The 288358-nt window shown below is 44.9% G+C and overlaps 1 protein-coding gene across 2 annotated transcripts; it reads right to left on the bottom strand.

The window, feature by feature from the left end:
* Window positions 1-69997: 69997 nt before the first annotated feature.
* On the bottom strand, window positions 69998-264255 carry LOC147434900 (ribonucleoside-diphosphate reductase subunit beta). 2 transcript variants are annotated; one of them, XM_086491290.1, is made up of 21 exons: window positions 264130-264255; window positions 200594-200873; window positions 200252-200372; window positions 200075-200152; window positions 199721-199796; window positions 199143-199483; window positions 198663-198902; window positions 198453-198586; window positions 187745-187819; window positions 146002-146073; window positions 145805-145870; window positions 138575-138692; window positions 138387-138483; window positions 138128-138284; window positions 137985-138033; window positions 137826-137908; window positions 137524-137750; window positions 72541-72627; window positions 72387-72462; window positions 72254-72310; window positions 69998-70315 (listed from the first exon to the last, which is right to left on the bottom strand). In XM_086491290.1, exons 2-21 carry the CDS (start codon window positions 200846-200848, stop codon window positions 70232-70234), a joined length of 2493 nt encoding a protein of 830 aa, XP_086347416.1. In that variant the 5' UTR covers window positions 200849-200873; window positions 264130-264255; the 3' UTR covers window positions 69998-70231. The 2 variants fall into 2 exon arrangements, 1 of the variants encoding a protein (XP_086347416.1); XR_015185398.1 differs by lacking the exons at window positions 69998-70315; window positions 72254-72310; window positions 72387-72462 and having other exon boundaries at window positions 137524-137755.
* Between the last annotated feature and the right edge of the window lie 24103 nt (window positions 264256-288358).

The following is a 288358-nucleotide window of genomic DNA, read 5'->3' as shown; positions in this document are numbered from 1 at the left end:
CCAGTTGAAATACCACCAGTTATGGCGTATTGCTCAAATTGTGGAAGAAAAGGGTGACATTTTTTTGAAGATTGTCCAAGAAATCTAGACAACAAGGACACATCAACTGCCAAGCACGGTACAAAGCAAATTGGAAATGCAAATCTCGATGTAAGTGCATCTAACTCGTCACTTTTAATGCAGTCAAATGATTTTGCATTACCATTAGAAGCACCACTAAAAGCATTGCAAGTTGAAAATCAGCATAAAGATGCACAGGCACCTGAAAAGCTTAAAATTGATTCTTTGAACAACAAACTCCTGTGTGACCATGTCCAGATATCACCGAATGTTGAAAAGACTGTAGGTTTACAAATGATTCTGCATCCACTACCACAACTGTGCAATCATTCATGAGTCTAAGGGACACATCAAAGCGAATGATGTTAGCTTTGTATGGCACACATAATTCATATGCACACTATGAAGGCCAAAAAGGGCAACTATACAAAAAGGATCAACCAATGTTTGAACAACCCACATCCCAGCTCATAGAAGTGCGTCCAATAATAGATTAGAAAGGATGGTTTATTTCAGAGGATAGAAACTATTATAGCCCCATCCTCTCTAGAGCTGAAGGATATTACCTGAGTGAACCCAAAAATCTGTTCAGAGCCAAACTCTCCTCCATCAAAAATCAAGCTTCGACGTTGTGACCAAACGAGCATATACTTTGACCAAAACAGTTGTAGATATAGACGAGAGTCTAAGATCTATGATGCCTTGGGTCTTGAAACAACAGAAGCTCATATCATAGGAGACCCATGGGATAGACAATATCAGGGCAAAGATAATGCTATCTATAGCTTGACTTTGGGAATAATTTGTCATGTTTCACGGAGATACATAGGAAAATATGTAAAAGGTTTACAAATGCCAAACATCAACAATGCTACCCAAAGTGTGCCTTCACAATCTCAAAAGGTACTAAACCAGCGCCAAATAGTTTTAAACTCTCATAATGAAGTAGGCTACAGTGATCACCCTAGGAAGGGGGGAGCTGCGAATGCATCAACCTCAGCTCTAGTACCAGGAACCGCAATGTCAATTAGAAGCTCTAGAACTTCTAGCCAATAGACCTCTTCAAAGCAAAAACCATTGAAAGATCATATGGTTGTTGGAAGTTTTCAATTGACACAGATTCCATTAGTCTCTACAGATAAACGCCTCTATGAAGATCATCAAAGACAAAAGTTTCATATGATCGCCAAAAGTCAGAGCCAAAAGCCAATAGATCCAATAGTGTTCAAAAATTTACATGTGACTAATATGTGACTAAGCTCACATATGCATATCTAGATGTAAATGGCAATGATTATCAACAGGTTCATGACCTTGTATAAACCCCTATGGATGGTAAGACTGAAGTGAAAGACTATCTGAAGATGATGCACAGCCTCAAGTTGCCAGAACAGGTGACAGAAAAGTCAAAATCAATGAAAGATAAAGTCGAAGAGGCTACACAAAGGTCACCACCAAAATCTCCTCCAAAGAGACGGATTCTGCCAGAAAGTACAATGGATCTTCTAAGATCAAAAGTCACCCAAATGTAGGTGGACAATTCTCATCATCTGCAATCAAAAGGTGCAATATTACAGCCAATGGATTCAACATTGATTGAAGCAGGTGATCAAAGCAAAGAAAATGCTGATAAAGCTCAACCAAAGGACACTTCCACAATAAAAGCAGTCAATTCACACACAAATCTTGAGAGGATCAAGTGCAACATTGTTGGTGAGAATGAAGAAAAACTCTCAAGTGAAGTAAAGCTAGTTTTTCAGCTAGACAAGAACCTCATGTCCTTTTTCACTTGGAAAAATGTGGCCAACCACAGCTGTAAGATGCTCCTCAATTTGTGAGCATATCTGGAGACAAACAAGCAAAATGTTGGGGAATCATCTCCACCACCATTGAAGTAAGTTTACATAACATTATAGCCCAATTCCATGTGATTACAGTAAAAGATGTACCTGATGGCCTCATCTTGGGAAAGCCACTATCTCAAAAGGTTTGAGAGATACAGAATGCAAACAAGATGCACTCTTCACAGACAACCAAGAATGAAGACCAACAATGGTCACCCGCAGAGGACAACACAAAGTCCTCTAGCATAGTTAAAATGGAGATTGATATCAAAGGAGATCTTATTGAAGATGATTCATCTCCATCAAATAGAACTTCAGAAGAGCTTAAAGAAAATCAGGAAATAGCAAGTGCATATCAAACAGAACAAAGATCAACCACAATAGCTATTATCAGAGAATGCCACCAAGACAAGAAGAAAAGAAGTTCAAAATTGCAGAGAACCAGGAAGCAATAGGAAGTCCAAAAATCCAGACATTGACAATCACATCTATCGATGTGAGTCAGATTAGAAAATAGAGTCTCAAGCCACCCTCCATAGAGACACAATTAGATCAAGATGATACCATGGCAAAAGCAAGACTGAGATCTTCAACAGAACCAACAATGAGAATGGCTATAGTCCTCAGTAATACAATTGGAGCAAGTGTCACATGCAATGCCCTATTGGGTAAAGAAGTAGAGTGCAATATGATTGCAAAGAACATCCAAGGATCCTCCAGATCACTCCATGCAAACATGATAGCAAAACAATTCTAGGTATGCAAACAGGTCAAGAAGACATGGTTGCTACCCTTAGCATCCAAATCATGAAGAGCAGGTAAAGTTTCAGATAAAGTCTTCAAAAGACATGCATGCAGATGTCATCCTTAGACATCAGTGGTTAGACCAACACAAGGCCTACCAAGAAGATAAAATGCTAATACCACTTTTCCAAGAGGTAGCCAACAACATTTACAGGTACCGTTAATGCTAGATTCAAAGTTGCAGATGTCACAAGAATCAAAGACAAATCTTGCAGGAAAAGGTAAAGCTAAAGTGGAACTGTCACCGACTAGCAAAGAATGTGTGACAGCATATGCCTCTACATTAAGGAACCCTCATGGATCAGCTTCTTCAAGCAAGTCAGGCTTTCAAAACTTCAAGTCAATTGCTGACCCAACTGAAACCTCTAAGGAGCCACCCAACAAATCAAAGGTATATCAGCCAAAGTACTCAAGAAAGAAAAAGATAGTCAAGCAAGTGTTTGTTTGGAGCAATTTAGTCAAATTCAATGATCCGGTTTCGATTAAAGATAGGAAATCAACACAAAAAGACAAACACATGGGATGGATAGCATCACAATGGAGCTCAAAACAATAGGAGTACTATGGAGGTAACAGACAGATATGGGTACCGAAATCGCATGTTATAGCATATGAAGTAACGTCAAGTCCCTCCCCAAGAAGAAGGACCACAAGGTATCAACCCTTACAATATCCCAGGATACCTAAGCAGCAGGTATACAACTGAACAACATTGAAATATGCTAAAGTCTACCACAACTCTCAAGAGGATACAGAACAAAGACGGATCTCAAAGAATCTTACTTTTGGACAAGGATTCTACACAGGCTATACAAAGATTTGGCTACTAGTCAACCACAAGCCAATTGCAACTACACCAAACCTGCATGACGATCTCAAGAACTCAACAAGACCTAGAGCAAAGCAAAGTCAAGAAAGGAGATACAAAGGTCATCAAGAGATTTGGATTCCTAAGTCTTCCAATGCTCCGAGTCAAAAGCCAGATGCCGACAACCAACAAAGGCCTACAACAACATCAAAGAATCCTTACAACATGCCTAATTGGAGAATCAAATAGATAATGGAGTCTTCACAATCAAAGAAGGACAACTGTGACACACGTGAATGTAGATTTGGAGAAGATAAAACAGGTATGGCAAAAGAAACCTTCAATGCCAACTTGGTCCTTCACTAATCCTCTTTTTGAGGATTCGAGCTTACTTTTACTTGACAAAATGTTTGTAGTAAGCACAAGAATGTAAAAAGTCAATTCACCAGGGTGCAAAAAACACTCTTGGACATAGTCAGAGTCTGGTTGCTGAGCCAAAAAATGAGCAAAGCATTAGTCCCAAAGCTTCAATTCGTATAAACTCTGTCTAAGAGTCAAAGTTATTAGGCTTATGCTCAAGCTGGAAGAGTTGAGAATATCTAAGTAGTGTTGCTCATGTTGAATGAGATGAGAATAAGAGTCGAAGTCTATTAACTTACAATTGGTGGAGTGTCGTAGAGTTCAACACTCACACACAGTGCACAATAAGATGAGATCACATATCCTCAATAGTGAAAACCATTCTTAAAGGGGTGCCAGCTTGCAAATCCATGTCATATGCTTTTACAGCTACACCATCCTTCTAAAGAACCAGTGAAAATCTTTCTTGCACAACATATTGTTTTCCATTCATTTTTGTGTATCATATATATGAAGTCGCACCATTGGACAATATGCATTAGACACTCTTTTTTTTCTTCCATCTATGCACCTTGAGTGGACTAGAATTGGCAAACCAATGTTCCATCGTGCTACCCTCTCATATTTCCCGCCTTTTTAATTCCATATCTATCAAGAAATAATCCCTTGAGTACTTTATTAATATTTTCCATGCTAATAAGTATTCCAATAATGCACGTATCGCACACACTTTTTTTCCACTGAATGGGAGTTCCAAGTTGTAAAGAACAGGTCAGTTAGTGTGCCTAGGTTGCAGATTTAGTAAGTGGTGAAGCCCTAAAGGCCTTGGACGTCCGAACATTGCATATTTTACCCTAGGTATATAAGCCAGTGTGTAAAAGCAATTAGGGTTCTCAAGCTCAGTTGTTGAGACCACTCTTTGGTGAGAGCTCATGAGGAGTGTGGATATGGAGTCCTTGAGCTTCTCCATGCTCATGTGACTTAATTAACACTAATCAATGCTTAATTCTCTTTCACTATGCCTCTCTCATACTTCTTGTGATTTCTAATGTTGCTTTGATTAGCTAGATCATAACTAATTAGTGGTTAATCCCTTTCTAATCTTGTGTGATTTCCCTCTTTTGCTTGTGTGTGCATGTAGGCTTGATTGGAGAGTGGTGCTCAATAGATCTATGTGTGTGTGCTTGTGATTAGTATATTGCATGATAGGATTAGTGATGTGTGTGTCTTACAATCGTTGGTGTGTGTGATTGGGTTGATGTGAGGTGAAGGGAAGTGAATGTGGAGATTGCCAAATTATTGTGGCGTAGCTCCTCTATAGGCCAAGAAGCTCACCTCATAGAGTCACCATAGCTCACTAATCGTGTGAGTGTTTCCATGTCCTATCCGGGTAGCTCATCTCTCCGGAGGGATTGATAATTTTGTTGGTCATTGAAGCTATGCTATGATGGTACCCCCAACATTGTGCATACTTACAATGAATAGACTGACTAGTAGACAATTTGTTTTTACAAGACTAGTCAAGATCAAGCTTAAGCTAAGAGCCAATTTGGAATTGTGACAATGAAAATGGGTTGGTATTAGTTCCAAAGAACAAGTATTTGGTTTCATTGTGCATTATTACTCTTTATGCACCTTAGATCAGGCCATGTACTAGCAAATCATGGTTTTAATGGAGAAACCAAGAACAAAGAGTCCATTAAGGAGAGTTTTAACCAAGGGAGACCATTAGAGAGCATAGTTGAAGACACTTACTTCAACTCTACTTCAGAGATGTCTTCTTTTTCACTCATTCGGGCGTTAGGACCCTCACTCAAGTTTAAACACATATTGAACTTTTACAAGATCAACAAGCATGGGACTCAGATTATTCTAGATCATAATGAGGAGTATGTGGTTATCATCGATGACTATACTATTAAATTCAAAGAGGAGGTTAGAGACAACAAGCAGGAAGCCTTCTAGCCCACGGAACCCACCTCAATGATGAGAATGTGGTGAGAGGAGAAAAAACCACCACAAACAGAGAAAGATCGGGGGACACTAGAGCCAAAAGAGGTCCAAACAAGTCACCACTACCAAGTAATTGGTTTGAAGGCCTAGATGGAGGATCACAGTCAAAAGGAGGGTGAGTTCAGAGCATAATTGGAGTGTCAAACCAACTGGTTTTAAGAAATGGGTCAAGAAATATAGTTGATCAAGGAATCCATACAACCACTTAGCAATTGCTAAGCCCATGGATGGTCTAATCACTCAATTTGTCTAAATTGAAGAGTGCAAAGAGTCATTTCAAAAACTCAAGAAAACTTTGTCTTCTTGGCACCTATCTTGAAAATTCCAAGTTGGAATAAAGTTTTCCATGTGCATGTTGATGCTTCAAATTTTGCTATTGGTAGCATACTAGCACAATCAGAAGAGGGGACCATCGATTTTTCCATTTCAAATGCTAGCAAACAATCGAACATGAAAAAAAAGAATCAGAGAGAGAGAGAGAGAGAGAGAGAGAGAGAGAGAGAGAGAGAGAGAGAGAGAGAGAGAGAGAGAGAGAGAGAGAGAGAGATCTGGAATGGTTTGTGATGTCAAAAATTCCAAGAATTAATTATTGACAAATAAGTTTGTCTTCTTTGTAGACCACCAAACACTACTACATATTGTCAACAAACCATGTAATACAAGAAGAATTGTGAGATGGTTCATTGCCTTGCTAGAGTTTGACTTTACGATGGTTGTTGAAAAGGGTATCATATAGCAAAGAGTTGATCACAAATTGAGGCTCACCTAAGGAGAACCTCCCAAGGGAGTCCATGATGATTTTTTAGATACATACCTGTTCTCAATTGAGATGATACCAAGATGATCAAATAATCTAGTTACTCTGATGACAATAGCACAAGTAGATTTTTAAATTCTACTTCTTATAGCACCACGATTGACCAAGCAATTGGCTATGTATCAGCATTCGTTAGCAAAGAGACTATACCAAAAGAGATGGAATTCTAATTTTGTGCATAAGTCCAGAGGAACACACAAACTACCCAAATCAAGCTCATGCAATAGTAGTTGGGGTCCATTTTGCAGTAAACCAAACCTTGAGTAAACTTACGTGTTCAGGGTTTTATTGGTTAAACATAAAACAAGATATTCATGCCTATGTAGACAATTGTTCTCAATGCAAAAGAAGAGAAGCCATACCACATGCTACATTATTCCAAACATTTTGTACACCTAGATGGAGAAAATATTTGGTAGAGTACTTAGCCAACCAAAAAGTTCCTGAAGATATGAGTAAGTGCTGCTTTAGAGCAATTAAAAAGGAGGCTAGAAACTACACCATGATCAACCAATGGTAAGGGACAGATGTCTAACCTCACTCCTATCTTATTGCACACATAGCAAGAACCACGAATAAATTATCAATCCATAGGACGAAGCTAACTCAAGTAGTACATAGAGGCTACAAGAGGTTGTCAATCTCTTGGAAAACAACAAACAACTCGCATCTAACTCAAGCTACACTCAAATGACTTAAATCACCAAAAGCCAATCGCTCATCGGCAAACAAATCACATCCGTTACAGCATCAAACGATATCCAAACAAAACGAAACTTCTAGGACATGTTTATAAGACCTAAGCACACATGATTATGGTCTCAAATGTCACTTTAGGTCAAGTGCAAAAATTGCGATTATTAACAACAATGAGTTTTGACCTAGTTGTTTTCGACCCAGAATGCATCCAAATGCTTAGCAATGATGCCCAATACCCCGCCTATAATTAGTTTTTTATTTTAAAGTGTAAATTCCTATTTATGATGAGATTAGGCCATGGGTCATAGGCCATGGGTCAGCGACGCCAAAAGCTACAAAATACTGTGAAATGCTTACGTCAATGCGTAGAGCTCTTACCTGCAGTTGCAATGCAACAGACGCAACTGCAATGTGACAACCGGGGAGAGAGTAGGAAGCGTGAGAAGGAGAGAAGTGAGTCCCATTAGCTCCCAATGTATTTCATTATCCAAAACTTATCAAAATCTTACAAAAATTGGCTTTTATACCTTAGACAAGGTTTTTGGTGGTCAAAACTAATCATCTGGGAGCCTAAAGACAGGTTGATACAATCTAGAAGCTTGTAGCCCCGACTCAACAATTACAAAGTTTATCCAAAAAATAGGAGTTACAATATTCTTGATTCATCAAAATAATAAATGTTTCTACAATGAAAGCTCTGAAAAATGGTATCTGAGTTAGCTTGCTGCTAACATTTCCCCCCTCCTCGCCTGAGTCGTTCCTTGACATAGCTTTATGGGTTGAAGTGATCTTTGGGTTGACGGCTGGCGAGGTGGTCTTTAAGTGCATGAAGTGCCTTCTCATATCTGAGTTTTTGTTCTTTGGCAGGAACCTGCAAGAATTGCATGGTGACCCTCTTTTTGAGCTCAATGGCTAAGTAGCCAACAAATTTGGAGCTAAGGTTACTGATCACTGGCCCAAAAAATCATCGTTCGCCAAGTGAAGAACCCTGTGTAAAATGCTTCCTCAAACGCCAACATATTGCTAGATGGCAAGAACATGCATCCGACATAGAATCCATAAAGAACTTCTTCGAAAGGCTAGCCGTTGAGGTCGTAGCAGAGACCCTTATTGCCCTTGAGGAATTACATCCATGGTGCTCCTGCTTGCTCTGGCTTGTAAAAAACTTCAATCCATGTGAGCAGCATGCTGCAAATTTTGTAGAGCATGGCACATGAGAGATCAGGGAGACTTTTGAAGAATGTCATGGCACCCATTAGGGTTTTCACCATGTATTCCTCTGTCGGTGTTCCCTACTATGGAGCCAGAAATCTTAGATAGTTGAGCCATGTAGATGGCTTCTTAGTCATTGCTTCATGTGCTTGACATATCCTTACCCGTGGTACAAGACAAAAGGTCGGGTCTTTCTGAAGGGTGGCAGGTGCTCATGTGAACAGAATCAAATATCTGGGATTCTTGTTTAGCTAGCTATGTCTCCACTTGGAGTGAACTCCCTCTGCGCCTTCTACCGCATGTCTTTGTATAATCTTTCTTTGACCTGTAGTAGCTCTACCTTGATCAAAGGATATGGCAATGATTGTTAATTACATTCTGCATTGATTTGGTTGGGAGTGAGTTAAGTAACTTGACTGAATGGAGAACTCTCAGCTCCCAATCCATTGTTGCTTTCCATTGTTCATCTATTTCTTGAGCAACCTGCTCCTTAAGTGCATCTTCTTCAGATTTAGATAGCTGGACCATTGGTACTTGCTCTGCATCTGTTAGTGGTACCTGGAAATCTTCTTCTTGTCCTAGCCCTTCTGTTGCGGCTGTGTTTCCATCTCAGCGAAAGAGGCTGAGGCAATTTCAATACCTGGTTGCTCTGAGGTACTAGCTTCTTCTTGCATCTTGGCCTATTCTCTCCCAGCAGCTGATTGACTCGCTTGAGCTCTATTGTCTCCTTGAGCAACTTTTCTTCTCTTTGTACCCGCATCCATGCAAGGTCTCTTTGTTCTGACTGTTGTAGCTTTAATTCAAGTTCAAGATATTTATTCTTCTTTTCCAATGCCTTGTATACTTCATATGTACCTTTGATGGAGGAAACTACAGGATTTTCTCTTATCTATTGCAAAGATGATGCCTGATCGTTGATCCTTTGCTCTAAATATTCCAGAGAGGCATTCGCTACGTCGAGCTGCACTTGGATCTTCTGTACTGACAGAGTTGTAGTTAAAATTTCATTGGTAACCTCTATCACTTGTTGGTATTTTGTCTTGCAGGCATCTGATAACTTCGTGAGAAGTTCTCCCAGTTCCTCCATTTCCTCTTGTTGCTTCTCTTTTGCTAGTTGGTGTTCTTTAGCTTCAGCTCTCAGCTCTTGGATTTGTCTCTGCAGATCTGAGATGACATTCATTATGTCATCTAATTCTCCTTTTAACACTAGGTTGGTAATGGGACACTTTTATGTCCTCGGACACTTTTATGTCCTGTTCAGTGACCATTTTCCTTGAATTATGTCAAGAGTTTTAAAATGGATTTTGAGGTGATATCTATCTAGAAAGTTGTCTCATGAGCTGAAAAAAACTCGACATTTTTTTGGAATATCAATTCCATCTTTAACCTTGTCCTTGCACAACATTTCACAACCTAAACTGTGTGAAAAAACGGGTCCTGTTTTTGGCTTTTTTCAACTTTTTGCAACTATACCACTCTAGAATTCATGTTTGTGAGGTCTATAATGCTAGAGAACTATCTTTAGTAGTCCTCAACATGTCTTGATGCTTCTAGGGAGAAATGAATGTTAAAGTTGTAAGTTATGACCAAATTACAAAAATTGTCAAATCCTGTTTTTTAGCCAATTTTATCTCTTCTGTGATTTTTTTGGTGGCTTTCATGATATCCAAATTCAGTTTTGATTTTCTATGTCGCATACTGTAACATAAAGCTAATATTCCTTGAGTTTTGGGGCACCTAATACCCTATTTTTCATAGTAGACAACGATGGTTGATTTTTTCAATTATAGAAGAAAGCGAAACACTATAGTATATCAATTATAGCTTTTTCATATTGTTAGTTTCTTCTGACAACTACATGCATTTTGTAGGTAGTAACCATATCTAGTCATAAGGATCAAATTTGGCTAGATATTGAATAGTTTCTATGGGATTCTACAACTCATAATGTTGAACCCAGTTTTTTCATGTTTGCTGTATTTAGCACTTCATCTTTGTCCCCAAGATTACCCTTCGTAAGACATCTATTATTCTTTTGACATGCTCCATGGATCCTTATGAACCTAAAGGAAAATAGGGAACTAAGAAAACATGCATATATTATTCGTATTGAGCGTGGCTATAGAAACTTTGATGATAGGTTTGCAGAATGGTAAAAATTCAACTTTTTTGTACCTATTTCTTTTGGCAAAACAAAAAATAGTGAGTGAGAAGCAATCATATGTTCTGATCACCAACCCATTGAAGTTAACTAGGGAATTTATCTCAAGTCCTACAAAAATCCCTAATCTTATTTTTATGCAACAAAACGTAAGAAATGACTGTTTTGATGAAAATATACTGGTCCATCAACTTTGGAGGCTTGGTGTGACCAAAAGATGAGAAAGTTTACACGTTTCTTATTTTTTCCATGTGTAGTAGGCCTTGAACTATAACCTCATGAAAGGATTTTAAAAAATGAGTGGATCTACTATGCTTTTGGAGGTTTTTTTCAAAACCCTGAAAGGACACTTTTATGTCCTGTTAGGTTACGAACCTAGTGTTAAAGCATCGATGACCATCTCCAGCTCTCTAGCTTTAGCAAGGCGGCTAAGTGCTGTTGTTTGCATTTTCTCGATCATTACCTGCATTTGCTTGGTATATTCGGTTACCTGTAGAATGACTTCATCATTTGTCTGCCAATCTTCAAACTCTATAGGCTGTTTGGATGTTTCAGTCGTTTTTGTGTGTGGATCCTTGGGTGGGGCTGGGGTGGCTTGTGGTTGTGGCGAGAGTTCTACCTCTCCTTGGGGCTGTGCGGTTGCCTCGGTTTTTTTGGTTGTTTGAGGCCTTGTGGTTGCTTCTACTACATCTTGTTGGGTGGTGGTAGAAGGTGTGGCCTCTCTTTGTTCAGTTGTTCGTGCTTGCTCAAAATTTGCTGCCTCCTCTGGTTCAGGCTCTTTTTCTTTGGCTTGCTCGCCCTCAGTGGATCTAATTGTTGGTGATGGGCGAGGGCTTGGAATCGGGTGGTCTTGTTGTTCCGTAGTAGCAGGTGAGGTAGGATTCAGAGACATCTCCTTCTGATATACTGTTGTGCCTCCGCTTGATTTTGTTGCTTTGCTGTCTCTCCTCGTGCTTTTCTTTCGGCCTCTCGTGCTTTTCTTTTGGCCTCTTCAGCTTTTCTTTCGGCCTCTTCAGCTTCTTTTAGCTTTAGTGTTGCTACCTCTGCATACATCCTTTCAAGAAAATCGGTGGGGTCCTCTGATTCTTTCCTTGCAGGTTTCTTTGTTCTAGGTCCCTTTATCTCTTTAGGAAACCACTTTTTCGAGTCCTCTTCTACAGCTCGGTGGCTTCTTTAATAAGTGTGCTTCTTTCTTTCAAACCTCGCCTTTTTTTTTGAGGCTCTTCTTGGTGTGCAGCCACTGCTTTTCTCTTCATCTCTTCTATTCTGGCTCACCTTTCCTCGTTGTATGAGCTTTCACTGCTATGAGCTTGATGAGAATGTTCTACCGACTCTTCATCATATTTGTAAACTCTCTTGGTCCAGCGAGTGGTTCTTGGTGAAGGCTCTGCAGACGCAATCCATGTGTTTTGATCTGGGGCAGGCAAAAAATTGTCTGCCATGCCGATAGCATGGTATGCTATTCTTGTTAGTACCTCAAGTGCACCTAGATACGTGATCTTACCCTCTCTCTTGGTACCCTTCAATGTTGATAGCACATACTGCACGTGATCAATGGGTTGCCTGGTTTTCGACTTCAACACTTGTGTGAATGTAGTCACAACTGCATGGTTAGGAATTGTGTACCTTGGCGGTCTTTTGGCTAGAAAATGGAAGTGATGATGATATAATCGTGCTCGTTCTTCCACTTGCTTCTAGATGAGGTCAGCAAAGGTTACCACAGCAGTCTCCTTGGTGAAAGTGCCTGTTGTCTTTCTATCACGGGCCCTCATTGTCATCCCCTTTGTTGGCAACTTCAAAGCCTCGGCCACAATTTCCTTTGTGATCGCTACTTTGACTTTCTACCCTTGTTGGACAGTGATTTGGGCTGATCCATCTTCCTTAATTGTAGACAAGAGCTCAGAAGCTTTCTGAAAACCTACACCACATGGTTCTTGGTCGTAGAATTCTCTGAGGCCAAGCCTTTTGTTGGCCTCCTTTGTGTCTGGCTTTGCCGTGACATCATAGATCTCTTTAGGCAGTAGTTGCAGCTCTACCTGGTGTCCTTCTTCACTTTTAAATGTGCCTGTGAAAACCGTTGTATTGTTTTCCTCAAGCTGTTCTCTGGACAAGTACGTTGCTTTGGTTGTCTTTACTGAACTGGGGTCCAGTTGGTAGGGTGGCAGCTCTTGCAGCTTCTCTTTTTAGGATACCCTTTTCTTAGCCTTCTTCGCAGCTTGCATTGCTCCTGTTAAGTGAATAGAGTGCCAAAGTTAGAAAATTTTTGCAATTTCCACTCTAAAATGTCCTTTAGTCTGAATTACTAACAAATAGAGTCCAATTTGTTTCAAATAAATTTTTGAACATGCATAGATGCATAAAAACATGTAAAGATCAAAATCATAAAGTCCAAGCAAAAATTTGCAACAAAAGTAATCGTGATTATTTACAGCTGAGGAATTTTTTCAACTTTTTGCATTTTTGGCATGATAGGCTTAAAATATATAGCAATTTAGATACTCTGAGTGAAGTATGGGCTCATTTGAGTGCACAGGGTGGAAATGGTGCCAGATTTAGACTTTTCATCTCTAAAACAATAGATATAAAGGGATTTTGAGATTTTGAGATCCAAATTTGTTCAAACTTGGTCAGTGGGCTTGGGACATCATGTGCTTTGGTCCCATAAGGTCAAAGTTTCAATTTTCCCCTATCTTGGCAAAAAAGTAAATAATCGTGATTATTAACTTTTTCATCAAAATGTACAACAACTTGGTTCGAGGCATGATGTAGACTTTGTCTATGAGATTTGAGGTGATTTGGATCAAAAAATGTGATTGATAACTCAAAATTTGGATTTGAAGGACTTCTTTGCGTTTTTTGACAATTTTTCAAGTTATCATTGATCAATTTGGCTCATACCTGAAATGTGGCATGTACTAGGTGTGTACAAATGATAGGTGATGTGAAAAAATTACAAATGTAAATAATCGTGATTATTTACAGCAATCAACTAAACTTGATAAATTTTGACATAAACATATTCAATACACCTAAAACAAGTCCTGAATTTGGTAAAGCTTTGTGCATGACCCGTGGAGTTGGTTAGTCACTTTTGAAGCTATGGACTCGTTTGATACATAGTCTTGAAGCTACTCATCCAATTTTGGCCCATTTGGAGTCAGTTTGACTTCGTATGTCAAATTTGTTGCTTTGTAGCCTTCGAGCTGTTTTCTGCTTTTGGAGAGCTTGCCTTGATTGTTTTTATGAAACCAACCATACACATTGTGTATAGACCCAATCTATAAGCTATCTATGGAGTCAGAATCCAATTCTGGCATATGGCAATAACCTAGCTTTTCTACTTGGGACCCCCCTCGACCCCTGCAGAATGGTCAACTGGTGATATAGAAGTGTTCTATTATATGGGCATGCTACAATTCAAGTTTCATCCAATTTGGTTGAGCTAACAGGCTGCTATGGGGTATTTTTGGTCGTAGGACTTCGTGCACTGCTCGATTTCTAGGGTTTTTTCCTAGGGTTTAGACTAGCTACCGGCCACATAGAATGGATCATTGATAAGTATAGAACTTACCCCTCATGTCTCGTGTGAGACGTCGTTGTAAACGGGCGACTGTCGACTCCGGAAATCGCGCACGAAGAAGGTCGAAAGCTCTCTCTCCAAGGGCAACAAGTGAAAATGAGGTGATTTTAGACTACCCTGGATATCTATACTTAGACTTCCTATACTTAGACTTCCTGAACTATTTTTTTCCCAAATTCCCCTGTTAGTCCTACTAGGCTGTGAAATCTATGTTAGAATCAAAAATTTCCTCAATCGGATTCCTGCAGCTCGTTCTGCAAGAATTCTGCAAAAGTAGGCCTTGGCCGCCTAATTTAGGCTTCCCGCGTCTATCCGCTAATTTGATTGAAATATTTTATGCTCATCTGCCTTGTCCTTCTGATCATTAGCGTATCGTCAATTTTTTCCATCTAAGCTCATTTGCTATTTATTATTAATTTTTGACGTGTTTATTGAAAAATCAAAGAAAATAACAAAATACACTAAAAAAAGCAAAGTGAAAATCCAATAATTAAGAAAATCCATTGAAAAACATAGCTTTATTGTTTTTTGTTTGATTTCTCCATTTTTAAGTCCCAATATCAAGAAAAATGATGAAATATAAGAAAAGTGATTTCTCATAGTATATACACTATTACACTCATTGGGGAGATGTTATCAGTTAAATTTTCCCTGCTGATGATTTGTAAGGGCATTATTAGGTAATTTTGCAAAAAAACACACGTTACCATCAAAATTTTTCCTCCCTCTTCAAACATTGCCCTTAATTACTTAGTTCCCTTCCACCTCTCCTAGATAGCATACTCCGGGACAACCGTATGCATGGGTTGAACAATCGTGTCTATGCATAGCCTTGGTTGGCTCTACCATGCTTTGAAGATCAATGCAGTTCAAACCATTATGTTGTGCAAGAGTTGGGTCTTGAGTAATTAACTCAAGGGTTTCTAATGTCGAGGTTTTCTTTTGCTGTCTTCCAAAGAGAAAATCTTGTAGCTTGTGTGCTCTTTGCTTGAGTGTACCATCAGGATGCTTTGGCACGATGATATCCTGAGCTGTCGGTACCATAATGGTTGTTGTCAATCTTTTACCCGCCATTGGTATCTTGGTTTGTCTTGGTCAGAATGGTGTGGTTGAGTCCTTTGAGACTCAACCACACCAGTGGTATCTTGGTTTATCTTGGTCAGAATGGTGTGGTTGAGTCCTTTGAGCCTTAACTCTCCATTGCCTTATCGGTTTTGCAATTTGCAGAGAAGATAAGTGCTTCTTTTTCTTCCAAATCCATTTTGTATTACGTTCTCTGCTCAAAGATGCTCCTCTTTGTGCTTTGAACTTTGGAACTGTCTTTGGTACTGTAGATGATTTTTTGGGCACCCAGATTTGAATCGGCTTGTCCTTAAGCTATGCCTTTGGTACCCAAATATGCCTGACTCCTTGCATGCTACTTGTAGCATTTGCTTGCCGATAGGATGGAGAAGATTGATTGCTTTGTGGTTTGTTTTGTTGGTAACCTCCTTTCCATTCCTCGTTGCTCGGTGCAATTGGAACAATGAGTGGTCTTCCTTTGGGTGATCGCTTGAGCTGATTGGTATCCCAATTGGGTACTGCCTTGTAAGTCCGCATCCATGCGATTCCAAGAATCATTGTTTCATTCCTGTGTTCATATGGTAAGCATACAAATTGATGAGGGCATGAAAATCCATGTACTATCACATTTAAGTTGACTACTCCCAATGTTGGTGTTGGGTTCTTGTTGCATCCTTTAATAGTCGCTATTCATGTTGTTAAAGCTTGACTAGTGGCTTTCTTGTAGGTGGAATAACTGACTGCATTTACTCGAGCTCCTGCATCGACCAATACATTTTTGCTACGATTGTTCAGTTGTACTTTGATGCGAAGGTCCAATCCATCTAACCATTCATCATCTGTTGACACTACATCTTTCTGCAGTTCCCATTGTCGGTCATTTGGTTTTAGAGTGTTGATGGGAATAGGTATTTTTTGATTCTTGAGAGCTGCTTTTCTTTTGAGTACTCAAAGCGTAGCTTCTCTTGGGCTTCATCAATAACCTGTTGTCGTTTTATCTTTCTTTGCTTAGCTGCATGCATCCTTTCTAGCAAGTCATTGGTTAGCGGCAAATTGTACTTCATAAAATGGAATCCACTAACCCAATTAGCCATTGGTTCGCTGTCTAGAGTGGACAACTTAACTTCTCCACTTGGAGATACATCTTCAATGAGAAATGGTCTGTTTCCTTTTTCTTAAACTTGGACATGTGTTGCTTAAGGGAATAGATTAAAACAAAGTCCCCTTTTTTGAAGAATTTTGTAATTAGATGGGAATCAAAAAACTCTTTTTGTTTCCGCTTTTGTACATAGATGTGAACTACAGCAGTTAGCCTTTGCTCATCAAGCTTTTCTAAATCTTCAAGTCTCTCTGACAATTCATGTCCAGTCCACTCAAGATCCTTAGCTACCCTAAATGTCGGCAATAGAAATTCTTTCGGCAGTATGGCATCAAGACCATAAACAAGGTTAAAGGGTGTAGTATTTAAAGCTGTTTTGAATGAAACTCGATAAGCCCATAAAGCAGCATGGAGATTCATTTCTCAATTTGTCCATCCTGAACTAGCCACTATAGTCAATACCGAGCTAAGAATTGTATTATATGCTCAACTTGTCCATTTTCTTGTGGGTGATAGGGAGCTGATTGGTTATGGATGGCCATAGATTCATTAAGCAGGTACTCAATTACCTCGGTAAGGAAATGAGTTCCCCTATCACTGACAATTTCTATTGGTATTCCATATCTTGTGGACATGTACTCATACAAGAATGTGGCTGTGGTTCTGACATCATTCTTTTGAGCTGCTTTAGTCTCGGCCCATTTGGTCAAATAGTCCGTAGCTACAATGATATATTGAGCTTGGGTTCTATAAGCAGGTGGCTGTATTGGCCCAACAAATTCTATACCCCATTTTACGAAAGCTCTAGTCCCCATCATTGGTCTTAAGGGCATGCTATATACACGGGTTGGCATTCTTATTCTCTGACATGCATCACACCTTTGACCATATTCCTTGGCATCCACAAAAAGTGTTGGCCACCATATGCATGCCATTAAGATTTCTCTTGCGGTGGTCTCACTAGAAAAGTGACCTCCAGTTAATCTATCATGTGCTTGTTCTATAATGGGAATGTATTCGTCTTCATTTGCACAAAGATGCAAATGTTGATCCTTACCTCTTCAATACTGAAGGGGATCGGGGAGCACCACAGACGGAGAGTGAGAGAGAGAGAGAGAGAAGGAGAGAGACACGATGTGGGTGGGGAGACTCAAAAGAGTGAGCAGTCCCCTATACAATATACTCACTATAAGTATAGGGTAACAGTGGGCGGACGCCCATGACCTGGGCGACCGGTCAAGGCACATAGGCCTTAACCCCAACAAATACAGTTGGTCTCCAATAAGAGCATAGTCTCTTGCTTCAGTTTCAATTTCTCTTTGATGGTGTTTACTCATATCCTCAAGAAATATTCGGCCTGATAAGTAAGTAATTAGATAATTACTCCACTTAGGGACAATTGATATTTGGAACAATGTTACATGAGGTATGGGTGTTTGTTTCTGACATTGATGACAATTTTTCACAAAAGAATGAACATCACTCCTCATAGTTGGCCAAAATACTCCAAGTGTCAAGATCCGTCTCATAGTTTGATCTTCTGCAAAGTGAAGTCCTACTATGGTAATATGTGCTTGACTTAGGTATTGATTTTTTCCTCAAGATTAATGCATAAAAGAAATATTCCATCTCGATTTCTTTTGTACAACCTTTCAGCTAGTAATTGATACATAGCCAATTGCTCAATTAATCCAAGTGTAATAGGAAGTGGTATTTGCGAATCCACTTGAGCTATGGTCATCAATGATACCATGTTTTCCGACCATCGAGGTATCATTTCTACGGAGAACAGATATGCATCTAGTAGATCATCGTCTACTCCCTTAGGTGGTTCTTCTGAAACAATCCTTGACAAATGATCTGCTCTTTGATGAGTGGTTCCCTTTCTCACAACTACAAAAATTGAATTCCAGAAGAATGATGAACCATCTCACTATTCTTCCTGTGTTGCATGGCTTGTTGACCAAGTACAATAAGGCTTGGTGGTCCACAAAGAACACAAATTTGTTAGCTAATAGGTAATGTCTATAACTTTTGAAGGCATACATCATTCCTAATCCTTCCCTTTCGGTGGTTGTATAGTTTTTCTCTGCCATATTCAATTGTTGGATAGCATAAGAAATAGGAAAATCAATTTTCTCGTCTCCTCCTAGTTGAGCTAGTATACACCCGATGGCAAAATTGGAAGCATCTATATGTGTGTGGAATATCTTATTCCAATCTAGTGCTTTCAATATTGGAACTGAAGTGAAAGGTTTCTTAAGCTTCATGAAGGATTATTCACACTCATCAGTCCATTCAAAGTGTGTAATCAAGCTATACATGAGTTTTGCAATTATAGCGTACATGTAAATGAACTGTCTGTAATATCCACAATGTCCCATGAAGGCTTGAACTTCTTTGATTGTTTCGATCTAGGCAAATCAGCAATAGCATGAATTTTATCCATATTATTAGTAGCTATGCCATTATTAGACACTATATGTCCAATAATTTTTCCTTGTCTACCCATAAATGTGCACTTTTCACGATTTAAGCAAATCCTATAAAGTCTACACTTTTCAAATACCTTTTTGAGGTGTTCAAAATGATTAGCCAGAATTACTGAATGTACACATAGATAATCCATATATACTTCCAAGAAATTTCAAAGATATTCTTTAAAAGCATGGCTCATCAATCTTTGAAAGGTGGCAGGAGCATTAGTTAACCCAAAAATCATAACCCGATAGGCAAAAATACCTCATCCAATTGCAAAGGCAGCTTTATACTGATCTGTGGGGTCAACCAAAAGTTGATTGTATCCCAAAAGCCATCTAAAAAGCTGTAAGCTTCTTTTCTTGCAACTCGTTCTAAAACATGCTCAATGATTGGAAGAGGAAATTTGTCTCTAAGGGAGCTGCATTAACTTTCTTGATATTGACGCACACTCTTAATTTTCCATTTTTCTTGGGTACTACCACAATTGGAGATACACAATTTGTGTATTGAATTTCATAAATGAATTCGGCTTCCTTTATCTTTTCAATCTCTTCTTTGATTTTTCTGGCAAATGTTTCATTATATGTGTATGGCCTTTGTCTGCTTGGTTTAGCATCATCTCTCATCGGTATGGTATGTTGACTAATTTTTGGATCAACACCCTTGAGATCTTTATAAGACCAAGCAAAGATATCTTGACATTATTTTAGTAACCTTAGCAAAAGCTCTTCTTCTTCTTCCGTCAGGTCATTTGCAATGTAGGCAGGTCTAGGCTCTTCTCTTGGTTCGGCCAGATCTATCTTTTTTTGCGTTTTCAAGTCCTTCATAGGACTCGCCCTGTTTTTGCAGTTCCCTAACAGATTGTTCAACGATGATTTTTTGGTCTTGGAGAGTATATTTTTTTAATGGGACGGAACACTCATTACATCTTTACCTTCCTCCTCAGTGGTTTCCATTTCAGTTGTATATATCTCCTTCCGATCTTTTTTCAACTCTTGATATTTCTTTCTTTGTTCAACTCGTGTCATGGTCGAATCCTTGTCCTAGTGTTTAGGTTTTTCTTGAATTTCCTTTCTCATTTTTCTCAATGTTTTTTACATTCCCTATTTTTTGTTTTAAGGATATCTACCAGTGGTTTTTTCCTTCATGCAATCATATGCACCTATCTACATCAAGAACTGTGTTTTACTAGAGATTGATGGCATAGGTCTAGCTTTCAAGTTTTTTGTTTCTCTTTTTCTTCTATACCATTTTTGTCTTCTTGGTTTTTGGTTTGGAAAGCCAAAAAACTTTTCCTCCCCTCTTTCATGAGTAGCTTAGCTCTCATTTGTTCTTTTTCTGACCCCGAATCATCTGAGGTAGTAGAATGTTCTTCTAACTCATCTATTGCATCATAGTAGAGGTCTGAAAAGACTTGTTGTGATTTCATTAAGTCCTTGGATTCTTGAATTTTGTTTTCAATGTGAAGGGTTGAGATCATTTGTATGGGAATTATGTCATAGCCATCCTCATTGCAAAATTGAGTAGGCATAGACGTATTTACACATACATCCATTGTTGCTAAAATTTGAGTGGACTCAAACAAATGCTCTGGAAAGGGTTCAGGTACATAGGCTTAATCTGTGGAATCCCTTTCTAAAATACATTCTTCTCGTTTTAAGCTCTCGTTTTCTGAGGCTCCGCACATCCAAAATAGGTGTGTCTTTGTTCAACCAAGATGGAAGCTTAGTTTCGGCCGAAGAGAGTAAATCAAATTCTTGTATGGGCGTTTTCATGACATCTCTATAAGTGTGATCTTTTAGATTGACCCTTGTTATTGATCCCAGTTGCTTCAAGTAGAGATAATTGTTTCCCCAATCTTGGATGAGTTGTACTTGTCGCATAAAAGGTCTTCCCAAGATGATTTCATAATTGAGTTTCTTTCCAAAGTCTATTATGGCAAAAGTGTGTTGATATTCAATCCCACAGGAATTAACTATCACTTTTTCAAGCAGCCCTAAGGGTCTTTCGATATGTCCATTAGCCAATTGCAATTTCATTTGAGTTTGTCTAATGGTTGGTTGTCCCCAGGATTCCCATACTGCTTTCATGGCTATGGCTATGCCTGCCCAACTAACTAGTATTGCCATGGTTTCCATATCATTATATCTCATCGAAAGGGTTGTGTTTTCTTCTTCGCCTTTGTAGTATTCTCCGGCTTTGTTCATTGGAAAAGATTGAACCTCTTTGGTTTTCAATTCGTGTTTCAGTTTTCCAATTTTTTTGCAATTAGCCCTATTATTCCCACCTTCTCTAGAGTTTTCTGTAGATCACTCCATAAATATGGTCTAATTTTTAAGAGTTCTCCTAAAGTAAGAGTGCATTGGATGGGTGTAGACATGATTGAATGGATGTTGTCTGCCTCTAGGTTCTGTTTCGCTCTTTTTATCTGAGTGGTTTTACACACTATGGATTCATCTTTGTTATCTCCTAGAGGGTAGTGTTTTCAAAGTCAACGGTTTAGAAATTCCTGAAGCTTCAGAGTTGCAATCCCCATACAAGGATTGTACATCCATTTCCATATCAAGAGGTAGATTGTCTAACCAAACTTCCTCTATGGGAGCTGACTTCAGAGTTAGGCTCCCATCATTAATCTCTCTAACTTTTTCCCATAAGTGTCCTGGCCAATCTTCTTCTATGAATGGAATTCCGTTTAAGGCATCTTCACTGTCTGGCACTATAAGTTCTAGATCTTTTGTTTCAAGGTGGGCTTCTACCATCACTTTGGATTTTTCTTTACTGGTTCCTACCACAAGCTCCTGAGGTTTTTCCATACTCTCAAGCTTGGGTTTTTTTTTCCAGCATCTCTTGCGTGATTCTTACCAAATTTTGATAAGCTTCAAGCTTAGGTGCTTCCATGTCTAGAGAAGGATAGTTTTTCCATGTTTTGGCATGCTTTAAGTCCCGCTTGGTAAGCTTCCAAAGCTGCATTAATTGGCTCAAAAATTTCGTCAACCAAAATTGATCCCTTAGATTTCACGATGGTTTCCTTGATTTCGCTTCCAGTTTCTTTCACCTTTTCCTAGAATAGCTTCTTTGCTTTCTCCTATTTCAGCCCTTTGTTTCTGTTTTCTCATCTCATACCTTTTGTTTCTACTTCTTTTGGTCTTTTGAAAGAAAATTTTAGTATTTTCCAAATCATCAAAGGAGTTATGTTTCTTTTTCTTAGCCTGAGCTCTGGTGATATCTTGATTGGAACAATCGGTTCACTCTCAAATGAGCTACTCGGTATCACTTGGACTACATTCACTATTGTTTTACCCTTGTTTAAAGGATTTTTTAGACAATCTTCAGGGAAGTGTCCTCCCTTTTTGCAACATTGTATGCAATAAGATTCAATTGGCTTAAGGTTCTTGTCAGGCTCTGGGTATTCGTTTTCCCAATGATCATCTGCACCATAGTTATGACGGTTTCCAGGTCTTGGCTTAATCATGGGTCTTACCATCGGAGGTCTAACACCTTGATTAGCCACATAGTACATTGGTGCAAGATTTGGTGTAGTATAAGTCACAGGTTCTTCCATTGGTGGTGGATGTGAATTATACCAATATCTTTCTACCATTATTGTAGATGGACTAGGCTCAGCATAGGGTGTAACAGGCACTAGTGCTTGTTCATCTATGACTCCCTCTGAATGCATGTACCTTATAGACACTGCATTATGTCCCGTATATGGAGGTTATTGACCCAACAGAGGCTGAGGTTTTTTCATATCCATCGGTGGTCTCTAAGCTGGGGCCATATTAGGCTGATGTACATGGGTTGCCCTTGTGGTCTCATAGGGACGTATTGAACATTCCCATCATACTTTGGTCGGTAATACCACTCATTGGTCTCATGGTTGGTCCATTTACCCTCAATTCCACACCATTTTTGCGGCCTAATTGGTTGTCCCTATTGAGGAATCCCTTGCCCTGGTCCCCTCATAGGTGCTTTTTGCATGTTATTCATCATGTCATTCATCCTTTTGAGCATGTCTTTTATGGCTGAAAGCGGTGCTGCAGCAGCTGTTCCCACTTGTGCTAGTTTGTTGGATGTTGTTTTATCGCTTTGGTTATCCTCAGGGACATCTTCTTTGTTGAAAATATCGCAATTGTGTCCTAAGTCAATAGCATCTGACACACACTCTTCTAGGGTCACGCTTCTTGCTATACAGTATAGCATGAAGTTCTTTGTTTAGCAGTCCCTCTAGAAACAATGATACTAGTCTTTCTTTTGCAGGTATCTCTAGTTCTGGGCATCTTGCAATGTATTGCTTCATTCGAGTTACACAATCCCTAATAGACTCACCTTGTTTCTGTTTGAAGCTATATATTTGAGCTACAGTATTGTGTTTGATCCCCGTTTTGAAACAAACCGCTACAAATCCTTGAGCTAATGTATTCAAGTCCATGATTGATCTTGGTTGGATTGTTTTTGGAATCATGTCAATGCTTTTCCTTCTAATGTCATTCCAAATCCCTTGAATTGCGTATGGAAATCAAATATGAATTTTGCTCTTAGCCTTGCTTAAAGCTTGTTAAGTGGTCATATGGATCCCCAGATCCACTATATTTTTTGACCATTTCTGAAAAATCAGTTGGTCTAACATATTTATTTGGTTCAACTCTCGGTCTCCTGGCAGTTGGTCCTGTTCCAACTCCTTCAAACCAGTCTATTGGAAATAGTGACTCATGTAGCCCTGGACTGGCTTTAGTGTCACCCGATTTTCTTCGTGATGAGGTGGTTTCTGGTTTCTTAACATTACTCTCAAAAGATCTCTCATGGTGTTCATCTCTTGGAATAGTTTCTGGTCCTTGGCCCAATATCCAATCCTTTATGGAGTACCCTTGGTATTTGGTTTGTTCCTCCTCCTCAGGAGTCATCATAATAAAGTTATTGTTATAACAATCCATAAACAGGTAGATTGGTAGATCTGCTGAACCCTTATCTTTGATTTTGAAGATATAGATGATCTTCATGGGTGTTAGCTATCTTGACTTGGCATGAGAAGTCCATAGAAGATCTTCGACGTTTCTATCCTCCCAACAATAGAATCCGATCCTAGGATTATCCCTACTAAGTCGTTTCAAAGGCTTCAAGTCAACTTGATCGTATCCCTCAAATTCCAAAGTTGATGGTCCTTCTTTTGCTGCCATATATGGAATTATGGTATTTACCTCTAATCCCCATTTGTCTATCACGTCAGGGTTTTCAACTTGTAAACTAAGTTGCCTTGTATGTTATACGGTGTACGTATAATACGCTTTAAACGGACGTATTATACGATACCTAGTTTTATTCGACCGTATTATACGGTGCCACATCAGCAAAACCACCATATCGTATAATTTATTAGCATTTCAATTGAATAATATTTTGATCAAAATAATATTATGATATTACAATCGAAATAAGTTTCTTTATATACCGTGAAAACGGCTCATGTTGCTCATTCCATTGAGCTCTCTTCTCCTCTTTTCATCTATAGGTGAGCCTCAACAAAAAAATATTAAAAAATCAATTTTAATGTGATTGATTTTTTTAATTGAAATTTAGAGCTTTAAACAGAATGTGTTTTTATGTTTAGGAGTTAATTTTCTTTATCTGCTTTGTGTGAAGTATATCTTACACTGAGAGGTAAATTAAGTAAGGTAGTTAATGATTACTTGCATTGTGTAGAGGAAACTCACACTTGGAAGTAATTCAATAAAAGTAAAGTTAGCAGTTATTTGCTTTGTGTTGAACTATGTTCACACTTAGAAGTAACTTAAGTTAGATAGTTACAGTGAGGAGTTACTTGTTGTGTGTTGAACTATGTTCACACTTGGAAGTAACTTAGGTTAGATTTATCTAATTATTGTCTATCATGTGTAGAGTAGTACTCACACTACAGAAAATATAGGTAGATTAAATAATAATCTCTCTCTTTGTGTAGAGGTATTCTCACACCTAGAAGAGATTTATAGAACTAGTGAATTTTGATTTCTTGCCATGTGTAGAGTTACACTCACACTTGAAGGTAATTTAGATAGGTTTTTTAAAAATAACTTGCTATGTGTAGAGTTTACTTATACTTGGAAGTTATTGAGATAGATTAAGCGATTTATTTATCATGATTCAGGTGTAAAGTCAGAGCTCACACTTGAAAAAAAAACTTTTTTTGGTATTTATTAATTAAAGAGGTTGAAAACGTTGATAAATAAAGTAATGTAGATGGTATGAGAGTTTGATTTTAGATGTGTATTTAGTAATTAGTTCTATTTGAAATTGCAGATCTTAAGAAGATAGTGAAAGGATATGAGTGGAACTACGTAGACGAATTGGCAAGTTTTAAGACTACATCAAAGTTGAAGTGTAAAACCTGTGGCCAAAAATTTAGCGAAAATGCACACAGGATAAAAGAACATGTGTTCAAAATTCCTGGAAACTTTTTAGCTTGCAGAAATCCCCCAAGAGGTATTGAAGAAAAATTTCCCGAGTAGGAGCTCAAGGCAAAGAGAGCACTTCTTGAAGGCAAAAAAAAGGGAGGTCCCAAAATGATGGCTCCATCTATGGCCAGGGACATCGAGATGACACTTGAGAATGATCAGAACCCTACCTCTACCTCTGCTTCAGGTCAAGGAGGGAGTCATTCATCCTTTGCTAGGGATTGTAGCTCTAATCCTACCAGAAGCTCTGCTAACATAAGCCGAAGTGAAGCATGGACTGGAGGAGAACCTTCATCAAGTGGTCCTACTTTGCCTAAGGCATATGGTAAACAATGGATGCTTGAACTCCATCTTAAGTGGACGCAAGCATTTTTTGCATGTGGAATTCCTTTTAATGCCATTCAAAATCCTATCTTCAAAGATGTTATAATGAGCACGACGAAGAAGGGTTTTGTGGTACCTGATTATAATAAGATGTGTACTAGAGAGTAGTGAAAACTACATCAGAAAATATTTTAAAGCGCACAACTCTTGATTATGTGCCACAGTATGGATGCACAATTGCTATAGATGGTTGGACAAATTATCATAAGAAACCATTGATTAATGTGATGTTGATTTGTCCAAGAGTTTCCATCTTTCTTGGGGCGATTGATACATCCTTGAAAGAAAAAACTAGTGGATATCTTGCTGGTGTGTATGAGTGTTCGATTGAAGGACAGTAGGACCTAAAAATGTGACAGCCATTGTCACAGATAATGCATCTAACTACAAAGTAGCTGGAAAATAAATTGAAGCAAAGTATCTAGAGATAACATGGGTTCCATGTGCTGCTCACACTTTAAATTTTCTCTTAAAGGACTTTGGGAAAGTTTCTTCTATTAAAAAAACTCTTCTAGATGCAAACCACTTGGTGAAGTTTATACGAGAGAATTCATTTTCTTATGCTTTGTTCAGAACAAAGTCCCCCACCAAAAATTTACAGATTTTTTGTGTGACCTGTTTTGCAACAATATATTACGTTCTGTCAACACTACAGCAGGTTAAAGCGGCCCTTGTTGAAATAGTGGCAGATAGAAGATGGAACATTTGGCTTGATAGATATCTCAAGTATGAACCTGCTTTAGCCAAATGCTATCAGCTTGTAAAGTCTCCTGTTTTTTGGAGAAATGTAGACAAAATTGTTTCTCTCACAGAACCCTTCACTCATCTGATACGATTAGTGGAAAAATAAGCCTCTATCTTTGGACGGGTTTATTGGTACATGCATGAAGCCACTCGCAAGTTAAAAGATTATACATCTTATGCAGGAAAAGAGAAAGCCATGATGATGTCGTTTGTCAAAAGACGATGGGATCAGTTGCATACTCCTTTGCATGGAGGAGGTTTTGTTTTAAATCCTAAGTTCCAGATGCACGAGCAATCTTCAAACAATGAAGTGATCAGTGATTTCAAGAAAGTGTGTACTCAACTACTAGGCAATGTGGGTGGACATGTGGCATACACACAGAAGACTGCATATACTAGCAGAGAAGGAATGTTTGGGGATCCTTGTCATATAGATGTTATCAAGACAATGAGCACACCAGTTTGGTGGAAAGAGTACAGTGGAGAAAAAGTGGAACTTCAACATGTGGCAGTGAGAGTATTGTCTATTGTCCCTTTGAGTGGTAGCTGTGAAAGAAATTGGTCTTCATTTGCTTTCACGATACTAAAAAACAAAATCGATTAAGTCCTAAACAAGCTGCAGATTTGGTTTATAGTAACATGTAACTTATGCACAAGCCAGCAAAGTTAGCCACACGTGCCATAGAAGAAAGCTTCGGGCGCTTTCAAACACACAAAGCAATTGCAAATGAGCTCAACTCTGATGAAGAATTAGAATGGAACCCGAAAGATATTGATCTAAAATGTTCAAATGTTGAAGAAATTATGACATGGTGCTTGTGATTGAGGGGACGGATGAGCTATAAAGTTTGTATTGTATTCTCTATCAATTTTGCAATGTGAAAGTTATGTAGAGTTTAGCTTCAAAATCTGTGTGTGTGTGTGTGTGTGTGTGTGTGTGTGTGTGTGTGTGTGTGTGTGTCTTTGTCTCCCTTTCTCTCCATCTGCTCCATATAATTGTCAAAAAGAGAGGGAGAGAGAACAAAACTTACACAATTGTAACAACAGCCGACATGTTCATTTGTTGCAATAAATAAAGATTTACATACCAAAAAGAGGTTTTCGTTACAAACCTTGAGATTTAAGATACAAAAAGAGCTTAATATTGTGAGGGAGATTTAATTGAAATCATGGGTTGCATCTCCTAAAAGGTCAGTTACACGAAATTTTGATTGGCCACATGAATCGCTTGCACCCGCATTGCCCATCTCTTCTTTGTTAATGGGCCCCTACTTTGCCTCGTACCATGCCAACTTTCTTTTAGGACTGTGTTACCCCTCACGCACATTCCTATCACCTATGCCGGACGTTGTATTACTTATTTGGTAGAGTCAGGTACCGGGCTTGTCGGTCCAGTAAGAAAAGGGTAAGAGTGATCACCGATGAGAGGCACACTCAAACTGGAACATTCAAGGGATTAGTTGGCTAAGCATGGACGCCCAAGTGTGAATGGGGCAGCTCATATAAAAGTCAACTAAACCTAAAATTCACTCATTCTCTCATTTGTGCAATTGAAGAGTGCTCTTGCTCCATCTCCACTTCTTCTTCTTCATCTCCTTGTGTGTGTGTGTGTGTGTATGCGTGAGAGAGAGAGAGAGAGAGAGAGAGAGAGAGAGAGAGAGAGAGAGAGAGAGAGAGAGAGAGAGAGAGAGAGAGAGAGAGAGCGTGTGTGCGATCGAGCATTGCGGCGGCATGACGATGGCGAGGCGGTTGAGCGCGGCGTAGCGGCGTCTCCCTCTTCTTCGGAATCCTCCATGACAGGAAGCGTAGAGCGGTGAGTGACACACCAACGCCATCTGAGCTTACTAGTTTAGGCTTGTTGTGTGCTTGGAGCCATTTGTGGCTCGCACACAGTGTATCGGCAAGTTCTTTGCATTGACACGTGCGACATACGCGCACATTTTTTACGCCGTTGCCAGGGAATGCCATACACTAAGCTTGAATGGAACTCTGTGCTTCTTTTGTGGTGCAATTTCAATCATAGGAAAGGTAAGGAAGGAGGATGTGTGTGTTGAGAAGAAGGATTTTGTGTTGCTACTGTGTATGTCTTTGTTAATGAAGTTTTGAAAGGTTACTGTGTTTTCTCTGTGATAAGGTCTAACTATAAAGGTTGATAGTTCTGTGTAATGTAAAGTACAGTAAGTAGGAAGTAGATCTGTGAGAGCTAATGAAGTGTGTTAGTGTGTAACAATAGGTGTATTAGTTGTAAGTAGGTAGGTAGAGTCCACAGCGACCTTATCTAACAAAAAAAAAAGTTAAAAATTATAAAAAAATTTAAATTTTTTTATTTTAATTTTAAAGGTAGGACCAGGATCGGGATTGTCTCCTAGACCCAAGCCCAAGCTCACGCTCAGGCTCAGGCCTCAATCGCCCTTTAAAATTACGTATTTTAGCTTCACACGTAGCTAAAGATCGACTTTTTTGAGGACCAACGAAGCTTCAGATGACCGAACGTTGTGCTGTAAAGCACACCGCGACCCTCTGAATGATATACTCGTTTCGAGCTATCACACACTTTAATAAAAACAACCGATCATTAAAAAACATTAAAACATAAAAAAAGAGTAAAAACGGACGCCTAAAAAAGTAAGCAGTTAACCTTCGAGGTTATTCGCCGACGCTTGTAGGTTGTCAAAGGCACATGCATCTACGCTCTGGTCGTGTGCTAGAGACGGAGCAACTAGAGAGAATTTCGACTTACGCGAGTTCTCAATATCCACCTACCTTAGGTTCCAGGCCCTCGGCGGGGACCCAAGGTAGTACAAACCAAGACCCGAACATAGCGGCTAGTGACTCTTCCTCTGACTACGACATCATGGAGGGTTTTGTAATGCCTAATCCCGATAGCTCAAGCCAAGACATGAATGCCATGGGCCCGCGGTCCGGGCCGAGCGTGCTTAGCCGCTTGAAAGAAACCTTTAGTAGAGCCACTCGCTCCGAACATGGAGCTAATGATGTGAATGAGGGGGGTGGGGAAGTAAATTCTCCATTCATGATGAACGTAGACCCTATGCCCTTAAAAAATGTGCATGTGAATACTTCATTCACTGCACCTCCTGACTCTTCAGAGATATTCTTGTTTGCGGATCGCCGCCCGGACGTCCATAGCATAGCCTTCAGGCATCAACATAAATATCAATACCAGGGAAGCGACTCGGATGAGGCATGGAAACTCACTTGGGTGTCAATCCTAATGAAGTGAACTCAAAGAGATGCAACTACTAGCTCTACAAGAAAATCAAACGCACTAAAGCCAAGTAATCTGCCTATCTCCTTCTACACAGCTCTACAGTCATCACGCCTGTTTACCATGCAAATCATATCGGATTCGCACAAAACTTGAAGGGAAGCTATAGGGGACTATCAAGAGCATATCCTATCACTGTCACAGCATTCTGGATGGGTACATGGATCGCGATCGTTCGTCCCAAAGTACGCAAAAACAGTAAACGGATGATCCTAAAGGGTCGTTTTTGGGTCCCTAAAGCCTCTCCTAGGGTCAAAACAATATAAAATACGCATATAAACACTCAAAACAACGATTTAAGGCCACAACGGTTACATTTGATACCTACACCGAATCTTGAATGCTTACACTTGAATGAAAAAGCAGAGTAAAAAGAACACAATGCAATAAACAAAATTGAATTTGGGATTACCGTAGCCACAATAGCGATGATTACAAGTTGGAGCCAAGAGGTCGCTCTCTGTACATACAAAAATAGTCACTTATCTTCAAAAAATAATCTCCCCTTTCCCACTAACCTTAGTGTATTATATACCTAGGGCTTTCTAAAGTGGCCGATGGACAACTTCTCATGGACCTTTACATACATCATTGAAAAAATTACATCTTTGACTTAGACTTGACATAGATGATTGTCATTAGGCTTTTATAGGGTTTGATGTATTAAACATCGGAAAAATAATGTGACCACATTAAAACTTTGGCCGGCTGACCCAAAGGGCGCCTTGGCTAGGTGGGGCACTTGTATGTTGTTATCACCTCCAAACACTCCCCCCTTCCTAGCTCGTGTCGTCCCTTGACACGACCATTTGTAGTCTGGTCTTCTTGTTGATGAGACTCCCCCCTTCCTTGATTGAGTTATATGTGGCATGTTTTTCTTGTTCAAATGGGGTGCCCATTTGCCTTTGATTGATGAACATGTGTTCTTTGTGATTTGGATGTTGTGGATGAGGCATTTGTGCATGTTGTTGCACATCTTGCTTTACCTTTCCATTTGTGCAGTTGGTCGCTGATACCTGCTTCTTTGGATACCTTGCCTCCTGGTGCAGTTGACTTTTTATTGGAGCTCGTAACTCAAAATGTTTGAGACTTTGACATGTGTGCACTGACATCTCCAATTTGATTTTCTTTGCCACTTTGTCAATAGAGCTTTGTTGGTATCTTTGAAGATAAGAGCTTCTCTTGTCGAAGCGTAGTTGAGAACAATGTGGCCCCACTTTATCTCTTTGAAGATCGTGTAACAAATTCTTTATTGGTTTCATTTGATGGAAGGAATATATACAATAGAATAGTGATGGGTGTTTCTAAATTAGGGTCTAGAACCTAAATGACCAAAGGAAAAAACAAAATGCCTTTGGTATACGCTCTTATTGGGGTTGAACACTTGGAAGTTGAGTACCTGTTCATGCAAGGTGAGTGCTTGGGAGAAATAAAGTAAGAGTGCGTAATGTAAGCGCCAATTATGGGACACTCTATATGCACACAAGAGTTCTTTCAAGAAAATCATGCGGTGTGAAAAATGAGTTGTTGGGTGCTTCAAGGAACAAATGTAGCACATGTGATATCCAAGGACATCTCAATAGCTTCCACATTTCCAAATACCTAGACTTGGACTCTTATGCTCACCTATACCAGCATGAGCGACACAACATAAATATGCTCAACTTCTCCACCTTGAGCAGTACCTAGAATAGCTAAGACTCTTAGACCACATAGAATATTACTTGAAGCTTTGGGACTAATGCCTTGCTCATTTAGTGGCTCAGCTGTCCGACTCTTGAATTTTGTGCCATGTACTTTTAATGGCGACTTGGACTTACCTGTTCATGGCATAAAACCCAATGCCATAAGTTCTTGAGATTAAAGCCTCTATCATTGCTTTGGTCTTTGGATGCCGCCATCTTTTCAAGTAAGTTGGCATACTTTGACTCCTCTAGCTTCTTTTGTTGCATGGGATGTTCCGTAAGGAGGCCGCATTGTTGTACCTTTACTTTTTCTTCTTTGTGAGGAGCCTGAGTTTTCAACAGTGGTTTTGGGACCCACTTTGTTCTTGCTTCATGAGTTGCTCCCTTGACTTGATGGACACTATGCTTTTGTATCCATACTTGGCTATTACCATTGTAAAAGCCTTGCTTTTGTAGTAGAAGACAAGGGATCCATTTTGAGGTTGTTTCTCCCTTGGTTGTGCTTAGTCTCCATTGGCTCTTTGTTGTTGTTGATTGTCTTTGTGTGGGGTCCTTTTCTACTTGGTTGGTCTTAGTGGCTCTAGGTTGAGCAACTACTTTGGGTAACCATATTTGGGTGTTACCTTCATAGAATCCTTGTGCTTCAAGTAGCTTGACGGGAACCATTCTATTCTTTGTCTTCATTTGGCCTTGTTGGGTAGCTTGATAATCTCTCACTTTGGTACCCATATTTGTTGTATTGTTTGCTTCTTTGAAGCTCTTTTCTTTTGCTTCTTCTTTCTCCTAGTTGAGTTGGTTTTCTTGCATTGAATACTCGGCTTGTTCTTTGTGGGGTTTCTTTGTAAGGGTGAGAAGTTCCATGCCGTTACCTTGGGCTTTTTGGCCCAAATATCATTTGAGGCCACCCACCCTGTCGCCTTTTGTTGTTGAGATTGTTCTTGAGAATGTATCCAAATTGAATCTTTGACTTTAATGTGTTCCTTGGATACCAACACCTGCTTGACATTTCTTTGCTTCTTTTGGAGACTTTGCTGCAATGGAGATTTAGGTTGCAAAACCTTTTGCTTAGGGATCCATTGCATTGTTGAAGCTTTCGTTCTTGACATAGAGGCTTTGCTTGAGCTTTGATGTGGGCTTGTCGAAGGTAAAACTGACTTGTGAGGATGATCTTCTTCAATGTTTAGTTTGGCCTTAGCTTTTTCTGTTGCAGATGGTTGTGTCTTTTTTGTTGATGTCTCTTGGACCGTCTTTGTTGTTTTTGTTGATGCTTTTTGTTGTTGCCCGAAGAAGATATTATTCCAACTCTTTGTTAGGACTAGACTTTCTTTGTTGTGATGTGAGTCAACTATGTTGAAGTTGTCTTTGAACTCCCCTTGACTCAACTTGAGTATTGCCTCCGCTATGCTAAAACTTGGGATTGGTGTTTTGGCACTGGTGTATACTCTTTCCTCCACTTCTTTACTTGTCGGCTTTCCCATCATTATCCAAGTGCCATATGACATTATATTCTTAGTAGCATAAGGATCAAATGCAGCCGAACATGTAACCTTGAGCCCTGTTTGTCCGCATAAATTGAATTTGATCAATGTGGGATATTTTTCATCTTTGGCTTCTTCCTCATTCTTCCTTTGATCTTGAGTTTGTAGAACATCTGTTGATGCGGAGCTTTGCACATCTGATTCTTCCTGTACTTTCAACTCTGCATCATTTGAAGTTAGTTTCTTTGGAGTAGATGTTGTTGACTCTTCAAGTATGTCAATGATGACAACTCCACATGGTTGTATTGCTCTCCTAGTTTGTGTTTGTGCAGCATCCTCCATGACATAGCTTTTGTCCCTCTATTTTCATTCTCACAAATCTCATTAGCATTTCTCAGCACTTTCAACATAAAACATGAAACTAGGTCGTAGCCTTCTTCATCACAAAACTTGGTTGGAGTTAGCTCATTTACACACACATCCAAGATTGCCAATATTTGAGTCCATCCAAATGGCTCAAATAAGTGCTCTGAAAAGGGTTCCGGTATGTAAGCTTCATCGTCCATTGATCTTTCTAGGATGCAATCCTCCTTCATTGAGCTTCCACACTTCGAAGCACCACACATCCAAAGTTCTTGTTTGGTTTGTAGCCACGCAGGTATCTCTTTCCTATTGACTATAGTAGAGTCAATTTCTTCTAAAGGAGTTCTATTCACATCTCTATGGCTATGGTCTTTTATGCTTATTTTTGTGGTGATCTTTTTATGTCTCAAGTAGATATAGTCATAGCCCCAATCTTGAACCATCTTCAGTTGACGCATGAAAGGTCTTCCTAAAATGATATCAAAATTGTTCCCTTTTCCAAAATCTACTATTGCAAATGTATGTTCATATTCAATTCCACAAGAAGTCACAATAATTTTCTCTAGGATACCCATAGGTTTTTCCGTGTATCCATCTGCAAGTTGCAGCTTCATTCTAGTTTTCCTAAGTGTTGGTCTACTCCATTTTTTCCAAATGTCTTTTGTGGCTATGGCTATGGCTACTTCAGCCCCACTATCAAGTGTAGCCAATGTTTTAACTCCTTTGTATTTCACAGGTAAGGTGGTGTTTCCTTCTTCTCCTTCGCAATATTCCCCCACCTTGTTTATTGGCACAGGTTTAGCGTTTGCACTTTCTTGTTGAGTTTTGTTTGATTGTTCATTTGAGGGTAGATCTTGAAGAGGTATCTTTAATCCCATCTTTCCCAAATTGTTGCCTACTTCATCCCATACATGTGGTCTAATCTTAAGCAGTTTAGATAGAGTAATGGTGCACCGTATTGGAGCTGACATCAACTCTTGCATACTCTTTGTATCCATCATCTTGGATATGGCTTTCCTCTGAGATGGCACCACTCTAGTCTCTGATTCTGCCTCATGTTCTCCTATGTATGAGGGTAAGGTCTTCAAGGACTCTGGTTTTCTTTCAATTGAAACTTCCGTCCTTGCATCTCCATTTAGAGATTGAATGTCTCCCTGATAGACTTCATGCCCTGTATTGACCTCAGTTATGGGTGCAGATTGGAAAGTCGCACTTCCATCTTTTGCACTTCTAATTGCTTCCCACAATTCATTTGGACATGGCTCATCTATCTCTGGGATAGGTGCCATAAATTGTGATCTTGACCTTGCATCATTAGTGGTGTTGGCCACTACTTGATCATCTAGTTGAATTTCTAGGTTGTTGGTTTCTTGTGTTGCAGTCTTTGCTTGCACATCCTTTTGTGATTCTAGCTCAATGGTTCTTTGAGTTAATGTTTCAACAACCTTTGCCTTAGGAATTTCAAATCCAACACTTTTTGGTTTTGTTTCTGGAGGTGGAATTGGTGCTTCAGGCTCCATCATTGCCTGTGCAGTTTTTACCAATTCCTTACACATTTTCAACCTCTCAGTCTCTACCTCAGCATGAGGATATTTCATCCCTCGTTGCTCTAGGGTTTGGTTGGGTTTCAATCTAGCCTCATATGCTTCCAGTGCAGCATCTAATGGCCCTAGGACTTTGTCTACCAACACAGATCCTCCGGAAGACGCCTTCCTTGGTTTCTTATCGCTCACCACCGTTTTGTTTTCCCGTTCTTGTTTTAACTGCTCCTTTGTCTCTTGTAATTTTGTTTGTAGTGTAGTTTGATTTGTAATTTTTTTTGCTTTAATTCTGTCTCTTTTGGCTTTTCTGGATTTTCTCCTAGTCCTCACTGACACACTAGTTGTTTCCCCTTGTTTGGGTTGTTGATCTTTCTCCTCATTAGCTTGGTCCTCAGCATTTTATTTTGCTTGGGCTCTAGTCACTACCTTCACAGGAATTTTGGATTCTGCCTCTGATCCACTTGGAGAAGGTAACACTCCCACAACATTCATTGTTGTTTTCTCCTGTTTATTTGGGTGTTTTGGACAATTAGGAACAACGTGTGTAATGGCACACTCCAAACAATATCCAATTATCTCTACACGAGAACAATTCTTGACCCAATGATTACCTCCACACTTGTGGCATGGTCCATCTTATTGAGTCACTGGTGGCACAATTGATGGTTGTTCTTGCTTCGCCAGAATGGTCTCTGGTCTACGCTCTTGATTGGCTATGAACATCAGAGTGTCCTCATCAATGAATAGAGTTTTCTCATAGTTTCTTGCCCTAGCCTAGGTTGTGATACCTCAGATCTTTGTAAAGCCCTTGATACAACCCTATTTTGAAATAATGGATGATTTGGTAATGGATTTTTTTTTTCTATTTGATGTCCAAATAGTATCCCCCTCGTGTAGGTTTGATTATAGTAGCACTCACTCATCTCATGATTGGTCCATTTTTGCTCAATGGCACACCCTTTTATTCGTTGTGCTACTTGCGCTGCTAGCTCATCTAGGTTGGTCATTAATTGAGACATAACCACTTGCCTTGTGTTGGTTTCACTAGATGCTAAAGGAGCATTATCCATAGTGATCTTTGTATCACCAATTTCCTCGCCATAGGCTTTACAATTGTCAACTAGGTATAACTAGGTATAACGCTTCTCTCGTGACTTTACAATTGTCAACTAGGTATAACGCTTCTCTCGTGACTTGTTCAAAGGAAGTATATCCTTTTAAGTGCAAATCTTTCTTGAGAGTTTTATTTTTCAAACCCTCTATGAAGATAATTGATAATCTTTCATCCTGTGGTAACTCGCGTTCCTGACATCTCTCTATATATTCTTTGAAGCGTACTGATTCTTCCTTCACTCTCTCATCTTCTTTTTGCTTGAATGCATAGATTTGGGACACTGTGTTATGCTTGATTCCCCTTTTACAGAACTCCACAACAAATTCTTGCAACAGTTGTTCAACATTTGAGAAGGCATTTTTGTCCAATGGTTGGAACTAATTCAATGCTATCCCTTCCAAGGTTAAGCCAAATCCCTCATACTGTATGAGAATAAAATACTTGTTCGGCTGTTAACACTTGTTTGAACAAGGATGCATGTACGTATGGATCCCTTAATCCATCATACTTCTTCTTGACACATTTGGCCAATTGATATGGTCTCATTGGTTCTGGTTCAACCATGTATCTTAGCGTGTTGGGGTCTCTCACAAAGACATCCCTTGTTCCTTCTTCTCGTCTTGGAGCAAATCCTGGTGGAATCCCCTTTGAGACATGTTTTGGAATGTTGATGGATTTGTAAGTCTAATTGGTGGTCTCTTGGTTCCATTCAATGAGGTAGGAGCTACACTCCCGTGAATAGCTATTTTGGATATTTGAGGTCCATTTGATTCCATAGTTTCAATGTCAGCTTCTTGCAAATCCGTCTCAAAAAACCTTGGTATGCTTACACTCGGTTGAAAGTAGTAAGCAGAGATTGGAGTACCCATGTATGTATATATTTCTAGCTCAATTGGGCTCATAAGTTTGTACTCTCGTCCATACTTATCTACCATTAGAACTTGCACTCCCTGGTCATCTGTGTATGTGAAGGCATAGAGGTTCTTGTAGTCTGTCAACTCTTCAATGATGGAATTTAAACATCTATAGAAGTTGTTTTGATCCCCAATAGGTAACCTATAAAGGCCATCATAAGTGTAATTTGTTAGAACTCTCGTGGCTTCATTGGTTTTGATGAACCTCACGTTGGGTTTGTTGATTAGAGGATGCTTCTCCTCTAAGTCTCCAACAATTTCCACTTTTGCTCTTCCAAACTCCCGCATTTTAGTTGATTGGGTTGGCTTCCAGTGAGCTACATGATCACTTGACAAATATCCATGAGCCATGCCTTGAGGTTTGGCTTGATATGATTGATAAGCCTCATGGTCTTGTCTCAACCCTCTTGTTATAGGTGTTGCAGTATTTCTAGCTATTTGTGTAGGTGGCATAGCTCTGAGTTGAGTGGGAAACCCTAATGATGGATGAGTTGTCATGTTTAAGCCTCAGTCAATACTCTCAAGATGATCCTTGATAAGAACACCTTGGCTTAGTGCACACAATCCCTTTTTGCCCCTGGTCAAGTCTCTAAAAAGTCAGGCTTTGGTGCCCCACTGACCTTTGGATACTGGTTTTGGGTACCCTAAAAGTTTGTAAATGGGAATCCTAGCAAATTTCACTCTCTCAAGTTGCTAATCTCTCAAGTTTCTACTCAGTCATATTCAAACCTTCAAAGCTTCTTGTCTACCCTGTTTTTTGTGAGTATTCGAACGCTAGTATTATAGTTGATTTAAACAAATTTCTTGATGAAAGAAGCGTTGCTGCTCATATTTTTACTTTACCCATTTGCCCTGCCACATATAACCTAGCTATAGCCCTAATGGCGTTCCTCGTCTGTGCTCAGTACCATTCCTAAGCAGGAGCTTTCCTTCGGCCATTTCAAGATCGAAGCTTTCCATTGGCATATGTATGGGGCTCTTCCTTGCTACCTACTAGCTTCTATGTTGATGCCCACTCACCTCTGCGCTTTTCCCCTCTTTGGAATCTTTTTTGCCCTTTGCGACATTCACTCCCTTTCTGTCTTCAAGGCAACATTTCTCCCAAGCTGTGGCATCACAAGCTCCCCATGCATGCATGAGGTAACAAACCTGATTCTACAGTCATCATGGTGCGTGAAATTTCTCTCTAGGTTTTCCCTCTTCTATGCCCTCTGGTCGCAACCCTTATCTGGAATTTTTCTCCCTTTCACTGCAAGCCATCATGTGTGATGCCTATACACGTTGGCCTGTAACAATGTCACCTCAATCGAGGCCACACAAGCCATTTGCCGCAGATAGAGATTAACCTTTGTAGTACAGACTGCTCTATCTATTTAGAGTATGACATGGTGTTTTGTGCAGATTTTACGAGAAAGGTTTTATTTGGCTTCCAAATGAACTTTGTTCTCTAACATTCACCCACGCTTGCTGCCTTTAAACACATGCAAAAGTATTTTCCTCACAAGTACCTGCTATGAGTAATCACTCCTTTAATGCTGTCAAGATCATATAGGAGAGAGCATGACATGGCATGCTTAATTGAACTTGATAGTTCCTCTAATGCTGACAAAAAGGAGCCAGAACATTTGTATGGCGTGAGAGCTACCTCTTTGTTTGGAGTAGGCAGGTAGATGCCAGCAAATTCTTTTACTTTGCTGGCATGGGCCCTTGCCATCATAAAGCTCCTAGATGTGCGCTTCCTTCTTCATGGTTGTGTTAGCAACAAATTTCTTCCCCACTCTCAAACTTGTGCAGGTAAATTCCTACCGTTCACCCTCATGCCTGGTTTGCCCTGTTTCCCTATTGGTTGTATACTTACCCTCAAGGAAATGCCCCCCCTACCCAACTACTTACAAGTTACACCTTTGTTGTTAACCCTCTTGCGTGCTTGGCCCTATGACCTACTGGTGATGGTGACCTCCTACCACAACTCATGTCCCTTTACTGTCATCTCACTTGCACAGGAAGCTATAGAACCCCATTCCAAGCAACACACCTTTTAGGGAGTCAGAAGCGTTCTTAATTTTTTCCATGTGTTTGCCAGCAAAGCCACATGGGAAAGAGCGCAGAAAAGTTAGTGAGGTGAGTATTAAGCTGACTATAACCCCCGTGGAGTTAGCTTAACATGCCAATTATTCCAATGCGTCTCAAGTCCATTAGCCAGTGTTGCCATAATCCGAACGGTTTGCTTATGGAACCTTAGAAACAGGAGTGTTGCTCGACTTATGTGTAAGAAAACATTCTAGCTACTTCGCTTTTGCTTTGCTTCAAGGATTTCAGGCCAGTAGTCCGCTTTATCACAAAACTTGCTCATCCCTTGCTTTAATTCTCCTGTTCCTAACCTTCTGATCACATCGCTCCTATCCTCTTTCCCTTTGAATGAATACCTTGATGCTATATTAATAAGGTTATGCTTGGCATGATTGGTAAACCAAACACCATGTAGGTTATGATTGGCATGATTGGTAAACCAAACACCATCTGTTAGAACTCTCGTGGCTTCATTGGTTTTGATGAACCTCACGTTGGGTTTGTTGATTAGAGGATGCTTCTCCTCTAAGTCTCCAACAATTTCCACTTTTGCTCTTCCAAACTCCCGCATTTTAGTTGATTGGGTTGGCTTCCAGTGAGCTACATGATCACTTGACAAATATCCATGAGCCATCCCTTGAGGTTTGGCTTGATATGATTGATAAGCCTCATGGTCTTGTCTCAACCCTCTTGTTATAGGTGTTGCATTATTTCTGGCTGTTTGTGTAGGTGGCATAGCTCTGAGTTGAGTGGGAAACCCTAATGCTGGATGAGTTGTCATGTTTAAGCCTCACTCAATACTCTCAAGATGGTCCTTGATAAGAACACCTTGGCTTAGTGCACACAATCCCTTTTTGCCCTTGGTCAAGTCTCTAAAAATTCAAGCTTTGGTGCCCCACTGACCTTTGGATACTGGTTTTGGGTACCCTAAAAGTTTGTAGGGGATCCTAGCAAATTTCACTCTCTCAAGTTGCTAATCTCTCAAGTTTCTACTCAGTCTTCAAACCTTCAAAGCTTCTTGTCTACCCTGTTTTTTGTGAGTATTCGCACGCTAGTATTATAGTTGATTTAAACAAATTTCTTGATGAAAGAAGCGTTGTTGCTCATATTTTTACTTTACCCATTTGCCCTGCCACATATAACCTAGCTTTAGCCCTAATGGCATTCCTCGTCTGTGCTCAATAACATTCCTAAGCAGGAGCTTTCCTTCGGCCATTTCAAGATCGAAGCTTTCCATCGACATATGTATGGGGCTCTTCCTTGCTACCTACTAGCGTCTATGTTGATGCCCACTCACCTCTACGCATTTCCCCTCTTTGGAATCTTTTTTTCCCTATGCGACGTTCACTCCCTTTCTGCCTTCAAGGCAACATTACCAATCATGCCAATCACATTGCTCTTGTATACTCGTACAAGAACCATGTTGTTGACTTTGTTGTGTTGTTGGGCAGTGCCTTAGCCCATACCCATTTGCTAGCATAGCATGTGACCATCACAATGTACTTATTTTTTATTGGAGTCACAATAACCCATGAAGTTGAGAGCCCACTTCATAAAAACCCCCAATGGTTGTATGGTGGTCAGAGGTGTCATATATTTTGTTGTTGGTCTTCCCATCCTTTGGAAAATATCAAATGTTTTGCAAAAATCCCTAACATCACCCATCATACTTACCAACCATAATCTTGCGTGTAAAATTTTCTTATAGGTGATGTCAGCGGAAAACTTGACCCCCCCCCCCCCCCGAGCTCCCAATGTGAGCACATACATTCTATCTTGCATAGGCACATACATTCTCAGCACTCCATCAATTCCCAGCATGTATAGTGCTCCATCAGTGCTAGGGAATTTTAGACTCTTAATGATTAGTGCTTTGTTATTGGACTAGGACCAATTATTTTGAAATCCTTTGAACTAGAAACAATCATAGACATCCTTCCACTCTAGATCTTGCATGTCCATTTCCATACTCTACAATAACTCGGTATCTATTCGTTCATCTCTTAGCAACATAGCTAAAATTCCCTCAGTATTCTTAGACAAAAAATTGGCACCACAATGAGTTTTATTGGCTCATGGAAGATCTTGAATTCAAACTCCAGCAAAAACACCATCATCTGATTAACAGGCCCCGAACCACCACCTTTGAAATAAAAAAGAGAAGTGCTGGATGATCTACATATGTCATAAAATCTAATATCTAACCAACCCAAATGATTTTCTCATATTAAATTGATCACTTAATGTGGGAGAATAAACGGGAACAAGTGTTAAGATATAGATATGTGCTTATAGATCTATCTCAACACGGGGCCAATAGTAAAGGGGCCCAAAAGGGAGATGGTCTATCAAAGAGCAAGGCTAACCAATGGAGCATAAGACCTTAGGGTTAGCTTCATTGAAGACCTCCAATAAATGTGTGTAAAAGTCCTTTGACCTTAGGTAAGCTAGGGCTGAGCTTGAGGTGGGAACCCGGCCCAAGCTCGAGGTGCTTGTCGTGCTTGAGGTGTTTGTCATGCTTGAGGTTCTTGATTAAGATTCTTGAGGTGCTTGGCTGGCTCCATGCTTGAGGTGCTTGACTTGCTGCATGATTAAGGTACTTGAGGTGCCTTGAGAAGCTTGCCTGAGATGCTTGTGGGAACACCCCCTAGTTCAAGTGCTTTGTCATTCTTGGTGAGTAAGGTGCTTGATCACCTAAAGTCAAAAGCATTCCTACAAGAGGGGGGGCGAGCCCTTTTCCTAGGGGCTAGAGAGAGAACACCCACTCACACACACAAGGGAAGCCCCAACTTGAAGAGGCAGCAAGGACACATGTCAGGCCCCTACCCATGTTACCTTCATGTGTTGCTTGAAGCCTATTGGCTAAGCTTCAAAGGGGTCCAATGATAAATTACATGAATTATCTAATTGTTTTAGCATTTATCTAGCCCTCTCTCTCAAAAAGGAAAGGGGGACACTTGTCTCAAGGATACCCCTGCTGCTTGTAATGCCTCCTGCTCATGATTGGCTAGGCCTGGGAGGGTCCAATGAGCTTCAAGCATGAGCTACAAGGGGGGGTCGACCCAAGCTAGCTAGGGGCTTGCTTGAGGGGTATACTCACCCACACACACTCACAATCACTCTCATTGTGTGCTATGCAAAGTGCAAGAGCTCCCTCTCCAAGCAAGTAGAGGTTGAGAGCCTACACCAACACTCTTGGCTATGGAGTGAAAATCCAACCAAGAGCCATGCTTCAATGCTTGAGCTTGTCATCTCCTTCTTCTTCATTACTATGCTATTATGTATGCTAGCAACAAGAGTATGATAAGTGAGGAACTAGTTCTTTCTCCTATGAAATGTTTCTTCTTCCTCTTCCCTACCCTCATTCCCTGCTAGCTCTCTCCACCTTCGAAGGTGTTTGAGGTCTTGGGACTGAGGCTTGGGACAATTAAAGCTTTCTTCAAGTTCATGTTATGCTATGATTGTGATGCATGAAGCTTTCCATCTTCATTGCATCACCTAGGTCACAAGGAACACAAAGAATGTATTGTAACAAGTCTCTCTTAATGGGAGAAATCATAATACAAATGCCTATTGGAGGGGGGACCGGCTCCACATAAATCCGGTCCTCAACTGTTGTCATGTTCTCTAAATTCTCTCTCTTGCAAAAGTATTGTTCATGCCAAGTTAACTAATTGCTATGATTATGTTGCTATCTTCAATTATGTCTACCCGCTATGCTCACAAAGTTATTTCTCGAAAGTATTCTCATTAATTTCCGCTATTCTCAAGTTGAATAGGCTAATTCCATTACATTGGTATCAGAGCATTTGGTTTCTCTTTTCTTGCTTAAGAAGAGAGGTCCTTAAGTAGCCTATAAATGGTTGATGTTGTTAATTATAATAGGGTAAGTGGAACTGGGATCTAATATCGGTTTTGTTAAGCCCACTATGTGGGGGATGGTGCACACCTCGGGAGCTTTGGACTTAATAATGGAGTCTTTTTAGACTTGCCTACGGCTTTACCATTATTGAGCCATAAGAAGTCCGAAAGGAGCTAGCCCTTGGCAACTCTGCTATGTTAGACCTACTCCTCTACTCTCTATAATTAACCACTTTGAGCCGTGGGTGTAGATACTTAAGAGCCAATTCTCAATGGCTAAGAGGAGTGGCAACTAAGGTTTTGAATTGCCAAAGCATACACTAAGTACATACATAAAATTTTGTTAACATGGCTGACAATAATCAAGAGAGTAGAATGAACATTGATAGCTTTGATTTTGCACATGAAGGTGCTAATGATGATGCTCCCATGTTTGTGAATTATCTTGTGACTAGGTTGCAACAAGCTATGGGCAACCCTACCTTGCAAGCCGAAGTTACTCAACAACTTCGTGCCTATGGAATTTCCCTTCCTCTCCAAGAGGAGAGAGGGCTTAGGAGGCCTCTTGAAGAGACCCCCAAAAGAAGACTCTCTCCCATTCGAGAGGAGGAATCCAAAGAGAAAGAAAGCAATGAAAGTCTAAGTTCTTCTGAAGATGTGGCTCCACGAAGAAGGCGGTCTAGACGATCGCCTACTCCTCCCAAGAGGAAAAGAGCAACCTATAGTCCTTCTCCTCATCACTCTGAAAGGCAAGAGAGGAAACAAAGGAAGAAAAGGGCTAGGAAGAGGTCACCCTCTTCTCCTTCTTCTTCACCTTCCTCCTCTTCCGATGAAAGTTATGGCTATTCTCCTAGAGAATACAAGAGGGGAGGAAATCGCAAATCATTTCCTGCATGGCGAAGGTCACAAAAGCTAAAGAAGTTCAAGGAGGGAGGAAAGAGTATCTCTTTTCTCACCTACGATGGCACCTTTGGTGCTACCGACAAAGTGTTGGCCTTCATCCAACAATTTGATGCGGCCTTTGGGGACGAGGGCTTCACAGAGTCCTCCAAGCTACGCCATGTAGCTATGCACTTCCAAAAATCAGCTCGTCAATGGTGGGCTAGCCTTCGTGGCAATGGAGAAGCCCCAAAGACATGGAAAACTCTACGAGTTTCCATCATGAAGCAATTTCTACCAAGCGATACTAAAGATAAAGTTCTTACCGAATGGCGCGGCTTGAAGCTTCTCTCTCATGAATCTATCAACAAGTATGTAGACAAGTTTTGGGATTTACATCTCAAAGCTACTGTCTTTCAAAAGATAGACTTTGCCGAGCAAAGACAACAATTCTGTGCGGGATTACCTGAAGAGATGGCCGAATATATCAACTCTCAACGTCTCGGTACTATTACCGAAGTAATCCACCACACCATGGTTGCTTCACGCATCAATTTACATCAAGGGGCTAGACGTAATGTCAAGCCCATGGAAAACAAGGATAAAAATGATGCCAAGGGGAAATCCAATGCTCAAAATAACTCCCAAGGCACTTCCAACAACAACAACAACAATCGGTCCAAGGAGAAGGGAGTTTACAAAGGTAAAAACAAACTCTCTTCTGAAGAGCTTGAAGCTTTTCGCAAGGACCATAAGTGTTTCAAGTGTGGAGAGCAAGGACATGGCTATCGTTCTTGCCCCAAGAAGAATACTCGCAATGAGACTCCTAGAGCTTCCACCATCAAAGCTCCAAAAGAGGATGCTCATTGCAAAGGATCATCACTCTCCTATGCTTGGGGAAAGGTAAGAGAGCATGATGCCTTCATCTTGTTTGACCCAGGCTCTACTCTCAACTTCATATCAATAGAGTTGGCCACCAAGTTGGGCATTCAAGCTTTTGAGATGGGAGATATAGTAGTCGCTGATGCAGCTTTCAAGGGACAACAAGCCTCCGTTACTCCATTGATTGGGAAGTTGAGGCTTCATGTCCAAAGCTATGTCAACAAAGAAGACTTCTTCATCTCTCCTCTCCAACATCAGGATGTTATCCTAGGGGCACCATGGTTTGATCGCATGGCTGCCCACATGAAGTTCCCTGAAAGGAGAATTTACTTCACTTACAGGGGAAAGAACATGTATATAGATGCTAGTGAGCGTGGTCGCACTATTCCACTTGTAAATCCTCTTTCTTTTGATAAGTCAATGAAGAGCTCAGTTTCTGCGTACATGATTTTTGTCAAAGAGTCTCCAAAAGATACTAATGTTTCATCAAATATAAATGATAGGAATCAAGAAGAGTTAGACTTGTCTAATTTTCTAAAAGGATTCCAAGATGTGTTCATCGATGATATTCCTATGGACTTACCTCCAAAACGAGGGGATGATGGCCATCGTATTGAGATCCTTCCTGGAAGCTCACCACCTAACAAGGCTCCTTATCGAGTCTCACAAGCTCAACAAGAGGAGATCATGAGGCAAGTACAAGAGCTAGTAGACAAAGGGATGGTGAGGCCTAGTTCCTCTCCCTTTTGTTCTCCAGTCCTTTTAGTGCAAAAGAAATATGGTACATACCGTATGTGTGTGGACTATCGAGCACTAAACCATATCACTATCAAAAACAGATTTCCCGTACCTCGGGTAGAAGATCTGTTTGATAAACTACAAGGCTCTACCTACTTCAATAGGATTGACCTTAAGAGTGGCTATCATCAAATAAGGATAGTGGATGAAGATATCTTAAAGACCGCGTTTCGTACAACGTTTGGTCTTTATGAATATCTAGTCATGCCTTTTGGCTTGACTAATGCACCAGCTACGTTCAATCGTTTGATGGAGAAAGTTTTTAGACCATATCGAAAATTCACTGGAGTGTTCTTTGATGATATCATCATCTACTCCAAGTCTTTGGAGGAACATAAGCAGCATCTCCAAGTGATTTTTCAAGCATTGAGGGAGAACAAGCTTTATCTCAACCAAAAGAAAAGCGAATTCTTCCTTCAAGAGATTCAATATTTAGGTCATATTATCTCTAAAGATGGTATCCAAATGGATCCATCAAAGTTAGAGGTAATAAAAGCATGGCCTAACCCAAGAAATCTACATGAGCTAAGAAGCTTTATTGGTATGTGTGCATACTATAGACGCTTCATAGCAAAATTCTCTCAAGTAGCAGGACCACTACACGACTTAACTAAGAAGAACGTTAAGTTTGTATGGACTGCTAAGGAGCAAAATGCTCTTGAAAAACTCAAAGAGAAGCTTACTTCCCAACCAGTCCTCGTGCTTCCAGATCTCTCAAAGCCATTTGAGGTCCAATGTGATGCTTGTGGTGATTGCCTTGGAGCGGTTTTGCTTCAAGAAGGGCATGCCATAGCATATGAGAGCCGAAGGCTCAATGGTGATGAACGAGTCTTGGGCATTTATGAGAAAGAGCTTTTAGCTGTTCTACATGTCCTGGACACATGGAAGCACTACCTATTGGGGACTCCATTTATCCTACGAACCGACCACCAAAGTCTCAAGTATTTCATGACGCAAACCAAGCTTTCCGACAAACAAATGAGGTGGGCAAATTTTCTTTCGCAATTTAATTTCCATATTGCTCACATAGCTGGTAAGCACAATCAAGTTGCCGATGCACTTTCACGACGAACAAAAGTTAATGCGGTGTCTATAGCTACTCACAATGATCTATCCTCTATGATAGATGAGTATGCTACTGACTCTGACTTTAGAGACATAATGTCAGCCCTTGCTTTGGGGAAGAAAGAGGAACCATTCACCTTACAGGATGGTTATCTTCTCCACGGCAATAGGCTATGTGTTACTCATTCCCTTCGTGAGAAGTTTATGTATGAATCCCATGCTCCTCCATATGCAGGGCATAGAGGTATTCAACCTACTCTCCGAGGAGTAGAGACGTATTTCTATTGGCCTACCATGAAAGTGGACATACAAGAGTATGTTTCAAAATGTGTCGTATGCCAAAAGACCAAGTATGATAGAGGAAAGCAACCTGGATTACTCCAGCCATTGCCTATTCCAAATTCACCATGGGAGAGTATATCCATGGATTTCATCTTTGGATTGCCCAAGTCTATCCATGGGAATACAGGAATATGGACAATAGTCGACAGGTTTAGTAAGCAAGCACATTTCATTCCTGTCAAAAAGACTATTAAGGCACACCAAATGGCAACTCTCTTCATATCTCAGATTTTCAAGCACCATGGATTACCCACATCCATCGTGTCAGATAGAGATCCTAGAATGACCAGTCATTTCTGGAAAGGTCTCTTTGAAAATCTAGGAACAAGATTGAATTTCTCTTCGGCCTATCACCCACAAACGGATGGCCAAAGTGAGATAGCCAATCTTACGATACTCGATCTACTCAAAACTTATGTTACCGAAGTAGATCAACGCTCACAATGGGAAAAGTATTTACCACTAGTAGAGTATGCCTACAATAATACTGTACATACTTCTACGGGGAAAGCACCTTTCGAGATCATAGAGGGGAGACCTAAAAGTCCCTTGCTACTGAAAGTACATGGGAAGATCTTCGCCGCCGATGAATATAGCCGTGACCTACAAGAATCTTTTCAAAAGATTAGGGAGGCTATAGCCATCTCTCAACAAAGGCAAAAAGCTGCTGCTGATAAGCACATAAGAGCCTTAATGTTCAAAGAAAATGATTGGGTCTTACTCAAGTTTCCTAAGGCTCGATTAAGGCAAACGACGGGCAAAAATCCTACGGGCCATCAAAAATATTATGCTAAACTAGCAAAAAGATACTATGGTCCTTTCCAAATCTTAAAGCCTATCAATGAGATGGCTTATCAACTCAAGTTGCCCAACCATTGGCTTATACACAATGCCTTTCATGTAAGCTTACTTAAGCCCTACAAAGGAGAGCCACCAATTGAACCAATTATTGAAGACCCTCCCGAAGTCGAAGACCAAGAAGAGGTGCTACAACCCGAAGCTGTCCTTCGGCATGAAGACAAGGTACTACGACATGGTAAGATAATCCTACGGTATCTTATTAAGTTCAAAAATTATCCTTTTGAAGATGCTAAATGGATGCAAGGAGTACAACTTAAGGATAGTATGAACCTTGTCAATGCTTACAATGCTACATTAGAGTAAGCAAATGTACAAATTTCTTTTAAATGACTCATGTTTTTGTCTTATATGACTAGTCCTCTTTTTAATTGTGCACAAATTTAACTAGTATGCATGCTTAGAATCATGTTTGTGATGACGACGTCTCTCAAACACCAAGTAGAATTTGTCACTCTACTTTGGGAGAATGAAATGGACTAAAGAGCAGACATGCTTGCGGCACCTATGTCTCCCAAGCACCAAATGGATTAGTCATCCATCTTGGAAAGATGTCGTAGGGTAAAAAGGGATCCTTTACCCACTAAGTACGATTGACTAATGATTAAGACTTTATCTCTTCTACCTCATAGTCGAGGACGACTATGATTTCAAGAGAGAGGTAATGTCATAAAATCTAATATCTAACCAACCCAAATGATTTTCTCATATTAAATTGATCACTTAATGTGGGAGAATAAACGGGAACAAGTGTTAAGATATAGATATGTGCTTATAGATCTATCTCAACACGGGGCCAATAGTAAAGGGGCCCAAAAGGGAGATGGTCTATCAAAGAGCAAGGCTAACCAATGGAGCATAAGACCTTAGGGTTAGCTTCATTGAAGACCTCCAATAAATGTGTGTAAAAGTCCTTTGACCTTAGGTAAGCTAGGGCTGAGCTTGAGGTGGGAACCCGGCCCAAGCTCGAGGTGCTTGTCGTGCTTGAGGTGTTTGTCATGCTTGAGGTTCTTGATTAAGATGCTTGAGGTGCTTGACTGGCTCCATGCTTGAGGTGCTTGACTTGCTGCATGATTAAGGTACTTGAGGTGCCTTGAGAAGCTTGCCTGAGATGCTTGTGGGAACACCCCCTAGTTCAAGTGCTTTGTCATGCTTGGTGAGTAAGGTGCTTGATTACCTAAAGTCAAAAGCATTCCTACAAGAGGGGGGTGCGAGCCCTTTTCCTAGGGGCTAGAGAGAGAACACCCACTCACACACACACAAGGGAAGCCCCAACTTGAAGAGGCAGCAAGGCCACATGTCAGGCCCCTACCCATGTTACCTTCATGTGTTGCTTGAAGCCTATTGGCTAAGCTTCAAAGGGGTCCAATGATAAATTACATGAATTATCTAATTGTTTTAGCATTTATCTAGCCCTCTCTCTCAAAAAGGAAAGGGGGAAACTTATCTCAAGGCTACCCCTGCTGCTTGTAATGCCTCCTGCTCATGATTGGCTAGGCCTGGGAGGGTCCAATGAGCTTCAATCATGAGCTACAAGGGGGGGTCAACCCAAGCTAGCTAGGGGCTTGCTTGAGGGGTATACTCACCCACACACACTCACAATCACTCTCATTGTGTGCTATGCAAAGTGCAAGAGCTCCCTCTCCAAGCAAGTAGAGGTTGAGAGCCTACACCAACACTCTTGGCTATGGAGTGCAAATCCAACCAAGAGCCATGCTTCAATGCTTGAGCTTGTCATCTCCTTCTTCTTCATTACTATGCTATTATGTATGCTAGCAACAAGAGTATGATAAGTGAGGAACTAGTTCTTTCTCCTATGAAATGTTTCTTCTTCCTCTTCCCTACCCTCATTCCCTGCTAGCTCTCTCCACCTTCGAAGGTGTTTGAGGTCTTGGGACTGAGGCTTGGGACAATTAAAGCTTTCTTCAAGTTCATGTTATGCTATGATTGTGATGCATGAAGCTTTCCATCTTCATTGCATCACCTAGGTCACAAGGAAAACAAAGAATGTATTGTAACAAGTCTCTCTTAATGGGAGAAATCATAATACAAATGCCTATTGGAGGGGGGACCGGCTCCACATTAATCCGGTCCTCAACTGTTGTCATGTTCTCTAAATTCTCTCTCTTGCAAAAGTATTGTTCATGCCAAGTTAACTAATTGCTATGATTATGTTGCTATCTTCAATTATGTCTACCCGCTATGCTCACAAAGTTATTTCTCGAAAGTATTCTCATTAATTTCCGCTATTCTCAAGTTGAATAGGCTAATTCCATTACAACATAAAAGTGGAATATCTTCCTCAATAAATAGTGTCTAAACTTGGTTGCATTATACACCATTCCCAATGCCTCTCTTTCAGGTTTGGAGGATCCTTATTCAACTATATTGAACGTGCAATTGGCAAAGTAGACTCAGTAGTTTGTATTCTCAAATGCTAAGACAATATCACCCCCATCTCCATACCATATGTATCCACATGAACATGGAATATCACTTTCCAGTCTAAATGGCGAAGAATTAGCTTCATACTCGTCTCTTTCTGACACTAGAAACTAGCCTCACAATCTAGGGTCCATAGGAATTTCGGTCTCTTTTGGGGGGTCACTTCATATAATGGAAGAGCCTTGGTTGCAAACATATGAATGAATATTCTACAAAAGTTAATATATTCCAAGAATGAGCTCATCAACTCAGACACATTTGTCAGTGCTCTTGCCTACTCTACACATTGGACTTTTCTTTACTCATCTCAATCCAATTTCTAGATACAATATGAACTATAAGTTTCCCCTTCCAAACCATAAATATTGACTTAAAAGGATTCAAACAAATTTCTTTTTCTCTGCATCTCTCAAACACCATTTTCAAAAACAAGAGATGCATATCCTTAGTAAAAAATACATTAAATTCATCCATGAAGATGGCCAAGAACTTGTGACTAACCCTAATCTCATTATTTCTTATTGATAATATAGAACAATAAAGAGTTCACACATAGTGTGAGAAGAAGCTCCACCAAAACCTTTCTCTCACTTCTCTTGAAACCTTAATCTCCTAGCCCATGCATCCCTTTCACGTTGTGCACTCATCAATAACATGTATCATAGCCAGAGTGAAGGCCTTGCATCATTGCAACATTGTGGTGGAGAATGTGGTGAAGTTGAGAATTCATTCCTTGTACAAGGGAAATTATGCCATGATTTCTACACATCAAGACATTGCATTTTTAGTGGGAGTAGTTAGTTTATCTTGGTAAGAAGCATTGGGAGGTAACAAAAGGATTGATCAGATGTTTGAGCGGTACAAAGGACAAATGCTTATGCTTTGGAAACAAGGAGGAATGTGTAAAAGGATACACAGATGCTGATTATGTAAGGAATGTGGAAAATAGAAGATCCACTAGTGGCTATGTTTTCACATTCACTGGGGGTGCAATATTAGGAAGATCTTGCTTGCAATATTGCATCTCTCAATCAACCACTGAAATAGAATATGTGGCCACCTCTAAAGCTTGCAAATAAGCTATTTGTCTTGCTCATCTAGAGGGAGATTTGGGCGTTAATGTTGGATTCTCATATTGCATTATGACAATAAAAGTGCTACTCAACTAGCATGAAATCTTGTGTTTCATGCAAAGACAAAGCGCATTGAGGCCAAGTATCATTTCATTTGAGAGATGCTTGAGGGAAAAAGAATCCAACTTTTCAAGGTGCAAACACATGAAAACTGTGCTGACCTTCTCGCGAAGGGTTTGGAGAGTGCGTGTACACGGATCATCCGTACATGGTGCAGATGTGGTGTGGTGTGTGCGTGAGAGAAGGGGAGAGGGAGAGAGTAGACGTTGTGTGGGTGGAGTAGGGCTCAGAAGTGAGCTACTCCTTATTGTTGTATATATGCACACATAATAAGGTGAGCAGTGGGCGGGCACCCATAGCCTAGGCAACCAAGCAAGGCACATATGTCTTTACCCCAACAATCTCCTACTTGAAGGCAAATGTGATGATAAGTGGACCCTAATAGCTAAACTACTAGTTATTACAAGAAAAAAGATGAGAGAGACTCTCAATGTGCGCCCACTGGCTTGCTCAATCAATCTACATGTAATTGTATTGGCTCTAGTGATAGGCGAGCATGCGTATCCACGTTAGAGCCTGCATTTAAATCCCGCAAAAAACTATGTATGGTCTGCAAAACTCCACTATGAATCATGCTACTGTCAGTCATCGTATGACTGACAATCCCTACTACAAATGCTCCCACTGCCACTCCTAGGTTGGGCCTCGACACTAGTAGGTTGTACATAAGACGCACAAACACTTACAAAATCTGCACAAACTTGGTTGTCCTAGCCTCCCCTGTGCTATCTACATGTACTGCATCATCAGGACTACTCATCATGCATGGATGTGTTAACACCGACATTGGGATGGCTACGTCCCTCTCACCCATAGGCAAAATTGTGTGTCCTAGCACCAACTCATTAGACTCTAGCATGAGCATATCAAAGAGCTCCATTTCTGTCATCTCTGCATGTGTCTGTAGAGAGCAAACCCGTTCTTCCTCTGCCTACACAGACTCCTATGACACATGTTGTGTCTCACTAGAGCACTATGACTCTACCTCTATCTCTACAAAGTCTATTGGCACGTCCTACATAACTAAATTCTCTATCTTGTGAGCATGGTGGAGCTTACCTACCCACGAAGGAGACACATCTCGTCTCTCGCTCAAAGCATGCCAGCAATAAAATCAAGATTATGTTGTCTCGAACCTTAGATACATGCATGGGATATACCAAGCCACTATGGGCTCATTTGGAAATCACTAATGACCTGCAATGCATTTGGAAAGACTACTCTCTAAGAAGTATCTAAGATCCAAAATTTGCTAACTATCTCATTGAGATCAAACTCTATCTCAGCTGAGGAACATAGCACACATGTTGTAGTGTATATGATGCATCACTGGGAAATGACAAGAAAACATCTCTTGAACTTGCAATGCCAAACGATGAACCATTTTCCAAGTGCACACAGTCAAAGATCCCACTAGAGAAACTGCTAAACCACTTACAATGCGGTTGGACGTGGAAAATTGCATCCTCATCTAGCAACCAACAAGAAGGTGTGTCACCTCTGGAAGACATGTAAGCACAAGGAACGCTTAAGAGAAACGTGACATCACCATCATTGGTATATGAAGCCATCACTCTAGCATGTGTCAAAACCTCATCTGCATCTCGCATACATCTCCGTTGTTGTCTCATACGTCTGAAACAACACCTAATGTGCTTTGTGTGACCACAATGCCAACATCGCATGTATCATCAACTATGAGACCGTCGTCTCTCATGAGTCTAAATTGTCACACATGTATGCACCTTGGATGCGAAGAAACCAAACCATGGCAAGAAAACTTTCGATAAATATGGCAGAGTCTCCCCTGTAAACTGAGCAAAAAACTCAAGTACAATCTCTACCATAAACCATGCCAAACTGGAAACAGAGTGGGAGATAACTTGACCACTACACAATCATGAAAACCATGATCAAATGCATCAACACCGATGCTCACATATGCATAAAATAAGCTCCACAATTTGCTATATCTGCAAACATACAATCTGAGACAAACAGCTCGACTGAGCATAAAGTACATAACCATATATGCAAGTAGTGAGGCACAAGAGAAACTGCTTGCAAAAATTTGCCAAAAAACTCTAAAACCTGTGATTGTCTGTGTGTAGCCCACACAAGCATACACATACCTCACTCCTACGAGAGTGGGTACAAGAATACTAAATTGTGTCCAAGCTGACAAAACCAGCCAAAGTGGGATTCAAACATGACCACTAAACCATCAAAGAAAAAACTGCAGATACGCATGGAACATGGCAAGAATCTAGGAAAAATTAAGTGAAAACTCAAAAAATCTCACCAATACCACATAAAAAATCCACAAATGGTATACATGTACTGCCAAAAGCCTGGCAAACTGACTCACTCTTGAACGAGTGGCTCTATGGACCTGTACTTGTCTAAAACTTTGTAAACCTATGAACCTAGTACTTGCGACCTATACCTAGATCAAGTTGTATTCGCAAAATGCATACATAGATGAACTACACAATATCGTGCTTAAAAACTCTCTCTGGAACGCCCCACACAACAATACATGAGCACTATCTATGCTACAAGAAAGCGCAACCTGTGAGAAAAACTGTCTGGAAATTGACACACTATCGCATCGGTTGGAAAAACACGTTGATCGAAAACCAATCGCAAAGCACGATCAACCAGCTGCTTGTGGTCAAAATCACCATCCGAGAGCTACGATCGCGGGAAAAATTGCTCTAAAATGGGTCGTCGGCGTCGCTATGTGCTGACGTGTGCCGCCCAAGCAGGAAAATGGGGAACTATCAAAGCCAAAACGCCGTCAGGGGGGAGGGGGGTCACCAAAGAGACGTTGCACAATCAAGCCGCTTTGAATGCGGACTAGAGGAGAGCCGATGCCGCTCTCACTCGTATGTCTCCTGTCGAGTTGAACCTAAGATGCCAAGGATGTCCGTCGGAGAAAAATCTGCTCCAAATGAGCGCGTGGGAGGGTAGTTGCTAGCGAAGCTATGCAAGAGCAGAGCCAAATATCTCTCGCTTGCTCTCTCGCTAGCCGAGAAAAACCTGGTTCATGCCGTCTTTCGCTGCCGGACAGAAGCGATCTTCGATGCTCGACGCCGTCGATGCCGAGAAAAAGCGCCGAAGTCGTAGCCGTGTGATCACCATAGGAGAGATGATTCAATGCCAAGGGATGCTCGGACTTACTCGTTGACGCTCACACATGATGATTGTGTGTGCACATGTGCAGCAAGAGTGCACGCGTCGTCACTCATTTCATTGCAACCAAGAGAGTTCTGAAGCTCTCTCTCTTGATCTCTCTTTTCGCTGCTCGAAGTCAACTCTCTCTCTCTCTCTCTCTCTCTCTTGTGTGTGTGTACACACCCTTCGATGTAAGGGGGAAAAAACTTCAATTCTTATTTTGGCTCTACTATTTTTTTTGTTCACAGCCCAACTCTGTGTGTGCGCGGGTGCGTGCACGCACACACCACATCACACAAAAGGGGAATAAAGAACCTTCTGCTTCTTGATTGCTTTGCTCAATGAATCGCTACTACTGCTAGCAATTTCCGCCTCTCGGTTCATTTGGTTGGCACTATTGAATGGCTATGTTGTTGCGATTTTCTCCCTTAAGCTTTGCTCCTTTCTGTAGAGCATTATTTCCCCCAATTGGCTAGATTTTCTTGCACTCGATTTCCTTTGGACTCCCAAGCCTTACCAACACTACTTGTCCAATGTGTGTGTGTGTGTGTGTGTGTTGGGATGCTTAGTAGCGCGTTCTCTGCTTTTAAGAGTGTCCCAACACACACACACACACACACACACACACACGAAGTGAGCTTCTCGCAACTTGCTGTCTAGCTCTGCAGATGCTCCAAATCCAAGCACGAGTTCCGAGATTTGGTGTAATTTCTTGCAAGCTCACTTGCTTCTGCTCACGAGATTCCAAGACCTGGTTTTGCTGCACTATGTGTATGTCTTACCGCACAATCCCCCAATCTCCAAAGCTCCCCTGTTTCACTGCTATGCAAACTGTGCATAACCACTTCCTTCAAGCTTATTTTCAAGCCCAAGATGCTCACTTTTTAAAATTCCTTCAATCTTTCAAGATCACTGCCCTGCAGAATCTTCCTAGATTCTCCAAGCCCAAGAGGGGCTACATGCGCGATGAGTGGGGGAAGCCGAGCACCACCGTCTCAGGCCGATCCGCTCCGATCTAGTTTCACTTGCGGTTGGGATCTACTCAAAGAAGCTCCTTAAAGCTTCCATAGCCGTCAAGCTCAAACCGAGCTCTGTTGCTTTCATGTCTCGTCAGGAAGCCGTCGCACGGGTGGATCGCCAAGACGTGGCTTTGATACCTTGAAGAGTGCATGTGAGTGGATGTGTGCGTGCATGGTGAGGATGCAATGCGGTGTGTGCGTGGAAGAAGGGAAAAGGGAGAGAGTATAAGTTGTGTGGGTGGAGTAGAGCTTAGAAGTGAGCTACTCCTTATTGTTGTATATATGTACACACGACACAGTGAGCAGTGGGCGGGCGCCCATAGCCTAGGCGATCGGGCAAGGCAAAAACGCCTTTACTCCAATATTCTTTACCTCCTAAACATTTTTCACATTGTCGTGATTTGATGCGCATTGAGTAGAACCATCATTACTTAGCCTTTTCTTCGCTTATTGGCACATTGGCCTTCAAGTGGGAGGTTGTTGGATATAAGGCCATAAGGCCAATACCATCACAAACTAACCATTCACTAACCCAAATCTCATTCCTTCTTATTGATAATAATAAGGAGATCACACATAGTGTGAGAAGAAGCTCCACCAAAACCTCTCTCTCTCTCTCTCTCTCTTTTCTCTTCTCTTAGAGCCCTAATTTCTAAGCCCTTGCATCCCTTCCGCATTGCACACTCATCAACACCCAGTACCAAGCTTATGTTGATGCTCTCCTTGTTGATGTGACCCAAATTTCCCTAGATAACATAACCATCATGTAACATTGCATTGTCACTAGTTTTGCAATATATGACTGTGTATTGTTTTTGGAATAGCATCAACAAGTTTTTTGCAACTCAAAAGATGCATCTTTATAGCAAAGATGGAGTGTCATGTTGAGAGGTAGCTCGATTGATATTTGTGGATTTTCTTATGACCCTTTCATGTGGATGCCCTTGGCCCATTCCTTGGGATAAGTGGCATTTTGCACATCAAAGGGTTATATGAAATATCACTTTTCATATTGGCGCCAATGTTTCTTTTAAAGGGCATGATTGTCCCCAAGTGGAACACATTCTTATAGGATCCAGTCAAGGGTTGCATGGATCTTGCTTATGAGTAGTTGAGGGACGAGTGTCTCTTGGTCACCATGTGCTTGACTAAGCACATAGGCAAGTTTGTTGCAAATTCAACGAGAGTGGGGCTTTCTCTTCACTGTACTTGGACGCTTATGTGTAAGTCCCAAGGCTATTGGCATCATGCCACTAGAGAGGTAGTAAGATCACTATAGTTTTATGGATGATTTAAACAAGGTTTTTGTTGCATAATTTTTCCATGAAGATATATCACATTTGTAATTTGCATTCTCAAATAGGTGCTTGATCTCATCATGTGTCTATTGGCATCCTATTGGTCATGCTATGCTTCACTATGATAGAGAAGATTTCACAGAGGTTGTTTCCAGCGTACCATATCTACATGTTACATGATTGTGTCTTTCCCACAAAAAGATGGTAAAATTGTTAGAGGCGGTGCAGAGAGAAGTGATATTTTCTATCGGTAACTATTGTTGTATGATGTTCTTTTGTATAGTCTTCTCATTAAGTTTGTTACTTTATTTTCACTTGCATGACTAATGATGTTTTTTTTCTTCATTTTGGTGACATCGTTAGGTGATCGTTGGCTACGTTCACAAATCGCTTTGACTATGTATTGGATGTGTTTGTGGGGTGTGGTGGTTTGGAAAGGGCCATCACATAGGAGTTGAGACATTGCATGTGTCTAGAGCTAGACGACGTGCTCTATGAGAGATATCTATCTCCCGTAGTGTGTAGACCCATATCATGCCGAGGAAGGGCTTTGTTTTTTGGGAGACTCTAGACATATCATTTTATTGCTACATTTATATGCGGATCATATACTTCTCTGCCACAATATTTTTGGTGGTAACTATGTGACTATGTCGTTGGGATGTGACTATGTGATGATGGTAGGTAGGTGACTATGTGAAAATGGTTGGTAGGTGTCTATGTTGGTTTGGGAGTTATCATAAGACCACCATGTGTGATTATAGAGGTACTTGGCATGTGACTATGTTGGTAAAGAGGGTGGATGGCAGATGGTAAATCTACCATCCACCCTCTTGTTGAAAGTTTTAGATGACATCTTTGCCTTAAAGTCCACATGGATGCTCCAAAGAGGGTGGATCGTAGATGATTGATTTTTGTAGGATATTGCATGCATGCACTAGTTTCATTCCTTCTTGAGAGAGCATACAATGTGAGTGCCTGATGTGATGTTTTGGATTCAAAATGCTTCTACTTGTCTTTTGCTAAAATTTTACGTCACGCCCATACTTTGTGTGCATGTTTTGTCTTAAACAGGTGGTGACTATGCCATGTTGGATTAAAAGGGTCAAAAAATCAAAATAATTACATTAATAAAATAGATTGCTAAATAAAAATCCCCATCCTAAATGGGTCCTCTAAAATAATAGAGGTAGAGGTAGAGGTAGAGGTAAGAGATCATGGTGCAAGTCAACGAGGAAGCCAATATTGTGGACATCAAAATCATGGCGGTCAACATATGCTTGACAATCAAAGGAAAAAAACATGGTAGAGGAAACTTCCAAGTAGGGGGCACCAAAGAGGTTGATTTTCTTGCAAAAATAATGGCAAGGGATGTTGGTAGCAGTCATGAACACTTTGAGTGTGACTGTCCAACAAGAAGGCAAGAAAATAATTTTGCAAGTACGCGCAAAGGTGTAGATGAGTTGGAAAGGCTGTTTATTGTGTAGCATATGATGAACACTATGTTTTCTACAAACTATGGTAATTATGAATTGTTATAGATTTGGATGCATCAAATCAAATGAGTAACTATGGTGGTGAGTGGAAACTTTGTTAGTCCTAGCTATGTTGAAACTAGGGATAATACAACACATCCTATTGCACATATGAAGAATGTCCTTTGTTCTTAAGAGGTGTCAAGGTGAAGTATTTGGCTCATGTATTGCATCCACCCAACATTAGAAAGACCAAGGTATTGGTGAGCTTCATGAAGGAGAAAAATGAGGTGTTTACTCAATTTTAGAATTTCAAAGTTATGGCTAAAAAGTAGACTGCGAAGTATGTACAGTGCCTAAGGTTAGATGGAGGGAAGAGTATTTCCCTTACAAGTTTAAGAATTTTCTTAAAAAACATGGAATTCAGCCTATACAAGTATACTTTGTAGCAAAATGGTGTTGCTGAGCAAAATAACATGCACATTGCATAAGTTGCAAGTGCAATGATGAATGAGAAGAATAAGCCTCATATTATTGGGTTGTGGTAGTTTCTGAGGCTATATATATAATGAACAAGATACCCACTCTTGTACATTACATGACAATAGAGGAGAATTTCAACGGCAAAAAACCTAATTTGACTCTTAAATTGTTATATGTCTCGCTTATGTGTTGGACCCAAAAGCTAAAAATGTGTGTTTATAGGTTATTCCCTTAAGGAAAAAGGGTATGAGTGTTACAACCATGCCACGCATTAGGTGCGAGAGTGAGAGTTTTGATGAGTTCACTGGTTGATATGTTGATATAAAAATAATTTTTGGATTGATCTAAAGGAGAATTGGGCTATAGGAAATGGAGGTGCATAGTCCCATGTTTTGAGTGGACCACAAGGGTCACCTAGTTCAAGTCATCCTGAGAATCCATGGAATGGAAGGTTATGTGATAGAGTAAGTCCTCTAAATTCACCAAATGGATCAAATAAAGAGAAATAAAAGGTTGATGATGCCCCACGAATGCAAGTCATGATGTTGGTGATTCAAGTGGCTGGAAGCAACATCTTTATGAGGAGTTTGATCTTTCTATGAAGACTCCAGGTTCAAGAAGGATGTAGAAAAAATAGGGCACTTGGAACTAAAATATGGGGTTGTAAGGAATCTTGTGCAACGATTGACTTATGATAGCTATGTAGCTTGCCATTGTGAATATATGTTGAAGATTGTGCAGGATATACAGCCTCCTTGTTTGTGTATACATGTTGAAGATTGTGTAGTATATAGAGCCTCCTTGTTTTGAGGAGTCTATCAGAGATCCCAAGTGGGATCAAGCTATGGATGAGTAGATGGTTGTCCTTGATGCTAATGAGACAAGGTATTTAGTGGTGTTTTCAAAAGGAAAAAATGTGAGTGGTTGAAAGTTGGTTTACAACGTGAAACACAATTTAAACGGCACAATGAGCAGGTACGAAGTTGGATTGGTGGCAAAGGGTTGTGCACAAAATTATGGCATTGATCATGAGGATAAATTTCACCCCATGGCCAAGATGGTTATTGTTTGTACCATTAGTGCAATGACTGCAACAAAAGATTTTGCATCAAATATATGTGAAGAGTGCGTCTTGCAAGACAACTTTCAAAAAGAGGTGATATGGAGCAAGCATAGGGATATGACGATATGAGATATCTTGAATATGTATCTATGTTGAGAAAGCACTTTATAGGCTCAAGCAAGCACCTAGATCTTGGCATGAAAGGATTTCTTCCTATCTGAGTATTATAAATTATGTATGGAAGGTGAAGATCGCTCCTTTTATGTGCAAGAGAGTAAGGCGGGTATTCTAACATATGCATCCATGTGGGCATATTTATTGTTAATGGAAACCATGAAGCTAAAGTCGAGCATGTAAAGTGTCTCTTCAAGAAAGAATTTGACATGAAAGATTTGGAAGAGTTGTGTTATCTTTTGGCCATTAAGATTATATGGACCAAGAGTGCATATGGCTATCATAGAGACAATACGTATTGGATATGTTGGCAAAGTATGAAGTGGTTGATTATAATCCCATTGCTATGCTTTCAAGTCAAAATTTGAAGTTGCAACACGATGTGTGTGATGTGCTTAAGAATGCTACCATGTACAGGAAGATTGTGGGTAGCCTAATCTAATTGAAAATCTTGTGACCAAATTTGAGACATGGTTAGGCTTGAGAACTAGTTTATGAACATTCCAAGGAAGCCACTTTTTGATGCAATATGGTGCACATTACGCTATGTGAGTGCTACATGAGGTTAGTACTCTTTTATGAGGCTAGCATGGAGGGGTAGCTTTATGGTCACCCCCACATTTGTGGATTAGGTTGGTAGTCTATTTGATTGATGTTCTTCTAGCATGTTTATTCTCTTATTTGGGATTTTTGCTATCACATGGAGAAACAAGAAACAACCCAAGGTTTCTTTGTTTAGTATAGAGACTAAGTACAGGAGTGTTATAGTGGTATCATGTGAGTTAGCATGGCTAGAGAAGCTACTTGGAGAGTTGTGCATATAGGTTCAACGGTCGATGGTCATCTTCTGTGACAACCTTAGTAGCATAGAGTTGGCATGAAACCGTGTTTTATAAATCTTCATTAAGGCCCTAGGAGTAGAGAAGCTGAGGCAATTTTGAGCTATGATTTAAGTACGATTGATTTTGAGAGCGTTTTTAAGATTTCAAGCTTTTAACATGGTATAATTGGATGATTTGTTGCCTACATTTATCATCGGCACAAAATAGTGGATATGAAGATTATCGCCAAGGTATTATAGTTGGCCTTCACCGACATGCTCTACCTACCTAGAACTAGACACTTATCTTGTCAACCCACTCACTAGCGGTTTAACATTGACTAGTGTACATAGTTATTATTATGTTGTCTTTCCCACTTATGTTTTGTACAAATGTAGCGCGGATAATGTGTCGTGCTCTCTACAGTGTGGGTGCCCCTCAGTGCAATGTGCGTGACAATCTCACTCAAACCAATGGAAACTCTCTCAAACAGAATGAAACACAGAAACAAGGGATAACAACAGAGACACAACAGTGGACCAGAACATGTGAACTCGACTAGCTCAAAGAACCATGTACAGACTCTGGCGTGGCAGTCCACTTATCTCCAGCCCATGACTCACAGGTACAATGGGGTGTCGAGGCTCAAATGTGCAGGGATGGTGAAGCGGTGCTCTGTGTAAGACTCGCTCTAGACGACTACGTACAAGATAATGATGTGAAGCAGATGATGATAATGACCCAACGGCCCATAAATGTCAGTCACCTAAGCCAATCTCCAAAGTGAGTGGTGGTGGTGACCTGGCCATGATGTCCACTAGACCACCGTCCGTATCCTGCCACGTGTCACTGCCCAGCCCAGCCCAAGAGAGTCCGTCCAGTGTGAACCAGACCCGACGGTTCACACCAGACCAACTGTACTAACTGAGTGTCTTGTGAAAGTGACACTGTAGCCTGCTACAGGTTGCCCGCCACAAGACCACTCACCGTCTCAGTGAGAGGAATACTGAAAAAACTGTGAAAGAAAACCACTAGGTGTTGCATCCGTACATTTCTTGAAGCAGGTGCTAGGCCCAACCATGACCTTACCTGCCTCAAAAGTGGAGTAAAACACTGTCCTGCTTGCACAAGCAACGCCTTAAGCCTTTGAATAGGCCAGAACCCAATATGATTGCATAGTCCAAGAATTCCAACTGGCACAACAGGATGAGGCTCCACCACAGCAAAGTGATATGCTAACTATGTAGCTAGGTAGGGGTGAGGGAGGGAGAGGATAGACTAGGTAGGGGCGAGGGCTTAGAGGGGGTGGGTAGGGGCGAGTAGGGGAGGGTAGGGCGAGGGGAAGGGAGAGGGTGGGTAGGGGCGAGGGGGCAGGTGGTGGGTAGGGGCGAGGGGAAGGGGAGGGTGGGTAGGGGCGAGAGGGGAGGGGGAGGGTAGGGGCAAGAGGGAGTGAGGGGGTGGGTAGGGGCGAGAGGGGTTGGGTAGGGGCGAGGGAAAGGTGAGGGTGGGTAGGGGCGAGGGGGGAGGGGGGAGGGGAGGGTAGGGGCGAGAGGGAGTGAGGGGGTGGGTAGGGGCGAGGGGGGAGGGGAGGATAGGGGCGAGAGGAAGTGAGGGGGAGGGTAGGGGTGAGAGGGGAAGTGAGGGGGTGGGTAGGGGCGAGGGCGAGGGGGAGGGACAGGGGCGAGGGCGAGTGGGTAGGGGGCGAGAGGGATAGACAAGGGGGGGTGGGGGTAGGGAAGGGGTGGGGTGAATAGGGCAAGAGCTGGGCAATGGAGAGGGATAAACAAGGGGGACGAGGAGTGGCGGGGGGTGATGGAGCTGCTCTCCTCCACCAGCCTTCATTTATCGTTGAAGCTTTGAGATTCTTGCTACAATGTGCAGCTTTAGAAGCGGCCTGTGAGTTATACGGAGCTTCACCATCACTTACCTTCACCATCACTTACCGAACTGATTGCAACCCAAAGTCAATATAAGAAAGGATATGCCAAGGCGACACCGCCCTACCGCACAGGCGATCATCATGCTTGTCCCTGTGGAAAGCGACAATTTCATCTCTGAACAACCGAATGCAGGAACCGGCACCAAAGGAGGATTCTATAGGAGCCGGCACCAATGGAGGAGGGCCTGCCGCCGCCAGGAGCCTACAGTAGTAGGGGACAACATTGGGGAGAACATTAGTGCCTGTTCTATATTGTTTTGGTGACTCTCATGTAGATGATGGGAACAACAATGTTCGGCGCTCTTGATGATCTCTTTGCCACATCTCTGAACCCTAAGGATGTGGGCATTCTGATTGTGGGTAAGGTCGAGGGGGTAAGGGTAGATAGGTACAAGTAAGGAGCAGACACCTATCATGAGCAAGACAGCTATCATGATCTTGGAATTCATCTTGTAGGACGGGCTCTGAGAAGGGAGTTTGCTAGGCACAGAAGAGAGCTTTGTTCTGGTCGGAGAAGCAGACACCAAAGGGGTTGATGGTTGAGGGGGAGCAAACTCCTGTAGAGGAGATTTCTTGCTGCTTCTACGCTTCTTCAGAGGATCAAGTGGCTCATTAGGTTTAGTTACTATGGAAATATTTGAAGAGGGTGTACCTTTAAGCAAAGAGTGAATAGAGACTCCATAACAAGGCATAGATTTGGTAGCCTCTAGCCACTCCAACAGATCTTCGTCTGACCCTTCAGGTGTAGTAGGTTGTTCTTGTTCAGGGTTGGTTTCCATTGACAAGGAAACTTGTTGCACCACTGGATCCATGCCTCCTTCAAAGAGGATGGGTTGCATCGGGGAGCCAGAAGTATGTATCCACATTGCATCGTTTTCCCAATCATGGAGTGCTTTAGTGTGTCGCAGCCATGGTCTTCCAATAAGCAAGGGAAATCTGCCCTCAACCTGAGGAAGACGAACCACCACAAAATCCAAGTTAAAAGTAAAGTTTTGTACCTACAGAGGCACATTGTTTACGATGCCCACTGGGTATACTGTTCGTTGATCTGCCAATGTAACTGGAGCAGGGCGAGTAGGCTGTAGACCTAGAGCTAACATAGTGAACTCGGGCATCAGGTTGATGCCAGATCCACCATCCACTATCACTCCTGAGAAATGCCGACCCAAAACGGACACTATCAGGCGAGGGCTTCTATAATCAGTGAGTGGAGCAGCGGGATTGGATATCATATAGGACTCTGATGGTCGCACTGGGAGGTGCCCGCCACTAGGACCTGCTCCAAGATAAAGTGATTGAATAACAGCAAGGGTGTCACTTCTAAACTTTGCATCTAGTCGCAACATGTCATAGAGGGACACTTGTTGGAAAGTGTTCTTCAAGACTGTCTCTGCTGTAAGCTTCTCTTTTTCTACTTGTTGTTCCTTTGGTACCTTGATCTTCTGTAGATTGGAAACTGTTTCCAAGAAAGCTTCATCGATATTGGAGAGCAAAGATTGGGATTCTTTGATGGCACTGGGGGATGGCTTGTTAACAGCTGCATGTAGGGTATCCACTGGTGTGAGATTGTGTGGGGAAGTTGAACTTGATGGAATGCTAAGACCGAGAGCAGCTCTCTGGGTCCGGGTGAGGACGCCCGATGGCTCCTCTGCCAATTGCAGCGGCTGATTTTCAGGGGTAACCATGTGAGTAGAAAGGGGCGGCTGAGAAACAGTGCTAACTGCTATCAAATTGAGCTTGGGAAAGGCAAACTCAGTCTGGCTTTGACTTGGGTCCGAAGCCGTGGATGCACGAATTTTAGGGCAATCCTTACTGTAGTGATCCTTCAGATCAGGGCAATGACAGCAGGGACGGGACCCTTCGGGTAGAGGGCATTTGCTTTGGTAATGCCCATATTCCCCGCACCTGTAGCATAAAATGGGCCGATTCAAAGGGCGAGTCGAAGGGCGAGGTGGTCCTTGCTCCTGGTGCATTGAGTTGGAGGTGGATGCATAGAAGCTTTGAGGTGATGAGGGAGCAAGGGTATGGTAAAAGCTCTGGGACGGAAAAGTACTTGACATACCTTGCATAGGAGGGGTTGTCAGCAAAGGTGGCATATGGTGCAGATGGCCACAAGGAGAAACCATGTTGGATGCTGGTGCTAACCCTTGTTGGAGAGTGGGACCAAGACTTTGCCGTATTTTGTGCAATCCCTTTATATAGTAGCAATCCTTATCTTCATGACCCGATTTTTCGCAGAAGTGACAATAAGAGCGAAGGGGACAGTCCTGTGGAGGGTGTCCTGAAGAGTGGCATGAACTACACCATACCATAGCCTTAGTCTCCTGCTGAGACCTGAGCTCTTCTAACTCTCTTTTAAGTTGATCATACGCCTCTTGATGTGGAGGATTCTCCTGTCTAAGAGAGAAGGATCTCTCTTCTTGAAGGGCCCGCTGTAACTTTAGGGCTTCCAGTTCCCTTCGTAAAGAAGTCAAGGGGTCTGATGGACTGTCCATGAGTACAGGGGCAGTATCTAACTGAGAAGAGTCAGTGAACTGCCTTCTTGCTCCCTCTATTCTAGTAGCAGTAGCAACAAAGTCCTCCAGACTGGCTTCAGGACGGAGACTTTCTCTGAGCTTTTGTTGAGAAGTCTTTGGCAGAGCCTTCTCTACCCACTTCTTCACCATGAATTCCCCTGGTTGCTGAGGCAGCTTGGCGACCAGGGACTTTGTTCTTGTCATTAGCTCTGCAAATGTCTCCTTGGGCTGGAGCAACAGGTTGGCCAACTCATCTAGAATCTTCTCTTGATAATCCCCTGGTCGGAAAGCTTCACAGAACTGCTGTCTTAACATGGTCCAAGTAGTAAAGTGGTTTTCAGCAAACTGACTGTACCATTTATCTGCAAGACCATCCAAGGTGGACGGGAAGAGCACCAGGTATGCGTCTTCTCTGTTGAGGCCACGAACTCTGCAAAGAGAGACAAACCTCCGAGCATGGTCGTCTGCATCTTCTGCGAAGAGACCTTTAAAGGTAGGGAACTTGATGTTCACCTTTGCCAGAACACTTGTGAGCTCCTCCATGGCCTCTTGCACTTGAGTCTGTTGCTCTCTAGCTTGCTGTAACAAAATGGGTGAGAGCCTTATCGGAGAAGGTGACCTGGAGGATGTAGAACCGGTCGAAGGAATGGAGGTAGCCGTATGAGTAGGTATGGGTGATGGGGTTAATATGCTTCTACTGGGCACCAAGGGTTGACGCCGTCTGTGGTAGTACTTCAGAGGACTCAGTAGTGCACTTTGACGCTCCAAAGACCTCCTTGTATGTGTCATGCAGTAACCGCCAACCCCACCAAGCTTTGGGCAAGAAGACCTTCACTTGGGCAAGACAACCTTCACTTGGCTGAACATTGGTCTAGACTCTACTAGACCAGCGTGAGTGACTAGACCACCTGGCCTGGACTAGGACGAGGAGGGACTAGACCAGGGACGAGAAGGACTAGACTAGGACGAGGACTGGGTGGACCAGTGCGAGAGAGGACCAGACCAACAAGGCGAGAGACTAGACCAGCTAGATTAAGCTGTCAAGGGTGAAACTGGACCAGAGACCAACCGGCTGCACAGGCGAAGCGAAGAAAACTAGCTACTCAACAGAGTGAGACTTCAGTTGAGGTCCCACCGTGATCGCCAAAATGAGAGCACCTGTAGCGCGGATAATGTGTCGTGCTCTCTACAGTGTGGGTGCCCCTCAGTGCAATGTGCGTGACAATCTCACTCAAACCAATGGAAACTCTCTCAAACAGAATGAAACACAGAAACAAGGGATAACAACAGAGACACAACAGTGGACCAGAACATGTGGACTCGACTCGCTCAAAGAACCATGTACAGACTCTGGCGTGGAAGCACACTCAGCTCCAGCCCAGGACTCATAGGCACAATGGGGTGTCGAGGCTCAGATGTGCAAGGATGGTGAAGCATTGCTCTGTGTAAGACTCGCTCTAGACGACTACGTACAAGATAATGATGTGAAGCAGATGATGATAATGACCCAACGGCCCATAAATGTCAGCCACCTAAGCCAATCTCCAAAGTGAGTGGTGGTGGTGACCTGGCCACGATGTCCACTAGACCACCGTCCGTATCCTTCCACGTGTCACTGCCCAGCCCAGCCCAAGAGAGTCCGTCCAGTGTGAACCAGACCCGACGGTTCACACCAGACCAACTATACTAACTGAGTGTCTTGTGAAAGTGACATTGTAGCGTGCTACAACAACTTATCGTCATTTTGAGTTGTGAAGAAGAAACAAGTTTCACCCTTCGTCCCCATTGTGTGCTCTCTTGGTTGTATGCATCTATGCTTACAAGAGTTTTGAGTTCTCTCCTTCCTTATGTCTTTACAAATCTCACACATCAATCCTATGGTTGTAATACATCTAAGATAACAACTATAGAGCATTATTAATAGCAACTATAGATCATTAAATGCCTTAGGTTCTTTCCATTAGATGACTTAAGTTCTCTAAAAGGTCACTTGAATGAGAGATGAAGCATAATGTCATTGTCCAATCAATTGACATTAGTATGGTGTTGACAGTAGAGTTTGACCCTTTTCAAGAAGGCCTCAATTATCTTATTAAATTCTTGGAGGTGAACACCTAGAAATAGCTCAGAATGAAACGGCAAGGTATGAAGATTGCGCCTCTGCTTCCGCATGGACTTATGGATGCAGCAAGTACATAAAATAACTTGGAGAGATTTATATGTCTCTTATGCACATGAACCAGTGTGAGAGGATGTAGAGAATTGTAGAAAAGTTTTCTTAGCTTTGAGCTTATACAAAGCTTTCAAGAATAAGGATGGTGAGCAACATCCATAGGGGCAATGGTGGTAGACAATCTCTTGGCACAAAAGCAATCGAATAACAATTGAGGAAATCAAGTGTGTGTGCAACATCATACTACTACTTTAATAAGATGAAGCACCTTCCTAATACAACTTGAGAGGGATAAAGTGAAGTTTCCACAAGAAAACCTCTTTGGGATCTAGGCCCTTTAATTCCATAAAATTGGTGGTTGAAGTGGCTAGGGAAAGACTTTGAAGATAGAGCTTATGCACCCAATAAATAATGAGAAGGCCATCCTAAGAGCACGAAGGACAAAACAACAGTTCTCAAGGTAGACTGACTCATACACACACAGTTTGGCATTGTTGGCCTGCTAACTTCCAGCAAAGACAAGATTGCCAAAATGTGGGGCTTTTGCATCATTGTTAAGGCATAGATTTTTAGCAAGTTGATGGAGGTATTGTTTTGTATTAGACAAAGTACATTGAGACAATGTTATGTATTTTTAGCCTTGAAGATTGCAAACCTATTACCAATCGTATGGAGATAGGTTTGAAGCTTAGTATTCATGAACCTAGACACTATTTTCATGTCACTCTCTATCAAGAAGTTGTTGGTTTGTTGATTTATATATCGCTACGAGGTAACTGTTTAGTATGCACTCTTGCGGATGAGCAATTTTGTGCATAACCCAAGGTCTATGCATTGTTAGGCACTAAAGCGAATCTTTCGCTAAAATGGAACTATAAATCTTGGGCTACTTTATCCTAAGGAGAAATCATTGTCACCGAAGTACTTGTTTTTTTGTCTTGGAGTGGAGTGGTTGCTATGACTCACTAGTGTCCATTAGTGGTTTTGTTTCATGTGCGATACCCCACGCATATCTTGGTTGAGCGAGAAGAAACCTACAATGGTCACTTCTCGTTGTGAGGTTGAGCACAAGGCAACTTTTACAACTACTATTAAGTATGTCTTACTTACACGCCTTTTGATTGACTTCAATGGTGTACAACAGTCTACCACCATGATCTTCACTAACAATCAAAGTGCTTTGGAAACTACAAGATACCCAATGTTCCATGCTCACACAAAGCACATCGAGGTGCATTATCATTACATTAGAGACCCTACAAGCTTTTGTGCTTCACCAAGACAAAATTTGTTGATCTTTTCACAAACTAAAGTTTGGGGGATCTAAAACTTCCCTAGACATTAGTATCAACTCATAATCATCACATCACTCTCAAGGAATAGTTACCATAGTGATGTGTGAGAACACACTTGGGACCGTTGGAACATCTTTTTATCTCACTACAAGGATTTTCTTTCTAGGGCTTGTATAGACAGCCATCACTGTAGGGCAAGCCTCATCTTCGTATCAACACACTCAATAGTACTACTTTCTATGCTATGTTCTCGTGAGCTTCTCCTTCACATTGTCCTTATTCTCGTGTAATGAGGATTTCTTTTCTACTAGCTCTTACAATCATAGGATGGTGTACTCTTGCAATGAATTGCAAGTTTATTATCAACTCAATTTTCGAACGCCCATTTCAAGCAAGTCTATATCTCCATTTTATATGGTTATATAGTAAAGCTACAGCTAGTGGCAATAATTTGTCATTCCCCGTCTATGTGACCACATGCTAGCACACGCATTAGTGCACAAGCGCACTTCGCATTCACCTGATTAAGACATGCCCACAAACACGACCCAAGTGCAGACACTAGTCTTTGCAAAAAGGTATGTCTTCTTCACATGCAATCATGCCTACTGAAAATTCAATTATGCTGATTAGGAGCAAGAGGAAAAGTGTAGAAATATGAAAATATAGCTCAAATTTCTAAATTTTCTTCTTTGAAAAAGAAAGAAAAAAGTCTCTGGTTGGGATAATAATTTTTGTGAACTTGACAAGCACATGCGTGTGCACACGAGAGAGAGAGAGAGAGAGAGAGAGAGAGAGAGAGAGAGGTTTATAACGTCGTTTGAACAATCCCAAGAGGCCTCAAAAATCTACCTAAAGAATCATAAACTCAAGGACATGTTATTCAAGTGGGGATTGGATCTACCACATTTGTAGAAAGGTTATTCCAATCCCTCTTCTTACACACACACACACACACACACACATGAACGAGAAGTTTTTTTAGTGCCGTAGGAACAACCTCAAAGATCAATCCAATGAATCTTGACCTCGAGACTCGTTATTCTAAAGGAAATTGGGATAACCGATCTACCACACTCGGGCGATAGAAAGGTTATTCCAATTTCATCTTCTTATTCGCACCCATGAGGAGAAGTCCTTAATATCGTAGGAACAATCCCAAGAGACACGAGAGAGAGAGAGAGAGAGAGAGAGAGAGAGAGAGAGAAGCGTCTGAACAAAGATGATGTAGCTCATCACACATCAAATTCTTTTACAATGTCGATTAAAATTCCCTGGCATTCACTATTATGTATATGTATATAGCTTCTATTCTGGAGGTCCACAAAAATTATGAGTTAATGATGGGCTCAGAGAAAAAAATTGCTTGTGGGGCTGCCTCTTTGACGAGCAAAATTTTCTCACAGATATTAACAAGCTTTGACAATGAGCGTGTTGTATCACAGGCTTAAACAATTGCTGGTTCTTCCAGTAGAGGGTGGGTTAAGCGCCAACCAAGGGTAGATTTATCCCCGGTTCTCTGATACAGTACCTGCCATACAAAATTCAAGAGTCAACTATTTGTGATTGACAAGAAGTGTGTAGGCTATGTTACGCCTTTCTCCCTTCCCCTCTAGGGCATGTTTTTAACATCCCAAAAAAGCACACACTCAGCAAAACCACCAATACCTAAGGATATACATGCTAATATTTTATGTTGTTTTATGAGGAATTGATTGTGGTTCTCCATGTTGCGTCTTGGAAGCGATTATTATGGAGTAGAAGAGACCCATCATAGAGTTTATGCTATTTTCTTCATTCCATGTACTCGGCAACTTTTCTCAAGCCCAGCCGCAGAGCTTTGCCATCATCAAATTCACGCTGCTACCATCTCAACCTAGGGAGTCTACACACGCTATCAATTGCCTGGGTCCTTTAACACTGAGCAGTTCCATCAATCAAGGAGGGAGAATTCTTTTGCCTGATTCTTTCCATCAAAAGAACCAAATCCTTAAAGGGTGATTTACTCAGGGGGAATCATTTGGAGTTCATCCAGGGCTGGACTGGTCTCTGTAGGCTGAAAAGGATCTAGTGTAGCTAGAAGATGATGGATGTCCATCCACTTACAAAGAAAAGTATTGACGGCGTCCTTGTTATGTTCTCGGTCTTCTCCTCTATAAACAGGAGGTTTAAGATCTTTCATCCATGATGTAGTTTTTTGAGTATCGTTCACCATAGCATCATGAACAGGAGACTCAGATGCTGGAGGAACCCCTTCTGGTACTTTACCAACAGCGGGTGCAAGTGCAACACACTCTTCGTAACGCATGAAACAGACAGAGTATAGTGGCGCAAACCTCATGCACGTAAGCAACCTGCCAATTCAGTATCATCATGCACACACGCACTTTTGAATCAGCAAAAATAGCCTTAAAACAGCAGTGGCAACGCTGCTTGTGTTTGTGGCGATTGCAGAAAATTTAAACATATAACCCACCTAGATCAAATATGAAGGAGGGTTGATTTGCAACCTATCTAACGCGCAACCTAGCTGATTGGTTCAAGAAGCCAATTCATTACTAGCCTAATTGAGGCTCCCATAACACCAAAGTTGCTCCTACTGGTGCACTCATTGGCCACGACGGCATATACACACATTTTAAGCACTCAAATTAGTGCCAATCAAGATAATAACCATTCCAAAATCCTAGTCGTCCAAAGCCTCTCATGGAGAGCCCTTCCTGAGAGCTCTAACCTGGGAGCACTGCAATAGACTGACCACCCAACCATAGGAGTCCTCTTTATATAAGAATTAGACCTTGACCGTTCACACATGACCGGACAAGACCCACGGCTTTGGTGTGCTGGCGGGCTACACACCCTATGGCTGTCCTAAGCCTCCTAAAATCCCGTGTGGCCATCTAGCCCCAACCTAGACTCCAACCCCTAGCTCTGCACGAGCAGCGTGCCACATGTGCTCATGGTCCTGATGCTATTGATGGCGTGACATTGCCTCCCTCGCCAATCAAGAAAAAGTCTCAGTGCTATTTATCAGTAGAATTCTCCCAATCTGCTCACTCTCGAGCTGGTCGGTCCAAACAATACCTTAAGCTTTGTCTTACTCCAAGACACCGAGATGTCTGACTCCTAGCATCGTGGTGTATATTATGCGAGACAAAAACAACCATCACATTCCGTCCTGAGAAGGGTAACTAAGGGGACATATTATTATCATAGCTTTAGCTTGATCATAGGCTGCCATGCACAGGAGGTCATGCAGGACGAGTCACCTCAATGATAACAGCTTTGTAGTGAAAATTTGTTGTACTAAGATGTGACTGCATGGGAGACTCTTGCCCAAACTAACAGTATGCAGTAGAATATTTCCTATTTTATTGTACAAGAAGAAGCCAAAGACATTACAATATTTAGCTGCCTCAGAAATACTACTTCGTGATTCACACGTCACAGTAAAGAAAAAAACACATACCACTTTCTGGTCATCCCCACCACTGCATATGTGCTGATCATCGGATGAAATTGCCACCTGCCGAACACCACGCATGCATGAGGACTCTAGTTCTTGCAAAGGAAGTAAGCAAGAGGTCGTAGAAAGCACTCACAGTATTAACACAGCGAGTGTGGCTAATCATGTGTCTTATGCAAGGGTCTCCAAGCAACATGTCCCACATTGCAATGCTGATTCAGAGGGAGAAGTTTTTCTGAGTCAATTGCAATGTAACACTTTTAGATAGCGGCCAAACAACCAATGCACACCTTCCATTTCCACTGGCCGTTACTAATATAGGCTTGTTGTGAAACCAGCGTGCATCATTCACTCCTTGATCTCCTTCATCAACAAACCTACAGGCATAAGGTCAAAACATACATCTTCACTTCCACGTTACAAAGCAGTTTTGAAAAGTTGAAGGCACCGCACTTATACTTACAAACTTACACATTTACATACAACAAGATAAATTTCAAAATATAACACAATGACACAGTTGAGTTAAGCACTTGAATCAGAACAACAAGAGCCACTATCAATATCCAAAAAGCTGTTCTCAAATAGAACATTCCAAAACATTTTTTCGGTATTACTAATTTTGAGAGTTTTCATAAGTTAGCTCCACAACTTGCTCCTCTCTTCTAGCTACGAGGCATGAAAGGGGTGCAGAGCATGTGCCATGACATTACAAAGGCTTTATGTCACCAGGAGGTGTATTTTTCTTGTTGCCTTCTCTAAATATGTACTACATATTTTTATTTATTTTAATTTTACTGGTTTTCCCCGGTTTGAAACGGCCAGTGTGAAACGGCTACGGCCGAACAGGTTTCTCAATTCGGAAGTTTAGGTCGGTCAGACTGGGATTGGTTGGGCCAGTTAGCACTGGATTCTTATGAGTATGGAAGCCTGTGTACGCCAACTAGAATCTGGGCCACTCGGCAAGTCACTTACACTTTATAAGTCGGTGGGAAGTAGGGAATTAACTCAAAGGGGCAAACTGGACACTTGGCAGAAGGAGAGCCACCTACAAGATACTTCAGCAAGAGGGGGCGCCCATTTTGAGAGACACTGATTTTTGCTCATTAAGTGACTTACAATGTGTGTGAGTTGTGGGTGCAGTTCACAGCTTTCCTGGAAAGCTTGCCTTCTCCTTTGTCTCGTGTAGCGTGATGATTTCTCTCGTGCATCTCTGTCTCCCCTTTGCACATCCCGTTAGTTGGGCTACTCAGATGATCATGTACAGTTATGAGGGTTTATGAGCGTTTGCCAAGGCAAGAGCCTTCTGAACAGGAACCGGATTAGCTAATTGCTAATCCCCCACACGTACGCACAGTTCCATCACGAAAGATTGTGAATTTGGAGAGTTTTCTTGCATGAAAATTCGTACAATTTATAGGGGAACTGTCCCATTGATTGCAGGAGCCCTTGGGACACGTGTAGCGTTGTTCGCTCCGGTTAAAACGATCCGAAACAGTGAATTATGGCCTGCTGTGTTTTTCTGCAGGTTTAGGGTTTCGCACCTAAACTGCAAGGGAACAATAGGGGAGCTCCGTGCGAGCCTTGGGATGTGTGTACAAAGTTTTGGGCATCTGACAGCGGAAAAACAGAGAATTACAGCACGCTGAAATTCTGTTACAGCTCACCAGAAAGCTTCTAGATTGCGAGGCAATCCGTCCTAGAGAGGTACTTTTGACTTGCAAGGCTTCTAGCGCCGTTATGCTACCAAGATCAGGTTGAAAACCTGCATTGTCATCCCTCACCATGTTTGGACAACTTTGTGAGAGTTTGGTTTAAGTGTTCGGATCGTCAACTTTTAATTGAATAAAGAAATACCGAAAGGGACGCTAGTCTCTGGGGCCTACAGGATGTCGGTCTCGTGCGCGCAGTGACATTCTAGTCGCTGGACACAATTGTATTCTCTTTTCTTCACAGTGCTCTGTGTAAAGTTAACAGATAATTGAGTTAGTACTGCCCTCTACTATGTACACCCGGTTATATGGTTCCATCGACGGGATAGTCACTAATTCTTCAAAAAGTGCAGCGTGGATTGTTGTGTGTGAAAGTAGCACAGCTTCTCGTTATGGCAGAGAAGAGAGACCAAATACCTGAAGAGGGATCTTCCTCACATGGCACAGAGAAAGTTCCTTCAACTCTTCAAGAAGATGACAGGTTGTTTAGAGCTCAACTAAATGTTTCAGCACTTGGCTAGCAACCCAATGATGCAGGAGTTCTTACTGGCTCCTCCACAGGAATTTCAAGCTCTGACATAGGGTTTTTCAGCCTTCGACACAGGGCATGAATGAGCCGTTGCAAGAAAAGCAGATTTCCAATGCACAGAGGACTCGTGATGCTCGAGGGAAAGCCCATGTGGTTGAGCAACCGGGTGTCCAATGATCCAAGGCAATTTGCTTTAGCTGGACAGGAACCGTTTGTGAATGGTCAAGGGAGTAACGAAAATGCTATGCGTCAGACCTTTCCATTATCCATTACATATCCTGGTTATTTTGGAGGTGGTTCAATGTTCCAAGCTATGGTTGGACCTTCCACAGGTTATATGCCACGGAATGTGTTTGGGACAATGCAAAAAGGCATGGGTAACCCTATGTACGGGAACATGTGTGTCCAACCACGTTTTCAGGGTGCCTATGGTCAATTTCGAATGCCTGGAACACAATTTGGAGCACCACTTTTGCGGACACCTGCTTATGACAATGTCACTCCTTTGAGTCGGCCTAAAGATTACAAGGAAGGTGGACAGGGAGTGAAGTTTGAGACTTTCAAGGGAACTGAGGATCAACTGAAGGCTTCGACCTTCATACAGCAGTTCGATGCAGCTTATGTTGGAGGAAACTTCACAATCTTCGAAGATACGCAAGACTGCCACTTTCTTTTCTTCAAAGGGAATGTGCTTCAATGGTGGACCGCATTGTTGAACCAGCGTCAAGCCCCAGCAACGTGGGTCCAATTCAAACAGCTTTTTGCACCTGCATGGCTTACAAACACTTTTGAAGTGGATGTGATGACGGAATGGCACAAGTTGAATGCTAAACAGTATGCAAATCGAGAAGAGTACAATAAACAATCTTGGGCCGCACTGTTGCTAGTAACCTCCTATAGATTTGTGCCATTGTCAAAACAGATTGAGAAGTATTGTTGCGGATTGTCCAAGAAAATCAAGGACTACTCTACAAAGACTATTGTCATGAATATGGCGTAGTTGATTGAGAATGCAAGAGTGGCTAGCAATCTATCGAAGGGGGGTTCCGATGGATTTAATAGCCACAAGATAGGGTCCTAGGTGAGCAGTTTTCAGCCAAGGGCAATGCTACAAGAAAGCATAGTCACAAGGGACGCCTCCCGAGGAGTGGGGACGTGGGATGGGGCTCAAATGGATTTTTAGTGTAAAAACAAGGGGCGGACAGCAAGTGGGGACGGAAAAGTGGGAACGAGAAGCCCACAAATGGGCGTCCCATGTGACTATGCAGCAAAGACTTCTATGCCTGCCACAAACAAACCCTCCACTGATGAAGCTGACACGTCCAAGAAGCAATCTAAATCTTCTTCTGGGTGAGGACAAGGACAGAAAAGGCATATTTCTGGCAAATCTTTTGAAGAAAGGAAAGCTCTAAGAGAGGTCAAGAAATGCTACATTTGTGAAGAGGAGGGACATTTTGCTAATGAATGCCCACAGAAGAAGTCACAGGATAAGGATGACAAGTGGGAGCATAAAGGAAAGAAGCCAAAGCCCAGTGCACGACTTGTCCCACATTTGGTTGGAGACCAGCCAAGCATAGATGACACGGAACTATGCAGAGCTTGGGGCAAAGTTAGAGACTAGACAGTGCTGGTTTTCTTTGATCAAGAAGCCCGTGCAAATTTCATATCACCAGAATTGGCATCAAAGTTGGGCATTCGTGCAGAGGAGATGGGTATGACAGGTGAAGCACGTTTGGCATGCCCAGGTCATTCAGAGCCTATTACCCTCATTTTGGGGAAGCTTTATCTGCACATTCAGAGCTATGTGGATGCAGAAGAATTTCATATTATGCCACTTGAGGGCTGTGATGTGTTATTGGGTATCCCATGGTGTTACATGTTGCATGCTACGGTGGATACTTACAACAAAAAAATTACCCTTGTACATACAAGAAAGACTCGTATCCTTGATGTAAAGCTTAAAGGCGAGTCTGTTCTAGTTGTTTCTGCTTCTACTATTTCATTTGTAATAAAGAATCATCTTTCTGCGTACTTGATCTTTGCAAAAGAAGTACATGAAGTTGTATCTAATTTATCTACATTAGATAAAGACAAAACGATTTTTTTGAGTGGTTTTAGTGATTGTTTTTCGGACTCTTTGCCAAGGGAGTTATCTCCTTAGAGACCTGAGGATCATACCAGTAACCATAGATCTTGTGCTAGGTTCTAGTCCACGGAATAGACCACCGTACAAGGTTAGTGCAACCTAGCAGAAAGAGATTATGAGTCAGGTCAACGAGCTTTTAGAGAAGGGGCTGATTCAGCCCAGTTCATCCCCTTTTTGTTCGCTTGTACTCCTAGTGCAGAAGAAGGATGGTTCATGGCGCGTGTGCATTGACTATCGCGCCTTGCATAAGAATACCATCAAGAACAGGTTCCCCATATCGAGGATAGATGACATTCTTGATCGGCTTGAGGGAGCGTCATTGTTTACAAGGATAGCGTGGGTACCACCAAATACGCATTAGGCCAGAAGATGTCCATAAGACCGAGTTCAAGACAACATTTGGTCTCTATGAGTTTCTTGTAATGCCATTTGGTCTCACAAATACTCCTGCAGAAAGAATCATCTTTCTTGTTACCCGGAACGCGAAACAGAAACGGCGACAGGACAGGAACGGCTAGGGGTTCGGAACGGGAACGGCGCGGAACGGGAGGTATAAAAAACACCCAAATAGTGCATTTTTTAGCTCCTTGTGTTTAAATACAAGGAGTATTAGAGTGCTTTGACTCTAATACTCACAAAAAACTCATTTTGAAGACCATTCAATCTTGCTATGACTAGATGATGTGAGAGAGAGAGAGAGAGAGATTTGAGAGAGTGGGAGGGAGAGGAAGAGAGCTTGAAGGCTTAAAGCCTTGAGCCTTGAGAGAGTGAGTCTTGAGAGGGAGAGATCTTGAGAGTGTGAGAGGGAGAGAGCTTGAGCCTTGAGGATTAGCTTGTGGAGAGAAAGGGGGAGGGGGGTGCATTTTATGAGTCCTTGAGGCCTTGCACACTTCAAAAAGAAGCCCAAACATTTACTTCAATTTTTTCAAATTTTGCCAAATTTGTTTGTAGCCGTTGGCCGTTCCAGGGGCATTCCGGAACGTTCTGGGGGCGTTCGGAACGTTCCGGAACGGCCGTTCCGGTTTGCACTGGCCACCCGGAACGTCAAACGTTTCGGAACGTTCGGGAAGGGAACTGCCCCCCCGGAACGCCGGAACGGGGGCTAGGGGGCGTTCCCCGGTAACTATGGTTTAATAGAATGATGGACATAATTTTTACACCACATAGAAACTTCGTTGGTACCTTCTTTGATGACATGATTGTCTAATAAAAGTCCAAAGAGGAGCATAGGGATCACTTGACCGCGGTTTTCAATGAGCTACGCAGGAACATGTTACTCATTAGTTGCAAAAAAGAGTGAATTCTTTTTGGAAGAGATTCACTTCCTTGGGCACATTGTTTCAAAGGATGGGGTACGCATAGGTCATGCCCTAGCTTGAAGTCCGTAGCTGACACTCGAAGCTTTCTAGGCTTATGTTCCTATTATAAGAGGTTCATCCGAAATTTGGTTGAGATTGCTTCTCCACTCCATGCACTGCAAGGGAAAGGAGTTACTTTCAAGTGGACAGCCAAGGAAATTTTAGCCTTCAAACACTTGAGAGAGAAGCTGACTTCAGATTCGGTAATCATTTTGCCAGATCTTTCGAAACCTTTTGTGGTTCAGTGTGATGCATGTGGCCACAGTCTTGGTGCAGTTTGAATGCAAAATGGCCGAGTAGTCGCATATGAGAGTACAATTCTTTTGAAGATCGAAAGGAACTTGCAAGTTTATGAGAAAGACTTGCTTGCTACAATAATTCACGCTCTCACCAGTTGGAAACACTATCTGCTAGGGGCTGATTTTGTTGTCCAAACTGATCACCAAACCTTGCGATGCTTTCTCACACAAACGAGGTTGTCTAAGAAACACATAGAATGGGCAAATATCTTGTCAATGTTCCATTTTCAGATTGTGCATGTGCCATGTGCAAGGGAAAAAGAACGTGGTGGCTGACGCGTTGTCAAGCCCCAAATTTCAGCAATGTCAATTCTGTACCATTGTGAACTAGACGAAATGAAGACACAATATGCTGAAAATTCAGATTTTGCAAGGATCTATGATTGGCTTGTTGATGGGAAACATCATGAGCACTATATCCTCAAGAATGACTTTCTCATGATGCATGGAAAGTTATGCGTTACTACACAGTTACGGCCAAAGGTTTTGATGGAAAGTCATGCTCCACCTTATGTTGGGCATCGTGGAATTGATGCGACAATGAAAGGGGTTGAGGCATTTTTCTATTGGCCAGCTTTGCGTCAAGATTTTCACACATTTTTAAGATCATGCTTAGTATGCCAAAAAGTCAAATTTGACAAGCAAAAGCAACCGGGATTGTTGCAACCATTGCCGATCCTTGATAGGCCACGGGAAAGCATAGCGATGGACCTTATCTTTGATCTTCAAAGACCGCAAACAAGCAATGATGGGATTTGGACTATCATTTGTAGGTTCAATAAGCAGGCCCATTTCATTCTTGTTAGGAAGAAGATAAAGCAAGAACACATGGTCAAGATATTCATGAGTAATATCGTTAGGTATCACGGGATGCCTCAATCAATTGTTAGTGACAGGGATCCTCGTACGACGAGTCTTTTCTGGAAGGCATTGTTTGAGAACATGGGCACTACGCTAAAGTTCTCATCTTCATTTCATCCACAAACTTATGGACAATCAAAAGAGGCAAATTTCACTGTCTTGGATCTGCTCAAATGTTATGTGTCAGAGCACAAAGCAACTTGGGAACACCATCTCCCATTCGTTGAATATGCTTACAATAACATTGTGCATATGTCAACAGGTAAGGCACCATTTTTAGATAGTGGAAGGAGGGAAGAAAGATCCGCCCATTTTGCAAACTAAGGACAAGATATTTGAGGGAGACAAATATGTGCAAGATATGGATGAAACATACACGAAGATAAGAATTGCTCTTGAGAAGACTCGGGCTTAGCAAAAGAAAGTTGTTGATCGTCACAGTCGTGAACTTGTATTTTCACTTGGTGATTGGGTATTTTTGCGGTTTGAAAAGGCCAGGTTAAGGAAGAGCAAAGGCAAGGAACGCTTGTTTCCTAAGCTCAGCATGCGGTATTATGGTCCTTTTCAGATTTCAGAAAAGATCAACAATGTAGCTTACAAGTTGAAGCTACCAGAAGGCTGGAAAATATATAATGCTTTTCATGTCAACCTTCTAAGGCCCTTTGTTGGCGATGTGCCAAAGAATATGCTTGATGAGGAGCAGCCCGAAGAGGAAGAGTTGGATGAGATTCTTGTTCCTGATCAGATATTGGCACATAAAGAAAGGAAGGTTAGAGGAAAGGTTGCAAGACGCTATTTGGTGAAGTTCAAGAACTTGGATGCCAAATGGATGGAAGAGTCTGAATTGGTTGATTCAACTTAGCTATTGCAACTGTATCTTGAAGCCTTTCAGATGGAGCCCACAATGACTTGATGTAGCCCTTTGGAGCACAGTAAGAGCATGGTTAACGATGCTCATAGGAGTAGTTAAGCAATTGTATCTACTCTTTTCGTACACAATTTGGCTAGAGAAGTTTGTGCTTGAGAGTACACCAGAAGACTTCTATGCTTGATATATGTGTGCTAGCCAGGTTGGTGGGATTCTTTACTCGTCCAACGCTAAGTTTCCGGAAGCATGTATATCTTGGATTCCCATCATAGAATATATGTGATATCAGGAGTTATCAACATGTATTATTGGCATGCAAGCGAGATCGCTTGCAGTATTTAAGGGTGGGGTGTGTCACCAAAAGGTGTATTTTTCTTGTTGCCTTCTACTACATGTTTTTATTTATTTTAATTTTATTGGTTTTCCTCGGAACCCTTGAAAACGTGCAAGTGGCCATTGCATTCCCAGTGTGAAACGGTTGCAACCGAATGGGTTTCTCACAGCGTGAGTCTAGGCCGGTCAGTCTGGGACTGGTGGGGCCAATTAGCACTGAATGGTGATGAGTATGGAAGCCTGTGCGCGCAAAATGGAATCTCGGCCACTCGGCAAGTCACTTACAGCTTTATAAGTTGGTGGGAAGTAGGGAATTAACTCAAAGGGGCAAACTGGACACTTGGCAACAAGAGAGCCACTTGCAGGACAACTCAGCAAGAGGGGGGACCCATTTTGAGAGGCTGATTTTTTCTCGTTAAGTGACTTACAGAGTGTGTGTGAGTAGTGGGTGCAGGTTCACAGCTTCAATTGAAAGCTTGCCTTCTCCTTTGTCTCATGTACCGCGATGATTTGCTCTCGCGCATCTCTCTCTCCCCTTTGCATATATGGTAATGCCCCACTAATTGGGCTACTCAGATGATCATGTACAGTTTTGAGGGTTTTATGCACGTTTGCTAAGGCAAGAGCCTTCTGAACAGGAACCGGATTGGCTAATTGCCACTCCCCCACAAGTACGCACAGTTCCATCGCGAAAGTTTGCGAATTTGTACGAATTTTCTCACGTGAAAACTCGTACAATTTACAAGGGTGTCAAATTGCGTGCGAGAGCTAGTACATAGTGGCTTTTTGGCAGCCTGTGCAGCTTGCGACCATCCTTTAGTGAGTCAACGTCACTGTCTGTGGGACTGCCCCATGGCACAGCAGGTTTGGCTTCGGGTTCTTCGACTAATGCAAACTCTTTCAACAGCGCGGCAATACACTTAGGGTGTTGCAGCCTGGTCCACCCTCACGGTCCCTATGCTCCATTTAGAGCTAGCCTACACCAGAAGGATGATAGTGCATAGTTACAGGGAATGGCCATTTCTAGGTCTCCGTTCCCCGTTCCCATACCAACTTCCCATTCCGTGTTTCAAACGTGAGTATCTGTAACAGGGCATGGCATTCCATGCCCGTTGCCGTTCCTCGTTCCCTGTTTCGATTTCCCGTTCCGGGTAACTATGTGATAGTGATCCAAGGGGGTCGTCCTAGACTTCAGCTTGCCACAAAGCTTACCCCCAAGGAGTGGTGCAGTGTGAGAGAGGTGTGTCGAGAGCTCCTCTGTGGCCTAACACTCTGGTTCATTTGACGGGCCCGTTGCTTCCATATCTTTGAGGCTCGCCATGTTCCACCGGCGGAGACTGTTCGTGACTTTTGGTTGGAGCCGATTCACACTCTCAGGGGTCAGTTCGAGAGACTTCAGGGCAACTCCGACCGCATGCGAGAGCGAAGAGAGGCTTTCCTACGACTTTGGCTCCCACAGTTATGGTCCAAGGTGCACCCGGATGGCATTACCGGCAACCTGTGTGGCTTTTTCCTCCTCCCATTTTGTGATTTAGCCCCATTGTACATATTCTGCTCACTCACAAGGAGAGTCTCCCCATGCTTTCAATGTAGCCCTCTTTACTAGAGGTGGTTTGTAGCCGTATGGGCAGGTTCTATTAAATAATACAAGAATCTTGTCTCGAAAAAAAAAACCGAGGGTCCTCTCTCTGTTCAGTTGCTCATCAGCAGACTCACTTTAGTAGTGGACCTCGGTTCATATTTAAAGGCCTTGACCCGTCATCAGTTTGTGACATCCCCCCTTCTTGAAAGAAAACAATCGTCCGCGATTACAGCATACTTGCAAAACAAACTCAAGTTAGCTCAAAAATTTCCGAGGGTCATTCCGAGGGACATTCCGAAGGACAATCCGAGGGACAATCAATTTTCTCATTCCAAATCGGAGCTCTTGATTTCATGGGTCGTTGGCTTCCCAGAATCTCATCCAATAAGGATTCGAGATTGGAGCTCTTGATATCTTGGGTCGTTGGTTTCCCAAAAATATCTCATCCAATAAGGAGTCTCATTCCAGATCCGAACTCTTGATATAGCCTGGGTCGTCGGTTTCCCACAAGTATCTCATCCAATAAGGAATATCCAGTGGTTGGCACATCACAATGCAACAAAAATGCTCGCATATGCATGTTAGAAGACATAAACACATAAAGCCCCCGATAAACATTGCCGCCGCAAATAACAATCCAGGTCCGGGCCATGAGCTGTTCCACGACTCCCTCAACACTCCTCTCACATAACCTAAAAAGGTCCGGGCCAAGGGATATAGAGGCCTTTTACAACCAAACGCCCCCCAGACCGCAGTTTAAATTGATTGGAGGTGCTGAGATTAACCACTGCTCAGACTTCTTAATACTTCCCCCGTAAATAACCACAAGGGTCCGGGCCACGAGTATGAGAAAGCATTCTCAGACATCATTTCTCACTACTCCACCGGGAGTAAACCATCAATCATTGAAACCAGTATTAAAACAAGAGTACAATTCAAATCGGCACCAAGATAGGTTCAAAACGAGCACCATCCATTTAAACAAAATTCCAAACAGGATCACCAAACAACTTCTCAAACAGAACTCAAACTTAAAAAGCAATCTTGATATCAGTCGAGCTCGAAAAGACGACTGGCTTTCCATCCTGAAACCTGCACCAAGATTAGGGTTGAATTTCTTCCATAAGGTTGTAGCCAACCGCAACATGGTTCATAAGCTCTTGAACTGTTGAAACAAGCCTCGACAGACAATGTTCCTGTGGTGGTGATGGCAGTCCCAAGACATAGCAATCACACTGGACCTCCAAGGTTATCAGCTCGAGAAGAGATACTTGGTGAGAGATGTCAAGAAATTTAAAGTTTTAATCTGCTAGGGTTTTTGTGGCAAGCCTTTCAGGATACCCCACTCTGCCACAATTTGCAATCTGAAGGTCTACGATAGAGTTGACTAGGACTTTTTGGAGGGCACTCTACGCAGGATGGGCTTCTCAGATGCTTGGATCATACGTGTGTCAGCTCTCTACAGACATGCTCGCAGTCAGGTGCTTTTGGCAGGAGTTAGAGGAGACCGCTTCATGCTCACACGTTCGGTCAGACTGGGCTGCCCTCTTGCCCTCTTCTTCTTTCTGTTCTATGCTGAGACGATGAGCAGATTTTTGGTTTCACAGTAGGTAGGTCTACGTGGCTTAGCGCTCCCTATTCGTGGCGATGAGCTACTAGATGATGAGTTTGCAGACGACTCAACTTTGTACTTGGAGGGCCAACCTACACAGGTGTGAGCACGCTCTTGAGACTTTTTGTTGTGCATTAGGCACACTGATCAACTGGAGGAAGACACTGGCTTTCTCGGTTGGCAATGCTCCTACGCCTGATTGGCTGCCAGGTGAGGGTTTCAGATGGATCCCCCCAGGGACCGCAGTTCCATACTTGGACTGTCAAGTTGCCTTGGACTTGTCTCCTGAGCGGCAGATTGCTCCCCTCCTCCTGTCCATCAGGAGGAAGCTGTTACATAGGAGCTCGGCACGACTTTCTTTGGCAAGCAGAGTTGTAGTGGCCAACCAGGTGTTGTTGGCTACTATGTGGTACATTACATCTTGTTGGATCTTTTCGAGCTCCTCCATCAACCAAGTAGAGAGGCTAATCAGGAATTTCCTTTGGTCAGTGCGCGACACTCTGATAGCCCGAGCCAAAGTGGCCTAGCAGGTCATCACTCTACCTTGTTGATTGGGGATCATAGACCCAGCACAGCAAAGCAAAGCCCTTCTTGGGAAGTTTGTTGTGAGAGGACTGCTTCCCAGGGAGGAGCCCTGGAAGGAGTTTTTGCTTCAGCGGCTTAGAGCTAGAGTGCCTCAAGCTAGAGGCCCTGGATGGATTTTCACAGAGATGCGCAGAGTTGGCCTGAGCACGAAACTTGAGGACCGTTTTCCTGTGAGCTTGCTTAGCTCCTGGGAGGAGTTGCAGAGAGACCTAGAGCAGCACCAGCCTACTTGCACGGAGGAGCGCCTGAGACAGCCCCTTGTTTGGTACCCCATGGTCAACACTCAAAGAGGCCACTTGGTTGTTAGTAGGCCTCGTGTTTCTTGGGGTCCCATGGCAATGGGTCGAGCACGCACTTTAGGTGATTGGCTACAGTTCTCAAGTTTGTCAGAGGAGCTTCAGAGCATCACCTACAGGGCATGAGAGGGGTGCAGAGCATGCGTCAGAACATCACAGAGGCAGTACCAACTGAGTGGCTTACACCTCTCGAGTCAGTAGCGCCCAGATGGATGGGGGCCTTCACGCGACAAGAGGTCCTCATCGCAATTCGGGCTTGCTTAGAGACTATACCCTCCATGTTTTTCGAGCTACAAGGCGAGGGTCGATTACACAAAGTTTCAGTAGAGGCCCCATAGGTTGTAGAGTGTTGTTTTCAGAGGATCCTAGTTGTGGGCATGTGTGGGAGGACTTGTGTCATGGATCCTAACCCAACAGCTCTTGAGACAACCGGAGGCTGTGGGTTTGGGAGAGTTGTCCACTGGCACAAGTGTAGTGGGATCCTAGAGAGTGGTTTTGGAGGGACCCTTTCTCCTCGACTGACCATCCAGGTGTCCCTTTCTTTCAATACACTGTTCGACTGGGACGTCACATACTGTCAGCACGGAGAGAGGCTCGTCCTGCTGCAGCACCTCATTGACAGGAGGAGGGTCTCATAGCTAAGATCTTGTCACCTTTTTGGGCGAGGTTGTGGGACGCCAAATAGCCCCGGCGAGTCACATTGTTCCAGTGGCTGGTTGCACATAGAGCTACAGCAGTGGGGAGTTGGCTTGTACATAGTGGCCTCTCGGCAGCATGTGCACCTTGTGACCATCCTTTGGAGAGTCAAGGTCGCTGTCTTTGGGACTGCCCTATGGCACAGCAGGTTTGGCTTTGTGTCCTTCGGCTGATGCCAGCTCTTTCCACAGCACGCCAGTACACTTGGGGGGCAGCTGCTTAGTCCACTCTCACTGGCCCTGCATTACAATTTGAGCTATCCTCTACCAACAGGATGATAGTGATACAGGGGGGTCTACCTACACTCCAGCCTGCTACAGAGATTAATCCACAGGAGTGGTGCAGTGAGAGAGAGGTGTTGGGAGCTCGTTTGTGGCCTGACATTCTCGCTCATCTTGCGGGCCCGCTGCTTCCGCATCTCTGAGGCTCGCCTTGTACCACAAGCGGAGAGTGTTCGAGATTTTTGGCTAGAGCTGATCCATACTCTCAGGGGACAATTCGAGAGACTTCAGGGCAGCTCCGACCGCATGTGGGAGCGTAGAGAGCCGTTCCTTTGACTCTGGCGCCCTGGGCCTTTCTTCACCATGGTCCAGATGTGCTCAGACGGCACTACCGTCCACATGTGTGGCTCTTCCCCCCTCCCATCTCCTAATTTAGCCTGATTGTACATATGTTGTTTTTTCATTGGGAGAGTCTCCCCTTATGATTGTTGTAGCCCTCTCTAGTAGAGGTGGTTGTAGACCTATGGGCAGTTTCATTAACTAATAGAAGGATCTTTTCTCGGAAAAAAAAAAAAAGTCTGGGGTCGGGACACGGAGATACTTTGATAAAATACTTGTAAAACTTGGAAGCGCCATCTAGCTCTTTGGCAGGACCGGTATGCTTTCATAAAAGCACACGCCTGGAGCTCTGCTACCATTGTCACGAGACGGGCACCTCGTGCCAACGGAAAAGAACAAACTGAACAAACTTTTAGCACTTCAATAACAACTGAACTGAAAAAGATAGACGACACACGAGACGGGGAGTAGCGGAGTTCCACCCGGAGAGAGCACTGGTCCCAAACCTTGGTGCCCCTTTCGGTATTTCTTTATATTGCTTGAACTTGGTACATTACCGGTACTCCACCCTCTGCACCTTCATACTGAAGCATGCCAGAGAAAGAGCCCTTGGCTCATATTTGAAGGGCCTTGGCCAGGAAAAGCAATTACATGAAAAGCTTCAAACTCAAAAGCAACTGGTCCAAAAGTTGGCACCCAAAAAGCTGCCAACGTGAATTACGGAAATCCATACACTTGCCATGTCAGCACCTGCCAGCGTGAAACGTAAAAATCAGTACAACGTTGCCATGTCATCAGGTCAGTGTGAATTCTGAGCTGTCGGTACTGAAGTGCCACGTCATCAGTTGCTCACAAGGAATTTAGTGTGTGTGTGGTCTTGCTTTTCTTTTAATAGTCTTGTGTCACTAGGGCCCCATCGAACGGGACTCCATAAGTTCGTGGGAGATCTTTCTTAAAAAAAGGCCACTCGGCAAGACTTTATAAGTTGGTAAAACATCTTCTGCTGCTTCTAAAGCTTCTTCTTAGGGTTTAGGCTCCTCAGTCGGGATCTGCACACTTGTTCCGTTCTTCAGTGGCTAGACCTGTCAGCAGTTTGTGACATCCCCCTTCTTGAAAGAAAGTAGTCATCCGCGATTACAGCATATCTCCAAAACAAACTCAAGAGGACAATCGGAGGGACAATTAGTTTGCTCATTCCAAATCGAAGCTCTTGATTTCCTGGGTCGTTGGCTTCCCAAAAGAATCTCATCCAATAAGGAATCTCATTCCAGATTGGAGCTCTTGATATCCTGGGTCGTTGGTTTCCCAGAAGTATCTCATCCAATAAGGAGTCTCATTCTAAATCGGAACTCTTGATATCTTGGGTCGTCGGTTTCCCACAAGTATCTCATCCAATAAGGAATATCGAGTGGTTGGCACATCACAATGCAACAAGAATGCTCACATATACATGTTAGAATACATAACAACATAAAGTTCCTGATGAACACTCCCCCCACAAATAACCATCCAGGCTGTTCAACGACTCCCTCAACACTCCTCCCGCATAACCTAAACGGTTCCAGGCCGGGGGATATAGAGGCCTTTAACAAACAAACGCCCCCCAGACCGCAACCTGCGTCGATTGGAGGTGCTGAGAGTAACCACTGCTCAGACTTCTTCATACTCTCCCCGTAAATAACCACAAGGGTCCGGGCCATGAGTATGAGCAAGCGTTTTCAAACATCAGTTCTCACTACTCCACCCGGGAGTAAACCACCAATCATTGAAACCAATATTAGAACGAGAGTCAAAACATTCAATTCGGCACCAAGACAGGTTCAAAACGAACACCATCCATTTCAAATAAATTCCAAACAGGATCACCAAACAAGTTCTCAAACAGAATTCAAACTTAAAAAGCCATCTCGACATTAGTCGAGCTCGAAAAGACGACTGGCTTTCCATCTTGAAACCTGCACCAAGATTAGGGTTAGATTTCTTCCATAACGTTGTAGCCGACCGCAACATGGTTCATAAGCTCTTGAACAATTGAAACAAGCCTCGACCGAAATTTCAAGTTTTAATATGCTAGGGTTTTTGTGGCAAGCCTTTCAGGATAACCCACTCTGCCAGATGTTGCAATCCGAAGAAAGATGTCTCAAGGCATGTAACTTCACGCAAAAAAAATCTTGAAAGCTGGCCAAGTCCTTGGAGTGTGCGTCTTGGTAGCTATAGACATCCACCACTGCATGGCACTGCCTTTGAGAAAAACAATGGCTTGAAAAATCTTTGATCCTTCTGTTGCAAGTGATCTTTATGGCTTACGCCTTGTAAGACAGGGTGATGAAGACGGGAGCGCGCCCGATGCGCGATGAAGTAAGGATGGGAGTGGCTGATAAGTCTGGGTCTGGATACGGAGATACTTCGATAAAATTCCTGTAAAACTTGGAAGCCCCATCTTGCTCTTTGGTAGGACCGGTATGCTTTCAGAAAAGCACACGCTTGAAGCTCTGATACCACTGTCACGAGACGAGCACCACGTGCCAACGGAAAAGAACACACTGAACAAACTTTTAGCACTTCAACAACATTTGAACTGAAAGATATAGACGACACAAGAGACAAGAGTAGCAGAGTTCCACCCCGAGAGAGCATCGGTCCCAAAACTTGGCGCCTCTTTCGGTATTTCTTTATATTGCTTGAACTCAGTACATTGCCGGTACTCCACCCTTTGCACCTTCGTACTAAAGCATGCCAAAGAATGAGCCCTTGGCCATGAAAAGCTTCAAACTCAAAAGCAATTGGTCCAAAAGTTGGCACCCATAAAGCTGCCAGCATGAATTACGCAAATCCGTAGACTTGCCACGTCAACACCTGTAAACGTGAAACGTGGAAATCCGTACAGGTTGCCATGTCATCAAGTCAATGTGAATTCCGGTATGTCCTTATAACAATGCCACATCATCAGCTGGTCGCAAGGAATTTAGTGTATGTATGGTCTTGCTTTATTTAAATAGTCTTGTGTCACTAGGGCCCCATCAAACGGGGTTCCATAAGTTGGTGGGAACTCTTTCTTAAAAAAGGCCACTCGGCAAGACTATATAAGTTGGTAAAACATTTTTTTGCTGCTTAGTTGCTGCTTCTTAGGGTTTAGGCTCCTCGGCCGGGATCTGCATGTTGGTTCCGTTCTTCAGTCCCTTGACCTGTCAGCAGTTTGTGACATCGTCTTTTAATCATTTCGTCTTTCAATCTTGCACTTAAACACAATCACATGAGTGAGTACTAAAAATCAGATTTATTTCCACAAATTCCCGTTCATCAATCGCACAATGTTTCAATCATTCAGTCTAGTCATCTCATCCCTATGTAGCCATCTGATCCCTCAAGAACTCTTGATGCGCTCATCACACGATCTAGTCATATCTTTCATCATCGGTCATTATCATCATTCAGAATTCATGATTCTTATCCTGAATTGTGATCGGGTTCATTCTGGAGCTCTCATTGCTCCCAATTGCATTCATATGCAAATTCGTTATCATCTCATTCTTGATTTCACCTGTTATCTGTACGCAAATAACAGATCTTCCAAACACATTAATTCATACATAAATCAGAGCCATCTTTGGAAATTCCTATTTCAAAGTTTTTCTTAATTCATTAAGCAGAATACTATCAACACATCAGTATCTCTTTCAATTTTCTATCCAGTATCTATTCTGGAGCGAGTATCTCCTCACCCTATTCTATTTCAGTTTACCTGTCGTTCTTATTCTTGTGCCTTTTTGGGGCACCGCACAGATATATGTCCTTGTTTCCCACAGTCAAAGCAGTTTCCCATATAAGGTATTCGTCTTTCTGTTCCTCTGTCAATCGGGGACGTGCATCTTTCTTTACTCTTATTCTGTCATCATTCTTCTTCTGTTGGATAAGTCAAGTTACATTTATGCATAGCATGTCCCATCAATTGTTGTATGGACTCGTGTCACAAACTGGTGACGTGGGTGTGCCCACAACACACACACATACACTCTCTGCTAAGTGCTCCAGGAAATGCCATACAGAACTGATGACGTGGCTGCAGTGTACGGATAGGCCCGCGTTTTGCGACGGGAAAAGCAGGCTGACACGTGGCAGCGACGTACGGACAACAGCGCCAGCTTTTGGGACAGCTTTTGGCCTTGCTTTATTCTACGCAAGAGAAATAAGAGAGAGAAAGAAAGAAAGAAAGATTTTTAACGTCTATGTCAGGCCGAAATCGGCCTATGAGACAAATCAAATGTACATGGTGTGTATGTCATCCGTCTATCGGAAAGACAAATGAAACAAAACTGATACAAAACTGAACTGAATGTAGGTAGTGGAGTATCTGAGGAGGGATGGAGCTTTATCTCTAGGGGTATATGCATGTCTATATGCTCAAGGTAGTACAATCATGAGAATGCATCAAGCTATCTAGCTCCATCCTGTACTAATGGGGGGATGTAAGATGTGGTACATGGGCGGGTCTGGTGCCAAGGCTACCTGGATGAAAGCTGTCGGGTCGGCCCTCATCTGAGCCACTCGCTCCTCAGTGGCACGGCGCTCCCGGGCTCGGATCTCCTCGATCTGTCGGTGGTGGGAGCTCGCGCCCCTGTAGCCTGTGACTCGTGGTCGTCGTCTAGCTCGGCTCACCTCCGCCTGTGGGAGTGTCACTCCCCTCTGAGTGTTTGGTGAGGGAGGGGCGGCAATCCTCTGAAAGAAGTCTGTGAGAGAGAGAGAGAGAGAGAGAGAGAGAGAGAGAGAGAGAGAGAGAGAGAGAGACCTCTTTTGCTTTATTTCTTTCCAAGGCTTGTGAGAGAACATGCTTTATTTTAAAAGCTTTTAATTCTCAGCTTTTGGGACTCTGCTTTTAGCATCCCTTGTAATCTTTAAATATGTGGACACGGCCTCACAACTCAAAGCACCTGGACGCAGAGTCTGAGAGCGAGCGCCTGCCTACACTCTTGTACTTTAAACACAGATTAATACGAAAAGAAATACCAAAAGGGGAGCCAATCTTTGGGGCCAATATCTCTAGGCACGGAACTCCATCGGGCCAATGTCGAATCAATTATGAACTATGAATTGTTTTGAAGTGATTATTTGGGGTGTCGTGGTAGACTCTCGACTTGGAGTGTCCAAGTCTGTTACAGTGGTATCAGAGCACGGTCAATTTCTCTTCCACGAAAAATCCGATCCTTTTTCCGCGGAACTTATGGCCTCAGGCAGAGATCGCTCGACTTCCTCTGCATCTGGAGATGCGGGAAGAAATCACAACGAAGATTCACGCGAGGAGTATGGCCCACCTCGGCCTACTCAGGTGGAGGTTGAAGAGATGGAGCGTCGACGATTGATCGGCAATGCAACAAAGATGTTGCTTAATTTTGCGAAGGACCCAAAATTTGCAAAATACATGAGTGAGACCTCTTTCAATGAGGTGCACTCAAAGTGGCGGCAGACCACGGAACCACCCCTCAAACCTGCTCTCAAGAAACCTCCTACTTCCAGGATGTACACAGAGCAAGAATTGGAAGACGTGGTTGATGCACGAATTGCTCAGTTTTTGACGCGCACAACAAAGCTAAAAAGCACGACAAAAAGCAGAAGAAAGGCACTGACTTCACGGGTTATTTGGGTCGTCAATCTACGTTTGAATCGGCAAAGAAACAGAAGAAGCGTGTTCGATTTGAAGGAGTATCCACTTCTTCTGAGAGTTCTTCTAGCTCCTCTGACTCGAGCGAAGAAGACAGAAAAGGCAAAAAGCAACGCTTCAGAAAGGGCAAGAAAAAGGCAAAGAAGTCTAAATCTCGCCCCATGGTTGACAGTTCTACAGAGGACTCGTCTTCAGATAGTTCGACCTCTGATGACAGTAGCTTTTATGCAAAGAAGAAGAATTTTTATAAAGCCAACCAGTACGACTTTTTGGAAGACAAGAAAGAAAGTCCGAGAGTTTAAGGAAGGGGGACAGTCAATAAAATTTTGACACTTTTTCTGGTTATAGAGATGCTTCGAAGGCTTTGTCTTTTATACAGCAGTTTGACACGATTTAAGATTCGGAGAGCTGCCTCGTACTTCAAGGGGAATGCTCGAACTTGGTGGTCCACACTTCTACTAAACAAGACAGCCCCAGATAAATGGCTATTATCAAAAGGCTTTTCATTTCTTCTTAGCTGACTCAAGAGTATGAACGCGACATACGAACTGCTTGGAACCATCTTCGGATAACCAAGAAAGATACAGTGGACGCTTATTGCGAGAGATTCTGGAGCTCTTTTCTACCCAACTCTTCATTTAAGAAGATCTCGTTCAAGGAACAGTTGAGCGGTTTACCTTGGCTCTTCCTACAGAGATGCGAGATCACTGCTTGGAACAAAAGTCAGCTTCCATTCAGGAGTTGACGAGTCATGCGAAACGGGGTTTTGCCATTCACTCAGGCAGTTTGACCTACCCCACAGATGAGATCATGACGCAAAGAACCGAGCAAACTTCAACAAATGAAAGTAGAAAGAGAAAGAGCAAAAGAAAGAAAAGGATGCACGACTCAAACTCACTCCTCAAGAGAGAGCTCGCTACATAAAGCAGGGGAAGTGCTTTGGATGCGGGGAAACTGGGCATATATCCGCAAAGTGCCCTAAAAAGACACAGAAAGAACAGAACGACAAGTACGACGAAAGGCCTTAGAGTTCGAGAGCAGCTGAGGACCGTAGACAAGATGAAAACAGGACTGGTTCCAGATTGCGTGGGTACTGATCCCAACACGATGGATGAGAGTACAGAACTTTGCCGAGCTTGGGGCAAAGTGAAAGACCAAGAAGCCCTCATCTTCTTTGATGGAGGAGGCAAGGCCAACTTCATTTCACCGGAATTGGTGGCACGGCTCGAGATCACTCCCGATCGGATGGGACCACTTGCAGAGGCAGATCTAGCGGCACCCGACAGGGACGTAGCCATTACACCTGTGACAGTCTGTCATTGGCAAACTTCGGTTGCATTGTCAGGGGTTTTTGGGGCATGAGGATTTTTACATAATGCCTTTGGAAGGTTGTGATGTCCTCTTGGAAATTCCCTAGTACCACAAGAACAACGCCGTGGTCGACTATCTGGCGAGGAAAGCGGCATTGACCACAGAGAAGAGCAAAACCATTGTACTCAATGTAAAACTTAAGGGCGAGTCTGTCCCTATTGTATAGGCTTCGGCCATTTCTAAATTAATGAAATCCATTGGCCATTGGCCAAGTTTGCGGTGACTCCTCCAGATGCAGCAGGATGTAGACACATTGTGGTTCACTTCTTTGCTGATAATTAGTGCTCGCCATGCTATGTATACATTCATGAGGACTCTTGGACAGAGGAGGTTGCCTTACGTACGGCTCGGGCTACTTGGGCTTGGGCCAAACACTCTTTGCAGTCGCGCCTATCTAGAGGACGCTCGGATGCAGATTACTCCCCATCCAAGCTAGCCTCAAAGATAGCACGTTTAGCTGTTGCGGCAGCATCTGTTCTTTCTCGCTCCCCATGAGGATCGTCTCATGGAACATATAGAGACTAGGTGGGCCCTAGTTTCAGCATCAGAGGGGCCGACTACGTCAGGAGCTTCAGCGTTGCCTTGTGGGTGGAGAGATTGATCTCTTGATGCTACAGGAGCACCATCTGTGTGAGAGCCGCATTAGACGTTGTGGTCAGCTCTTGCGTGGACGATATGATACTTTTTTGTCAACTGCTTTTGGACCTGGAGGCATCCAGGGTGGGGTATGTATGACTATTGCGGATTCTTTGCAGCAGGCCATTGTGGGCAGAGGGATTATTGTGCCAGGCAGGGCTCAGTGGATCACTATGCAGGTTCAGGGTTGCCATGTGGGCTTCCTGAATGTGTATGCGCCCAATGTGGCAAGTGCACGACCAGAGTTTTGATCACAAATTGCTGAGTCTTTGCCGCAGGTAGAGCAGTGGTGCATAGGGGGTGAGTTCAACATGTTGGAGGACCCTTCTGACAGGATTGGTGATAGCCATGCTACTGTAAATGGAGTTGAGCTGGCAGCTTGAGAGAGGTTTTGTATGACTGCAGGTTTCGGATGTGTGGTGGCACTCTAGCTTTGTGAGGCTCCCAAACAGCCTGGCCTTCTCTCGTTCGGACCACAAGTGGGAGGAGTGAATCTATCGCGGATAGATCGCTTCTACACTAGTGACCATTTCTATGACTTGGGCCGGACAGTTGGCATTCTGGTAGGCACTTCCTTCTCGGACCATGCACCAGTGATCCTCAAAGTGGCAGATAGATAGAGGCGGGGGAGCACGATGCTTCGCATCCCTGAGAGGATCTTGCTGGACTCTACACTCAGAGAGCGTGTAGAGGCTCTTTGGACAGAGAGCTTGGACATGCATGATTCCCTTGCTAAAAGAGTGGCCTCAGGACTAGCTCAGCTTCGTCACTTCTTTCTCCAGGAGTCTTTGACTCGCCTGGCTGCAGCGAGAGAGGAGGAGCAGCGTCGCAGACGGGGCGTTGCTTCCTTGCAGAGGATGCAGGAGCAGCAACCAGACACTCCTTGGTTGGAGGAGCAGTTACAGCAGGCTCGCCAGGAGCTGGTTAGCACAAAGGAGCGGCGCCATCAGTTTGCTTTCCATCGACAGGCATCTTAGTGGACGCAGATGGGTGACAGAGTGATTGGTGCTTTTTTTGAGGCAGCGGGACCTCGGCATACGCATGCCAAGGTCAGTCAATTGAGGAGGCCTGACGGGTCAATTGCTTCTGAGCCAGAGGACATGCGTGCAGTTGCTACTGACTTTTAGTGCGAGTGACTGTCTGCAGAGCCTCAGTTAGAGCGTCAGGATGCATGCAAGGAGCAGGTGTGGGCACAGATGCCTTGCCTGGTGACTGAGGAGATGCGTCAGAGGCTTGAGCTGCCACTTCAGCTTGAGGAGTTGCACACATCTCTTAGTGCACTCCCCCTTGGTAGCTGTACAGGTGAGGATGGCTTGACTCCCAGTTTTTTCTTGGAGTACTGGGACTTGCTTGGCCCAGACCTCTATAGTGCTTTTCAGTACATATTGCACACAGGAGAGATGCCGGACAGCATGAGTGAGGGTCTCATCTACCTCATTCCCAAGGAGGGTGGCTCCTTGGATGAGATTCGATAGTGGCGCCCCATTACCATCCTCAACTCAGCCTACAAAATTCTTGCCAAGGCTATGAGTTTGAGGATCGAGCCACTTCTAGAGAGCCTTATACATGGGACTCAGACAGGTTTTGTCAAGGAGCACAGTATCCTTGACAACATCTTTACTTTTTGGGAGGCTTCTACCCTAGCGCGGCTCCATGGTGAGGATCTCGTGATTCTTCTTCTCGATTTTGAGAAGGCTTACGATAGAGTTGACTGGGACTTTCTGGAGGGCACTTTACGCAGGATGGGCTTCTCAGATGCTTGGATCAGAGGGGTGTCAGCTTTGTTTAGACGGGCACGTAGTCAGGTACTTTTGTCAGCAGGTAGAGGTGATCGCTTCATGCTCACACGTTCGGTCAGACAAGGCTGCCCTCTTGCCCCTTTCCTCATTCTGTTCTATGATGAGGCGATGAGCAGTTTTTTGGTGTCGTAGTAGGTTGGTTTAGGGGGCTTAGCACTTCCTATTCGGGGAGATGAGCTATTGGACGCTGAGTTTACTGACAACTCTGCCTTGTACTTGGATGGCCAGGAGGCCAACCTTCACAGCTGTGAGCATGCTCTTGAGACCTTCTGTTGTGCATCTGGCGCACTGATCAACTGGAGAAAGACAGTGGCTTTCTCGGTTGGTAGTGCTCTTGTACCCGATTGGATGCCAGGGGAGGGTTTGAGGTGGATTCCCCCAGGGACAGCACTTCGGTACCTCGGCTGTCAGGTTGGTTTAGACTTGTCTCCCAAGTAGAAGATTGCTCCCCTCCTCCTGTCTATCAGGAGGAAGTTGCTACATTGGAGCTCCGCACGACTCTCTTTGGCTGGCAGAGTAGTAGTGGCCAACCAAGTGTTGTTGGCTACTATGTGGTACATCACTTCTTGTTGGATCTTCTCGAGTTCTTCTATCAGCCAGGTAGAGAGGCTGATCAGGAACTTTCTTTGGTCAGGGCGCGACACTCAGATAGCCCGAGCCAAAGTGGCTTGGAAGGTCATCACTCTTCCTTGTTCACAGGGAGGACTTGGGATCATAGACCCAGCACAGCAGAGCAAAGCCCTTCTTGGGAAGTTCATCGTTCGAGGACTTCTTCCATGTGAGGAGCCCTGGAAGGAGCTCTTGCTACAGCGCTAGGGTGTCTCAGGCAGGAGGCCCCTGGCAACCTTCGACCAGATGGATCTTCACAGAGATGCGCAAAGTTGGTTTGAGCAGGAGACTAGAGGACCGCTTCGTTGTGAGTTTGCTTCGATCTTGGGAGCACTTGCGACGAGGCCTGGAGCAGCGGCAGTCTACTTGCACGGAGTAGCGCCTAAGACAGCCCCTTGTTTGGAACCCCATGGTTAGCACTCAGAGAGGCCACCTGGTTGGTAGTCGCCCTCATGTTTCCTGGGGTCCCATGGCAGCGGGTTCTGTGCGCTCTTTAGGTGACTAGCTACAGTTCTCAGGCTTGTCAAAGGACCTGCACGGCTTTCAATTGCAGGGCATGAGAGGGGTGTAGAACATGTGCCAGGACATCTTAGAGGCAGTACCAATGGAGTGGTTCACACCTCTTGAGTCAGCAGCGCCCAGATGGATGGGAGCCTTCACGCGACTGGAGGTTCTCATCTCAGTTCGGGCTTGTTCAGAGACTATGCCCTCCCTGTTTTTCGAGTTACAGGGTGAGGGACGCTTACAGCGAGTTACAGTAGAGTCCCTACAGGTGGCTGAGTGTTGTTTTCAAAGGATCCGAGTGGTGGGCATCTATGGGAGGGCTTGTGTCATCGATCCTGACCAGCTGCTCTTGAGACTGGACATTTGAGATTGTGGGCTTGGGAGTGCTGTTCACTGGCACGAGTACAGTGGGATCCCGGAGAGTGGCTATGGAGGGAACCTTTCTCCTCTACAGATGACCCAGGTGTCCCTTTCTTTCAGTACACTCTTCGACTGGGACGTCACATTTTGGTAGCACAGAGAGAGGCTCGCCCTGCTGCAGCACTGCATTGGCAGGAGGAGGGTCTCACAGCTGAGTTCTTGGCAGCTTGTTGGGAGAGGTTGTGGAACTCCAGACAACCGCGGCGAGTCACTTTGTTTCAGTGGCTGGTCGCACACAGAGCTACAGCAGTTGGGAGCTGGCTTGTGCATAGTGATCTCTCGGCCGCACGTGCAGCTTGTGACCATCTTGTGGAGAGTCAGCGCCACTGTCTTTGGGACTGTCCCTTCGCACAGCCGGTGTGGCTTAGTGTTCTTCGGCTGATGCCTGCTCTCTCCACGGCTCGATAGTACACTTGGGGGGTAGCTGCTTGGTCCACTCTCATGGGCCCAGCACTTCAATTTGAGCCATCTTCCACCAACAGGATGATAGTGATGCAGGGGGGGCGACCTACACTCCAGCCTGCCACAGAGCTTACTCCACTGGAGTGGTGCAGTGAGAGAGAGGAGTGCTGGGAGCTCATCAGTGGCCTGATTCTCTGGTTCATCTGGCGGGCCCGCTGCTTCTGCATCTTTGAGGCTCGCCCTGTACCACCAGCAGAGACTGTTCGCGATCTTTGGCTAGAGCTGATCCACACTCTCAGAGGACAGCTCGAGAGACTCGAGGGCAGCTCTGACCGCATGCGGGAGCACAGAGAGGCTTTCCTTCGACTCTGGCATCCTCGGCCTTTTTACGCCATGGTCCAGGGTGTACTCAGATGGCACTATTGTCACCTCTGTGGCTTTTCCCTCCTCCCATTTCTTGATTTAGCCTCTTTGTACATTTTTTTTTTCATTGGGAGAGTCTCCCCATCATGGTTGTTTTAGCCCTCTCGCGTAGAGGTGGTTGTAGCCCTATGGGCAGTTTCATTAACTAATAGAAGGATCTTTTTCTTGGGAAAAAAAAATTAATAAAATCCAATCTGTTGGTTTACTCGATCTTTTTAAAAGAGTTGAGTGATGAGGATAGGACAAATATGTCTGAACTTGATAAAGAACGCCAAGATTTTCTCCACTCTCATGCTGATTGCTTCTTAGAGGGCCTACCAGGCAAGTTGCCACCCGCTCGTCCTGAAGATCATACCATTGATCTGATACAAGGAAGCACACCACCAAACCGGCCACCTTATTGTGTGAGTTGTCACCAGGAGGTGTATTTTTCCTGTTGCCTTCTTTAAATATGTACTACATATTTTTATTTATTTTCTTTTTACTTGTTTTTCTTCCCGAACCCTTGAAAAGATACACGTGGACATTGCGTGGCCAGTGTGAAACGCCTGCGGCCGAATGGGCTTCTCACATCGGGAGTCTAGGTCGGTCAGAGTCTGGGACTGGTCGGGCCAATTAGCACTGAATTTTGATGAGTATGGAAGTTTGTGTGCGCCAGATGGAATTAGGGCCACTCGGCAAGTCACTTATAACTTTATAAGTCAATGGGAACTAGAAAATTAACTCAAAAGGGACAAACTGGACACATGGCAGCTCCAGGTGGATTTTCCACTTCCAACATGAAGAGGGGGCGCCCAATTTGAGAGGGGAGGCTGATTTGACTCACAAGAGACCTACAGTGTGTGTGAGTAGTGGGTGCGGGTCTACAGCTTTAATGGAAAGCTTGCCTTCTCCTCTGTCTCATGTAGCGCGATGATTTGCTCTCGTGCATCTCTCTCCCCCCTTTGGCACATATGGTAATGCCCCACTAGTTGGGCTACTCAGATGAATATGTATAGTTCTGGGGGTTTATGCGCGTTTGCCAAGGCAAGAGCCTTCTGAACAGGAACCGGATTAGCTAATTGCTAATCCCCCACAAGTACGCCCAGTTCCATCGCGGAAGATTGCGAGTTTCGAGAGTTTTCTCACATGAAAACTCGCCCAATTCACATGGGAACTGTCCCATTGCGTGCGGGAGCCCTTAGGACACGCGTAGGCGTGTTCGCTCCGCTAAAAACAATCCGAAACAGGGAATTACAGCCTGCTGTGTTTTTCTGCAGGTTTAGGGTTTCGCACCTAAACTGCAAGGGAACACCAGGGGAGCCTCGTGAGAGCCTTGGGATGCGTGTACAGGCTTTTGGGCACCCGGCAGTCAAAACCAGATAATTACAGCACGCTGAATTTCTGTGACAGCACACCAAAAAGCTTCCAAATAGCGAGGGAATCCGTCCTGGACAAGTACTTTTGACCTACAGGGGTTTTTGTAGCGTTATGCTGCCAAAATCAGGTCGGAAACCTGCGTTTTCAGCCCTTGCCAGGTTTGGACAGTTTTGTGAAAGCTTGTACTAAGCGCTCGGATCGTCTACCTTAAATTGAATAAAGAAATACCGAAAGGGGTGCCAGTCTTTGGAGCCTACAGGGTGTCGGTTTCGTGTGCGCAGTGACATTTTAGTTGCTGGACGCAAGTGTTGAGTCTCTCTCTTTTCCATCAATACTCTGTGTGTAGTTAACAGGTTGTAGATTTCGTACCGCCCTTTACTATGTACAGGCCGGTTGTATGGTTCCATCGACGGGATAAGACACTTTTTTCTCAAAGAGTCGCCGTGGATTGTTGTGGGTTAAAGAATACAAAGTTAAGCACTATGGCAAAAAGGAGAGACAAGGGTTCTCAAAAGGAAGCATCCTTTTATAGTGGGCAGGAGGAGCATAGGGTTGTTGACAAAGGGAAGCGACCCATGGAGCCGGAGGATGAGGATCTTATGTTCAAAGCTTGGTTCTTGAAGATCATGGATATCTTCGAGCAAATGGCTCAGAGTCCAAAGTTACAAAAGTACTTACGGGCTCCTAAACAGGATGTCTCTCCCCTACCACCTGAAAAAGAGGGTTCACATGCAGAGGGGTCTCATGACACTCATGGAAAGGCTCCTGTGGAAGAGCAACAACAAGTGGTGAAGACACCCAATGTGTCTACAGGTCCAAAGGAACATGTGGTATTTGGACATGAGGCTGTGAATGGTCAAGGCAGTAATGAACAAGCCGTTCGACAGACCATTCCACCGTTTACTTCATATCCTGGTTACTTTGGTGATGGTTCAATGTTTCAGGCTATGGCTGGACCATCCCATGTTCACAAGGGGCCGAGTCCATAAATGCACATACAACATATCTAAGTATATTTCTTTCACTCTACTTTGTCTAATCTTAACTTCACGCCGAGGGCTCTTTTCGCCATGGAATGAGACCAAGGATACATACCAGGAAATGTGTTTGGGACAATGCAACAAGGTGCGGTTAACCCTATGTACCAAGGTTCGTACGGTACGTCCGTACAGTATGGATCCGTACCATACGGATTCAATCTTTTTTTTTTTTTGGGGGGGGGGGGGGGGGGGGGGGGGGGGGGGGGGGTTTCTCCCTCCTTTTAAGTTCCATTGCTACTATTGACATGTGGTATTGTGTCCCAAGTTCGTATCATGGACCATGGTAGGTCACTTGATTGATGTTTAATGCCATATAGACATATAGAGTGATATATTTGTAGGCTTCTCTCATGAAATTCCTATTTTCTTCCTAATTTTAAAGGATTTTTACCAATAGTGCGTATTTTTACGTACCTTAAACCTCAATCCATACAGGACTGCGTACTTTACGTACCGAATACGTACAGAATTTTACGTTTGGTTCCACCTTGCTATGTACGGGAACATAGGTGTTCAACCAGGTTTTCAGGGTGCCTATGGCAATTTTGGGATGCCTGGAACTCATTTTGGCATCGCTCGTTTTTCACAGCAAAATGCTCAGAATGCGAATAACCTTGGTAAAACAGGTGATATGAGTGCTCGAATGCTTAACCGAGAAGTACCACTTCTTAAAGCACCTGTTGCAAATAATGTGGTTACTACGAGCCAGCCAAAGTAATCTTTAAATATGTGGGCAGGGCCTCACAACTCAGAGCATCTGGACGCAGAATCTGAGAGTGTACTTTGAACACAGATTAATACAAAAAGAAATACCGAAAGGGGCGCCAGTCTTTGGGGCCAATATCTCTAGGCACAGAACTCCGTCGGGCCAGTGTCGAATCAATTGTGAACTATGAACTGTTTTGAAGTGATTATTTGGGGTGTCATGGTAGACTCTCGACTTGGAGTGTCCAAGTCTGTTACAACTCGAATTTCTATGATAAGCAGTAATCTCGTATCTCTTTGGGAAGTCCACGACAAAATCGCTCGATTTGTTGCTTAAAACTGATCTTTTTAAAAGAGGAGGCAAGGAGAAAAACATCCCAAAATCCTTCGCAATAGGTATCTAAAGTATCTGCCTTGGCCCTCCGAAGATCATTCCTAGCAGTAATCAGGTCACATTCGTACTCTTGAGTGAGCCTTGAGTGAGCCACGAGGAAATAAAAGTCTCTTGATTTTAGCCACTTTGTCGGTGCTTCTTTTCATAATAGAAGAGTGGACAACCATGTCCGTGCATTTGCTTTCAAATAAAATGCTATCGTTCTAATCTTGGAGTGCTCTGAATAGCGCCCTCCAGATATGTCAAACTGTTGAATAAAAGCGAGGGCCTTGTGAGCATCTCAAAAACCTCAACAGGTATCAAATTTTATTGCTTGTCCACCCTCCTTGGATTATTTGGTCTTCTTGCTCTTATTTTTGAGAAAGTCGTATTGATTGGTTCGATAAAAGTTCTTCCTTTGAATAAAATGTCTGGTCATCAGAGTCCGAACTCTCAGAAGAGGACGAATCCTCCTCAAAACTGTCAGAAAATTTTCGAGATCCTCGGTGGGATCTGCTTTTCTTGGCCGCCTTCTTGTTCTTTCCCTATCTCTACTCTTTCGCCGTTTCTTGCCCTTTCTGTCCTCATCACTGGAATCAGAAGAGGAAGAGCTATCAAAACTGTCAGAAGAGGATGAGGACGAACTGGACACACCCTCGAAGCGTACACGCTTCTTGGCTTTTCGTACATTTAAAAAAGAAGACTGTCGACCCACATACCAAGGTGATCTGTTCCCTTGATGTGTCTCTTTGAATGCTTCGTGGTCTTCAATATTTGGTTGACTCGTCGTTCGATCACATCATTAAGTTCCTCTTTAGTGTACATTCGAAGGACAGGTGGTTTCTCAATGCGGAATTTAATGGTGAATCGATGGACGTACGCCATCGCAAATGCATCTCATCAATCAAGTGTCGGGTCTAAAATTTCAATACTAGGGATCCTTCGAATACCGTAGCATCTGCTCAGCGTAAGCATCAACCTGCTGTTGACGCTGCTTCTCCATTCGTTCATACTCCATAGGCCATGTAGGCCCATATTCTTCTTCCGGTTACCCATTTGAATATTGTAGCATCTGCTCATCACAAGCATCAACCTGTTGTTGACGTTGCATCTCCATTCGTTCATACTCCGTACGCCGTGGAGGCCCATACTCTTCTTCCGATTGCCCATTTGAATTTCCCGTACTTTCACCCGATCCCGAATTGTCAGGTGGGTTCATCCCATTCTTGCAGGAGTCATCACTGGGATCCATGTGTGTCGTGGCAGAAAGGATTGAATTTCCTGGTGGAAGAGAAATCTGATGAGCTCTGATACCACTGTTACAGATTTGGGCATCCCAAGTCGAAAATCTGGCACGACACAGGAGAGAATCGCTTTAAACAATTCACAACTTTATTATACTTTAAAAATAGAGTTGACACGGCCTGGAGTAGTTCCGTGCCCAGAGGTATTGGCCCCAAAATCTGGCGCCCCTTTCGGTATTTATTTTTATATTAATGCTTGAGCAAAGTACAAAGACCGAGGGTCCTCTCTGTTCAGTTGCTCGTCAGCAGACTGAGTTAAGGAGGGGCCCTCGGTTCATATCTAAAGGCCCTAGGCCTTCAAACTCAAAAGTTACTACATGAAAAGCTGCAAACTCAAAAGCTAATGTTCCAAAACGCTGCCAGCGTGAATCGCAGAAATCCATACAGCCTGCCAAGTGGCATGTGTTAGCGCAAAACGTGGAGATTCCATACTGCTCGTCAGCATGTCAACGCAATTTGCGAGATTCCGTCCAGATGGGCCACTTAGCAAAGACATTTCCTCGTAGGAGATCTTGACCCGCATCTCATACTCAACCCTCCAAGGCTGAACATGCCCAACAGACAGGCACCCAAGACACACATGCTGGCACTTTGAGAGAGACCAGCAACCAGCCAGCGGATGGCTAGCAACAAGTGCACGCCCGCTCTCGACAGCGAAGGAACTACCATACTATTTATGATCGGCCACACATTAGCACGGTTATACGCATCCATTCTTGAGCAGCAGCTGAAGAGAAGGGCAGGCAAGTTTCAGGAGGGGTTTCTCTACTCTTGATCACATCATGACTCTACGAGCCATTATTGAGGAGGGCAGGTCACATGGGACACAGATATATTGTAGCTATGTAAACTTCCCCAAAGCTTTTGATACAATACCCAAAGCTAGACTGATGCGGCGATTGCACGTCGTGGGGGTAACCATAGAGCTCATTTGGGGGATTATGGCTTTATACAGATCAATTCTGGGGCAGGTACGCACTCCCGAGGGGATTTCTACCCTGATTCACTCCACTATTGGAGTGAAGCAGGGATCCCGATGTCTCCTACTTTGTTTGGTATGTATGTAGATGAGGCCTCTAATTACATTACGAGACTAGGGTACAAAGGAGCACAGCTAGCACGGCTATGGATCCCACTTTTGTTATATGATGATGATATTGTGCTGATTTCTAACTCCCCTGAGGGTTTACAGCGCCATTTGGATGCCTTTCATGTGTTTGCGGAGGATAGTGGATTGTCTATCAACCTTGGTAAAACCAAGGTTATGGTGTTTAACACCACACCACAATGGGTCAGGAGGTCAGCTCCTAACTTTACCTATGGGCAAGAGATCGTGGAGTATATAGATGCATGTACTTATATGGGGGTAGGTGGGTTGGCTTTTCCGCTGAGAAAAGCAACAGAGACTAGGTTGACCAGAGCCTATGCAGCCTTGGGCAGACCTAAGAGGATGTGTTCGTAGGTTCAATTTCAGGAACCTCAAACCAAACTTTGGCTTTTTGATACTTTGGTGACCTCAGCTATGAGGTATGGGGTGCAGATTTGGGGCCCCTCATTTGGTTGTCATGGCAAAGCTGGCAGCGCTAATGGATGGAAAGGGATGGAGAGTCCCTTGGTATCTATGATTTCCGGGATGATTAGAGCTAAGGCCTTAGTACCTCATTAGAGCAGAGCTAGCTGCCGCTCCGGTGGTGATTGAGGCACTTACTAGATCAATCTCTTTCATACATAGCTTGTGGGACCTTCCCAGAAACAGATATGCCCGGCTTGCTCTTGAGTCTTCCCGGCAGTTGGCCTTACAAGGAGACACGGCATTCTCATATGGATAGATGACTTCTTGGTTCTAGATGCATGGTTTTAGCATGGACAGACTGCCTCCCTTCCATTACTCTTTGGAGGCCCCCTCTCTCACTATGACACGGACAGAGATTACTAGACTTATCCTTCACAACTTGATTCAGAAGGACACCAGGAAGACTTGGATAGAGACTGTAACAAACTTGGACACTCCAAGTCAAGAATCAACCGCGACAGCACCAAATAACCACTTCAAAACAATTCACAGATCACAATAGTTTTGCATTGGCCCGGCGGAGTTCCGTGCCTAGAGATATTGGCCCCAAAGACTGGCGCCCCTTTCGGTATTTCTTTTTATATTAATCAATCATCAAAGTACAAGAGAGCGGTTAGGGTTTCACTCTCAGACTCTGCGTCCAGATGCTCTGAGAAGTGAGGCCCTCACCACTAATTTAAAGGTTACAAGGGATGCCCTGGCCAACTGATGCCACATGTGGTGGGATACAAATGGGAGACAGCCCACAGAACAGTCACGAGATCTGAGCATGGGAGTAGAGGTTCAGGAGGAGTAGCGGTGTTGTTTAGGGAGGAGCTACAGCCACTACTACATATTGTACGGAGAGATGATCAGGCTAGATACATGTGGGTGAGGCTGAGAGCTGACACAGGTCGATTTCTATATATTGCTATATGTTACTTCCCCCCCAGTACGTCAGTATATGCTGTATCCAGAGGGCAGTCGCCTTTCTCAATTCTAGATGATGATATATGGGAGTTTTCTAGGGATGGTGATATCATCCTCCTAGGAGACTTCAATGCTCGAACGGGCAACTGTCAGACAGTCTTCTACGACACCTCAGATGAGATGCTTAGAGAGTTGGATGTGGGTGAGCTGGGGTTTGACAGATGCTCACATGACAGAGAGCAGACTGAGTATGGGAGATACCTCACGGAGATGACGACTACACATGGGCTAGCCATACTTAATGGCTTACAGCGGTTTCCTGGAGCAGCAGGCTTCACATGCTTTCCACACAGACATGGGGCCAGTACAGTGGACTATGTTATGACACAGCCGAGCTTTATTCCTTGTATTCAGGATTTCATGGTGGGAGCCAGACCAGTGGGCGTAGCAGTGGATCATGCTCTCTTGACACTGTCCGTATCTTTTCAGTTTAGTACAGCCCAGAAATCAGGAGGCAGGTCACACACCCGTTATACATTTACACCAGAGACTGACTCGGTTTATACAGAGGCGATCTGGGATCGTCTATGCACAGTTGCTCCAGGCCTCTCAGTAGAGGAGTGCACTACTTTATTGACTGAGACACTACATGATGCAGCATCAGAGGCATACCCACACACTCAACCGGATCGGAGGCGACATTCTGGGAGCATGCCCCAGAATAGTTGGTATGATGAGGAGTGCAGAGAGATGAGAGCCCAGCTTCAGAGGGATCTTCATTTAGGAGTCATCACCTACAGACAGTCGCGGATTGCTTTCCGGCGCCTTGTGCGAAAGAAGAAACGAGCTTACCTGGCCCAGATGGAGCGAGACTTGTATCAGTTGTTCTTGAGTAGAGACTCAGGCGAGGCATGGCGACTCTTCCATGAGCACTCCCCTCCCCCAGTGATTACTTCTCCTGATGTGTGGGGCCAGTATGCGGCATCGTTATATACGGTTCCTGGGCAGGATCCCCTTCCAGATCCTACAGAGCCATGTCCACCTACGAGCACCTTCTTTACCACTGAGATGGTAAAGAGAGCCATTGACAGGATGAGGACCCGGAGGGCTTACGATCATGACGGTCTAGTAGCGGAGCACTTTATACATGCTAGGGATATACTGATGGAGGTTCTTGCAGTGTTGTTCAATCGTGCCATGTGTGAGGGATTACCTGAGACTTGGAGGTTGTCTACTATTGTGCCTATATTCAAGGCAGGTGATCCTACAGAGCCTGGAAATTACCGCACTATTATGGTTGGACACACACTGGCACGATTGTATGCATCCATTATTGAGCAGCAGTTGAGTAACTGGGCAGAGGGTGAGGGTGTACGGGCAAAGGGACAGGCAGGTTTCAGGAGGGGTTTCTCCACTCTTGACCATATTCTGACACTCAGAGCTATCATTGAGGAGGGCAGGTCACATGGGAGACGGATTTATTGTAGCTTTGTGGATTTCCGCAAAGCATTTGACATGGTACCGAGAGCTCGACTGATGCGCAGACTGCAGGAGATGGGGGTGCCCACAGTGTTGATTTGGGGGATTATGGCTTTATACAGATCAGTGATGGGACATGTACGCACCCCAGAGGGGATATCTGACTTAGTTCACTCCACTATCGGGGTGAAACAGGGTTGCCCATTGTCTCCTACTCTATTTGGTATGTATGTTGATGAGGTGTCTGATTACATTGACAGAGAGGGTGATAGAGGTGCCCAGCTGGCAGGGACGTGGATCCCATTGTTGTTATATGCTGATGATATTGTCTTGATCTCTGACTCACCAGAGGGTATGCAGCGACAGTTGGATGCATTACATAGTTTTGCAGAGGATAGTGGATTGTCTGAACCTTGGTAAAACCAAGGTCATGGTGTTTAACACCACACCGCAGTGGATCAGGAGATCGGCACCGACCTTCACGTATGGTCAAGAGATTGTGGAGTATACAGATGCATACACTTACCTTGGGATAGTCTTCACTGGGCCGAGGTTTTCTTTGGGGAGAGCAGCAAAGACTAGACTGACCAGAGCTTATGCGGCCTTGGGAGGCTTGGAGAGGATGTGTTCGCAGGTTCAGTTCCAGGAAACTCGGACAAAGTTATGGCTCTTTGATACTTTAGTAGCCTCAGCTATGATGTATGGGGTACAGGTATGGGGACCTTCTGTAGGCCAGGATGGTTGGAGACGTATGGAGAGGCCCTTGGTATCTATGATCTCCCGATTGATTAGAGCCAAGGCCTCCGTACCTCACGCGATCATTCGAGCAGAGCTAGCTGCCCCCCCCATGGAGATTGAGGCGCTTACCAGATCAGTGTCCTTTGTGCACAGCCTATGGGATACTACTAGAGACAGATATGCTAGATTGGCCCTTGAGTCTTCCAGACAGTTAGCTCTACAGGGGGACACTTCATGCTGGTATGCACAGATGACTTCATGGTTTCAGACGCATGGCTTCACCATGGACAGGTTGCCCCCTTTCCAGTATTCTCTTCAGGCACCCTCGCTGTCTCTTACACGGGTGGAGATCACTAGACTCATTCGTCAGGACCTGATCCAGCTCGACACCAGGAGGACATGGATAGAGCCGCCTCAGGAGTTGAGCACGAAGATGGCTTTCTATAGAGAGCATCTTCTCCACCTCACAGGAGATGGGTTTGTGATTCGACCCAGCTACATGGACACACATATGTCTCATGGTTTGCGTTGTGCCATTGGTCAGATACGCACATCCTCACATCAGCTCGAGATTGAGACCGGTAGATTCAGAGGGATACCAGCAGACAGCAGGATATGCCGATTATGCCAGAGAGAGCCAGAGACAGAGTTGCACTACATATGTCATTGCACAGTGTTCTATGAGATACGGGGGCGTTTCCACTGCTTATTCAGAGAGGGTTTTGGTCCTCTATCTAGGGTCATGAGTTATGAGGATCAGAGATGTCTTGGACTATATCTACTTGAGTTACACAGGTATAGAGACACTTTACTGGGGAGAGCTAGAGAGAGGCAGTCCCAGAGACACATTACAGATTTCTTTTCACTAGATATGGGACAGCCAGAGGAGCAGCCACCACTGCAGAGCTCGTCCCACACTCATTCGACCACTACTGGCACTCTCATCGACCGAGCATTGGAGCTACAGAGATACAGACGACCGCGACTGAGGAGAGGAGCTACACAGCATCGACGGAGACTACAACAGAAGATTCGAGCCATACTCTCTCGACATCCAGAGTGCAGATGAGGATGGATCCTCACCATTTCTTCCATCTTTGTTTCACACACTGTTACATCCAGTTTACCGGGTACCTATTGTATCAGCTGCTACACCCACGTAGTTTTAGATTGTAGTAGTAGTAGTAGTATTTTGTTCCACTTCTAGTTCTTTTGTACCCAGACATGGTATTAGATTCACTATTTTGTAACTGATTGGTCTCATAGGTCATTTTGGCCTTTTGAAGACGTTAATATAACATTTCATTTCATTTCATTTCTCTCATAGAGAGTCAAAACATGAAAGCAAAAGCATTCTCTCTCTCTTTCTCATTTAAGTAGAGAAAAAGCGAAATTTGCGTCGCTCATCATTTTCCACAAAAAAAAAAATAAAAAAATTAAAAAAATAATAATAATCCGCCTCTGCGATTTTCGGAAATTAGGGTTTCTGGCAGAAATTAGGGTTTGCAGGAATTTTAGGGTTTCTGGCAAAAATTAGGGTTTCTGTTGTCCGCCACGTCATCACTTTGTGACATACCCCCCTCTTGAAAGCATTGTAATCGACCGCGATTACGCCTGCAAAACCGACAAAAGCCATAAACCGTCTTAGCAGACACTGACTGTTAGTACCTACGTACTAGGAACACACATCTAGCACATGTACAAAATCGACAGTCACATCACACGACATCACCAGACATCACATGACATTCAACATTCATTCGGATCTTAGACCATGATTTATCGGCAATGTAGCTAGCAATCACATCTAGGTCCAATCGGGACCTCATCGATGTCCGATTGACTAACCCCTATTGCAACCATGTCTATTCGAGATCAATCAGACCAAAATGCTGCAGTCATTTCGGCTATCAGTTCCTGCACTCACAAGAAGTCAAGAACAAATCAGTATCATAATCAGGAATTCCATTTCATAAAGTCATCCAGCAGAATACTGTCAGCTCTCAGTATCCATGAAGCTCAAAGAGACATCAGTGACTTTAGTATCAAAACCGAGGCATCTGTTGACAAGGGAGCGGAGTGACTCCCCTCTTGTGCATCCCACTGCACCAAATCTCCGGCCAAGCTGAATTCTAGGTTCCGTTTGGAGTAGACTATGCTAAACCAAAACATCGAGGTAAAGTTTCACAATCCGAGGAGTATCTGCTAGGTCCTCCTCCTCCATCCACTTCGCATCAAATGGAAGAAAGTTCTTGAACTTAACCAAGAACCGCTCTCGGACTTTACCTTTCTTCGTATCATTATGTGCCAGAATCTGTTCAGGAACAAGGATCTCCTCATTTTCTTCCACTTTGGGTTGCTCATCAGGCACATCACCCTTAACAGGGTTCAAGAGACTCACATGCAATGCATTGTGAATCCTCCAAGTATCTGGCAGTTTCAATCGGAAGGAGACGTCATTTATCTTGTCAGTAATCTGGAAAGGTCCGTAGTATCACATACTAAGCTTTGGAAAAAGCCTCTCCTTTCCCTGTTTCTTTCTTAGGCGTGCCTTCTCAAAAGTAAGAGCACCCAATCATCCTCCTTCAGTTTCCAGTCGCGACGATGGCGATCTGCTGCCTTTTTCTGTCGTTCTTGAGACTCCTGCAAAGTCTCGCGAACCTTGGCAAAAGCCGTATCCAAATCTCGCGAATATTCATCCGCTTCAAATTTCTAATCTTTCGTGCTCACGAAGGATGGAACCTTCGCAACACTTTCAATAATCTCACATGGCGTCTTCCCCGTCGAAGAGTGTATCGTGTTATTGTAGGCAAATTCCACCAAAGGTAAGTTCTTTTCCCATTGAGTCTTCTAATCCGAGATACAAGACTTCAATAAATCTAAAATCACTGAATTGGCAATCTCAAATTGCCCGTCAGTCTGCAAGTGGAACGATGACGAGAACTGCAACTGCGTGCCAATGTTCTCCCAAATTGCTTTCCAAAACAAACTCATAAATCTGGGGTCTCTGTCGGAGACAATCGTCTCATACGTGCCATGTAATCAAAAAATCATCGTGATCATTCTGTATTCTCGGGAGATTAAAAAAAAATGAAATCCATTTCAATATTTTCCCAGGGGCGGGTGGGTATGGGTAAAGGCTGTAACAATCCCTGTGCCTTATGCCTGTCAAACTTGACCTTCTAGCATACCAAGCAACTGTGCACAAACTCTTCCACATCCTTCTTTTGTCTCCGCCAAAAGAAATCTCTCTCTACCCCTTTCATGGTGGTAGCAATGCCGCGGTGACCCGTAAAAGGTGGACAGTGGCAATCAGTCATAAACTTTTCCCACAACGGCTGTGTAACGCACAACATAGTCTTTTTCATCAAGTAGCCTTCCCGAAGGGAGTATCCAGCTACTGACTCCCCATCCCGTATTCGTGTGAAAATATCTGCAAAATCTGTATCTGTGGCACACTGATCGACCATATCCTCGAAGCTCCTATGATGTATCGCGGAAATAGCCAGAACGAACGGTTTTCGAGACAAAGCATCTGTCACCACATTCTTCTGTCCCTGCACATGGACAATCTGGAAGTGGAACTATGACAAGATGTTCGTCCACCGCATCTGCTTTTCCGAAAGCTGCTTCTATGACAAGAAGTAGTAGTGCCAACTCTGATGGTCTGTAAAGACAGTGAAATCCGCTCCGAGTAGGTAATGCCGCCACTGAGTAAGAGCGTGGATAACCGCCAAAAGCTCTTTCCCATAGATCTGTGCTGTCATCTCCGGCCTAGAGAACAAACGGCTCTCGTAAGCTATGACATGGCCTTCTTGCATCAAGACCGTACCCAGACTACGACCACAAGCATCACAAAATACTTCAAATGACTTCTGCAAGTCCGGCAAAGTCAAATCTGGTCCTGTAGTGAATTTCTCTTTCAATGTCTGAAAGGCAGTCACCTCTGTGGGTCCCCACGAAAAAGGTACTCCTTTCTGTGTCAAGGTATGCAAAGGGGAAGCAACCTCTGCAAACTTTCGTATGAACCGCCTGTAGTACGAACACAGTCCCAAGAAGCTTCTAACTTCATGGACATTCCTCAAATCGGGCCAATCACGGATAGTCTCTATCTTGGCCGGGTTCATTTGCACTCCTGCTGTTGACACAATGTGTCCCAAAAAAATGTATCTCTGGTAGGAAAAATTCACTTTTCGTAGCATTAATCACTAATGTGTGATCTCGTAATGCCTGAAAGACTTGAAGCAGATGATCTCTGTGTTCTGCCTCATTCTTGGAGAAAACAATGATGTCGTCAAAGAAAGTGCCAACAAATAGCTTGTACTCTCGAAAAATCCTATCCATCATCCGGTTAAATGTCGCAGGAGCATTGGTTAAGCCAAAAGGCATCACCAAAAACTCAAATAACCCAAAAGTCGTCCGAAAAGCTGTCTTGTAGACATCTCCTGGCGCTATCCTGATCTGATGATATCCACTCTTCAAGTCAATCCTGCTAAAGCACGAGGATCCCTGTAACCTGTCGAGTATATCATCGATCCTAGGAATCGGATATCTATTCTTGATGGTGATTTCGTTGAGAGCTCTATAATCGATGCACATTCTCCAAGATCCGTCTTTCTTCAAAACCAACAACACTGGAGAGCAATACGATGAAGTACTAGGCTGGACAAGACCCTTTTCCAAGAGGTCTTTCACTAAGTTCATAATCTTTTCATTCTGTACTTGGCTCACACGATAAGGTGGCCGATTCGGTGGCATGCTTCCAGATATCAGATCAATGGTATGATCTTCAGGCCCTCTCAAAAGCAATCGGCATAAGCGTGGAGAAAAAAATCTTGGCGTTCTTTTCTTCAGGTCAAAACACATTCAACTTTTATCCATCGTTCAGTTCTCCCAAAAGAATGAGTAAGAAAACTGAAGTTCTTCAAGTACAATCTCTAAGCCCTTCATTTATCAAAGTCGCTTTCTCCGCCCGGTAGTCAACCACGGCGTAGTTCTTGTGGTACCAAGGGATCCCGAGTAGAACGTCACTCGCGTGCCCTGAACACCCCTGTCATTGCAAACGAAGTTTGCCAATGCTCGGTGTAATGGCAACATCCCATCCGGGTGCCAGTAGAACTACCACCGCCTGTGGCGTCAGTCTGTTGGGCGTAGTTCCAAATCGAGCCGCCAATTCCAAGTGAAAAGAAGTTGGCCTTGGCTCCTTCAAAAGAGCTTCCTGATCCATCACTTTGCCCCAAAAAAAACGGCAAAGTTTGTACTTTCATTCATTTGATTCGGTGCAAGTCCCACGCCATGTGGTACCAGTTCTGCTTTTCTATCTGCCTTTTCTGCCACATTCCTCAGCTGCTCTCGAAGTCTCAGACCTGTCGTCGTCTTTATCATTCTGTTCTTTCTGTGCCTTATCAAGGCACTTCGCGGAAATATGTCCATGTTCCCCGCATCCAAACCACTTCCCCTCTCTGATGAAGCGAGCTCTCTACTCAGGAGTAAGCTTGGGTCGTGCATCCTTTTTTTTTCTTTGGGTTGCTCTTTTCATTCTACTTTCATTCCCAGAAGTTTGTTCGGCTCGTTGTGTCATGGCCTCATCTGTGGGGTAGGTCAGACTGCCAGAGTGAATGGCAAAGCCCCGCTTCGCATGACTCATCAACTCCTGAACAGAAGCTAGCTTCTGTTCGAAGCAGTGATTTCGTATCTCTGTAGGTAGACCCAAGGTAAACCGCTCAATCTGTTCTCTGAACGAGATCTTCTTGAATGAAGAGGCGGGTAGAAAAGAGCTCCAGAATCTTTCACAATAAGAATTCACTGTATCGCTCTTGGTCATCCAGAGATGGTTCCAAGCAGCTCGTATATCTCGCTCAAACTCTTGAGTCAACCAAGAAGAAATAAAAAGCCTCTTGAATTTCAGCCATATAACTGGCGCAGTCCTGTTTAAAAGAAGCGTGGACCACCAAGTACGAGCATTCCCCTTAAAGTAAGAGGCAGCTCTCCGAATCTTGGAGTGCTCTGAATAGCGTCCTCCCGCGAAAGCGATGTCAAACTGCCTTCGAAGCATCTGAGTATCCTGAAAAGTATCAAACTTGATCGAGTGGCCACCTTCCTTAAACTCTCGGACTTTCTTGCTTTTATCTTCGAGAAATTCATACTGGTTGGCTTTGTAAAATTTCTTCTTGTTCGCATAAAACTTTCCGTCATCGGAATCTGAGCTGTCTGTAGACGAGTCCTCAGTAGAACTGTCAGTCTCTGGGCGAGATGTAGCCTTCTTTGCCTTTTTCTTGCCCGTTCTGAAGCTTTGTGTCTTGCTTCGCTTTTCGCTTTTTTCTGTCTTCTTCGCTCTAATCCGAGGAGCTAGAAGAACTGTCAGAAGAAGAAGAAGAAGAACTGGGTAGGTCTTCAAACTTGACGCGCTTCTTCAATTTCTTTGCCTTGTCAAATGTCGACCGACGGCCTAAATATCCCGGGAAGTCAGTGCCTTTCTTCTGCTTTTTGCCGTGCTTTTTGTCTTTCTTTTGCACGTCGAAAAGCTGAGCAGTCCGTGCATCAACCACGTTCTCCAGTTCCTGCTCCGTATATTTTCTTGGAGGCAGAAGGTTTCTTGAGAGCGGGTTTCGGGAGTGGTGTTGTGGTTCTCTGCCACTCCGTCTGTACCTCTTCCAAAGAGGTCCAGTTCATATATTTTGCCATCTTCGGGTCCTTGGCAAAATTGAGCATCATCTTTGTTGCATCGCCGATCAACTGGCGACGCTCTATCTCTCGCCGCTCCGCCTAAGTAGGCCAAGGCGGGCCATACTCTCTGCCTAAATCTTCGTTGTGATCCCAGCCCGCATCTCCAGATGCAGAGGGAGTCGATTGATCATTGCCTGAAGCCATAGGTGCCGTCGAAAAAAAATTCGGGGATCGGATTTCCCGTAGAAGAGAAATCGGCCGTGCTCTGATACCACTGTAACAAACTTGGACACTCCAAGTCAAGAATCAACCGCGACAGCACCAAATAACCACTTCAAAACAATTCACAGATCACAATAGTTTTGCATTGGCCCGGCGGAGTTCCGTGCCTAGAGATATTGGCCCCAAAGACTGGCGCCCCTTTCGGTATTTCTTTTTATATTAATCAATCATCAAAGTACAAGAGAGCGGTTAGGGTTTCACTCTCAGACTCTGCGTCCAGATGCTCTGAGAAGTGAGGCCCTCACCACTAATTTAAAGGTTACAAGGGATGCCCAAAAGCAGAGCCCCAAAAGCTTCAAATCAAAAGCAATTGCTCTCTCTCTCTCTCACAGAGAGTCAAAACATGAAAGCAAAAGCATTCCTTCTCTCTCTTTCTCATTTAAGTAGAGAAAAAGCGAAATTTGCGTCGCTCATCATTTTCCAAAAATAAAAAATAAAAAAATCCGCCTCCGCGATTTCCGGAAATTAGGGTTTCTGGCAGAAATTAGGGTTTGCAGGAATTTTAGGGTTTCTGGCAGAAATTAGGGTTTCTGCTGTCCGCCACGTCATCACTTTGTGACATGAGACTACTCAGGAGTTGGGCACGAAGATGGCTTTTTACAGAGTACATTTTCTTCAACTTACGACAAATGGCTTTGTAATCAGGCCCAACTATATGGATACACATTTATCATATGGGGTGTCGTGTGCTATTGGCTAGATACGCACATCCTCACACCAACTTTAGATTGAGATTGGCAGATATAGATGATTGAGGCCAGGGTATGTCGTGTATGCCATAGCAAGCCAGAGACGGAGTTGCATTACATTTGTCATTGCTCCGCATACTATGAGATTTGCGTGCGATTCCATTGCTTATTCAAGGAGGGTTTTGGACCACTTTCCAGAGTTATGGGATACCACGATCAGACATGCTTGGGTCTGTTCTTGCTTGAGTTGAGGAAACATAGAGAGTGCTTGTTGAGATGACTAGAGAGACAGACTCAATGGCAGGTCGTGGACTATTTCAGGCCAGCCATTACCACTAGAGAACTAGACAAGCAAGTTTTGCAGCGGAGTTCGGATCCCGCCTCCACTACAGGCACACTGATTGACTGTGCGACGGACCTAGGGAGATCCAGGTGTCCACGATTACAGAGGAGGGCATCCCAACATACACGAAGATTACAAAGGAAGATTCACATTATTTTGGCGCGCCACGCACGATGCCGGGTCAAGTTTTTGACCATGAAGGACATCGAGGAGATCTGACACTGACCGACGCTGGATTTACTTTGAGCTAGAGAATTATCCCTTTTGCCCCCCTCATTATTTTGTATCTTTGTATTGACTAGAGAGTCTCAAGTCTTTCCCCCACATTCACTTTCACTACAACATTTTTTTAGAATGTTAAGTCTTTCTTTCAACACACAGACTTTGTATTAGATTCACCAGTTTGTAACTTGTTGGTCTCATAGGTCATTTTGGTCTTTTGTGGACGTTAATATATCATTTCATTTCATCTCTCTCTCTCTCTCTCTCTCTCTCTCTCTCTCTCTCTCTCTCTCTCTCTCTCTCTCTCTCTCTCTCTCTCTCTCTCTCTCGTGTTGCTACCAGCCCCAGTCCCCCCCCCCCCTTCTCGCCACCCGCCAGCCCCTCGCGCTTATCCCCCCCTTCGAGCTGCCTCCCGCTTCCACGCCATGGTCTCCCTCCATTGGGCTACCCATTGACACCTTTCAGATTGCCTCCCCAATGGCTAAAGCCCGCCTCCCTCTCAACATGAAGTTCTCGATCACCAACAAGTGGATGTTAACACTTGAGGCTGAAGTGAAGGAGTGGAAGAAAGAGATGGATGCAACCTTTCTTTGAAAGACGGAGGAATGGAAAGAGGAGAAGAGGAACCTATGCAAAAGGATTTCTCACGTCGAAGAGCACGCGGCTTCACAAGAAGCCAAAATTTGAACTCTCCAAGGTGAAGAACTTGCAACAAAAAGTGGGCGGCTCGAAGAAGGCGAAATTCAGCCATCCATGATGGCAGGATTGAATACTATGAGAGAAGAAATACGGGTTATCAAGGAAGATGAGGAGAAGAAGTCATGGCCGCAGTCATCACCGCAACACAAAAGAAAGTAGAGGCCAAAAAATGGATTGAGGTCGCCAAGAAAGGGAAAGGTAAGGAAGCTCCTCATACACCCACTCTTATTAACATGACCCTCGAAGAGGAACAAAGGAGGAGGATGCAGGCTATACATGTGAGGGTAACCTCGCCTCAAGGACATAAACAATGTGGTAAAAGAGGTCACAAGCCTCACATCCATGATGGGGGTGGACAAGCCTTCACAACAAAGGCATGGAGAGGGGGCAAGAAGAGTGATGGCCCGGGAGAATCTTCAAACGGGAGAGATGTCATACTACGCTTCCCCTCCAGGATCTGATCCAGCTGGATACCAGGAGGACATGGATAGAGCCGCCACGGGAGTTGGGCACGAAGATGGCTTTCTATAGAGAGCCTCTTCTCCACCTCACAGGAGATAGGTTTGTAATTTGACCCAGCTACATGGACACACATACGTCTCATGGTTTGCAGTGTGCCATTGGTCAGATACGCACATCCTCACATCAGCTAGAGATTGAGACTGGTAGATTTAGAGGGACACCAGCAGACTGGTAGATTTAGAGGGATACCAGCAGACAGCACGATATGCCGCTTATGCCAGCTAGAGCCACAGACTGAGCTACAATACATGTCTTTGCACACTGTACTATGAGATACGGGACCGTTTCCACTGCTTATTCAGAGAGGGTTTCGGTCCTCTCTCTAGGGTCATGATTATGAGGATCAAAGATGTCTTGGGTTATTATCTACTTGAGTTACACAGATATAGAGACACTTTACTCGTGAGAGATAGAGAGAAGAGACGGTCCTAGAGACAGATTACAAATTTCTTTTCACTAGATATGGGACAGCCAAAGGAGCAACCATCACTAGAGAGCTCGCGCCCACACTCATTCGACCACTACCGGCACTCTCATAGACCGAGCACTGGAGCTACGAAGATCCAGACGCCCATGATTGAGGAGAGCTACACAGCATCGACGGAGAGTACAACAGAGGATTTGAGCCATACTCTCTCGACATCCAGAGTGCAGATGAGAATGGATTCTAGCAGTAGTATCTTTGTTCGAGTTCTTTTGTACCCAGACATGGTATCAAATTCACTATTTTGTAACAGATTGGTCTCATAGGTCATTCTGGCCTTTTGAAGACGTTAATATAACAACGGAAGCAATGATCAAGGCTTACTTGGTCTCATAACAAGAAACCGTCAGCAAGCAAGGAGAAGAGTTGCGCGCACTTACAATGGAGAATGGCACTTTAAGAGTTCTTGTTGTGGAGAATGAGCACCTCAAGAAGGTTCTTGAAATGCAAACAACACATCTTGAGAATGAAGTTCAAGAATGTAAGCGCTCTCTTGTTGACATGAATGTATTGAAAGAGCGCTTGAGCAAACTTGAGAGTGATCATGTATTGAAAGAGGAAACAATAGATACAATACGACATGATGTATGTGAGATAAGAAATGCATCCAAATCATGGGTTGATATATGTAGGAGGTAATGCCGGAGATTAGAGCGGCAAGGGGAAAAGGCAGATTGCCTTTTACCGAGATGGAAGAGTGGTAATACTGGAGTGACGCTCCACATGACGGTGGGAGACTTATGGGACCACACTCAAAGTTGCTGCATGGAATTGTAATAGATCTATGCGTCTTGATGTGGGTGCGAGAATAGTTTTACTGGAAGAGACATCATCTTCTACTCTAAGACACATCAGGCCCCTGGGCAATCCATGCCTCGCACCAGTGAATACAGATGGGAGACAGCTTACAGACAGGAGACACGATCAAATCACAGAGGACGGGGCTCAGGGGGGAGTGGCAGTGTTATTTAGAGAGGATTTGCAACCATTGATATATATAGCCCGCAGGGATGAGCAGGCTAGGTACATGTGGGTGAGATTGAGAGCAGAGACAGGCAGATATCTTTACATTGCTATTTGCTACTTTCCCCCGAGACAGTCCCCCTTTTCTATTTTAGATAATGACATATGGGAGTTCTCTAGAGATGGTGACATTACCATTCCAGGGGACTTCAATGCTAGGACTGCCCTCGTGCAGAGTTTTGGTCACAGATTGTTGAGTCTTTGCCACAGGTTGACCAGTGGTGTGTAGGAGGGGACTTCAACATGTTGGAGGACCCTTCTGACAGAATCGGAGGCAGCCATGCTACTTTGCATGGAGTCGAGTTAGCAGCTTGGGAGAGGTTTTGTATGACGTTGAGGGTCTCGGATACATGGCAGCATTCTGGCTTTGTGAGGCCTCCAGAGAGTCTTGCCTTCTCTAGATCGGACCACAGAGTGGGAGGAGTAAATCTATCGAGCATAGATCGCTTCTACACTAGTGACCACTTCAGTGACTTGGGGGGATCAGTGGGCATCCTGGCAGGGACATCCTTCTCGGACCATGCACCAGTGATCCTCACAGTGGCAGACAGGCAGAGGAGTGGGAGCACGATGCTTCGCATCCCAGAGCGGGTCTTGTTGGACTCAGCACTCAGAGAGAGGGTCGAGGCTCTATGGACAGAGGGCATGGACAGCCACGCTCCACCTGCAGACAGAGTGGCCTCAGGCCTAGCTCAGCTCAGCCACTTCTTTCTCCAGGAGTCTTTGGCTCGACGGGCTGCAGCGAGAGAGGAGGAGCAGCGTCTCAGACGAGGCATTGCTTCACTACAGAGGATGCAGGAGCAGCATCCAGACAGTCCATGGTTGGAGGAGCAGCTACAGCAGGCTCGACAGGAGCTTCCTTGCACAGAGGAGAGGCGCCATGAGTTTGCCTTCCACCGACAGGCATCTCAGTGGACTCAGGTGGGTGACAGCGTGACAGGTGTTTTTTTTGAGACAGTGGGACCTCGGCAGTCGCATGCCAAGGTCAATCAGTTGAGGAGACCCGATGGGTCAGTTGTTTGTGAGCCAGAGGATATGCGTGCAGTTGCTACTGACTTTTACCGTGAGCTACTGTCGGCTGAGCCCGACTCAGAGAGACAAGATGCATGCAGGGAGCAGGTCTGGGCACAGATGCCTTGTCTTGTGACTGAGGAGATGCGGCAAAGGCTTGAGTTACCTCTTTAGCTTGAGGAGCTGCACACGGCCCTCCCTCGTGGTAGCTGTCCAGGTGAGGATGGGCTGACTTTCACCTTCTTCTTGGAGTACTGGGACCTACTTGGCCCAGATCTTTGTAGTGCCTTTCAGTACATTCTGCTAACAGGAGTGATGCCGGATAGCATGAGTGAGGGCCTGATTTACCTCATTCCAAAGGAGGGTGGCTCCTTGGATGAGATTCGACAGTGGCGTCCCATCACCATTCTCAACTCAGCCTACAAAATTCTTGCCAAGGCTCTGAGTTTGAGGATTCAGCCACTTTTGGAGAGCCTTATACATGGGACTCAGACAGGTTTTGTCAAGGAACGCAGTATCCTTGACAACATCTTCACTTTTTGGGAGGCTTCTGCCCTTGCACGGCTCCGTGGGGAGGACCTTGTGATTCTTCTTCTCGATTTTGAGAAGGCATACGACAGAGTTGACTGGGACTTTCTAGAGGGCACGCTACGCAGGATGGGCTTCTCAGTGGCTTGGATCAGAGGGGTGCCAGCTTTGTACAGACAGGCCCACAATCAGGTGCTTATGGCAGGAGGTAGAGGTGAGCGCTTCATGCTCACACGATCGGTCAGACAGGGTTGTCCTCTTGCCCCCTTTCTCTTTCTGTTCTATGCGGAGGCGATGAGCAGATTTTTGGTGTCACAGAAGGTTGGTTTGAGGGGCTTAGCACTCCCTATACGGGGAGATGAGCTTCTGGACGCTGAGTTTGCCAACGACTCAACCTTGTACTTAGAGGGCCACGAGGCCAATTTACACAGATGTGGGCAGGCTTTGGAGACCTTCTGCTGTGCATCGGGCGCACTGATCAACTGGAGAAAGACAGTGGCTTTCTCAGTTGGTAGTGCTCCTGTGCCAGATTGGATGCCAGGAGAGGGTTTCAGGTGGATTCCTCCAGGGACTGCAGTTCGGTACTTGGGTTGTCAGGTTGGTGTAGATTTGTCCCCCGAGCAGCAGATTGCTCCTTTTCTCATGTCCATCAGGAGAAAGCTGTTACATTGGAGCTCAGGACGACTTTCGCTGGCTGGTAGAGTAGTAGTTGCCAACCAGGTGTTGTTGGCGACTATGTGGTACATCACTTCTTGCTGGATCTTCTCGAGTTCTTGCATCAGCCAGGAAGAGAGGCTGATCAGGAACTTCCTTTGGTCTAGTCGCGACACTCAGATTGCCCGAGCCAAGGTGGCTTGGTCGGTCATCACTCTTCCTTGTTCTCAGGGAGGGCTTGGGATCATTGATCCAGCACAGCAGAGCAGAGCCCTTCTTGGGAAGTTCGTCGTCAGAGGACTTCTTCCAGGCGAGGAGCCCTGGAAGGAGTTCTTGTTGCAGAGGCTTCGTGCCAGGGTGCCTCAGGCAGTAGGCCCTTGGCAACCTTCGACCAGATGGATCTTTACAGAGTTGCGCCGAGTTGGTTTGAGCAGGAGACTGGAGGACCGATTCGCTGTGAGTTTGCTTCGGTCTTGGGAGCTATTGCGGCGTGGCCTAGAGCAGCGACAGCCGACGTGCACGGAGGAGCGCCTACGGCAGCCCCTCGTCTGGAACCCCATGGTTAGCACTCAGAGAGGCCACTTGGTTGGGAGTAGGCCTCATGTTTCTTGGGGTCCCATGGCAGCAGGTCCAGCGCGCTCTCTAGGTGACTGGCTAGAGTTCACAGGTTTGTCAGAGGAGGTGCAGGTTGTCCAGCTACAAGGTATGAGAGGGGTTCAGAGCATGTGTCAGGACATCTCAGAGTCAGTTCCAGCTGATTGGCTCACGCCTCTCGAGCCAGTAGCACCCCGGTGGATGGGAGCCTTCACACGACTGGAGGTTCTCATTTCAGTCAGGGCTTGCTTAGAGACTGTCCCAGCCCTGTTCTTCGAGCTTCAGGGTAGGGGACGACTACAGAGAGTTGCAGTAGAGGCCCCGCAGGTAGCAGAGTGTTGTTTCCAGAGGATCCCAGTTGTGGGCATCTGTGGGAGGACTTGCGTCATAGACCCTGACCCAGCAGCTCTTGAGACAGGACACTCGAGGCTATGGGCTTGGGAGTGCTGTCCACTGGCACGAGTACAGTGGGATCCTGGTGAGTGGCTATGGAGGGACCCATTCTCTTCTGCAGACCGCCCAGGAGTCCCTTTCTTTCAGTACACTGTTCGGCTTGGACGTCATATACTTGCAGCACAGAGAGAGGCCCGCCCCGCTGCAGCACGTCATTGGCAGGAGGAGGGTCTCACAGTTGAGTTCTTGGCAGCTTTTTGGCAGAGGCTGTGGGACTCCAGACAGCCGAGGCGCGTCACCTTGTTCCAGTGGTTGGTTGCACACAGAGCCACAGCAGTAGGGAGCTGGCTTTTACATTGTGGTCTCTCGGCCGCATGTACAGCCTGTGACCAGTTGGTGGAGAGTCAGCGACACTGTCTTTGGGACTGTCCCTCGGCCCAGCAGGTGTGGCTACGAGTCCTTCGGCTGATGCCTGCCCTCTCCACGGCTCGACAGTACACTTGGGGGGCGGCGGCTTGGTCCACCCTCACGGGCCCGGCACTTCAGTTTGAGCTATCTTCCACCAGCAAGATGATAGTGATACAGGGGGGTCGACCTACACTCCAGCCTGCTACAGACCTTACTCTACAGGAGTGGAGCAGTGAGAGAGCGGAGTGTTGGGAGCTCATCAGCGGCCTAGCTCTCTGGTTCATCTGGCGGGCCCGTTGTTTCCGCATCTTTGAGGCTCGCCTTGTACCACCAGCAGAGACTGTTCGTGACTTTTGGCTAGAGCTGATCCATACTCTCAGAGGACAGCTTGAGGGACTACAGGGCAGCTCCGACCGCATGCGGGAGCGCCGCGAGGCTTTCCTTCATCTCTGGCGCCCTGGGCCGTTTTACTCCATGGTCCAGGGGGTGCTCAGATGGCACTACTGTCCACCTGTGTGGCTTTTCCCTCCTCCCATCTCTTGATTTAGCCCCATTGTATATATGCTGTTTTTTCATTGGGAGAGTCTCCCCATCATGTTTGTTGTAGCCCTCTCTTGCAGAGGTGGATGTAGCCCTATGGGCAGCTTTCATTAACTAATAGAAGGATCTTTTTCTCGGAAAAAGAATGCTAGGACTGCCAATCACCAGACAGTGTTTTATGATACTTCACAGGAGATGCTGAGAGAGCTAGATGCTGTAAAGACGGGCTTGTCCAGACTATCACAGGATGTGGAATATACTGAGTATGGGCGACACCTGATAGACATGGGCACTGCACATGGACTGGCCATCTCGAATGGCCTACAGAGATTTCCTGGTTTCACATGCTTCCCACACAGACATGGAGTCAGCACAATGGATTATGTCATGGCATAGCCGAGTCTCATCTCTAGTATCTAGGATCTCACAGTTGGGCCCAGACCAGTGTGGGTGGCAGTGGATCATGCTCTTGTGTCGATGACCATCTCCTTCCAGTTCGGTGTAGCACACAGGCCACGGGTAGCAGCCCCTTCTCGCTACACCTTCACGCGGGATACGGATTCTGTATACATAGACGAGATCTACAGACGCCTATGCATTGAGGAACCAGGGCGACCTCTGGAGGAGCTTACTACTATACTGACACAGACATTACATGATGCAGCAGCAAAGGCATACCCACACACCCAGCCTAAGCAAAGACGCCGTTCACGGAGCATGCCTCAGAACAGCTAGTATGATGAGGAATGCCGACTAGAGCTAGACTTCAAAGGGAGGTGCTTTTGGGGGACATCACTCACAGACAGTCACAGATCGACTTCCGACACCTGGTGCGGCGGAAGAAGAGGGCATTTTTGGCTCGACTAGAGCAGGATCTATACCAGCTATTCTTGAGTCAGGACTCGCGTGAGGCGTGGCGGCTCTTTCATGAGCAATCCCCCCCCCCCCCTACCGTTACCTCTACACAGACCTGGGGTCAGTACGCATCATCTTTGTACACAGTACCTCGACAACCGCCCCTTCCTGACACCCCCCCCCCCCCCCCCCCCCCCGATCCATGCCTACACACATGTGCTTTTTTCACCGCTAAGATGGTGAAGAAAGCCAATGACAGGATGAGGACTGAGAGCATATGATCATGATGGCTTAGTGGCTGAGCATTTCATGCATGCCAAAGATATACTAGCACAGCTTCTAGCAGTTATGTTTAACCGTGCCATGTGTGAGAACTTGCCTGATACTTGGAGCCTATCTATGATTGTAACTATCTTCAAGTCAGGAGACCCTATGGAACCTACGAATTATCGCACTATCATGATTGGACACACACTAGCACGGTTGTACGCATCCATTCTTCAGCAGCACTTGAGTAGATAGGCAGAGAGGGAAGGAATGCGTGCAGGTGGGCACGCAATGTTCAGGAGAGGCTTTTCTACTCTTCACCATATCTTGACACTCACGGCCATCATCGAGGAGGGCAGATCTCATGGGAGGCGGATCTATTGTAGCTTTGTGGACTTCCGCAAAGCCTTTGACACAGTACCCAAAGCTAGATTAATGCGTAGATTACAGGAGATCGGAGTACCCACAGAGCTCATTTGGGGGATCATGGCATTCTACAGATCAGTAGTAGGGCATGTACGTTGTCACGTGATACATCCCAACCCTATGTGTCCGTCGACAAGCTACACCACAGCAGGGTTCAGTCAGTTCAATCAAGTCTAGATTAGTAGTGATCTTGCACTTTTGTGAGTCTATTCGTAGACCGTGTATGACCAATCACTTAGCATTGATGCATATCCTCCGGTGGCACACAGCATGATCATCGGAATTCCCATCAGAATCCATTAGCATCAGTGTCACGAGGACGTGGCAGTTATTAACCATGTCACAAAGATGTGGCAACTGCTAACCTTCGTTGTTGGTTTCTTTCCAATGGGGTTTATTTTATTTGTTTTGAGACCCTCTTTTTGAAGTAGCAAACGGTCCGACATTGTATAGCCAATGTGAACGGTAGATTCACCCGCAAACGGGAAGTGGTCGGCACTAGAATTCGTATGGTAAGAGGATGTCTAGGCTCAGAGCAAGATCATATAGGTCCCCCCGTCGCACTTAGCAAGTTGGTGGATACTAGGAAGTGAACTCAATAAAGGCATAAAGTCAAGGTGGGATCACCAACTGAAAGTATCCGATAGTTGGGCCACATTGCATTTTTGGATGCGGTCCCAATGAGGATAGATGGTCAGAAGACCAGTGGGAGCCCAACGGAAGCATCTCCTAAAATTTAGGGAACTGCTATTTTGGGCCGAGAAATGTGTTCGCGTCATTACCTCCGGTATGACTAGGGGAACATTTTACAATTCTGCAGCGAAGTCAACTGGGCAACCGCTCAGGATATTTTTAAGCGGCAAACCTAAAACGAGAAAATGCTTGTAAATGTGCCAAGTGGCACTTTTCTGTGCACTTGCCTCACAAGGAAGAAAGGGCGCTGAATTTTCAGGTGGGAGAGGCTCTTTTTGAAAACTGTCACAGGTTAAGAGCTATGGAGTGCTTCCTTTCCCTCTTATGTACAGTGCGGTGCCAGGAGTGATGCCCTGCACGCTACGCACTGCCCTCTCTCTCCCCTACGAGCAGTATGTTATGCCCCACTAGTGGGCTTTTCATTTGACCAATGTACAGTTATGTGGGTTCATGCGCGGTTGCCGAGGCAAGAGCCTCTTGCACAGGTACTGGATTAGCTAGCGGCTAATCCCCCGCAGGTACAGGTGAATTCGGAGAGGTTTCATGCCAGAAATCTCGTCCGATTCAAAGGCAAGTAGCCCTACAGGTGCGGGAGCTCGAGGTCTTGCTACAGATACGACCGGCACGCGAAACGGAGCCCAAAACAGGGAATTACAGCCTGCTGTGTATTTTTGCAGGTTTAGGGTTTCGGCCCTAAACAGACCCTAATACCCCCAAGAGGTTCGGGGACGCAAGGGGACCGCTGTACAGGTGAACTGGCGCATTTTCGGGGCAGAAAACAGAGAATTCAGCCTGCTGCAGATTCTCGCCAGGTTTTGCAAAGTGTCCGTATGCGTCGGGAAAGTCACCTAGTGTGGGCATACTGACTGTGAAGCGTCCTAGTATAGTTATGCTGCCGAAATTGGGCCAGAACAGGTGTTTCTTAGCCTAGATTGTGCGGGGCAGCTTGTGGCAGATCACAGGTTTTATTCCCTTTGATAAAGAATAAAGAAATACCGAAAGGGGCGCCAATTTTGGGGCCTACAGGTTGTCGGTGTCTGCTCGGAGCATTCTAGCTTCCGAGCCGTGTGTGATTAAGTGTTAATTCCCGTTACAGGTTACCTTTGCAAGGTACTCTGTGTGTGTCTAAAGTAAAGAATTTCGGGTGGAAGCCAACGCCTACCGCCCTACGAGCCGGTTTCATGGTTCCGTTGCCGGGACATCAATCACTTTTTCCGTAAAGAGTGAGCCTGGATTGTTTTGGGATAAAGACAGAGTGCAGGAACACGGGGATTACACTATGGCCGACAAGGGGAAGGGAATTATGGAAGAGGGTTCCTCTTCAAAGGACAGGCAGGAGATTCCTATGGTTTTTGAGATTGGCGAGAGCTCACGGCCACGTCAGTCTGTACCTCCGGTCAACGTGAATGTCCCTCCATTAGTACATGGCTTTATGACTAGGCAACTTGAGGATGATGCGTTCAAGACTCAGTTAGTTGCCGCGGTGAATGTCTTTTCGCAGCTGGTGCAGAATCCGAGGTTTATGGAGTTCTTGCAAGAGCCACCAGTGCAACAGCAAAATAGGCAACCTACGCCGCGTACGGAGCTTGTTGATGCTCAAGCCCAGGTACTTCATGTGGCGCAGGAGGAAAGGGAACACTCGCATGTTACGGAGTCGGGGGCTCCAAAGCAGATTCCTCCCGTGCTTGAACAGGTGGCTAGATCGCCTATTCCACACGTTATGCCAGTTCAGCCCGCCACCTTTCAGAGCCAGCATGCTGTCTTGAATGGACAGGGAGCTGGATACCAGGCAATACACTCAGTTTTTCCACCACCCACGGTACATTCTGGGTATTTCGGGGGTGGATCGGTGTTCCAAAGTATGGCTGGTTATGCGCCTGGAAGTCAGCCGTACATGCCAGGAACAGTGTTCCGGGGTATGCACGGCATTATGCCAAACCGCATGTATGGTAGTATCGGCATGCAGCAAGGTTTCCACTACAACCAGGGCCAGTTTGGGGTGCCACAGGGTCATTTTGGCATGGCTGGTTTTTCTGGACAGCAGCCAGATATCGTACCTCTGATGAAAAATGTGAATGGCCAACACGTGCCGATCATGCCTACTACAGTGCCCATGTTGCAGACCATTCCCTATGACAACTTGGGGGCACTAGAGAAGCCGAAGGCTTACAAAGAAGGTGGTGCAGCGGTGAAGTTCAGTACCTTCAGTGGTTTCGAGGATAAGACAAAGGCCCTCACTTTCCTCCAGCAGTTTGATACAGCTTATGCGGGAGGGAATTTTACAGAGGCCTCAAAGGTCAGGAAAGCTGCCACTTTCTTAAAGGACAATGCGCTTACATGGTGGACGACATTGTTAATGCAAGGACAAGCACCCGCCACTTGGGTTTACTTCAAGCAAATGTTTGCATCTGCTTAGCTGTCAAATGAATTTGAAGCCGACGTCATGACAGATTGGCACCAGCTTACTTCAGCTTCGTGCAAGAGCTTGCTAGAGTACAATAGGAGGTTTTGTAAAGCGTTAGTCTAAGTGACCTCCTACAGATTTGTGCCATTGACAAAGCAGATAGAGAAGTACTGTTGTGGGCTGCCTAAAGGGCTTCGCGATTACTGTACAAAGAACAGAGTGGCTACCCTTACTCAACTTATGGAAGTTGCGAACACTCGTCTTGCCTTGTTGAAAGGAGAGGACAGTGGATTTCCGAGCAGTGACAAAGGAGGGCAGCAAAAGAAAAATTCAGCGAAGAAGCCCTTTGTGAAAACGGCTCCTGATGCGTCACAGGGGTCAGAAAAGGCCACCAAAGACAAGGATTCAGCTAGGACTTTTGAAGCGCAGGCAAAGAAACAAAAAAGGAAGCCTTTTGTGCGCAAGTCGCTCGAGGAAAAGAAGGTCCTAATGGCTGAGAACAAATGCTTTATGCGAGCAGCCTGGTCACTTTTCTATCAATTGTCGACAAATGAAAAGCCCAGCTAACTCAGACGATAAAGAAGACCAGAGGGGCAAGAAGCCAAAACCCACGGCAGGTTTAGTGCCAGACATGGTGGGTGACAGGCCCAGCACAGATGCCAACGAGTTATGCAGGGCATGGGGTAAAGTTAGGGATCAGACGGCACTCATCTTCTTTGATCCAAGTGCCAAAGCCAACTTTATCTCACCAGAGTTAGCTATGAAGCTGGGCATCAGAGCTGAAGAGATGGGGTACACAGCAGAGGCAGGGTTGGCATGTCCTGGCCACTCAGAGTGTGTTACTCCCATCATTGGAAAACTGCGTCTACATATTCAATCGTATGTGGACACTGAAGAGTTTTACATCATGCCGTTGGAAGGTTGTGACGCCTTGTTGGGGATCCCGTGGATGTTCCGAGTGCATGGAGTCTTGGATGCCTACAACAAAAAGATCACTGTACAGCATAGGGGCAAAACTCACATCATGGATGTAAAGCTTAAAGGAGAGCCAGTCCCTATTGTATCTGCTTCTGCTATCACTTCTGTATAAAGAATCATCTTTCTATGTACTTGATTTTTGCACGTGATGTCTCAGATAGTGATCAGTCAAATTTATCTGTGTTAGATAAAGAAAGGTCAGCATTTTTGCAAAAGTTTAGTGACTGTTTTTCTGCTTCATTACCGTCGCAATTGCCGCCAGAGAGACCTGAGGACCATCGCATAGATTTGGTGCCAAGGTGTAGCCCACCAAATAGACCTCCCTACAGGGTTAGTGCGGTGCAGCAGAAAGAGATTATGGGCCAGGTTGAGGAGTTATTAGAGAAGGGGCTGATTCAGCCTAGTTCTTCACCCTTTTGCTCCCCAGTGCTCCTAGTGCAAAAGAAGGATGGCTCATGGCGCATGTGTATTGATTACCGTGCGTTGAATAAGAATACCATCAAGAATAGGTTCCCTATTCCTAGAATTGATGATATTCTCGATCGTTTAGAGGGTGCTGCAATTTTCAGCAGGATAGACCTTAAGAGTGGGTACCATCAGATTCGTATAAGGCCAGAGAATGTGCACAAGACTGTGTTTAGAACGACATTTGGTCTCTATGAGTTTCTAGTGATGCCGTTTGGGCTAACAAATGCTCCTGCCACGTTCAACAGAATGATGGACCGGATTTTCCGCTCGCATCAACAGTTTGTTGGAACGTTCTTTGATGACATGATAGTGTATTCGAAGAATGAAGAGGAGCATAGGCGTCACTTGACCATTGTGTTCGAAGAGCTGCGCAGTCACAGGTTACTTGTCAATCCTAAGAAAAGTGAATTCTTCCTCGAAGAGATCCACTTTCTGGGCCACATAGTCTCAAACGATGTGCCACTTCCCCCAACTTGCGAGCCCCGTTTTCATGCGATTCTTCGCGTCCCTTGTATTCGGCACTTTCTTGCAATATTGATCATTCGTTCGAGTCCCTCAACCTCGTGTCCCTCTTGTGTCCCGTTTTCAAGTTGCGTTCTTGTGTATGCGTTTGCTTGCCTGCAGGTCCCGTGTGCAACGCAGGTGAGCCGGCACGGCCCCTTTTCCCCGACGTCCCAAACGAGGGCATCACACTTGGGGTGTTAGAATGGATCCCACAAAGGTCGAAGCTATCAAGACATGGCCAGACTTGAAGACTGTGCACGATGTCAGAAGCTTCTTGGGATTATGTTCCTACTATAGAAGGTTTATCAGAAATTTTGCAGAGATAGCATCGCCTCTTCACGCATTGCAAAAGAAAGAGGTCACTTTTAGATGGACCCAAAAAGAGATTTCAGCTTTTAGTCTCTTAAAGGAAAAGTTGACTTCAGATCCAGTTATTGTTTTGCCAAATCTCAGGAAGTCATTTGTGGTCCAGTGTGACGCGTGTGGCAGTAGCATCGGAGCAGTGCTAATGCAAGATGGACGGGTAGTAGCTTATGAAAGCCGAATTTTGCAAGGGCCAGAGAGGACTATGCAAGTCTATGAGAAAGAGCTCTTGGCCATGATTCATGCGCTTTCTAGCTGGAAGCACTACCTCTTAGGTGCTGATTTTGTTGTCCAAACAGATCATCAGACCTTGCGATACTTCTTGACACAGTCAAAGTTATCCGAAAAGCATATGCGATGGGCAAACATTCTTTCCATGTTCCACTTCCAGATTATGCATATGGAAGAATGTTGTGGCTGATGCGTTATCAAGAAAACACAAATTTCAGATGTGTCAATTCCTTATCATCATGAGTTAGATGACATGAAGGAACAGTATACTGCAGATGAAGATTTTGCAAGGATCTTTAAACAGTTACAAGAGGGGCAACATCACGAGCACTACCTCCTCAGAGATGGTTTTATGATGATGCATGGCAGACTTTGTGTCACTAGGCCATTGCGACATAAGGTCATGGAAGAGAGTCATGTCCCACCGTATGCAGGGCATCGTGGCATTGATGCGACAGTTAAAGCGGTAGAGACATTCTTCTATTGGCCTACCTTGAGGGGAGATGTGGATGCCTTTGTGCGAGCATGCATAGTTTGCCAAAAGGTCAAGTTTGACAGGCAAAAGGCACCAGGGTTGTTACAACCACTGCCGATTCCGGATAAGCCATGGGAAAGCATTGCTATGGACTTTATCTTTGATCTTCCAAGGACGCCAACAGGGAATGATGGTATATGGACCATTATCTGCAGGTTCAGCAAGCAGGCCCATTTTATCCCTGTCAGAAAGAAGATAAAATCTCATCAGATCGCACGCTTGTTCATGTACAATGTGTTTAAGTACCATGGTATGCCACAATCAATTATCAGTGATCGTGATCCTCGCATGAACAGTTTGTTCTGGAGAGGATTGTTTGAGAACATGGGCACTACGCTCAAGTTTTCGTCTTCATTTCATCCACAAACTGATGGACAGTCAGAAGAGGCTAATTCTACTATCTTAGATCTGCTGAAATGCTACGTGTCAGATAATAAGGGCAAGTGGGAACAGTATTTGCCTATGCTTGAGTATGCGTACAATAATACGGTGCATTCGTCTACTGGCAAAGCACCTTTTGAGATTGTTGAAGGCGGCAAAAAGGTTCCTCCCATTTTGCATACAAAGGACAAGATCCTTGAGGCAGATCGATATGTTGAGAACATGGATGAGATGTATAAGAAGATTAAAGTTGCCTTGGAGAAGACTCAAGCAAAGCAGAAAAAGGCTGCTCATCGTCACCATCATGAATTGCTACTATCACCTGGTGATTGGGTTCTGTTAAGGTTCGAAAAGGCAAGGTTAAAGAAGATGAAGGGCAAGGAACGACTGTTTCCTAAGCTCAGCATGCGTTACTATGGGCCTTTTCAAGTGCTTGACAAGATCAGCGATGTGACTTACAGGCTGAAATTGCCTGATGCGTGGAAGATTCATAATGCGTTTCACGTGAGTCTTCTGAGACCCTTCGTGGGTGATGTGCCAGAAGATATGCTAGATGAGGATCAACCATAAGTTAAGGAACTTGATGAGATCCTGGTACCTGAGCAAGTTTTGGCACATAAGGACAGAAAAGTTAAAGGACAAGTTGCAAGACGCTATTTGGTGAAGTTCAAGAACTATCCGCCTATGGATGCAAAGTGGATGGAAGAGCATCAACTGTCAGAGTCACCAAATGTATTGCAGCTTTACCTTGAAGCCTTTGGGTTACAGCCTACTTATGCCCCAACCCAACGTGTGCAAAGGAGGGGTAATGATACAGCTAGTACATCAAATGTACATATGAATTCAGTGCCATAGATGGAAATGGCAAAAGTATGAAGATCTCATTAAGTCATTTGTATCTATATACGTTACGACCTTTTTTGCGGATACATGCGATGATAAAAGAGTGTTGATAGCACAAGATCATCAGTGGCGTGTATTTATGGTATGCAATCGAGGACGTTTGCGATTTCAAGAGGGGGGTATGTCACGAGGACGTGGCAGTTATTAACCATGTCACAAAGATGTGGCAACTGCTAACCTTCGTTGTTGGTTTCTTTCCAATGGGGTTTATTTTATTTGTTTTGAGACCCTCTTTTTGAAGTAGCAAACGGTCCGACATTGTATGGCCAATGTGAACGGTAGATTCACCCACAAACAGGAAGTGGTCGGCATTGGAATTCGTATTTTAAGAGGATGTCTAGGCTCAGAGCAAGATCATATAGGTCCCCCTGTCGCACTTAGCGAGTTGGTGGATACTAGGAAGTGAACTCAAAAAAGGCATAAAGTCAAGGTGGGATCACCAACTGAAAGTATCCAATAGTTGGGCCACATTGCATTTTTGGATGCGGTCCCAATGAGGATAGATAGTCAGAAGACCAGTGGGAGCCCAACGGAAGCATCTCCTAAAATTTAGGAAACTGCTATTTTGGGCCGAGAAATGTGTTCGCGTCATTACCTCCGGTATGACTAGGGGAACATTTTACAATTCTGCCACGAAGTCAACTGGGCAACCGGTCAGGATATTTTTAAGCGACGAACCCGAAACGAGAAAATGCTTGTAAATGCGCCAAGTGGTACTTTTCTGTCCACTTGCCTCACAAGGAAGAAAGGGCGCTGAATTTTAAGCTGGGAGAGGCTCTTTTTGAAAACTGTCACAGGTTAGCAGCTATGGAATGCTTCCTTTCCCTCTTATGTACAGTGCGGTGCCAGGAGTGATGCCCTGCACGCTACGCACTGCCCTCTCTCTCCCCGACGAGCAGTATGTTATGCCCCACTAGTGGGCTTTTCATTTGACCAATGTACAGTTATGTGGGTTCATGCGCTGTTGCCGAGGAAAGAGCCTCTTGCACAAGTACTAGATTAGCTAGCGGCTAATCCCCCGCAGGTACAGGTGAATTCGGAGAGGTTTCATGCCAAAAATCTCGTCCGATTCAAAGGGCAAGTAGCCCTACAGGCGCGGGAGCTCGAGGTCTTGCTACAGATGCGACCGGCACGCGAAACGGAGCCCAAAACAGGGAATTACAGCCTGCTGTGTATTTTTGCAGGTTTAGGGTTTCGGCCCTAAACGGACCCTAATACCCCCAGGAGGTTCGGGGACGCAAGGGGACCGCTGTACAGGTGAACTGGCGCATTTTCGGGGCAGAAAACAGAGAATTCAGCGTGCTGCAGATTCTCGCCACGTTTTGCAAAGTGTCCGTATGCGTTGGGAAAGTCACCTATTGTGTGGGGATACTGACTGTGAAGCGTCCTAGTACAGTTATGCTGCCGAAATCGGGCCAGAACAGGTGTTTCTTAGCCTAGATTGTGCGGGGCAGCTCGTGGGAGATCACAAGTTTTATTCCCTTTGATAAAGAATAAAGAAATACCGAAAGGGGCGCCAATTTTGGGGCCCACAGGTTGTCGGTGTCTGCTCAGAGCATTCTAGCTTCCGAGCCGTGTGTGTGATTAAGTGTTAGTTCCCGTTACAGGTTACCTTTGCAAGGTACTCTGTGTATGTCTAAAGCAAACAATTTCGGGTTGAAGCCAACGCCTACCGCCCTACGGGCCGGTTTCAATCAGTTAGGGGAATTTTCCAATGCATTTAGCCTATTTTCCTATTTATTGGTTATTTTCACTTATTATTTTTAAGTGACTTTCCAACAAAAGTAGGTAGGGCAATTTTGCTAAGTTAATATATAAGCAAACCCAAGTTAGCACTTTCTGGCAAAAGAGGCAGCAGGAGCTTCCCGCTCAACACGCAACTTCTCAACAGTAAAAACCCCCCAGAGTAGACCCTCGCCATACCTCCCACCCCAATGGCGTTTTTTCACAGCATCAGCCTCGTCCTGAAGCTTCTCCCTTCTGGCGACAGTTCCCTTGCATGATCGCCCCATAGCACCCTCAGCCATCGTTTTCATTGCAAAAACGCTAGACCTTCATCAGCGTTTTCCATAGCAAAAACGCCAGCCAGATCTCAGCCCTTTCCAGCGTGTTCAGCCCCAACCACTAACGCTAGGAAACCTGCAATCCAGCAGTTACAAAACGCAGGAATTCAGCCATAGACGCAGTAGCAGATCAGCCCCTAGACGGTTGCAGATGTTCCCCCATTTTTCAGCCATAAAAACACAACCAAAACAGTCATTTTCAGCCACCGAAACAGTCCCAGAATTCAGCGATTAGAAGATCACAGATTTCAGCCACCAAGTCGTCGTCGTCGTCATCGGCATAGTCCCATTGCGTCAGTCCATTGCATACGCATTGTACACCTTGTGCAATCAAAGTAGACCACTCTCGCCGACGAGAGTGGGGCCTTCGGAGGAGGGTTTTACAACCTCTCGGTGTCGTATCTCTTCTCTCTCCTTTTCTCACTCTCATTCACTTGCAGGCACAATATCCACTCACTTTGTTCGTGACCACAGCACTCTCCATAAGACGGAAAGCTCTCTCTTTCCCTAAGAACTAAAAGGAACCTTAAGCAATAAAGATCACTAATCTTGAGAAAATACAACATTCATTCCGTTGCACCTTACATACGCACCTCTGAGAGACTATCTGCACCGGTTCACTCCACGATTGGGGTGAAGCAGGGCTGCCCGCTCTCTCCTACTCTATTCAGTATGTATGGGGATGAGGTTTCTGACTACATTGAGAGCGATGGTGATAGAGGTGCACACCTGGCAGGGACATGGATTCCACTTTTGTTATATGCTGATGATATTGTGTTGATCTCCGAATCTCCGGAGGGAATGCAACGTCACTTGGATGCTTTGCATAGGTTTGCCCACGAAAGTGGTTTGTCTGTCAACCTTTGTAAAACCAAGGTTATGGTGTTAAATACCACCCCACAGTGGATCAGGAGGTCAGCACCTACATTCACATACGGCCAGGGGACTGTGGAGTATACAGATGCTTATACTTACCTTGGAGTGGTTTTTAGCGAACCTACATTCTCACTAAGGAGAGCAGCAGAGACTAGATTGACTAGAGCCCATGCAGCATTGGGTAGATTGGAGAGGATGTGTTTGCAAGTTCGGTTTCAGGAGCCTCCGACGAAGCTCTGGCTCTTTGACACTCTGGTGGCTTGTGCATTGCTCTATGGAGCTGAGATATGGGGACCTTCATTGGATCATCACGGGAGGTCGGGTTGCACTGATGGATGGGCGAGCATGGAGAAACCTCTTGTCTCCATGATCTCGCAGCTCATTAGAGCCAAGGCCTCAGTACAACGTGCCATTATTCGAGCAGAGCTAGCGCCCCCCCCACTAGTGGTTGAGGTGCTCACTAGATCAATCTCCTTCATACACCGCATGTGGGAACTTCCTAGAGACAGATATGTCCGCCTTGCACTTGAGTCCTCTCAACAGTTAGCCATGCAGGGAGATACAACATGCTGGTATGGGGAGATGACATCATGGTTTTAGGCCTATGGGCTCAGCATAGACAGGTTGCCACCCTTCCAGTACTCATTGGATGCACCATCTCTCACTCTTATACAGTCCGAGATCACCAGGCTCATCCGCCAAGACCTAACCCAGCTAGACACCAGGAGGACATGGATACAGCCAGCACAGGAGCTGGGCACGAAGATGGCTTTCTACAGAGAGCATCTTCTCCAGCTTACGGAGGATGGTTTTGTGACGAGACCCAGATACATGGACACCCACTTGTCTCATGGGATACGATGTGCTATTGGCCAGCTACGCACATCTTCTCACCAGCTGCGGATTGAGACTGGGAGATACAGCGGAGTACCAGCAAAGGCCAGGACATGCCACTTGTGTGACATGGACCCTGAGACAGAGTTGCACTACACATGCCGCTGCCCCGTCTACTACAAGATACAAGGCCGCTTCCATTGCTTCTTCAGAGAGGGTTTTGGACCACTCTCCAAAGTCATGGGATACGAGGATCATAGATGCCTGGGCCTTGGGTTTGTTCTTGCTCAAGCTGCGTAGACACAGAGATAGCCTGATGAGCAGAGAGGCTAGGCAGTCTCAGAGACGGATCACAGATTTCTCTAGAGCAGACACTGGACAGCCGCAAGAGCTACTCCCACAACAAAGCTCACATTCGTCTCACACCAGAGGCACACTGATCGACCGAGCAATTGAGTTGGGGAATTCCAGGCGCCCGCGACTGCGGAGGACTACACAGCATCGACAGAGGCTACATCAGAAGATTCGGAGCACTCTGGCCAGGCATGCACAACGCACGGTCAGACTACTAACCATGGAGGAGATCGATGAGATCCGCCAACGACCGATGCTGGATCTCCTGTGATTTAGCTATCCCAGCCAGCTCCTCATTTTGCTTAGTTCACATCAACCAGCTGAGGATCCCATAGTATTTTTTGTTTTGTTATGTTGTTATTTTGTTACTCTGACTTTGTATCAGATCCACCACATTGTAACTTTTTGGTCTCATAGGTCACTTTGGCCTTTTGAAGACGTTAATATAACATTTCATCTCTCTCTCTCTCTCTCTCTCTCTCTCTCTCTCTCTCTCTCTCTCTCTCTCTCTCTCTCTCTCTCTCACCTTGTAACTTTCAGGTCTCATAGGTCACTATGGCCTTTTGAAGACGTTAATATAACATTTCATTTCTCATGATTGTACTACCTTGAGCATATAGACATGCATATACCCCTAGAGATAGAGCTCCATCCCTCCTCAGATACCCCACTACCTACATTCAGTTCAGTTTTGTATCAGTTTTGTTTCATTTGTCTTTCCGATAGACGGATGACATACACACCATGTACATTTGATTTGTCTCATAGGCCGTTTTCGGCCTGACATAGACGTTAAAAATCTTTCTCTCTCTCTCTCTCTCTCTCTCTCTCTCTCTCTCTCTCTCTCTCTCTCTCTCTCTCTCTCTCTCTCTCTCTCTCCCCTTTTTTCTTATCGGTGTCTGCTTGGAGATGGAAAGTAGGAAGGTCGTGAAGGAGAATAATGTAGCAGAAGAGAACGTTCCTCTTCAAGGAACCATTTCAAGAGACCCAACAGAGGCCCTCCGAACCCCCCTTTCCGCTTCTACACTTGTTTCTGACACCTTGCGCGTCATTAACGAATCTACTATGAACTTGGAGTCTTGTTCTTTGGCCTGCAAAGTGGTGAAACATATGTTCTGTTAGGCTATTGAAGGACTATTTTCAAGCTTTGCTATTGTATGTCAATTTCAAGATTGTGAATGTCGCCCCTCTCGGAAGAGGGTTCTTCAGAGTGCAGTTTGAGTCTACAGATCAAGCTAGGGAGGCCTTAGCACAGAGCCTTGTGGACTTTCATTTTGCTATAGATTTCATGCCAGATGGACACAAGGGATGGATTTCAATAGAGTTGATGGTGGAATCGCAGTTACAGCTAGATTTCCAGGTCTTCTTTCAGAATATGCTCTACATGTAAATGAAATTGAGAGATGTATGGGCTTCGGTTGGCAATGTTGTGAGTCCCAAAGATGAGGATCACACAATCTCCATTAGGATGGTCCTTTACCCATCCTTAGCGAAAAATCCTCCACAATTCATTTCTCTCCAGACTATCCCATGGGGGAGAAATCTTGCAGAGAGTATTCTTCATTGGTCTTCATGGCCGCTGCTTTATTTGTGGGAAGAAGGACCATGTTGTTGCAGTTTGTACCCGTCAGCACGCATCAGATTAAGACGCACTTCATGCAAATGGGGGATTGGAAGGTGTTAGTGTAAGGAAAAGAAGTGAAGCAAAAAAAGCCAGGAGGAAGGAAGCGAAGGAAAGGATGACGAGCTCGAAGGGCAAAGGCTCCAAAGCTTGTGTATAGACACTGAGTTTCTGTTTCTCTTCCTTCTTCAGATACATCGTCGGCACCTCTGCATGATCCACCACCTGATCCTCAAGGCACCGATTTGGACATCAGCAGCAGTTCTAAAGGCATAAATTCAGCTGATGAGCGGCATTTCAATTCTTTGGGAGAAATTGATAAGAAGTCTGCTGAGAAAAAGGCTTTGAAGACCCCTAAGCCTAGAAGATCGTCTAGGCTTAATCCCCATTCCTAGCCTTGATTTGAGGCAATCTTGTACTTTAGATTGCCCTAGGACTTCTATCTTTTGGTGATACCATTTATGGTTGATTCTCTGTTGTATTACTTTGATGTAATTTTACCTTAGAATCTCTGCCCTTGAGGTGATTTTTAAATGGAAAGATTGTTTTTTTGGGGGCCCAAAAAAAAACTTTATGCCTCTTGCTCAATTGCCTAGAGGTGCACTTAGTTATTTCTGATCTCATACCTTTGTAGCAAATTGAGTATTTCGAAAGAAATTTATATGCATATGCTAAAGGCTGAATGCTAAATTTACAATTAAATAAACTACTAAGAAAAGTACCCAGGCATCTGGCCTGCATTTTGTGATGTTGGCATTGGAGTCCCATGACTTAAGCAATGCAACGCCCTCACTTTGCGTGAAGTAATATCAGCCAATTGAAGAGGACTGCAAATAGGCCTAGGACCAGCCTCCATGGACAGCATTCGCGTATCCCATACAAAAGTCCTATTTGCAGTACTTGAGGCTTGAAGGTAAGTCGCGCATGAACTAAAAGAGACTGAAGTGACCTACACTAAACCACAAAATCCTTGAATTAGTTATTGTGTGCAGCCAACGTATACAAAGTCTAGTTAATGCCTAACCTCAAAACTTGATCCCAAAGGTAATCGAACAATGCCTCCCCCAGTTCTGATGTCAAAAAGTGCAACAGAACCATCACCAGCCCCTACACAGCATACAACCTCATTCGCACACACTTTTCAAGAAACAATATGATTGCATGCAGATTCCTAGTGCAAAACCTGTAACAATAGTTGTTCCATGCGGATTGGCCTTCAAGGAGGTTATGTACTGCAGAAGTGCAAAATTTTCCAATGGTATCAGGGATAAAAGAATACACAAATTAATCACCCAAATACTAATTCAAACACTCAGAGCAACATACAGAATCATTTGCAGGGAATGAAGCAACAATATCAGGAGCTTGTATGTCCCATATTTGCACAATCGCAGGACCTCCTGAGGAATCGCTTCCGCAGATCAGTAAATTTTGCTCACAAAACTCCAGTGCATCCATACAAGGCAAGCTTGGGGATTGAGTTCTGTGAAACACAAATGACAAGCAAGCAAGAACAATAGAAATTTATGAGAGACACCCAGTCTACATGAAAAGGTTTGCAGTGGTACTCTAGCTCAAGCTTTACCTAAGGTTTTCATTCAAGTCACATGTAAGGTCTCCACTGTTGACATTCCACAGCAATATTTGGCTGTCTCCATTGCCGCCACTTGTTGCCACTTGACCTTAACCATGAAATTCCGGTCTTTAGCTCTCACTTCAGAAGACAATGTACAATATGCATAATGGTTTTTAGTCAGAAATGATAAAACATACAAGAATACAGGTGGTTAACAGCCAATGCATTTATCTTCTTCTTGTGACCGTTCGCATTCATGTCCCATGGGCCTGGTCCCAACGTATGCAAACATGCCCCATTTGATGAGTCCCAAATCTGAAAAGTGCTAGAAGGGTTGGCGATTCAGTAACAGGTAAAGAAAAAATCTATTAAAAGAAAAACAGCAATAGAAAACCTCTCTAAGCCATCACACTAACGATCACTAGACAGGAGTATGCACCTTCATGACCTTTTGTCTAACAATATTACTTTCTGTCATTGATTTCTGTGCTTCAACACTTCTGTGTGCTTCTTGAAGAAAAATAACAACTGGCAGTTTGAAAATCCTGACAGCTCAAATGTTCTAGACTATCTGACTCTCAGTTGAGCAATTATGTGTCTTATAGAGGGCCCATCCATCGCTAGCTGCTGCTCCCGCTCCACCAGTACACCCCATTTCCCATCACCCTTGCACCTGCCACCCCTCACCATCGCTCCCCCCCCACCCCCTCGTGCTGCACGCCCTTCCATCCAGCACGCTGCTCCAGCTCCCGCAGCCCGCAGCCCGCCCCACTGCCCTCCAGCCCTCTCCCCCGCCTCTAACCGCCAGCAAACCCGCCCCCCCCCCCCCCCCCCCCCCCCCCTTCTCCTCTTCGACTGTTTGTGGGTTGTTCTCAGCCTGCCAGCAATCGTTTCAACACCAACGTCAGCCTCCACAGCAGTAGACACGAATGGAAGCTAATGCTCCGCAAAAGAGGGACTTGACGAAGCCCCCTCAGCCGACAGAGCCCACCATTCGACTTACTCTGTCGCCAGCAAAGCAAACGAACCTTGCAGCAGAGCTAGAGCACCTGTCACAAAGTGGTGACGTGGCTGCCCAGTACTCACATACCCGCTGGCAGCAGTCCCGGAACAGCAGGAGAAATGATGACGTGGCATTGTCCGTACTGCCCCCACAAAACGCGGCGCAATCCACAGCAGCAGCATACAGAAAAGCAGTGTACGGACTGCAGCGGCAGATTTTGGGCTGCTTTTTGGCTACGTAGAAATCTACGCAATGCTTGGGAAAAAGCTACGCAAGGAGTTGCTTTAATTTTTACAAGCAAAGCTTGTGAGAGGAAAAAATTAAAGATGCTTTATTTTGAAGGCTTTTGATTTTGAAGATTTTGGGCTCTGCTTTTAGCATCCCTTGTAAACCTATTTAATAGTGGCTTGGGCTCTCACTTCTCAGAGCATCTGGACGCAGAGTCTGAGAGCGAGTCCCGACCACTCCCTTGTACTTTGAGTTGCGGATTAATACAAAAAGAAATACCAAAAGGGGCACCAATCTTTGGGGCCAGCATCTCTAGGCACGGAACTCCGCCGGGCCAGTGTCGGATCAATTGTGAACTGTGAACTGTTTTGAAGTGAATTCTTGTGGTGTCGCGGTAGATTCTCGACTTGGAGTGTCCAAGTCTATTACAGTGGTATCAGAGCACGGCAGATTTCTCTTCTACCGGGAAATCCGATCCTTTTTACGCAGCACCTATGGCTTCAAGCAGAGATCAGTCGACTTCCTCTGCATCTGGAGATGCAGGAAGAGATCACGACGAAGATTCACGCAAGGAGTATGGCCCATCTCGTCCTACTCAGGCGGAGCTCGAAGAGATGGAGCGTCGACGACTGATCGACGATGCAACAAAGATGATGCTAAATTTTGCGAAGGACCCGAAATTTGCAAAATTTATGAGCCAGACCTCCTTCGACGAGGTGCACTCACAGTGGCGGCAAACCACAGAACCACCCTCAAACCGGCATTGAAGAAACCTCCTACTCCAAGGATGTATACAGAGCAAGAATTAGAAGAGGTGGTTGATGCACGAATTTCTCAACTTTTTGACGAGCAGAACAAAGCAGAAAAGCACGACAAAAAGCAGAAGAAAGGAACTAACTTCCCAGGTTATTTGGGTCGTCAGTCTACATTTGCATCGGCAAGAAAGCAAAAGAAGCGTGTTCGATTTGAAGGAGTACCCAATTCTTCTTCTTCTTCTTATGCTGAGAGTCCTCATAGCTCCTCAAACTCAAGCGCAAAAGACAGAAAAGGCAAAAAGCAAAGCTTCGGAAAGAGCAAGAAAAAGGCAAAGAAGCCTAAATCTCGCCCAGTTGTTGACAGTTCTACAGAGGACTCGTCTTTGGATACTTCACACTCTGACGACAGCAGCTTTTATGCAAAGAAGAAGAAATTTTTATAAAGCCAACTAGTATGACTTTCTAGAAGATAAAAGCAAGACAGTCCGAGAGTTTAAAGAAGGTGGACAGTCGATTAAATTTGACACGTTTTCTGGTTATAGAGATGCTTCGAAGGCTTTGGCTTTCATACAGCAGTTTAACATAGCTTGCTCGGGAAGGCGTTACTCAGAGCACTCCAAGATTCGGAGGGCTACCTCAAGGGAAATGCTCGAACTTGGTGGTCCACGCTTCTATTGAACAAGACAACGCCAGTTAAATGGCTGAAATTTAAAAGGCTTTTTATTTCTTCTTGGTTGACTCAAGAGTATGAACGCGACATATAAACTGCTTGGAACTGTCTTCGGATGACCAAGAAGGATACATTGGACGCATATTGCGAGAGATTCAAAGAACAGATTGAGCGGTTTACCTTGGGACTTCCTACAGAGATCCGAGATCACTCTTAGAGCAAAAGTCAGATTCCATACAGGAACTGATGAGTCATGCGAAACGGGGTTTTGCCATTCACTCAGGCAGTTTGACCTACCCCACATATGAAATCATGACGCAAAGGACCGAACAGACTTCAAAAAATGAAAGTAGAAAGAGGAAGAGCAACCTAGAAAAGAAAGAAAAGGATGCACGACCCACACTCACTCCTCAAGAGAGAGCTCTTTACATCAAAGAGGGGAAGTGCTTTGGATGCGGAGAAACTGGGCACATCTCCGGGAAGTGCCCTAAAAAGGCACCAAAAGAACAGAATGACAAGGATGAAGACAAGCCTGAAGGTCCGAGAGCAGCTGAGGAACGTGGACGAAAAGGCAAGATGAAAATAGGACTGGTTCCAGATTGCATGGGTACTGACCCTAGCACGATTGATGAGAGTACAGAACTTTGTCGAGCTTAGGGCAAAGTGAAAGACCACGAAGCCCTGATCTTCTTTGATGGAGGAGCAAAGGCCAACTTCATTTCACATGAATTGACGGCGCGGCTGGAGACCACACCCGATCCGATGGGACCACTAGCAGATGCAGTTCTAGCAACACCTGGCAAGGACGTAGCCATTACACCTGTCATTGGCAAGCTTCGGTTGCATTGTCAGGGGTATTTGGGGCATGAGGACTTCTACATAATGCCTTTGGAAGGTTGTGATGTCCTCTTGGGAATTCCTTGGTACCACAAGAACAACGTCGTGGTCGATTATCGGGCGAGAAAAGCGACTTTGACCACATAGAAGGGTGGAACCATTGTACTTGATGTAAAACTTAAGGGCCAGTCTGCCCTATGGTATCGGCTTTGGCCATTTCAAATTTAATGAAATCCAGTCTGTTTGTTTACTCGATCTTCTTGAGAGAGATGAATGATGAGAATAGGACCAATATACCTGAACTTGATAAAGAACGCCAAGATTTTCTCCACACTCATGCCGATTGCTTCTCAGAGGGCCTGCTAGGCAAGTTACCACCCGATCGTCCTGAGGATCATACCATTGATCTGATACCTGGAAGCACACCACCGAACCCGCCACCTTACCGTGCGAGGCGGGCCCAGAACCAAGAAATTATGAACCAAGTGAAAGACCTCTTGAAAAAGGGTCTTGTCCAACCTAGTACTTCACCGTACTGCTCTCCAGTGTTGTTGGTTTTGAAGAAAGACAGATCTTGGAAAATGTGCATCGATTATAGAGCTCTCAACAAAATCACCATCAAGAACAGATTTCCGATTCCTAGGATCGATGATATTCTTGACCGACTATAGGGATCCTCGTACTTTAGGAGGATCGATTTGAAGAGTGGATATCATCAAATCCGAATCGCGTCGGCAGATGTCTACAAGTCAGCCTTTCGGACGACTTTTGGGTTATTTGAGTTTTTGGTGATGCCTTATGGCCTAACCAATGCTCCTACGACATTTAACCGGATGATGGACAGGATTTTTCGAGAGTACAGACTATTTGTTGGCACTTTCTTCAGAGAAGACAAAAGACGCGGAGTGGCGTTTTCATCAATAAAGACTAGGCTAGGTCCATTTCAAGCTTGCTCTCGTCTTTCAGTCTGTCAGGGCATGCCGTGTTATCATTTTGTTACATCCTCCCTCTCCCCATTAAGAAGACTAATCGCCGTCGACTTTAAAAGAAAATTCTTCAGTAGACACTAACTCCATGCACACTAGCCAATGACAGTCCATCCCCACAAGACAACACATTCATAAAGCATGCATTAGCACACATCCTAATCCTCGCCAAATTTTGAATGGTAGTCTACAATCATTTAGTTCACATTGAACATTCATATCCTGATCCACACTAAATTTTGGATAGCAATCACAGTCACAACTAGGTCCTCACACGAATTCAAATGCTAACAATCTATCTAGTCATCTCTTTGGACTTGTCATCATGAAACATAAATTTTCCTTTAAGTAATGTGTAGCCATCCTGTCCATGGGCCATCAAGCGGAACCATTCTAAAAGAAGCCACCCTTACAAAGGTATCCCAAAACCATTGGTTGCATGACAGAAGAAAGTTTGTCTTCTTCATCCTCAAGTGGGTCCATGCCGTCAAAACCCATGCTTCATGCAGCTGTCATCTCTTAGGAAGTAAATAACAGTTTGAATCCCACCCACAACCGTGGTGCCTGTCCATGTCGCAATAAGGTAGACAACCACTGTTGAGCATTCCACTTTATAAAATAGGCTTCTTCTCCAAATCTAGGACGCCTCGTGAAGCCTTGATAAAATGTCAAATCTCCCACTTTGGCCCCCTTCTTTGTAATCCTATTGTTCGTACGGATCATACACACCAAGTCATAGAGGTGTGTGCCTTATGCGCCCAAGGTCGTAACAAAAATCCCCTTCGCACATGCTAGTGTTCCCACCCGGTGGAATCCATAAGGGTATCCTGGCATGCCACACATATTGCCACACATCCCTCCATCTTTGCTCAAAAAGCGCCGAAGGACCTGCACCATACAGCACAAAAGCACCTAGACCTGCTCCATAAGGATAGACTTCCATTGGAGGCATCACAAACTCGCTCTTGCCTGCCATCTCTAAAAACATAGGATTCCTTCCTAGAAATCCTGAGAATGGTGGCAAAAGTGCTAAAAGCACGTAAAACATCTACTACCTTTTACTTGCACCCGGAAAGTCATTTGATTTCATAACCGATGCCCAACATGCAGTCCACTGCTAAATCAGTGAGCCTGCCACATCATCAGCCACGTCCATACAGTCTACCACCTCAGCACCCATGAATTCTGGCATGATTTGCAGGCTGTTGCACTGTACTTGGGGTCTTTCAGTTCGGGTGTGGCACAGCTTGACTCTTCCTGACTTGCTTCTGCTCCAATGCGAGCATGCCACACCTCATCACTTTGTGACATATAGCCCCACCCCCCCACTCCCCGAGGATAAAATAAGGGTGATTGTCCTCGACAAACATAAAACACTTTCTTCAATAGACAATGACTCCAAGCAGACATGCTAATGACCATCCCCACAAAACAGTAAGCATTCACTAGCACATATCTTAATCCTTACCAAATTTTGGAATACGGTCTACAATCACATAGTTAACATTGAATATTCATATCCTAATCCACACTGAAGTTTGGATAACAACCAGAGTCACATCTTGGTCCTTGTTAGACTTCAAATGCTAACAATCTATCTTGTCACCTCATCCAGGCCTTTTTGAACTTTGTACGAAACTCTTGATGCACCAGAATCAAGTCAATAGTGAAATTTCTCAAGACAAAATGTTGCAACCATTCTTTTCATACAAGTCTTCACACAAAATATCGTCAGCCACAAGAATAACCATAAAACTTCCATTCCTAATCTTGTTCTATAATGGAAAGTGCAGTGGCTATCCTTTGGCAACACACATTGCCCCAAACGCAACAACTGAATATTTGTTGAGCTCTATACAAACAAGCTTCTCACATCTAAAGATTCAAAGACAAGGTCTTTTCTACACAGACCTATTTGCCAAGTCGTCCCCATCCAATCCAGCCTTCCAAGAACTCCATGACTCCCCTCAATAGAAATCCAGAGTCGCAAGTCTGAGGCCTGGTGGCACCCTGGCCACACAAAAGCCTTAAAAGCAACTTAAAAATCACAAGTTATTTTTTAGAAGTGCTAAAAGCACATAAAACGTCTGATATCTTTTACAAGCGCAGAAAAATCACCTGAAAGTCATAAGCTTTCATAATTGATGGCCAAAAAGCAGTCCATCACTAAATCAACTAAGTCAACATTACCTGTACAAATCATAGTTACCCGGAACGGGCACGGAAACGGGGAATGCGAACGGGAACGGGTCCGGAATGGGACGGGAACAGGGAGGAGCGGGGGGCGGAACGGGAACGGGGTCGGAACGGTCCACCTAAAGTAAGGCTTGAATTACCTCCATTCAGCTTAGTCCCAGATAAACTCCTGAACAACCACAAAACTGCCCCCAAATCTGCCTCCTAACTTGCCCTCAAACTGCACCAAATATGTTCCCCGAATAGTCCCAAATCTGCCTCCAAAAGCCCACTTTTTTCCCCCAAATGCCTAGTTTTGCCCATTTCGCCCCGCGTTTCGCCGCTCCGCCTCGTTCCCCCCATTTCGGAACACCATTCCAGTTACACCCCGTTCCGGAACGGTGTTCCGTTCCCATCTCCGTTTTGGGAACGAAACTCATCCAGAACGCCGTTCATGGCATGACAGCCGTCTCCCAATTCCTCTTAGTGGACAGTGGACTTGTGACCAGTATGGTCGAAACTCTAGTTGGGACCACCGTATCCGTATCGGAGTTTCCCATAACTATGACATTGTCTACATTCTTACTTTTCTGGACCCAAAAAAAAACAAAAAATCAAAGTGCAAAGCTGATTCTTCTAATGGCAAGTCCTTTTTGCTATCCTTCTCAAACTTGCAACAAAAACCTTTGAGATAAGAGACTTCATTTCGAAATGAAGGTTCTCGCCGACTTCAATTCCATACATAAATTTGTAAAGTTCAAAGCTGTAGTAACCTTGACAAGATTGCTTCCACAAGAAACAATATAAGCTCCATCAGCTGCGTACTCCACAGCTTGAATCTGTTCAAGCAAAACAAGGAGGAGTATGTAATTGATGAAACTATTAAGCTTAATTTTTTTCCAGTGTATACACAGGCCATCACACACTAGGTAACAAAACCCCACATATCCAGGATATTTGATAGCCATACCTGACAATTATGTCCAGCCAGTTCCAACGCTTTCCCCGACAAAAGATCATAAATCAAGAGCTCATTTGGTGCCTGCACAAACAAGCAGCAGCCATCAACATTAACATAAGGCTGTATGTAAAAATAAAGAACTTGCATAGTTAAAAAGGATGGATTCAAATTCAGCATCTTAACCTTAAAGAAAAACTTTGGCTCTTTTGCAAGCCTATATCATCTAACCAAAACATTGCGCATGGGCTGCCTGGAAGCCATGAGCAGGCAGCAGTAACTGGTGAGTTTTTCGAGAATTTGGGCCCTAGACACGCGCGCACCAGTGCTAGCCAGTTGAGGAGGTCAGACGGTTCATTTGCTACAGAGCCAGAGGATATGTGTGCAGTTGCTACTGACTTTTACAGAGACCTACATTCAGCTGAGCCTCAGTCAGAGAGCCAAGATGCATGCAGCGAGCAGGTGTGGGCACAGATGCCTGGTTTGGTCACTGACGAGATGCGTCAGAGTCTTGAGCTGCCCCTCCAGCTAGAGGAGATTCACGAAGCTCTCATGGCACTGCCACGCGGCAGTTGCCCAGGTGAGGATGCCTGACAGTTTGAGCGAGGGATTAATCTTTCTTATCCCATTGGACGAGATTGAGTACCACTATTCTCAACTCAACCTACAAAATTTTGGCGAAGGCTCCGAGTTTGAGAATTCAGCCACTGCTAGAGAGCATCATACATCGGACGCAGACAGGCTTTGTCAAGGAGCCTAGCATCCTTGACAACATCTTCACTTTCTGGGAGGCGACGGCCCTGGCTCATTTCAGGGGAGAGGACCTAGTTGTACTGCTTCTCGACTTTAAGAAGGCGTACGACAGAGTGGATTGGGATTTCCTGGAGGGCACTCTACTTTGGTTGGGGTTCTCAGATGCTTGGATCCGCGGGGTGTCAGCTCTTTACAGGCGGGCTCACAGTCAGGTGCTTTTGGTAGGGGGAAGAGGGGATCGTTTTTTGCTCACCCGACCGGTTAGGCAGGGATGCCCTCTTGCCCCCTTCCTGTTTTTCTTCTACACTGAGGCGATGAGCAGATTTTTGACTTCCCTGGAGGTGGGACTGTAAGGCTTACAACTACCCATCAGGGTGAGAGGAGCTTCTCGACACAGAGTTTGCAGACGATTCAGGCTCGTACTTGGAGGGCCGACAGGCCAACCTACACAGGTGTGAGCAGGCTCTTGAGGTGATTTGTTGTGCGTGAGGAGCATTGATCAAGTGAAGGAAGACAGTGGCTTTTTGGGTTGGCAACGCTCCCACGCCAAAGTGGTTGCCAAGTGAGGGTTTTAGGTGGATTCCCCCTTGGGACACCTGACAATATCTGGGTTGTCAGGTTGGCTTGGACTTGACACCAGAGCAGCAGATCGCTCCTCTCCTCCTGTCTATTCGGAGGAAACTACTGCATTGGAGCTCAGCGCGGCTCTCTTTGGCTGGCAAGGGAGCAGTAGCCAACCAGGTGCTCCTGGCTACTATGTGGTACATTACATCTTGCTGGATTTTCTCTAGCTCTTGCATCAACCAGCTGAAGAGGTTGATCAAGAACTTTTTGTGGTCAAGGCCTGGTACATAGTCGGCTCGGGCCAAGGTTTCCTGGCAGGTTATCACACTACCTTGTTCCCAGGGAGGGTTGGGGATCATAGACCCATCACGGCAGAGTAGAGCCCTCCTTGGGAAGTTGGTGATCAGAGGTCTTCTTCCAGGTGGGGAGCCCTGGAAGGAGCTGTTGTTGCAACGGATTAGCGCCAGAGTCCCTCACACGAGGGGCCCTTGGAGTCCTTCCACAGTGGGTTTTCACAGAGATGTGCAGAGTCGGCTTGAGTAGGAGGTGGGAGGATCGGTCTGCAGTGAGCCTACTGTGGGCTTGGGAGCAGTTGAGGGGTGGCCTGGAGCAACACCAGCCCACTTGCATTGAGGAGCGCCTGAGACCATTAGTGCTGAACCATTTAGTCCACACCCAGCACGGCCACATGATTGGGTGTCACAAACTGATGACGTGGCATGACCAATAAGTTGTTCCAACTTATGGAGAACTGATTCACGTTGCTGACGTGGCACGCTATATGGACGTCCGCGACACACGCTGCTAACGTGGCGTGACTTTACGATTTCCGCGAGCAGCGCTGGCTGTTTTTGGGCCTCTTACTTTTTAGTTTTCATGCTTTTGGGACTCTGCTTTTGGCATCCCTTGTAAGAATAAATTAATAGAAGGGTAGTCTCATTTCTCAAAGCATCTAGACCCAGAGTCTGAGAGCAAGCACCCCTGGGAGTTGTACTTTGCTCAAAAAAGAAATATCGAAAGGAGCATTAGTCTTTGGGGCCAATCTCTCTTGGCACGGAACTACACCGGGCCATGTCGACTCTTGAATTGTGAAGTGTTTTGAAGTGAATCTCTTTTGTGTCGCGACAAAATCTAGACTTGGGGTGTCCAAGTTTGTTACAGTGGTATCAGAGCACGGCCGATTTCTCTTCTACCGGGAAATCCGATCCTTCTTCTCGCGGCACCTATGGATTCCGAAAAGAATCAGTCGACCTCTTCTACCACCGCTAAGGCGAGAGGAGGCAATACGGAAAATTCAAGCAACTTAGCAGAGACTGTACCGACCACCCCGGCCCACACAGTACGAACTTCTGGAGATGCAACGACGACAGTAGGTTGACGAGTGCACAAAGCAGATGCTTCAGTTTGCTAAGGATCCCCAGTATGCAAAATTTTTGACCCAGCAGTCGATGGCTGAAGTGCATACCTAGTGGCACAAAGCCACCGAGCCACCAATCAAACCGGCAATCAAGAAGCCTCCTACTCCAAGGATGTTCACTGAAGAACTCCATGATGTGGTCTAGACGTAAATCAGTCAGCTTTTAGACACGAAGAGGCAATGGAACAAGCGCAAGAAGGGGACTGACTACCCCGGATACTTGGGCGGTCAATCTTCTTTTGCATCTGCACAAAAACAGAAGAAGTGTGTGCATTTGAAAGGATTATCCAATTCTTCTTCCTCTTCTTCTGACAGTTCTTCTAGCTCTTCCTCTTCTGACTCGGGCGAGGAGGACAGTAAGGGCAAGAAGAGAAGCAAGAAACAAATTTTTGGAAAGAACAAGAAAAAGGCAAAGAAGATCAGATTCTGTCCAGTTTTTGATAGTTCTACGGAGGAGTCATCCTCTGACAGTTCGGACTCCGATGACCACATGTTTTATGCAAAGAAGAAACACTTTTACAGAGCCAACCAGTATGATTTCCTCGAAGATAAGAGCAAGAAGACAAAGGAATTTAAAAAGGGTGGACAATCAATAAAATTTGAATCCTTTTCTAGATTCCGAGATGCTCTGAGGCTTTAGCTTTCATTCAATAGTTTGACATAGCCTTCTTTGGAGGGCATTACTCAGAGCACTCCAAGATCAGGAGGGCAGCATCCTTTTTAAAGGGAAATGCTCGAACATGGTGGTCCACTCTTCTTTTAAGGAAAGAAGCTCCGACCAAGTGGTTGAAGTTCAAATGGCTCTTCATTTCTTCTTGGTTGACCCAAGAGTATAAACGAGATGTGAGAACCTCTTGGAACCATCTTCGGATGACCAAGGGTGACACTTTAAACGCATATTGTGGGAGGTTTTGGGATTCTTTTCTACCGACCTCTTCGTTTAAAAAGGTCACTTTCAAAGATCGGATTAAGCCGTTTTGTTGCGGACTCCCTACAGAGATCCGAGATTATTGCCTTGAACAAAAATCTGAGTCTATACAAAAACTAATGGGACATGCGAAACGGGGATTCTCGATACATTCGAAATCTTCACCCTACTGTTCTCCGGTTCTATTGGTACTAAAGAAAGACGGATCTTGGAGGATGTGCATTGACTATAGAGCTCTCAATAAAATCACTATCAAGAACAAATTCCCGATTCCCAGGATCGAAGATATTCTTGACAGACTTCAGGGATCCTCTTGTTCCAGCAGGATTGATTTGAAAAGCGGATGACATCACATCAGAATCGCTCCGCGAGATGTCTACAAGACAGCCTTACAGACAAGCTTTGCTTTATACGAATTTTTGGTGATGCCTTTTGGACTTATCAATGCTCCAGCAATTTTCAACCGAGAGCATCGATCTTTTGTAGGCACTTTCTTTGATGATATTATAGTTTTCTCCAAGGATGAAGCAGAGCATCGACACCATCTGCTACAGGTCTTTCAGGCATTGAGTGATCACAAATTGGTTATTAATGCCAAAAAGAGCAAGCTTTTCTTGCCAGAGATACATGTCCTTGGACACATCGTCTCAGCAGCAAGAGTACAAATGGACCCAGCCAAAATTGAGACTATCCGCTATTGGCCAGACTTGAAGAATGTTCATGAAGTGAGAAGCTTTTTGGGCTTGTGTGCTTACTACTAGCGGTTCATTTGGAAGTTTGCAGAGGTAGCTTCGCCTTTGTACTTATTGACCCAGAAAGGAGTCCCTTTCTCGGAGACCGACACAGGTGATTCCCTTTCAGACACTTAAGGAAAAAATGACTACTGGACCAGTGTTGGCTTTGCCAAAATTGCAAAAGCCATTCGAAGTATATTGTGATGCTTGTGGTCGTAGTCTGGGAGCGGTCTTGATGCAAGAAGGCCATGTGATCACTTATGAAAGCAAAATGTTTTCAAGGCCAGAATTGGTAGCACAGATTTATGAGAAAGAGCTATTGGCAGTGATCCATGCTCTTACTCAGTGGCGACATTATCTACTCGGAGCCGATTTCACGGTCTTTACTGATCCTCAGTGTTTACGCTACTTCTTGTCACAGAAGCAGCTTTTGGAAGAGCAGATGTGGTGGACTAACATCTTGTCACAGTTTAACTTCCAGATTGCCCATGTTCACGGACAGAAAAACTTAGTGGCAGATGCGTTGTCTCGGAAGCCCCTTGTCTTGGCTATTTCCGCAATCCATCATAGAAGCTTCGAGTATATGGTTGACCAGTAGGCCATCGATCTGGATTTTACCGATGTTTTTACTCAAATATAGAATGGGGAGATAGTGCTAGGATATTCCATACAGGATGGCTACTTGATGAAGAAAACAATGGTGTGTGTTACACAGCCAGTGAGGGAAATGGAGAAAAAAATTGCCTTTGGTGGAATTTGCCTACAATAACACAATTCACTCTTCGAGTGGGAATTCGCCATTTGAGATAATTGAAGGTGCTCAGAAGGTTCCACCCTTTCTCAGCACTAAAGACAAGATTTTTGAAGCCGACCAGTACACGAGGGACTTGGACACTGCTTTTGCCAAGGTCTGCGAGGCTTTAGAGAAGTCTCAAGAACGACATAAGAAGGCAGTAGATCGACATTTACGATTTGAGAAGGCACGCCTACGGAAACGAAAGGGAAAGGAGCGGCTTTTTCCGAAGCTTAGCATGAGGTATTATGGCCCTTTCCAGATTAAAAAAAAGATAAATGATGTCTCCTTTCGACTCGAGCTGCCCGATACCTGGAAGATTCACAATGCATTCCATGTCAATCTCTTGAAACCTTTCAAAGGTGAGGGTGTCAGTTCGTGGGGAGCCTGATGAGCAACCCGAAGTGGAAGAGAGCGAGGAGATACTCGTTCCTGAACAAATTTTGGCACAGAAGGAAAGAAAGATGAAAGGTAAAGTGATTTGGTAATTCTTAGTTAAATTCAAGAACTATCCCACATTAGATGCGAAGTGGATGGAGGAGGAGGGACTAGCAGATACTCCTCAGATTTTGGAACTTTACCTTGAAGCATTCGGTTTAGCTACGTCTACTTCGATAGATCGCCCAGATCAGCAAGGTTGAATATGGTGCAGAGGGATTGCACAAGAGGTGAGTCGCTTTGCTCCTTTGTCACAGATTACCTCGATTGCATAGAGTCACTGATGTCCCCTTTGGGTTTCAGGGATACTGCTGGGCTGACAGTATTCTGTTGTATGACCTTATGAAACGGAATCCCTGAAATTGAATATAAATGATTTGTACTCTCTCATGTGACTTGTTTGAGTGCAGGAACTGAAAGACGAAATGACTACAGCATTTCGGTCTCATAGATCTCTATAGACATGATCGCAATAAGGATTAGTTAATCCGGCATCAATGAGGTCCGGGATGGATCTAGATGCAGTTACTAAATATGTTGTTGGCAGTCATGGTCTGAGATTTGGAATGAATTTTCTTTGATTGATTTGTCATGTGATGTCCTGTGATGTCATGTGCAGTGATGTGACTGCCGTCTTTGTACAAGTGCTAGATGTGTCGTGTCTAGTGCATCGGTACTTAGAGTCAGTGTCTACTGAAATGGTTTATGGCCTCTGTCTGTTTTGCAAGCGTAATCGGGGGCGATCACAATTCTTTCAAGAGGGGGGTACGTCACAAACTTATGACGTGGCATGACCAATAAGTTGTTCCAACATATGGACAACTGCCGAGGGGCCACGGGGACACCTAGGCATTAAAAAATTGTGCAAGATCTGCTGACGTGGCTAATGTACGGACGCCCGCAATTCACGCTACTGACGTGGCAGGCTATACTGTCGTCTACGAGACTGACGTTGCTTTGACATGGCATGACTGTACGGATTTGATTTCCACGAGCAGCGCTAGCTGTTTTTGGGCCTTTTGCTTTTGAGTTTACATGCTTTTGGGGCTCTGTTTTGGCATCCCTTGCACCTGGACGTAGAGTCTCAAAGCGAACACCCGCGGGAGTTGTACTTTCCTCAAAGATTAATATAAAAAGAAATACCGAAAGGGGCCCCAATCTTTGGGGCCAATCTCTCTTAGCACAGAACTACGCTCGGCCGTGTCGACTCGTGAATTGTGAAGTGTTTTGAAGTGAATCTCTTTTGTGTCATGACAGAATCTAGACCTGGAGTGTCCAAGTTTGTTACATTGGGAGCCATCCACATGTCTCTTGGGGCCCCGTGGCAGAGGGGCCAGCCCGCTCCATTGGGGACTGGCTACAGTTTAGACGTCTTCTAGAGGAGCTTCAGAGCACACAATTGCAGGGCATGAGAGGGGCAAAGAGCATGTGTCAGGACATTGCAGAGGCTCTACCAGCAAATTGGCTCATCCCTTTAGAACCGTCAGCCCCTCGCTGGATGGGGGTCTTCACGTGAATGGAGGTCCTCATAGCCGTGAGGGCCAGCTCAGATTCACGCTCTTGCTTGTTCCTTGAGGTACAAAGAGAGGGGCGGGATTCAGCGGGAGGACCTGTGTCATCGACCCCAACCCTGTTGCCTTAGAGATAGGATACTGGCCGCATTGGGCATGGGAGAGCCAGCCTCACACACGACTACAGTGGGACCCAGGTGAGTGGTTTTGGCGAGACTCCTTTGCCCCAACTGACCACCCAGGGACCCCCTTTTTTCAGTACACAGCTCGGCTGGGGCACTACATACTGACAGCTCGGAGAGAGGCTCGACCTCTTGCAATGTCGGAATGTCCCACTGCCAATAGGAGGGCCTAACGGCAGAGTTTTTAGCAGACTTTTGTGAGCAGCCCACAACCGAGGTGAGTTACTTTGTTCCAGTGGCTGGAGGCACACAGAGCGACGGCAGTTGGGAGTTGGCTGGTGCACAATGGCCTCTCGGCAGCATGTGAGGCTTGCAGCCATCCACTTGAGAGACAGCGACATTGTCTGTGGGATTGCCCCATGGCACGCAGGTGTGGCTTCCGATCCTGCGACTGATGCCTGCACTTTCTTTTGTTCATTAGTACACTTGGGGAGGTTGCTGCCTGGTCCACCCTATCAGGCCCAGCGATGCCTTTCGAGATGGCTTCAGTCAACAGGATGATTGTGATACAGGATGGCAGACCTACACTACAGCCAGACACAGAGATTATCCCTCACGGGTGGAGCAAGGATAGAGAGAGGTGTTGGGAGCTCATTTCCGGCTTGACACTTTGGTTCATTTGGAGAGCCCGCTGCTTCCGCATTTTTGAGGCTCATTGTGTTCCTCCGGCAGAGACTGTTCGCCACCTTTGGCTAGAGCTGGTTTACAAACTAAGGGGCCAGTTCGAGCAGCTCCAAGGTAGCTCTGACTGCATGCCGGAGCGCCGGGAGGCTTTTCTCAGATTGTGGCAGCCTGGACCATTTTTCACCATGGTTCAAGGAGTGCCCCGATGGCAGTACAGACCACAGTGTGGCTTTTTCCCCCACCTATCTCATGATTTAGCCTTTGTATATATATTTCTTTTCCGTTGGGAGAGTCTCCCCATTTGCTGATGTAGCCCTCTGTTTCAGGGGCAGTTTGTAGCCCACTGGGCAGGTTTGTCAACTCATGAAGGATCTTTTTCTGGGGGAAAAAAAAATACTGAAAGGGGCTGTCTTTGGGGCCATTGTCATTCGAGAGTGGAACTCCGCCACTCCACGTCTCTCCCGTGGATTCTTTCTTACCTCAAAGAGTTGGTATGGCAAGGAGTGTGTAGAGACGATTGCATAGCTTTAGAGGGATCTTCTCCTAGGTCATTGACAGTCTCGGATAGCCTTCCGGCACCTTGTGCAACGGAAGACGCTCAGAAGAGGCTTCTCCACTTCTTGACCATATTCTGACACTCAGAGCCATCATTGAGGAGGGTAGGGCACATGGGAGACGGATTTATTGTAGCTTTGTGAATTTCCGCAAAGCATTTGACATGGTGCCCAGAGCCAAAATGATGGGTAGACTACAGGAGATTGGAGTGCCCATTGAGTTGATTTGGGGGATCATGGCTCTATACAGATCACTAGTGAGACATGTACGCACTCCAGAGGGAATATCTAATTTGGTTCACTCCACTACTAGAGTGAAACAAAGTTGTCCATTGTCCCCTACTCTATTTGGTATGTATATAGATAAGGTTTCTAATTACATTGACAGAGGGTGACAAAGGTACCCAGCTGGCAGGGACATGGATTCCATTGTTGCTATATGTTGCTGATATTCCGAAGGGTATGCAACGACATTTGAATGCATTACATAGCTTTACGGAGGATTGTTTTGGTAAAACCAAGGTTATGGTGTTTAACACCATACCGTAGCGGATCAGGAGATCAGCACCTACATTCACTTATGGTCGGGAGACTGTGGAGTACACACATGCATACACTTATCTTAAGGTCGTCTTCACCTGGCCAGGGTTTTCTTCGAAAAGAACAGCAGAGACTACACTAACCAAAGCATTTGCGGCCTTGGGAGGAATGGAGAGGATGTGTTCATAGGTTCAGTTCCAGAAATCCCGAACAAAGTTCTGGCTCTTTGATACCTTGGTAGCTATGCTCTATGGGATTCAGGTTTGGGAACCCTCCATGGGTCGGAATGGGCAGAGAGGTATGGAGAGGCCCTTGGAATCTATGATCTCACGGCTGATAAGAGCCAAGGCCTCCGTGCCGCACGAGGTCATTAGAACAAAGTTAGCAACTCTCCCCTATTACCAGATCATTCTCCTTTATGTACAGCTTATGGGATAATACCAGAGACAGATATGCCAGATTGGCCCTTGAGTCCTCCAGACAGTTAGCTTTCCATGGGGACATATCATGCTGGTATGCACAAACGTCATCGTGGTTCCAGATACAAGGCTTCAGCATGGACAGCTTGCCTCCCTTCCAGTACCCCCTTGATGCACCTCATTGTCTCTTACACGGGTGGAGATTACTAGACTCATTCACTAGGACTTGAGCCAGTTGGACACCAGGAGGACATGGATGGATAGAGCCAACACAAGAGTTGGACACGAAGATGGCTTTCTATAGAGAGCATCTTCTCCAACTCGCAAGGGATGGGTTTGTGATTCGACCCTACTATATGGATACACATCTATCTCATGGGTTACGGTGTGCCATTGGTCAGATACGAACATCTTCACACGAGCTTGAGATCGAGACAACTAGATTCAGAGGGATACCAATAGCCAGCAAGATAAGCTGCCTATGCCATACAGAGCCAGAGATAGATACACATTATATATGTCAGTGCACACTGTATTACGAGATACCGGGTCACTTCCATTGTCTATTCAAGGAAGGCTTCGCACCCTTCTTCAGAGTCGTGAGCTATCAGGACCAGAAATGTCTTGGACTATATCTACTTGAGTTACACAGACACAAAGATAGTTTACTGAGGAGACCTGGAGAGAGACAATTCCAAAGACAGATTACTGATTTCTTCACACCAGACACTCGACAGATAGAGGAGCAACCACCGCTGCAAAGCTCAGCTCATACTCACACCCTCGGTACTCTCATTGACCAAGCATTGAAGCTAGGGAGATTGAGACGCCCACGACTAAGCAGAGAAGCTTCACAGCATGGACGAAGACTACAACAGAGGATTTGACCATACTATCTCGACATCCAGACTACAGATGATGATGGATACATCACCCATTGTATCTTTCTCTTGTATTGGGCACCCATTGTATCAATGATTACACATACCCCACACATTTCCAGCTACTAGCACTTCTAGATTCACTTTAGTATCTCTTTTTTGCACTCAAACATGGTACCAGATTCACACGTTTGTAACGGATTGGTCTCATAGGTCATTTTAGCCTTTTGAAGACCTTAATATATCATTTCATTTCGTCTCTCTCTCTCTCTCTCTCTCTCTCTCTCTCTCTCTCTCGTGAGTGGAAGGTCTAACACAAGCTTCCTATCCATCTATCCCTCTTTCTCCCTCTCCCTCTCCTATTGCGGTTCTCAAACATGAAGAAGTAATATGGTAAGGACCACCCTCTGGAGAATGCCATTCGAAAATGCAAAGAAGAAATGTGCGAGACCATTAACAAGATTAATTGAAATCTCCTAGGCACAATAAAGACACTCGACGAATGCGTGTCAGTCCAGGAAAGCACGATCATCGCATTACTCAAGAAGCTTGCAGACGTGCGATCATGCAACACACAAAAAGAAAGAGCTTCAACTATCACGGGGACGGGCACCATGTGACACCAGAAAAGAAAAGACTGAACGACTTAACTTCAAATAACACTGAACTAAAAGAGATGCACAACACACGAGACGGGGAGTGGCGGAGTTCCACCGCGAGAGCACTGACCCCAAACCTTGGCGCCCCTTTCGGTATTTCTTTATATTGCTTGAACTCAGTACAATGCCGGTACTCCAAGCTCTGCACCTTCAAGTAGAAGCATGCCAAAGACTGAGCCCTCTGCACATGTTTAAAGGCCCTTGGCCTATGAAAAGCACTTACATGAAAAGCTTCAAACTCAAAAGCATCTGGTCCCAAAAACTTGCCTACAAACCTGCCAACGCAAATAACGAAAATCCGTACAAGTGCCACGTCAGCGCAGCTAGTGTAAAACGCGGAATTCCGTATCGTCTGCCACATCAGCAATCCAACGTGAATTGCGGTCATCCGGACACCTAACACGTCATCAGCAGCTTACGCAAGAGTGTGAGTGTGTGTGGTCATCCTGCTTTAATTTAATATCTTTAGGTTCCCTGGGCCCCATCAGACGAGGTCCCATAAGTTGGTAGGAATTCTTCTTCTTCTACTTCTTCTTGGGGTTTAGGCCCCTCGGCCGGGATCTGCAGGTTGGCTTTGTTCTTCAGTGACTTGACACGTCAGCAATTTGTGACATATCCCCTTCTTGAACGAAAGTTATCGTCCTCAACTATAGCATATCTGCAAAACAACTCAAGTTAGCTCCAAAAATTTATGAGGGTCATTCCGAGGGAGATTTCGAGGGACAATCAAATTTCTCACTCCAGATTGGAGCCCTTGATATCTGTCACAATATGGTGACATGGCATGACCACTCGCGGACAGAGCTGATGACGTGGCAGAAAGCTGTACGGACAGGCAGCTTGGATTTCACGTTGACAAATGCCGTCTGGCAATAGTACGAATTTCTTGGATTTGTGCTAACTGCTCACGTGGTATGGATTTTCGTAAATTGTGTTGAGTGCTTTTTCTAGCAGACTTTTGACCAGGATAATTTTGGAACTTTTTCTTTTAAATTTGCACCCCTTTTAAGAATAAATAAGCCTGAGGGGTCTCACTCTTCAAGGCATCTGGACGCAGAGTCTGAGAGTAGAGGACCCCTTCGGGTGTTGTACTTTGCTCAAGCATTAATAAAATAAAGAAATACCAAAAGGGCCGCCAGGTTTTGGGGCCAATACCTTTGGGCACGGAACTACGCAAGGCCGAGTCGACTCAAGTTTTCAAGTTGTGAAGTATTTTAAGTGATTCTCTCGTGTGTCATGTCGGATTCTCGTCTTGGGGTGACCAAGATTGTGACAACGAGACATCCATGCAGGTCTGCTGTCATAAACATATAACATGGCATGACCACCCGGTCAAACTATACGGACATAGGCTGACATGGCAAGCGACGTGGTGGAATCCCGAAAACTGCGCTGACATGCTGGCATGGCAAACAATACGGCCTTCCGTAATTCGCACTGACAGATGGGGACGTGGCAGCTTGTAGTACGAATTTCTGCAAATTGCGCTGCCTGCTTTTCTGCCACATTTTGGAGCCATAAGCTTTTGGGACTTTTTGCTTTTGAGTTAGAAGCTTTTGCCATAGTCACAAGGGACGCGTCCGAGGAGTCGGGACAAGAGACAGGGGAGGGGCTCAAATGGATTTTTAGTGTAAAAAAGAGGACGGGACGACAAGTCGGGAAAAGTGGGGACAGGAAAACCCAAAAATAGGCATCCCCAGTAAGAATAAATAGACCCTTGGGAGGCTCACTCTGCAGATCATCTGGACGTAGAGTGAGAGCAGAGGTCCCTCGGGTGTTGTACTTTGCCATTAATATAAAAAGAAATGTTGAAAGGGTGCAGACTTTGGGGCCAATACTGTAACAAACTGCTAACGTGTCAAAGCCTAAAGAATGGAGCCAACTTACAGATGTGGCCGAGGGGCCTAAACCCTAAGAAGAAGAAGTAACAGAAGAAGTCCTACCAGCTTATGGGGGCCCCGTTCGATGGGGCCCCAAGTGACATAAAGGAAGAAAATAAAGCACGACCCGGACACACGCAAAAACTGATGACGTGGTAGATTTCCGAAAATTGCGCTAGCATGATGAAGTGGCACGCTGTATGGATTTCCACGTTTTGCGTTGGCTGCTTACGTGGCAAGCTATACGGATTTCAGTAAATTACGTTGGCAGCTTTTGGCATTGCTTTTTGGACTAGACGCTTTTGAGTTTTAAAGGATTTTTATTGTAACTGCTTTTTAGGCCAAGGGCCTTTAAATATGAGGCTAGGGCTCATTCTCTAGCATGCTTACTGGAGAAGGTGCAGAGTCTGGAGTACCGCCTTGTACTGTGTTGATGCAATATAAAGAAATACCGAAAGGGGCGCCAAGGTTTGGGGCCAATACTCTCTGGGGTGGAATTCCGCCACTCTCTCTCTCTCTCTCTCTCTCTCTCTCTCTCTCTCTCTCTCTCTCTCTCTCTCTCTCTCTCAGTTCAGTTGTTATTTTAAGTACTTACAGTTGTTCAGTCTGTTCTTTTCTATTGGCACGTGGTACCCGCCTTGTGACAGTGGTATCAGAGCATCAGGCGTGTGCTTTTCTGAAAGCATACCGGTCCTACAAACGAGCAGACAAAGCTATTGGAATTCTATCCTCCAACCCGGACTTATTAGGCACTCCCACCCTTACTTCATCGCGCATCAAGCGCTCGCGTCTTCACCGCTCATGTCTTACAAGGCATATGCCATTAAGATCACTTGCGAAGAAGGATCCGATATTTGTTTCGAGTCACTTTTTCTCAAAAGCAGTGCCATGCAGATGTTGATGTCTATAGCTACCAAGTCGCACACTCCAAGTACTTAGCAAGCTTTCAAGAAAAAAAAATTGTCCGCAGTTATATGGTTTCTGACATCTTCCTTCTGACGGGAGCAAAGCGAACCCCGAACCTCCGACGGCCTCTAAAACGCCGGGGACCGAATGGCGCGCCTCCAGCCTGTCATGGTAAAGCAAACAGGGGGCACCACCTAGCTTCACCGGCTAGGACGCAAACAACACACCACCATAACCAAGTTTTCATCCAAGAGAGATGGATGCTTGGGAGTAATGATGAAGAGGAAAGGGAATGAGATCAAGTGAGAGAGAGAGAGAGAGAGAGAGAGAGAGAGAGAGAGAGAGAGAGTGAGGGAGGGGATATAGCGGCTTAGTACTTAGGCACCACAAAAGGATGGCGAATCCGCACACCCTTCACACATACACAAGCTCACTCCAAACACAAGACTAGGTGGCGATTCCGCACACCTCACATGGGCAAACCATTGCAAGAAAACATACTCACAAAACCTCAAGCTTTATTTAGAGAATAAGGCGATGAAATGGGGAGCATAGGGTAGGGGAATGAGAAGGGAGAGCGTGGTAAAGCACATGGCGAATAGGTGGGAGTTGGTGGCGAAGACTCGCACGAGGGTTATGGCCATCATCCTTCATTTAGTTTCCCTTCATCTTCCATAGCCCAAGGGTGTAGAGGTCATGCTCAAGACGAGCATGGTGATTGCGGTGATGGTGATGGTGTGGGTGTGTGTGTGTGCACTAGGCACACACAGTGCATAGTGTGTACTTTGGTGATGGTGTGTGTGTTTAGTGTGATGGTGACCCCTCTTTATATAGGGGAGGAGGGGGGAGAAATTTTAGAATTTAGAAATGAAGAAATCATTATCTACATAGGCCATGTGACTGTGGGCCCCACTTGTCTGACTGTGTGTATATGTGCCAAAACAGCAGTCTCATGAGAGAGAGACTAAGAGAGAGAGATGGGTTGATGAAAAAAAGTGAGAGGTGACATGAAGAATAAAGTAATTACAAGAGGGGAGAGAGGGGAGTGTGTTCAGAGGTGAATCTGTGTGCAGATGTGTGTGAACACAAGAAAAATCAGGTAACCACTGGGTGGGGATGGGTCTATGGGCACCTTTTTCAGTGAAATTGAGTGTGTGTGAGTGTGGGGGAGGTTATTTAGCTACAAGACAAGAGACATGGCGCCCTTTAGAGAGAGAGGGGGGTATTTGGGTCATGGGATATGATAGGAGAGAGAAAGAGGGGGTGGGGTATACTATTTTGGAAGATAGGGTAAGTTGCATGTGAGTTGGTGCATTATTGGTGAGTTATAATGCATTATTGGTGAGAGGTGGGGTAGCTTGAGGGGAGAGAGAAAGGAGAAAGGACAAGGGGAAGAGAGAGGGGGTTGACCTTTTGAGTGGAGGAGAGGAAAAGGGACACACGGCGGGACAACAGTGAAGAAAAAGGAGGCAAGGTGGGGATGGGCTGCCCCGCAGGCATGAGGTGGCCAATTTTACCTTTCTCATATATTTACATAGTCATACTTTATTTTCTTCTTACTTTTTCCAATGCTTTTTATCACTCCCTCCCTAAGAGGGGGTTTTCATGGGGTGGGGACGAGAGAAGAGGGGTATGGGAGCTTGGCTTGTGAAAAGCCCCCATCATTAGCCCTCCCCTTTTGGCTAGAGGCATTCATGCCTCTAGCTCATCTGTTTCTTCTTCCGCTTAGCTGTAGGATCCGATATCGAGTTGCCTTCTGAACTATCCATTCCATTTGGCCATTGGTGAGATTTCTAGGATATTCGTTGATCTGTAACAGGTCCGGGTGATAGCTTGTTTCTTGGAATAGTGTCGGTTGATTAAAGGGGAAGCCCATGGCTTCCAGAACTTTGTGTCCGTGTCCTCCTGGATCCCAAGTGAAAAATAGGATCATTGTCTGCAGTGTCCGAACAATAAAATTTGCATGCCAAATTGGACAAAATTTGTAACCACCAGTAGCGAGAGGGGAAATGAGCATCTTGGCTCCTACAAAGACGGAACCGAAAATTATGATTCCCAAGAGTGTACCAAGAATCCACCATATATGGCCGCCTTGTTGGTGTGGTGAGCTCAAGTTGTCTTCAGAGTCCTGCTTACTGCCATGACTAGAAAAAACTGCAAGCATATCATGCTTCTTTTGGGTGTGCTCAAACATGTCAGTTCCTTTTACTGATGCTAATAGAAAGCCACCTACCTTGCGGCTTAAATTCAAGCGTAATCCACTTACCTTTCTCCAAAGAGAGGATGCACTATTTGTAAAAAATTGTACCAAATTGCGAATGAGGTCTTCCTTCTTGCATTCTATTAGGCTTTTGTCTATCCATGGCTCCTTTGCTCTTATCTCCATGCTAATCTTCTCTCTATATGTTATAGAGGCTAGCGATAGCCATAGGTCTGATGCATCCCATGCAAACACAATGCTGTGTTGTGGAGGAGTTTGGAACATCCTTAAAAGGTTGGCAACATATTGATCATCACACTTACTCTGAACATCCTCACATATACTGGAGGCATTACCCATCTCCAAGTTTATAACATCTTTCAGTAGACTAGAGGCATTACCCATCTCCAAGTCTATAACACTACACAATAAAGTCTTGCTCGGCTGCCAAGCCTCTGGAGCAATATCCAACTCCAAACCTTCAGTCATACTTACCTCTTTGTTATGGTCCTCTAGTGAAACTGCCTTGATGCAAGATTCCTTTAGCTTGCTACACTGTCCTGGGTCCATGCTGGTGCACAGGCTTCCGTTTTCAAAGCCCTCCCCTTTGATTGATATGTTGTCCACCTTCTGCAAAGCCTTGCTAACAGGCTGGTTTTCCTCTTCTCTTGTATCTTTCATGACCTTTGCATTCCTCTTACTCTGACGAGGCCTAATCAACACTTTACACCTTTTTACCCTTACTGCCCAATGTTGTCGACTGATTGCTTTGGTGCCTATTTCATCCAAGGTTAAAGATGTACTTACATTTGTAACACAATTTTCTTGGCTTACCTCCCCCACCTGGGTAGCATCTTTTGATTCTTTACCCTCTTGTTCCACTGCTTCAGTTCTTTGAATAGTCTTCTTACTTGATCCTTCTTATGTTGTACTCATCTTGACCTCTTCTGCAAGACCAATGATACTTGGTGTGCGGGTACCAATTGGTGGTGGGCGTAGGATGATTGTAAGTGGTGATTGTGGCGGACGTAGAATTTGTGTTGGTGGGACTGGTGCTCGGGGTGGGGGTGTTATTTCTCTAGGGGGTGACAATTGGTTCCTCCTACCTTCTCTATTATAGTTTTGTTGTGGTTTGGGACAGTAGTACATACCGTGACCATCTTCTCCGTAGTTGTAGCAGTGATACTCCCTGTTTTGTCGTCGTGCTCTTCTAGGGTCTTGATCTCTTTCTTGACTCCTCCCTTGCTGTATTAAGTGGACAGAAAAACTCTGCAGTTGTTCAGTAATATGGGCCAACATATCTTGTTGGTCACCTCTTACCCCAAGAGCCGGTGGTGGTGGTGGAATGGTGGTTGTCATAGTTGCTGGTCGACGCGATGTTCCTGCTTCTATTGACTCAGTTTCTTTGGCTTTCATTCGCAGCTTCTTGTCCTTAAGGCGAGCAATCTCAACGGCTAACTCGTACGTAGCCGGGAATCTACATTTCACCTTCTCCTTGAGAAGCGGCCATAAGCCATGCGTGAACCGATCTTTTCTTAGGAAATCGGGTGCAGCTTCCCCCCTTGCCAGTGACTCAACCCACCGTTGCCACAAATCCACAAATTTGGACTCATAGGTGGCATATTCTAAAAGACCCTCCTGCTTCAAGTCTCTCAACTTGTCCCACAACTTTTCTGAAGTGGTACCTCCCCCAAAGCGCCTCTTAAAAGCGGTTTTTAAGGGTTCCCAGTCATCCTTGGTTGCTTGTGGAAGTGCATTGTACCATGATCTAGCTTCTAGCTTCATGAGATGCTTAAAGATTCTAACCCGGGATTCATCCGTTTCTTTGTTGCTCACTACACATGCTACTTCAAAGTCATCTAGGAAGTCTGTTACCAAATCCTCCCCCTTCTTTCCTTTAAATGTTGGAAATGCTACACTTGCCATGATTACTGAGAGAGAGCTAGAAAGACACACTGCTTAACTTGCAAAAGTTTTTTCTTCTTTACAAGGAGGCGTGTATACCCTCTTATACTAGAACATAGATTAAAACTTCAAACGGTACATTGCCTTGTACCAAAGGTAAGACAAATGGTTGATCTGATGCCAGAACCTCCAAAAACCGCTCCCCACCCGGCATGGTGTCAATGACGTGCTGGTAGTGAGCCTTCAAATCCAGTATTACCTTGATTGAGCGTACACGTGTTGGTATGTGTGATCTGTCTTGAGGTAGGTTGTACTGATTCATGTGAAGCTTAGAGGTGCTTAGTCACTGTCCAAGCTTGTGGGAGAGGGTGGTGTTCTTTCCTGAAACAAACTCAGTAGATCCCTAGTTTCTCTAGTGAGAGTGTGAGCCAATGATTCCGTTATCTGTGCTGCAGCATCAGGTGCGACTTGAAAACTGACTGTGATAATTACCTCGGTGACTTGAGTTACCCGATTCTCAAAGTAGAATAGTGTTGATTCTCTATTGTGTAGAGCTCCTTCCATTTTGTTGTTGTGGATTGGTTGTAGGTTGCGGACATGGTTTCGACCTTCTGCTTCTTCTTCTTGGCACTTGGCCTATGTATATCCACTGGGTTTGGCGTGTTGGTTGACTCTCCCACTGCAAATCGATTACCGTTATGCCTGGCACTCGAGCTTCGATGGAGATGCGGAGTTCGTCTAGTTCTGCTTGGAGCTCTTCTTCTTCTGTCGTCCAATTAGCAAATCCTGCTAGCCATTCATCCATTCACAATAGTTTAGGGGTTTCAGCCTTGTAAACTGAAGGGTTTCATGAAAAGATCCTCAGTGGGGGCACCAAATGACGAGAGCAAAGCGAACCCCGAACCCCGACGGCCTCTAAAACACCGGGGACCGAATGGAGCGCCTCGAGCCTGTCATAGTAAAGCAAACAGAGGGCACCACCTAGCTTCAGCGGCTAGGACGCAAACAACACACCACCATAACCAAGTTTTCATCCAAGAGAGATGGATGCTTGGGAGTAATGATGAAGAGGAAAGGGAATGAGATCGAGAGAGAGAGAGAGAGAGAGAGAGAGAGAGAGAGAGGGAGGGGGTATAGCGGCTTAGTACTTAGGCACCACAAAAGGATGGCGAATCCGCACACCCTTGACACATACACAAGCTCACTCCAAACACAAGACTAGGTGGAGATTCCGCACACCTCACATGGGCAAAACATTGCAAGAAAACATACTCACAAAACCTCAAGCTTTATTTAGAGAATAAGGCGATGAAATGGGGAGCATAGGGTAGGGGAATGAGAAGGGAGAGCGTGGTAAAGCACATAGCGGATAGGTGGGAGTTGATGGCGAAGACTCGCACGAGGGTTATGGCCATCATCCTTCATTTAGTTTCCCTTCATCTTCCATAGCCCAAGGGTGTGGAGGTCATGCTCAAGACGAGCATGGTGATTGTGGTGATGGTGATGGTGTGGGTGTGTGTCTGTGCACTAGGCACACACAGTGCATAGTGTGTACTTTGGTGATGGTGTGTGTGTTTAGTGTGATGGTGACCCCTCTTTATATAGGGGAGGAGGAGGGAGAAATTCTAGAATTTAGAAATGAAGAAATCATTATCTACATAGGCCATGTGACTGTGGGCCCCACTTGTCTGACTGTGTGTATATGTGCCAAAACAGCAGTCTCATGAGAGAGAGACTAAGAGAGAGAGATGGGTTGATGAAAAAAGTGAGAGGTGACATGGAGAATAAAGTAATTACAAGAGGGGAGAGAAGGGAGTGTGTTCAGAGGTGAATCTGTGTGCAGATGTGTATGAACACAAGAAAAATCAGGTAACCACTGGGTGGAGATGGGTCTGTGGGCACCTTTTTCAGTGAAATTGAGTGTGTGTGAGTGTGGGGGAGGTTATTTAGCTACAAGACAAGAGACATGGCGCCCTTTAGAGAGAGAGGGGGGTATTTGGGTCATGGGATATGATAGGAGAGAGAAAGAGGGGGTGGGGTATACTATTTTGGAAGATAGGGTAAGTTGCATGTGAGTTGGTGCATTATTGGTGAGTTATAATGCATTATTGGTGAGAGGTGGGGTAGCTTGAGGGGAGAGAGAAAGGAGAAAGGACAAGGGGAAGAGAGAGGGGGTTGACCTTTTGAGTGGAGGAGAGGAAGAGGGACACACGGCGGGGCAACAGTGAAGAAAAAGGAGGCAAGGTGGGGATGGGCTGCCCCGCATGCATGAGGTGGCCAATTTTACCTTTCTTATATATTCACATAGTCATACTTTATTTTTTTCTTACTTTTTCCAATGCTTTTTATCACTCCCTCCCTAAGAGGGGGTGGGGACGAGAGAAGAGGGGTATGGGAGCTTGGCTTGTGAAAAGCCCCCATCACTTCGAAGTGCAACTTCTGGCAAGTGGGGTATCCTGAAATGCTTGCCATGGAAACCCTAGCAGATTATAACTTGAAATTTCTCAACATCTCTCAATAGATGTCTCTTCGCGAGCAGGAAACCTTGAAGGTTCGGTGTGATTGCTATCTCTTGGGACTACCATCGCCGCCAAAAAAACACTGTCTGTCCAAGAGCTGATGGACCATGTTGTGCTCCGCTACGACCTCATGGAAGAAACCTAACCCTAATTTTTGGTGCAGGTTTCAAGATGGAAAGTCAGTCGACTTTTCGAGCTCAACTAATGTCGAGATTGCTTTTTAAGTTTGAGTTCTGTTTGATCTTGTTTGGTGATCCTGTTTGGAATTTGTTTGAGATGGATGGTATTTGTTTTGAGCCTGTTTTGGTGCCGATTTGAATTGCTTGACTCTGGTTTGATACTGGTTTGAATGATTGGTGATTTTACTCCCGGGTGGAGAAGTGAGAAATACTGTTTTGGTATTGTTTGAACCTTGGGACGACACAGGCCGATGCCTGGGGAGCGTTTCATTGTATGTTTCAAAACCTCGGAACGACGCAAGCCGATGCCTGGGGAGCGTTCCGTTGTATGCTAGAAAACCTCCAAACAACACAGGCCGATGCCTGGGGAGCGTTTGGTTGTATGCTTAAACCTCCAAGCGACGCAAACTGCGATCTGAGGAGCGTTTGGTTGTACAGTCCTCTGAGCTCATGGCCCGGACCTTTTTAGGTTATTTGCGGGAGGAGTGACGAGGTAGTCGTTGAGTAGCTTCATACTGCAGACCATTTGTCTCGGGGAAGTGCTCAGCGGCGCTATTTGTTGTGTCTTGTAACATGCATATGTAAGCACTTGTGTTGCATTGTGATGTGCCAATTATTGAATATTCCTAATTGGATGAGATTGCCTGGGTATGTAATTTTCGTGCATCAAGACACCCGTGGAAGATCAGTACGATCTAGGTGTGATGGCTAATTTTACTACGTCGGAATATCAAGAGTTTCGATCTGGACGAAAGGAGAAGCTAACTCCTTGATCAAAACAACCAAAAGGAGAAGCTAACTCCTTGATCAAAACAGCCGAGAGGAGAAGCTAACTCCTTGATCAAAAGAGCAAAAAGGAGAAGCTAACTCCTTAATAAAAAGAGCAAATTGATTGTCCCTCGGAATGACCCTCGGAAATTTTTGAGATAACTTGAGTTGTTTTGCAGATATGCTGTAATCGCGGACGATTACTCTCTTTCAAGAAGGGGAGATGTAACAAACTGCTAACATGTCAAAGCCTAAAGAATGGAGCCAACTTACAGATGTGGCCGAGGGGCCTAAACCCTAAGAAGAAGAAGTAACAGAAGAAGTCCTACCAACTTATGGGGACCCCGTTCGATGGGGCCCCAAGTGACATAAAGGAAGAAAATAAAACAGGATCCGGACACACTTAAAAACTGATGACGTGGTAGATTTTTGAAAATTGCGCTGGCATGATGACGTGGCACGTTGTACGGATTTCCGCGTTTTGCGTTGGATGATGACGTGGCAGGCTGTACCGATTCCCGTAAATTACGTTGGCAGCTTTTGGCATTGCTTTCTGGACCAGAAGCTTTTGAGTTTTAAAGGCTTTTTACTGTAATTGCTTTTCAGGCCAAGGGCATTTAAATATGAGGTTAGGGCTCATTCTCTGGCATGCTTCCTGGAGAAGGTGCAAAGTCTGGAGTACCGGCTTGTACTGTGTTGATGCAATATAAAGAAATACCGAAAGGGGCGCCAAGGTTTGGGGCCAATACTCTCTGGGGTGGAATTTCGCCACTCCGTGTCGCGTGTTCTCTCTCTCTCTCTCTCTCTCTCTCTCTCTCTCTCTCTCTCTCTCTCTCTCTCTCTCTCTCTCTCTCTCTCTCTCTCTCTCTCTCTCTCTCTCTCTCTCTCTCTCTCACGAGTCACAGGCTACAGGGGCGCGAGCTCCCACCACCGACAGATCGAGGAGATCCGAGCCCGGGAGCGCCGTGCCACTGAGGAGCGAGTAGCTCAGATGAGGGCCGACCCGACAGCTTTCATCCGGGTAGCCTTGGCACCAGCCCCGCCCATGTACCACATCTTACATCCCCCCATTAGTACAGGATGGAGCTAGATAGCTTGATGCATTCTCATGATTGTACTACCTTGAGCATATAGACATGCATATACCCCTAGAGAGATAGAGCTCCATCCCTCCTCAGATACTCCACTACCTACATTCAGTTCAGTTTTGTATCAGTTTTGTTTCATTTGTCTTTCCGATAGACGGATGACATACACACCATGTACATCTGTTTTGTCTCATAGGCCGATTTCAGCCTGACATAGACGTTAAAAAATCTTTCTTTCTTTCTTTCTTTCTCTCAGTTCAGTTGTTATTTGAAGTGCTTAATGTTGTTCAGTCTATTCTTTTCTATTGGCACGTGGTGCCCGCCTTGTGACAGATATCTCTGGGCACAAAACTACATCGGGCCGTGTCGACTCAATTGAATTGTGATTTTAAGTGTGAGGTATTTTTAAGTGATTCTCTTGAGTATCGTGCCAAATCTCTGGCTTGGGGTGCCCAAGTCCGTGATAGTGGTATCAGAGCATCAGGCGTGTGCTTTTCTCAAAGCATATCGGTCCTATCAAAGAGTAGACATCATGACACTTAGGCACTTTGGAAATTGTTATTGAAGAGTCTTCGTGGCCCGACCCTGGACCTATTAGCGACAACCACCCTACTTCATCGCGCATCGGGCGAGCTCAAGGCATATGCCATAAAGAATCCCAGATTACACATGGGTTCTTGTGGAGAATCTGACAGAGATAACATCTTTCAGTGGGAAGGCAAAGAAAAGTTAGAATCCGGCACAGAAACTAAAGAAAAGAATAAAGAATAGGGTAAATTTTCGACAGGGAAGTTGGTCAAAAGACCTTTAAAAAACTCTTCAATGGCTCTCTTCAACAGCTGAGAATTTGGATATGCGACAGAAGGCAAAATTGATCCTCTCAACAAAGTCTATGCATTGACACGAACAGATCTTATAAACAACAGGTTTGGAAAATTAGGGTTTTTGCTGAAAATTTCAGTGTGTGTGAAATTAATGTTTTTGGAAGCATCGAGTTGGACATCAACTCTTTTGCAATGAGGTGAACCATTTGCTTGAAATTTTGCCTATTTTGCAGGTGAAATTGAGGATGACATGGCAAGGAATTTACATTTGAAAGCAACGGCAGCTCAGGAATGAATCCGTCGCTCAAGATAAAAATGATGAATTTTGTTTTGAAATTTGAATGATGATGATGCATGAGGAATGTTGAATGATGATGAATGATTCTAGTGCATCAAGATTCCATATGCATAAGATGACTATATACTGTGGTGAGATCATCAAGAGTTCCTGCGGGATGAGATGGCTACACAGGGATCTAGGTGCATCAAGACTTCTAGACGGTAGAGATAACTATACTGAATGATTAAAACATTGTGTTCAGTATGAACTAACTGTGTGAATGAAGAACTTTGAAACAGGAATTTCTAAAAATGACTCTGATTTATGTATGAAATTAATGTTTTCTGGAAGGACTTGCTAGTTGTGTGCAGATAACAAGTGAAAATTGAGAATGAGATGATGATGAATTCGGAGCAATGACAGCTCTAGAATGAACTTGATAACGATAAGAATCATGATATTTGAATCGTGATGAATGAATGGAACTGTCGTGAGCGCATCAAAAGTTGTTGCAGAAGAGATGGCCACACAATTAGAACTGAATGATTGAACCACTCTATTCAGTATGAACTCACTATGTGATTGATGGATCTGGATCCCCGGAAATGATTACTCGCACACGACAGTGCTTGAGTACGGATAGAATGATTGACCAAATGACTACAGCATTCCGGTCTCGAGAAATCTATGGGTATGATCGCAATAAAGGATTAATAAATCCGACATCAGTGAGATCCGGATGCAATTACTAAATACATTGCCACGAATCATGGTCCTAGATCAGAACGAAATCTATGGACGTGATTGCAATATGAGATTAGAGGTCCGGTGCGGATCTAGATGCGATTGCTAAATACGTTGCCAGGAATTACGCTCCTAGACTCTATGTGATGTGATGTGATGTTATCTGAATGTGATGTGATGTGATTGTCACAGGCTTGGGCACCCCACATCGGGAATCCAACACGACACACGAGAGAATCACTTAAAAATATTACGTAACTTTAAAAATCACAATTCACTTTGGTCGACACGGCTCGACGGAATTCCATGCCCAAAGAGATTGGCCCCACAGACCGGCGCCCCATTCGGTATTTCTTTTATATTAATGCTTGATCAAAGTACAACTCCCACAAGTCCTCGGCTCTTAGACTGTGTGTCCAGATACTCTGAACAGTGAGGCCCTTACCCACAAATGATCGGTACTCTCTGATAATCCTATCCATCATGCCGTTAAATGTAGCCGGGGCATTCATAAGGCCCAATGGCATCACCAAATGTTCGTACAAACCAAAAGTTGTCCTGAAATCTTTCTTGTAGACATCTCCAAGAGTAATTCGTATCTGATGATAACCACTCTTCGGATCAATTTGGCTAAAGTAAGTAGAACCCTGAAGTCTATTGAGTTTATCATCGATCCTCGGAATGGGAAATCTGTTTTGGTTTGTTATTTCTTCATTTTGGGCTCGGCTAACTCGGTAAGGTGACCGGTTCAGTGTACTACCGGGAATCAAATCAATCATATGATCTTTCAGACATGCAGAAGGTAACTCGTCTTGTAAGCCTTCAGGGAAACAGTCAGCCTGAGCTTGCAAAAATTCTTGTTGTTCCTTTTCGAGGTAAGACATATTTGACCTTTGTTCATCATTCCGTTCTTTCAAGAAGATCAAATAAACAAAAATATCAAGTGGGACAGACTCGCCTTTCAGTTTTACATCAAGTACAACCTCTTTGCCCTTCTCATTCTTCAAGATGACCTTCCTTGCCCTATAACCGACCACGGCACTGTTCTTGGGGAAGCAAGGGATTCCTCGGAGGACGTCACACCATGCCAGGATGTAAAAGTCCTCGTGCCCTAAATACCCCTGACAATGCAAACGTAGTTTGCCAATGACGTGTAATGGCAACATCTCGTCTAGAATAGCCTCGACCTGTGGCACCATTTCCTTGGACGTAATTCCAAATCAAGCCGCCAATTCAGTTGAAATTGGCCTTAGCTTCTCCAACCTAAAAGGAGAATCAATGGCCTCACGCCATCTCGTAAATCTCATCAATCAGTTAATTCTTCAAGTGTTTTGCAAATCTCGGGTCTCTGGAGTACTTGATCAATAGTCACACACATGTCAACCTGCAGTTGACAATTGTACTCCGCTCTGGCAAACTTCTCTGCCAAAAATTTATCTAGATCTTTATTCTTTTCTTCAATTCCCGCGCCGGATTTCAACTTTTCTTCGCCTCCCCCTCCAGAGGTGTTATCTTTGTTAAATTCTCCGCGAGAACCCATGTGTAATCTGGGGTTCTTTAGACGGGAGTGCGCCCGATGAGCGATGAAGTAAGGGTGGGAGTGGCTAAGTCCACGGTCAGGGCACGAAGATTCTGCCGCTACAAAAAGGATCGGATCCTCCGCAGAAGAAGAATCTTTCTGAGCTCTGATACCAATGTAACAAGCTTGGACACTCCAAACGCGAATTCAATAGCAACACACGAGCAGAAACTTCAAAATCGCTGAGCTTTAATAAAGAGAGAGAGAGAGAGAGAGAGAGAGAGAGAGAGAGAGACTCGACAAGGCCCGACATAGTTCCATACCCAGAGGTATTGGCCCCAAAGTCTGGCACCCTTTCGGTATTTCTTTATCATTAATCATTGCAAAGTACAACTCCTGGGGACCTCTGCTCTCAGACATATGCTCTCCAAAGTGAGGCCCCAAGGGCTCTTATAAACAATACAATGGATGCCCAAAGCAAAGCCCCAAAAGCAATCACATGAAAAGCTTCAATTCTAAAAGCATCCTGGCCCAAAAGCTTGCGCTCAAGGCAGCTTGCGCAGGCCTTCCTTCTTGAAACCTGCACCAAAATCAGGGTTAGATTTCTTCCATAAGGTTGAAGCCGACCGTAGCATGGTCCATAAGCTCTTGAACAATCGAAACAGGCCTCGAGAGACAGTGTTCCTATAGCGGGTAGCCCGGAGATATTCCAATCACACTAGACCTCCAAGGTTGTCAGCTCGAGAAAAGACACTTGCTAAGAGATGTCCAAAAATTCCAAGTGGTAATCTGCTAGGGTTTCTTTGGCAAGCCTTTGATACCCCACTCTGCCAGAAGCTGCAATCCGAAGGAAGATATTTGAAGGTATGTGACTTCGGGAAAAAAAAATTATTGAAAGCTTGCCAAGTCCTTGGATTGAGCCGCTCGATAACTTAGACTTCCACCACTGTATGGCACGGCCTCGAAGAAAAACAGTGGCTCGGAAAAATTTTGATCCTTTTCGTGCATTTGATCTTGAATTCCTTATGGCTTATGCCCTTTAAGAGAGAATGATGAAGACACGAGCGCGCCCGATGCGCGATGGAGTAAGGGTGGGAGTGGCTAATAAGTCCAAGGTCGGGACACAAATTTTCTTTCATAAAATTTCCAGTCAACTTTAAAAGCGCCACCTTAAGTCCGGGGTCAGGACACAATGATTCTTTAATAAAATTTCTAGTATAAAAGCGCCACCTTGCTCTGTCTGCTCTTTCTAGGACCGGTATACTTTCAGAAAAGCACACGCCTGAAGCTCTAATACCACTATCACCAAGACGAGCACCACGTGCCAACGAAAAAGAACAAACTGAACAACTTTAAGCACTTCAAATAGCACTGAGCTGAAAGACATGCACGACACACGAGATGGGGAGTGGTGGAGTTCCATCCCAAGAGTATTGGCCCCAAACCTTGGTGCCCCTTTCGGTATTTCTTTATATTGCTTGAACTCAGTACAATGCCGGTACTCCAAGCTCTGCACCTTCACGTAGACGCATGCCAGAGACAGAGCCCCCTACACATATTTAAAGGCCCTTGGTCTATGAAAAGCAGTTATATGAAAAGCTTCAAACTCAAAAGCGTCTGGTTCCAAAAACTTGCGTGAAAAGCTGTCACTGCAAATTACGAAAGAGACCAACTCTTAAGAAGACGGGCATCTTTCTTGGAGATGACCTGCAGATTGCTCATATGTAGGAGGTCATGCCGGATATTAGAGTGGCAAGGAAAAAAGGTACGATTGCTTTTTCCCGATATGGAAGGGTGGTGATATTGGAGCGACGCTCCGCATGACAATGCGAGACCTGTGGGACCACACTAAAGATGGCAACATGGAACTGTAATGGGTCCGTTCGTCTTGATGTAGGAGCATTTGAGGACAACTTTATTGGGAGAGACATCGTCTTATGCTCAAAGACACCTCAGGCACTAGGACAGCTTATGCCACAAGTGAATGGATAGAGGTGAGAGACAGCTCGTCAAGCGGAGACAAGATTAGAGCATAGAGGCAGAGGGTCAGGAGGAGTAGAAGTCCTGTTCAAAGAGGAGTTACAGTTGCTTGTGCACATTGTTTGGAGAGATGATCACGCCAGATACATGTGGGTGAGATTGAGGGCTAAGAAGGGCAGATTCTTGTACATTGTTATATGTTACTTTGCCCCTAACACATCAGTGTATCCCGCACCTAGAGGACAGTCCCCTTTCTCTGCATTATACGAGGACATATGGGAGTTATCCGGAGATAGTGACATCATTTTCTTGAGGGACCTTAATTCCTGCATGAGAAATCATCATACAATTTTTTATGATACCTTAGACGATGTCACAAACTGTTGACGTGTCAATTCACTAAAGAAGCACGAGCAGCATAAGAAGTTTACCGACTAACGAAGTCTTGCCCAATGGCCTATTTTTAAAGAAGAGTTCCCACCAACTTACGAGACCCCGTCCGATGGGGCCCAAGTGACATAAACGCATTAAAATAAAGCAAGCCCACACACACGCACGCAGAGAAAATGACGTGACATCTTGTACGGAATTCCAGATTTTGCGTTGGCTTGCTGACGTGGCAGATTGTACGGATTTTCGGATTTTACGCTGGCTGTTGACGTGGCAGATTGTACGGCATTCCGCGATTTACGATGGCTGCTGACGTCGCTGAGCTGTACGGAATTTCTTGCTTTTGCGCTGGCAGATTTTAGACCAGATGTTTTTGAGTTTATTGCTTTTCATGTAACTACTTTTGAGGCCGAGGGCCTTTAAATATGTGAAAAGGGCTCAGTCTCTGGCACGCTTCAATGAGAAGGTGCAGAGAGCGAGTACCGGAATTGTATTGAGTTCAAGTAATATAAAAAATTACCAAAAGGGGCGCCAAGGTTTGGGGCCGATACTCTCTAGGGTGGAATTCCGCCACTTTGTGTCATGTGTACTCTCTCTTTCAATTCAGATGTTATTGAAGTGCTAAAAGTTTGTTCAGTCTATTCTTTTATGTTGGCACGTGGTGCCCGTCTTGTGACAGATGAGATACTCAGAGAGCTAGATACCAGTGTTATGGGGCTTGACAGACGCTCACAGAATTAGAAATAACTAAGTACCGGAGATATCTGATGGAAATGGGGACCTCACATGGATTGGCCATACTAAATGCCCTACAGCAATTACCCGAAGCAGCTGGGTTTGGTTGCTTTCCACATAGGCATGGGGCCGACACAGTGGCCTATGTCATGGCACAGCTGAGGTTCATTCCCTACATTTAGGATTTCACAATAGGACCCAGACCAGTGCATGTAGCAGTGGATCATGCTCTTTTGACACTTTCAATCTCTTTCAGTACAATACAGTACAGCTCAAGTGTCAGGAAGGAGGACACATACCCGCTATACATTTACACCAGAGACTGACTCTGTTTATAAAGAGGAGATCTATGATCGTCTATGTATAGCAGCCAGGCCAGGACTCTCAGTGGAGGAGACCACCACTTTACTAACTGAGCCATACCCACAAACTCAGCCTGATCAGAGTCGCGGTCCTGAAGGCATGCCTCAAGTGCAGAGAGACGAGAGCACAACTTCAAAAGGATCTTCTCCTAGGGGTCATCAATCACAGACAGTCTCTAATAGCCTTCCAACGCCTTGTGCGATGGAAGAAGCGTCCAAATCCTCCTCAGCCATGCCCATCTACGGGTACCTTCTTTAGAATTTTGATGGTAAAGACAGCCATTGATAAGATAACGAGGAGAGCGTCTGATCATGATGGTCTAGTAGCAAAACACTTTATACATGCTAAAGATATGTTGACCGAGGTTCTTGCAGTTCCGTTCAATAGTATGACGTGTGAGGGTCTACTTGAGACTTGGAGACAGTCTACTATTGTGCCTATCTTCAAGGCAGGTGATCCTACGGAGCCTAAAAACTATCGTACTATTATGATTAGACACACATTGGCACGGTTGTATGCATCTATCCTTGGGCAACAGTTGAGTAGATCGGCTGAGAGTGAGGGCGTACAAGCAGTGGGACACGCCAGTTTCAGGAAAGGCTTCTCCACTCTTGACCATATTTTGGCACTCAAACCATCATCGAGGAGGGTAGGGCACATGGGAGACGGATTTATTGTAACTTTGTGGATTTCCACAAAGCATTTGACATGGTGCCCAATGCCAGATTGATGTGCAGACTACAGGAGATAGGAGTGCCCAATGAGTTGATTTGGGGGATCATGGCTCTATATTCATCAAGGGTGGGACATATACGCACTCCAGAAGGGATATATGATTTTGTGCACTCCACTATTGAATTGAAACAAAGTTGTCCATTGTTCCACACTCTATTTGGTATGTGTATATACATGAGATTTCTGATTACATTGACAGAGAGGGTGACAGAGGTGCCCAGCTAGCAGGGACAAGGATTCCATTGTTGTTATAGGCTCATGATATTGTGTTTATCTCAAACTCATCGAAGGGTATGCAATAACTTTAGGATGCATTACATAGCTTTACGGACGATAGTGGATTGTCTGTAAACCTTGGTAAAACCAAGGTTATGGTGTTTGAGACCACACCGCAGTGGATTAGGAGATCAGCACCTACATTCACTTATGGTCAAGAGACTCTAAAGTGCACAGATGCATACACTTATCTTGGGATCGTCTTCACCCGGCCAAGGTTTTCTTTGAAGAGAGCCGCAAAGGCTAGACTAACGAAAGCGTTTGCGGCCTTGGGAGGAATGGAGAGGATGTGTTCGCAGGTTTAGTTCCAGAATCTCCAACAAAGCTTTGGCTCTTTGATACCTTGGTAGCTTCAGCTATGCTCTATGGGGTTCAGGTTTGAAAACGCTTTGTGGGTCAGGATGGGTGGAGAGGTATGGAGAGGCCCTTGGTATCTATAATCTCTTGGCAAATAATAGCCAAGGCCTCGGTGCCACATGAGATCATTAGAGCGGAGTCAACAATCCCCCACATGGATATAGGGGCGCTTACCAGATCAATCTCCTTTATGCACAACTTATGGGTTACAACCAAAGACAGATATGTCAGATTAGTCCTTGAGTCCTCCAGACAGTTAGCTTTACATGGGACACATCATGTTGGTATGCACAAATGTCATCATGGCTCCAGACACATGGCTTCAGCATGGAAAGCTTGCCTCCCTTCAGTACTCCCTTGATGTTCCATCGCTGTCTCTTACGCAGGTGGATATTACTAGACTCATTACATGGATAGAGCCGACACAGGAGTTGGGTACGAAGATGGATTTCTATAAAGAGCATCTTCTCCAACTCACAAGGGATGGGTTTGTGATTCGGCCCAGCTATATGGATACATATCTATCTCATGGGTTACCGTGTGCCATTGGTCAAATACGGACATCTTCACACCAGCTTGAGATTGAGACTGGTGGATTCACAGGGATACCAGCAACCAGCAAGATATGCCGCCTATGCCCCACTAAGCCACAGACAGACATGCATTACATATGTCAATGCACATTGTACTATGAGATACGGGTCGCTTCCACTGTCTATTCAAAGAAGGCTTCGAACCCTTTTCGAGAGTCATGAGCTATCAGGACCAGAGATGCCTTAGACTGTATCTACTTCAGTTGCACAGATACAGAGACAGTTTACTAAGGAGATCTAAAGAGAGACAGTCCCAGATACAGATTACTGATTTCTTCACACCAGACATTGGACACATAGAGGAGCAGCCACCACTGCAAACTCAACACCCGCGGTACTCTCATTGACCGAGCATTGAAAGTAGAGAGATCGAGACGCCCGCAGCTGAGGACAGGAGCTTCATAGCATCGTCAAAGACTGCAGCAGAAGATTTGAGCCATACAATCTTGACATCCAGAGTACAGATGAGGATAGATCCATGATCGATTATATTACCCTCTTGTATTGGGCACCTAATGTATCATGATCACACATACCCCGTAAAGTTCCAGCTAGTAGCACTTCTAGATGCATGTTCGCGTCTCTTTTTTATACAAGACATGGTATCAGATTCACCAGTGTGTAACAGATTGGTCTCATAGGTCATTTTGGCCTTTTGAAGACGTTAATATATCATTTCATTTCATCATCTCTCTCTCTCTCTCTCTCTCTCTCTCTCTCTCTCTCTCTCTCTCTCTCTGTGTGTGTGTGTGTGTGTGTGTGTGTGTGTGTGTGTGTGTGTGTGTGTGTGTGTGTGTGTGTGTGCGCGCGCGCGCGCACACGGAAAGGAGGCTGCATGTGCACACAACGAAAGGAGGCTGATTCTCTTACTTGAAAATCTCCCAAATGGTGTCTATTTTGAGAGCAAATACATCACTATTTACATAGCAAGCCCATAGACATGAAACGGAAAAATGCAAAACTGGATACAACCGAGGCACATGGCCAAACGGAAAAGATTGAAGGCCAGGGTAAATAGCCTCTCCTAAATAGAGTTGTCACGTGCACATCTAACCCCATGTGGATGTGGACAAACTATCTTAGGTCTAGGCTTCCGGTTAGCCTAGGAGGTGTTCTGGCACCCTTGTGAACCTGTGCGCAGGATGTGCATGTCCAGGCACTTAGAATAGTTGCATACCCTGTCATTGCACATAGCATGATCATTAGCACGACATTCAGTACCCATCATGAGTATTTTCCAGAGCATAGAACCCTTTTTGCCAAAGTACACACTTTTCACTTATTTACTAATAAGTGACTTTTGTTGGCAAAGTAGGTAGAGCAAATTGCTAAAGAACTATAAAAGAAAACCATTGGGCACACTTAGACGCAAAAGAGCCAAGGACAGAAGGAGGCAGGCACCGCAACAGATAGGCAGCACCTCAGCAGAAGCCCTAGCATTTCTCAAGAAGAAGACCAACGTTTTGCACCAGCAAACCAGCACTTTCAGATTTCAGCCTTAGCCTCACGAGAACCCACACATCCCGTAGCAGATCCTCGCCGCATCAACCAAGCTGAACCAAGAACAGCATAGCATTTTGCACTTTACAGCCAGATCAGCCAGCGTTTTGCATTTTCAGCCAGATCAGCCAAGCGTTTTTACATTTCAGCCCAAGTGCGACTCTGCGGTTGCAGATCCAAGCCGCAGTACCGCCACACTAGCAGATCCCCAACAAAGCATCTAGAGTTTTCAGTTTTCAGCCTTAACGCCGTTGTGGTCAACACCATCATCATAGTCGACATCATTGCCATCATCGCAGTCCCTATCTTGATGACAACACCTTCGCCATCGTTGTCGCAAATCCCCAAACCCCTATCTTGATGATGACAGCTTCATCGCCATCGTCGCACATCCCAGACTTGACGACGACACCATCGGCGTCATCGTCATAGTCTCCATCGTCGTCGACATTGTCATCATCAAGTTCACAACATCTAGACCATTGTACCAGATTTGTGCAATCTATAGCATAGACCTCTCTCGCCGTAGAGAGGGGGGCCCTTGGAGGAGGGTTTAAGAACCATCTTGTGTCGTATTCTTCTCTGTCCCCTCTCCTACCGCGCAGTCCCTGCACCCCCTGTAGCTGTCCACGCGCCACCCTTGTGGCTGCCTGCGCGCTGCTGCTGCTCTCACCCGCTGCTGTTGTTTCATTTCCTGCGCGCGCCACTGCTGCTGCTGCACCCGCTGTGGCTGACCTGCTGCGACTGCACAGTGCCAAGACTATAGCACCTGCCGTTGCCTCACTGTTGCAGCAAGGCTGTAGCACCTGCCGCTGCCCCACTGCACCAGGCCCGCTGCCTCACTGCTGCAGCAAGGCTGTAGCCACTGCCACTACCCCACTGCACCAAGCCCGCTGCCCCCAACCACACACACACACACACACACACACACACATTCAGCCACATACATATCCACACAATCACAGCCACATTTATTCTCATTCTCAACAATGACGAAGGGAGTGAGCAAGCAAGAAATGGGGAAGGAGTTGAGCAAACTCGACGACAAGATCAAGGAATACAAGAAGTCATCGGATACCACTCTCAACACCATTATCAACCGGACCTCCAAGCTAGAGAAATAAGGGGAGACCTATATCAAAGAGAGGGAAGCATGGAAGAAAGAGAAGGAGAGATGGGAGATGGAGAAGGAGCAAGAGAAGGAAGAATGGCGGAAGAAACAAGAGGAATGGGCCAAAGAAAGAGAAGACATGAGGGAGCAAATCAAGCTCCTCAAAGCCTCGATTGCATCCCTCACCCCCGAAGAAGGCGAGATGCACACAGACACGAAGGAAGCCCTCAAGAGGAATGGGCCAAAGAAAGAGAAGACATGAGGGAGCAAATCGAGCTCCTCAAAGCCTCGATTGCATCCCTCACCCCCGAAGAAGGCGAGATGCACACGGACACGAAGGAAGCCCTCAAAGAAGAACTCGCCAAATCTTTGACCGCTAGCATCGAGGACAAATTGGAAGCTACTAAGAAACAAGAGGAATGGGCCAAAGAAAGAGAAGACATGAGGGAGCAAATCGAGCTCCTCAAAGCCTCGATTGCATCCCTCACCCCCGAAGAAGGCGAGATGCACACGGACACAAAGGAAGCCCTCAAAGAAGAACTCGCCAAAGCTTTGACCGCTAGCATCGAGGACAAATTGGAAGCTACTAAAAATGGTTGGGTCGAAGTAGTCAAGAAGAACATCAAGCAGGAGGCAAGAGAGGAGGAAGTCCTCATTGTGCACACTACCCTTGAGGAAGAGAAGCCCGACGCCTCAACATTCGCGTCACAGGCATTTTAGAAAAAGAAGGCCTCACCCCTGAGCTTGATGGAAAGGCTTTATGCAAGAAACTCGAATACAAGGAAGAGGAATCACCCCCTTTCCTCAAAGCTTGGAGAGCGGGTAAAGATCTCACAAGGAAGAGGGCCCCTTTCCTCAAAGCTTGGAGAGCGGGTAAAGATCTCACAAGGAAGAGGGCCCTCATCCTACACTTCTCCTCCGAAGAAGCACGGTCTACTTTCCTTCGCAAGAGGGTGATCTTGAGAGGACTCAATGGACCACCTATCTACCTAGACGATGATCTCACACCAATGCAACGCGCATGCATGCCTAGAGTACACCAAGCTCGCAAGGAGGGGAAGAGGGCTTCATACAGAGATGGCCGAGTCATCATTGATGGCAAGGCGGTAGCATAGGGACTCGTCGCCTATGGGACACTCTACAAGGAGATACATATGGCAGTTTGGAACTGCAACAGCTCTCTATGGACAAACCCAAGGAGATTGGAAGAGGTGATGCATGGTAGAGATATCATTCTACTCACAGAGACACACAAGAGCTCAGAGAGAGGTCTACCCCGAGTACAATACTATCAATGGGAGTCTACTCATAGAAAGTGTACACAGCACAACACCTCGAGACGATCTGGCGGAGTAGCAATCCTCTACCGCCGCTCACTTCACAACAGAATACAGATAGTAGCACGCGATCCAGAAGCACGATACATGTGGATACGGATTGAGCTATCTGAGGAGCACATCCTCTACATCGCCATATGCTACTTTGCACCTAGCGGCTCTAGGTTTGCACAGACAGATGGAGGAGAGACACAGGAGGTCCACACACACAGAGGAGAGGAGGAGGATGATTCACACTCACCATATGCATGTCTCAAGGAGGAGATCATGGAGTACTCTAGATTGGTGAAATCTTCCTCACAGGGGATTTCAACGCCAGGACACAGAGTAGATAGTGTGATATTTACGACTTCGACGACCCAGAGCTACTCTCCACCATGGAGGACACAAGGGCAGAGCGGATCTCTAGAGATATCACCACACCCACACCATATGAGACACTTACTTCGCTTGCGATCACAGCACCGTCTCGTTATTTATAACAAGATGGCGCAATGGCCATCATCCGGCGGCCTGACTTGTATACCACCATCAGTAGCCAGTGGAGGTAGCACAGTTGATTACATCATCGCCTTCAAAGAGGCAGCCCATTTGCTCACATCTCTCACCATCCCACCACTACCTATTGGGGCTGACCACGCATATCACGCCCTATCTCTCACTGGCTCACCCATCCCACATACACCACCTACATCCACACCACACACCACTATACACTTCACACATGAGCTAGCCAGAGTTTACTCGTCACATGTATATGAGGGGATCTACACCCTCGATCTAGACACACGACTCTCTACACTCACTAGCGAGCTCTCCGCAGTCTTACACACCTCAGCCCTCTGATGCTTTCCACACACTACCCATAGTGGCTGCCCCCCACCCTCTGGGACGATACCCCAAAACCGATGGTACGACGAGGACTGCAGAGATCTATACAGACAGCTACAGGCTCAACGAGCCTTAGAGGAGATCACCGAGAGCGAGGTCAGGGGACAGATGAAGGCCATCACACGCCGTAAACAGCGGGCCTTCGAGGAGGCGCAGGAGCTTGAGTTATACCACCTTCTCATGAGTACAGACTGCACCACAGCATGGAGGATTCTCAGAGAGCCACGCCCCACCACCCCCCTGGAGGACCCCCAGGTCTGGCATGATTATGCCGAGCGCTTATACCAGATACCTGGGCAGCCACTGATCCCAGCACCATCTGATCCTCAACCTACCACCTCAACTTTCTTCACATCTAGCATGGTAGAGAGGGCCATCCGACGCCTTCAGCATGGTGCCGGAGCAAGTCTTGTTGCATCGGTTTCGCCATGGTTCGAAGAAACAAGTACGACAGTATTTTTTGAAGTTCAAAGATCGAGGAACCCATGAAGCGGTGTAGGTAGACGAAGAGTTCTTCAAGGATTATCCGGAGTTGTTGGCAGACTACTAGGAAGCCATGCAGCTCGGTACCAGTACCTCACTTTAAAAAGGAGGGGATGTCACGTGACACATCCAAACCCTATGTGTCCGTGGACAAGCTACACCATAGCAGGGTTTCCGTCAAGTCCAGTCAAGTTAGATTAGAAGTAATCTGGCACTTTTGTGAGTCTATTCGTAGACCGTGCATGCCCAGTCACTCAGTGTAGATGCATATCCTTTGGTTGCACCTTGCATAAGCATAAGCATTTCCATCAGATTCCATCAGAGTCAGTTTGGGGATGTTGCAGATGACTTTATCCCATTTTTCCCTATTTTTGACATTTTTCACTTATTTATTAAGTGACTTTTGTTGGGTACTCAGTAGGGCAAATTGGGTAAGTTAATTTATAAGCAAACCCAAGTTGGCACTAATTGGCAGATGAGCCAAGGAGAACAGCAGGCTACCAAGCGACAGGTGTTCCCTCCCTCTCTCAGCAAGACCCTCTCCAAGCTTCTTGGTGAGGCCCATTCCCCCGCATCCTCAGCCCACTGGTGTCGCCCCCATCTTCTTGCATTGCTTAGCGTTTCCCTCCATGAAGCTATCGCCAAGCAACTAGAAGAATTCAGCGTTTTCTTCATCAAGCCACTAACGCCAGGCCATCCTCAGCAAAACCAGCGTTTTTGCTATTCCTTGGCAGCAGTACCCAGCCATTACTAACGCTAGGGATCAGTGGCAGATCTGCAGCAAATCAACACTACAAACGCAGGGAAAACTCTCAGCAGCAGCAGCGTTTTTCACGATTAGTTGCAGCAGAAGAGCCACAGCCGGTAAGGATGATTTGACACTCGCAAAACAGTCAATTTTCAGCAATAAGAACCCTGCTGTATCAGCGTTTTCTCAGCCAAGCTTATCCCCCAAAAACGCAGCCTAAGGGAACCCTAAACCTAGCGGTTTTTCCAGCAGTCAGTTTCAGCCATTAACCCACAAGAAAACAGTCTATTTTCAGCAACGAAAACAGTCCAAGATCAGCCCATAACCAGTCCCAGTTTCAGCCACGAAGCCGTCGACATCACCACCGTCGTCGTCGTCGGCATAGTCCAATAGCATCAGTCTTTTGCATTCGTATTGTACTCTTTCGTGCAATCAAGTAGACCACTCTCGCCGACGAGAGTGGGGCCTTCAGAGGAGGGTTTTACAACCTCTCGGTGTATTAACTTTCTCTCTCCTTCTCTCAGTCTCATTCACTTGCACGCACAAGATCCACTCACTTTGTTCGTGATCACCGCAGTCTCTATAAGCCGGAAAGCTCTCTCTTTCCCTAAGAACTAAAAGGAACCTTGAGCAGTAAAGATCACTAATCTTGAGAAAATACAGCATTCATTTCGCTGCACCTTACACCTCTGATTGCACATGAGCACAACTAGTGTCTGCTAGGTGTAGGCACTACTAGGGAGTGTTCCATACAGCACCATTAGTACCAAGCCTAGGTAATAACTCCATACGAAGCACCTCTTATTAGTAGTTCATCAACTTATTGATAAGTGACATATTGGCATAATTTTATGAAGTCGTGGGGGCTCAATCTGACCCCGCTCGACCCAAACTTTTGCACCTATTTAGGAGATCCTAGGGGACACCTCTCTAGACATCCCATACCCACAATACAAGTACCCGTCGCACAAGCACCTTCAACATTTTTCAGTCATCAGCCAGCAGATTCAGCCCAAGACAGCAGATCAGTCAGCGTTCTCAGATTTCAGGCCTAGCCTCATCGTCAGATCGCAATTCCAAGCCACATCAGCCCTAGCGTTTTCAATTTTCAGCCCTTAGCCTCGAAGATCCAAGCATCAGTAGCAAGATCTCATTAGCATCTCGCATCTAGGACCATTGTATCAGCATTTGTGCAATTTAAAGAAAATACCTCGCTAGCAATAAAGAGGGGGGCCCTTGGAGGGGGGTTTGGGACCCCATCTGGTGTTAGTCCTCTCTCTCTCTATCGCTCACAGACCCTTCACTAACAGCATCATTCTCTCTTCTCTCTCGAGTCTTTGCACATCTCTCATGAAGTAAAGGAACTCTCATGAAGTAAAAGGAACCTTGAGTATGCACTGAGCACTCATCCTAAGCATTCACTATCAATCACTTCCGCTGCACATTACATAATATATTTGTCCATGACTTTGAGCTCGCTTGACCTTGGCCTCTTGCACAAGGATGGGTCATTGATCATATGTGTATAAGGCTGGAGAGATTTCTAGCCGAGTCAGAGTTGTTGGATGCATTGAGGGCGCTGTCGCACTACAGCTACCTGAGAGAGGATGATTTCTTGGATTTTCCTTGAAATATTGGGAGACTTTGGGGCCTCGTTTATGCTGTGCATTTCCGCATGTGTTAGACACAAGGTGACACCTCAAAGCCTATCAATGGGTTTCATATATCTTATACCCAGGGAGGGTGGTTCTCTAGATGACATTTTGCAATGGAGGATTATGATGCTCAACTCAGTCTAGAAAATTCTTGGGAAGTCTCTAAGTTTGAGAGTCCATCCACTCCTTGGGGATTTGATGCATGATTCACAGACAAGGTTTGTCAAGGAATGTAATATTCTTGATAACATTTTCACTCTTGGGAGGTTCAAGCCTTGGCCCGTATGCATGTTGAGAAGATCATGATTTTGTTATTTGAGAAAGCTTATAGCCGTGTTGATTGGAGCTTTCTCGAGGGCAACATGCGGTTTCGTCAAGGCCTGGATTAAAGGAGTTGCGGCTTTGTACTCTACAAATCGTCGTTTGTGTTTGAACCACAATGAGGCGATCTAAGAAGAGGCCAGCAAGCTCTTGAGAATTTTTGCATAGCTTTGGGTGCATTGATCAACCAGCGCAAGACTGGGGTTGGTATCATGCTTTTTGGATTGGCAGGATACCACTGTAAGGATTCTAGGTACTAATCCTTAATTAAGTACTTAAACTCATGATTAAGACTTAAAAAACTTGAGCTGAACTCAGAAATAAGACTTAGAAGACTCTGTGTTGATTGATTGATTGTGTGATACAAGGGCTCCTTATATAGGAGACGAAGAGACACAAATGAAAAGACATGTCTCCTGGTGAAGAGACATGACTTTAGACGTAAAGACACATCCTTTCGGCGAAGAGCTGCAACCATTGGGTGAAAAGTCGCACCCGTAGAGCGAAGGGGTGTGGCCATCCAAGCGTAGGGGTCCTCCTTGGCATGGCACTTCGCGTATCTGCAACTAGGAGTAGATGTAATACTGTTAACATAGTCACAATCGTGATACCCTAATCTGCTTCTGGGAGATGCTAGAGCCCCTACTTGACAGAAGATGAGACTCTAACAAAGCCGCCGGCAAAGTAAGAAACAAAGGAGAGGTTTATTAACATCTTGTGAAGGCCGTAAGTTGGCCTACGAGCCACATCAATATACATAAGTATGCGCTTTAGATATCCAAGGAAAAGGAAAAAAAAGTACAACATCTGACACCCTAATCTGCTTCTGGGAGATACTGGAGCCACTACTTGACAGAAGATGAGACTCTAACAAAGCCGCGGGCAAAGTAAGAAACAAAGGAGAGGTTTATTAACATCTTGTGAAGGTCGTAAGTTGGCCTACGAGCAACATCAATATGCATAAGTATGCGCTTTAGATATCCAAGGAAAAGGAAAAAAAAGTACAACATCAAAGTGCTGCTACAAGAAAATCCCTAAGCTGTGAGATGCCATCTCATGCTCTCAAGCTCCCCCATGTCCATTCTCTACGTATCCTCTACCTAGATTCTCCTCATAACTCCATCTCCTCTCAAGAGTCAAGCTCTCAAGGTTCAAGTCGAGCTTTTTGTCTTTAAGTCTTGAAAGTCCAAGCTTTGTCCACTCTCCACTCCCTTCTCTGTCCATAAAGACTACAATGTTGCTCGCTCTTCATGAAGCTTTTGACAAGCATAGCAATTTATAGCTCTTGCGCGAGGAAGGCCCATGTTTGTCGGTGGCTTGCAAATATCACCCGATGATCATACCTCAATGTCACCCGCCTAATCATCCACTTGTGCGCATTGGGAGGGAATTTTGCTCCATGTCTACGTATGCCGCAAGACATCTAAGATGACCAATGCAATGGTGCAATAAATACCTCCCTTTGAAAATAGCAAAGTTACCAAGGGGGTTTCCGTGGCTGGAGAGGAGGTTGTCACACTCGATTGTGAGGCGAATGTACTCTTTGAAGTTTAGCAGAGAGTACCTGTGTTTCTTTTCTACCAGTCAATTCTTTTAGTCCGGTCTAACCCGGACTAATGCCCAGACAGGGCATGATTGAGCATGTTAACCTTGCACACATTGATGGTCAAACCAAAAGCGTTAACCAAATCCTACATGTAGGCTAAAAGAAATGGTGAACTATTGGGAAAGAGAATTCACCTGTAAAAGTTTCCATGTATCAGGTCAAGCACTCTTCCATGGGACACCCATTTGTGTAATGTCCAGGTTTTAGCCTAGGCTCCCTAAGGAGTGGATTTGCTAAGGTAGAACGCACAAGCATATAAAGCCTTTTAAAAAGATGCAAATCTAGGCCTGCGTAAAGCAGAAATAGAAAGGTTCAATATAGAGCTAGAGCCTCTTCTAAGTTCTGACTTCCGTAGGACACCTTCCATTTTGAGGAGGAGTGTGTCTATTTGAGGGTGCCTGACACGTCTCAGACCATGAAGACTAGACCGTGTTCACATTTTTTTACCAACATCTTCACAATACTTAAGAAGACAGAAGAAATGGCTCACAAACTCGACTTATCTAAACAAGGTAGTATACATCCTGTCTTTATGTAAACTTAAAGACAACATTGGGGATGACCTTGTTTAAGTTTATGAGAAAATGACCATGTGGAGGTAATCTCGTAGCTGAATACAGTCGCATTCGTGCAAACATATCATATCTACCCTGCTTGAGGGGACGTATCAAACAAAGCCAGCTTCAACTAGCATAAGAATTCGACTTTATCAGACCATGAACAAGACACTCTACCCTTCCTAACATAATATGGAGGAGAAAAAGAGTTTCAATAGCACTTGAGTTTGTCACAAGAAAAAGACAAAGTTTCAAGATTCAATAGACATTCAAATAAGTCCAATCTACCAGAAGGGAACAAAACATACGGCGTTTGAGCTGCACACAAGCTGAGGTACGTTTCTGGGATGAAACCTCACATCCAAAACCTTTTGCACACCTTGCTGCCAATCAACAACAAGAAACACATCATTTCTAACACCAGCGCAACCAACGTGATCAACTGTGTATAGAAGGTTATTGTAAAGCACAAACATCTCACATAGAATTTTTTCATCCCTATCAGATTTTTCATACGAGTAAATTTAACAGGCCAGAAAAAATCACACCTTTGAGATGCTCAAGATTAGAATTCAACACAAAATACAAAGAAGGACATTGAGCAAGACAGCAAAAAATGTGATAAAATCACGAGGTCTGCCTCTGAGAGCAGCAGTGAAAGGTGGAAAAGACACCGTTTCAATTTAAAAACGAGGGAGAGGGAAGGGCGGGGGGGGCACTCTCCACGAAATTGTTATTCTATGAGTAGACTGCAATTGCCATGGATACACGTGTATGTATGTCTGTAAGAATAAGGAAGTGTGCGCGCAGATGCACACTACACCAAGACATGGTGCTCTACACATGATAGATTCTCTCAATGGGCTTACAACTACGGTCTTCTAACTGCCCTCTCAACACACTTCCAATTGCCCTCTTCTTCACTATAGCTGTTGCTGCTTCTTCCATCTTCTCTTTCTTTTGCTCGTTCATGGGCTGGCCATGCCTACTTGCTCTCGGAAGGTGGAGATAGCACACATCAGCTTTGTTTGTGTCAATGCTCTTTGACAATCGGGATTTGTTACTACTAAATGAATGTATGCTTTGCAGCATATTCACCAACTGCACCACAGCCGCAACATCAACTGCAAACACGACGGCTCTCCAACCTGCACACATCTGCGGGGTAGCATGTACCCATATGTCCTGATAGCTACCTCTTCAGCCTAACACTCTTTCTACATATGGGAAAAACACACCCTCAATGGTTCCGCATCCTCACAAGGTGATGACCTTCGTTGTGAGCTCACACATGCACTACTCGGAGAGAGAGAGAGAGAGAGAGAGAGATAATAGGTCCCACCATTCCACGATTCAAATTCTGTGTATAATAATGTCATCAATAGATAATTTGACACCGATTTCAAAAGATAATCCTAGACTCTCTCTTTGTGTGGGAGGATAGAGCAAGCAAGCCTCCACTTGCGACTTGGCCTGTACTTGATGCTGGCATGTAGGAGGCTCCCACGTGGATGGAGGAGAGTGGCGACCAAGTAGGCTCCTACTACATGTGTCACGGGACGGGCACCATGTGCCGACGGAAAAGAAAAGACTGAACAACTTAAAGCACTTTTGTTACCATACCTATGTGCTAGTGATGTGTATGAACACACTTAGGATCGCCGAGGCATTTTTTCCCTCACTAGGAGGTTTTTTCCCCCGTGCATTGTATATACGCCCATCACTCTAGGGCTAACTTAGCTTTCCATTGCACACTAAGTAATACTACTCTCCGCTCTGTGGCTTGAGCTTCTTCGTCTTCTCCAAGTTGTGTGTTTCCCTGCAACCCTTTTTCTAACAATTGGTATCAAAGCAGGTTGCGTCCTCTCGCGCATAGTCGCTAGCATCGCGAGCACACGCCTGCTCACTTTCTTTCATTTCAGTGAGCTTTGGTGAGCGTCAACAGGTCAACAAATACTTTGGGAAGGCTTGAAGAGCTCAGTCTGCTCATATTTTTCATTCGGACTCATTTCAGCCTCCGTTTCCACTATAAGAAATACGACGCAGGCAATTTCTCATTTTGTGCAAAGTTTTTGTCAGTGCCATTTTTTGCATAACAGGTCCCTTACAATCTTCTTCGGGTTGTGCTATATAGCACGCGTTAGTCGCGCTTCATTTCTCCTCGTTTTGGGCAATTTTCACATCAAGTACAGGCATTTTCCATGGCTGACAATAACACAGATGTGTTCAAGACAGGATAAATTGGATGGGGATAATTACCCAATGTGGGCTTACATGATGCAACATGTTCTTGTGTCAAAGGGCGTTTGGAATGTTGTGCAAGGCTTTGATGTGCGCCCTAGTTCTGAGGATACAGGCGACGTTGAGGATGTTGCAGGTTTTGGTGGTAGGGTTGCTACTACTAGAGTTGTTTTGCCTATGGCTGAGCAGGCTTGTTGGGAGTTAGAGATGCGCAGGCTCATGCATTGATTGCTTTGTCTGTGAAGCGCACTATTACTCCTCTCATTCATTCAGCTCAATCTGCAAAACAAGCTTGGATATTCTAGCTGGTCTTTATGCAAGTCGCAATGAAGCTAAAATTACATTGCTGCGTAAAGAGCTGGAGTCGAAGATTATGCATGAGGAAGATGAAATGGATACTTTCCTTGCTGGTATCAAGGATATTAATGAGAAACTTATTCCTACAAGCGAAGTCATTTCTAACAAATTCCCTTGTGCAGACTGTTCTTAATGAAATGGACACTTTCCTTGCTGGTATCAAGAATATTAATGAGAAACTTATTCCTGCAGGCGAAGTCATTTCTGACAATTCCCTTGTGCAGACTGTTCTTAATGCTTTGCCAAATTCTTACCAAACTTTTGCTAGTACTTGGAGACTTATGACCCAAAGAAATCCACAAGTTGTCAAGTTTCATGCATTATGCACATTGTTGTTGCAAGACTCACTTTCAAGAAAAAACAGGGCTAAAGAGCGTGCAATTGAACAAGTCTTTAATGTTACTCAGAGGAAAAGTGGTAGCAGTAATGAAGCCATTTCTCATGGTTCTTCTGCGAGTGGTAAATCACTTGTTCCTAATGCTTCTGTTGGCAGCACTTCGTCTGGGAATTCTTTTGAAAAGGGCAAAAAGAAGATGCGTTGCCATTATTGTAAAGCTAGCACTGTCCTAAGTTGAAGGCAAAAGAGGCTAAGAAGAAAGAGATTGGTTCCACTACAAGTGGAGCTATTGTAGAGTCTTCTGTGGAAGGAGATTGTGATGCTGATGTAGATGCAGAATGGGCATTTAGTGCAGAGTGCACGATCCTTTTGTCCATGATGTATGTATGTCAGTTGCTGCAAATGCTCATGTGGTACTTTGACAGTGGTGCTACAAAGCACATTACCTCTCATCGTGATCTGTTTACCTCTCTCGAGGATGTCCCTCATGGGAATTCACTCACTTGTGTTGTCACGCGGACTAGCACCACGTGCCAATGGAAAAGAATAATCTGAACAAAACCTTAACCACTTCAAATAACATTTGAACTCAAAGAGATGTACGACACACAAGACGGGGAGTGGCGGAGTTCCACCCCTAGAGAGCACTCGCCCCAAACCTTGGCGTCCCTTTTGGATTTTCTTTATATTGCTTCAACTCAGTACAAACCGGTACTCCACGCTCTACACCTTCTCCTGGAAGCGTGCCAAAGAATGAGCCCAAGGCACATATTTAAAGGCCCTTGGCCTATGAAAAGCAGTTATATGAAAAGCTTCAAACTCAAAAGCATCTGATCCGAAAAGCTCGCAGTAAAAGCTGGAGAGAAACGCGGAAATCGTACTATCTGCCATGTGGCATTGTCAGTAAAAATCGTGGACGTCCGTACAGCTGCCACAGCATCATCTTTTTACCCCAGAGATATGTGTGAGTAGTCCTGCTTTATTTATCCCTATAGGCCACTTGGAAAGACTTTGCAAGTTGGTAAGACTGCTTCTGCTGCTTCTACAATTTAGGCCTCTTGGCCCAAATATGCAAGATGGCTCTGTTCTTTAGTGGCTTGACACGTTAGCAGTTTGTGATATCCCCCCTTCTTGAAAGAAAGCAATCGTCCGCGATTACAACATATTTGCAAAGCAACTCAAGTTAGCTCAAAAATTTCCGAGGGTCATTCCGAGGGATATTCCGAGAGACAATCACTTTTCTCATTCCAAATAGGAGCTCTTGATATCCTAGGTCATTGATTTCCCATGAGTATTTCATCCAATAAGGAATATTCAATGGTTAGCACATCACGATGGAACACAAATGCTCACATATGCATGTTACAAGACACAACAAACAACACCGTTGAGCACTCCCCCGAAACAAACGGTCTGCGCTATGAAGCTACTGAACGACTACCTCGTCACACCCCCAACAAATAACCTAAAAAGTTTCGAGCGAGGAGTTAAAAGAGCTGATACAACCAAACGCTCCGCAGACCCCAGCCTACGTTGCTTAGAGCTTAAAGCATACAACCAAACGCTCCCCAGACATCCCGTCTACGTCGTTTGGAGGTGTTCCACCATACAATGAAACGCTCCCCAGACAACCCGTCGACGTAGTTCCGAGGTTTTCAAGCATACAACGAAACGCTCCCCAAACATCTCGTCTACGTCGTTCCAAGGTTCAATGCAACAAACTTGGACACTCCAAGTCAAGAATCTACCGCGACACCACAAACAATCACTTCAAAACAGTTCACATTTCACAATTGATTCGACACTGGCCCGGCAGAGTTCCGTGCCTAGAGATATTGGCCCCAAAGACTGGCGCCTCTTTCGGTATTTTCTTTTTGTATTAATCTGTGTTCAAAGTACAAGAGTACAGGCATCCGCTCACTCTCAAACTCTGCGTCCAGATGCTCTCAGTTGTGAGGCCCTGCCCACATATTTAAAGATTACAAGGGATGCTAAAAGCAGAGCCCCAAAAGGTGAGAATTAAAAGCTTTCAATAATAAAGCAAAAGAGGCTTCTCTCTCTCTCTCAACCTGTTAAGTAGAATAAAGCAAAAAGGCTCTCTCTCTCTCTGCAATTGCGTAGCCAAAAAGCATGCCCAAAAATTGTCGCAGGCTGCCGCAAATTGTGCCGTGTTTTTACGAGTCCGTACAGCTGCCATGTGTCAGTCATCCCGCCTTTTCCAAGAGCCTCGCCACGTCAGCATTTCAGCCTCTTACAGGGCAGCCATGTCATCATGTCACAGGCGGATGTGTGTGTATACAACAGCCACGTCACCAGTTTGTGACATACCCCCCTCTTGAAAGCATTGTAATCGCCCTCGATTACGCCTGCAAAACAGACAGAGGACATAAACTGTCTTAGCAGACACTGACTGTTAGTACCGACACACTAGGAACACACATCTAGCACATGTACCAATCGACAGTCACATCACAAGACATCAGGTGACATCATAGAACATCACATTCAACATTCATTCAGATCTCAGACCATGATTTATCGGCAATGCAATTAGCAATCGCATCTAGATTTACTCAGGACCTCATAGACGCCCGATTGACTAATCCTTATTGCAACCATGTCTATCGAGATCATTTAGACTAAAAAGCTGCAATCATTTCGTCTTCTATCAGTTCCTGCACTTAAATAAGTCAAGAACAAATCAGTTTCATATTATCCGAATTCCATTTTATAAAGTCATACAGCAGAATACTGTCAGCTCTCAGTATCCCTGAAGCTCAAAGAGACATCAGTGACTTTAGTATTCAAAAATCGAGGCATCTGTTGACAAAGGAGCGGAGTAACTCCCCTCTTGTGCAAACCCACTGCACCAGATCTCCGGCCAAGCACAATTCGGGGTTCCATTTGGAGTAGACTACGCTAAACCGCTTCAAGGTGAAAGTTCGCAACATGAGGAGTATATGCTAGGTCCTCCTCCTCCATCCACTTCGCATCCAATGCAGGATAGTTCTTGAATTTAACCAAGAACCGCCTTCTCACTTCACCCTTATTCATTTTGTCCTTATGTGCCAAAATCTGTTTAGGAACAAGGATCTCCTCATTTTCTTCCACTTTGGGTTGCTCATCAAGCTCCCCATCTTCAAGCACATCACCTTTAAAAGGTTTCAAGAGACTCACATGAAATGCATTGTGAATCCTCCAACTGTGAGGCAGCGTCAGTCGGAAGGAGACATCATTGATCTTTTCGAAGATCTGGAAAGGTCCGTAGTATCGCATACTCAGCTTTGGAAAAAGCCTCTCCTTCCACGTCTTCTTTCTCAAGTATGCCTTCTCAAAACATAAGAGTACCCAATCATCCTCTTTCAATTTCAAATCGCGACGATGGCGATCTGCTGCCTTTTTGTGTCTTTCTTGAGATTTCTGCAAAGCCTCGCGGACCTTAGCAAAAGTCGTATCTAAGTCGCGTGTATACTCATCAGCTTCAAAAATCTTATCTTTCGTGCTTAGGAAGGGTGGAACCTTCACAGCACCTTCAATAATCTCAAATGGCGCCTTCCCCGTCGAAGAGTGTATCGTGTTATTGTAGGCAAATTCCACCAAAGGTAGATACTTTTTCCATTGAGTCTTCTAATCCGAGATGTAAGACTTCAATTAATTCAGTACCACTGAATTGACAATCTCAGATTGCCCGTCAGTCTGCGGATGCAAAGATGACGAGAACTGCAACCGCGTGCCAATGTTCTCCCAAATTACCTTCCAAAACAAACTCGTGAATTTGGGGTCCATGTCGAAGACAATCGTCTCGAGCATGCCATGTAATCTGAAATTCTGGGCCACAAGTCCAAAACAAACTCGTGAATTTGGGGTCCATGTCGAAGACAATCGTCTCGGGCATGCCATGTAATCTGAAATTCTGGGCCACAAACAGTCTCGCTAAGTGATCCGGCTTGACTGTTTTCTTCACTGGAATGAAATGAGCCTGCTTGCTAAATCTGTGAATAACAATCCAGATACCATCCTGACCACTCTGTGTTCTCGGGAGATCAAAAATGAAATTCATTGCAATACTTTTCCAGGGGCGGGTGGGTATGGGCAAAGGCTGTAACAATCCCTGTGCTTTATGCCTGTCAAACTTGACCTTCTTGCATACCAAGCAACTACACACAAACTCGTCCACATCCTTCTCGAGTCCCGGCCAAAAGAAGTATTTCTCTACCCCTTTCAAGGTGGTAGAAATGCCGCAGTGACCCGTAAACGGTGGACAGTGGCATTCAGTCATAACCTTTTCCCTCAACCGTGTGTAACGCACAACATGGTTTTTCTCATCAAGTAGCCATCCCAGATGGAATATCCCGCTAATGTTTCCCCATCCCGTATCCGTGTGAACATTTGCAAAATCTGTATCTGTGGCATACTGATCGACCATATCCTCGAAGATCCTATCGTGTATCGCGGAAATAGCCAGAACCAACGCCTTCCGAGACAAAGCATCTGCCACCAAATTCTTTTATCTCTGAACATGGACAATCTGGAAGTGAAACTGTGACAAGATGTTCGCCCACCGCGTCTGCTTTTCTCATAGTTGCTTCTCTGACAAGAAGTAGCGTAAACTCTGATGGTCCGTAAAGACAATAAAATCCGCTCCGAGTAGGTAGTGCCGCCACTGAGTAAGAGCATGGATAACCGCCAAAAGCTCTTCTCATAAATCTGTGTTGTCAATTCCGGCCTTGAGAACAATCGGCTCTCGTAAGCAATGGCATGGCCTTCTTGCATTAAGACCGCACCTAGACTACGACCACAAGCATCACAATATACTTGAAATGACTTTTGCAAGTCCGGCAAAGTCAAAACTGGTCCCGTAGTCAATTTCTCTTTCAGTGTCTGAAAGGCAGTCACCTTTGTGGGTCTCCACGAGAAAGGGACTCCTTTCTGTGTCAAGATATGCAAAGGGGAAGCAACCTCTGCAAACTTTCTAATGAACCGCCTGTAGTACGAACACAATCCCAAGAAGCTTCTAACTTCATGGACATTCTTCAAATCCGGCCAATCACGGATAGTCTCTATCTTGGCCGGATCCATCTGTACTCCTGCGCTGCTGACACAATGTGTCCCAAAAAGTGTATCTCTGGTAGGAAAAATTCACTTTTCTTCGCATTAATCACTAACTTGTTATCTCGTAATGCCTGAAAGACCTGAAGCAATTCTGCCTCATCCTTGGAGAAAACAATGATGTTGTCAAAGAAAGTGCCAAGAAATAGTCTGTACTCTCGAAAAATCCTGTCCATCATCCGGTTAAATGTCGCAGGAGCATTGGTTAAGCCAAAAGGCATTACCAAAAACGCAAATAACCCAAAAGTCGTCTGAAAGGCTGTCTTGTAGACATCTCCCGGCACGATTCGGATCTGATGATATCCACTTTTCAAGTCGATCCTGCCAATGCACGAGAATCCCTGAAGTCGGTCAAGTATATCATCGATTCTAGGAATCGGAAATCTGTTCTTGAAGGTGATTTTGTTGAGAGCTCTATAATCGATGCACATCCGTCTTTCTTCATACCAACAACACCGGAGAGCAATACGGTGCTATGGGTGCTAGAATGGTTATGTGTAGTCCCTCTAGGTGTTGTGAGCGCGAGGTGAGAAAATATTGAAGCAACACACACACACACACAATGCCAAGTTGTAAAATTGGTAGCCAAGTTGTGGAGTACCCATCATAGAGTTGTAGATAGAGTAATGGGCTACTAGCATGCTCACCTACCCAACTACTCATGTCCACTTACCTAATCTCTTTTACATTATTGTCTTGCAAATCTTTGAGGTAGAGTAAGGCATTCAATGGCAATTAAAGAAAGAGCCATTAACCATAGAAGTTCACTAAGTCACCAGAATCTTGGCACTCAGTGGAGGGTAGCAACATTGTGGGCAACAAGGGAGGCAGTTGTGGTACATGTCAAGCCTTGCACAACTCGATGTTGCTAGTGATGTGAGATGTTGCTAGTGATTTGTGCATACCATCATGATGTGTCCCCCTGTAAAACTAACTATCTGGAGGACTCAAGGGCCAATCTGGCATATCTGTCTCTAGTAGTATTCCATAAGCTGTGCATAAAGGAGACTGATCTGGTAAGCGTCTCTATCTCCATAGGGGGGAGCTCCTAACTCTGTTCTAATGATCTCGTGTGGCATGGAAGCCTTGGCTCTTATCGGCTGAGAGATCATAAATACCAAGTGCCTCACCGTACCTCTCCAACCATCCTGATCCACAACCCACAGAGGTTCCCCAAACCTGAAGCCTAGAGCATAGCTGAAACTACTAACGTATCAAAGAGCCAAAACTTTGTTCGGGGTTCCTGGAACTGAGCCTGCAAACACATCCTCTCTAATTCTCCCAGGGCTGCATACGCTCTGGTCAGTCTAGTCTCAGCTGCTCTCTTCAAAGAAAACCTTGGCCCAGTGAAGACTACCTCATGATAAGTGTATGCATCTGTGTACTCCACAGTCGCATGATCTCCCGATCCACTGGGGTGTGGTGTTAAACACCATAGCCCTGGTTTTACCAAGGTTTACAGACAACCCACTATCCTCTGCAAAGCTATGTAATGCATCCAAATGTCGTTGCATACCCTCTGGTGTGTCAGTCTCACTATTCACTCTTGTAGTGTGGCTACAAAACAAGACTTGTTGACTCTATAATTGCTGTTGATAACAGCTCCCAATCTCTTCTCGTGTTCAATGAGAGAGAGAGAGAGAGAGAGAGAGAGAGAGAGAGAGAGAGAGAGAAATGAAATGAAATGAAATGTTATATTAGCGTCTTCAAAAGGCCAAAATGATCTATGAGACCAGAGCGTTACAATGTGGTGGATCTGATACAAAATGAAATGATGAAATGACAAAATGATAAAATATAAATACTATGAAATCCTAAGTTGGTAGGTGTGAACTAAGCAGCTAGCCAGGATAGCTAAATCACAAGTCACAAGAGATCCACCATTGGTCGCTGGCGCATCTCATCAATCTCCTCCATGGTCCGCGCAGTCTCACCGGGCGCCGTGCATATCGGGCCAAAGTGATACGAATCCTATGATGTAGCTTCCGTCGATGCTATGTGGTCCTCCGCAGTCATGGGCGTCTTGATCTCCCCAACTCAATCGCTGGGTCGATCAATGTGCCTCTGGTGTGAGGCGACAAGATCTGTTGTGGTAGTAGCTCCTCCGGGTGTCCAGAGTCTGCTCTAAAGAAGTCTGTGATGTGTCTCTGAGACTGGCTGGCCTCTCCTCTCATCAGGCTCTCTCTGTGTCTGCGCAGCTCGAGCAGAAACAAACCCAGGCATCTCTGATCCTCGTACCTCATGACTTTGGAGAGTGGTCCAAAGCCCTCTTTGAACAAGCAGTGGAAGCGGCCTCGTATCTCATAGTAGACGGGGCAGTGGCATGTGTAGTGTAACTCTGTCTCAGGCTCCATGTCACACATGGGGCATGTCCTTGCCTCTGGTGGTACTCCGTTGTATTTCCCAGTCTCGATCCGCAGCTGGTGTGAAGATGTTCGTATCTGGCCAATAGCACACCGTATCCCATGAGACAAGTGGGCGTCCATGTATCTGGGCCTCGTCACAAAACCGTCCGCCGTAAGCTGGAGAAGATGCTCTCTATAGAAAGCCATCTTCATGCCCAGCTCCTGTGCTGGCTGTATCCATGTCCTCCTGGTGTCTAGCTGAGTCAGGTCTTGCCGGATGTGCCTGGTGATCTTGGACTGTGTAAGAGTCAGGGAGGGTGCATCCAGTGAGCATTGGAAGGGGGGCAATCTGTCCATACTGAATCCATACGCCTGGAACCACGATGTCATCTCCCCATACCAACATGTTGTGTCTCCCTGCATGGCTAACTGTCGAGAGGACTCAAGTGCAAGGCGGGCGTATCTGTCTCTGGGAAGTTCCCACATGCGGTGTATGAATGAGACAGATCTGGTGAGCGCCTCAACCACTAGTGGGGAGGCAGCTAGCTCTGCTCGGATAATGGCACGTGGTACTGAAGAGAGAGAGAGAGAGAGAGAGAGAGAGAGAGAGAGAGAGAGAAGACTTACATCAATAGTGCCAAGAGGTGCAGCAACAGCAACACTAGAAGTGTAGGCACTCCAGCAAGGTTGCCAAGAAGAGTGAGTCCTTCGTTCTAGTGAAACAGCACAGCCAGTAAACTGCTTTCCCAAGGTATCCCACCCTGAGGAATTTAAACAACAAAATGAGGGACTACAAATGCAGCTTACAAAAATCATACTCTGGCTGAGCACCTTTACCTTCCATAAATGATTTCCAGCGATAACACCTGCCTTTTCCAAATGATTGAAACGGAATTAAAAGGGATCCAATACCAGCACCTCTTTCACGTTCTTGCAAGCACTTGATCGGACTGTATGTAATTTTCAGTAGGTTTGCTTCTTTCGTCGGCGGTAAGGAAGTAGCCATTTCTGAAAGGCATCCCTCTTCACATGGTGAACCTCCATCCAGATAACTGTCGTCGTTTGACCTAGAACTGCCTATCCAAGCACAGTCATCAACAAAGCAAACAGATCATATCAGAAGTCAAACTAAGTCGGTAAGAGATTCTTAAAACGAAATTTGAACCTATCCTCTTCAGCCTCAGAACTAGAACCTAGAACCCTCCTACCAGTTCTCAAGTTTGTCAGAATACATTGCTGTGTCTGGGTAAAGACATGCTGGAGTAAAATGTCAATGAGATTGAGATATGCTCAGTCAATCCTAAATGCACATTGTACCTGGTACAACTTGGCTATAAGACCAAGAGAGGACCACGTCATGGAACTTGTCTTTTCCTTTCTTCCTCTTTTTCACAGACTTTAGGTCTGCATAAGGCCTCAACCGTAATCCATTTTCTTGTTGAGAACGGACTCCATCTCTAGACCTCCGCCTCAACCTGCTGTCAGAGTCTTCATGGCCAGTGTAGTCAATATCAACTGGAAATACTGAAGTGGCCCCTGAACTACCAGGTCTACTAGTGTCTCCGTTTAGTTGTTCGTTTCCTTGAATAAAATCCATACTAATCTGCTCCTTGATTTTAGCAATATGTTCCAAAAGCTGCTGCTGCAACTCAGACAAGCTGCAACAAGAAGTTCAATTGTCCATTACTGATGCATTTTTCTAGAACATGATTAAGAAAAATAAAGTAGGCAATCTGGGGCTACTTCCTTATTTTCTACTTCTTTCTGTTACTGTTCTTGTTGACCCAAGGGCATTTTCCCTTCTTCTTTTTTTGACGATTGAAGACAGAAGGGGGAAGGGGGGGGGGGGGGGGGGGGGGGGGGGGGGGGTGTTCCTCAAACTCATCGACACATACATTTCATATCTTTTTCTGGCTTCTGCTGTGTCCATCGATGTGATAGGGGGCCTGTCAAAAAAATTTGTTTCACTGCCTGCCCAGCACAACAAATTCTCAGAAACTTAAAATTTCACACTTCAGAAACACAAGGCAAAGATATAAGAGAGCTCAATCATATAACATGACAAAAAAATTGATCTCAGTAACTGTCTACTTGAATCTCTACTAATGCTGGCGGTCTCAAAAATAATCTGAAACCCATGCCATTTTTGGACAAAAATTTAACTTTACAATCAAAAATAATCTTAGACCCCAAGACATTTCTTTGGCAAACACTTACTTTACAATCAAGAGCAATCAATACTTGCATACCTGTGAACTCGCTAACGTCTGCATTCACTGTAGTGATAGAGTTCATATTTCTTCCTTCATACATAGATCTCTTGTGCCCTGTTCCAAATATAGAATAAAAGTACCACCAGGTCACAAGCGACTTTCTAGTCTCAAAACTTGTTGACATAACGTTTGTGTTGAATGCTACTGGCTTACCCAAGTTGGTGAGAAGCCGTTTATTTAACATTGTCGCGCCAACAGCAGCAGAGCCACTTAGCTTGGGTACTTTGTGGGACTTCTTCTTCTTCTTCTTCTTCTTCTTCCCTTGGATATTTGTCTGCCATGTAGAGGTCAGAATTAAGTGTACATGACAATCTTGATGCGCCTGAATGAGCTAAATTCTAGCAAGATAAAATTGTGCCATGTATGTAAGCAATGCACTCATATAAGACTAGCTAATGGGCTTCATAGAACTACAGTCTAGCATGCAGTAAACTCTACAATATATCTGCATCATGTAAACAAATCACTCATTTGTTAGAAGAGCAAAAAGCTTACCTTAGGAGTATTCAACCCCTGCTTCATTTTCTTTTTTATTAAACCGGTATGACATTTCTGTATATAATGAAACAAGTGATGGCGAGTATGCTGCCCAAGCAAATCTTCTTTCAATGATGGATTGTTTTCTAGCCATGCGTCAATGACTTTTGTTCCAACTACTGACCCCGTGTCCAGGGTCTCAAGCCACGCATATACAGGCTTCCACTTTTCCTTTCGCTGAAAGGGAGTAGTGGATGGCTCCACCTTCTCCATCTCCTCAGAGTTCAATCTCAAAATCCTGAAGTAAGGCAAGATACTTAACTGCTCAATTCTTTCAATCAATCAAAATACGGAATACACTTTAATGAAAAATAATGCATCTGCTTAATTTTAGAAAAACAAATCATGCATGGTGCAAAAGTATAAGCATATCACTAGAGGCCTGATAGGGCATTGCAAGCAAGGAGGCACTAGCAAGGAGGACACACACACCCCTCTGTGTGTTTGTGCGCATCTTTCTCTGTGTTTTTTCTTGTGTGTGTGTGTGTGTGTGTGTGTGTGTGTGTGTGTGTGTGTGTGTGACAAAGTCATGACGTGGCCTGCCCGACTAGAAAGAAATGCCAGAAAGGACGAGAAATTAACCCGAATAACAGAGAAAGTTTGAACCTGGAAAGAATGTCCAGGGGCCTAAAACTGAAGAGAAAAACGGTTTTTTCAATCCTAGTTCCCACCCAACTTGTGGAACACGGCCGAGGGGCCTAAAACCCTAAAAACCAGAAGCTTGAACTTTGAGACTGATTTATGTAAATCGCACTGACACGGATTTTCCACTTTTTACACTGGCAGCTATTGGCAGTTTCTACGCTGGCTTTTGTGAGCATATGCTTTTGGGGTTAGTGCCTTTGGGTGAAGTGCTTTGGGGCTCTGCTTTTGGGCATCCCTAGTGAAGTTTATAAGGACCCTAGGGCCTCTCACTCTGCAGAGCATCTCGACACAGAGTCTGAGAGCAGAGGACCCTTGGGAGTTGTACCTAACAACTAAATAATAAAGAAATAACGGAAGGGGCGACTGCCTTTGGGGCCAGTGCGTCTGGGCGCGGAACTCCGCCGTGCCGTGTCGACTCTCCCCTTTGTCTATCTCTCTCTTAAAGTTCAGTGATTTTGCAATTTCTGTTCGTGTTTTGCTATTGATTCTCACACTTGGAGTGTCAAAGCCTGTAACAGTGGTATCAGATGTCACAAAATTATGACCTGGCATAAGTTGTCCCAACTTATGGGCACTTGCCAAGAGGGCCCAAGGGACACGAGAAATAAAAAGTGTGAAGACTGCCCAGCTGTACAGATGCCTTAAAACGCGTTGACTAATGACGTGGCCAAGCTGTACAGAACCTCCACAAAACGCGCAGACTGTGCTGACGTGGCAGCGTAAGGATTTCCGCGTTTGCCGCTAACAGTTTTTGGGCCTAGAGCTTTTGAGTTTGAAGCTTTTCATGTACTGCTTTTTGAGAAGCCCCAAAGGGCTACTGTCACAAGACGGGCACCACGTGCCAATAGAAAAGAACAGACTGAACAGACTTTTAGCACTTCCATAACAACTGAACTGAGAGAGAGAGAGAGAGAGAGAGAGAGAGAGAGAGAGAGAGAGAGAGACGTCACGCGACACGGAGTGGTGGGATTCCACCCCAGAGAGTATTGGCCCCAAAACTTGGCGCCCCTTTCGGTATTTCTTTATATCGCATCAACACAGTACAAGCCGGTACTCCAGACTCTGCACCTTCTCCAGGAAGCACGCCAAAGAATGAGCCCTAGCCTCATATTTAAAGGCCCTTGGCCTAAAAAGCAGTTACAGTGAAAAGCCTTCAAAGCTCAAAAGCTTCTGGTCCAAAAGCAATGCCAAAAAGCTGCCAGCTTAAATCACGGAAATCCGTACAATCTAGCCACGTCAGCACTGCCAACGTAAAAAGCAGAAATACGTACATTTCTGCCACGTCAACAGTCAATGGAATTTTCGGAGCGTCCGTACTGCTGCCAAGTCATCAGCTACGCAATTCTTTGTATGTGTCTGTGTGGGTCCTGCTTTATTTTAATCCTTTATGTCACTTGGGGCCCCATCGAACGGGGTCCCCATAAGTTGGTAGGACTTCTTCTATTGTTGCTTGTTTAGGCCCCTCGGCCGTGATCTGCAAGTTGGCTCCATTCTTCAGGGCTTGACACGTCAACAGTTTGTGACAGCTACCCTGGCTATTTGGGTCGTTAGTCTTCTTTTGCGAATGCAAGAAAACAAAAGAAGCATGTACACATCGAGGGTTTGTTTTCTTTGGCATCCCTTGTAAGAAAAAAAGAGCCCTAAGGGCCTCACATCTCAGAGCATCTGGACGCAGAGTTTGAGAGCGGAGGTTCTCGAAGGGAGTTGTACTTTGCTGAAGATTTGATAAAATAAAGAAATACCGAAAGAGGCGCCGGGTTTTGGGGCCAATACCTCTAGACACAAAACTACGTTGGGTCGTGTCGTCTAGAATTGAACTGTGGTTTAAAGTTGTGAATTATTTTCAGTGAATCTGTCTCTCTCGTGTCGCGAAAGATTCTAGACTTGGGATGCCCAAGCCTGTTACACAAGACGGTTAAGCCTGATCATTTGACGAGACTGGTTGTTTCACAAATTTTTTGGTTACATGGCATGCCTCAATCCATTGTCTCAGACAGAGACCCCTGATTCACTGATCATTTGACGAGACTATTTGTTTCACAAATTTTTCGGTTACATGGCATGCCTCAGTCCATTGTCTCAGATAGAGACCCCCGATTCACTAGTTTGTTTTGGAGAGCAATCCGGGAGAACATTGGCACGCGGTTGCAGTTCTCACCCTCATTCCACCCACAGACGGTGTAACAAACTGCCATGTGTCAAAATGGAGCCAACCCTTAGATCCCGATCGACGGACCTAAACCCTAAGTGAAGAAGCAGAAGCAACAGAAGAAGTTTTACCAACTTGCAAAGTCTTGTCGAGTGGCCTATTTTTAAAGAAGAGTTCCCACCAACTTATGGAACCTTGTCTGATGGGGCCTAAGTGACCTAAAGGCATTAAAAATTAAAGCGGTTCGAAGACACACTCACATACACAAAGAGTAAAAACTCATGACGAGGTAGCCTGTACGCAATCCTGGATTTCGCGCTGACATTTGACATCGCAACTGACGGACGTCTGCAATTCGTGCTGACACTTACATGGCAGCTGGACTGCTGACACTTACATGGCAGCTGGACTGCTTTTCAAGGCCAAGGGCTTTTAAATATGTGCAGAGGCTCATTCTCTGGCATGCTTCAGTGTGAAGGTGCAAGGATTGGAGTACCGGCATTGTACTCAGTTGAAGCAATATAAAGAAATATTGGAATTTTGTTTGAAGAATCTTTGTGGCCCGACCCCGGGCTTATTAGGCACTCTCACCCTTACTTCATCGCGCATCGGGCACGCTCCCGTCTTCACCGCTTTGTCTTACAGGGCATAAGCCATAAAGAACCCAAGACATGGCGTTCATGGATTGAGCAAAATACTTGCAGTTTCTCCTCGATAAGCTTCGCAACATTCTTTCGCGGCATTCTCAACAGAATCTTCCAATGCTGCAAAGTTTTCAACAATTTTTGAAATACATATTACCCCCTCTGATGCCCCTGGTGGTACATCCTCCTCCGGCACCAGAAAGTACGTGTCACGATTGTGACGTATTCTTTGTCTTTGTATTACCTTCTTGCTTGATTCTTTTGCAAATACGAAGACGCACGAACTTCAAGACCCCCGATTCTTTAAAGGATGCGTCTCTTCGCCCAAGAGTCGCACCTGTTCGGCGAATAGCCATGCCTCTTCAGCGAATGGCTGCACCTTTACGCCGAAGGGTCTCGACTCTACAGCAGAGGGACACGACTATTGGCCTAGAGTCATGTCTTTTGACCTATGGTCATGTCTCTTCATCGTGTCTCCTCAGTTTCTATATAAGAACACCCTTGTAACACATTTCAAGCAATCAATCAATCAAACACAGAGTCTTTCGAGTCTTGTCTCTGAGTCAAGTTCAAGTTTCTTAAGTCTTAATCATGAGTTTTAAGTACTTAATTGAAGATTAGTAACTAGAATCCTTACAGTGGTATCAGAGAAAAAAATTTCCCGGGACCCAAAAATTGTGAGCCTCTCACCCTCGCCGCCACCCTTTCCACCCTTCCCGGACTTGTATGGAAGCAGAAGAAAGGTGGTACACACATGGAAACGAGCATGAGGTAACTTAAATTTATTCTAGTCCAATTACATAAATAAAGGAAAGCAATATGGCTATGTGTGTGGCGTACCTTTATTCTAGTCCAATTACATAAATAAAGGACAGCAATATGGCTATGTGTGTGGCGTACCAGATGAATTTTAAGATCGTTGTGTTGGTACCTGTCACCAGCGTGTGACTACTATCTATCCTTTTTGTTGATTTCTTTCTTACTATCTATTTACTTTCACTTTTTGGAAACACCCCTCGGGAAATCTAACTGCCCTGCATTGCATAGCTAGTGTGGACCTGTCCAGAGGGAGTCCAGGCCTAAGGGCAAGAGAGCACTAAGGTTGGACAAAGACTATGGTTAGCCAAAGTGGGGTCATTGACTAGCCAAAGTGGAATCCTTTGCTACAGAGGCTACATTTCAGTTTTGGGTGTGGCTACAGTGTACAAAGGGGGTCAGATGACCTAGAAAGATACAATGGCAGCATCTCCTAAAATTTAGGGAACTGCTATTTTGGGACCTGAAAATGTGTTTGCGTCATTACCTCCGGAATGACAAGGGGAACATTTTCTTACTCTGCTGTGAAGTCAACTGGGCAACCGGTTGGGAGATTTTTAGGCGGCAACCCCGAAACGGGAAAATGCTTGTAAATGTGCCAAGTGGCACCTTCTGGTGCACTTTCCTCATGCAACAAGAAGTGGCGCTGATTTTTAAGCTGGGAGAGGCTCATTTTCAGATTTTGGTCACAGGCTAAGAGCTATGGAGTGCTTGCTTTCCCTCCTATGTACAGTGCGGTGCCAGGAGTGATGCCCTGCATGCTACGCACTGCCCTCTCTCTCCCCTATGGCAGTATGTTATGCCCCTCTAGTGGGTTTTTCATTTGACCAATGTACAGTTGTGTGGGTTCATGCGCGATTGCCGAGGCAAGAGCCTCTTGCACAGGTACTGAATTAGCTAGCGGCTAATCCCCCGCAGGTACAGGTGGATGAGGAGAGGTTTTACGCCAGAAATCTCGTCCAATTCAAAGGGCAAGTAGCCCTACAGGTGCGGGAGCTCCAGGACTTGCTATAGATGCGACCGCCACGCGAAACGGAGCCCGAAACAGTAAATTACAGCCTGCTGTGTATTTTTGCAGGTTTAGGGTTTTGGCCCTAAACGGTCCCTAATACCCCCAGGAGGTTCGGGGATGCGAGGGGACCGCTGTACAAGTGATCTGGCGCATTTTCGGGGCTGAAAACAGAGAATTCAGCGTGCTGCAGATTCTCGCCAGGTTTTGCAAAGTGTCCGTATGCGTCGGGAAGGTCACTCAATGCGTGGGAATACTGACTGTGAAGGGTCCTAGTACAGTTATGCTGCCGAAATCGGGCCTGAACAGTTGAAATTCAGCCAAGTTTGTGCGGGGCAGCTTGTAGGGAACCACAACGTTTATTCCCTCTTTTAAGCAATAAAGAAATACCAAAAGGGGCGCCTAAGTTAGGGGCCAATCTTGTGTCGGTCTTCTCATACAGGTGCAATCTAGAAGCCTGTATCCCTTTCCCCTTTGTTGTGTCTTGAAAGTACAGGTAGAATAGACGACTAATAATGGGTGAAAGCTAAATCAAGGTTTGAAGTAAAGTCTACCGCCCTTTTTGGATTGAACAGGCCAGTTTCATGGTTCCATCCCCAGGATTAAATCACTTTTTCCCATAGAAGTGAGCCTTGGTTAGTTTGGGCTTGAAGACACAGGGGATCATAGACCAGACACAGGAAATTGCAATTATGACTGACAGACCAGATGATGTGACTGAAGAGGTTTCCTCTTCACAGAGTCAACAGACACATGAAGTGGGTGAGTCTTCAAGACCACCACAGACGAATGATGATATATTCAGGACCCAGTTGGCTACTGCTGTGGCTATGTTTACACAAGTAATGCAGAACCCGAGGTTTTTAGCCTTTCTGCAACCTCTTGTTCCGTCTCAGCAAGTTGGGTCACTGGATCATATTCAAAAGCCTGTTAAGGCTCGAGCACAGGTGATTCATACTGCACAATCAATAGAAACACCTGTACACTTGACGGAGAACATGCAGTCTCCACAACCTGTGCCTAGGGTGCAAGAACAGGTGGCTGAGATGCCAGTCTTTCAAGCTGTACCAGTTCAGCCAGCCACTTTTCAGCAACCTATAGCTGGTTCTAATGGACAGGGAAGCAACCTACAGGCTATGCAACAGATCTTCCCACCACCTTCAGTACACCCTGGCTATTTTGGAGGTGGATCGGTATTCCAGAGCATGGCTGGTCATGCACCTGGAAATCAGTTTTACACGCCAGGAACAGTGTTTGGGGGTGCTCAAACGATGATGCCTAACCCCATGTATGGTGTCACGGGCATGCTACCAGGGTTTCAAAGCACTCAAGGCCAATTTGGGATGCCACAAGCAAATTTTGGTATGGCTGGAATTACAAATCAGCAGCCAAATATGGCATTTCCAGGTCAACTTAATTGCGGTCAGGGAACACAAATGAACCCTAACAATGTTCCCATGTTTCAGTCACTTCCATATGACAACTTAACGCCGCTGGAGAGGCCAACTCCGTACAAAGAAGGTGGCAAAGGTGTGACATTCACGACCTTTACAGGGTTTGATGACAGGAAGAAGGCTCTCTCATTCCTCCAGCAATTTGACAAGGCCTATGCAGGGGGAAACTTTACAGAGGCTTCAAAGGTCCGCAAGGCAGCCACTTTCTTGACAGGGAATGCGGGACAATGGTGGACAACTTCATTGCTTCAAGGGCAAGCTCCGTCCACATGGATTTACTTCAAGCAAATTTTTGCAGCAACATGGTTATCTGATGACTTTGAAGCAGATGTCATGACAGAATGGCACCAGCTTAATGCTGCCACTTGCAAGAATCTAGATGACTACAATCGGAAGTTTTGGAAAGCTCTACTTCTAGTAACTTCCTATAGGTTTGTGCCATTGACAGAACAGATTGAAAAATACTGTTGTGGCCTACCCAAAGGATTGAGAAAGTACTGCACGAAGACCAAAGTCACTACTTTGACGCAGCTCATCGAGGTAGCAAACACTGGCAATGGTTTGCTCAAGGGAGAAGATTGTGAATTCAATACTGGCGTCAAGGAAGGATCAGCCAAGAAAAATTCAACGAAGAAGTATGTTCCCAAAGAGGCTCCGAAAGTGACTCAGGAGCCAGCGAACGCAGGGAAAGACAAAGCTACGGCTCAATCAGAAAAGGGACCAGCAAAGAAATGGAAAAGACGTTTTCTTCGCAAGTCGGAAGAGCAAAAGAAGGTCCTGAGGTCAGAGAACAAATGCTTCATCTGTGAGCAGCCTGGCCACATTGCTTACAATTGTCCTACAAAGAAAAGGCCAGCTGATTCTGACGACAAGGAGGACAGGAAAGGGAAGAAGCCCATGGCTGGTCTAGTGCCAGATATGGTGGGCGACAAGCCAAATTCAAATGCAAGTGAGCTTTGCAGAGCATGGGGAAAGGACAGGGATCAAACAGTGCTTATCTTCTTTGATCCAGGTGCCAAAGCCAACTTCATTTCCCCAGAATTGGCTTCAAAGTTGGGAATCAGACCTGAAGAGATGGGGTATACAGCAGAGGCAGGTTTGGCATGTCATGGCCATACAGAGGCTATGACACCCATCATTGGAAAGTTGCGCCTACATATCCAGTCCTATGTAGATGCTGAAGAATTTTACATCATGCCACTAGACGAATGTGATATGTTGTTAGGTATTCCTTGGTTGTTTCGTGTACAGGGAATCATGGATGCCTACAACAAAAAGATCACTGTACAGAGCAGGGGAAAGACTCACATTCTGGATGTAAAGCTTAAAGGGGATTCTATTCCCACTGTATCAGCTTCTGCTATTACTTCTGTAATGAAAAAGCATCTTTCTGCGTACTTGGTTTTTGCACGTGAAGTGTCAGATTGTGATGAATCAAATTTATCTGTGCTAGATAAAGAAAGGTCAATGTTTTTACAACAATATAGTGACTATTTTTCCGATTCATTACCGTCTCAATTACCGCCAGAGAGACCCGAGGACCATGCGATAGATTTGGTGCCAGGCAGTAGCCCACCAAATAAGCCTCCGTACAGGGTTAGTGCGGCTCAACAGAAAGAGAATGAGCCAAGTACAGGAGCTGTTAGAAAAGGGGCTGATTCAGCCCAGTTCATCTCCATTCTGTTCTCTAGTGTTGTTGGTGCAGAAAAAGGATGGCTCATGGCGTATGTGCATCGATTACCATGCACTGAACAAGAATACCATCAAGAATAGGTTCCCTATACCTAGAATTGATGATATTCTGGACAAATCAGAAGGAGCAGCTATGTTTAGCAGGATAGATCTAAAGAGTGGGTACCATTAGATCCGCATTAGATCAGAGGATGTGCACAAGACTACTTTTAGAACAACGTTTGGCCTTTACGAATTTTTAGTGATGCCCTTTGGTCTCACAAATGCTCCTGCTACGTTCAATCGGATGATGGACAGAATTTTCCGTCCACACCAGTAGTTTGTTGGTACATTCTTTGATGACATGATAGTCTACTTTAAGAATGAAGAGGAGCATAGGCATCACTTGGCCATTGTGTTCAAAGAGCTACGCAGTCATAGGTTGCTCATCAATGCAAAGAAAAGTGAGTTTTTTCTGGAAGAGATTCACTTTCTGGGACACATTGTCTCAAAGAGCTACGCAGTCAAAGAGCTACATGATAGTCTACTCAAAGAATGAAGAGGAGCATAGGTATCACTTGGCCATTGTCTCAAAGAGCTACGCAGTCATAGGTTGCTCATCAATGCAAAGAAAAGTGAGTTTTTCCTGGAAGAGATTCACTTTCTGGGACACATTGTCTCAAAGGATGCTGTCAGAATGGATCTTGCAAAAGTTGAAGCGATCAAGTCATGGCCAGATTTGAAGACGGTGCACGATGTCCGAAGTTTCTTGGGACTATGCTCCTATTACAGACGGTTTATCCGAAATTTCGTTGAGATTGCTTCACCTTTACATGCTCTTCAAAAGAAGGCGGTCACCTTTACATGGACACAGAAAGAGATTTCAGCTTTTAATCTCTTAAAGGAAAAGATGACTTCAGATCCAGCCATTGTGTTGCCAGATCTTAGGAAGTCATTTGTGGTCCAGTGTGACGCCTGTGGTAGTAGCATTGGTGCAGTGCTAATGCAAGATGGCAGGGTAGTAGCCTATGAGAGCAGAATTTTGCAAGGGCCAGAGATGACCATGCAGGTCTATGAGAAAGAGCTACTGGCTATGATTCATGCGCTCTTAAGTTGGAAACACTACGTGCTAGGTGCAGACTTTGTTGTCCAAACGGACCATCAGACCTTGCGATACTTCTTGACACAGGCAAAGTTATCTGAGAAGCATATGCGATGGGCAAATATCTTGTTCATGTTCCACTTTCAGATTGTGCATGTGGAAGGCAAGAAGAACGTTGTGGCTGATGCCTTGTCAAGGAAGCCACAGATTTCAGCTGTGTCAATTCCTTATCATCATGAACTTGATGATATGAGAGAACAGTATGCAAATGATGAAGATTTTGCAAGGGTCTTCGAGCAGCTAATGGATGGACAACGTCATGAACACTATCTTCTCAAAGATGGGTTCATGATAATGCATGGCAGATTGTGTGTCACAAAGCCATTACGACGCAAAGTTATAGAAGAGAGTCATGTCCCACCGTATGCAGGGCATCGTGGTATCGATGCTACAGTTAAAGCGGTTGAGACATTCTTCTATTCGCCTACATTGAGAAGGGATGTGGATGCCTTTGTGCGAGAATGCCTAATTTGCCAAAAGGTCAAGTTTGACAGGCAAAAGGCACTAGGGTTATTGCAACCACTACCTATTCCAGATAAACCATGGGAAAGTATTGCTATGGATTTTATCTTTGATCTTCCGAGAACGCAGACAGGAAACGATGGTATTTGGACCATTATTTGCAGATTCGGCAAGCAAGCTCATTTTATTCCTGTCAGGAAGAAGATAAAGCCAGATCAGATGGCACGCTTGTTTATGAGCAATATTTTCAAGTATCATGGCATGCCACAGTCGATTGTTAGCGACCGTGATCCACGCATGACAAGTTTGTTCTGGAGAGGCTTGTTTGAGAATATGGGCACAACGCTCAAATTCTCTTCGTCATTTCATCCTCAAACAGATGGGCAATCAGAAGAGGCAAATTCTATTGTCCTAGATCTGCTGAAGTGTTATGTGTCAGAGCATAAAGGAAAGTGGGAGCAATATTTGCCATTGGTGAAGTATGCATACAATAATACAGCGCATTCATCAACTGGCAAGGCACCTTTCGAGATAGTTGAAGGTGGCAAGAAAGTTCCTCCCATACTGCATACAAAGGACAAGATATTTGAAGCAGATAAGTATGTTCAGGACATGGATGAAATGTACAAGAAGGTCAAAGTGGCCTTAGAAAAGACTCAGGCAAAGCAAAAGAAAGCAGCTGATCGTCATTGTCGTGAAGTGGTATATTCACTTGGTGATTGGATGCTTTTACGCTTTGAAAAGGCAAGGTTAAAGAAGATGAAGGGCAAGGAAAGACTGTTTCCAAAGCTCAGCATGCGTTACTATGGGCCTTTTCAAGTGTGCGACATAATCAGTGGCGTTGCATATAGGCTGAAATTGCTTGACAGTTGGAAGATTCACAATGCGTTTCATGTGAGTCTTCTCAGACCCTATGTGGGTGATGTGCCAGAGGATATGCCAGTTGAAGATCAGCCGGAAGTCGAGGAACTTGACGAGATCTTGGTCCCCGAACAAATTTTGGCACATAAGGAAAGAAAAGTGAAAGGCAAGGTTGCTAGGCGTTACTTGGTAAAGTTCAGAAACTATCCACTAATGGATGCTAAGTGGATGGAAGAAGGTGAACTTGCAGAGTCACCAACTGTGTTATCACTTTACCTTGAAGCCTTCGATTTGCAACCTACCTTGACCCCTTCAGTTTCAAAGCTACATGGATTGTCAGTATGACAATGGCTTCTGAAAGAAATGATGTACATGGTATTTAAAGTGAGCTCAAATGAAATACATGTTACATGAATGTTAGAGCTGTACAGATTGTCAGTTTGGCAATTGCTCTTATGGAATGTCCAAAAGTTTGGTTAGTGCTATAGAAGTGAGTAGTTCTTGTCAGTTTGTCAAGGATACAGTAATTGCTTCTATTAAAGGGTACATGTGTAACTGCATTATTAAACTGTCGGTTTGGGTATGCTCGAAAGTGTTACGGGGCCCAACGTGTACTATAAGACAGTGGCAAAATGTGTAGCTACCATTTTGTCATTGGAAAGTTAGTGACTCAGAGCAATGGCAGAGTACGAAGCTACCAATATGTCATTGGGACAGGGTTCACACGCAGGCAATACATGTGTCGACAAGGTGTTGAATACACTAGGGTTGACAATGAGCATGTATGTGCCGTACATGTGTCGACAGGTGTTGAATGCATCAACGTTGACTGTAAGCATGTACAACATAGATGCAAACGAGCACGTTTGAGATTTCAAGAGGGGGGTATGTCACCAGCCTGTGACTACTATCTATCCTTTTTGTTGATTTCTTTCTTATTATCTATTTACTTTCACTTTTTGGAAACACCCCTCGGGAAATCTAACTGCCCTGCATTGCATAGCTAGTGTGGAAACGGGAAAATGCTTGTAAATGTGCCAAGTGGCACCCTCTAGTGCACTTTCCTCATGCAACAAGAAGTGGCGCTGATTTTTAAGCTGGGAGAGGCTCATTTTCAGATTTTGGTCACAGGTTAAGAGCTATGGAGTGCTTGCTTTCCCTCCTATGTACAGTGCGGTGCCAGGAGTGATGCCCTGCATGCTACGCACTGCCCTCTCTCTCCCCTATGGCACTATGTTATACCCCTCTAGTGGGCTTTTCATTTGACCAATGTACAGTTGTGTGGGTTCATGCGCGATTGCCGAGGCAAGAGCCTCTTGCACAGGTACTGGATTAGCTAGCGGCTAATCCCCCGCAGGTACAGGTGAATGAGGAGAGGTTTCACGCCAGAAATCTCATCCGATTCAAAGGGCAAGTAGCCCTACATGTGCGGGAGCTCCAGGACTTGCTACAGATGCGACCGCCACGCGAAACGGAGCCCGAAACAGTAAATTACAGCCTGCTGTGTATTTTTGCAGGTTTAGGGTTTTGGCCCTAAACGGTCCCTAATACCCCTAGGAGGTTCGGGGATGCGAGGGGACCGCTGTACAGGTGATCTGGCGCATTTTCGGGGCTGAAAACAGAGAATTCAGCATGCTGCAGATTCTCGCCAGGTTTTGCAACGTGCCCGTATGCGTCGGGAAGGTCATTCAATGCGTGGGAATACTGACTGTGAAGGGTCCTAGTACAGTTATGCTGCCGAAATCGGGCCGGAACAGTTGAAATTCAACCAAGTTTGTGCGGGGCAGGTTGTAGGGAACCACAACCTTTATTCCCTCTTTTAAGCAATAAAGAAATACCGAAAGGGGCGCCTAAGTTAGGGGCCAATCTGGTGTCGGTCTTCTCATACAAGTGCAATCTAGCAGCTTGTATCCCTTTCCCCTTTGTTGTGTCTTGAAAGTACAGGCAGAATAGACGACTAATAATGGGTGAAAGCTAAATCAAGGTTTGAAGTAAAGTCTACCGCCCTTTTTGGATTGAACAGGCCGGTTTCAATACCCCTTAGCCCGCCCTTTCATTGCGATGTACCCCTTCGTTGATGCCCCTTCACGTAATAAGGTATTGAAGCAGCATGCAGCATGCCCCTTGTTCTCGTGCTCACACCCCTTCCCCTCACTGAGATGTAACCCTTTGTGCAAATCGATGGGCTGCTTGGCTGAAATTTCACGCGCCCCTTCGCTAGTGCTCGCACCTCTTCGCAGAGAGCCATGCCCTTTTGCAAAGCACTGGCCAAGAATCGCTGAAACGCTGAATTTCTGTGCTGTAAGGTGCGGCGGAATGAATGTTGAACTTTGCTCAAGATGAGTGCTCCGAACTGTGCTCAAGGGTTCCTTTTACTTACGGAAGGGAGAGCCTTCCGTTCCATTAGTGAGAGAGTGCAATGGACACAAACAAAGTGAAGGGACACTGTGAATGGAAGTGCATGAGACTGAGAGATAGAGAAGAGAATACGACACCAAAGACGTTGTAAAACCCTCCTCCGAAGGCCCCACTCTCTATGATTGCACAAATCTCTACAATGCTTGGACTTGCCGACGATGTCGACGATGATGAGGACGACAACGAGACGGGCTGAAATCTGAAAACGCTAAGGGCTGAAATCTGCAAATCTTGTATCTGCTGAATTCTGACTCTATGTCGATGGCAACGATGCGACGACGACACGCTGAAAACGCAGATGCTGAAATCTGCGTTTTCCGGGCTGAAACTGCAAACTTCGATGGATCCCACCGTGCGGCGAGGAACTGCTGCAGGAAGGTGAGATCTGCGAGGTTTGGGACTTGATCTGCGGTGTCTAAAGGCTGAAAACTGAAAACGCTAGTCCTACGGCTGATTCTGTTGCGATGATCTGCAAAGACGCTGAGCTGTCCTGTAGATCAAAAACGCTAGGGCTGAAGGTGGTTCTCTACTGCTGCCGATGGCCTTGCAATACAAAACGCTAGGCTGTCCTGCTGTAGTCTTGTCGCCAAGCCGATGCAGAAGCAAAACGCTAGGCTGATCTTGTCCAAAACGCTAGGTTGTTGCTGGGGATGCAAAAACGCTAGGCCTCTTGGGGGTTCTACAGAGAAGTTGCATGTTGAGCATGTGCTCCTGCTGCCTCTTCTGCCAGAAGAAAGTGCTAGCGCTAGGTTTGCTTATATACAAACTTAGCAAAATTGACCTACTTTCCAACAAAAGTCACTTAAAAATAATAAGTGAAAAATGTCAAAAAGAGGGAAAATAGGTCTATGTACTGTACAAATGCTACTGATGGAATCTGACTGGAATCTGATGGTCATGCTGTGTGCAACCAGAGGATATGCATCTAATCTAAGTGTCTGAACATGCACGGTCTGCGAACAAACTCACAAAAGTGCCAGCTCACTTCTTCTTCTTTTTTCCGAGAAAAAGATCCTTCTATTAGTTAATGAAAACTGCCCATAGGGCTACAACCACCTCTGCAAGAGAGGGCTACAACAAGCATGATGGGGAGACACTCCCAATGAAAAAACAGCATATATACAATGGGGCTAAATCAAGAGATGGGAGGAGGGAAAAGCCACACAGGTGGACAATAGTGCCATCTGAGCACCCCCTGGACTATGGTGTAGAAAGGCCCAGGGCGCCAGAGTCGAAGGAAAGCCTCGCGGCGCTCCCGCATGCGGTCGGAGCAGCCCTGTAGTCCCTCAAGCTGTCCTCTGAGAGTATGGATCAGCTCTAGCCAAAAGTCACGAACAGTCTCTGCAGGTGGCACAGGGCGAGCCTCAAAGATGCAGAAACAACGAGCCCGCCAAATGAACCAAAGTGTCATGCCACTGATGAGCTCCCAACACTCCTCTCTCTCACTGCACCACTCCAGTGGAGTAAGCTCTGTAGCAGGCTGAAGTGTAGGTCGCCCCCCTTGTATCACTATCATCCTGTTGGTGGAAGATAGCTCAAACTGAAGTGCCAGGCCCGTGAGGGTGGACCAAGCCGCTGCCCCCCAAGTGTATTGTCAAGCCGTGGAGAGAGCAGGCATCAGCCGAAGAACTCGTAGCCACACCTGCTGGGCCGAGGGACAGTCCCAAAGACAGTGACGCTGACTCTCCACCAAATGGTCACGAGCTGCACATGTGGCCGAGAGACCACTATGCACAAGCCAGCTCCCTACTGCTGTGGCTCTATGTGCGACCAGCCACTGAAACAAGGTGACTCGCCTCGGCTGTCTGGAGTCCCACAGCCTCTGCCAAAAAGCTGCCAAGAACTTGACTGTGAGGCGCTCCTCCTGCCAATGACGTGTTGCAGCGGGGCGGGCCTCTCTCTGTGATGTAAGTATATGACGTCCAAGCCGAACAATGTACTGAAAGAAGGGGACTCCTGGGCGGTCTGCAGAAGAGAAGGGATCCCTCCATAGCCACTCACCAGGATCCCACTGTACTCGTGCCGATGGACAGCAGTCCCAAGCCCATAGCCTCCAGTGTCCTGTCTCAAGAGCTGTTGGGTCAGGGTCTATGACGCAAGTTCTCCCACAGATGCCCACAACTCGGATCCTCTGGAAACAGCACTCTGCTACCTGCGGGGCCTCTACTGCAACTCGTTGTAAGCGTCCCCCACCCTGAAGCTCGAAGAACAGGGCTGGGACAGTCTCTAAGCAAGCCCTGACTGAAATGAGAACCTCCAGTCGTGTGAAGGCTCCCATCCACCGGGGTGCTACAGGCTCGAGAGGCGTGAGCCACTCAGCTGGAACTGACTCTGAGATGTCCTGACACATGCTCTGCTCCCCTCTCATGCCCTGTAGCTGGACAGCCTGCACCTCCTCCGAAAAACCTGTGAACTCTAGCCAGTCACCTACAGAGCGCGTCGGACCAGCTGCCATGGGACCCCAAGAAACATGAGGCCGACTCCCAACCAAGTGGCCTCTCTGAGTGCTAACCATGGGGTTCCAGACGAGGGGCTGCCGTAGGCGGTCCTCCGTGCACGTCGGCGGTCTTTGCTCTAGGCCACGTAGTAAGAGCTCCCAAGATCGAAGCAAACTCACAGCAAATCGGTCCTCCAGTCTCCTGCTCAAACCAACTCGGCGCAGCTCTGTAAAGATCCATCTGGTCAAAGGTTGCCAACGGCCTCCTGACTGAGGCACCCTGGCACGAAGCCTCTGCAGCAAGAACTCCTTCCAGGGCTCCTCGCCTGGAAGAAGTCCTCTGACGACGAACTTCCCAAGAAGGGCTCTGCTCTGCTATGCTGGATCAATGATCCCAAGCCCTCCCTGAGAACAAGGAAGTGTGATGACCGACCAAGCCACCTTGGCTCGGGCAATCTGAGTGTCGCGACCTGACCAAAGGAAGTTCCTGATCAGCCTCTCTACATGGCTGATACAAGAACTCGAGAAGATCCAGCAAGAAGTGATGTACCACATAGTCGCCAACAACACCTGGTTGGCAACTACTACTCTACCAACCAGCGAAAGTCGTGCTGAGCTCCAATGTAACAACTTTCTCCTGATGGACAGGAGAAGAGGTGCAATCTGCTGCTCGAGGGACAAGTCCAAACCAACCTGACAACCCAAGTACCGAACTGCAGTCCCTGGAGGAATCCACCTGAAACCCTCTCCTAGCATCCAACTGCAGTCCCTGGAGGAATCCACCTGAAACCCTCTCCTAGCATCCAATCTGGCACAGGAGCACTGCCAACCGAGAAAGCCACTGTCTTTCTCCAGTTGATCAATGCGCCCGATGCATAGTAGAAGGTCTCCAAAGCCTGCTCACATCTGTGTAAATTGGCCTCCTGGCCCTCTAAGTACAAAGCCGAGTCGTCGGCAAACTCAGCGTCCAGAAGCTCATCTCCCCGTATAGGGAGTGCTAAGCCCCTCAGACCAACCTGTTGTGACACCAAAAATCTGCTCATCGCCTCCGCAGAGAACAGAAAGAGAAAGGGGGCAAGAGGACAACCCTGTCTGACCGATCGTGTGAGCATGAAGCGCTCACCTCTACCGCCTGCCAAAAGCACCTGACTGTGAGCCTATCTGTACAAAGCTAACACCCCTCTGATCCAAGCATCTGAGAAGCCCATCCTGCGTAGCGTGCCCTCTAGAAAGTCCCAGTCAACTCTGTCGTATGCATTCTCAAAATCGAGAAGAAGAATCACAAGGTCCTCCCCACGGAGTCGTGCCAGGGCAGAAGCCTCCCAGAAGGTGAAGATGTTGTCAAGGATACTGCGTTCCTTGACAAAACCTGTCTGAGTCCCATGTATAAGGCTCTCCAAGAGTGGCTGAATCCTCAAACTCAGAGCCTTGGCAACAATTTTGTAGGCTGAGTTTAGGATGGTGATGGGGCGCCACTGTCGAATTTCATCCAAGGAGCCACCCTCCTTTGGAATGAGGTAAATATGGCCCTCACTCATGCTATCCGGCATCACTCCTGTGAGCAGAATGTACTGAAAGGCACTACACAGATCTGGGCCAAGCCGGTCCCAGTACTCCAAGAAGAAACTGGGAGTCAGCCCATCCTCACCTGGACAGCTACCACGAGGGAGGGCCCTAAGAGCCGTGTGCAGCTCCTCAAGCTGAAGAGGTATCTCTAGCCTCTGGCGCATCTCCTCAGTCACAAGACAAGGCATCTGTGCCCAAACCTGCTTCCTGCATGCATCCTGTCTCTCTGACTGGGGCTCAGCCGACAGTAACTCACCGTAAAAGTCAGTAGAAACTGCACGCATATCCTCGGGCTCACAAACAACTGACCCATCTGGTCTCCTCAACTGATTGACCTTGGCATGCGAGTGCCGAGGTCCCACTGTCTCAAAAAAAACACCTGTCACTCTGTCACCCACCTGAGTCCACTGAGATGCCTGTCGGTGAAAGGCAAACTCATGGCGCCTCTCCTCTGTGCAAGCAAGCTCCTGTCGAGCCTGCTGTAACTGCTCCTCCAACCATGGACTGTCTGGATGCTGCTCCTGCATTCTCTGTAGTGAAGCAATGCCTCGTCTGAGACACTGCTCCTCCTCTCTCGCTGCAGCCCGTCGAGCCAGAGACTCCTGTAGAAAAAAGTGGCTAAGCTGAGCTAGGCCTAAGGCCACTCTGTCTGCAGGCAGAGCCTGGCTGTCCATGCCCTCTGTCCAGAGAGCCTCTACCCTCTCTCTGAGTGCTGAGTCCAACAAGACCCGCTCTGGGATGCGAAGCATCGTGCTCCCACTCCTCTGTCTGTCTGCCACTGTGAGGATCACTGGTGCATGGTCCGAGAAGGATGTCCCTGCCAGGATGCCCACTAAGCCCCCCAAGTCACTGAAGTGGTCACTAGTGTAGAAGCGATCTATCCGCGATAGATTCACTCCTCCCACTCTGCGGTCCGATCTAGAGAAGGCAAGACTCTCTGGAGGCCTCACAAAGCGAGAGTGCTGCCATGTATCCAAGACCCTCAAAGTCATACACAACCTCTCCCAAGCTGCTAGCTCGACTCCATGCACAGTAGCATGGCTGCCTCTGATCCTGTCAGAAGGGTCCTCCAACATGTTGAAGTCCCCTCCTACACACCAATGGTCAACCTGTGGCAAGGACTCGACAATCTATGACCAAAACTCTGCACGAGCACTCGCCACATTGGGCGTATAGATGTTCAGGACGCCCACAAGGCCACCCTGAAGCTGCATAGTAATCCACTGAGCCCTGCCTGGCACAATAATTCCTCTGCCCACAATTGCCTGCTGCAATGAGTCCGCAATAGTCATACATACCCCACCCTGGATGCCTCCAGGTCCAAAAGCAGCTGACCAAAAGGTATCATACCGTCCACGCAAAATCTGACCACATCGCCGAATGCGGCTCTCAGACAAATGGTGCTCCTGAAGCATAAGGAGATCAATCTCTCCTCCCACAAGGCAACGCTGAAGCTCCTGACGCAATTGGCCCCGCTGTCGCTGAAACTGGGGCCCACCCAGTCCCTACACGTTCCACGAGACGATCCTCATGGGGAGCGAGAGAGAACAGATGCTGCCGCAGCTGCAAGACGGGCTATCTTCGAGGCTGGCTTGGATGGGGAGTAATCCGCATCCGAGCGTCCTCTAGATAGGCGAGACTGCAGTGAGTGCCTGGCCCAAGCCCAAGCAGAGCGAGTCGTGCGTAAAGCAACCTCCTCTGTCCAGGAGTCCTCATGAATGTATACATAGCAAGGCAAACACTGCGTATCAGCAAAAAAGTACACCACAATGTGCCTACATCCTGCTGAGTCTGGGGGTGTCACCGCAAACTTGGCCAGTGGCCACAAAGTCTGCAGCAAATCTGTAACTCCAAGTTCTTCCATGTGGTGAGAGAACTCGAGAACCTGTGTAAGCAACCATCCCACCACTGAGTCTAGGGACCACTCTGTCTCGGTCCTCCCACAGAGGGGGAAGGAGAAACCAACTGCTGAGTCCAAGGCCTTTGTTCCCCTAGCGACAAGGAACAAAGCGTGGACCCTGAAGCAGGCTGCCTCCTGGTCTGCTGCGGAATCGCCGAGGAAGCGAGTGAACCCGTAGTCGAAGAAATCCCAGCGGCGTCGGAGGTCAATGCTCGTCAGACCACGAGGGATAGCTGCAAGGGAAGATGTCTGAATCTGCAAAGGGGGCCGCAAGAAGAGTTGACCCTCTCTCGCAAGGCGACTCGTGGCAAAGGTGCTGCCAAGAGATCTCCTAGCCACCGGCGAGGGACCAGTCTCCTGAGTCGACTGTGGTACTGGAGCAGGAGGAGGGGGAGAAGGAGCTGGGGGGGGGGGGGCGGAGGAGAAGAGAAGCGGGGTGGGGCGACAGAGACAGGAGGGCGAGGAGGGGAGTAGGCGGGAGCAGAGGGTGGGGGAGGGGATGTGGAGGAGGAGGGGAAATCTGAAGGTGGGGCGGCTGGCGAGGGTGAGGCTGAGGTGGAGGCTGGCGTAGGGGGCTCCTGCTCAAGAGGACCAAAGCGGTTCCCCGTGGGAACCCACTGCTGCTGAGTAGGCATCTGAGGGCCACTCTGAGTGCCAGGCTGTCGCTGTGGCCCCTGGCATCGACGGCCACGGGCCTGATGCCACCCCTCCTCCACTGGAGCCCCAGGCTCGGAGGATGGCTCTGAATCTGTGCGTTGTGCCGCTGGCTGTGGCTGCGGCCTAGCCTTGGCAGGCTGGGGCTGAGGCTGAGGTGCAGGTCGTGGCCTCCTCCGTGGACAGGCCTTCGCTAGGTGGCCCATCTGTCTGCAAATGAAGCACTAGTTCGGGAGACCAGAGTACTCCACACTCTGTCTAAACCAACCCCCACTCACCCGAGGCAGAAGGATGACCTTCGGGAGCGTGTGGGTATCTCTGACCAGAACTCGAACTGAAGGGATGCCAGCCGCCTTGGCAGCTACTGATGCTGCCGTACGAGGTGTCTCCAGGACAGTCCCGATGGCGGAGCCAATCCTGGAGAGAAGTGGAAGGTACTCCCTCCGTAAACCCGGAAAGCAAACTGAGATGGGGATGTCTGCCTCCTCTACGAGCACATCCGAAGTCGGGTCAAAACCATGTCGCCACTGTCGAAAGTGGGCGCGTGATGCTCCGATGGCCAGTGGACTCATAGCTATGACCTTGGAGGCCATCTCGGAAGTCTCAAACTCGATCTGGTAGTATCCCCGTCCGAGAATCTGGACATCCAAGATCTTGCCCACCTCTGCGAGAAGGCGGGCCTGGAGAAGGTCTCGCAGCTCTCCTCTGCTAGGACGGGTGCCGAGAACCTTACAGATGACAGAAGTCGCCTGCAAGCGCTCTACCTCTGCGGCAAGGCTCGCTTGCTCTGTCGGCGAAAGAGCAAGTCGAATGGTGGGCTCAGCGGGGTCGGGCGAGGGGGCTTCAGGCGAGTCCCTCTGTGGCGGAGCTAGAGCCTCCATCTGTGTCTACTGCTGAGTCGAAGAAACGGACGGTGAAGGAAGTCTGCAACCGAGTACGCCGAGCACTCGTCCGAAGAAGAAATGCTGCAGAGCCAGGAGTAGAAGACCTACGGGAACAGTGAGGACCACGGGGGAGGGGGGGGGGGGGGGGGGGGGGGGGGGGGACGGAGAGAGCGGCGAGCGAGAGACGAGGCTGCAGGCGGGGTGGGGGAGAAGCCGCCAGGGAGGGGGGGAGGGCAGCGGACGGGCAGGAGGGGTAGACAACGGAGCGGCACGGGGGGAGCGGCACGGGGGGAGCGGCACGGGGCGAGGGCGGCTTGGCAGCAGCGCACAAGGGGGGGGGGGGGGGGGGATTGGGCTAGGCAGCGCGAGGGTGAGGGAGGCAGCGTGAGGGCGAGGGGGGGGCAGCGCGGGGTGGAAGGAGGCAGCGCGAAGGGGAGGGGGGGTAGTGCGGGGGCTGGAGGAAGCGCGAGGGCGAGGGGGGGGGGGGGAGGGGCAGCGATGGCGCAGCAGGGGGGGGGGGGGGGGAGCGTGCAGCAGTAGCGAGCCAGTCGGATGACCTGCTCTATTCAAAAGTTGCCAGCTCACTTCTTATTCTAGACTGACTTGACTGAACTGAACCCTGATCATGCTGTAACTTGTCCACGGACACATGGGGTTGGATGTGTCACGTGACATCCCCTCCTTTTCAAAGTGAGGTATTGATACCGAACTATATGGCGTCGAGGGGGATCGCCAATAGCATCTATAATCCTGGAAGGGACTCTTCGCCGGCCCACTCTGATGTGTGGGTCGTATGGTACTTGAACTTCATAAAGGTCTGTAACGCTTGCTTCTCTGGGCCGCGCCGAAAGCGACAGTCTTTTGTGGCTCCTTCAATGCTTCAACTTCGTCTAGTGTCATGCTTCTTTCTTCTTCAAGAATCTCCATGGCTGAAAATTCCTGAAACCACTTCCAACACAAAAACATGAACATACCCATTCCATGTAAAGTGACTGGAAAAAATCTCGTCTTCCTAAAAGACTGTGCATGCAATGCAGATGAACCAATAGACGGAGTGTCAAACCATTCACCACACACACACAAATAATGAGATCGAATCTTGGCTTGCTAATCTGAATCAATCAACTGTGGCAATTCACAACGAAAATGCCCATGCTTGGTGCTCATACTTTCTTGTGCTCTTTCTACAAATGTGTCATGCCAAGGAAGAGACATGAAATGTGACTTCCTTGAATGCATACTTTTCAGCTTTTCATAAAAAAATCCGCATACATTTGTGCTCATTCATGAGTGAAACATGCTCAACGTACAATATGTCATGCCTAGCAAAAGGGATCACATATAGACGCTGACTAAAATACAGGAAACAATCACGAATGAAACACTCGAACAATGCGTGCTGACGAATCATTCGAACACATAGTACTTCCTATAAGAGTTCTTTGGACCTAGGCTCGAGAGCCAAGACCGGTTCTTCTTGAAGGGGTTCTTTGGACCTCGACTCGAAAGCCAAGATCGATTCTTCGTGATCGACCGAATCTGCAACGAGGTTAGCTTCGCTAGAAAACGTCACGTGACACATCCAGCCCTATGTGTCCGTGGACAAGCTATAGCATGAGCAGGGTTCAGTCAGTCCAGTCAAGTCTAGATTAGCAGTGATCTGGCACTTTTGTGAGTCTATTCGTAGACCGTGCATGCCCAGTCACTTAGCATAGATGCATATCCTCTGGTTGCACACAGCATGATCATCAGTATTCCCTTCAGAATCCATCAGATTCAGTCAGGGGAATTTTCCAGTGCATTTAGCCTATTTTCCCTATTTTTGGTATTTTTACTTATTATTTTTAAGTGACTTCCCAACAAAAGTAGGTAGGGCAATTTTGCTAAGTTAATATATAAGCAAACCCAAGTTAGCACTTTCTGGCTGAAGAGGCAGCAGGAGCACATGCTCAACAGGCACCTTCTCAGCAGAACCCCAGCAGGAGCATTGGCGTTTTTGGTCCCCCATCTTTGCCACACATCAAGCACCATAGCGTTTCTGTACCTAGAGTTTCCCGCACCAATAGTACCCGATTCCCCTTGGCGTTTCCAATCCTTGCATCATCGCCATCAGCAGGCAGCCCTAGCGTTTCCTATTTTCAGCCAAGCTTCCCCATTTGCCAGTGTTTTTACTAACGCTCAGCCAACAGTCCAACGTTTTGATTTTCAGCCAAATGCAGCAGAATAGGCAGCGTTTTCAGCATGCTTGATCAGCAGCAGATTCAGCCCTAAGTACACGCAGAGGACCCCCATTTTCAGCCCTCGAAAACGCAGCCAAAACAGTCATTTTCAGCCACCCAAAACAGCCCAAAGATTTGCAGATTTTCAGCAGTTAGAAGACCACAGATTTCAGCCCTAAAGTCGTCGTCGTCGTCATCGGCATAGTCCCAAGTTGCACCAGTCCACTGCATTTGCATTGTACCACTTTGTGCAATCAAAAAGTAGACCACTCTCGCCGACGAGCGTGGGGCCTTCGGAGGAGGGTTTTACAACGTCTCTGATGTCGTATCTCTCTATATCTCAATCTCATACACTCGCACGCACAGTGTCCATTCACTTTGTTTGTGATCATAGCACTTTCCATTAAGAACGGAAGGCTCTCCCTTCCATAAGCACTAAAAGGAACCTTGAGCACAGTTCGGAGCACTCATCTTGAGCAAAGCACAAACAATCATTCCGCTGTACCTAACAGAAAAAGCATCAACTAAACCTTCATCCTCCTGAATAATCACGTCTTGATCATACAAATCATCATGCTTGTGAGAAATCACATCTTGATCATCATGCAAATCATCATGCTTGTCAGTGTCATCCAAATCATCATGCTCATCATTATCATTCAAATCATCATGCTTATCATCATGCACATCCTGTGTATCATGCTTTGGAGAAGACGAGACCGAGAGAGTCTCCTTCTCCTGAATCCGTTCAATCTTCACCTGCACATTAAATATGAGAGATGCTTTTGGCATTGAAAGTGAACGTATTTTCCGCCCAATCAATGAGGGGGTTATCCTCACGAAACCATCGAATGCCCAAAATCATATCACATCCTGAGAGAGGAGAGACAAAAAAATTTCTACGGAAAGCAACTTGTTGAACTGTAAACAACACATGAAGGCACTCTTTCGTGATGAGAGAGTCCATACCAGGAGCGAAGCCAGAAACCTCGAGAGGAGATTTCTGACTAACCTCTAGGCGGGCTCTCTCAACAAGAGAGGGACTGATCACATCATGCATACTGCCTGGGTCAAACAATATGACAAAACGTTGCCCCGTCATATGACCATAACACTTAATGAGAGACTCATCAATGGGAGGGTCAAGAGAAACTTGGGGCACACTCGTGTTATCATTGATTGCATTGACAAAGGAAGTGGGTTCTGTGGATTCTTTAGATTCATTAGAGTCAAGCTTAGGACATGTTCTTTTTATGTGACCCTTAATGTAACAATGAAAACAACGACCTTCCTTAGAATAAGTGCTTTGCTCTTCCGACGTGATGTATTCTCCTAAAATTCCTTGTGCTACCTTTTCATCTGGAGTGAGCTTAGGTTTAGCAATTGTGTTAGCCTTACCCTTAGGTTCGTTGGAAGAGTTCTTTTCTGAGAGACTGTTGGAAGATTGCTTAGAAGAGTTACCGTTCTTACCATTCTGAGGATTTTGAGAAGTCTGAGAGATACTTGTCAAAGTCTTGTTTTCCTTAGGCTTTCCCTTGTTGTGCTTCATCTCCTGTGCGAGAGCAATCGCTACCGCCTTGTTGAGATCAATTGGATCGAGTACCTCGACATCATATTTGATATACTCGTCCAATCCATAAAGGAATGACGCTTTGCGCTCATCATCCGACTTGCGTAATTGGGTACCTAGCTGCAACACACGATTAGAGAAAGACATAACTCGCATACCATTTTGCTTGAGAGCGCGCCAATCGTCCTTCAATAGTGCGAGGTACTGAGGTGGCATAAACCGCGCCTTGAGCTTGTCTTGGAAATCAACCCAATTGAAGGAAAGGGCCGTGAATTCGTCGGCTTCCTCTAGGTGCGTGGCTAACTATGCCTCTTGCCATGCGTGGTGCCAATTGATGGCATCACCGGCAAGGTACATAGCTGCCGTCAAAACCTTGCTATTTTCGGTCTTCTTAGTTGTCGCAAAATAAGAATTAAATTGATGCAACCAAGAATGAATAACCGTAGCATCCATCTTACCATCATACTTACTGAACTGGATCTTCTCTATGACTGGGTTGTTGGAGTCCGAATCACGGCTTGCACCACTTGAGGAACTACTAACATCTTTGGCTGGTTTGGACTTCGAGGCAAGAACCTATCGAACCAATTCTTGAGTGCGGAGGTCCCTCTGAACCTCACGATCGGCCTCCAAGGCCGCTCGTCTTGCTTTTGGCTTCCTCCTTTCGTTGTGCTTTTCTTTCTTTTCGTTCATCGCGCGCCAATGCAAGTCGCTTCTTGTCGTTCTGCTTTTCTTTCGAGTTGTGCCGTCGCAACGCGATTCGTTTCTTGTTGTTGTACCATCATCTCCAACATCAACTTGACCATCGCCTTCATAGAATTTGGTGCAATCCCGGGCGTAGATGACGTAGGGGGAGGGTCAGGAAAACCTCCATGGTGAAGAAATTCTTCTTCACTACTTTCATGCCCATCACCTCCATGCGAAGTATCCATTCCGCTTCAGGTGATGACCATGCACTGTGATCTTTGGTTCTTAAGTTCACGAGGAACTTGGGTTCTTGTGGGTCTTGGGTTCTTTGTTCTTGAGAGTCTTGGGTTCTTGAAGTTCTTGAGGTTCTTCTTTCGCTTGCAATCTGTGTTTGAGAAGGATCTTCTCTTCACCCGAGTTCTACTCTTTTTCGCGCACGCACCCCTTGGCGGCCTTGCGCTCACACCAAGGTTGCTTTTTCCCACCTCACGTCGATTGTCCTGGCGCTAAGTGCACGGTCCGCTCTCAATGAGTGAAAAGAGGCATAAGGGGAGGCTGGACAAGCCCTTCTTTCTTGGGTTTCCTGTCACTCTTCAAAAACACGATAAGGAATCGACATGCCCAAGCAAACTTGGGTTCGTGCGACCTCAACAAGCAAAAATGTGGTTCTTGTGGTTCTTTCCTTGAGTGATACAAAACACTACCAAAGCTCTGACACCAATGTAAGGTGCAACGGATGTGAATGTTGAACTTTGCTCAAGATGAGTGCTCCAAACTGTGCTCAAGGGTTCCTTTTACTTACGGAAGGGAGAGCCTTCCGTTCCATTAGTGAGAGAGTGCAATGGAAACAAACAAAGTGAAGGGACACTGTGAATGGAAGTGCATGAGACTGAGAGATAGAGAAGAGAATACGAACCAGAGACGTTGTAAAACCCTCCTCCGAAGGCCCCACTCTCTATGATTGCACAAATCTCTACAATGCTTCGACTTGCCGACGATGTCGACGATGATGAGGACGACAACGAGACGGGCTGAAATCTGCAAATCTTGTATCTGCTGAATTCTGACTCTATGTTGATGACGATGTCGATGGCAACGATGCGACGACGACGCGTTGAAAACGCAGATGCTGAAATCTGCATTTTCCGGGCTGAAACTGCAAACTTCAATGGATCCCACCGTGCGGCAAGGAACTGCTGCGGGAAGGTGAGATCTGCGAGGTTTGGGACTTGATCTGCGGTGTCTAAAGGCTGAAAACTGAAAACGTTGGTCCTATGGCTGATTCTGTCGCGATGATCTGCAAAAACGCTGAGTTGTCCTGTAGATCAAAAACGCTAGGGCTGAAAATGGTTCTCTGTTGCTGCCGGTGACCTTGCAATGCAAAACGCTAGGCTGTCCTGCTGTAGTCTTGTCGCCAAGCCGATGCAGAAGCAAAACGCTAGGCTGATCTTGTCCAAAACGCTAGGTTGTTGCTGGGGATGCAAAAACGCTAGGCCTCTTGGGGGTTTTGCAAAGAAGTTGCCTGTTGAGCGTGTGCTCCTGCTGCCTCTTCTGCCAGAAAGTGCTAGTGATAGGTTTGCTTATATACAAACTTAGAAAAATTGCCCTACCTACTTTCCAACAAAAGTCGCTTAAAAATAATAAGTGAAAAATGTCAAAAATAGGGAAAATAGGTCTATGCACTGTAAAAATGCTACTGATGGGATTTGACTGGAATCTGATGCTCATGCTGTGTGCAACCAGAGGATATGCATCTAATCTAAGTGTCTGGACATGCACGGTCTGTGAACAGACTCACAAAAGTGCTAGATCACTTCCTATTCTAGACTGACTTGACTGAACTGAACCCTGATCATGCTGTAGCTTGTCCACGGACACATAGTGTAAGATGCAGCGGAATGAATGTTGTATTTTCTCAAGATTAGTGATCTTTATTGCTCAAGGTTCCTTTTAGTTCTTAGGGAAAGAGAGAGCTTTCCGTCTTATGGAGAGTGCTACGATCACGAACAAAGTGAGTGGATATTGTGCGTGCAAGTGAATGAGACTGAGAGAAGGAGAGAGAAGAGATACGACACCCGAGAGGTTGTAAAACCCTCCTCCGAAGGCCCCACTCTCGTCGGCGAGAGTGGTCTACTTTGATTGCACAAAGGTGTACAATGCGTATGCAATGGACTGATGCAATGGGACTATGCCGATGACGACGACAGAGATGACGACGACGACTTGATGGCTGAAATCTGAGATCTTCTAATCACTGAATTATGGGACTGTTTCGGTGGCTGAAAATGACTGTTTTGGCTGCGTTTTTATGGCTGAAAATGGGGGGAACATCTGCAACCGTCTAGGGGCTGATCTGCTACTGTGTCATAGGCTGAAAACTGCGAGAATCCAACTGCTGAATTCTGCGTTTTTGCTACTGCTGAGCTGGCATTTTTGACAAGGCTGAAAAATTGTTGAATCTGCAAGTGATGCTTGCGTTTTTGTCAAGGCTGAAAAACGCTGGCTGGGATGTATCTGCTCAGGTTGGAAAACGCCAGGCAAGAGGACTCGTAGGCGATGGCTTGCTGGGAGGAAACGCCAAAGGGAAGGAGTGGATGGCGAGGGTCTACTGCTGAGGGGGGGTACTGCTGAGAAGTTGCCTGTTGAGCGGGAAGCTCCTGCTGCCTCTTCTGCCAGAAAGTGCTTACTTGGGTTTGCTTATATATTAACTTAGCAAAATTGCCCTACCTACTTTTGTTGGAAAGTCACTTAAAAATAATAAGTGAAAATAACCAATAAATAGGAAAATAGGCTAAATGCACTGGAAAATTTCCCTAATTGATGCTAATGGATTCTAATGGGAATTTCGATGATCATGCTGTGTACAACCGGAGGATATGCATCTATGCTAAGTGACTGGGCATGCACGGTCTACGAATAGACTCACAAAAGTGCCAGATCTCTGCTAATCTAAACTCGACTGGACTGACTGAACCTTGCTGTGGTGTAGCTTGTCCACAGACACAAAGGGTTGGGATGTGTCACGTGACACATAGGGTTGGATGTGTCACGTGACATGCGCTGGGACGAATTGCTGGGCTAAATTGTTGAATTCCCGGGCTGAATTGTTGAATCCGTTGGCTGAATTGCTGAAACGATGGGCTGAAATCACGCGCCCCTTCGTCGGTGCTCGCACCTCTACAAAGAAATATTGTACCCTTTCACCAAGCGTTGAATTCTGGAATCGCTCGGCTCTGGCTGAAACGTTGCTCTGGCTGTTTTGACTATCTGCGCTGGTTGTTTTTACATAAGAAAGATCAGCAAGGTAGAGTTTTTTACATTAATCCATTGCCTTGGTTTTATGCCAAGTGGCCGTCCAACCCCAATTTTTTTAAATGTCATGTGAACTCGGCCCTTTAAAAAATTCCTTCAACTTAAGCAAAGATGTCTGCAAGCCAGCAATACCAAAAATTGTACACTGCTCTCCCTCCAGCGCTGGATTTTTGGGGCTTCTATGCGCACGAGCCACATGGCTGACGGAGAATTCAAAGTACCCGTCCCATTTCTCTCATAAATAGACGAGATTCGCAAAAAAGTCCTTGCGGAACGCGAAGTGAACATTATACCTGACACTCCCGAACCCAAAGTAATTGTGATTCCCGTTACCTCGGAACCGGAACCCGTTCCAAATACCGTTCTTGTTCTCGGAGTACTCGTTCCGGAACCTGTTCCTGTAGTAGCACATACTCCAAGCACAGGTTCCAGTTCTCGAGCCTCGGCGTGAGCTTATTCCAAGTTATCAATTACTCCCTCTAAGCAGTCGGCACGGCCAAATCACAAGATGGCAAGAACTCTATTCCACTTGAGGACCAGATAGCAGTTCTCAATAAGCAGATGGCAACACTTTCGACAAGCCTCGCAACAATCAATATGTAAGGTGCAGCGGAATGAATGTTTGAACTTTGCTCAAGATGAGTGCTCCGAATTGTGCTCAAGGTTCCTTTGGTTCTTATGGAAGGGAGAGCCTTCCGTTCTTAATGAGAGAATGCTATGATCACAAACAAAGTGCATGGACACCGTGCGTGCGAGTGTATGAGACTGAGAGATAGAGAAGAGAATACAACACCAGAGACGTTGTAAAACCCTCCTCCGAAGGCCCCACTCTCGTCGACGAGAGTGGTCTACTTATGATTGCACAAACTAGTACAAACTGAATGCATGGGACTGATGCAAGTCTAGGCTATGTTGACGACGGCGACGGGGATGACAAGGCCGACACCAGGGCTGAAATCTGCGATCTTGTATCTGCTGTCCAAAAACGCTATGGGCTGGAATCTACGACTAGTCCAGAAACGCTGATTCTGGGGCTGTTTCTGTAGGTCTTTGACGCTGAAAATCTGCAGGTTTTAGGGCTGAAAACTGAGGTTCTTCAAGGCTGAAAACTGCTGGTCTTTCCGGGCTGAATGTGCTACTTTTTAGGGCTGAATTTGCAAGTTCTTCATGGCTGAAAAACGCTGCATACTGAGGTTGTAAAGGCTGCCGCTGTGATCTGCAAAAACCCTAGTGTTGTAGCTCTTCAAAAACGCCAGGCATGGGGAAAAACGCCAGGTATGAGAGTTTGCAGAAAACGCTAGGTCTGAGTGTGTAGCGATGATCCTCCTGATGGAAACGCCAAGCTGATGCTGTGGGTGGCGATGGTGCTTGATGAAGAAAACGCTAGATCCGAGTCTTGCTTGGAGGGGAGACCACCAAGTTCTTGTGGAGAAGTTGCCTGCTGAGCTTGGCTCCTGTTACCTCTTCTGCCATTTAGTGCTAGTCTAGGTTTGCTTATATACAAACTTACTCAATTTGCCCTACCTACTTCCAACAAAAGTCACTTGAAAGTAATAAGTGAAAAATGTCAAAAATAGGTAAAATAGGCTAAATGCACTGAAAAATTCCCCTGAAGGATTCTAATGGATTCTAATGGGAATGCTTATGATCATGCTGTGTGCAACCAGAGGATATGCATCTACACTAAGTGACTGGGCATGCACGGTCTACAAATAGACTCACAAAAGTGCCAGATCACTTCTAATCTAGACTGACTGGACTGACTGAACCCTTGTCGTGTTGTAGCTTGTCCACGGATACATAAGGTTGGATGTGTCACGTGACACAATACTCGCCTGGAGCAGTTGCAGATGCAAACCAAATTTTTTCACCCAAAGCATGGTTTCTCAAAGACAACTAGACACAAAGTACCTTCGTGCGAGCAACAAAAGTCTCAACATGAATATTCTTGGACATGCTATAGTTCTAAGCAACGAACTTCTTATTGGAATCATCAGCAAGAAAAGCCGGAGATCTGGTGCAATGGGATGCACAACAGGAGAGTCACTCCGTTCCTTTGTCAACAGATGCCTTGATTTAGATACTAGAGTCACTGATGTCTCTTTGAGCTTCAGGGATACTGAAAGCTGACAATATTCTGTTGTATGACTTTATGAAATGGAATTCCTGATTATGATCCTGATTTGTTCTTGACTTCTTTAAGTGCAGGAACTAATAGACGAAATGACTGCAGCATTTTGGTCTGGTTGATCTTGAATAGACATGGTTGCAATAGGGGTTAGTCAATCGGGATGAGGTCCCGATCGGATCTAGATGCGATTGTTAGCTACATTGCCGATAAATCATACTCTAAGATCCGAATGAATGTTGAATGTCATGTGATGTCGTGTGATGTCTAGTGATGTCCTGTGATGCGACTGTCGATTGGTACATGTGCTAGATGTGTGTCCCTAGTACGTAAGTACTAACAGTCAATGTCTGCTAAGACGGTTTATGGCCTCTGTCTGTTTTGCAAGCGTAATCGAGGGCGATAACAATGCTTTCAAGAGGGGGGTATGTCACAAAGTGATGACGTCTCTACCGGAGCCGAGCTGCTAAAAACCCTAATGTTGGAAACCCTAACCCTAAAACCTGCAAACCCTAATTTCTACCCTGCCCTGACCTAACCCTAATCCTAACCCTAAAAAGTGACAACTGTGATTTCCGTGAAAAGCGTTGACTTGATGACGTGGCACTATACGACCAGACCCGGAATTTGCGGCGCTAGATTTTCAACTTTTGGTGTCAACTTTTGGCTACGCAATTGGAGAATAGAGAGAGAGAGAGAGAGAGAGAGAGAGAGAGAGAGAGAGAGAGAGAGAGAGAGAGAATTGGATTGCTTTATTTTAAACTCAAGTGAGTTTGAGAGAGAAAAAGAGCTTTGCTTTTATTTTAGGCTTTTGATCTGCAGCTTTTGGGGCTCTGCTTTTGGCATCCCTTGTAAAACTTTAAATAAGCGGTTTTGGGCACACTCTGCAGAGCATCTGGACACAGAGTCTGAGAGTGAAACCCTAACCGCTCTCTTGTACTTTGAACATTGATTAATACATTAAGAAATACCGAAAGGGGCGCCAGTCTTTGGGGCTAATATCTCTAGGCATGGAACTCTGCCGGGCCAGTATAAATCTATTGTGAACTGTGAACTGTGAACTGTTTTGAAGTGGTTATTTGGTGCTGTCGTGATTGATTCTTGACTTGGAGTGTCCAAGTCTGTTACAGTCAAGGAATTCACATTCCATGTCTCTTCCTTGGCATGACACACTAACCGAAAGAGCACAAGAAAGATTGAGCATCAAGCATCGGCATTTTCATTGTGTTTTGCCACAGTTGATTGATTTAGATCAGAAAGACAAAAGATTCGACCCCATTGTTGCATGTGTTTGATGAACGGTTTGGCACTCCGTCTCCATGTTCATCTGCATTGCATGCACAGTTTTTTCGAAGTAGTGTTTTTCCAGTCACTTTACATGAAATGGATAAGTTCATGTTTTTGTGTTGGAAGTGGTTTCAGGAATTTTCAGCCTTGGAGATTCTTGAAGAAGATGGACCTACGTCCATAGACAAAGTTGAAGCATTGAAGAAGCTACAGAAGCCTTTGTGTCGCTTTCGGCGCGGCCCAAAGAAGCAAGCGTTGCAGACCTTTATGAAGTTCAAGTATCGCACGACCCACACATCAGAGTGGGCCGGCGAAGAGTCCTTTCGAGGATTCCGAATGTTGTTGGCGATCTCCCTCGACGCCATACAATTCGGTACCAGTACCTCATTTTGAAAAGGAGGGGATGTCACGTGACACATCCAACCCTATGTGTCCGCGGACAAGCTACAACATGACCAGGGTTCAGTTCAGTCAAGTCAGTCTAGAATAGGAATTGATATGGCACTTTTGTGAGTCTATTCGCAAGCCATGTATGTCCAGACACTTAGATTAGATGCATATCCTCCAGTTGCACACAGCATGATCATCAGCATTACCATCAGAATCCATCAGGGGAATTTTCCAGTACATAAAACCTATTTTTCCTATTTTTGACATCTTTTACTTATTATTTTTAAGTGACTTTTGTTGGGAACCAGGTAGGGCAATTTTGCTAAGATAATATATAAGCAAACCAGAGCTAGCACTTTCTGGCAAAAGAGGCAACAGGAGCATTGCTCAACAGGCACCTTCTCAAGAAAGACTACCCCCAAGAACCTGGCCTTTTTACCCCAGACCCCCCTAGTGTTTTCAGCCTGGATTCATTGGCGTTTTTCAGCCCCTAGCCTTGGCATTTTCAGCAACAAACTCCAGCACTTATCAGCCCTTGAAACGAACGAGGAGAAGGGATCTCCAGGCTACACAGACCGCCTACAGATACGAGTCGGACGAACCACCCGACCATAGCCACCATCCGGTAGCTCCCCCGTGCTGGGGCCAGCGTCCGAGGACGTAGGCGTGCACCTGTAAGACCGAGCGTCCCATACCACCCGGCCTCACCTCCTTGAGGTGACCTCGCGCACTCCTAGCCTCGCGAGCTAACCACTGGCACTCTGCCAGTGGGGGTCGATAACTGCAAATGAGGCCTTGGCCCCCCTTTTATAATAATGGCGGGCCACACTGCCTATGTTTACAACGTTTGCCCGGACATCGGTCGCCCATCCCGACGGCATCTGGGCTAGATCCCCTCTCCTGTGAGCGGGACATAACATACTTCCCCCCTTAAGAACCATTGATGTCGTCATCAATGAAGTGGGGATACTGAGCCTTCAAAGCTCTAACAGGTTCCCAAGTAGCAAACCTTTCAGATTGACCTTTCCATTTAATTAAGTACTCGTTATAATCCTTTTGGCGCGAATGACGGGTACGATGACCTAAAACCGCTTCTGGTTCTCGAGGAATATACTTAGTTTGCATATCTTGCCATACATTTTCCTCGATAGGCACCACAACGTCGGCTTCGCCCAATTTCACTTTAAGGCGGCTGACATGAAACACTGGATGTACACTAACATCCGAAGGAAGAGCCAATTTGTAGGCAACTTGGCCAATTTTCTTTGTGATCAAGAACGGACCACAATATCTAGCTGAAAGCTTATAATGCTTTCTTGTTTGCATAGTCTTGGAATCCTTGGGTATCTTCAGATAGACCCATTGTCCCACATCTAGAGTCCTTGGAGACCTCTTTTGATTAGCATAAGTAGTGACTCGGTCACGAGCCGTTCTTATACTATCCTTAGCCAATTCGAGCATTTCTTGCATGTCATACAGGAAATCACGAGCTTGGCGTTCCTTGACTTTCTCTAAGCCAATAGCAATTGGGGATTTAGGCTCAAATGCATACATCAACATGAATGGGCTAAATCCAATAGCAGAATGCTTGCTACTATTATAGGCAAACTCTAACTGTGGAAGATACCTTTCCCAGTCAGACTGCCTCTGAGAGACATAGGCTCTCAACATGTCCTCTAACGTCTGATTCATCCTCTCAGTTTGTCCGTCGGACTCAGGATGGTCTAAAGACAACATACTCAACTTCGTCTAAAGGTGAGCAAAGACATCTCGCCAAAATCGGCCAGTGAACTTAGTATCTCGATCACTGACGATATCTTCTGCGAGACCATACAGCTTATAAAGCTTATCGACAAATAAAACCGCCAACTCATGGCTTTTTACTGTCGACTTCGTTGGTATAAACTTCGCCATTTTTGTGAGTCTATCGACTACAACCCAAATAGCGTCATTGCCCCGACTAGTATTTGGCAAACCAACGATGAAGTCAATGGAAATACTCTACCACTTGACATATGGGATTTCCAATGGATGTAACAGGCAAGCTTTCCTAAGGCGCTCTCCCTTATCGACCTGACACTGAGCGCATCTCTTCACATAGCTCTCTATGTAAGAACGCATCCTTGGCCAATAGAAATATCGCTTGACCAAAGCTAAAGTTCTCTAGATGCCTGGGTGCCCAGCGCTAGGAACATCGTGGCATTCGCACAAAATCCTTTGTCAAATCTCATCGATTTCCGACACACAGACTTTATCATTTCGGAACAATAGTCCACCTTTAATGGAATATTGTCGTTGTCTCGTCTCTCCAGCACGACTCACTTGGGTCTCCGGACCACCCAAGCCTGTATGCGAGTCATGCCCCGCTTCGACCTCGTTTCATATCTTGCCAAAATGGCCATCAGTCAGACATAGCCCTCAGAGAGAGATAGAAATCCGTCGAGATTTCAGCCATAGACAAGGCATTAACCTCAGGAATCCTGCTGAGTACATCGACAACTCGATTGCTGGATCCTTTTCTATAACGGATGTCAAAGTCAAACTCTTGCATAAGCTCAATCCATCTAGCCTTCCGGCCTCTGAGATCACCCTGATCACAGACATAGCGCAAGGAATGATGATCTATCCATGCAACAAACGTAGAGCCATACAAGTAGTGCCGCCATTTCCTCAGGGCGTGGACTACGGCGTAAAGCTCCTTTTCATACGTTGGATAACGTATCTCAGCGTCAGAAAGCTTCTTACTTTCAAACGCGACAGGACATCCATCCTGGTATAATGCCGCACCAATAGCATAATCACTAGCATCCGTTTCAACCACAAACGGTTTGCTAGTATCCACAATGTGTAATATTGGCGCAGTAGTCACCAAGTGCTTTAGTGTCCGAAAGCTCTCGTCGAGACGCTCATTCCAGACAACAGGGGGATTACCTTTACGATGAGGACCCGAAGTCTTCGGCCCTTTCACCCCTCCTTTTAAAAGTTGCGTAAGTGGAGCAGCAACTTTAGAGTAATCCTTGATAAATTTGCGAAAGAATCCAGTAAAGCCTAAAAAGGACTTTACTTGGCGTACATTCTTCAGAATGGGCCAATTTCGCACTTTATCTAGCTTTTCAGGGTCAACGCGAATTCCATCGCGAGTAATGATGTGACCCAAGTACAGAAGCTCTTTCTTAAAGAATTCACACTTAGAAGCCTTAGCGTAAAGCTTCTCAGTTCTCAATACTTCGAGAATAGCGCGTATATGCGCTAGGTGCTCAGACAAACTTCGGCTGTAGATCAAGATATCATCGAGAAATACAACAACGAAGTTGCCTAAAAATGGTCTCAGCAGATCATTCATCATCTGCTGGAACGTAGCCGGAGCATTGGTCAAACCGAAAGGCAAGACCAAAAACTCGTAGTGACCATAACGCGTATGGAAGCCTGTCTTAGGAATATCTTCCAGTTTGATCCGTATCTGACGATAGCGTGATCGCAGGTCTATCTTTGTAAAATACAACGCTCCATGGAGCCGATCTATCAGATCGTCCATGCGCGGGAGCGGATACTTGTTCTTGACAATGAGCTTATTCAACCCCTTGTAATCCACGCAGAAGCGCATAGTGTTATCCTTCTTTCAAGAAAGTAGCACTGGCGCTCCCCACGGGGATTTGCTAGGCCGAACAAAACCCCTGTTGAGATAGTCCTTCAGCTGTCCCGCTGAATCTCATCCTCCTCGGTCTTACTAAACCGATAGAGTTGTTTTGAGAAGGGCTGACTACCAGCCACCAACTCAATGCCATGATCTACTCCTCTCGAAGGCGGCAAGCCAAGAGGTAGATCATCAAGAAAAACGTCCTTGAAATCAGTCATGATTTCTCGGATAAAGTTGGATTCGTCGGAATCCCCAAGTTCAACAAAAGAACATGAAACATTCTTACGAAATTCAGTGACAGAAGTACCAAGCACTAATGAATCAAACCAAGCAGATGGTACACATTGATAAAAGTCAACATCAGAAGACTTTATTTCTTTATACATTTCCAAAGCAGTAACAACTGGTATTGCAAAACCATTATGTACAGACTTCTGATTACAAAGCGACACAGATACATGAGGCATGTTCTGCTTAACAAAAACAAGAGAGTTATGTACATAGTCTATATACAATGAGTCTTGTTGATCATAAAACCATGGAATTCCTAAAATAATATCTGCTCTGTCCAGGCGCATGATGTGGAAATCCAGGTTCTCTTTGTAATCAGCCAGCTCGAGCGACAAGTTTAGAACCATCCGATTCCATACATCCGTATCCACGCCACGAGCCATCTTCACGCGATACTCATGGTCACTGTCCCGCGTCCGCAGGCTCAGTTTCTGCACCAATTTTGCATCCACAAAATTGTGTGAGCTTCCATTATCAAGGAGTACGGTCACGTCGTGACCATTGATCTTCCCGGGAAAACGAAGAAGATCGTGCTTATCAAACACTTTGGTGCTAAAAGTACAGTTAGTGCATGAACTATGCGCTAAATGATGGATTTCAACTTGAACAACATCAGAGTTACCTGAGATCTCGTGAATCTGAACCGAAGGACGACCTTGCGGTTTCTGTGTCTTCTTCTTCTTGGGACAATCCTTGATTTGGTGACCCGTCTGGCCACATCCGAAGCAAGTCACCTTCTTCACTACATCAGCAACTAAAGCATTTCTAGCTTTCTTCTTCTCTTGAGAAGATCAAAAAGTGATTTGGACTTATGTTGGAATCGAGGTCGCTTCCTCGAAGCACCCTCACCGGATTGATGGTTTGCAGTTCTTTTCTTCTCATAATTCACTCCATTTATTAAATGGAACGTCCTGGCCTTTGCCACTGCATCCTCGACATCAATCGGGGCTTTGTCCTTGATTAAGGCCCAACGGTAATCTTCATGTAACCCCAGCAAGTACATATGCACGACGTGCGTGGAATCCACCTTGCAGAAGGTGAGTGCCTCTTTGAAAGCTGTCGTATATTTATCAAAAGACAGAGTTTTCATCGAAAGACTCTGCAGTTTGGCATAAGCTTTCAAAGGGTCCATTTTAGCGAAATCCTTCTTGAATTTCACACAAAAAACAGCCCACGTCGTAGGCTTCTCTGTCATGTCGCGCCACCAGGTAAGCGCCTTACTGCGCAGATAGAGAGAAATTGTATGAATCCTCCGTTCATCCATGGAGATCAAAGTATGTGGTCCACTGGTGCAGCCAGTTATTTACGGCCAATTCTGTACACTCCTTCTCTTCACCTGAGAAATTTGTAGTGAAGTTTGAAGAGCTCCACGCGTCGACGTGAGCGTCTGAACGCGAGCAAGTGATGGCGGGAGCGCGGGTAGGTGAGAGAGGGAGGACTCGGGAGAGAAGCAGAGAACTTTAAAAGTGAATTCTCTGTAAGTTTCTGTAACTCTGTAAGTGAGTTTTTAATAAAGCACAGGTTTCATACCATACTTTAAAAAAACTCAAAATGTCCTCGCCATTTAAAATAAAAGGGACATTTAAATAAACTCTCTTGTGGGTTAAAAAACCAACACAGAGTAGCCAGCGAAACCAAAAAAATATTACACGCACGTACAGAGAGCAGGTGACGCATGGAGGCTCGCTTGAAGGGAGATTGGGCACACTCATGCCTTACGCCCACCCGTGGCCAGCACACGCAAATCAAAAGCTAGCGTTGAGTTTTCTTTTTGCCACGCTGGTGACTCTGTAGACGGCTGGATAGTTCACTATGTGGGAACGTATTCTTAGGAGATGGGCAGTGAATTACTTAGTAGTTACTATGGTAATTACTACAGTAAACCCGCAGTGTATAAATAGGGCTCATTACATTGTAATCGGGTTGGCAATTGTTATCATTTGGGTTAGCGCTTTGGCTACACTTGTACTTGAGAATCATTGGCAGTATTGTCGGTTGTACTCTCTTTGTAAATCATATTCGTTGTAATCTTGATCTGTAATTCCAATCATGGCATATATTCCAGCTACACTTACTTCTCGTCCAGTCTTCTGAATCTCAATATGAACCTTATTTCCAATACATAAGTCTGATTCTTATTTCAGTATCCAAATTCCAGTCTAGTTTATGATTCCTGTCCAGTCTACTGTCTGAAATCTTCCTACACTAGTAGCTGAAATCTTCTAACACTGGAATTAGCTGTCTCAAGAGATCAGCTCCAATTCCATTTTGGCGATCACGGTGGCTCGAGCTGAAGCTCGTTGACTGAAAGACTCTTCTCCCAGTTGGAAGTTTTCAGCAATGGCACCAAAATCCAGTCGTGGTGGCCGGAAATCCACCATTCGTGTTGATCCCATTCTTGAGGAGTCAAGAAGAGAGTCTGACCCCAAGCAAGAGAAGATGACTGACATTGAGGCTCAGGAGGAGCATAGTCAGGCTGATGAGGCGCGGGACTCACAGCACTCCAGTCATTCTTGACGCCGACGGGTAGAACGGGAAGCACAGAAAGCCAAGAGTTCCAAGAGTTCTCGGTCCCGACAGAGAGATGAGGATACCAAGGGAAGTAAAGGTAGTCACCGTACTTCCAACAGACAAACCAAAGAAGACACTGACACTGAGACAAAAACAGAGATTGATTGGGATGTTGACACTGACAATTGCAAGAAGACTCCCAAGCGCCATTCTGAATCCAAGAAGAGAAGTGGCAGGATCAGTAGTAATCGGAATGATTACACAGCTTCCCTAAAAATTTCTTTTCCAATATTCAAGGGAGGGAAGAAGGATGATCCAAACGTTCACATACAGGCTTTTGAGCAGTATGCCGAACTGAAAAATATTGATGAAGATGATTGAGGGGAATATTTTCCACAAACCTTGAAGGAGGCAACAGGGAAATGGTATTACCATTACCCTGCCTGCCAGCTCAGATCATACAACAAATTGCTTAAAGCCTTCAGGTTGGAATATTCCGACAATAGAGGGGATGAAGATATTCTCTGTGAACTAGATAAGATCAAACACAGAAATTTATCAGCCGCAGTTATGTGGAAAAGATCAAGGAGCTAACCAGGCAGTTACAGGAACCGCCATCTGAGAAGAGGTTGAGGGCATGGTTTCTGAATAGGTTCAGAAGCAAAAAGCTTAAGGAACAAAAGTTACCAGCCCCTACCAAGAAATTCAATGATCTGGTCCAAAGTGCATTAAAGCTGGAACAGTAGGCCAAGAAGAAAAAGAGCCACAAGAAGCGAAGGACCAGTAGCTCTGCTACTAAAAGTTCTGATTCCAGTGAGGTGTCCAGTAGCTCCGAGAGCAGCTCTAATGAACGAGCCGAAGAGAAGTCAAAGAAGGGATCCTGGACCAAGAAAATTGAAGAAATGGCTAGACAAATTGCCGAAATTAGCCACACAAGACAGCAAGTTCAGAAGATGGAAACTTGGTGTTCGAAATGCAAATCCAAGGACCATATCTCCATTGAATGTCCACAATGTACCTACTGTAAGGCTTTTGGTCATCTATGGAACAATTGTGGCATCAGGATCCACCACTTTAAGAAAGGCAAAGATCTATCAGTAGTTGCCTACACTGAACCAGTGAAGGTAGAACCAGTCAAAGTAGCTCAAGAGGAGAGACAAGTACCAGTGGTACTGGTCAGGGACGTGGCCGATTCCAACCAGGTATGGGCAGAGGCAAAGGACGAGGCAACTTCCAGAATAGGAGCATGAATTGCTACACTTGTGGGAAGTATGGCCATTTTGCAGCCCAATGCCCATATGCACCTACAACTACTACTACTAAGGCTAAGGCACCAGAGTCAGTCCTAGTCAGGGTAGTTACTAGAAGCAAGGGTGTAGTCATTGAAGAAATTCCAGACACTTCAGAAGCACCAGTCAATCCTACCAGCAGCAAGTGGGCTCAACAAAGAGAAATTTGGAAGGCCAAAGATAAAGAGAAGGTGGTAGATGAGTGGCAAGAGCAGAGGGAACTAGCGGCTAAAATCACGGAGGATTTAGCCAAGAAGCTGCCAGAGCAGCCAGAAAGTTCCGAAGCTAGAGTCATTCAGAGGATACCAGCCCAATCGACTGATAAAGATCGGTCAATACCGGCCATAATTGAGACCATGCTAGCTGTCGTACATGGACTACCTGATGAACTGAGAGTGGATGGAAAGAGAGGAAGCACTGCAAAAGAGGAATGGCAGTGTGAAGATACCAGTTCTTCAAGCTCTGACAATCAGTCTGACCAAGAGAGAGAAGAAATTCATGTGAAAATTTGTGATAGAATTCAGAAGCTGACTGTAGAGCTGGAGGATATCAGAAAAACCTTGCCTGAGGTGGCCAACTTTATCAGACAGCGCAGGAAAGCTGAGGCGGAGGCCAGAACAGTGGACCTGACGGTCGTCCGAGATGATGAAGTTCCATTTATTCAGGTGGACTACAAGGTTAGGAAGCAGTGGGAACCTCTCTCAAGTGTTATCTTGGATAGAAGAGTAGGAGCCAACATAATGGAAGTCCATCTCCAGCAAAGAATGGGTATTACTAACATGAAACCAGCACCATTCAAAGTACGAATGACAGATCATAGAGTGGTACAGGTGACGGGTATGATTGAAAACATGCAGATAAGAGTTGGGAGGGAGAAATTCAAAACCAATTTCTTAGTTTTGGATGTGCAAGGGACATATGGGATGCTACTAGGGCGCCCATGGTTGAAAACAACACATGTTGTTCATGACTATGCAAACCAGACATTAACCATAGAAGGGGCCAGTGGCAGAATCCAAATCCAAACAAACATTACTAGGAGCTGGAGAAAGGAACTGAGGCCGAAGGAGTTATGTCAGAAGTATAGGGCCAAGAAGATCGAGCGAATGCTAGCGGCCATGAACATATTCCATTTGGCAAAGATTGACTTGAATGCAGTCTTGCTGAATAAAGAGCAGGCTGACAAGCAGAAAAGACAATTCCCTGATCAGTTTACTGAAGTCAATACAGGGGAAAGAACAGTTCAGCTAACTGAAAGGATGGTGGAACCAGCTGATACTGGTATGGTAGAGGAACCAGTACGTTCTGAAGAGTACCCAGTGGATCAGAATACTGATTCAGAAATGAATGGACCATCCTGGGATTACGCTGAAGAATCGACCAAACGAAAAGGAGGCGGGCCTAATCGGTTGCTTCCAGACGACCAAGAAGTGGAAGAGTGGAACCTAAAATCGAAGGATAATCCTAGGATGATCAAGGTCAACAAGCACCTCAACCCGACAATGAAGGAAAAGGCACGGAAAATGTTCCAAAACTATAAAGATGTGTTTGCCTAGGAACATACAGATCTGAAGGGAGTGGATCTTGAAGTATGTCAACACCGAATATCGTTGAAACCAGATGCTAGGCCAGTACGACTGTAAAGATACCGGATGAACCCCAACTATGCAAAGAAGGTCAAGGAGGAGATTGATAATCTTCTCAAGGCTGGGTTCATCACAGAAGTGGCAAGCAGCGATTGGCTATTTCCCATAGTCGTCGTTTCCAAGAAGAATGGAAAATTGAGGGTTTGTGTCAACTATAGGAAACTAAACGCCCAAACTATTAAAGATCCATTTCCCTTGCCTTTTACTGACATGTTGCTTGATGAGATCGCAGGATATGAAATGTATATCTTCATGGATGGTTATAGTGGCTATAACCAGTTACAGATCACTCCTGAAGATAAAGACAACTTTCATCACTGAGTGGGGAGCTTTCATGTATCTGGTGATGCCTTTTGGCCTGTGCAATGCACAGCTACCTTTCAGCGGTGTATGATGGAGATGTTTAATGAATTCCTTCATCGGTTCCTCGCCATTTTCATGGATGACTTTATTGTCTATTCAGATGAGAAACAGCACCTCCTATCCCTAGAAATGATTTTCAAACATTGTCAGGAGAAGCGGATTTGTTTGAATCCATTCAAATCTGTTTTTCTAGTCTGGAAGGGACAGCTACTGGGACATGTGGTTTCCCGAAATGGAATAGAGATGGCCAATGACAAAATTCAGTGTGTTCAGCAAGCTAAAGCACCCAGAACTGCTTCAGAGTTGAGCTCTTTCTTGGGTTATGTGAATTTCTATAGAAGATTTGTACATAAGTTTGCTTCTCAAGCAGTACCACTATATGAGCTTACAAAGAAGACCAGTAAGTTCAATTGGACTGCTGAATGTGAGGAGAGCTTCCAGAATCTGAAAAAAGCCATTACCAATAAACCACTCCTTAGGCAGCCAAACTGGGATATTATTTTCCACATACATGTAGATGCTTCGGGATTGGCAATGGGAGCAATATTAGCTCAGCCAGACGGAAGAACTGATTATCCGGTTTATTTTGCCAATCGCAGATTCAATGAGCCTGAACAAGGCTATACAACTACTGAGAAAGAAGCCCTTGGAATGGTTTTCAGCGCTACAAAGTTCAGGCATTCATTTTTATGTGGACCATCAGGCTCTTCTGTTTCTGATTAATAAAGTCATTATTCAAGGCAGGCTAATAAGATGGATGATGTTCCTAATGGAGTTTGAATTCAGAATTTTCCATAAGCTGGCAAAAACCGTTATGGAGCTGATTTTCTCTCAAGAAGTACGGAAGGATATTCAGAATCACCCTTGAGAGATGAACCAGTGGACGCTGATTTATTTCAGTTAGAGGCAGAAGAATCAGTTGATCCTGAATGGTATGATATTTATCAATTTCTTTCCCAAGGTGCCTTTCCAGAGGATTGGAAGCAGAATCAGAAGAAAGCTCTGATCATAAAAAGTCTGAAATTTACTATCATAGGAGGATTACTTTATCGACTGGGTATTGATGGTATACTTCGACGTTGTGTCCCTATGGAAGGAAGAATGCAAGTGATTTCAGAAGCGCATAATGGTGAATCTGGTGGACACTTTTCCAACGAAGTAACCTACAAGAAGATTCTACAAGCTGGTCTGTGGTGGCAAACATTGATTGCTGATGTCATAAGTTTTTGTAAAACTTGTGACATATGCCAAAGAATGGGTCGACCAACAGCTGCAGATATGACTCCTTTGATGCCAGTACAACCACTGGGAGTGTTCATGAAATGGGGATTAGATTTTATGGGACCTTTTAAGAAGGTTACCCCCAGGAAGAACAAGTACATAGTAATGGCTACTTGTTATGTAACGAAGTGGGTGGAAGCTAAGGCTCTTCCTGACAACACATCCAAGTCAACTGCAAGGTTTCTATTTGAGAATATTGTCTGCCGGTATGGATGTCCAGCAGAGATTGTGATCGATCAAGAAACACATTTTATCAATGACACTATCGAAATCCTATTGGATATGCTTTCAGTCAAGCATCGGAAATCTACTCCTTACTATCCCAGATGCAATGGACAGGCTGAAAGTAGCAACAAGACAATAAAGACTATTCTCACTAAGGTGGTGCAAAAGAAACCAGACCAATGGGATTTGAAACTTCACACTGCTCTATGGGCTTATAGGACAGCTTATAAGGTCACTACTGGAATGACACCATTCAGAATGGTGTATGGCACTGAAGCTGTGGTTCCTATGGAGTTTGTGATGCCAAGTCTGAGAATGGCTGTGAAGTATGGCTTAGACTTCAACCATAATCTTAAAAAACGGCTAGATGAACTGATGCAGTTAGATGAACTCAAGCAACGGGCTATGTTGGAACAAGAAATTGTTCAACAACGAAGGAAGCACTGGCATGATCGCCGAATTAAAGTTCGGGAATTTCAGAAAGGAGATTTGGTGCTTCTATATCAGTCTAGACTGGGTCCAAAGAAGCCAAACCTGAAGATTTCTTGGGCACGACCGTTTGAGGTAGACTGGGTCTTCTCCAATGGCACAGTCAGACTGAAAGATTTATCTGGATTATTGTTGCCAGGAGTATATAATGGGGCAAAGATCAAGCTTTATTATTCAGAGGCTAGAGAAAATGGGCAAGAACAAGGTACTAAGGAACTGGGACTTGCTGATCAAGAGATACCAGAATCAGACATTTTTGGGCTTTTTCATGTGCAACCAGTACCAGAAGAACTAGATCAGACTGATCTTAGATCTTAGAATCAGTACCAGTATGGTCGAGCCAGACTCGAAATCAGTCCAATATCAGTGGAGACACACTTTTCAATTTTTAAGCGCCCAACGGTCGGATGGCACGCCAGTAGTAATTATTTTAAGGATGGGTCGCAGTCTTGTCCAATGCATGTCTACCACGACAGCAGCGACACACACAAGTCTAGGAACGACGAGTGATGGAGCTTTTATGGCGCGAACACGTATAACAGTCAGGAGAGTGGCATTTTTCCTCACAAATCCCCTACGCGACGCTTCCCTCTTGTTAACCATTCGTCATCGCCAAGCTCCGAGGTTTCTTCGTTACAGCCGCAAACCTCGACCTCTGAAGAGACAGCTAACTGTCACCTAGCCTTGCCAGCGACACCAGGGTACGGCTTTGAAACGTTAAGTAAGTCTTCTTCTCCTTCGCCTGTTTCATCGTCTTCACAGTGTATGGGTAGAAGGAAACACTCAGAGAAGATGCAGGAGTCTCTTGATGAAACCCAGGCCATAGTTGCTGCTGCAAAGGCAAGCCTTCCCATCATACCGTACAGTAAAATCTAGCGTTATGTATTCACTTACCAAGCAATGACTCTGCTACAACTATGGGATCTCCGAGTTGTGTTGCAAGCTACAAGAATTGCTTTTGACGCAGACATCATCAAGCAAGTTCTTGATTCTTTCGACGCTGAAGATGGCAGTGCCATGGTAAATGGTAGAAAGGTGTCGGTGACATCATAGACCATAGCTTTTGCATTCAGAATGCCCAACGAGCCCAAACCATCTATGGCAACTCCACAGCAGATAAGTATAGCCCTGAAGGAGGATGAAGCGGCTAAATGTAAGCGCAAGGCAAGTGGTCAAGGAGTTCCAGTAGCAGGACTGGAATCTTCCACTGCTTACAGGTTTGTAGCCAAAGCAGTAACCCTTAAAAACAACCCAACGTATGTATCCAAGAAACTTTTTGCTATGCTATTGGCCAAGATATTGGATCCAAAGGTTCCTATTAACCTTTGTCAAATCCTGTCGCACAATGTACTCCAGCAAACTGCCAAGCTAAAATCTCAAAATGTTTTTAAAGCTTGGTATGTTTCGCAATTTCTGTATTGGGCCACTGCTGCAGATGTTCATGAGCAGGTAAAAAAAGCTTGGAGTGAGAAGCCGATTTCTAAGCCCAAGAACATTGAGCTGTCCTCAAACGACGAAGCAACGGACAGTCAGACTACTTCAACAGACTTGAAAAGAAAAGCAACTGAAGAACACGCTGACAGTTCAAAGAAGCCAAAGACTACACTTACAAAGAGCAGTGAGTTTTTGAGGCAGATTGAAAGCCAAGTCAAGACAGTGAATATTGAGAAAGCTATAGTGAGCCAGACAAAGAAGCAACCTGCTCAGAAGACTGTGCCTAACCAGTCAATAGGACAAAGTACAGTTGCTACTGGTTCTGGAAAAGATCAGGCCAAGGCAGCCACTTCTGAGAAGATAGCAGACGAGTCAGTGAACAAAGGCAAGAGCCACGTGGACAAAGGCAAAGGTCCAGCTTCTTCGACTCTGCCAAGTGAAGTTTCTACTCCAAATACTGAACACATTCTGCACCTGGTGAAACAGGACAAGTTGCAACAAATGCAGACCCATCAATTGAAAGGGCATCTTCTGCTACGCAAAGCTGATTATGTAACTTTACCCTACATGGCTCCGGTGACAATATATGAGCCTACTGATTCTGATCCAGCTACAGTTAAAGACAGATGTTCAGTTCTCATACAGTCTTCTTGGAATACCATTGTCAGTTGTATGGGACAACTGATGAAGGCTGCTGGGTCAGAAGATGAAGTGAAAAAGCTTAAAGCTGACTTGAAGGAGGCTGAAGATTAGATTTAAAAGCTCCAGAAAGCCTGGGAAGAGAAGGACATACAACACAAGGTACTCGAAGCTCATTCAGAAAGGGTTAATGAGTTATTAAACAAGAAGCTAGCTAAGGCTGAATCTGAGATAATGATCATCAAGAATCAACGAAATGAAGCACTGAGAGCTGCAGAACGGGCTGAAACACTGCTCAAAATGAAGCGGGTGGATTTCAACTCCTTGTTCATTCGCCATTCAGCTCTGAAGGCCTCTCTTACTGAAAGATACATCCATAACAGCTTGGCTGAAATTCTAAATCCAACAGGCAATGCTGTTTTCGATTTAGAGAATTTGAAGTCCTTGATGGAAAGTATGCAGAGTGATTTGCAGGACAAGGTGACTGAGTATAATATTGCTCTGATGAATCAAGCTATATTGGATTATATTAAGCAGCAGACTTCTTCGGACGAGGTAGAAGAAGACAAGGAAGATGAAGACAAGGAGGATGGAGCTGATAAGGAGAAGGATGACCAAGAAGAAGGCCATACAAATGATGATGATGATGCCCCACCACCATCTCCACCTCCAGGACCTGGTACTGGTGGTACAGGGCCAACTAATGGAGGCCAGTCACAGCCAGACCAACCAGGCCAGAATGAGGGCCAACAGGAAGGACAGAATGAAGGGCACCAACCAGTCGGGTAATCAGCAGACTGAAGAACAGCAGGCCAGTCACACTGGGAATCAGCCAGCTGATCAGTCCCAGCTCAGTAGGGATGTTAAAGGGAAAATGAAGATGCAGGATGAGGGATCAGCTGCTGATCATCAACATTCACTGCAGCTTATTACCCTGAATAGGCAATTGAGACATCAACAGGCCTCCATAACCAGACAATATCTGGAGGATGATGATCTCCTGTTTGATTTGGAAAGATTTCAAAGGCTGTATGTTGGAGCCAGGGAAATGGTGGAGCATTGGAAATCAGCAGCTTTCCATGATAAAGAAGCTTACCGTTTACCTCGCATCCCAGTACAGTCCAGCTGCTGGAAAGAGTTCCTGAATGGATACTCACTGCTGATGAGAGAGTGACAAACCCACACTTGCAAAGGCAGTCTGCAGATTGTCGCTCCCTTGCCCTGGAATTAGAACTTCTGCTGGGAAACAGACCAACTTACAGATGTATGAAGGATGTTAGGGAACAGCTAAAGGAAGTTTCGGTGCAAATGCAAACTGCCAGAGGAGTTTTGGATTAGAGAGTCAGAGCCATTCTTGAGGACCAGACAGCCACTAACAAAGGACCTCAGACTAGAATGTCAGTCGGAGTAAAGGCAACTGCTCTCCGAACATTGTTCCAGCTAGTGAGAATCACCAGAAAGATGATGCAGCAAGAAAACCAAGCTGTTCTCAATTTTTTAAAATTCGTGCCTGATTCTCCAGTTCTCTTGTATGCCTTTCCAGCAAGAGAGACAAAGCTGCCAAGATTCTTTCCAGCACTGTATCCTCAACACCCAGAACCAATTGATCGCCTTACATACTTCAAAATCCCTGATGAGCTTCAAGATTGGTATGAGCGATCGACTGTGGAATGGAAGACTTGGCAAACGCTGTTCAATGATGCTCTCCAAATCAATGATATTTAGGCACTGAAAGAGAAGATGCATAGGATCCAGATGTGTATGGGCCAGTGGAAGATTCAAATCAGAGGTCTGACCAGGATTACTAATCAACTGCTACAACTTACTGTCGAATCTTCTAAATTGCCTGAAAAGGATATTGCAGCAAAGGCGGGTCTGGCACCACAGTATAGGGAGATGGCTGAGATTCTTTTCGAAGCTCGAGTCAAAACTAATCAGCCTCTTCCAGAAGGATGGATCCATACTTCTTCGCATTGTCATAAGCTGGCCAGAACCAGGATTAGCAGGGCAGGCGTACACTCTATGATCCTGACACCAAAACCTATCATTCCCTCACGCCTTATGAAGAAGAGATGACCACCGAAAGGCGGGATCTTCTTGAGCAGAAGGCCATTTACCGACTGATTCAGAAGGAGAATGCTGGTACTGGGACTTCTCAGGCACCCTCCAGGTGAAAGGGTAAACGAAAGACGGTCCAATGGAAGGATACTGGGTAGTTCCATCTCAGAATTCAGTGGCGACTTTTCTTCCTCAGCGGGCAGGTGGAGATGAGAGCTCTACCTTGGCCTGATGAGAGCTCCACCTTGGCCTGGTGAGAGCTCTACCTTGACCTTTTCAGCTGCCTCTCACAATCTTTGTATGGCCACTCTGTCAGTGGTCAAGCCAGATTCCCAACATCAGAACCAGACGGTGGATTTTTCAGTCTCACATCAGAATCAGACGGGGGAATTTTTTTCAGAAATTTTGAAATCTTGCAAAATTCAAGAAAGAAGGGAAGGATGTAGACGGCCAGATAGTTCACTATGTGGGAACGTCTTCTTAGGAGATGGGCAACGAATTACTTAGTAGTTACTATGATAATTACTACAGTAAACCCGAAGTGTATAAATAGGGCCCATTACATTGTAATCGGGTTGGCAATTGTTATCATTTGGGTTAACGCTTTGGCTACACTTGTACTTGAGAATCATTGGCAGTATTGTCGTCTGTGCTCTCTCTTTGTAAATCATATTCACTGTAATCTTGATCTGTAATTCCAATCATGGCATATATTCCAGTTACACTTACTTCTCGTCCAGTCTTCTGAATCTGAATCTGAACCTTATTTCCATTACATAAGTCTGATTCTTATTTCAATATCCAAATTCCAGTCTAGTTTCTGATTCCTGTCCAGTCTACTGTCTGAAATCTTCGTACACTAGTAGCTGAAATCTTCTAACACTGGAATTAGCTGTCTCAAGAGATCACTCCAATTCCAGACTCCTCTTCATGCGACCTGCAGAGAGCTCCCTTGCGCTGGTCTCTCTCTCTCTTTCTCTCTCTCTCTCTCTTCTCCAACAGAGAGAGCATGGCCCCGCTGAAATTCACTGCACCAGGATAAATCAAGCAATTAATTCCCTGTTTTTCATGCAAAAGCAGCAAAAATTCAGCAGCTCGACCAGTGGAAATTGCTGTTTTCAAATAAAAAACCAGCAACTGTAGATAAAAATCTTCTTTCCGTCGGAAAGTCGGTACAAAATCAGCAACGCATCACCTGCACACAAGCTTATGAGAAGAAAATAATTGATCAAACAGTTAGTTAATTCATCAAAAATTACATAAAATAGTGATTATCCGACTCGAACCAGCCTGTAGGTGTGCACACGGTCCTTTGTGCAGCCAAGCGGGCTCTGATACCATGAAACGAACGAGAAGAAAGGATCTCCCGGCTACACAGACCACCTACAGATACGCGTCGGACAAACCACCCAACCATAGCCACCATCCGACAGCTCCCCCGTGCTGGGGCCAGCGTCCGAGGACATAGGCGTGCACCTGTAAGACCGAGTGTCCCATACCACCCGGCCTCACCTCCTCAAGGTGACCTCGCGCTCCTAGCCTCGCGGGATAACCATTGGCACTCTTCTAATGGGGGTTGATAACTGCAAATGAGGCCTTGGCCCCCCTTTTATAATAATGGCCGGCCACACTGGCCGTGTTCACACTACATCCCCCCGGACACTGGTCGCCCATCCCGACGGCATCTGGGCTAGATCCCCTCTCTTGTGAGCGGGACATAACAACCCTGCACTTAGCATTTATCAGCCCCGCAATTGGCGATTCTGCAACAGCAATACAACCAACAGCATAGCGTTTTTGAAGCAGCAAAATTCAGCCAGATCAGCGTTTTCCTTCAGCACCATTTTCAGCAGGAGATAGAGTCAGGTCGTTGCCGTCGACTTCATCCTAGTCGCACATTGCATCAGCATCTTGTACCAAATTGTGCAATCAATATCATAGACCTTTTTTTTTTTTCGAGAAAAAGATCCTTCTATTAGTTAATGAAAGCTGCCCATAGGGCTACATCCACCTCTGCAAGAGAGGGCTACAACAAACATGATGGGGAGACTCTCCCAATGAAAAAAAACAGCATATATACAATGGGGCTAAATCAAGAGATGGGAGGAGGGAAAAGCCACACAGGTGGACAATAGTGCCATCTAAGCACCCCCTGGACCATGGAGTAAAACGGCCCAGGGCGCCAGAGACGAAGGAAAGCCTCGCGGCGCTCCCGCATGCGGTCGGAGCTGCCCTGTAGTCCCTCAAGCTGTCCTCTGAGAGTGTGGATCAACTCTAGCCAAAAGTCACGAACAGTCTCCGCTGGTGGTACAGGGCGAGTCTCAGAGATGCGGAAACAACGGGCCCGCCAGATGAACCAGAGAGCTAGGCCGCTGATGAGCTCCCAACACTCCGCTCTCTCACTGCTCCACTCCTGTGGAGTAAGGTCTGTGAAACCGGCCCGTAGGGCGGTAGGCGTTGGCTTTCACCCGAAATTCTTTACTTTATACACACACACAGAGCACTTTGCAAAGAGAACCTGCGACGGGAGTTAACACTTCAACTCACACACGGCTCGGAAGCTAGAATGCTCCGAGCAGACGCCGACAACCTGTAGGCCCCAAAATTGGCGCCCCTTTCGGTATTTCTTTATTCTTTAGGAGGGTAAATTACAAGGTAAGGTCCTGGGAATCCTTCACGTGTATCCACCTAGATACCACTTGATTTGGCCAAATTTCGGCAGCATAACAGCCCCAAAACTTGCGCGAAACCAATTCCCCTGCTGGAACTCGCTTGCACTGTCGTATACCCTCTGATTCCTGTCCAAAAACAGTAAATTCAGCACACTGTATTTACTGGTTTTTGCCCTGTTTTCAGCCCCAAACAGTCCCCTAACTGTCCTTTGCCAATGGGGCACGATTCTCAATGATCCTGGCGTCCGTATGGCTGAAAAACAGTCAAATTACAGCGCATACACAGCGCTGATTTTGCACCTGTACGGTGAGGTTATGACCCTCACCAGTGCCTGCTTTGGAGCAGCAGTTAGCTACCCCTGTTCCTGCTCAAGGAGGCTCTTGCCTCAGCACAAAAGCATGAACCCACACAACTGTACATCAGTCAAATGAGTAGCCCTCTTGTGGGGCATCACATAACTGCACGTAGGGGAGAAAGAGAGCAGTGTGTAGTGTGCAGGGCATCACTCCTAGCACCACACTGTACATGAGAGAGAAAGGAAGCACTCCATAGCTCTTAACCTGTGACAGGTTCTCAATGAAGCATCCTCCCAGCATAAATCGAGCGCCCCCTCTGCTGCCCTTGACCTGTAATGCATCTATGAACAAATAGATGCAAAAAGGAGAAGATTTCCATGGCTGCCAAAACCTGCGTATCGCTGAAAACGCAGCAAAACAGCCCTGTAAACACGCATCTGATGCCTTCCAATGCTGAAAATGAGCTCCTTGGACCTAGTCAAAGTTATGGGAAGCTCAAAAATGGAGAGAAATGGCTGAAAATCCAAGTTAACAGTCTCCAAAACTGCTCTCAAAAGTCAGTTACGAGTTCTCTTCTCCCAAACTTGGTAAATTGACCAAAAAGTGCCACTTGGCACTCATGCATGCAATTTCCCCGCATTGGGTTTCCTACTTAAAAATCTCTCAACTAGTGCATCAATTGACTTTGTAGCAGAGTACTAAAATGTTCCCCTTGTCATACCGGAGGTAATGACGCGAACACATTTCACGGCCCAAAATAGCAGTTCTCTAATTTTTAGGAGATGCTTCCGTTGGGCTCCCTGTGATCTTCTGACCATCTATCCTCATTGGGACCGCATCCAAAAGTGCAATATGACCCAAGTGTCGGATACTTTCTGTTGGTGATCCCACCTTGACCTTATGCCTTTATTGAGTTCACTTCCTATTATCCACCAACTTGCTAAGTGCGACGAGGGGAACCTGTATGATCTTGCTCTGAGCCTAGACATCCTCTTACTGTACGAATTCCAGTGCCGACCAACTTCCCGTCTGCGGGTGAAACTACCGTTCACATTGGCCATACAATGTCCAACCATTTGCAACTTCAAAAAGAGGGTCTCAAAAATAAAACAAAAATCATTGGAAAGAAACCAACAACTAAGGTTAGCAATTGCCACGTCCTCGTGACATACCCCCCTCTTGAAATCGCAAACGTCCTCGATTGCATACCATAAATACACGCCACTGATGATCTTGTGCTATCAACACTCTTTTATCATCGCATGTATCTGCAAGAAAGGTCGTAACATACATAGATACAAATGACTTAATGAGGCCTTCATACTTTTGCCATTTCCATCTATGGCACTGAATTCATATGTACATTTGATGTACTAGCTCTATCATTACCCCTCCTTTGCACACGTTGGGTTGGGGCATAAGTAGGCTGTAACCCAAAGGCTTCAAGGTAAAGCTGCAATACATTTGGTGACTCTGACAGTTCATGCTCTTCCATCCACTTTGCATCCATAGGTGGATAGTTCTTGAACTTCACCATAGCATCTTGCAACCTGTCCCTTAACTTTTACGTATGCAAAAGGCTCTTGCCTTTGCAAACGAGCATAATTCCACCAACACTGTGGCGTACTACCCACGACCAAGCAAGCTCAAATTTCAAGATGATTTACCAATGCGTCATAGAATCCAAGCAATCGCCTCAGAGAATCGGCAAGCAGCATGTCACCTGGCAGACCCACATCACTCCCGCAGGAGATCTAGTGGCCAATCTACCACCGTGAGACCTCTCCCTATCTCATCTTGGTTCATACTTGCAAACCCTAAAACGCAGCAGAAAATCAGCCCTAATTTGACCACTTTTTGGCAGGGCGAACATGCGGAATTTCTTGTTTGTCCTGTGAAGAGGAACACTCTTCCATAATTCCATTCCCTTTGTCGGCCATAGTGTAATCCCGTATTCCTGCACTGTGTGTCTTTACCCTGAACAATCCAGGCTCACTCTTTGAGGAAAAAGTGATTGATATCCCGGCAATGGAACCATGAAACCGGCCCGTAGGGCGGTAGGCGTTGGCTTTCACCCGAAATTCTTTACTTTATATACACACACAGAGCACTTTGCAAAGAGAACCTGCGACGGGAGTTAACACTTCAACTCACACACGGCTCGGAAGCTAGAATGCTCCGAGCAGACGCCGACAACCTGTAGGCCCCAAAATTGGCGCCCCTTTCGGTATTTCTTTATTCTTTAGGAGGGTAAATTACAAGGTAAGGTCCTGGGAATCCTTCACGTGTATCCACCTAGATACCATTTGATTTGGCCAAATTTCGGCAGCATAACAGCCCCAAAACTTGCGCGAAACCAATTCCCCTGCTAGAACTCGCTTGCACTGTCGTATACCCTCTGATTCCTATCCAAAAACAGTAAATTCAGCACGCTGTATTTACTGGTTTTTGCCCTGTTTTCAGCCCCAAACAGTCCCCTAACTGTCCTTTGCCAGTGGGGCACGATTCCCAATGATCTTGGCGTCCGTATGGCTGAAAAACAGTCAAATTACAGCGCATACACAGCGCTGATTTTGCACCTGTACGGTGAGGTTATGACCCTCACCAGTGCCTGCTTTGGAGCAGCAGTTAGCTACCCCTGTTCCTGCTCAAGGAGGCTCTTGCCTCAGCACAAAAGCATGAACCCACACAACTGTACATCAGTCAAATGAGTAGCCCTCTTGTGGGGCATCACATAACTGCACGTAGGGGAGAAAGAGAGCAGTGTGTAGTGTGCAGGGCATCACTCCTAGCACCACACTGTACATGAGAGAGAAAGGAAGCACTCCATAGCTCTTAACCTGTGACAGGTTCTCAATGAAGCATCCTCCCAGCATAAATCGAGCGCCCCCTCTGCTGCCCTTGACCTGTAATGCATCTATGAACAAATAGATGCAAAAAGGAGAAGATTTCCATGGCTGCCAAAACCTGCGTATCGCTGAAAACGCAGCAAAACAGCCCTGTAAACACGCATCTGATGCCTTCCAATGCTGAAAATGAGCTCCTTGGACCTAGTCAAAGTTATGGGAAGCTCAAAAATGGAGAGAAATGGCTGAAAATCCAAGTTAACAGTCTCCAAAACTGCTCTCAAAAGTCAGTTACGAGTTCTCTTCTCCCAAACTTGGTAAATTGACCAAAAAGTGCCACTTAGCACTCATGCATGCAATTTCCCCGCATTGGGTTTCCTGCTTAAAAATCTCTCAACTGGTGCATCAATTGACTTTGTAGCAGAGTACTAAAATGTTCCCCTTGTCATACCGGAGGTAATGACGCGAACACATTTCACGGCCCAAAATAGCAGTTCTCTAATTTTTAGGAGATGCTTCCGTTGGGCTCCCTGTGATCTTCTGACCATCTATCCTCATTGGGACCGCATCCAAAAGTGCAATATGACCCAAGTGTCGGATACTTTCTGTTGGTGATCCCACCTTGACCTTATGCCTTTATTGAGTTCACTTCCTATTATCCACCAACTTGCTAAGTGCGACGGGGGGAACCTGTATGATCTTGCTCTGAGCCTAGACATCCTCTTACTGTACGAATTCCAGTGCCGACCAACTTCCCGTCTGCGGGTGAAACTACCGTTCACATTGGCCATACAATGTCCGACCATTTGCAACTTCAAAAAGAGGGTCTCAAAAATAAAACAAAAATCATTGGAAAGAAACCAACAACTAAGGTTAGCAATTGCCACGTCCTCGTGACAGTCTGCAGCAGGCTGGAGTGTAGGTCGACCCCCCTGTATCACTATCATCCTGCTAGTGGAAGATAGCTCAAACTGAAGTGCCGGGCCCGTGAGGGTGGACCAAGCCGCCGCCCCCCAAGTGTACTGTCGAGCCGTGGAGAGGGCAGGCATCAGCCGAAGAACTCGTAGCCACACCAACTGGGCCGAGGAGCAGTCCCAAAGATAGTGTCGCTGACTCTCCACCAACTGGTCACAGGCTGTACATGCGGCCGAGAGACCACTATGTACAAGCCAGCTCCCTACTGCTGTGGCTCTGTGTGCAACCAACCACTGGAACAAGGTGACGCGCCTCGGCTGTCTGGAGTCCCACAGCCTCTGCCAAAAAGCTGCCAAGAACTCAACTGTGAGACCCTCCTCCTGCCAATGACGTGCTGCAGCGGGGCGGGCCTCTCTCTGTGCTGCAAGTATATGACATCCAAGCCGAACAGTGTACTGAAAGAAAGGGACTCCTGGGCGGTCTGCAGAAGAGAATGGGTCCCTCCATAGCCACTCACCAGGATCCCAGTGTACTCGTGCCAGTGGACAGCACTCCCAAGCCCATAGCCTCCAGTGTCCTGTCTCAAGAGCTGCTGGGTCAGGGTCTATGACGCAAGTCCTCCCACAGATGCCCACAACTCGGATCCTCTGGAAACAACAATGCTACCTGCGGGGCCTCTACTGCAACTCTCTGTAATCGTCCCCCACCCTGAAGCTCGAAGAACAGGGCTGGGACAGTCTCTGAGCAAGCCCTGACTGAAATGAGAACCTCCAGTCGTGTGAAGGCTCCCATCCACTGGGGTGCTACTGGCTCGAGAGGCGTGAGCCAATCAGCTGGAGCTGACTCTGAGATGTCCTGACACATGCTCTGAACCCCTCTCATGCCCTGTAGCTGGACAACCTGCACCTCCTCTGACAAACCTGTGAACTCTAGCCAGTCACCTAGAGAGCGCGCTGGACCTGCTGCCATGGGACCCCAAGAAACATGAGGCCTACTCCCAACCAAGTGGCCTCTCTGAGTGCTAACCATGGGGTTCCAGACGAGGGGCTGCCGTAGGCGCTCCTCCGTGCACGTCGGCTGCCGCTGCTCTAGGCCACGCCGCAATAGCTCCCAAGAACGAAGCAAACTCACAGCGAATCGGTCCTCCAGTCTCCTGCTCAAACCAACTCGGCGCAACTCTGTAAAGATCCATCTGGTCGAAGGTTGCCAAGGGCCTCCTGACTGAGGCACCCTGGCACGAAGCCTCTGCAGCAAGAACTCCTTCCAGGGCTCCTCGCCTGGAAGAAGTCCTCTGACGACGAACTTCCCAAGAAGGGCTCTACTCTGCTGTGCTGGATCAATGATCCCAAGCCCTCCCTGAGAACAAGGAAGTGTGATGACCGACCAAGCCACCTTGGCTCGGGCAATCTGAGTGTCGCGACCTGACCAAAGGAAGTTCCTGATCAACCTCTCTACCTGGCTGATGCAAGAACTCGAGAAGATCTAGCAAGAAGTGATGTACCACATAGTCGCCAACAACACCTGGTTGGCAACTACTACTCTACCAGCCAGCGAAAGTCGTGCTGAGCTCCAATGTAACAGCTTTCTCCTGATGGACAGGAGAAGAGGAGCAATCTGCTGCTCGGGGGACAAATCCAAACCAACCTGACAACCCAAGTACCGAACTGCAGTCCATGGAGGAATCCACCTGAAACCCTCTCCTGGCATCCAATCTGGCACAGGAGCACTACCAACTGAGAAAGCCACTGTCTTTCTCCAGTTGATCAGTGCGCCCGATGCACGGCAGAAGGTCTCCAAGGCCTTCCCACATCTGTGTAAATTGGCCTCCTGGCCCTCTAAGTACAACGCTGAGTCGTCGGCAAACTCAGCGTCTAGAAGCTCATCTCCCCGTATGGGGAGTGCTAAGCCCCTCAAACCAACCTGCTGTGACACAAAAAATCTGCTCATCGCCTCCGCATAGAACAGAAAGAGAAAGGGGGCAAGAGGACAACCCTGTCTGACCGATCGTGTGAGCATGAAGCGCTCACCTCTACCTCCTGCCAAAAGCACCTGACTGTGGGCCTGCCTGTAAAAAGCTGACATCCCTCTGATCCAAGCCTCTGAGAAGCCCATCCTACGTAGCGTGCCCTCTAGAAAGTCCCAGTCAACTGTCGTATGCCTTCTCAAAATCGAGAAGAAGAATCACAAGGTCCTCCCCACGGAGCCGTGCAAGGGCAGAAGCCTCCCAAAAAGTGAAGATGTTGTCAAGGATACTGCGTTCCTTGACAAAACCTGTCTGAGTCCCATGTATAAGGCTCTCCAAAAGTGGCTAAATCCTCAAACTCAGAGCCTTGGCAAGAATTTTGTAGGCTGAGTTGAGAATGGTGATGGGACGCTACTGTCGAATCTCATCCAAGGAGCCACCCTCCTTTGGAATGAGGTAAATCAGGCCCTCACTCATGCTATCCGGCATCACTCCTGTGTGTAGAATGTACTGAAAGGCACTACAAAGATTTGGGCCAAGCAGGTCCCAGTACTCCAAGAAGAAGGTGAAAGTCAGCCCATCCTCACCTGGACAGCTACCACGAGGGAGGGCCGTGTGCAGCTCCTCAAGCTGAAGAGGTAACTCAAGCCTCTGCCGCATCTGCTCAGTCACAAGACAAGGCATCTGTGCCCAGACCTGCTCCCTGCATGCATCCTGTCTCTCTGACTCGGGCTCAGCCGACAGTAGCTCACGGTAAAAGTCAGTAGCAACTGCACGCATATCCTCTGGCTCACAAACAACTGACCCATCGGGTCTCCTCAACTGATTGACCTTGGCATGCGAGTGCCGAGGTCCCACTGTCTCAAAAAAAACACCTGTCACTCTATCACCCACCTGAGTCCACTGAGATGCCTGTCGGTGGAAGGCAAACTCATGGCGCCTCTCCTCTGTGCAAGCAAGCTCCTGTCGAACCTGCTGTAGCTGCTGCTCCAACCATGGACTGTCTGGATGCTGCTCCTGCATCCTCTGTAGTGAAGCAATGCCTCGTCTGAGACGCTGCTTCTCCTCTCTCGCTGCAGCCCGTCGAGCCAAAGATTCCTGGAGAAAGAAGTGGCTAAGCTGAGCTAGGCCTGAGGCCACTCTGTCTGCAGGTGGAGCCTGGCTGTCCATGCCCTCTGTCCATAGAGCCTCGACCCTCTCTCTGAGTGCTGAGTCCAACAAGACCCGCTCTGGGATGCGAAGCATCGTGCTCCCACTCCTCTGCCTGTCTGCCACTGTGAGGATCACTGGTGCATGGTCCGAGAAGGATGTCCCTGCCAGGATGCCCACTGATCCCCCCAAGTCACTGAAGTGGTCACTAGTGTAGAAGCGATCTATGCGCGATAGATTCACTCCTCCCACTCTGCGGTCCGATCTAGAGAAGGCAAGACTCTCTGGAGGCCTCACAAAGCCAGAATGCTGCCATGTATCCGAGACCCTCAACGTCATACAAAACCTCTCCCAAGCTGCTAACTCGACTCCATGCAAAGTAGCATGGCTGCCTCCGATCCTGTCAGAAGGGTCCTCCAACATGTTGAAGTCCCCTCCTACACACCACTGGTCAACCTGTGGCAAAGACTCAACAATCTGTGACCAAAACTCTGCACGAGCACTCGCCACATTGGGCGCATAGATGTTCAGGAAACCCACAAGGCTACCCTGAACCTGCATAGTAATCCACTGAGCCCTGCCTGGTACAATAATCCCTCTGCCCACAATGGCCTGCTGTAATGAGTCCGCAATAGTCATACATACCCCACCCTGGATGCCTCCAGGTCCAAAAGCAGCTGACCAAAAGGTATCATAGCGTCCACGCAAAATCTGACCACATCGCTGAATGCGGCTCTCAGACAAATGGTGCTCCTGAAGCATAAGGAGATCAATCTCTCCTCCCACAAGGCAACGCTGAAGCTCCTGACGCAATCGGCCCCGCTGTCGCTGAAACTGGGGCCCACCTAGTCCCTGCACGTTCCACGAGACGATCCTCATGGGGAGCGAGAGAGAACAGATGCTGCCGCAACAGCAAGACGAGCTATCTTCGAAGCAAGCTTGGATGGGGAGTAATCCGCATCCGAGCGTCCTCTAGATAGGCGAGACTGCAGTGAGTGCCTGGTCCAAGCCCAAGTAGAGCGAGCCGTGCGTAAAGCAACCTCCTCTGTCCAAGAGTCCTCATGAATGAATACATAGCAAGGCAAACACTGCGTATCAGCAAAAAAGTACACCACAATGTGTCTACATCCTGCAGAATCTGGGGGTGTCACCGCAAACTTGGCCAGTGGCCACAAAGTCTGCAGCAAATCTGTAATGCCAAGTTCTCCCATGTGGTGAGAGAACTCGAGAACCTGTGTATGCAACCATCCCACCACTGAGTCGAGGGACCACTCTGTCTCAGTCCTGCCACATAGGGGGAAGGAGAAACCAACTGCTGAGTCCAAGGCCTCTGTCCCCCTAGCGGCGAGGAACAAAGCGTGGACTCTGAAGCAGGCTGCCTCGTGGTCTGCTGCGGAATCGCCAAGAAAACGAGTAAACCCGTAATCGAAGAAATCCCAGCGGCGTCGGAGGTCAAAGCTCGTCAAACCACGAGGGATAGCTGCAAGAGGAGAAGTCTGAATCTGCAGTGGGGGCCGCATGAAGGGCTGACCCTCTCTCGCTAGGCGACTCGTGGCGAAGGCGCTGCCAAGAGATCTCCTGGCCGCCGGCAAGGGTCCAGTCTCCTGAGCCGACTGTGGTATTGAAGCAGGAGGAGGGGGAGAAGGGGCTGGGGGGGGCGGGGGAGAGGAGAAGCGGGGTGGGGCGGCAGAGACATGGGGGGGGGCGAGGTGGGGAGTGAGCGGTAGCAGAGGGCGGGGGAGGGCATGAGGAGGAGGAGGGGAGATCGGAAGGCGGAGCGGCTGGCGAGGGTGAAGCGAAGGTGGTGGCTGGCGTAGGGGGCTCCTCCTGCTCAAGAGGACCAAAGCGGTTCCCCGTGAGAACCCACTGCTGCTGAGTAGGCACCTGGGGGCCACTCTGAGTGCCAGGCTGTCGCTGTGGCCCCTGGCGTCGACGGCCACGGGCCTGCTGCCACCCCTCCTCCGCAGGAGCCCCAGGCTCGGAGGGTGGCGCTGAATCTGTGCTCTGTGTCGCTGGCTGTGGCTGTGGCCCAGCCTTGGCAGGCTGGGGCTGAGGCTGGGGTGCGGGTCGTGGTCTCCTCCGTGGACAGGCCTTCGCTAGGTGGCCCATCTGTCTGCAAATGAAGCACTGGTTCGGGAGACCCGAGTACTCCACACTCTGTCTAAACCAACCCCCACTCACCCGAGGCAGAAGGATGACCTTTGGGAGCGTGTGGGTATCTCTGACCAAAACTCGAACTGAAGGGATTCCAGCCACCTTGGCAGCTACTGATGCTGCCGTACGAGGTGTCTCCAGGACAGTTCCGATGGCGGAGCCAATCCTGGAGAGAAGTGGAAGGTACTCCCTCCGTAAACTCGGAAAGCAGACTGAGATGGGGATGTCCGTCTCCTCTACTAGCACATCCGAAGACGGGTCAAAACCATGTCGCCACTGTCGAAAGTGGGCGCGTGATGCTCGGATGGCCAATGGACTCATAGCTATGACCTTGGAGGCCATCTCAGAAGTCTCGAACTCAATCTGGTAGTACCCCCGTCCGAGAATCTGGACATCCAAGATCTTGCCCACCTCTGCGAGGAGGCGGGCCTGGAGAAGGTCTCGCAGCTCTCCTCTGCTGGGACGAGTGCCGAGAACCTTGCAGATGACAGAAGTCGCCTGCAAGCGTTCTACCTCTGTGGCAAGGCTCGCTTGCTCTGTCGGTGTAAGAGCAAGTCGAATGGTGGGCTCAGCGGGGTCGGGCGAGGGGGCTTCATTGGAGTCCCTCTGCGGTGGAGCATGAGCCGCCATTTGTGTCTGCTACTGGTAAAGAAAAGGCGGAGGATCGTCGACGAAAAAAGGGGGGGAAGACCTGTTGGACCGAGCACGTCAATGGTGCTGGCGACGCCCGTCAAGCAAGAATGGAGAGGGAGAAGGCTAACGGTAAAAAGCAAGCGAGGGGGGTGGACAGTGGGAGGGGGCGGGCTGGCGTGGTTGACTGCGGGAACTGCTTCGGGCTGGCTGGGCAGCAGGCAGCAACGGGGGGCAGCGCGAGGGGGGGGGGGAGGGGGGAGCGGCAGGGAGAGCTGGCTGAGCTGGGCAGCGGGCAGCTGCGGGTTGCCAGTGCAGCGGACAGCAGCAGGGGTAGCGCGAGGGGAAGGCGGCAGCGCAAGGTGGACAAGCGGGAGAGCAGCGCGAGGGAGTGAGGGAGGGCGATGGCGCAAGGGGGGAGAGGTGTGAGCAGCAGCGAGCCTGTTAGTTCGATTCAATATCATAGACTTCTCTCGCCATCAAGAGAAGGGCCTTCGGAGGAGGGTTTGACAGCAATCTGGTGTCATATTCTTCTCTCTCTCTCTCTCTCTCTCTCAGTCTCATCACCTTCATTCACAGTGTTCACCACTTTGTTTGTGTCCATTGCACTCTCTCACTAAAGGAACGGAAGGCTCTCCCTTCCGTAAGTAAAAGGAACCTTGAGCACAGTTTGGAGCACTCATCTTGAGCAAAGTTCAACATTCACTTCCGCGGCAATGACATGGGACTTAACAGTTAGAGCTTTGGATGCAAAAGCAAGTAGCAATACATTTTCTTCTCCCGGAGTTTCTACAACTACCCTGGGTTTTAGTTTAAATGGGAGGAAATGTTACGATTGTGACATCTTATCACCTTCTTGCTTGATTCTTTTGCGGATACGAAGACGTACAAGATCCGAGACCCCCGATTCTCCAAAGGATGTGTCTCTTCGCCCAAGAGTCTCACCTGTTCGGCAAATAGCCATGCTTCTTCAGCGAATGGCTGCACCTTTACGCCGAAGGGTCACGACTCTACAGTAGAGGGACACGACTATTGGCCTAGAGTCATGTCTTTTGACCTATGGTCATGTCTCTTCAGTTTCTATATAAGAACACCCTTGTAACACATTTCAAGCAATCAATCAATCAAACACAGAGTCTTCTGAGTCTTGTCTCTGAGTCAAGTTCAAGTTTCTTAAGTCTTAATCATGAGTTTAAGTACTTAATTAAAGATTAGTAACTAGAATCCTTACAGTACGAGAGCTTCCAACCGGCAACCTTTCCAGCCGTCTGTTCCGATCGGGGGAGTCTTCAAAATATGGTGCAACCATCTGACCTTGAACCAGTGCAACCGCCCTTGCCACCGTTGTTGCCCCCACCTCCCTCACCACCAGGCTACAATGGTTGGAGCCCATATGGATACCCTTATTATCCGTACCTGGGATACCCGCCCAACCAACTGAAAGATTTCAAGGATGGCAGCGCGCGAGTGATTTTTAAGTAGTTTCTCGTGTGTCGTGTCAAATTCCAGACTTGGGGTGTCCAAGTCCGTTACAGCTAAGGAATGGTGGGTATTAGAGGGCTCCCCCAATGCCCATAGGCCCTTCAAAGGTGATAATAGGGGGCCCTTCAAAGGAAAAATGCGTTCTCATAGATCTCCTTGAGAGCCCTTCAAAAGTGAAGCGCCTTCAAGCTAAACTTTCTACCATCAAATGTAGGGGGTCCTTCAACCACCCCCCTACATTGAAGAAACGCCCTTTAGAAGGGAAATAGCATAGGGAGGTTAACCAAGTGACTTCTTTATATGGAATTTTTCTAATGTTTGAATGAGCTTTATTGGTTGAACCTACAACATCTTGTGAATGGGGCTCCTTTCCCATTACCCCAATTGCCTTTTTAGGTGGTCTTAGGGGAGCACTCTTACAAACTTGGGAGTATGTTGCTAGAGGTGACCGTGACAATGCCCCATTGATTATTACGTCGTTCACTTCATCATTATTACATCATTCAAGTCATCACACACTTGTCTTGATCTTGTCTTACCTTACTTGTAGAGGTCTCTTTATCCTTGCTCTTCCACACATACGCTATGCTTACATTTGTGGCCACTATTAGATTTATGTAACAAATCCCCATAACATCCAAATTGCCTCCACGACCAATTTTAGAGTGGCCATTAAATAAAGCCTGTAGGGGTAGGCAACACGATCAAGAAAATAGATATTTCCCTCTTCAAGTTGTTGCACACTATGAGCTATAGGGGTGCCAAGATCATGTATGTTGCTACGGTAATTGAGAAAAAGTGCATGGTTACTACACCATGCACTTAGTTACACACTTATCTTAAGCTTGACTTTCATTAGTGTAGATAACTTTGGAATCATTCACTATGTTGCCGTAAGAGAGGTCAAATTGCAAAATGACAACAGCTGGAGAATTTCTCACGGCGAATGTTTAAATTATAGTAAGATTCAATCAAAAGAACGCTACGCAAGCTGAAAAACTCAGAAAGAATCCACAAATAATCTCTCTCTCTCTCTCTCTCTCTCTCTCTCTCTCTCTCTCTCTCTCTCTCTCTCTCTCTCTCTCTCTCTCTCTGTGTGTCTGTGTCTGTGTGTGTGTGTGTAGAACACATTTATGCTTCGCGGGTACTCTCATACACGCGCGCCCACGCACACACACGTTCACACAGATGCACGCACCTGGCGTAGTAATGGCCTGCGCGACGGCTTCAGGAGAAGCTGTGTAGTCGAAGGCTGAAGCACGCAGTGGCGAATCTCGTCACCGGGAACGGCGGACGGACGCCGGAAAGAATTAGCTGCGTTATATGCATGAGCATAAAATACCCCCTAATTTGTGGAAATTCCCAAAATACCCCCCATATTTTGTCATAAATTCCTAAATAGCCCTCCAAAATTCCCAAAATACCCTTGGTTGTGAGAGTAAACTTCTTCAAAGATTAAAAAAAAATTGTAGCTTTTCGTAAGAAGAGTGATTGTCTATCAATACAAGATACTAAAACTACATTATTTTTTAGACATAATTGCCTTTTTTGGGAGGTAATTTGTGACAAATTACATGCTAAGCACTCAAATATGGATCTCAATTGTCAAAAAAGAATAAATATTAGGGAATCATGAACAATTGAACCACCTCTTTCAATACATGATCATGTTCTACTCTGCTCATGCGCTCCTTCAAAGCATTCAAGTCCACAAGAGAGAATTTACATTCCTTGACTTCCTCTTCAAGTTGCATCAAAGTTTTTGTTTGCATCTCAAGTGTCCTCTTGAGATTCTCATTCTCAACCACAATACCCTTAGTGTGCCATTCTCCATTGCAAGTGCCCGTAAGTCTTCGCCTTGATTGTTTATGGTTTCTTGTAATGATACCAATTATGTCAGAATCATCATTTCTAATGTCGTTGGTTGAGTGGTTGTGTTGCTATCTCAGGGTTTTTGGGAATTTCCACAAATTAGAGGGGTATTTTGGTAATTTTCCCTACAAATTACAATATTTAGGAAAATAAAGGCCACCTTAATACAAGAAGCGGTTTTCAAGAGGTATGTGTTGGATTTGTGGATTTTGCTCTCTAAACCCTAGAGCTAAGTTCGGAGCTAGTTATGGCGTAGTTGCATCAATCGGCCAAGTCTTCATTCACCTAGGGAGGGATTTCCCTTGCCACATGCCTGCAATCACCCGCCCCTCTTGTTTCATAATACCTCAATATTCAATGCATGGGACGCCCACAACCATTTACCTCACCGCTCCCTCATTCTCCCCCTCCGTGCATCAAAGTCTCCTACGAGAGTGGCTGACAAGCTTGCACATGCCTACCAGTTTAGAGCACAAGGAGTGCTACAAGATGGTGGGAAAACGTATCCCCAAGGTGGTCCAAGCTCTCATCCGGTTGCTGCTATTGTCCATCCTGATGTGCCCTCCAACCTACCCCCAAAGAGTTTCTCAACAAAGAAATCATGTGCTCTGGTGGGTTCTACCAAGAGTAACCTATTTCCTGCCTCCCAAATAAGAAATCTTGAAGCTTATCTAGGGCTCTAATTGGTCACCTTGTCGGGCCCCTCCCCTTGCTGAATTTCTTAACGATGAATAAAGGGTATTGGGAATCATCGTGGCATTGAACTGGAAAATATTATACCCCTACCCAAAAAAACATTACCTATTCGTGTTTAAGCGGCCAAATATGGCCTTCAACATTACCTATTTGTGTTTAAGTAGTCGAAGATGGCCTTCGACCCTCTAAGTTAGTTTACATTATGGATTTTGTGTAAATCCCTGTTATGCCGCTTTAGGTGGTTTAAATCATTCAACCCTAAGGTCTCTGCCTTAACCAACTACCCACTTTGCGTTGAATTCCCAAATCTACCTTTTCACTACCACCATCATCTCAAACTAATAGCCTCAACCCTAAGTAATGTTATGGGTATCAAACCTCAAAGGGATTACATCCTACATGGCATCCTCAAGTCCCAAAAGAAATGGACCTATCTAAGTACACAAAAGGCCTAGATTTCTCTCAATTTTCATATGCTAATGACATCATTACTCATGATGGTATTGGCTTTGAACAACGGGTGGAGCATAAATATCTCCCAAAGCTTGCTTCCTTTGTGAAGTATCCAGGAACTTTTTGAGGGAATGTAGTGTCTTGTTAACGACTCCCCAAGTCCTTCTCCCCCATCCCCTCCTATAGCATCTTCCCTAAGATACAAGAGAAAGGGCCCATATAAGGCACCTCCCTCATGGAGTTGGAACCCCCCCACAAGGAAACCTAACCCTAAGAAGCTTGAGCTCAAGAAGAATAGGACCCCCAACAGGTTCGTTTTGTTGGATACCTTGGATGACACAGAAGACTTCGTGGAGTCTCATATAGATGAGTCATTCCAACCCATCCCAAAGGAAGAACACGAATATGTAGTTGTCATTGAGGCCAACATAGCAAGGCTTGAGGAAGCATCAATAGAAATGGGTAGAGAAGTCATGCTAGACCTCAACAAAAAGAATATGCCAATGGACCCTCCTCCAAATAACTCTACATCACCTCTAGCCTATCCAACGCCAATGGAAGTTCTCAAGGGCAATAAGGGGTCACACGATAAAATCTCGCAACCCCCCTCCAGGCCGTAGGCAACAAAGGGATCAAAGACAAGAGGGTAGTTAGATGAAGATAGTGTCTTGGAACACTAAGGGGCTCACATATTCCCTCAATTTTGGGGTAATTCCAACATGAATCATTTGCACTTTTGAGTTATATCATTGTGTATATACTCTACCCTAATGCTCTTGTACTTATAGACTAGAAACAGCCAAAGAGTAGAGGTTCCTCTATATCACATAGACTAGAAACAACCAAAGCATAACAATCAGATGCAAAAGATGCATGGCAAGAACCTGAACGTATACGAGTAGACAAAGGTGCATCCAATTTATTGTCACCCAAAGTATGCACGATCCATTTTGGCATACCTCTAGCGTGCTCATTCTCAGCCCTTTCCATATCAAGTACATAATATACATTTGCATCAGTAATATGTTGTTCTGTAACGTTTTCAAAAACCCCCATAGGCTGTGCATTTGCCTCATTTGGATTACATTCAAATTTTCACCACTGAAAAGAGGCACCAAACTGTCATAAATATCATGTGAGCTTACATTGTTCTCTCTAGTACATGATAGCAAGGGCTGAGCAGAATCTTCCACAAACAAAACATCTTGTGAAACCAAGAGACGCTTTGTTTGCGGACGGTACAACTTGTAACCTTTGTGTTCAGTACTATAACCAACAAAATGCATTTGATAGCCTTATTGTCCAATTTTCTGCATTGTGTTTGTGTCACCAAAGCATAAGCCAAACAACTAAAAGCGTTCATGTGATCAATAGATGGCTTTCTATCATACCATGCTTCATAAGGACATACCATTCCTCTTATCCAAGTCTCCTGCATATCCAAGACTCCCACTACAAATGCAATATCCAGACGTGTAGCAATCATTACATACATCAAACTCCCACATGCAAACACATACAGCACCGTATCCATTTCAACCTTTTCCACCTTAGACTGTAGGCAATCTTGGTTGCTTAGTTTCACATATGACGGCAATGGTGTCATCAATGCCTTTCCCCTGTCCATATGGAAACGTTGCAACACCTTGTCGATATACTCTTCCTGAGATAAGTAAAGCATCTTCTTTGACCTATCTCGCTGGATACGCATACCCAGTATATGACTTGCCTCACCAATGTCTTTCATGTCAAAAACCTTTGCCATTTTTTACTTAAGAGCTGAAATTTCTGCCATTTGTCTACCAGCAAGTAACATGTCATCCACATACAAGATGAGGATTATCAAGCTACCATCCTTAGCTTGTCGAGTATATATGCAATGATCTATCTCACTTCTCTTGTATCCTTGAGAAAGCATAAATTGGTGAAACTTCTTGTACCATTCTCTTGCTGCCTGTTTCAAGCCATAGAGACTATTTCTCAAACGACATACCAATTTCTCTTTGCCTTTCTCAACATACCCATTTAGCTGCTGCATATAAACCTCCTCATTCAAATCTCCATGAAGAAATGCCGTTTTCACATCCATCGGATGTAAATGCAGATCATGTTTGGCAACCAAAGCAAGTACACTTCTCAATGTTGTCATCTTGACAACTGGTGAAAAGACTTCATCAAAATCTATTCCGTGTTCTTGCTTAAAACCCTTAGCAACCAACCGTGCTTTGTATTTTGGCTGTCCATCATGAGGAGTAAGCTTATACCTGTAAACCCACTTACAAGGTAGAGCTTTCTTGCCCTCTGGCAATTGAACCAAATCCCACGTTTGATTCTTATGCAGAGCCGTTATCTCTGATTACATGGCCAACTGCTATTTTTTCGAGTCAACCACTTGTAATGCCTCCTTGTAACAAGATGGTTCTCCGCAATCCGTGAACATGACATAATTTAGAGGTGGCACATAACGATCAGGTGGTTTGGAGACACGCTCAGAACGTCTCACCACAACTGATTTTGCCTCTCTAGCCACTATAGGCTGTTCCTGAGCCTGACCATGCTGTCTTGGTGTGCTAGCACTATGTCCATCTTTCCTGAAGACAACTCTTCTGATCTCCTCTGTCTTCTCTGGCTTAGCGTGAAACTTGGCTTCATTGAAATGCACATCATTGCTACGAATAACTTTCCTGGACTCAGGATCCCAAAGCCAGTAACCCATCTCGCCCAATTCTCCGTAGCCAAGAAATATACACTTCTTGCTCTTTGGTTCTAACTTATTCCTGAACTCCTTAGGAATATGGCTATAAGCTTCACAACCAAAGACTCTGAGATGCTTATACGAAGGTGCCTTGCCTGTCCATAGCATCTCAGCCACTTCACTCTTATCCAGAACCCTACTAGGAGACCTGTTGATCAAATGGACTGCTGTAGCCACTGCTTCCGCCCAAAATCCATCAGGCAACTCAACATATGACAACATGCTTTTGACCTTCTCTTGTATGGTTCTATTCATACGTTCTGCAACTCCATTTTGTGAAGGATTGTATGGTGCATTAAGTTCCCTCTTTATCCCTTTTGCTTCACAAAAGTCTTGGAAAGCCTTGGAAACGTACTCTCCACCATTGTCTGTCCTTAAGCATCTCAGCTTCTGAAAACTCTTATTCTCCACAAGTTGCAAGAATGTCTTTAAGACCTTGAGCACCTCATCCTTGTGCTTCAAGAAGAGAATAGTCGTCTATAAAGGTACAAAAGTACGCTACTCCCCCTAGTGACAAACTAGGCATTGGTCCGCATAGATCATTGTGCACAAGAGCTAACCGTTTGTCCCTACGATTCCTCTTTGATCTGTGCGGTTCCTGTGTTTGCTTATCATAAACACAATGCTCACAAAACTCGAAATCTTGAAATGAAAAGCCAGGCAAATAACCATAATGAGAAAGTATTTCCATTCCTCTTTTTGACATATGTCCCAACCTACGATGCCACAGTGACACACTTGGCTGCTCAATCACATTAATTACATGGTTTTTAACCTCTAAAACATGTAAAGTGTACAGAGTTCCTGACTTGCTACCATGTGCTACAGTCATCGAACCTTTGGAGATCTTCAAAGCGTTGTTCCCAAAAACTGTCACATAACCCGCATCATCCAACTTCCCTGTACTGATCAAGCTCTTTCGGATTGCTGGAACATGTCTGACATTCTTGAGCCATAAGGAAGAGCCATTCTCTGACATTCTTGAGCCATAAGGAAGATCCATTCTAAAACTTCAACTGCACATCTCCCACTCCAAGTATGTCACAAAACTGCTTATTGCCAAGTTTGACATAATCTTTAGTAGCCACATATGATGTAAACCACTCTTTGTGCGGAGAAACATGTAAAGATGCCCCTGAGCCGATAATCCAATCACTCATAGCATGTCCATCCTCTATAGTCAAGAAAACAGAATCAAGATTGCTTGTGAGGAAGATGTCACCAGCTGCTATACCAGAATCACTGTCTGAACCAGATCCTGTGACATTCACCTCTTCAATCTTCACTGAGCTCTTTTTCTCATCTTGCTCAGAACTCTTTGTTTTGCCTTTTTCTTGTTTCCACTTCGTAAAGTCTCTCTTCATGTGACCCTTCTTGCCACAATGGTAGCATTCTATGTCATCCTTTGACTTCGAGTCACAAGACTTACTTCGGTTTTGTGCCTTCTTACCCTTCTTCTCTTTAGACTGTTGTCTCCCTCGAACGACCAAGGCACTATTGCCTTTACCTTTGTCAATGTTCTTCCTGTTCACTTCCTCTCTGAGCAAGCTGCCTTCTACATTGGCACTTGTAAGACCTTCTGGTGTGACAGAATTACTTAACACTGTACGAAAAGTATCCCAACTGTCTGGCAAAGTGATTAAGAGAAACATAGCCTTCACTGAATCTGGAAAGACTATCTCCTGTGTTGTTAACTGGCTGAAATTTGTGTGAAATTCATTGAGATGATTTGACATGGTTGTCCCTTCCTTCATCTTCAAATCCACCAATTTCTTGAGCCAGTAAATCTGAGAAGCAGCACTTTAGTTCTCGTACATACCACATAGCTTTTGCCATACGCCATATGCTGTAGTCTCTTCTGCTACATTGAAGTAAACATTTTATGTCAGTGTCAGCATGATTGTGAAACAAGCTAACTCGTCAAGCTCTTCCCACTCATCTTCAGCCATACCTTCTGGTCTCTCCCCTTTGAGCTTCAATGGCTTCACTTGTTTTTTCTGCACCAAAACCTGTCAAATCTGCTTCTTCCATAATAGAAAGTTTGTGCCATCCAGCTTCTTTATGTTGTAAAGAGTCTCACTTTGAGAAGATGCCATATCTGCCAAGCTGTTTACTTATGGGAAAAATCCGGCAGAGTTTCCCCTGTAAACTGGCCTCTGTACACAATAAACAAGCTGTAAACAACAAGCTGAACACCTCTCCTCAAGAACTGTCAGTATTTTGAAAAAAATTTGACAGAGTCTCCCCTGTAAACTGAGCTCTGGAAACCAAAAGATAGCTCAAAAACGACCATAAATAGCTGACCAGTGACAAATCTAAAAATCTCTGTAATATGCTATCCTGTAAGCGTACACTGTCTCCTGTCTAGGCGATCAGAGAACCTGTATCTATCTCAAGACTGAACCGTGAACAATGCCTCAATGGCTTGACGCATAAGATGCAATCCAATGTCTACACAAAGTCATACAGCCTATGGGATAAAAGTCGCCGAAGAGGATGCGTGTAAAGGGGAACTCCAGCAACCTAATCCACCTCACACTGGGTAACCCAGCCCCCACTGCTTGGCTTCAAAAAACCTCACACACGATCCTCTCAGATGGCTCAACAAACTGCCCAGAACTAGCATACATCCTACAATAGACCAATCATTGTCCTATGACCGCTACGACGGTCTGTCTGCTAGCGTGACTCACAACTAACAGACCCACAATCACAGTACATCAATCTGCAATACATGCCAGTGGTGTCAAGCCGTCATATGGCCACACCTCCCCTGGAACCTCGCAAGCACAAGAAGTAGCAATTCAGACTTCAATATATGTATCCGATGATATATATGTGTACTTGGTCTATAAATGATGCTTTGAAGACTAATGAGTGATGTATGTCGATGCCGATATTGAACTTGGGCTTAGGATATCCCAATGTAAAATTCTTCTTGTAAACCCATTTGCAAGGCAATGCTTTCTTTCCATGAGGCAATTTGACCAATTCCCAAGTCTCATTTTTAAAAATCGAGTCATATTCAAATTCCATAGCTTGCTCCACTAGAACTTATTATCCATCTGCATGGCTTCTTGGAAACAAGAGTTTCCCTACAATCAGTCGGCATGACATAAACCACACCTAGCTAAATCCACTCATGCGGGTATGAGGCACTACTAGAGCATTTCAAAACTTGACTATTTCTCTCTACTCTTTTTGGAGCATTGAAAATGGAAGGTTTCTCACTAGACTTCTGAGTTCTTACTAAATTTGAGGCAACATCTTCAAATATGACTCTTCTATCCTCAACTTCTTTGACAAGATTCTTATGCATCTTTGATTCATCAAAGATCACATGTGAGCTGCAATAATTTTTACAAGATTCATGGTGCTAGAGATAATAGTCCATCTCTCCATCTGTTGCACCATATCCAACAAAGAATCTACATTGGCATGACTTTGGGCCAAGTTTGTTTCTAAGTTCCTCATCCTTATGTTTCAAAGGCCAAACCCACACCTTTTGATTATATTTATCTATGAATGTTATTAAGTAAGTAGCTTTCCCAAAAGACTTGGCCGACATAGGACCACATATGCCATTACAAGCTTGAGTGGCTCAACACACCTTCTATTCAATAGAAAATGATTTGTTCTAGTTTGCTTGCCATAAATACAACATTCACACATAGAAAGAGCACTAAAATTCAATACCAAAAAATAACCAAGACATGCTAGAGTTTTCATTTCTTTTTTGTTCATATGGCCTAGTAGTGCGCTATGCCACAACGTTGTAGATGGTAGCTCAACTATAGAAATAAAAATGGCTTTTATAAAAGACATGTGCATGGAGTACAAAGTACCAATTACCTTTGAGAATTGCAAGATTTCCCTCCTTGAAAATCCATGAGTTGTTCCCAAACATACTTGTGTGTCCCAAGTGATCTAAGTGTCCAACATATATTAAATTCTTAGCTAACTCAAGAACATGTCTAATATTCTTTAGTAATAATTCCATGTCATTTGGAAGCACCAACTTTATGTCTCGAATTCCAATGATCTCCAATGGACAAGAATCACTTAATTTGATTGTACCCTATCCCTTTGCATAAGAAGAAAACCACTCCCTTTGCAACATAACATGGAAACTCACAACAAAATCCCCTATGCAAATTGGCATCTTATGTGACATGGGCATCTGCAATAATATTTGAGGTGAAAATCAAAAGTTTTGAGGTGTGAATTCTCTCAAAAATGTCAAGAGTGCTAGAAGATTTTACAACATTTATTTCTTTAAGCTTAGCCTTTCCCTTTGCATCATTTCTAGAATTCTTGTCTCTCTGTGTAGCATGACAATCTTCCTTCACATGACATTTCTTGTGGCAATAGTAGCATTCAACATTACACATGGGACCACATGACTTACATTGAGAGTTATTGTCATCCTTAGATTTGTCATGGTCATGAGTGCAACCTCTCTCTTTGTGAGACTATACAACATAATCATCACAACTCTTGATAGGCTCAAGAGATTTCCTATGAATCTTCTTTGTGAGCAAACTACTGACTACATCATTGTAAATCAACTTGCCTTCACTTGTAGAGTTACTCATGGCTATGTAGAAATTATCCCATGAGGAAGATAGAGAGCATAACAAGAAGAACTAGAAGTCTTCATCCAAACTGAGTCCTTGTGACATTAATGGATTGAAGATAACATTGAATTCATTCAAGTGCCCAAAAACAATGCTAGCTCCTTTTATACAAGGCTCAAATAGCTTCTTCATTAAGTAAGGCTTTATTACTTGCACTCTTGCTCTCATATGTATTGCATAACTTCTCCCATAAGGCACGAGAAGTTGCTTCACCAACAATAGTGAAATATACCAACTTGCAGACAAGATGTAAGTGACTAGTGGATCTAGCTATAGCATCAAGTGACCATTACACTGGGCATTTGTGTAGCAATGCACTCTTGGTTTTCAAACAATGGCTCCCTAAATGACCTTTCTAGATCAAAACATCTTGAATTTTCTCCTTCTAGATATTGAAGTTTGTGCCATCAAACTTCTGAATGTTATAGATGCCCTTCTTAAAGCTAGAAACCATAACTATCGAGTGTGAATTTCTTAACAAAATCTTAGAAATTTTTGGTAGAGTTTCCCTAGTAAAATGAGCGGAATCTCAAACTCAAAGGAGCATAAAAGAAATAAAAAAACTACACATATGCATAAAGGGTAACCAGTGACTAGAAATACATGTAACTGATTAATTCTACGACCATAAATGACTTCCAAAATGGTGTCAAAAGTACCTAGTCTCTCTATACATATCCTGTGGTGATACCTCGTAAAAAGGGGTACTCCAACAATGTATATCACTAAAAGGATTTCAACATTTGAGAATCTCCTAGCTCAATAAAAGCTCACCCACAAACCTCTAAAGGCTGAGCAAAGACTCAAGACTATGGTCAATCTCAACAATGACCATTTCTCAATCAAGTTTTAGAGACCATATGCTGATCAAGTCTAAAAAATGATCAAGACTGTTGTAAATGCCAATATGGCTCCACAATTGACATACAATGCAATATTTGCAACTCAACATATATAGAATAAAGTAATCGCTACTAGATGTAGTAGAATATGTGCATAAAAAGGCACCAATAATGATGCAAGCATAAACCAAATCCCTATGGAGTTAAATTGCTCTCAAAAGAGCTCAACTATAATCAAAACTCCTCATGCATAGGAATATGCATAAATCATAGAGCAATCGATGCTCATACACATCCCAGTATAGGTAAACTATGCTACAAAACTTTAAAAATTACCAGGTATAGGAAACTTGTAACATGCCTTTGTAGACATGTATCCTCAACAACAACGCCAAATGTTAATAAGGTTCCCCAACTCCACTATTCATATTGCAGTAATAGCGAGAACCTTCGGTAAAATTTTCAATCCAAAGGATGTAGCCAACTCAATTAGTTGATAGAGACTACAAGAGGTTGTTCGACTCCCAAAGAACCCAATTGCAACATGCTACAATCAAATAGTGATCTCAAGTGATACCCAAATCACTAGAAGCTAGTCTATGCCACTAGTTTATAACTCATATATTTCACGTAGAAAATGGTGTCTGATTGCAACCAAACTTGTCATGGAGATAGACAAGACATTTAGGACCATCCCTAGGTTTCAAATCCATCAAATGGATGCCATATGCAAAAACTATATAAAAAAGTAGGCATAAATTTAGCCTGTCAATTTTGGATACATATATACCCCCCTATAGCTTTGTAAACTCGAGCTCTATGCACACCTCCTCTTTGAATAAAAAACACATACTTAAATTACAAGTCATGACTAGAAATAACATGTGGAGGGCCACACCCAAAATACAAAAATATGGCGAGTGACGTACACTGATGTGTAGAGCTTTTGCCTAGAAATGCATAACCAAATTTGGAATTGAAATAGTACTTTGCATGTGGGAAATACAAACAAACAAAGCACATAGGTAGACAAAAGTACAAAGCACACTAAGTGCCCAATTGCATTATCCAAAAACCATATTTTTAATTCACAAAAATTGGCCCTTATACTTTGCCAATTCTCAAAATGTTGTCCTTTTTGGCGAATATGGCTCATAAAACTAGCAAACTAAGTGCCCTATGTAAATGAGTTACAAGCTAGAAGCCATCGCCTCTCATGTAATCAATAGAAGCTCATGTATACAATCATGAAAATCATAAATACGGTCATGGAATACCATTTTCATTGGCATGTATTAGCTTCAGAGCTAACAACGTATATGCTATAAGGTAAAACAATGATCCCTTTTTCTTAAGAAACTTATGGGTTTCTTCCCAGAATGAAATTCAAAACCCTTTTGTAAATTTAATTCTATAAACTTGTTTAAGACTAGTCTGGTAACCTAACAGAACATAAAAGTGTCCTTTCAGAGTTTTGGAAATTTTTTCCAAAACCATAGTAGATCCACTGATTTTAAAAAATCATTTCATGAGCTTATAGTTCAAACACTACTACAAATGGCAAAAACGATAAACTTGTAAAATTTCTCATCTCTTGGTCACAACAAGCCTCCAAAGTTGATGGGCCAGTGCATTTTACCCAAAATAGCCATTTCTTATGGTTGATTGCATATAAATAAGAGTGGGGATTTTTGTAGGACATGAGATAAAATGCCTCGTTAACTTCAACGGGTTGGTCAACAAAACATATGGTTTCTTTTGTCTCATTATTTGTTTTTGGGGCAAAAAAATTAGGTACAAAAAAGTTGCATTCTTACCATTCTGCGGACCTATCATCAAAGTTTCTATAGTCACGCTTAATACTGATATTATATACATGTTTTCTTAGTTCCCTATGGGCATTTGGATTCAAAAGGAGCCATGGAGCATGTCAAAAGAATAATGGATCCCTTACTAAGTGGAACCTCGGGGACAATGATGAAGTGCTAAATACAGCAAACATGACAAAACTGGGTTTAGCATTATGACCTCTAGAATCCCATAGAAACTACTCAATATCTAGCCAAATTTGTAATTTATGATTAGATATGGTTACTACCTACAAAATACACACAATTGGCCTAATAAACTATAAATATTGAGAAAGCTATACTTGCTACAGTAAAATGTATCGTATTCTTCAGCAATTAAAAAACTCAACCATTATCATACACTATGCTATATAGCATATTAGGTCTCCCAAAACTCAAGGAAGATTAGCTTTATGTTATAAATTCCACTTACACAATCAAAATTGCATTTGGATATCAAGAAAGCCAACAAAAAAATCATAAAAGTGCTATTTTTGGCCAGAAAACAGGATTATGAAATTCTTGTAAGTTGATCATAACTTTCAATTTTAACACTTAGTTCTCCCTAAAAGCATCAAAACATGTTGAGAACTATGAAGGCTTATCCTCTAGCAATCTAAAAGTTACAAACATGAAGTTAAGAGTGGTATGGTTGCAAAAATTTGAGAAAAAACCAAAAACAAAACCCATTTTTTCACACATTTAGGTTCAAAAATGTTGTGCAAGAGTAAGGTTAATGGTGAGATTAATATTCCAAAAAAAATGTCAAGTTTTTCTCAGATCATCAGGCAAATTTTTGGATATATAGAACCTAGAAATTCATTTTCATACTCTTCAAATAATTCAAGCAAATTGGTTACTTAACAGGACATAAAAGTGTCCTGTTACCATTCTAGTGTTAAAAAATCAAGTAAAATACTGCTTATTTGAACTCAAGTGATACATTTATTGTTATAAATTTACTTATTTTGGACAATTGTAGGCATTTATGATTTGTTATCTCATAAACATAATTTTTCATATAATTCTTATAAACCATTGATATATAGTAATTATGTGATGATGAAAATAAAGTCTCCCTTAAATCACTATTTTTTGGAGAATAGAAATTTAATCTTTTGATTTTAAAAGCAAAAACACAAGCTCTATCAAAATTACGCTTCACGCACAACTTTTCTGGTAGCAATCACACTCCAAAGAATCCACAAAGAAGGTGAGTAATCTAGGAGAGTCCTTAGCAAATTCTTAGAGGAAATCAATGCTACATTAGAGGTATACCAAGTTGGGATCCAAGCTGGTCAAATTTTTGGTAACACTATCGTGATCCTAAACTAAATCTGCTAAATTAGAAGCTTTTCACAAGTTAATGAGAGTTACTAAGTGCTTTTGGAAAGCAAAAGACCCTCAAAAAGTGCTTCTAAGTGCTAAGAATGAACTTTATGGAAATATGGAAACAAAAGACCCTCAAAAAGTTGCCAAAGACCATGAGCTAGTGCAAGGAGGAAATAAGAACAAAAAAGATAAGCAATCAACTTCAGTGATGCCTTACATTGAAGATGGGATGGATGGAATTTCACTAGTAGTAGAAGGCTAGACTAATCACCTTTGGGAAGTAATTAGGCATGCAAGGATGGAAACCAGACCTTGTATTCATTATCTTTTGAATAACTTTTCCTAAAAGCTCCTCCTTTGGAGTTAGAAATGTGATGTTTATATGGAGATATGGGTTTGGAAAAGTTAGAAGCTTCAAAAGAAAACATCTTGAAAACCCTACAATCATTCCTAGGGGAATATGAAGAGAGATATCAAGTATGCAGAACCTCAAAAGTGGTAATGGAAAAAGAAACTTGGGTGTGGGGAATGTGTATTTAGTCTTGTCAACACCAATTTAAAGCACTACTACATTGAGCAAAATCCTGGAGAAATTGGGAATCAAGAGTCTTACTCTAGAGAATATTACCAAAATCCAAAGAGAACGGTCTCCTAAATAAGAGATAAGACACATTCCCATGAACAAATTTGAAGATTACCTATGAGGGCGAGGAACGTAATACCACCTTACATGTTGAGTATGTTGGATCAAAATCTCATAATGTACTTTAGATTGGGGTTGGTATAACCATTGCAAAAGAATGCATTTGGGACAAGAATGAACTTTATCTTGCTGATGGACACCCCCCCCCCCCCCCCCCCCCCATGCCCCATATACACACACTGTCAGTCTTGTGAAATTCTACCTATCAATGCATAGAGTTGTTCCCTCTCTCCATTGAAGCTTGAAATGCCACAAAATGAAAGGGGAGTGATATACTACACTAGCAGAACATGATGGGCACAAGACAAAATGAATATTTTTATTTTTCAAACTTCTATATTTGAGCTTTTGTGATTAGTTCTATTTTTTTAATATTTTGCAATGCAACATGGCATAATTCAGCTTGTTGAAGACAAAACATGTGCACAAAATATAGGCCAAAAGTAAACAAGAAGAATCCAAAACAAAATTTTCACGCAAAAAAACCCAAAAAGATTTGCCAAAGTTTCCTTTGTTTTAGCTTAAAAATTTCAAAAAATATGTCTCCATTTTTATCATAAAAGTCCTCTACAAAAGAATAAAGATGTCTAAAATGTTAACTATGGACCCTAATTTACCCCTTGTAATTTTCTGTATTAAAAACGCACATTTGTAAGGCCCCCATTATGAGGAGAAGCCATCGTGTGTGAAGAAAAATCTCTCACCGGAAACCAAAACTTTCATGGCCACCGGAATATTACGGCCGAACGACAACCAGAAAGTGGTCAGAAAACGACTGATCGTTTGGTCGGTTGGTCGGTGGCCGGTGATCGAAAGTCAATGGCCGATGGCCGGTCGCTGAATTCAATGGACGGATGTCGATTTCAAAGGCGGACTCATCTTCTCAAGGGCGGCCACACATGGGCAGATTGGAGAGTCCATTTGGACTTGTCTACACAAGGACGGCTACACACGACTAACTATCATGAGAGAGGACAACACTTTTGGCCTATAAAAGGAGACCATTTCTACACACATTTTGGAATGTGAAGTTGATGCAACAAGGTGGGTGTGAGGTGGTGAGAATGAAGCAAGGTGGGAGCTCTATCAAGGGTATAATCCCTTTGTAACCTACTTCTTGTTTGAGGTACTAAAGCCATTAAGTGGCTGCTTTCCCATGGATGTAGCCCACATTGGGTGAACCATGTATATCGTGTGTGCTCTCTCTCTCTCTCTCTCTACTCTATAATCTCTCGTGTGTGAAAATTTCTCTCTTTCCATTAAGTAAGCTACTCAAATATCTATTTAGCTACGTCCCATTTCCTAACATAAAAAGATTAAAAGAGTAACAAAAATCCCTTTAAATAAATCTTTGTTCGGTACTACTCAAAGAAAAATAATTCAAACAAAGTCTTCTACTATGCTTTCTTAAGAATAATTGAAAGAAGGGCAAGCAAAAAAATTTGCAAGATTTTCCCCTTTGTTTTATTGGTGGAATCTCCTTTGTTTTAGAGATTAATTTTCTTTTAAAAATCCTCATCCGCCCTATCATGGGCTTCCATGAGGAACATAAGGTACAAAATATTGAAGCATCGATGGCCTCTACATGGGACTCCATACACTTACTTCATGCTTGACCAAAGCTACAAACATTCAAAAGCAAAGGAGTAATTCTCATGTATACATATCATAATACACCAACCACCATCAAACTTTGATAGAGTCTCCTTTGTTTTAGTAATTTTATCTCACAAAATAAGCAAACCACCTTATCTTGGGCTTCCATGAGGAATTTAATTTACAGAATATCAAAACATCAATGGTCCTCTACATGGGACTCCATATGCTTACTTTGTGCTTGACCAAAGTTGCAAACATTCAAAAGAAAAGAAGTAATTTTCATACATACATATCGCAATACAACCACCACCATCAATAGAGAAGTAATCTTAGATTTGAACCTATAAACCATCCGTTTGGTTGAAAGCACAAGCTCATGCATCTTCTTTGCAACATCAAAAGACTTCACCTTATCCATGAGATGCACAAAAGCATGTATACAAGTACCTTACAATCACTTAACATGTGGACATATTCATCAATTAAACCGAATTGTTCACATTATATGTACCTGTATGATGTGATCAAGATTATCTTGAAGAATTCATGAAATGAATCCGATAGATGTGGACCTTCAGCTTGTATCTTTTGAACTATTAGGCCTCACAATGCAAATGATCCCAATATGTATCCATTTTAATGTAGGTCCAAAATGCCTTATAATCTTAAATTGGGGCATTGGGGGTCTTTTGATTTGTTAGACTCATAAGATGCAATAATATTTTCTTCCTACAATGCATATGAAGTGAAACTTTAAAAAAGAAAAAAATAAGAACAAATATACACATATAATTGCATCCAAAGTACCTCTCATTAGGAGAGATTTTATAACTTGTAAGGCAGTATAACATGTCTCTTGTAATATATTGCACATATTATTGCATCCAAATTACCTCTTATCAGGAGAGTTGTAAGGCACTACAACCTGTCTCTTGTAATCATGCACATGCTTGCATCATCCCACTTTATGCCAATCAATACTTTTCAAAACTCCTCTCCATTGTGGGGATTTGCAAGGCATAGGTACTTGTAACCCCCATCTTTAAGCCGCTCCTCCTCTAGTATTGTGGCCTTAGCTGAAAATTTCTTTCTCTCGGCCTTGTCTAAACCAAGATCCTCAATCTTTTCCTTTTCCTTTGACAAGAATGCCTGAAGTTCATCCTAGCACCATAAAATAATTATGTAACCATTACTTAAAGAAAAAATATGTAAATCAAAGGAGAAATAAGGAGATTCATCACCTTCCAAACAAGCTACAAAATAAATTTGCAAAGGAGAGTTATACCATGGTGCGACACCATGATAATATTGGGCCTCTACACTCATCTCAACCTTGGCCCACTTTCTCATTTTTGGTGTCAATCTATCAAGAATGGATCTTTGTTGGCAATACCAAACTTTTGGAACATGTTCATCTCATGGGAAATATTTGGAGTCACATGTACTCTAGAAATCCTATTAGAAACTGTAACATTTAATGGCCTAAAAACTTGTGTGTAGCAGAAATTAGCATGAACATAGTGGACATTTCATTAGAATAGATTCCTAATGAGATTTACAAGAGTGCTTGGGTGGAGAGAGCAACAAAAAGCATAACACCTAGTTAGATAGCATGAACAATACTTTCAAAAGAGAGAGAAATTAAGCTATTGACAACAGTTGAGGACCGGATTTGCATGGAGCCGGTCCCCCCTCCAAAAGGCTTTGTATTATGGTTTCTCCCATTAAGAGAGACATTGTACAATACAATTCTTTGTGTTCCTTCAAGACTAGCTAGTGCAATGAAGATGAAAGCTTCATGCACTAAGCAAAACACTTAACAAACACAACATTAATTATCCTCGTTCTCAGACCCAAGACCTCACACACCTTCAAAGATGGTGAGACCTAGTAGGGTATGAGAGTAGATTGAGGAAGAAGTTTAATAATTCAACTAAACTCTCATTGGATCCCTTTGCCTCCTGGCCAATAGGAATCAGGCAAGCCATTGGGCTGTTGAATGCTCATTGGACCACTTGGGAGACTGTCCAATAGTCTTCTAGAGGACTTAATTCTCATTGGTTCTCTTATTTAGTGTTTTTAAATTACTAGATTTACTCTAGCCTAATTCTCATTGGTCCACCTCCAAGGCCATCCAATAGGAATTGGGTACACCTTGTGGGCATCTGGGCTAGGGAGCTGACATGCGTCCCTCATTCCCTTTGTGTAAAGGGAGCTTGTGTGTGTGTGTGTGTGACTTTCTCTCTCATTCCCTACTCCCAAGGCTCGCCCCCTCTGATGTAGGGATTTGTAAAGACTTTTTGGGTCACACACAAAGCATCCAATTCCCCCATGGTTGACCTTTGGACACAACCTTTGAATTTTGGAACGTTAGCATTTTGGAAGTCTTAATGGGCTGAACCTTAGGGTCTTTTTAGCCCATTGTTGCACATGGCTCTTTTGCAGATGGCCCCCCCTTTGGATCCCTATTTTCCCTCCTTTGGATCCCTACTGTGGCGGGTCTGCTAGCTTATTCAATATTCTAGCTTTTTCTCCCCTGGCACTTCCCCATATTAAATGATCAGTTTAACATGAGAAAATCATTTAGGAGAATTAGATATTGATTATTATGACAGAAACAATAAACTATGTAGTGTGAAAAGTTAAGCACAACATAGGTTACTATTGATCAAAGTTGATGTTAAGTGACTCACACATTAGTTGTGTCCAATGCAAGTAGTAGCTCTGCCTCCTTTGTCTTTGGTACTTCAACGAATTGACACTGCACATTAACATGGTATTTAACATTATTGGAGTACTCTACAAATTAAAATAGCAAACACAAGAATTATAAAAAAGAGTCATTCATAATATGGATATGAGAAAATGTTAAAGCATCATGTACTTTCTTTGGTGCATCTCCATCGTGTCTTTGACCTGTAGTTACCATCCCAAGCCAAAAATTTCTTGCCCTTTAGGTCAGGCCACTCTCTCCCAAGAGCCCTCTCAAACTTATCACTTTTTAAGCGCCATATTGGCCACCACTCTTTGATATTGCCCATTGTCACAAGCATCATCTCTCCTCTAGCACCCTCCCACAGAAAGAAGAAAGTGATCCATAGTTTCGAGGTAAGCATATGAATCAAAAGAAGGTATTAACCATTGGGCATCATCGATGGCAAATCTAAGAGCTTCATGAGCCACCAATCTACATAGAGGCATGTAAAGAGGCATTGTCCTTTTTTTTACATACAATTGACTTAACACATCATTCATCAAGTTGATAGACACTTGTATTCCTAATTTCCTTGAGTCTTTCTTTTTTTATGAAAAAACGATCAAACATTGGCAGCAAAATAATGCTAAAATTTGTTCCAATTTTGTTTTATGCTCCAATAATGTTGAAATAATGCTCCAATTTTACTTTTTTCCTATGTGTTATGTTCAATATGTGGGAAAAAAAGGGAGAGGGCTTGAGCCTCCTGATCGTCCATGCACACACAAACAATCCGAGGGCTCCGACCCCCCTTTTTTTCCACATATTGAACGTAATACCTATCCATACAACTTTTTTTGTCTTAACATAACCATGGTGGAACCATTGACCATAGCTTTTTTGTGTTAACCCCATAACCATAAGAATGCACATGACTTTAAATGGTGTTTACACAAGATGCAAAAAAAAAGGTGTTAACCATAACCATAATAACCATAAGAATGCACATGACTTTCAATGGTGTTTACACAGAGATGCAAAAAAAAGGTGTTAACCATAATCATAATAACCATAAGAATGCACATGACTTTCAATGGTGTTTACACAAAAATTCCAAAAAAAGGGGGCTGAATCCACCTAATTGTATACATGTAGTGCAAAAATACACATGACCTTCAATGGTGTTTACATAGAAATGCCGCGTGGTGCGGACCGCATGTGGACAATCGAGGACCTCTGGACCCCCTTTTTTTGGCTTTTTCTTGTAAACACCATTAAAGGTTATGTGCATTCTTATGGCATCCCTTAAATTCTAATCATGCTCTCCATCCATATACACAATGTTGAATGCTACTCATGTCGTTGTTACATACACAAAATGTGGAAAAAAAAGGAGAGGATTGGATCCCCCCCTTTTTATCCACATTATTTAATTTTCATGGAATGTAATGGCATTTTTGTGTGATTATCATAATATGTAATGACATTTCTATGTAATTATCATAATATGTAATTGCACTTATGCATAACTATCATAATATGTAATGGAATTTTTGCGTAATTCTCAAGGAATGTACCCTAGAGGGTAATGGAATTCTTACCCTAAACCCTAGAGTGCTTATCATGCTTCATCCTTACCTTGTTGTTGATATAACACATGATGGAAAAACAAAAGGGGGGGGGGGGGGGGGGGGGGGGGGGGGGAGGGAGGGACGGAGCCCCCGATTGTCCACGCGTAAATGGAAAAATTAGTATGAATCTTGAAAACTAAGATGTAGAAATACCTTACTGTAGATGAGTGTTTGAGACAAGAGGAACGGAGGTGGGGCTTGAGCCATGGGCCAAACCGGCTAGGCAAGGTTGGAGCTACAACCACAGACAAAAAGGAGAAGGTGGTAGAATATGAGCACTTGAGATGAGGGTGGAGGCTAGAGCTGAAGCCACAAATAGAGAGGAGAAGGTGACAAAAGAGGAGGCAGAAGGGAAGGGGGGGTGGAGGCAACCGAATGGGGATATTACGACAGAAGGCTTGAGCATAAGAGGAGAAGGCAATGACGATAGAGATGGGTAGAAATGGTGGTGGAGGGGGGTAGAGATGGCCACGGCAAGGGGTAGAGAGAAGGCTCAGGTGCAAGAGGGAATGGGGAGACAATGGCAGCAAGGGGTAGAGAGACCAAGGATAGAGAAGAAAAGACTAGATAGAGTAAGAGTGTGAGGAAAAGAGAGTGAATGTTTAGGTTTATGAGTATGTTCAGATTGGTCCAATTAGATACAAACAACCGATCCAATTTATAAAACTCAATTTTGGTTAATGTTAATATGCACAAATACATACATTTATTAATGTATATGTCTATACATTAATTAACAAAAAAAAAAGAGTACACATAAACATTTATGAGAGAGTTTATTAACTTTATATAAACTCTCAACGTATAAATTTAATAATGTATCTATATGTACATTAATAAACGTATAGATATAGAGTATATATAAATATCTATAAGAGAGTTTATTAACTTTTATATATCTATGTGCATATATATCTATCTTAATTTTATTAATGTACTCTATATTTATACTTTTATTTATATTATGTAAGAGGAGAATATATATGTACATTTATGTATGTATATCTATTTGTCCTAAGAAATGTTCCTAAGAAATGTTGGTCCTAACATTTGCATCATTTTGCCAACATGCAAGCATTGTAGGTTATTGCAATTTGTGAGGTTCATGTCAGATAAGGCAAGGCTCCATTGGGAGAAGAGGCTTGCACCAAAGCAAAAAGAGCACATTGGGATACATGAAGCATGGAGACTCTCAACAACTATAGCAGATACTACAATTCAAGCGAGGCGTACCAAAGATTGGTGGTTGGTTCATGTCTGAAAAGAGAACATAGAGACCCTATAACAATGGTTTAAATGGTGGGAACAATGAATTGAACATTGGGGAGACATCAATGTGAATGTGAGTTTATATTTTCTTTCTTAGTGATCCCAGACATGTCCAATTACTCAACTACAATTTTATGGATAAACTAATGAAAGTCCATGGAAGTAGGCACAACTTCCAAGGATAAACTTGTCTAAGAGAATCCACGCTAGCTCATTAGCTAGTGATGAGGGAAGAAGGAAATTTCCATATATGATGCATGTGTTAGTGATGTCTTCAAATCCTATATACATTGTGCAAAGTGTTTGGGATTCTTGACCGGTAGTTATATAGGCACGGGACCCGCACTTGGGTCTATGCTTGAGAGACAACAAACTCCAAGTCCATCTGTTGTTGCAAAGGTGGTGCAAGGTGCTACCACAAGCACCCAGGTGTATGAAGAGCCAACACTACACTGTGACAAGGAAACTGTGCAATGAAAGAAGAGAGGGACAAGCAATGTCGTTAGTTCTCATTGTCTAGAATATGTAATGTAGTCAAAACAGTGCCAAGTTTGGGGTCGTCCATGACATATTAGCTTTGAAACTATGGACTCAAGAAATAGGGAAGAAGAGAAGATTGAAGTAAAGTGTACCCTTGAAAATGAGCATTTGAAATGCAATGCAGCCGCTCAATGTGCACAAAGGAAGTTGATGTTCAGTGCAAATAATGGGCCTTGCGTAGGATGCCAATTCATTGTATTAGGAAGTGTTTTGGTGTTGTGGGGAATTTTTTTTGTGATAACACTCTTAATCGTCGTGGCATAGGTTTGATTACAGTCGTACGTACAAAAGTTCTTCAAAAATTTTAGATAATTTTACAATCGCTCTTTTAGACTAAGGATTTTTAGCTTTATATCTAAAGCTTTCATATGGCCAATGGCCGGCTTACAAGGCTTTTAGGCTCATGACAAAAGAATACATCTATGAATATACAACATTTGGCTCAAAAGATTGTAATGTCTCTTTTACAAGGCTTTTCAAGAAAAATGATATAGATTACATCAAAATTATAGACTCCGGCAGGGTGAGGTCGGCAAGGAGGGCACCTATCAGCTGCATCTATCCAACACTTTTCCCTTCCTAGCCATTGCATGTCCTCATGCAAGCCTTTGTTGCTGCTCTTTAGTAGTCGAACTGCCTTTTTTTCAATGTTTTTGTGATCCGAGTGAACTTGGCAGCTCGAGCAACTATGTCGGCTTGGATTGATAGATCTTTAAATGGATTGTTCAGTAAAGTGCTTTGGTAGGCTATGTGCCTTGCCGGTAGATCCTTTGTCAGGGGATTGAAGATGATGGAGTCCATCTCAAAGAACCCTGTCATGAAGGCTTCCTCAAATGTTTGCATGTAATGTGAGAGGAAGAGCATTAGCCTGGCATACATCCCCATGAGAATATTTATGGAGGGGGCTTGTGTTTCCAAATTCCATGTAATGCCCTCTATGCCTTCAAGGAACACTTGCCAAGGGTGTTCCGTTGCATCAATGTCTTCGAATGCATGTATGCATGTGATAATCATCTTGGAAGTCTTTTTAAACAAATGGCATGTAAGATCAAGTACATCTCTCATTTGAATAATGGCAACTTTCATGGTGTGGATCGTGTATGCTTCCATTGGTTTGTAGTTGTTGATAGGCTTTGAGAGTACTTGATAGTTCAAAGTAGAGGGCCTCTTACTCCTCCATGTGTAGTAGGTCTCTCAAGATCGTCATTGAGGGATTGGGAAATAGGTCTATCTTGAGGTGTTGCGGTGCATTTTTGTAAGTGGTCTCATCTTAGGGTCTTTTCTCGAACCACTTTTTTCTCCATAAGGACTTATTCTCTAGGATGAGAAGCACTTGATCCGCTATGACTGGTACATACTCATAGTTGCCCTTTGCCTATGGTTCTAAAAAGCTAGCAAGAGTTTCTTTTTCCACAAGAGATCTTCTTGTTTCATGAGGGGAAGGGCCACCATTTTGTGGCCCATATTCTTTACCACTTCATTTGGTTTGATCATTAAGAGTGAGGCCGATTCCAACACTTTGAGTTCATATAGCATATACTCTTTTTGTGAGCCCTCTAGCATATTATCTATCCATTCCTTCATATCATCACAGGCTCTGTGTGTTTTGTTTTCTCTTTAAAGTTGTGCAAATATTTCCTAGACTATGTGCTTGGTATGTCCATTGGCGGTAGATTTATACTCTTAAGCTCAATCATCTACTGTGTTTGTGTGGTAGGCACAATAGCCTTTGACTGCAAAGCAATGATTACTAAATATTTAACTTGGAGCTCTCTCATGTCCATCTCTGCTTGGTTGGTCAGATCTACCCTTGCCTTTTCCAATTGTCCTTGGACTCGTCGATTTCCTATTCTCTTTCAATATTGGTTGCCATTAGACCAGCCATAAGCATCTGTCTTTGCAGCTTTTCTTGGGCTAGCTCATCCTTTAAGGCCTTGACCTCCTCAATAGTTGCCATTGGTGCTTGAGATATAGAGGCTGGAGTAGGCACTTATTGAAGGGTCTCTTTTCCGGACTAGAGGTATAGTTATATCTTCTTCTTCTTTCGTAGACTCATACTCTAAAGGGATGTCATCCTTTTTTCTTTTAATCTCTCTGCTCATCTCAAAATCTGATTCCGTGGCCTCACTATCTAGTGTCTTGTCCCTTGAGCTTTGTCCTCTTATCCTTTGTTTGGTAGGCCCGGGGTGGAGGAGCTTCCCACTGACCTCACCGCATGCTTTGCTTTGTGTAATATATTTAGGTGTGATTCCACTTCAAGAAACTCATCAATCATGCCCAGTGCCTTGTATGCAATCCGTGTTATCAATGGACCTACATTCATGCATGATATGTTGTGCTCATTGCCCTTCAGGTTTGCCTCAACCAGGTTCTTTAGAATGTAGTTGCCTAGGTCACACGTACTAACTCTTCTTTTTTCCAAGCCCATTGCCATCACCACCACAATATGGAGGTTTGGCTCGGTGTACCTTGGCAGCTTTTGCACTTTTAGGTGCTGAGAGATGAGTCTGAGGTGCAAATTTGTCTCAGAGTAGATGAGATCTTTGTAAGTTA

The sequence above is a fragment of the Adiantum capillus-veneris genome, chromosome 19 (genome assembly GCF_014529385.1).
Source record: "Adiantum capillus-veneris isolate H3 chromosome 19, ASM1452938v2, whole genome shotgun sequence".
Classification (NCBI taxonomy): Eukaryota; Viridiplantae; Streptophyta; class Polypodiopsida; order Polypodiales; family Pteridaceae; genus Adiantum; species Adiantum capillus-veneris.
Note: the sequence above shows the minus strand (reverse complement) of the source record. Positions and strands in the feature narration are given on the sequence as shown.

Bases quoted from the DNA above. Each gene is read 5' to 3' on its own strand.
- LOC147434900 (XM_086491290.1), bottom strand. From the start codon at position 200,848: ATGGAGAAGGTGGAGCCATCCACTACTCCCTTTCAGCGAAAGGAAAAG. The intron at 199,484-199,720 runs GTATGTGTCGAT...TTCTTGTTGCAG, and splicing joins GCCAGAAAAAGATATGAAAT to CTTGTCTGAGTTGCAGCAGC. The intron at 146,074-187,744 runs GTATGTTTTGTT...TTGTTTGTGCAG, and splicing joins TTGTGTGCAGCTCAAACGCC to GCACCAAATGAGCTCTTGAT.